At 41.9% G+C, this 287904-nt stretch overlaps 4 protein-coding genes across 19 annotated transcripts; 2 read left to right on the top strand and 2 right to left on the bottom strand.

The window, feature by feature from the left end:
* Positions 1-568: 568 nt before the first annotated feature.
* Positions 569-48187, top strand: SON (SON DNA and RNA binding protein). Of its 6 annotated transcripts, XM_061627765.1 has the most exons (12): positions 574-1116; positions 2364-2530; positions 7327-15090; positions 18016-18179; positions 19708-19851; positions 24624-24806; positions 27069-27179; positions 27979-28095; positions 38277-38424; positions 43597-43665; positions 44634-44749; positions 47281-48187. In XM_061627765.1, exons 1-12 carry the CDS (start codon positions 1037-1039, stop codon positions 47437-47439), a joined length of 9222 nt encoding a protein of 3073 aa, XP_061483749.1. In that variant the 5' UTR covers positions 574-1036; the 3' UTR covers positions 47440-48187. The 6 variants fall into 6 exon arrangements, with proteins under 6 accessions (XP_061483751.1, XP_061483750.1, XP_061483752.1 ...); XM_061627767.1 differs by lacking the exons at positions 38277-38424; positions 43597-43665; positions 44634-44749; positions 47281-48187 and adding exons at positions 34946-35024; positions 36780-36900; positions 37544-37627 and having other exon boundaries at positions 569-1116; XM_061627766.1 differs by lacking the exons at positions 38277-38424; positions 43597-43665; positions 44634-44749; positions 47281-48187 and adding exons at positions 34946-35024; positions 36780-37626 and having other exon boundaries at positions 569-1116.
* Positions 48188-50430: 2243 nt separating this feature from the next.
* On the bottom strand, positions 50431-61342 carry DONSON (DNA replication fork stabilization factor DONSON). Its single transcript, XM_061627744.1, has 10 exons — positions 60911-61342; positions 59282-59362; positions 57474-57677; positions 55985-56163; positions 54149-54327; positions 53947-54070; positions 53374-53475; positions 52287-52485; positions 51068-51280; positions 50431-50839 (listed from the first exon to the last, which is right to left on the bottom strand). The coding sequence occupies exons 1-10, from the start codon at positions 61220-61222 to the stop codon at positions 50702-50704; spliced, it is 1731 nt and encodes a 576-aa protein (XP_061483728.1). The 5' UTR covers positions 61223-61342; the 3' UTR covers positions 50431-50701.
* Positions 61343-69808: 8466 nt separating this feature from the next.
* Positions 69809-117199, bottom strand: CRYZL1 (crystallin zeta like 1). Of its 6 annotated transcripts, none has more exons than XM_061627747.1 (14): positions 116468-117196; positions 112467-112541; positions 111662-111733; positions 109253-109330; positions 107160-107232; positions 103867-103911; positions 102893-102961; positions 94258-94391; positions 92406-92517; positions 87615-87713; positions 85623-85741; positions 75968-76073; positions 71743-71788; positions 69809-70180 (listed from the first exon to the last, which is right to left on the bottom strand). In XM_061627747.1, exons 3-14 carry the CDS (start codon positions 111725-111727, stop codon positions 70081-70083), a joined length of 1047 nt encoding a protein of 348 aa, XP_061483731.1. In that variant the 5' UTR covers positions 111728-111733; positions 112467-112541; positions 116468-117196; the 3' UTR covers positions 69809-70080. The 6 variants fall into 6 exon arrangements, with proteins under 6 accessions (XP_061483731.1, XP_061483729.1, XP_061483730.1 ...); XM_061627745.1 differs by having other exon boundaries at positions 112467-112493; XM_061627746.1 differs by lacking the exon at positions 116468-117196 and adding an exon at positions 116152-116359 and having other exon boundaries at positions 112467-112493.
* Positions 117121-279831, top strand: ITSN1 (intersectin 1). 6 transcript variants are annotated; one of them, XM_061627743.1, is made up of 39 exons: positions 117121-117373; positions 149731-149790; positions 150765-150857; positions 154059-154122; positions 160067-160227; positions 162484-162663; positions 162967-163060; positions 166982-167082; positions 177805-177868; positions 178726-178863; positions 179320-179435; positions 180492-180754; positions 182067-182216; positions 188831-188971; positions 193912-193999; positions 194134-194273; positions 203849-203970; positions 207158-207381; positions 209129-209250; positions 210873-211120; positions 225440-225599; positions 226362-226567; positions 226895-226974; positions 241720-241886; positions 244496-244541; positions 246538-246659; positions 248188-248305; positions 252850-253041; positions 266750-266871; positions 267586-267692; positions 268829-269012; positions 273158-273256; positions 274256-274423; positions 275647-275859; positions 276718-276839; positions 277559-277641; positions 277728-277811; positions 278473-278646; positions 279216-279831. In XM_061627743.1, exons 2-39 carry the CDS (start codon positions 149763-149765, stop codon positions 279362-279364), a joined length of 5133 nt encoding a protein of 1710 aa, XP_061483727.1. In that variant the 5' UTR covers positions 117121-117373; positions 149731-149762; the 3' UTR covers positions 279365-279831. The 6 variants fall into 6 exon arrangements, with proteins under 6 accessions (XP_061483727.1, XP_061483720.1, XP_061483721.1 ...); XM_061627736.1 differs by lacking the exons at positions 266750-266871; positions 267586-267692; positions 268829-269012; ... (6 more) ...; positions 278473-278646; positions 279216-279831 and adding an exon at positions 253346-254750 and having other exon boundaries at positions 117123-117373; XM_061627737.1 differs by lacking the exons at positions 117121-117373; positions 266750-266871; positions 267586-267692; ... (7 more) ...; positions 278473-278646; positions 279216-279831 and adding exons at positions 117411-117454; positions 253346-254750.
* Positions 279832-287904: the final 8073 nt, after the last annotated feature.

Below are 287904 nucleotides of genomic sequence, written 5' to 3'. Positions count from 1 at the left end.
TATACATTCCATTAGGTACTAATGTTCACTTAAACTTGTCTTTATTTAGGAACGGGTTATTTATAGCATTTCAGTAGTAAATACACTTATATTGGTGTCTTTTCGGACGTCCTTAGGAACTCTGTGGATTTTTCTCACTTTGGACTAGTGCTTTTGAGTTATAAACTAACAATGGAGACCAGTTTAGGGCACGCTACGCCCCAAATCTGAAAATCTGCAACCTTGTGTAGATTTACTTGTGAAGAAACGTGCATGGAATCGGGTTCTAAGCCTCCTATTATGCCGGCCTTTCTATAACCCTGAAACCTTCCGCGTCTGGTCTACACTTTTTTAAACGAGAGGATAGGTTCCTTCGTTGCATCGATCTCAAAGACATGGTAATATACCCTCCTCCGTCCTCGACCTGCGTCCGTCCAACGCATCTCCTCGAATTGCGGCATCAACAACATGGCCGCTGTGCCCGGCTGGGGGCGGGGCAAGTCCACCTCCAGAGTCGGGCCTTTCCGCGCAACTCTGGCGAAAGTTGATGGATTTCGGGGAGTTAGGTGGCTGGGATGTGTTCGTTCGAATTGCTCTGTGTCAATTCACGTCTAAAAGTGGGATAGGCACAGTGAAGATCGAAACGCCCTCCTCTGTAAACAGATAACAAAGTGAGCCTCTTGATTTATGTAGCTACAGAACCAGCCCGTACAATTTTCACGGTGTTTCCACTTCTGACGTTACGTTGGCTCACGAGAGTATAGATCAACGGTATTCAGAAAATCAGCAAGGTGGGGGAGCGGTTTTGCCATTAAGTCACGTCTGCATCACGCTTCAAAGGCGTAGGTACTCTATGGCTAACTGCAACAGCAGAGCGTCCACTCGGAGGCCGGCTCAGTCTCCACCCCTTATCGAAGCGAGCAATCAGAAGAGGAGAGAGCTTTAAGGAAGTGGGGGGAGGGTAGCACAGTCGCGTCTTCTTCCGGTGTTGTATTGTAGAGCGCAGGCGGATCTGCGTCTCTGAGAGAGGGGGAAGGGGGGCTCACGCGAGGCTGTCATGGCGACTAATATCGAGCAAATTTTTCGGTCTTTTGTCGTGACCAAGTTCCGGGAGATCCAGGAGCAGCAATTCGGCAGGTAATGGTCGGGGGGAGGGGGCTGCTGTCGCGCGGCGGGAGGGCGAGCGGGATCTTGGCGGCGTGACGCGGAGTAACGGGTGAAGTGGGGGAGGGGCAGAGCGGAGGGACCGGAAGGGATGTAGAGGGAGGGAAAAGGGGGTGACAGCATTGTCGGGAACGGCGCTGAGGGATGGGGGGGGAAGCCTTGGGCCACGGGCCACGAGTTTATGCAGTAACGAAGGAAGCGGGGAGAACCTGAGGTGCCAGAGGAACCGAGGCATCAGGGAGAGACAATGAAGAACAGTGGCCGAGGGAGAGAGCGGCGTTGAGGGGGAATTGATGCAGAAGGGCGATGTAGATGTGGCTTGGCTATAAAGCTGACTTTGGACCAGCTCGAGGTTTTTAGGAATTAGTTAAGAAGTTATAGGTGTACCCAGAGGTTTAAGGGTTTGTAAACGGGCCCTGAGCTTGGAAGCATCTAAAGACCTTGTAGTTGGAGAAAGGATCTTACACAGAGGAAGTATTCAGGAAAGTTAGCTCTTTCTTAGGTGGTTCTGGCCAGTGGACGAAATGTAAAAGAATAATCCAATGGAAGTAGGATAATATGCTGGAAGATATTGGTTAAACTGCCAATCTAGAGTGTAAGCCCTGCTGAACTTACTTCAGTGGCAATATGCATAGGATTGCACTGTAAAAATGAGGAGTTATTTTCTTAAACAATATGTAATAACTTTATATTGGAATTCAGTTTAAAATAAATTTAACTCCGATTTAGTATTTAGGCTAAGTGGTGGCCTTCAAATGTTGGACCCCCAACTCAGCCCCATCCAGTTATGGCCAGTGGTAAGGGATGGTGGGAGTTGTAGTTCAACATTATCTGGAGAGCACCATGTTAGCTACCTCTAATTTAACCCATGGGGGAAAATAGTATGGATATGTATCCAAAAGACTTCCATAGTGACTAACACTGTACCAATATAAGTCTAGTTGTATCTATGCCCATGCCACTTACTCTACACAAAAACAAAACAAAGCAAACAGCGTTTATCCTTAGAACCATGATGTTAAGCAATATGCTGTATGTAAGGTTCAGTCAGCTTCCTAGTCCCAGTTGTGCTTGTATTCTGAAATTTTCTTCTGTTTGCAGAGAGGCACATCTGCATCTAATGTGATATGTTTATTTGACTTGTAATTGAATGTATTTACATCATATTATGGTCATTTGTTTTTAAAGACATTAACACTGAGATTTTGCTTTTTTATTAGTGGAAAGTTAGGAAGTCAACACAATGGTGAAATAAACTCATCTGAGCAAGTAAACCCTTCAGATGATACAATTACAACTATTGGGAATCTTCAGAATGATCCACTAGTGCAAAAGATAGAGCAAGTATTATCAGAAGTGTTGGGTGCAGAGCCACAGTACAAATCAGGTAAATGAAAAATATTTTAAGCCTTGTATATAATTTTCTTTAAATGTGCATCTTTTGGCTGAAATCCAGTGGAGTACATCCACCAGTGGAACAACTTTGAATCCTCCCCCTGTAGTCCCTCATGTGCACCCAAAATCTTCTCGAGAGGATTGAGGGACCTTCTGGAGCAGATGTGAGAGGGCATGGGGGGGCTTAAGGGGAAGGAGAGGAAGGGGAAGTCTGCTTGCATTATGTTGGACGTTGCCTTCAATTTTAAATTCATATTTTTTTATAGAAAGTACTTCAAGATGTTATTTGCCCCCTCTCTGCTTTTTCACCGTATTGGCAGTTTTGCAGTCATGTTTTTTCAAAGTGTTCTGCTTTGCAAAAACAGGTTAAATGGCTAAGCTTTAATACAGGATTATCCTAGTCTGCGTTGGAATTGATTTTTAATATGTTTTTAAAGCTTTTAAAAATATGTTTTTAAAGATTTTTGTTCTAATATGTTTTTAAAGATTTTTTAAAAAAAATATTTTAAAGTCTGTTTTTAAGATGTTTTAGAGTATTTTTAGTGTTTTGTTTTGCCACCCTGGCCTCCTACCCGGAGAAAAGGCAGGATATAATAATAATTGGGAACACTAGCTGTGCATTGATGTAATGGGTACAGTTAGCTGGAACAAGTATATATAAAGTATTTCCATGTAAAAATTAAACTAAGGCTGCAGTAACCATATTGAACTACTTGTTTTTAATATATACCTAACATTAACATTGTAAGCAAATAGATTTAGGATTGAGTTGTAATAGTCATTTACAAATTGTAAACTAACAAACATTTGGTCAGAATAACTTGTGCATTATCTTTTGCAGAATCATTTAGCAGCTCAGTTGCCAAAAAAACAGTGATCTGAGAAGTTGATAAGAACTAGAGTCCAACATATTCTACTGTGTTTAATTTATAAAAACACATGTATACACATGCTTTAACACTGTAGTATATTACAGTTATCTTATGGACTCTACACACATTAATTGCGTGAAAGCTTAACCTTTAGCTTTTTTTCCAACAGTAAGTACATCCACATTGGGTTGTATCCAACTAAGTCTCGGAGCCTTATATTTGACTAACTTACTTTGTTGATCTCAGTGGGTCTGCTCTGAATGTGACTTGGTTGGATACAACCCATTAAATTCCATTACAATAATCAGAAAAGTTAGCAGTGTTATTCTGACCAAATGTTAGTCAATAGAGTTGTATTTATTTATTTTTAAAAAAACATACATCGTTTATTTCTCATCTATAGAAAGTTAGCATACTGTCTGAATGATGAGATTCCAAATATTGTGTCAGAACCCAAGTTCTAGAATCCAGTTATGGTACAGTAGGGCCCCGCTTCTCGGCGTTCCGTTAATATGGCGCTAGCGGGGCGATCAGCTGGAGGGGGAGCTGTAGCTACAGCTGCTCTCCTCCTCTTCTGGCATGATCAGACTCCCGTGTTTAATCTGATCACACCGGAGGAGGGGAAGATCAGCTGTAGTGCGCTACAGCTGATCTTCTCGGGGCGATAAGACTCCCACACTCTAGCTGATCGCACCGGAGGAGGGGAAGATCAGCTGTAGCACAGCTTTTCGACAGGGGTCTGGAACCTAACCTGCCATATGAGTGGGGCCCTACTGTAAATGGTGGTTGTATTTATGGGCATACTAAATGAATCTTGTATAAGCCTGCTCCTTATATCACTCCTTCTAATGCAAACTCAGATGTGAGTGCTGACAGTATTGGAGCCATATTGGACCAGTGAGAAATAAGAGGGGTATTTTAGCATGCTCAGAGAGAACCTGAAATTTGCAGAAGTACGAAAATGGAAATGGGATGCCTTCAAGTCGATCCTGACTTATGGCGAACCTGTGAATAGGGCTTTCATGGTAAGCGGTATTCAGAGGCGGTTTACCATTGCCTCCCTCTGAGGCTAGTCCCCCCTAGCTGGCTAGGCCTGCTCAACTTGCCACAGCTGCGCAAGCCAACCCCTTCCTTGTCTGCAACTGCCAGCTCGGAGGCAACTGGGCTCCTTTGGACTATGCAGCTTGCCCACGGCTGCACAGGTGGCAGGGCATGTAACCCCTGAGCCACTCACTGTGGGAGTGACCTTTAGCTGGCCCTTGACACACAGCAGGAATTTGAACTCACAGACTCTGGACTCCCAGCCGGGCTCTCTTCCCCACTTTGCTAAAAACCCAATAAAACCTTAAGGGGGGGAACACTCCTCAAACAGCCCAATATGGACTGAGTATGCCCAGTAATCATGGAAGGTTAAGTGTCAGTGAGGAAAGTAAACTACTGAAGAAGGCAGGGAATGGAATGGAATATACTGGAGCAGGACATGGCTGGCTTTCTGGCTAGAACCCTTTTAGGAGGTGAGGGTACACCATAGAATCATAGAATAGTAGAGTTGGAAGGGGCCTATAAGGCCATCAAGTCCAACCCCCTGCTCAGTGCAGGAATCCAAATCAAAGCATTCCTGACAGATGGCTGTCCAGCTGCCTCTTGAATGCCTCCAGTGTCGGAGAGCCCACCACCTCTCTAGGTACTTGGTTCCATTGTCCATAATATTTTGCTGCAGGTCTTACTTGTCAACTTCTATTCCTCAACTAAAATTACCTCTATTACTCTACATACCGGGGTATTTTTTAAAAATGAATATCAGATTGGCTACTGAAAATAAAAATTGCAATGTTGGGTTCAGTTTTGCTTAATAAATTAGATGGACAGCTAGAAGCATGAGCATAATTCCTCTCTCCTACTTCATTTCTCATTAAGGGCTTTAGCTCATTGGTAGAGCATCTGGCCTTGCATGAAGAAGATCCCATGTTCAGGCTCCAGGTAGGGCTGTGGGAGACTCCCTGACTGAAACTCTGGAGAGCCGCTGCCAGTCAGTGTAGATAATACTGAGCTAGATGGACCAACTGTGTGACTCGGCATAAGGCAGCTTCCTATGCTCTTAGGAGAGCCTTCCAAACAGGGACAGCCCCCCTCCCCCGGTCACATCGCTTTTCTGCTCTTTGCTATAGCTGTACTTTTGGATTTGGATTGGCTGAGTGGTGTAGAGACCAGAAGATTGTCAGAAATGCTTTCCCAAGCCCCCAGAAGGTCATAGAAATATCAATGTCTGTGGGGCAGGAAAGAGTATGTGGCTTTGAGGGGGGGGGATTTTGTTTTTTCAAATTGCTTGACATTCTCCTTGGAGGGCTGTGCCCTAGTGGACAAGCCTCTATTGTTCCACATAATATTTTCCACGCTTGTAAGAAAACAGTGTTTAATTTCTTGTATTTACCTGATTTTTATTGTTAATCTTAATATTTCTTGTAAACCGCTTAGAGGTTTTATTACAATCAAGTGGTATATAAATGTTAAATAAATACTGAGGGAAATGGATAGATCTAGAATTCCCATAAATGGATCTCTGCTCATGAGTCCCTACTGCCAGAGAAGTGGGAAGGGGATTTTAGCTGATTCTTCCTTTCCCCTACTGTCCCTTGTATCTTTCAGAAAACGGTTTTGAAGGGTTGGTACACTTCCCTGAAAAGTGTGGGAAGTGGGAAAGAGAAATTTGCAAAAAAAAAAAAAAAAATCTTTTTCTCCAGCAGGAGCCTCTGCAGATCTCTGTCCCTTTTGCAAATGGGAGGAGTCTGGATTAAATGCAGTGGGTGGTATCCAACAAAGAAGTTTCTTTAGTGTAAGAATTTCCTTTTGTGCAATGCAGCTGCCCTTCCCTCTCCTCTCCCTGCACCCTTCCCAAATTTGCTCTGTAGGGTTGGGGCCACACCCAGAACAGACGTAGGGGGCGTGCGGGAAGAGGAGTGGGAGGAGAAATTCCACTGTGCAGCCAAACATCCTTACACTAATGAAATGACTTTGTTGGATACTGCCCACTGTTTGTAAAATAAATGAACATTCCAGTTTAGCAAGGGCAATGTGCACATGCATTCTGTGCTAGATCTGAAACTGTTTGTTTATTTATTTATGATTTGTTTTATATCCTGTCCTTCCTCCCAGCAGGAGGAAGTTTCTTGTGCTAGATTGCTCCCCATGTACAACATATGATTCCTTACACTGTGTGTACAGTCCTATTGAGGTGGTTAATGCTAAAAACTACAACAGTGCCAATTGCCTGTTCTACATGTAGTTGAATATGTATTTTTATATAGCTTGATCTCCCCCCCCCAAAAAAAAATACATGGGTTTGCCTCTTCTTTGCCTTGCATAGGTTTCCTGCTAAAAATTTCTTTGATGGATCCAAAAATGTGCAAGCGGAACTCTGTTTATGCTGACCCCCCTCTGCCGCCAGCAGCTCCACTTTGAACAATGGGGGACCCTCCAAATTGGTGTGGAAGGTGGTGTGGAAGGTGGCATTGGTATGAAGCCAGTGTGGTGCCCTCCATGTGTTGTTGAACTTGCACTCCCATCAGACCCAGCTAGCACGGCCAATGGTCAGGCATGATGTTAGTTTTAGTTAAACGAGATCTGAAGGGCACTGTGTTAACTATCCATGGTATGGAGGAATCAGTGGATATGGGGGCCAGAAACCTTGCTTGAGCACCTTTTGTTTCAAGCCATAATATTGTATTTGTTTCTGTTGAAAAATTTTCTAGATTGTACATGCAAGATTATAGTCACAGCAAAAAATTCAGAACAGTTTCTTGTTTAGTCCTCTGATATCTAGCTTTTGATTTTCAGGCAGCTTTGTCATAATGTGAAGGTATTCCTATTTTTTTAAAAAAAGGATATTTCTATTTTAACAAAAATGTCCTCTTTTTAGATGGCGGAGAGGATACAGTGAGAAATAAATCCCGGTCTACTAAAAGAGGCTTATCAGAAGAAGTGCAAGATGAAATTCCAAGGAAAAAGTCTAAGAAAGATAAGAAACACAAAGATAAGAAGAAGAAGAAAAGGAAGAAGGATAAAAAAGAAAAAAAATATAAAAAACAGCCCAAGGAATCAAAATTAAATGAGCAGCATGACGTATGTGGAGATACTCAGTCCATTTCTCATTCAAAACCAGAAAAGTCAAGCTCTGTACTGAGTGCAGAAGATGCAGATATACAGTCTGGACCTTCCTCAAAACAGGCTTCAGAATGGCTTATGGAAAAAACGGAAGATGAAAACCTAAATTTGGCCATGTCAAATTCACATAATGCAAATAATTCAGAGAATAGCAAACTGAATACATCCGAAAAAGATTCTGCTTTAACCAATATTCAGGAGCTAAGTGAACATGAACTTACAAATGAGAGAGAATTTGAAAATAACACCTATCAATCTACCAACCTAGTTTGGAATTTGTGCACAGATAATGAATCTTTAAATATTGCTGATGCTGAAAGTGGAGTAGGTAGTATAAAAGAAAATGAACAACAAGAAGCTAGTTTGACATTGGAGACAACAGAAGAAGTAAATGTTCCTGAAAGCAGTCCAAAGTCTGCAGCAGCACAGTTGGAATATTTGGAAACCAGTTTGGAATCTGACACAACAGAGGTAAAAGAGTTGGACTCCATTTCAGAATCTTTAAATCCAGAAAGCATGGAACAATCCATATCAACTTCATTTGAAGCTAGTGAAATTATATTTAATAATCTCACCTCAGAGACAGCTGCAGAAGCCAAAGATTCAGTGACAACTCTGGGATTTTTGGCTATGGTGGTAGGGAAAGATTTTGAAGCAACCTCAGAATTCTTGAATACAGCAAAAGTGAAAGCTTCTGAAACAAGCCCAAAGCATGCTGCCATTACTGATATGAAAGATTATTTAGTGCATGACTCTGAGAGAATTATCACAATGAAAGATTTGCCAATAATTCAACAGTTTGAGTCTACAGTAGAGTTGAAAGACTTGGAAGCAACTTCAGAATCTCTGCATGCAACTTCTGAAAAAGATTTTCAACCAGCTCCAGTAACTAAATCAAAGCATCAGCAGGAAGTTTCAAAAATTACAGAATTGGATGCACTAAAATGCATGGCAACACCTCTTGATGTTGAGACAATGGCAGGTATGAGAGAATTGGGAGCAATTCAGACTTCGGCATTTAAAGATGCAGAAAAATATCCAGGACCTCTGCAAACCATAGCAGATGCAAAGGATGCACCAGAAATGTTGGAGGACAGGAATAACACAGATCCAGGATTATCTTGTTCAGCTGTAGTAGTAAAAGTGAGCACTGTGGAAGCTGCTTCAGAATTTGTGGAGATTGGCATGAGACATTTAAAAGCAAATTCTGAATGTATAACAGAAATAGAAAATTGGAATATTGTTCCAGAGCCTCCTAGAATGAAGGGTGTGAGGAATCTAGATAGTTCTCCAGAATTTGAGGGAGATGGCCAAGTGAGTTATTTGGAAACCTCTTTAGAAAATGTAGTACAGAAGAGAGGAGATTCAGAAATTATTGAAGATTCTGAGGCAATGATTGATGTGCAAGTTCCTGAAAGCATTTCACAATCTGAAACCATTCTAAAGATTAATGATTTAGAAATTACTCCAGAAACTCAAGACTTTGTAAAAACACAGTATCTGGAAGCGTCAAAATATGTAAGTGAAAGAGAAAGTAAGGCTGTGGTGAATCTAAAGGATTTCAGAAAAATTCCAGAATCATTAACGACTGGGGAAAAATTAGAAAGTGTTTCAGAATCTGAAAACAAAAAAGAAATAAAAAATGTGGAAGACATTTTGCAGTTTGATGTGGTGACACAGGGAAAATGTTTAGAAACTAGTCTAGAGACTGAAGAAGAACAACAGGAGGGAGAGATGGATGCTACTTCAGAGTCGCTGCATATGATATTTACAAACTATTCAGAACACAGCCTAGAACTTTATACAGAACCTGAGACTATGATGGAGTTGAAAAGTTCGGGAACTGTTCCTGAGTCGCACATGGTGGATACTAACAGTTTTGAAGCACTGCATACTAGAGAAATCAAAGACTTTAAAACAGTGGAATCTAAAACAATGGTTGGGTTGAATGATTTACACAAAAAATTAGAGCCTCTGGACAGAGATGTGAACAATATGGAATTAACATCTAAGTCAATGCCAACTGTAAAATATTCTGAGACGCTTGTAACATCTGAAGCTGCGGCCAACAAAAACATTGAAACTGAGTCTCATGCTGTGCCTCGAATAGAGGAGAAGGCTTCTGGTGCTATTGCATACATGGAAAAGGATCAGAATGGTGCTGAGGCAACAGATTTGGAAACTTTGCCAAGATCTCAGAAAGTAACCAAAGAAGTCTCTGTAGGCATATCTGAAAATGAGCTGTGTGCTGAGAGTGGAGGCCCATTATTCATGTCAAAATCTTTGCAAGAAATTGATAAAATAAGTTCCAAAGGAATAGAACTGGAGGAAGTAGCAGTGATAAAAGGGTTAAAAGAAACAGCTCTAGTGGATATGGGCAGTAGTAAGGAATCCTTAGCATTGAAGAGTTCAGCATCAGTTGATTCAAAAAGTGATTCCAAATTCATGAATACTGTAAGACATTTTGAATCAATTCCTGAATCTCCTGCAGAACAAAATCTAGAACAATTCCAGTGTGTGAAGACAAAAGTCAGGGAAGTAAATTTGGATTCTCTCTATTATTTGGAAGTTAAATATGCAGGAACAAGTCCAGAATTTCTGTTTTCAGAAGAAGTAAGTAATCAGGTAGAGAAACAGAAATTGAAAGAAAGGACAGAAACAAGATTGATAGTTCCAGAATCTCCATGTGTATCAGAGACAGAGATGATTATAGTTCCAGAATCTGATGAGATTAGCAAGGTAATAGATTCAGAACACGGTCCAGAATCTCTGTATGTGGCAGAAACAAATGTAAAGACTGTCCTAAAACCTATGTCAGAATCTAAAATCGTAGATGTAAAAGACCTGGAAACTGATTTAGAATCTACTGTCCAAGCAGCTATAGAAATTGCAGATGATCCTCCAAAATGTGAATTGGTTGTAGGATCAGAGATTTTGGAAATTGCGTCAGAACCTACCTGCCAAAATAAAATGCTCTTAGAATCACAGTGTGTGCCATTATTGCAAGAGTCAGATGCAGAATTCAGAAGTGAATTAGTCACAGTTACGGATTTGGAAGCAGATTCAGAAACAATATGTGTGATTGAAATTGAAAATTTGGAAGTACCTCCACAATGTGAAGATTTGGAAGTAGTAAAAAAACCTGATGTGCCTCCAGCACCTCTGTTTGCACTAGACATGAAAGATATAAAAGCAACATCTACCTTTGTCCATGCACCGGAGGATAAAGTGTTAAAAACAATTGAAACTGTAGTGGATATAGAAACATTAAAAATGTCAAAGTCTGAGGATATATTGGAAGAAACTTTTGAACCTAGTTGCATAACTGATGTGAAAGATTTATTAACAAGTCAGAAGATGGAAAAACATCTAGAATTTTTGGACAAAAGCGAGATTAATAATGTACGCACACGATCTTCTTATGAAGTTGATGTGAATGGTTCAGAAACATTTCAGGGATGTAAACCAATTCTAGGTGCACAAATTTCAAAAAGCATGTTGTCAACTGCAGACAAAACAGAAGAGAAGGATTTTGGAAGAGAGCTAAAATCAGATGCAGAATTAGCAGTAAAATATTCTGAATCAATTTTTGAAACTGTTTCAGAAAGCAAGAATAATGACACAACTCTGCCAGTGTTTATGTTGGATGTCAAAGATTTAGAAGCAAGCTCCAGTGTTTTAGATGCAGGAGAAATGAAAAATTTAAAAATGGCTATGCAGTTCGAAACAACTTCTAAATTGTGTGTTTTAGAGTTGATGGATTCAGATAAAGCTCTAAAATCTATACCTGTTCCTGAAGTAGAAACAAAAGATTTAGGAAAAGCATTAAATTATGCAACAGTATTGGAAGTAAAAGATCCAGTAGCCTCTGCAGCACAGCTAAACACACCGGAATTAAAATCTTCAGAATCAGTCCCTGTGTTAGAAGTAACTGACTCTGCAGACATTCTAGAACTAGAAACTACTCCAACTTACCTAGGTGCAGCAGATCCAAAGTCTTCTGGTACAATTGCAGATATAGCAGCATTAGAAAAAGTTGTCTCTCGGACACAAAGAAAATCAGAAAGTACTTTGGAAGTGAAATATTTTGAATCTGCTTCAGCAACTGAGGATGTCCTAGAGCTGCATAACTACAAAGCTACTTCAGAATCTGAAAGTGTGATGGAGGAGAAAGTTTCAAAAGCAACTCCAGCGGTTGTAAGTCTGGTCAATATGGAAGATCTAGAAACTATCCCAGTATCTGCTCAGGAAATAAAATGTTTAGAATCTCCTCCACAATCTCTGTACACTGTGGAGACAAGTAATTTGGAAGGAAATCTCATATGTGAAGAAGTGCTGGATATTTCAGAAACTGTCCCACAGTTTTCAAGCATCATGGAAGTAAAAGATTCAGGAGCCACAGTATCATCTCTGACTGCAGAAATGGTAAACGATTCAGAAAAAGAACTGGAATTACAGTTACATGTTGATGAAACATGTTCAGAAACAGCTTTAGAACGTACAGGGGATGTCTATGCAGATTTGGAACCAGTCAGTTTAGTAGTGGAAAAGTACCCTAAACCTATTGCAGAAATGGCATATATTGAAGATGTCAAAAATTCAGAGGCAAATTCAGGATTTATGGATATATTAGAGTTGAAAGATACAGAATCCTTTTTAAAAACTCAAAATGCTCTAGAATCTGTGCACTCAAAAGAACCAGAAGATCTTGAAGCAAATACTAAAAGTGAGTCTGTAGGGGAAGTGAAAGAGCTGCAAGTTGCCCAGACAACACTGGAAAAAGAGAAGCAAATGGATTTTGAAGAAATTTCAAAATCAATGTTAGTTTTGGAGTGTCAGGATTTGGAAAGAAATTCAGCTTCTGTGGTGTTGTCAGAAGAAAAGACCTCTGAAGCATCTTTGGAATCTGCCCATGCTCTGAGTGCAAAAGACTCTGTGCAGGCTCCTACATATATGAATGCAAAGGACATAAACATTTCAGAACAAAATTCAAAATATATGTGTATGGCAGACATGAAAGATCTGGAATCAACTGTAGAACATATGGTGGTAGCACAGGCTAAGAATTCAGAAATGATTCCACAATTCACTGTAGAGATGAAAGATTCCGAAACAACTTTAGAGACTTTGTGCATGGCAAAGGAAAAAGATGTAGATGGAATTCCACAAGTCTCTTTGAAGGACCAAAATCTAAAGGGAACTCTAAAACCTGTTTGCATAGTAGCAGAAGAAGAAAACTTGAAATCAAGCCAACAGGTGTTGAAAGATTCAGAAGCAGCTCTTGAACCTATGCGTATGGCAGAGGAGGAGGACTTAGAAGTACCTTTGCAAGATTCTTCGAAGGATCAGGATTCAGAAGCACCTCCAAAGTCTTCAGATATAATGAAGAAAAAGGAAGAAAATGTTTTAAAAGACAAGAAAAGTGAAAAAACAAGCAGCAAAAGTAAAGAGAAAAGTAAGAGTGGGAAAAAAACAAAAAAGAGTAGGTCAAAATCTCCTTCCAAATCAAAAAAACGTAAAAAAAAGTCTAGATCACGTTCCACCTCTAGACAGATTACATCAAGAAGAGCACGTTCTAGAAGTAAGAATGATTCTGGTTCCAGAAAAAAGCACTCTACCTCACGTCTTAAATCCAGATCAAAGTCCACTGACAAAAAAGAGAGCAAAGAATCTTCAGTGAGGTCAAGACGGAGACGTTCTCAGACTTCTGAGCATCCTAAATCTAGATCAAAATCTGTTGACAAGAGAGAAACTTCAGTACGGTCAAGGCGAAGACGATCCAGATCTTCTGATCATCGTAAGTCTAGATCTAGATCAGTTGACAGAAGAGAATCTGTCAGAAGAAGGCGAAGATTGTCAAGGTCCTCTGATAATCACAAATCTAGATCTAGATCAGTTGACAAAAGAGATACTTTGATAAGATCAGGGCGAAGGCAGTCCAGATCTTCTGATCATCGCAAATCCAGATCACGATCAACTGACAAAAGAGAGACTTCAGTGAGGAGAAGGAGAAGGCGGTCTCGTTCCTCTGATCGTAAATCTAGATCCAGATCTCTTGACAGAAGAGAGTCTTCAGTAAGAACAAGAAGAAAGTCCATATCCTCTGATCATCATAAGTCTAGATCTAGATCAGCTGATGAAAAAAGAAAAACTTCAGTGAGAACAAGGCGGAGATGGTCTAGGTCCCCTGATACTCGCAAATCTAGATCAAGATCAGTTGACAGAAGGGAAATTTCAGTGAGGGCAAGGCGAAGGCGGTCTCGGTCCTCTGATCATAAATCTAGATCAAGATCAGTTGACAAATGGGAGAGTTCAGTGAGGGTAAGGCGAAGGCGGTCCCGATCCTTTGATAATCGCAAAACTAGGTCCAGATCTGTTGACAAAAGGGAGACTTCAAGGATGAGGCGAAGGCGGTCCAGATCTTCTGATCACAAATCTAGATCTAAATCTGTTGACAAAAGGGAGACTTCATTGAGGATGAGGCGAAGACGGTCTGTGTCCTCTGATCGCAAATCTAGATCCAAATCTGTTGATAAAAGAGAGGCTTCAGTCAGGGCAAAAAGGAGACGTTCTAGGTCTTCTGATAATCGCAAATCTAGATCTAAATCTGTTGATAAGAGAGAGACATCTGTTAGGGCAAAAAGAAGACGTTCCAGGTCTTCTGATAATCGCAAGTCTAGGTCCAAATCTGTTGAAAACATAGAAACATCATCAAGATCAAAAAGGAGACGTTCCAAGTCTTCTGAAAACAAATGTAGAACAACATCTGCTGAAAAAGACGAGCCCTCTCTTAAATCTAGACACAGGAGATCTAAATCATCAGATCGCCGGATGTCTAAATCAAAGTCCAGATCCAAATCATCTGAAAGAAGAAAAGATAAAGATTCTTCAGGTGGGTCAGGAAGGAAATGCTCCAAGTCTAGATCAAAGTCCAAATCTCTTGAAAAAATAGAGGGAACTAAATCTTTGGAAGCACCTAATCACACAAAATCTCCTGAATACCACAAATCTAAGTCTAGGTCTAAATCTGTGGAAAAAACGGGAGAAAGAGAGAGTTTGCGAAGATCAAGGAGTAAAGGCTCTAAGTCTTCTGAACCATCTCACAGGCATAGAACAGTATCACGATCTAGAAAAAATCGTTCTCGATCAGAAACACGGAAGAGGGCCTCAAGATCAAAATCTGTTCATCTAACTCGAACACACTCCCGAACTCGGTCACGATCATGTTCAAGACGATGGAGGAGAACTAGATCAAGATCATTGTCAAGACAAAGATCTTTATCAAGGGAGAGGCGTAGGAGATCTCGGAGAAACCGATCGAGGTCTACTGAAAGGAGGAGGAGAAGATCTGATTCAAGAGAGAGTTACAGAATACCCCTTAGATTACGGTCCCGAAGTCGGACACCTGTCCGTCTGAGATGCTCTAGGTCCACAGGGAGAAGGCGGAGCACCAGCATATCACCTGATCATCGAAGATCCAGAACTTCAAGCAGGTCACCTAAACGTTTAACTGACTTGGGTAATTAATACTCATTAACTTGTTATATAGATAATGTTTTGAACATAATTAAGAACTCACCGGGGTTCATTGATTCCTTTGTTTTAGACATTTCCTTTTAAGTATTGTTAACAGGTGACATTCCAACAGTGTCAGTCTGCTTGTACAGATGGGACTTCCCATCCCTTCCCATGTTCCCCCTGCAACTCCCTGCACACCTTCAAAGTTTGCTCTGGAAAGTTGTGGGACCCTTTGGAGTAGATTGAATTACAGGGGGCAGTGGGAGGAGGAGAGGAAGGGACTACCTGTTGCGTCTGCTGATGCAACATTGGCTGTCTCCCAGTGTCAGCATATTTCCTAACTCAAAGTCGATATACAGCTTATTGTAGATGATTTTAATGTCAACACTGAAGAAAGGAGAAATAAATTTTAAGACATAGATGGGGAACCTGTGGCCCTCCAGATGTTCCACTGAGTTATAGCTCATGAGGTGGTGCACTGCTATGGCACCACCCTCCTGGTTGTGTTGCTTCTACTGGGGCAGGGCAAGAGCTGTTTTGTTTTAATATATTTTAAAGCGTTTTTAAGATGTTTTTGAGTGTTTTTAGTGCTTTTGTTTGCCACCCTAGGCTCCTACTGGGAGGAAGGGGGGGAATATAAATCAAATCAGTCAATAAGAGCAGACAAAGTGCTGGGTTGCCGGGGGGGGGAGGTGGGGTGACAGGTGCTGATGCATACTCACCTGCTACCAATTCAGTGCTGTTGCTCCCATCCCAGGGCTGGCACAGATGGCTCAGGGGCAGTGTCCCACTTTATAAGCTCCAATACCAACTCCCATTAGCCCCGCCTGCATGGCTGGTGTTCAGGGATGATGCAAGTTGTAGGCAAACAACTTTTGGAGGATCACAGATTCTCCATCTGTATTCTGAGATACTGTTTTATAGAATAACATGCATACATTCAGTATTCTTAAATCTGAGGCTGTGTGGGGGGAAGATAGTCTGCATTATAATTTTGGAGCATCTTTTTGAGAGCGTTGCAAGGGTTTTGAACCTTGATGTGAATTTAATGTGGAAGCTGATTTACATGAAGTATAATACAGGTACTGCAGGCTGGATAAACATTATTTGTGATACCCCTGGGCTGTAGATATTCATCACTCAAAACTCTTGTAATAGAGGAATTATATGTTATCAAGATACTTAAGACTAATTCTGTAATACAATTGTTACAGTAGTCCTATGTGACGTAGGAACCTGAAGTGGACACTAAGTCAAAAATACCCTGATTATTAGAAAAATCCAAATATGTAACATTTGTAATATCTCGCTTGAGATGAGAAGCATGTCTCCCCCCCCCATGGTTATATTTTCACATCTCTAGAGAGCTGAAAGCTTGTTATAGGTTGCTTTATAATAATAACCAAGAATGACTCCTTTTAGCAGTGTCAGGTGGAGACGGGAGGGTCATCAGTGGAGAGGGAGGATGATCAGGATTAGCCAAGAAAGTTTTATACCTTAATATCCTTCAAACAATTCAGAGTAAATTTTATTAGTGAACTAGACAGTTGAATGCCGCTTTAACTGAGGTTATCATGGAATGAAAATATTGTAAGGAGTTAAACATTGTTGAAATAAACTTGGTTCAAACCATGATAATTCAATTTATTTATTGATTTACTGTATTGTGTTTGTCACATTTACTCCATAGTTGAAAAGTGCATGAATTCAAATATTCAAGTCAAGTCCAAAATGTAAGCTAATATTGCCCTGGGCTCCTTCTGGGGGGAAGGGCAGGATATAAATTTAGTAAATAAATAGAATTATCATGGTTTGAGCCACCATATCAACAACTTAGAGGCATAGCCACCATGCCCGAATGTGGCCTTATGTCCCAAGTGTTGCAGTGTTTGCATTTAGCTGCTTAAAATTGTATGGAAGAACTATGTGAATTACCTTATTTATAGAAAGTGTATATTCCATCTTTGCATTAAAGAAAATGGTTAAGGCAGCTTAGAATCTCATTAACATATTAAAACAAAAATAATATATAAGATGAACAACAATAAAGCAAATGGCTGATTTGAAAATAAACACAACTTGTCAGACAGAATGCTGGCTGGTAAAGAAATGTCTTAAAGCAGCAGCAGAAGGCAGAGAGGGAATAAGATGACGGGGAGATCCACAGAGAAAGCCCTTCGTATGTATGCATGATTTATTAAAATTATAATACAGATTTATTGCCCACCCTTCACCCAAAGGTCCCAGGATGGGTCACAACAGTTAAAAACAACCTAAAAATGAATATGTGGATGGGATGTGGAGAAAAGCCTCCATAGATCTGAAAGGGTGGGCATGTATGTATGGGAGAAGGTGGCCCTTTAAGTACCATGCTTCCAAATTGTTTAGGGCTTTAAAAGTCACAACCAGAATTTTGAATTGGGCCTGGCAACAGAACAGAAGCGAGTGAAGCTGTTGTAATAAAGGAGTCATCTTCTCAATAACCAACACCCAATTATTCTGAACCAGCTGAAGTTAGTTTCTTGTATCTATTAGCATGGACACCAATACATTTCTGTGCTCTTTGCACACTTATTTTTTCCTGCTTATTTCTATTGAATGCAGGCATATTTGTCGATATTATGTAGCGAATCAGGGATTAAAGAGTATTCTTATCATACATTTTTGCCTTGGCTGACTGAACATAGTAGTCCATGCTGTGAGTTTGTCTGAATTTGTTTCAGAGACAAGAGAGAAAAACTGAATCTTCTACTACTATATAAAATATTTTTAGTGTTCTTTACAACAGGGATATATGAATTCTATACAGCCAGGAATATTTTGAAGTTCTAAATTCAGCGCTAAAAGCAAACTAGAATTCTGTAGAAATTCACCCTGAGAATTGACATAATATGAAGTAATAAATAAATTATTGATATTTTTGTAGACAAGGCACAGCTACTTGAAATTGCCAAAGCAAATGCAGCTGCCATGTGTGCTAAGGCTGGAGTTCCTCTACCTCCAAGCCTGATGCCCGTTATTGTTCCAGAAAAGAAGGAAGAGAAGGTTACGCAAAAGTCAGCAAAAGAGACAATATTGGAACTCACTGAGGTAAGAGGAACAAATGGAAGTTGCAATTATTAATATTTCAGTAAAAATGCAGCATTTATCTTTCAAGAAAATTAAAATTGGAAGGATATCTAGATATTAGGGGTGGAATACAGATGTAACATTTCTGGACATTTTCAAGTCATGGGGGAAAAAATCCTCTCAACATTTTTTTTGGGTGGTGGTGGAAATTTTGGGAGTAGTTGATAAATATTCAGTACTTAATTTCTTATCACCCTAAACTACTTCTAGGCATTTTTGATTATTACGATTTTGCTGCCTGTTAATGGTATGTTTTTACTGCTGAAATTTTGCTGCTGCCTTTTGGATCTGTTTTATAGGTTATTATATGACTTTTATTGCAGTGTATTTTTTCTGATTTATGTTATTTTTATGCTCTTAAAATTGTAAGCTACTTGGAAATTCCTTATGTGGCAAATGATAAATGAATAAACTGCTTTACTATTAACAACATACAATGTATCACTTGTAACTTAGAATATAAAATTGTGCTATTTGGTGTGTATATGAAATTTAAAATTATAAATTTCTTTGTTTTGTACAAGCAAAATTGCAGATACACCCAAGTGTTCTTTTTCTGGTGGATTTTAGTTACAGCACGTTTCCCACTTGGGTTTTCAGATTTTTTCCTTCAAGGCCTTGGCACGCATGAAACGCCTCTTCCCATTTCTGCCCCACCATGTCCTGATCTTTCTATCCTCCAGCAAGGCAGGGCAATAAGCTGCTTGTTTCCTATTCTAACCAGGGTATCTCTGTCACAGGCATTTGAGGGGAGAGGTGGACCACAAGGGAAGGGCCAGGCCAAAAGGACAGCAGAAGCAGGCTACTTGTTTCTAGGATCTCCACACTAGACCAAACGCAAGCAGCAATTCACAAACAACAAGAGCCCTGTATGCTGCCTTATGAAGAGGGCAGCACCTTCTAATTGCAGAAATTCAATTAGATTTGAGCGGTCTATATGTCAGAATTATCATCTGCTAATAGATTGTCTTAAGTAATTTTTTTAAAAAAACACCACCACCTCACTCCTTAAGGAGAGAATGTTTCACTGGAGTTTTTTCCCCAGTGTTACCCAAAATTTCCATTAGAAAGGATGTGGGGGGAGTCCAGGAGAAAAATGGGGTTTGTTGGGGTGTGTGCGTGTTGCTTTCCCTTTGGAATGGATTGTGGCTTATGACACCATTTCAGTTTTCTGATGGGAGTAGTAGAACTGCTTTTGTCTTTACATGGTTTAAGATTTCAGTCCATTTTACTGGAAATAAACTGGATAAGTCTCATGCAAATGTTACTTGGATGTCACCTGGCTTTATACCTTTCACATGTGATGTTTTCATGGCAATCCATTGTCCATTTTATGAGGTCTGTGGCCTTGTAGTTTTAATGGATATCTGGTCCAGGTCTGGTCTTGTACATAGTGCTATTGCCTGCCAGTCACTGTCCTTTATTCATATAATTGTCAATATTTAGTAATTGCTTCTGCATAATTCCTGTTATCTTAATTTTAAAAAAGAAATGCAAGAAGATTGCACAAAGCCAGGAAGATGATATTATTGTGAATAAACCTCATGTATCTGACGAAGAGGAGGAAGAGCATCCTTTTATCAATCATCCCTTTAAACTCAGTGAGCCCAAACCTATTTTCTTCAACTTAACTGTAAGTACCACAAAATCACAGCATGAAAAATCTTTATTCTTTTTGATAATTTTACAGAAATAAAATAATTATGCTAAATGAGAAACTCATTAATATTGGTTTATTACAAAATTATTTTTGCACAGCAATGCTATAACAACTTTCAACCGTTCTTGAAAAATGTTTGACTTCAGTACGTAATCCTGCTTACATAAGAACATAAGAACATAAGAAGAGCCTGCTGGATCAGGCCAGTGGCCCATCTAGTCCAGCATCCTGTTCTCACAGTGGCCAACCAGGTGCCTGGGGGAAGCCCGCAAGCAGGACCCGAGTGCAAGAACACTCTCCCCTCCTGAGGCTTCCGGCAACTGGTTTTCAGAAGCATGCTGCCTCTGACTAGGGTGGCAGAGCACAGCCATCATGGCTAGTAGCCATTGATAGCCCTGTCCTCCATGAATTTGTCTAATCTTCTTTTAAAGTCATCTAAGCTGGTGGCCATTACTGCATCTTGTGGGAGCAAATTCCATAGTTTAACTATGCGCTGAGTAAAGAAGTACTTCCTTTTGTCTGTCCTGAATCTTCCAACATTCAGCTTCTTTGAATGTCCACGAGTTCTAGTATTATGAGAGAGGGAGAAGAACTTTTCTCTATCCACTTTCTCAATGCCATGCATAATTTTATACACTTCTATCATGTCTCCTCTGACCCGCCTTTTCTCTAAACTAAAAAGCCCCAAATGCTGCAACCTTTCCTCGTAAGGGAGTCGCTCCATCCCCTTGATCATTCTGGTTGCCCTCTTCTGAACCTTTTCCAACTCTATAATATCCTTTTTGAGATGAGGCGACCAGAACTGTACACAGTATTCCAAATGCGGCCGCACCATCGATTTATACAACGGCATTATGATATCGGCTGTTTTATTTTCAATACCTTTCCTAATTATTGCTAGCATGGAATTTGCCTTTTTCGTTTGAAAATCAAAATATATGTCTTCAATATTGAATGCATGTCCATTTTACGTTAGCCCTATTATCATGTTTACTTATGTGTAGGGTGCTCATGTAGTAACAGACAAAAGGTGATGTTTTAGCCCTGCCCTTGATGTTGCACCCTGTGAGGATTCCACCTCAGACCACCACCTGTCAGATCCCTCCAGTCAGGATCCTGGTTTTTATTCGTTCTCTCACCAGCTCTAGCACAGATCTCGCAAGATCCCACTGCTAGGCAGCACCACCAGCCACTCCCTATTTCACAATATTGCCTGGTGACTTTGCTTTAGTCTCCTTCTGGCTTATTGTTACTTTGTGTCTGGGTGCACTTGCAGGCCACAACCCCCTGTATCTTTGTCTATAAAGCATACAGCCCTGGGTTGCCCTGGATACTTGATGATACACTATCCACTGCTGCCACCATTGATACTGTTTCTGCACCTTGGTAATTACCCTGCCCACCCTTCTGGTCTGTGAAAGCCCCAGTCAAGGATCAGGCTTTTGGTAAACCAATAATATATTTATTTATAAACACCAGGAAATAACAAGATTACTTTAAGTATATTTAACAAGCGTATGGTTTCATATATGGTGTTACTCTTTGTTTCTTGTCAAATATAATCTGCCTCAATACCAGCCTAATACCATCTAGCCCACAACCAACTCCAATCAACCCAAACTCCACAACCAACTGACCACCTCTCAACTCTCATCCTCTCATTTATACCTTCAGCCACTCAAACGCTGAGCCAATCATCATACAGCATTCTCCAGCATTCTAGCCCATGTACTCCCCCCTCTCACTCAATCCACTTACCATATATACTTTAATAAACCTGCACTTACCATATTTACAGTTACCAAAATACAGGGGCATCACACACACCCATTGCCATACCACCCCTAACTTTGTATGTTAAGTGCACGGGTCTGAAAGGGGAACCCTTCAGGCAAGTTGCAGTTTGCATGTGGAGGCTTCACAAGAGCAGGGCAGCCACACAAATAGGTCTATTGTCTCTCTAGATTCTGTAATATTTACCCTATTTGAATAGTGCACAGTGATCTCTTTCAGATGTTTGTTACATTGCTGTTAAAATGGCTATGGATGTTCAGTTTTATATCAGCCAGCTTTATTTCAGTTTTATTGTTATATGCAGAACTTGGAAAAGTTACTTTTTTGAGCTACAACTCCCATCAGCACCAGCCAGCATGGCCACTGGATTGGGCTGATGGGAGTTGTAGTTCAAAAAAGTAACTTTTCCAAGCTCTGGTTATATGTACTAGAAAGTTGACTTGTTGCTGACGTAATCTTATAGAGATATAATGCAGAGAAAAGCTGCTTGATAGAAACGTAGGAATTGAGACTTTGGAATTACTGCATCTGCTATAAATTTTTGCAAATTTATCTCAGATAATAGATTTTACGTGTTACCTATAAATCCAGACCATGTGTAATTTGTCATGTTGATTTGTACGATTTTATGAAATCTTGAGATGGAGAAGTCAGTAAGAAATAGCTAAATATTCTCTCGGCTTCATTCCATATACGCCTTCTGAACAGAAGTTAAACCAATTTCTAGCTGTACCAGAGGCACATGTTACCAAATTCTTCCAAGCTACACAGGAAGTGGATTGGACTATGAAAGACCAACCCAAATTGTGTTTGCAGTTTTACAAATTTGAAGGACAGCACAGTATCACAGAGAGGAGGTTAGGTCTTTTGCTCCCCTGGAGCATTCACTATAGCTGCCCAATTTCCCTGCTTTTTGAAGTTAGATAGAAATATATGTTGGCTATGTGTAGGTTCTTAAACTGCAAGATTTTTTTTGCCTAGTGAATTTCTCTGCTTTTTAATTTATTCCCATGCAATCATACTTAGGATTGGTGAAATTGACCTGGGAGAAGGAGAAGGGAGGGAGTGCAGTGTGGGAGGAGGAGGGACGGGAGCAGGGGGTAGGGGGAGAACCGGTTTCATCATTTGCATGCTTATTCGGTTCAATGGGATTTACTCCTGTGGAACTGGCCTGGGGGAGGGGGGAGGCGGTGGGGTAGAAGGATAGGGGTAGGGAGAGAAGTGGAGGGGAGAGGGGGAGGAAGAAAAGAGTAAGGGGGGAGGGAGAGGAGGAAATTGGGTGAGTGGGCACTGGGCAGAGGGAAAGCCCCCATCCAAATTGAAACCAAAGCTGACCCTGATTAGCCAAGCCAGATAGCCGTTAGTCTGGCATTAAGAATACTCACAGTTGGTTCTTATTGAGCATGCCTACACTATCATAGACTCCAATGTTAATTTTCTTTAATTAAAAATCAGCCATGCATTTTTTAAAACTTTTAAACTGGAGAAGATGAAGGTCAAAGTATGGGCAAGATCAGTAATAGGATTACAGGTACTTTGTGGCTGATTTTTAATTAATTTCAACAAATTATGAGACCACGGACAGAAAAAAATCCAACAGGGGTCTGGATTTTTTACTCTTGTTTTAGACTTTAAGCTCTGGATTCTCTCTGAATGTTTTGTGTATGAAAACCTAGAGGGTTGTTAAATAAACATTTCTGAGTTCAGGACTATAAGTTTTGCAAGACTTTGCTTTGAAATGAGCTTATGGGAAGCAGCAGAATGGCATGGGGGTATTTTCAATTTAACATTGTGGAATGCGAAAAATCCATGCTGGCCACTCTTGTGGCTCTGTAACTATTATCATTTTTATTTTTATTTTCTTGATCATTATTTACCCACACTCCACACTGAGGTCCCAGGATGGCTTACAACAGTTTAAAATGCATCCTTTAAAGAATTTAAAACAATTTACCACCACAAACATAAGAATAAGGTGGCTCCTAAAAATCTAGATCTCATGTCAAAGGCTAGGCATTTGCCAGAAACTGTGTGGTGTTCTGGATGGAGTTGCACTCCCCTGGAAAAAGCAGGTCCTTAGCTTGGGAATGCTCCTGGACCCAAGCTGTCATTGGAATGCCTATTTCCAGCTCCAGATGCATAGAGATTGGCTGCTGTATTCCATGCTCTGGTAATTGTCAGATTGGACTGTTCAATGCACTCAGTGTGAGGCTGCTGTTGAAGACTATTTGGAAACCAGCTGGTCCAAAATGCAGCAGTCATATTACTGGCTGGGTTTCTATTTAGAGCTTATATAATTTCGATTTTAAAAACAGTTGCACTGGGTTTCTATTTAGAGCTTATATAATTTCGATTTTAAAAACAGTTGCACTGGTTGCCAGTTCATTTTGGGGCCTAATTCCAGATGTTCACATTAGTGTTTAAAGCCCTAAATGACTTAGGCCCAAATACCTGAAAGACAGTCTCCATCCCTACTGATCTTCTGCAGTGTTAAGATCTGCAGTGGGGCTCTATTAGTTTTGATACCCTCAGAAGTGTGGGTCTTGAGAGAGGACTTTCTCTGGGAGCCCCTAAATTATGGAACTTCCTCCCTGCAGAGGTGTGTACAAATTTTGCTGTATACTGAAGATACACCTCTTTACCCTGGTCTTTGATAGTTAAAGTGTTTTGTTTTGTGGGACCTACCCTTTTTGCTGAATTTATACTGTTCTGTCCCATTTGGAATGGTTTTATTTATTTATTTATTGTATTTATATACCTCCCCATAGCTGAAGCTCTCTGGGCGGTTTACAGTAACCTTGCTTTATAATTGTCATGGTTTTATCTATTTTTATAATTGTATATTCTGTTGTTGCAACCTACACTGGGAACATGTGGTGAAGGGTGGGTAAGAAATCTTATAAATAAATATTCATAATTGTAGTACTGTTGTTTTTTTTTTGCCCTTGAAGACTCCTACCATAAAACCTGCAGCTCCGAAAAATCAGGTTACTTTGACAAAGGAGTTTCCTGTCTCTTCTGGATCTCAACACAGGAAAAAGGAAGCAGATAGTGCATATGGAGAATGGGTTCCAGTTGAGAAGAACAAGGATGAGAACAAGGATGATGTTTTTCCCAACCCAGCCAATCTGGAGGTAAAAAGTTGAAAGGTCTTACCTTATTTATAAGCTGCAACTCATACAAACCCCCATGGCATTATATAATAAAATCATTAAAGCATTATAAAATCATAAAATGGAACAAATGACCAACACTGAATCAAATTCTTTAAAAATGCTTGGCAAAACAGAAACAGATATAAAGATGTTCTCCTGAAAGAAAGTAGGGATATTGGCAATCTTTGAAAAGTAATTTATAGAATTTCAGCTGCAATCCAGACAGCATGCATTGGCCTGCTTAAAGGATTGGTGTGCATAAGAAGAGCCTGCTGGATCAGGCCAGTGGCCCATCTAGTCCAGCATCCTGTTCTCACAGTGGCCAACCAGGTGCCTGGGGGAAGCCCGCAAGCAGAACCTGAGTGCAAGAACACTCTCCCCTCCTGAGGCTTCCGGCAACTGTTTTCAGAAGCATGCTGCCTCTGACTAGGGTGGCAGAGCACAGCCATCATGGCTAGTAGCCATTGATAGCCCTGTCCTCCATGAATTTGTCTAATCTTCTGTGCAAACAGAACATTCTGACTCAGCTGCAGCACTGTTCCTTGTACTGTGTTTCAAACTGCTTTTGAAGTCTCCTGTGTTCAAAATTGGCTTACCAAACAACGTTGGTAGGTGCTCTTAGGGATAAAAAAAATGGGAAGACCTTCTCGATGTGCAAAAGTCATTTGGGCATTCATCTGAATTGGAATCTTATTTTCAGTAATTCAGAAATAGTTTATGCATCTCAGATATTTGAACCAAATCAAGTTCAAAGTAAGTTGAGATGCTATCGCTCCAAAAGTATTTTGTATTGATATGCATGTTGCCAGAAATTTTGGTACTGAGGTGAACTGTCTGGTGTCCTCTTAAAAAGGCTTGTGTTTGTCCTGTGCTGGTTGAATAGCAGTGTTTAATAGTAGCAGTAAAACTAAGCTGATGATCAGAATATGATCATGCTACATAATTGCCCTAATTGTTGAGTGTATTTTAATGCTAGTTTTTTTAGTTTGTTTACCCGCAGAACTGTTTGTATTACACAAATACCTACTTTCTCATGCATACTTGAATGTTCTAAAAAGTGTGGGGTATGTGTGCAAGAGGCACTTGTATATTGTATGGAGCCTTGTGGTTGTTTTTCTTTCTTACTGTCTTCTCAACACACAGAAATGCACTCTGTGAGATCCCTCTTAAGGTTCCCAGGTGTGCAGTTTGTCCCTTTGTGCTCCATACACTTGAGACACAGCAAACCCCTGCAGGATCTCTATCAGTGTGGCTTGGCCACCCAGAATCAGGGCTGGAGGGCAATATTTGCTTTCATTTTACCCCAGCCCCAAAGATGTGAAGTGTAGCCATTCAGTTATATGAGAGAAAGTAAAGAAGTGCATGCTTAGTGACATCATTAAGCAGTGGACTCTGAGTGCTATCCAACAAAATAGTTCTGCTAGCACAAGGACCTCTGCCTGTGTAATTGAACTTTCCCTCCCTCTCCGCTCCCTGCACACCCCTAAATCCATTCTGGGGTTTCCTGCAACCCTCTGGAGCAGATTTCGGGAGCACTTGGGTTTGTGGGGAAAGAAGATGAAGGGGAAATTCTGTTGCGCAAACAGAAATCTTGCACTAACACCATTACTTCATTGGATGCTATCTTAAATCTGTTCCCTGCCCCAGCTACCCCAGTGAATCAAGCCTGTTATGCTGGGGAGCCAGAGCATGGAGTAGATTCACTCTGTCCATCAGTGATGTACCTTACTTTCTCACACATAAGTGGAATAGTGGCGCAGAGTGGTAAGCGGCGGTAACGCAGCCAAAAGCTCTGCTCATGGCCGGAGTTCGATTCCAATGGAAGGAGGAAGTCGGATCTCCGGTAAAAAGGGTCGAGGTCCACTCAGCCTTTCATCCATCCGTGGTTGGTAAAATGAGTAGGGGGGTAAAGAAAGGCCGGGGACGGAACTGGCAATCCCACCCCATATATACGGTCTGCCTAGTAAACGTCGCAAGACGTCACCCTAAGAGTCGGAAACGACTCGCACTACAAGTGCAGGGACACCTTTACCTTTTTACATGGGGAAAAAGTAACATGTTGGATGGTGCTGCCTTTGCTTTCTTATATTCCCTCCTGGTTTCTGTTACTTGGTCATGCTAGAGCGTATTAAAATTTTGGGAACTGGCCTCTAAATAGATAAATATTAAAATCCTCTATAGATAATACATTGTCTTAGCTATGGAGATTTCAAAACAGATTATATCTCTGTTACATTTTAGCCTGTGGACATCTCATCAGCACTGAATGAGCGGACAATAGCCCAAAAGAGGCTTACAGAAAATACATTTGATATGGAAGCAATGTGTTTGTTAAATCGTGCACAGGAACGGGTAGGTTACGGTTTCTTTCTTTTTGATCTTACAGGAAAGGGAAAGTTGAAGACATGCTGGGTTGGACTCAGACTTCCTGTGGGCAGAATTCAACCCATAAGTTGCTGTTCTGGAGGAAGGGGCAGTTTTCACCTGTTACCTCTGCAACCTTCTCTGCTCCCTGAAAAACTACTCTGATGGGTTGTGGGACTCTCTAGAATAGCATGGAAGGTGGCCCCAGGGGCTACAGAGGGAAAGGGAAATTGGCAAAAATCGCCTCCCCTTGTTGAAACAGCTGGAGCCTTTGCTGGATCTCAGAACCTTCTGTGACTAGAAGGAATCCTCCCACACGTAGAAGCACAAGTCTGGATCAAACTTGCTGTGATTTCTGAAATCATTATACTGTTACATATACTAGTGGCTGTATTAATTTTAAAAAATATTACAGTTTAATCTAACATCGTTTTGGGCAGAATGTGGACTTGAAACAACCCAGTTGGCTGTCATATTGAGACATCTAGATTGTGAAAGGTCGTCCATGTGAATGCTTCAATTCCTTTTTGTTGCAAATTACTTTCAGTAGTAACAAAATACTAATATGATATTGTGCTTTGAAATGAAAGGGTTTACAAAGAAGCTTGTGTCTGTGATTAAATAAGGACTTTATGTAAAACAGTCTTTGGAAAAATATATTTTTGAGGGGATTGTTTTTAAAGGAAGTATTTTGAGGGTGGTATAGTGTTTCTCTCTGTTAAAAACACACAACACAAAAATCACATAGTAGAAGTAATTACATTGTTATGCTCGCTTATGGTTGCAGATTGATGCCTGGGCTCAGCTGAATTCTATACCAGGCCATTTTACAGGAAGCACCGGAGCACAGGTCTTGTCATCTGAACAGTTATCCAACAGCGGTCCCCAAGCTTGGATTAAAAAGGTAGATGATGTTCAGACAGATGAGTCCAAATGTCACATGATAAATTCCTTTGAAATCACTGGAAGAAGTGACAGTGACACACTTAGGACACTAATGGCCTCCTAAAATACATGCAGAAAATAAACTGAGTTAACTTACTTGTGTGTTCTGTCAAGATGTGTTTGCACTCTTGTTTTGGAATCTGTATCTACTGTGCCTAATTAGCTCTGTGTTAACATTGGTTTGGTAGGTTAACTGTAGAAAATGGGAAAATTATCTATGCTCATATCTTTGAAAAGAGTTGTTTTAATTACCCCAATGGTTACTGTTATCTTGTGTTGAAATTGTCCTGAAATGTGGGTACAATTAAATGACGTAGTTCCACTACTTACTTGGTCAGAGTTCAATCTGGTCCTGATTTCAGTAAACTTTTGACAGTGAGTTCAATGAATGATTAACAGGGCTGTAAAAATCCACTTGCTTGCTTCTATTGGGTACATCTTTGCAAGTGGAGAGAGGAGAAGCTGGAAATGGTGGTAGAGGCTCTCTCTATAGTTCAATGTCATTACATCTTACTATGAGACAGGACTTAATTTGTCTCTCATTTAGAGAGAGACTCAACCTAATCCCTGCCTGATCTCGCAGAACCATCTGAAAGGACCGGACGTGCCTTGTCAGCTCTGAGGACAAAGCTTTCCTGAATTGCGGGGGTGGAATGGGGAAGAAGTGTGCTTCTCCTCCTAAGGGAGGAGAATTATTGGCAGGCTTGATGGGATTGATATAAGTGAACTGTCTACAGTCGATTGGAGTATCTTGCACAAAAAGAGCAGGGGGGGACAGAATTGAAGTCAGCTGGGGTAGGGGTTAGCAGAGTATATGTGTTGGTAGGGTTGAGGGCAGACGGCAAGCAGAACGTATGTGTCTGCTTTTAGGTTGACCCTGTGGTTAAGAAGGCAACACAAACAACAAAAATGAAGGATGTTTGGATGCTGTACATCCAACGGACGAGTCCTGACCTGCTCACAGAACTTATGGTGTATTTTGACTCTAAAAAATAAACCCCAAATAACCCTTGAGCTTCTGAATCAGAATTGGTTTAATGCAGTTAGGTTTGATAACTGACTCTACTGGAGAGTTCAGAAGACCAGTGTAGAGTGAGCTTGTATGTTTGGCAAGTATATTTTTACAGTCTTGATGAAAAATCCTCCCCCATGTACACTCGTCTGTCGGAATTAATTTTACCCACTTTTCTAGCTCTGATTGGGTTTTACGTAGCACTGTTTCTTGGAGCAGACGGTTGGAAAAGTGATTGTAGTTGAGTCAATATAAGCACTTAGATACAGTAACCAGAGAGTTTTATAACTGTATTCTCTGTTGATAAAATGTATTATACTCTTTTACACTTTTGTAATTAAACTATATGGGAAATATTGTAAATATATTATTATCTGTAAATATTAACTGCTGAAAAAGTTTTCTTTGTGGAAATAAAAGTGGGAAACGAGTGGTAATTATGGAATGGCAGCAGCCATTTTAACTAAGGTTTTGCTGAAGCTTCCATTGTATGTTTGTCTTTCATCACCCATGTACAGTTCACAAAAGAGGGCATACTTGCTATAATTTAATTGGCAGTGTATCCATTAGGTATATGCCAATTATTTTTAATAAAATCTGAGAAGATTAAACAAATTATTCTTGAATCATGACATCCTTAAACCAAGAGTTCAAAATGATTGTTTTTTGCTCTTTATAGCAAGAAGCATGAGTGATGTGTCTGGGGGGTTGTCCATCTTTAAGCAGCAATACTTTATGGTTCTGTAACTTGCCCTACTCAGTTGCTATAGATTGGCCTTGGACTGATCACCTTAATAAGCCCTATGTAAGATGTAGTCAGTGGAACCTTATTAAGATTCTCCGGACAGGATGAACTGCCCCTAGACTTTTATAGGCCAAGAGTTCTTATCAGGGCTTCTGTGCTGTAATGATCTTCTGCACTTTATAATATAAAGGTATCATAGAAATCGCAAGTTTATCAGGTAGACTGTAGGCATAATTGGTTTCTGCCCTTTTAAAAATTTCCTTAGTTATGCCTAAATCTCAGTCTCTTAAACATTGGTACTCTTCATGCAAGAAGCATGGATCTGCAGGAGTAGGAAGAATCCTTCTGGAGATTTTTTTAATAGTGAAGTTGCTGAATGTAAGCATAGATGGAGATAGCAAAGCACTGGCATTTCCATCCTGTGTTTCCCTCCCGCTTTGTATCATGCGCATGTAACACCCCAGATACCAGATAATTGTAGGGTAGAAAATTGAATTGAATTGAAACTTTATTTTTACCCCGCCCTTTTTCCAAACTGGAACTCAGGGCAGCTTACAGACAGAACTACATGTAGTTAAAAACATAGAAAAACATACAATTAAAATACAATTAAACTATGCACAACCTTAAAACCGTGAAAGGCACTTAAAAATCTAAAAACAATTTAAAATAATACAAATAATAATATAAAACAAGCCTTGTAAAGCCCAATCCTAAACACCTTCTATCCCAAAAGCCTATCTCTCCTGAAGTCTGTGAGGTTGGACTGCTATGTTCTTTGATGGTCTTTGGCATGTCACCACATGCTTCTCCAAGTTCAGAGTGTTTCTGAATTGGACTCATATTGGGTTAATGGAAGGCCAGTCACTGGACCCTCTCCTTGTAATGGTTATGGTCTTTCCAATTACAGGCATATCAGACGTATCTTGAAGACAGCTTCTTTTAGGTTTTTTAGGGTGTATATTATCCAAACAGTCATTTCACTGGAGAATTTAAAATGGTTTTAAAAGGCGATGCATGCTCCTTTCCTATTCAAAACATTCTAGCTGAGAGATGAAAGTAAGGAGGTTGTTAGATGGAAAGGAAAGTAGATCTCCCTTCTATACAGAGTTTAGCATTCCTGAGTGAAAAGGCCTTTCTATGGTGCCTTTCATTTCTTCTGTGGTACAAGGCAGTTTTCCTTGGGAATAGAGATGTGAAGGCCTGGAAAAATTCGGAGAAAACACTGTTTTTTCCAGGTTTTTTTGAAGCCTTTTTTTGTTTTTTTCCCCTGAAAAATGGAAAAAAATGAAGAAAAAATGGATTACAGAATGTTTTATTTTACCATGATGAATAAAATGTTTCATTGAATCTTGGTCCCCCCCTTTTTTTCAGTTGTTTTTATGGGAATGGATGCTTTGTCTGCTTGACACTGGAGGCCAAGTGGAGACATAAATAATTTTCTTTGTTTTGATGGTTTCTTCTGGTTTTTTAATTGTTTTTTGCCTGCTCCACATAAACTGGCAAAACGAAAGGTTCCTTACAGTTCAGGTGTTCCTTACAGTTCAGGATCTTGTAGATCCATTTGTTACAAAAAAAATTAAAAAATTTAAAAAAGTAAATTCAGTTTGTAATAATTGTTCGAATAAAATGTACTTTTAATATACCAAATGTGATACTTTTATGCCAAACCAACTTGTACATAATTACATTTGATGTTCCTGAAGTAACAAAGTGACTTTCAATATGTAAAAAGTGCTAATATTGCATTTTTCCAATTTTTCCAAAATATTTGGTTTTTTTCTGAAAAAAATGGAAAAAGAACTTTTTCCCCATGGCTTCAAAATTTCTGGAACTTTTACATCTCTTCTTGGGAATAAGTCCCATTGTGAAGTCAGTGGGACTCACTTCCAAGTAAACAATCATATACAATTGGGCTATTAATTTTTTTGCAAGTGAAGCCATAAGAAAATTGAAACTGTACATCATTATCTAGCATATAATATAAGCACACTGTTTATTTTCTATGAGCATAGAAATTGGGTCCCTTTTGGGTCTTATAGATATTGTACTACTTTGGTACTGTGTTGAATTAATTAGGGTACCTAAAGTAATATTGTTTATTTGTTTGAGAAGTGAAATACTACATCAGCTTTGCACAGTTTGTTTTTTTTTACTCTAGTTGAGGCAGAGCATGCTGAAAATCAATTGTCACTATAGAGTTAACAAGGAACATGCTTGTTAATATTCTTCATGGGGTAGAAAGAAGGCCACATTTAAAAAAACAGTGGCAATTTGTTTTGTTTTCTTTTAATATGTTTGACTTTTAGTAATGCAGTTTTAAAACGTTTGGGCATTAGGTTGTCGAACAATATTTGAAAAGGAACAACACCTTTAGTCAGAATTTTTTTGTTTTGCATTATCATCAATGATGTAATCAGTTCACAAATGCAAAAATATTAAACTCTTCACAGTACATGTGCAAGACATTTTTTCTTCCTTTTAGGCTTGTTTATTTGCTTATTGGTTCAAGTATATGGTGAAACGCCAGAGGCTGTTTGGATGGGAGTTTTGTAAAATACTTAGGCCTAGATTTAAATAATGCATAGTAAATTCCATGTGCCCATGGAAAGTCTGTTTCTCAAACAACAATCTTCCGTGCCGCATGAAAAGCCTCTTTTGAAACTGAAGAGAATAGCATAAGCCCTTTGTGTTATGGCCTGGCGTAAAAAATCCTTTAGGAATGCCCTATTTTCTCTTTGGAATCCAGCTACAATGAAATCCTGCTCATGTGTACTCAAAAGTAATTTCCATACTGCCATTGGGACTTGCTTGCTAATGAGTGTGTTTAGGGTTACAGCTGTAGCTGCAATAAGCAAGTCACATTTAGATTTGTGTGTATAATTGGATTGAATCTTTTACAGTAGCATATTTCTAGCTAAGATAATGTAGTGTATCACCACCTATGCAAAAAGATATTTGGGCATTCCTAGCTATATAAATGTTTTAATATTACGTTTTGCTTCATCCTGTTTGCCAAGTGAGATAAGTGAAAGGATTTTGTGATTTCATTTCTGTAGAAAAGGAGAACTGGCCATGTATCATACTTTTTCTGGAAGGTGGGGGGCAGCCCTTCAAGGTATCCAGCATGGTGCAGAATGTTGTGAATGAGTGAAGAGTGAACTGGAGAGAATGTTTGTGGTTGAGGTCTTTGGATGTTCTGAATGCTGTGTTCTTGAAGCTTCCCCTGTCCCAATAGTGTGCCTCACTTCAGGATCTGGAGGGCCCTGACTGTGCTGACCTTACGTGATTGCTGCAATGACCAGGATTCCTGCTGCTAAGAGTGCCCAGGTTAAAATTATTATAGGAGAAAAGGGTAGTGCTTCATTGGTGTTGGACTATAATAATGATCTTCCCTTACTTCAGAAATCAGTGACTGCCAATAATAATGTATCCTGAGAGCAATGCAAGATCCTCCAACAAAGTAAGCATTTTGTAATAAAAACAAACAAACGAAATTGAGGGAGGGGGTAGCCAAGGAGCTGGATTGGTGTATAGGTTCTAATTGTTTTACTAATTCAGGATTTTCTATGGAGGCTTAAGCAGATGGATTTCTGATCACTCTGCTGGATGAGGTCTATGTAATAGGAAAAAGCTTACTAGGAACTACAGCCACATCTGTACTATGTATTTAAAGCAGTATCATACCACTTTAAATGGTCATGGCTTCCCCTCACAAATGTTGGGACCTGTAGTTTGTTAAGGGGGCTGAGAGTTGTTAGGAGACCCCTATCGCTCTCACAGAGTTGCATTTCCCAGAAGAAGAAGAAGTGGAATTGACTATTAAAGCACTCTGAGAACTGTAGCTTTTTGAGGGGAATAGGGGTCTCCTAACAACTCGCAGTACCCTTAACAAACTACAGCTCCTAGGAATCTTTGGTGGTATGATAATGCTTTAAATGTATAGTGCAGATGGGGCCTACATCAGGCATGGGAAACCTGAGTTGTGTTGCTAGACTACATCTCCCATCATCCCTAACCCAGCTGTGCTGGCTGGGGCTATTGGGAGTTGGAGTCCAACATCTGGAGGGCCACAGGTACTTCACCCTGCACTGTATATTTGCTCTCCTTGCAAGTTGAATCTGATAAGGATACATTAAATTTGTATTTTCACCTGAAGGCAGAATGTGTTCCATCACAAATGTAATCTTTGGCTTTCTGTGAGTAACATGCTTTAGGGCAAATTATTTTATCTGCGTGTCTCTACACATGTGTGTGCACTTACATGCACTCATTTAGAAACATGATCTGGCATTTAGCATCCTGAAAATTTCAGCATATTTTTAAAAGTGTGTTTCTGCCATTGTGGTTGCAGAAAACAGCTTGGAAAAATACAGCATGTTTACTCTGAAGACAGATCTCAGAGTGGAGCTGGATTTTGGCTTCTAGCGACCAGGAAGCAGGGGCTGTTCCGAGGGAATCACTGTCAAGTTCATTGATTTGACTTAGTCAAATAACATCCTAGAACTTCAGTAACACGTGCAGCTCCCAATCCCTTCATTAAGGTTGTATTCTTTATTTTAATGTTAGTAGTCATGACACACCAATATCAGCATTCTGAATCTTGGAAGAAGATCATATTATGCAAATAAACATGCGAAACATATTTTGAGCACAGAATTTGGATTTGTGTGATAACAGATTTGACTTCACTGCCTCCATCTCTGCTCGTTCTCCAACGTGCTTGGCCTCATGGGGTTCTGTTACTTCATCAGAGCAAGTATAGGCATAGAGAGAACTCGGTCAAATCCACTTCCCCTGCCCCTAGTAATTCGCCCGCTATATTGCCATGCTTTTCTTCATTTAGAGAAAAACATAATGAAGACTGCTAAGCTTGTAGATGGGGAAATCCTGATGAATGCGATGAGAAACATTCATTTTGATGAGAAGAGATTCTCCATAAAACACAAGAGTTAGTAAAGTTTAACGAATAAAATAATTATAAACATTGCAAATACTATCAGTGGCAGACTTGGTCTGCTCACTGTAGTCCAATCTGTGTTTTTCTTATAGGTATTCACCCTTGCATCCAGGATTGGGTATTCTTGGAGTTTCCATTTGTGTGGGCTTTTCTTGGCATTGAATGAAACTGGTAAATTGTAATTTCTTACCTCGTTGGTTTCTAACTATTCTTTTGCCAGTCTAGATATCACATTGGACTTTATTTTTTGGTGTCAGTGTTGATTCCCCGCCCCCTTCCTAGACAGAGTTCTTACTATTAAATGCTGTGTATTAGCTTTCAATTACTTGTCCTGTAAATTGAACGTGGATCTATCATCCCTTCCCCACCCTATTAAGGAGGCAATGGGTTAGCACTGTCTAGTGACAAGAGACTTAAAAAGCCACTAGTCTTGTCTGGCATGGGGCGATTTGAAGATTCACAGATGAGAACATAGCGAATATTGGAATGAGATCTTATAAATGCCATTGGATAACTACTGAAATTAAATACAAGTTTTCCCATTTCTGTTTCTTGCTGTGTCTACAAAATATTTTTTAACATTAATCTTTTTAAACTTCTCAGATACTTTAGACGCTCCCACATGAGTGGGTCTTGCTTACAGTAACTTCCTTCAGTGGTAACGAATCCTACTTTATTATACCGCACGTTCATGCATTTATATGAATTCTTAGAACAGAACGAAACAGAAGGGTTTTCCCCATAGTCGTATTGTGAATTGTGTCCAAAGGGAAATGTGTTTTTGTCAGTTTGAACACTTGCTCAGTTTCCAGATATTTGCTAAGCTTTGTAAAACAGTCTATAAACATTATACTAGCATATAAACTTGACAACCTGTTTTACTTTTAAATGACTAATATGTTGGCAGTTGCCATATATAATTAACAATTCCCCAATCTAGATAGTCAACTTAGTTCTTAGTTCTGATGTGTCACTACCATTAGAAAATGTTCTGAAATAGTTTATGGGGCTTTAAAGGCTTACTTGGGTGCTAAATACCTAGTTAATAGAATCAGCTGTGTTGGCTCTGCTGCACTTGACAAGAGGTTGTGAAGTGCAATCTAGAGAAAGCAAGGCATGCTGAAGTCCTATTGAAATCAATAACACATCAACCCACAATTAAATATTTAACAGTGTGAACTTATACATCTGCTTAAAAGAAAGACCCATGAGGTTCTGTGGGGCTTACTCATAGAGGGGGGGGATAGAACTGCAGCCTATTTTTGAGGGAACTTCCCATGTGATGTCATTTCATTGTAAAAGTATGGATAATTCCTGCATATATCTGGTATGTCTCATCTTCAGGCTGACTAGGAAAGGGGTGTCATTCTTACAGAAGTTCTTTTCAGAGTTGAGCTGCATTCCAAAACCACTTTTAAAACTTGCCTATTTTACTTGGTTTAAGATTAATGGGTTGCATCCAGTTGCATCCCTTTGATCAGCAGAGGCTTCTGTGAATGGAAGTGGGGAGGTAATTCCCCCTGCACTCCCCTCCAATCTACTTCAGAGGGTTGGGAGACCCTTGGGAACAGCATAGGAGGTGGCATGAATAGCTACAGGAAAAAGGAGGGGCCTCGTCTGTTCATGGAAGCCTCTACTGGAGCAAAGAGCATTCCATGGATACATAATTGAATGCACCCTTAATTTTATTCAAATGTATATCTGACCTTTGTAAGCAAAATACCTATTAAAGATTGTGCTCGTTTGCTTTTAAACCTGAAAAGGCTATTTTTGTCTCATCCACACCCCAATAATTTTGGAATATGTAAGAGAAATTCCCACAACCTTCAAATGACCTTGTCAAAAAGTTGGACTGTTGTCTTTGTGAACTGGATACACATTGGTGATGAAACCGGCATTGTTGATGAACATTCTATCATTACAAAGCAGGTACAAAAGAGGAGTCGGAGCCCTGGGTGACATTGACTGGGGTTTGTATCATTCTCTGCATGGTTGCCCTTTTCTAATGAGAGGTTCCTGGAAAGGAGAGGGGAGGATGAAAATGGAAGTAAGTAAAAGCCATTCTAGGCGTATCAACTCAAAGCAGTTGGTAACTGGCAACAGCTAACTTGTCTCTGTGTACACAAACTGCATGGCTTGCACCAGTCCAAACATTTCAGTGAGAGGTAATGTCTGCCTCAGTTCACCCTTTCCTTATATTGGAACATCTTTTTCAAAGTAATATCCAATTGCATGATTACAGGCAGCTGTCAATTGCATTATAGGTAACTACTTATGGAACTGATATTACACATGTTCTGGAAGTTTCACAATTTGGTTTCTTAACACCAGGATATGGGGATTCATATTGCATTGGGTGTGTGTCATAATTGTTTGTGATGAAGAGCAAATCGTAAGAATGATTGTGCACTCTTCATTTGCTTTCACAATCTATTTTCAGTAAATGAAAATGAATAAAAAGTAGACTGAAAGCAAATAAATACTTGATGTGTAGGTTGATACCAAAAGACTAAGCTTTGTGCCTTTATAAAAGACAACATCAGAATAATATATTTTGTTAATGCTACCAATGTATATTTTTAATACTAGCCATTTGTTGCATTGGGTCATTGGGTGGGGCAGAAAAGAGAGATGATAGTTCACAGAATAACCTGTGAACTTTCACCCCTCTATATGGAAACTTGTTTCAGGGCCAAATCTGCCTTGTAGCTGCCTTCTTGCCACGGTCAATGCCAGCCCTACTATTCACAACACTGCGGCCATCGAGGCCTAGGTACGTAAAAATTTAAGGAGTTTTTAAAGTACTTTAAAGCAGAGATAATGCTTAAAAACTTTTGTTTGATCGTATACTAATATGACTCTTGTGGTTATTTGAAGCAGTTGTCACAGACTACTGTTGAATTGTGTGGCTAAGTTCTTTCTTTTAAAGAAATGCTTGTATCATGCACGGGGATTTTCAGGCGGAAAATAATCATACAGTTGTTTGTGTAATAAAGTGGAGAAAATCGTTTTTAATATTTCAAATATGCGTAAGTTTCTGAAATTTCCATTTGTAAAGTTTGCTTTTATTCAATAACTAGGTATATATGGCATAAATATTGCCAATTAAACATTTAATGTTGCCTCTTTGCACAAGATGAGAAGAGACTCTTTGGAGCTAAAGTGCTATATTTAAAAATGCTTGTAAAATACATGTATATATGTAAGCATCGGACTGTATTTCCATTGTTGGATTAAAACTTTTACTTTAAGAATGTGTCTAGACAAATTTCAAGTTGTCACTTCTTTTTTATTTATCTAAGTTAAAGTGTAAAGAAAATACATGTTTTGGTTTCAATAAAAATTAGAAGCTTTAGAAAGTTCTGTAATTTTTCTTGAGAGTGCTAAATGAAGGGTTCCTTTTTACTTTTTTTCTTTGGGTAGGATCAGTTCCTTAGAGCTGCCCCTGTAACTGGAGGAATGGGAGCCCAACTCATGAGAAAAATGGGATGGAGAGAAGGAGAAGGCTTGGGAAAAAATAAAGAAGGAAACAAGGAGCCTATTCTAGTTGATTTTAAGACTGATCGGAAAGGTGAGTCTTTTTTTTTTTTTTTTTAGGTTGACAGCTGTATACTGATTTATCCCTTCTGTGTGAGGATTCCCGATAGAAATCCTGTTAAGCTAGGAAGGCTCTGGAGGAGGGAATATCCTGAATTCAACATTTTCATCTCACCCTTTGCTGCACATGCCACACCAAACAGTTTATATTGTTAGTGCCTGTCATCTGTTGTAGGAGTTGGGGAGTGATTCAGACATGCATACAATGAGATACCAGGGATGATGTGTTCCTTATGATGGGATCGCTGTATCTTGGTCACTGCTTCTCTGGTGCAGAAGGAGACATTTTGAAGAGATGCAGGGGATCAGAATTGTTTTTCTTTCCATGGGCTATCAAAATGAGCTAACTCCCATTTCTTAAATAGGTTTGAGGACCCCTCTCCTCTTGAGTGAGTGACCCACTAATAAATTCTTATTATTCTTTAGCAGTTTCAATGATGACTCCATTTCACAGTAAAAAGGTTATACACTGCCTATTTTTTCCTAGAACAATTTCTCTTTCCTCTTAATTTCTAGTCTAGCTTGGACAGGCAAGGGCAAATTATAAATTAAGTTGTATGTTAATTTTGTTATTCCTGCTGAGGCCAAGCATGGAATGTAAAGCCTGACAAAGATCTAATGCAGGGTGGACTAGTATTCTAAAACATGTATTTTGTTTTATAATTCTTTTGTTTTAATGTTACTTTAACCAGCTTCCTGCTTAACATATAAAAAGAACATTATTTGTGGCTTTCTAATAATTGTATACCTTTCAACAGATATGTTGCATATCTTTGTTCAACTTCGCTCAATGTAGATAAAGCTTCAGTAAAAACTAAAAGAAATGAAAAATGACACTTCTTATGAGAGTGTTCTTCATATAGTGGTTGTTTTGGGCTTGAGAGTGTATATTTAATGAAGAACATTAGGTTGTATCTTGAGGTGTTCTTGTGTAAGTGGAAGGCACTTCTGCTTGAGCAAGGAGGTGGCAATTTTCACAAAAACTCCTTCCTTCTACAGTAATCTGTGTTGTGTGCCGTCCTGTCCTGAAGAGTTCCTCAACCCTTACAAGTGCATTTTCTAAGACCTAGGGGGATGCAGAGGAGAGGTGGGGAAACCCGTGTTCTGTTTATGGAGGGGAAGTTAGGATCTGAGTTGTTAGATGACTAATGGAAAGTTACTGATTTACAGTGTTTATGGTTTTCTATAACTTTACATTTGTAACCCAACTTTCTTCCTGTTAAATTGTACTTGATACCTTAATGGCAGGGATGGACTGCAGCACCCATCATTTCTGATCATTGGCCATGCTGCCTACTTCAAATATAGACTTCACTTCTAAAGGATATAGTAATGGCCACCAACTTGGATGGCTTTCAAAGGAGTTTAAACATTCAAGGAAGATAAGGCTATCAATTGCTACTAGCCATGATGGATGTATACTTACCTCTGTGCTGTTGGCAGGATTCCTTTGCAAACCAGGTGCTTAGATTCACAAGTGAGGAGAGTGATGTGTTCATCTCCTCCTTGCAGATTTCTCATAGGCATCAGCTTGATCTCTTAGAACAGAATGTTGGACTAGATGGGATCCAGCAGGGCTCATTTTTATGTTGTTATTAAAGTGATTGAGGCAACCTCTTGATAAATTTTCTGCTCTGGATATTGTCCCTGCTAATAAATTTGTTCACTCGCCCTTTTATTTTTTGATACTGTCATATGTTACTAAATAAGCTCAGTGCTGGTTTGACCTAGGAAATATTTTGTGATGTCTGCATTAAGCAAACCTGTGACAGGATTATAAATTGGCAGTGGAAAAAAACTGCTGTAGGCTTTGTCTGCTGATCACTTAATTCCTATGTTTAATTGGAAACATAACATCTGCTATGGTTGCGTTTCAATTGGTCTGTGAAGTCAAGAACCCCACTTTCTTTGGTACACTGTTTTACTGACTTTCAAGTCTTTAACGAAGTGAGTCAGGCCTTGCATTTACAAGTGGATGTACTAGAGATGACATCTGATGTCAGAGCAAGGGTGCTTGAACTTGCAGCTTTCAGAACTTCAGACAAAGGTCCTTAACTACATTGCCACAACATCTCATGGTATGAGCATTTACTAGGTATTTTGATACTATAAAAACTCTAGCCAAAATATGAGGTGCCTTTGCTCATGTATGGTTGCCAGCTATAGCCAATTGTGTTGGATTGATTACTGCTTGGGAGAACCCCACAGCCTTCAAGAGAAGCTTTGTTTATTTATATCCTGCCTTTCCTCCCAGTAGGAGCCCAGAGCGGCAAACAAAAGCACTAAAAACACTTTAAAACATCAAAAAAACAGACTTTAAATTAAAAAAATCTCTAAAAACATTTTTTAAAGCTTGAAAAACATATTTTAAAAAAGGTTTAAAAACATATTTAAAAAAAAAGGTTTAAAAACATATTGCGCTTTAGCTGTCGTCCAGTCTGTTTCATTGTCCGAAGTTCACTGGTGTACCAAGAGGCAAACCGGGCTCCACAATGCTGGAGAGGGCACTTGGGGGCAACCATGTCAAGAGCCCGATGTGCCTCGCTGTTCCACAGTGTGACAGGAGCTTCAGCAGGGTCACCTGCTCTATCTATTGGAAACTCCTCCAGGGCGTTCAGGAATCCAGTGGATTCCATTACTCTACAGGGGTGGACTATCTTAATCTGTCCACCACCCCTCGCAGGGGAGGATCAGAACCATAAGTCTAACTTTACCAGGAAGGGGTCTGACTGTGACAATGGGGTGACATCCACCTTTTCTGTATCCAGACCACCCCTTCCTCCATCTGGAGCAAAAACCAAGTTGAGGGTGTGCCCTGCCCTATGCATCGGGCTGGTGACAACTTAAGACAGCCCCGTGGTTGTCATGGAGGCCATGAAGTCCTGAGCTGGAACACTAGAGTCAGCCTCAGCATGGACACTGAAATCACCCAGGACTATCGTTCTGGACTCCTCCAATACCACAGCCAAGATGGCTGTGCCAACTCAGTCAGAGAAGCTGCCGGGCAGCAGGGTGGACGGTACATCAGCAGCAACCCTAGTTTCCTGTCTCCTTGTCCAGTACCAGGTGCAGGCCCTCACAGCCAGCTCCAAGACAGAATGGTTTCCTGGTGACAGAGATGGAAGTTCTATAGACCACAGCCACTCCTCTCCCCTCCCATCCCTGCAGCCTGTGCTGGTGTTGCACCGAGTATCCAGGTGGGCAAAGCTGGGTCAGATCAACTCCTCCCAGCTCACCCACCCAGGTCTCGGTAATGCACACCAAATCGGTACCTTCTTCCATGATCAAATCATAGATGAGTGTGGGCTTATTGTGTACTGATCTGGCGTTAAACAACAACACACACAGGCCAGTGGGCACAGCAGATGAGCAATGAGGAACTCGTCCATGAGAGGAGTGGGAGCGAGGAACAAGGCATAGATAGCCTTGCCCTTGTCTTCTGTAGTAGTTCACCACCTCCCCATGGCTGTACTTTCCTCTACCCGTGATCACTGAAATTGGGGTGGCATCACCCATGTTCCTTCTTACTAAGAAACCTCTTAAATACCTGATATGCACCCATCAAGAACCCACCGACAAAACCTACCTGAACAAGTTATCCTAGTAGGCCTGTGAGAGAATTGGGAACAATCAGACCCACTCAATATCTTTCACACGGGGCACATCTACTTTTCCCCATCTCACACCCAGGCAGGGCCAGCCTTCTGCCACTTGCAGACTCTCACTCTGAAGGCATCTGGCGACTTTCTCCTATCATTCAATTCACTGCACAGGTGCTCACCTTGCGCAGGAACTACACAGGCGCCATATGTCCTCCCCACTACCAATCTCCTGTAGATTGGTTTTTTTAAAAAAAGGAAACAGAAGAGGGTAGTGCCCATCCCCTTTGGTGGTGACCCCACCGTCGGCAGACCCGCTGCCCAAGGACAGCTGGGCTTTTATGCCTCCTGACCCAGCCAGGAGCTGATGCAAGAGGCTGCAAGATTAACTGCAGCCCCTCTCTCTCGAGCTAGGGCCAGGCAGGGGGTCCCAGTCCTTGCAGCACTTACCAGGGACTTCAGCTGTCTCAAGAGACAGCAACCCAAAGGAGTGAGCAGCAAGTACCCAGATGCTCAGATACTCACTCCCAGGGCAGGTCTTTAGTAGTCCCCCAGTGCTGCAGCTGTTCCTCTGGTGATGTGAATGCTGTTGTGGCGGGGATGAACAGCCTTGAAAAAACTACAATGCATGCACAACCCTTTGAATTTCAGCTTCTCTGATATTCGTATAAGTTATAAAGCAGATGCATATAGAAAGGCATGAGAACATTTAAGACATTCTTCCAGATAACTAAATGACATAAAAGACATTGACTTTGTAAAAAAAAAAAAAAAAATCTGGCAGGCGTAAATAAGGTTTTAATGTTGTTGTTATGTGCCTCCAAGTCGACTACGACTTATGGCGACCCTATGAATCAGCGACCTAGGAGGTGATATACTAAAGGCAGTATTCTGGGAAATGTATCAGATTATGTGTGTGTCTTGATACCATGTTTGAGGATTTCTTTTCTAGAAAAAAGATGAAATGATTCCCCCCTCAAAGGATTACATGGAGTAGTGTTTGTTAAATTTTCTGTTGTGGATCACTATTTCGGTTTAACTTTTAATAGTGGGCAGCCATTTGAAAGGTTTCCAAAGTGAAATGTTTTCTGTGTTCTGATATGCCATGCTATGTACTGCATCAAAGAAAGAATTTTGTATTTGGAAAGAAAGGAGTTAGGGAGCAATTTCCTTGGTGTGTATGTTCTCCATATCGCTTCTTCGTTCACTTCAGAATCTTAAATGGATCACATAAAAATGCACATTGGACCACAGTTTCAAGAATCGCTGACTTCATGAGAATCAAAGCATTTGAGAAAAGGAAAGGGGAGAGTATTGCATTGTGGCTACATGAGTAGCTAATTAGACAGGCTTTGTATGGGTGGAAATAGTACAGTGAATCTGAATGATGGCGTCAGATGAAACGTTTTGAAGTAAGTTGCTATGCTTTTGGCAAAGTGCTGGTAATGCTTGTTTGTTTACAGTTGTCTTAAAAGACTGGGTTCCAATACCTTATGAAGAAAGAAGTGAAGCACACAAGACACACTTTTCTTCTGTGCTTTTTTCAGGCTTGGTTGCAGTGGGAGAAAAGACACAGAAGAGACATGGACCTTTCAGTGCAGTAAAAGATCTTTCAGGTGAGACTTTAAAATTCAAGAAGAGGGACCATAGTTCATTGGTACAGCCAGTGCTTTTTTTGGTAAAAATAAAGTACTCATACCTTGATAAAAGTGTTGTGGGTGCCAACCCAAAATGGTTGCATTGGGCAGGAAAAAAAGTGCAAGTACTCCATAGCAGTGCATACTGTTACAAAAAAGCCCTGGGTAGAGTAGTATGTTAGCATATTGAAAGTCCCAGATTCAATTTCTGGCATTTTCAATTAAAAAGATTAGGTATCACGTCAGGTGAAACCCTGAGACCCTGGAGAACTGCTGTTTGTCAGAGTATACCACGGATGAGGAACCTCAGGTCCAGGGCCAAATGTGCACCACTAGTAGTGGTTAAGGTGTTGGACTATGACCTGGGAGACCAGGGTTCGAATCCCCACATAGCCATGAAGCTCACTGGGTGACCTTGGGCCAGTCACTGCCTCTAAGCCTCATGAAAACCCTATAGGGTCACCATAAGTCGGAATCGACTTGAAGGCAGTACATTACATTTAGCAATTTCTATCTAGCTGTTAGGACTCTTCCAGCCTGTTTCTGCTCTGCAGGCCACATCCCTCACTGGCCTTGCTCTGCCCCTCCCCAAGTGCTTTTGCCTGACTGTGATGGTGCCTCTTGCTTGTCTGAATTGAGAATAGAGAGGTGTGTGTGGGTATAGAAACTTATGACATTTGCATAGCTGGAATGTAGCCTACTGTTCAAAGGTAAGAGCTATATCCACTGCCGCTTTTCCCTCTGGCAAACACCCACCAATGGCATGTGGTCCTGGAACATTACATATTAAGCAATGTGGCCTTTGAGCTGAGAGACTTTCCCCCCTCTTCCGTAGACAGTACAGGGCCAGATGGACAGTCTGATCTGGTATGAGGCAGTTTCTTATCTATCTCAATTCTGCTGTGATATTTCTATATAATTTCTAAAACTAAATCGTTGTCGTTAAGGCAAGCATCCAGTTTCAGCATTGCTGGAGGTCTGTAATAAAAGAAGATGGTTACCTCCTGTATTTGCTTTGGTGAATGATAATCGACCTGAACATCATAAACATTTTGTCTTTAAGGTAAGTTGGAAGGCTGGTTGCATTAGAAATTAATTTTAGCACGTACAAGTGGAAGCTTACAATTGTATGCCAGAAGTGTTGATTCATTCTGCTCTCCCCACATCTCCAAACCCTGTCTCAGCAACAGCACCACAGTAGTATTGAGGTGGACCAGGAAAGGCATTCTGTGAATATACCATGAGGTCAGCAGAGAATGTCCACCTATCAATTCAGAAGACTCCATAGAGAATGTTTGTGTTTTTTCTTTTTGCTGGTAGTAGTAGTAATGCCATCACACAAATCATAGTGAACATTTATATGGAATGGTTTGGAACTTAACCTTTTGTTCTACAAAAGGACCTCTTTAGTGAGTCTTGCCCATGAACAGAATCTCCTTTCATTCATGAAGGAAAAAGCTGGAATCCAAGCCTCTTAGGACCTCCTGTTATGAGAGTATTGATTTCCCCTTTTCTATATAGTGAGATTCGAAGCCTGCTGTCCACCTCTCTGCTCTTCTCGTATGTAGTAAGTAACTGGGCTCCTGAGCTCATAGCATGGAGTTGTGAAAGAAGTTGGGTTGAACTGGTCCTGTTTGCTTTCAGCAGTTTTCTATACTGAGCATACTTTATTAAAGATGCAGTCAAGGTGGAAGCTCGTTGCAATGTGGTTTGCTGTACTGCAGGTTCGGATATACTCATGGGGATGATGATGTCAAGTACAATACTGTATATATACCACCTGTATATATTTTGTTACAACGCGGAACCCCTATATTGTGGGTGCAACCTTCATCCCTAGACCCCTGCATTATAACGAGCTTTCACTGTAGAGGAAATAGCTGAGTCATCTCAGCAGTCACAAGATCACGCTTTACTGTAGACTGCTTTTCACACTACTTTTTCGACTTCAAAATAATAGTATTTGAAAGGGAAATGTGACAACTATATGATGGCACCTGCGCTTAGGCATGTGTGCCTGAAAGCAAACAACAATGTGAGAAAGCCCTTGAGAGTATATTGAAGGAGTTGACAGGCTTTTCCCGGAAATAGAACATTCACTAGATCATTTTTACTGATACTCAATTCTTTGACATTTAACACAGAAGCCATTACCGCGTACTTAAATGTTATTGTTCCATAATGGAGCCTCAGTCTTGATTAGGGATTTGAATATGGTTCTAATGATACTACTACTGTTAATAGCAGGTGGAATTATGTGGCCAGAGGAAAGGATTTTTTTTGAAGACCTATTATAGGGATTATCTTCATATACAGTACCAGAGTTGGTATAAACCTCTTGTTTTCAGTCAACTACCATATTATCTTACATACAGCTACTGAATTGTAGGTGGTACTTTACAACTGTAGCTAACTTCAAGCTTTCCCAGCTGGATGAATAGGTCTTTGCCATAGGAGTCCATTTTGTATTGTTTTAAAATTCATGGGTTTTTTTGTGCAGTTTTATGTTTTTATTATATTTCTATATTGTCTTGGCACGTACATTGAAGGTGATATATTTATTTTTATTGTTGTGTAGAATCCACAGGAAAATACTTGCAGCTTTTTTAGAAGATGCATTTTGTCTCTTTCCCCATTTGCAGTTTAGCACCCAGGCTGAGATTATGGAAAGCTGTTGTCTGGACAGAAAACAATTCAGTAGAATATCCATGTAGCTTTTTTTAAAGATTATGTCAAATGTATTGTACCTGTTTGTAGGGCTGCAGTGTTTGATTGGCTAATCAATTTTTAAAACTCTACAAAAAAAGAGCTTCCAATCAAACAGGCAGCAGGTATTTAAAAAAATCGTAATACAATTTCTTAGAAAAATTGCACATGGGAAGCATCATCTTAGAGGCATTGCCCTTTTTCTTACATATTGATGGCAGTGCCTCTAAGAAGATGCCTTGTGTTACATAAAAACTAAGGGTTGGATCCAGAGGTTCCCTTCTGCTGATGGAAAATTAATATGAAGTGCATTATTTATTCATAAATATATTTGTAACTATTTTGTTAAATACATCAAAGCTGTTTACAGGTTCAAACAACCATATGATAAAAACATTAAAATACAATAAAAACAATGGTCAACTGTTGCAAAAAGGTTTCTTTTTAATTGCCTGCATAAGTCTGGCAGAACAGAAAGGTTTTCAGCAGGCATTTAAAAGTTAAAACAGAAGATGCCTGCTGAATCTCTTGGCAGAGCATTCCAGAGAACTGGGCTGATGACACTGAAGGCTCAACTTTGTGCTGATGTTAAATCTTGGGGAACGATCAGAGCCTTCCCTGCAGATGATCTCAGTGATCGAGCTGGGATAGAAGGGTTCAGGTGATCCCTAAGATACCCTGGACCTAAGTTGTTCAGGGCTTTGTAAACTAATAGAAGGACCTTGAACCTGGCTCATTAATCAAGATATAATGGGTAATTCCTTGAAAGGATCTGGGGTTGGAGGTATGCAAGAAACAAAGCTATAGCCTTTTTTTTTGTCTTCAGTAGGAAGGAGAAACATGGAACTTGATTTTACAAGCACTGTATTTTTTGTATGTGTTTTACAGGTGATGGTCAATGGAGTTGAATATAAGCCTAGCAGTGTCAGTCCTAATAAGAAGCATGCTAAAGCAATGGCAGCTACTGTGGCTCTCCAAGCATTAGGACTAGTACCAAAGGAGCTCTTGGCTAATGCCACTAGCTTCAGGAGTGCCTCACACAACTAAACAATTGTTTTTATATTGACATCCCAGAAATTTTTATTCTACACAAAGGATATTTCTCTTGTGTTTTGTAAATACATTAGCACCTCATTGTAAAAACTGTACAGACATTCTTCAGGCTTTTTTTGTACATGGAAAATGTATTTAAATCACATGGTTTTGGTATGTATATTGATGCTAGTGATGCTATTATTTCTTAAACTACTAACAGTTCAAACATATGACTATAGAGCTATCTGTACTTTGTTTTAAAAATGCAAGCAATCTTTACCTTCAGTATGAAATGTAAAAATTTACTGTTTTGTACCATGATGTAGTTTCCATAGTTTTGGTAATTTTTCTGTTATCAGTTAGAACTGTGTAGTCTTAAGTTTACAACTACTGGTAGCTAATGCTAGACAAGTGCCAGGCCCTCCTATTTTACCTGCAAAGAGAAAATAGATAGGGTTGCTGGATGATGCTTCTAATTACTATTCTCCTATTGAATGCCATTGAATCTAGCAGTTGTCCAGATAAAAGCTACGCTTAAATGAGAATGATGCACATCCAGCAGTTGAACTGATGAGAAATGCAACATAAAATATCTGCCTGCATGTTTGGTAGAAGAAACATGAAACTGTAATTTGACTCAAACATAATGCCTGATGTTGATTGTATACATTTGTGGTTGAATTTTCAGCTATAACTGGATGGGGATACAGAATGTTGTTGTAATCAGCTTGGTCAATAAAGCAGCACAAGTTCATTCTTATTTACTGTCTAGTGCATTTAAGTTCAGATTACCTGTAGTAAAAGGTACTTATTTATTTAGTACTTGATTTATATCCCGCCCTTCTTCCCCGCAGGAGCCCAGGGCGGCCAACAAAAGCACTAAAACTTTAAAAAATCATAAAAACAAACTTTAAAACACATTAAAATAAAGCATCTTTTAAAGTTTCTTTAAAAAAGCTTTCAAAACTTCATCTAAGATTAAAAACATTTTTTTCAAAAAGGTTTAAGAACATATTAAAAAGTTTACTTGTGGTACAAGTGTTCCATTGTAATCCAGGCCTCCCCCCCCCCTTTTTTTTTTACCTAAGTCAATGTTAAAATATTTAGAACAAGAGTAATCCTGATGCCAGTTGTGGTATAGTAGAATCTAAATATAATTTCCTGTGAGATCCTACATATTAGCAGTAGTTGATACTACATAAATACACTTTCAGGTCCTTATTTGTTAAAACATTTTATAGGGTGAAAAATTAGTTTATGCTGTAACATGTTCTTGCAGTCTAGTTTTCAATTTTAGCCCTCAAATTAATAAGACACAGCTGGCCTGATAAAATTACAGGGCTGAAGCAGTAATTAAGACAATGATGGGCAAATGTTATATATAATTTTATATAAACAAACAAAATGATTAAATAAATAAATAAACTTTAATTTTATTCCGCCTATCTAGCCAATGGCCACTCTAGGCGGCTTACAATAAAACATAATAAAATACAATAAACAATATAGCCAGTACAGTATAATACAAAAATTACAGTATTTAGTAGATTGTTTTTACAGTTCTAGGACTAGTTCACCTTTGAAGTCTCAAAGGTCATAAAGGCCTGATGGAATAGCCAAGTTTTCAGGCCCCGGCGAAATATATCTAGGGAAGGGGCATGTCGAAGATCCATTGGGAGGGAGTTCCAAAGCGTGGGGGCTGCCACAGAAAAAGCCCTCTCTCGAGTCCTCACCAACCTAGCCACTTTAGTCGGCGGAACCGAGAGGAGGCCCTGAGTGGCAGATCTTGTAGGGCGGCACACTTTATGACAGTGGAGGCGCTCCTTCAGGTATACTGGGCCGAAACCGTATAGGGATTTAAAGGTTAATACCAACACCTTGAATTGAGCCCGGAAAATAACTGGAAGCCAGTGGAGATTGTATAACACTGGGGTAATATGATCATAACGGCGGCTATTCGTAATTAAACAAGCCGCCATGTTTTGTACCAGTTGTAATTTCCAGACTGTTTTTTACTTGTATAGCTCCTCCTAGCCATTTGACATAGACCAAATAATTATTGCCTTAAGTATTTTTTCACTAGAGACATACAAACCTCAATTTCTATGCCAAAATAACCATGTTAATACTAGTAGAATTCCTAACTCGCAATCGCTGCCTACCAAACATGCCTTACTTATTTTAGGACCTTTATTCTGTTGCTGCACAGAGCAACTTTCCAATAAAATAACTCTTCACACAATTTCTTAATTTTGCTGCCCTTGTACACTGTTGGTTTTTTACTTTGCGGGCCTTTAAGAGAGAGTGGTTTTCTTATGCAGTTGTACCCTTGAGGTTAACGCGCTGTGATGATAAAGGCAGGGAGTAGTAAATAGTTTTGACTATTTCACCCTACTTCAAGTAGTATACTTGAAAAGTAAGAACTAAGACTGTTTAGTTAAAAATGCATCCTTGGATGTGTTAAATAGAAATTTAAAACATAATGGCAATTATTGACACTACATTGTAACCAATGCTGTGAGCGGTGTTCAGCTTGTCCAGTGTCCCACGTGCCCCCGCAAATCTGTTCCAGAGGCTCCATCAACCCTCTAGAGCTGATTTTGAGGATACACAGGGCACTACCACAGAAGACATTAACTATAGCCTTGCAGTGTACTCATGTGCATAGATGTCTATTAAATTATTGAAATAACCCCGTAAGTTTGAAAAACACCCCCCCCTTAAAGAGGCCACTTCTAGAACAATGCAAAAATGTATACAAAACTCAGCCCTGGTGCTGGAGCAAGCCAATGTTCCATTCACAGAAGTAGGTTGCAGCAGTGAAACAGACTGTTTCAGATTTAATAATGTCACCCACATACTACTTCAAAGAAATATAACCCACAATTTGTCTTGTTTATATTGAATCATTTTTAACTTCATGCTTAAATACTGCTTTTATCCTGTAGAATAGTCACTCATCTCAGACTCCCAACCCTTACCTTCAACAAAAATACCGAAGAGTCATGGTTCAAAGTTTAATTTAAAATGTGTAAAAATCAATGTTTCAATTTTGGAAGAAAAAAATAAGGAAGTGGTTGTGTTAGCTGTTCAATACACAATAGTCAGTGTCCCATTAGCTTAGCTTAGGAAGGCTAATCTCCCCAGTAGCATTAGTGTACAGGTTTTGCACATTTAAGAAGTGTAAGATGTCCTTGCTCTTATGCCCATCCAAAACGGCACTATGTATTTAAGGAACATGAATGGTAATTCTTCATTGACCGATAGTGCTTGCTTAGACTTTCCACGTGTAGACATAATTGTTCATTTCTAGGAGCCTTATAGATGACTTTCCTAACGTTGGACAAAGAGTAAGTTGATCCAAAGTGTCAGGATGCAATCCACACTTCCTAAGGTCCTTGCTAAGGGTTTCCTGTGAAAATTGAGATTCAGAGAAGGATGAGTGCAATTACTGAGCAATATACCAGTCCATTAGGACAACTATGATTCTCAATCTGTAAGTAACCAAGTTAACCTCATGCTCCTCTCCTCCCTCCCTTGATCATCTAGGAAACTAATTAAAACATTAGCATGCCTTCTCTTGTCCATTAATTGGTGTTTTTTTTTCAATTGGGGTGGACATAAAGTAAAATCTCCTTACCTTCTTTATGCTCTGTTCATTACTGATGTCTGTGTTAAACACTGCTGTTGGCTCATGTGTATGACACGTAGCAGAAAAAGATCCATTCTGAGCAGATTTGAGCAGCATGGACAAAGAATGCAGACAGTGAGGCATGATAGGGCCCACAATCTCCAAACTAAATATATCTTTGTAATGTGATTGGACTTGTGTTTGTACATTTATGCTTCGGGCCTGGAAACAAGATATTAAGCATTATAACATAAAAAAATCACAAATAACTAGTAGTTTTAAAGCTTTTCAAAGTTTTAACAGTGGGTCAAATTCCACCTTACAGGAAGAATGAGATGGTGAATGCAGGGGGATTGTACTGGTGGTGGACAGGAGGTCAACCAGATTGTGTGTGGTCATAAATGAGTGACTAAGTATAAGGCTACCATCTACAAGCCAGCAGGTAATGGATATGCTGCAGCTGCACATGCATACTGGTGCTTGTTATCCTTATGTGAATTCTTGTGGAAAATTGAGTATTTACAACTTCTAGCTTACCTACTCCAAATTCTAGTGGAATCACAAAATTAAAAAACACACAGCTACCACACAGATATTAAGAACTTTAAACGTTACATGATTTGTGTGTATGAGTATGTGATAGAACAACAAATGGTTGCTAACTGGGCAAAGTCTGCAGCAGGCATAGTAGCAAGTTTCCATCCTTAGGATCTAATAGAATTTCTTTAAAAGTCTGGGCATGCTGCATTATATAATACTAAGCATATAAGGCAAAGGTCTGGTAATATCTTGCAATTATTTCATGTCGTACTAATATATGAAAAACATTTTTATATAGAAACAGACATTCAGAATACTTAGAGGTATCAGTAAATTGAAACGGTAAATTATTAGACTAACAGCCATGCAAGTGATAAGGACAAGTACCAGATTCCAGGAGTCAATAGGCTGGATTGTAACTCAACTTCCCACAAAGAGAAGGGCTCCTTTCATCCATAGAAGGCTTTTGACTCAGTGGAGGATCGCCCTGGCACAACTGGGGGTGTGGGGGAGCTAATTTTTTATTTCCCCCTGCAAGCCCCCTCTCTCGAATCTACAGGAGGAAGGGGGAATTGAAGACATTTGCTTCCCCACCATGGGACCAATGTTCACAATCCATTCTCCCCCATAAAGACAAAAACTATTAGATGAGCTCCGTATATATAAAAATATTATGCTATATTTTTACCTTGAGTGTTTGCATTGATGCACCTCTGAAGGCAACTGGGGAAAGGAGTGTGGGAGGGATGCCACTCTGAGGGCCTGCAGCAGCCACTAAGCTCTTACAATTTATCAAGAAGTTTAACAAAGTGAATGTGTTTGTTCCTTTCACCAACACAAGAGATTCAGGTTTGTGATCCATTTGTACCTCATTTCTCTCCTTACAGCTACATAGACAAAATGTCAAGGAGAAGGGGCATAAACACACAGCAGGAAATGAATACAAAGCCAATACAAGTTTGCAGTCATATAGTTTAATTTTCATATACGATTAAAGGGTAAAGAAGTGCTTCATTTTTAATTGTGTTGAAGAGGCCAGGAATGCCATTTACGTGTACATTAAAACTGTATTGTTTCTACCTAAACTTGAATGTTTAGCTGTTAGAACTCTTAAGAGTTCTCTTAGCTATAAAAGAGCTTTAATCTTACTATCCTTGCAACGAAACAACCCTTCTCTATTACCCCCCAAAACTGCCATGATGCCCACTTTGATGTGCTTCACCCTGTCATATCAAGGGTTTTCCTTGATATGTCTCTCCTGGAGTTGTTAGCCAGGATGACTCTTGCACCCTTCAGGATGGAGGCAGGGGACACCTGGCCAGTGTCGTATGATGACTAGGCAGTTATTTCCCTCTGCTGCAAGAGGACTAAAGTAACAATAACAGGCAGTGGGAAGAGTGCAAGCATGAGTGCACATGCAAAGAGAAGGTGGGGGAGAAGGTAGACAAGCTGGGGGAGGGCAAGGGTGGAGGAACCAGAAAGCAGGAGAAAGGAAAGGCTCTCCCTAGCCATCCTTGTACCATCCCTCTTGTATTGACTTATATTCTACATCCTAATGAGTTTAATTGATAATGGAGCATATTGCAAGTGTATAGCTGTGCAGACCCCAAATACCAAGAATGACCACCAAATGTTTCTGCCTCTCAGTATTCATTTCAGTGTCACTTTCTCAATTGTATATGAATTTTGGCTAAACAATTGTATATGAATTTTAGCTAAACATATACACAGCTATAAACCACAACTTATGGAGTGCCTTGCTTCTGAAAGGATACAGTTTGATAGAAATTGTATCTGGCTTTTTAATTTTGTCTTGAACTCCCATCTCTTCCAACCACGAAAATCCTTCTTCTTCATCATCACTCATTCCTTGTTCCCTAAGCAAACAGGTACCACTTTAGTAAACAGCAATACACAAGTCCTCTTTCAGGGCAGAAATACCTTTAGTAGTGAAATAAGCACTACAGGAAGCAAATTAGAAGAAGAAAAAGGGGTCAATATGAGTTTAGTTATTCCTTGAAGTTGACCCAGAATACCCTGCATTTATGTTTCTGGAAACCGAGGATTGTACTCAACTAACTTTTACTCAGTGACTAACTTAGGTCCATTAATTTCAATGGGCCTTCTATAAGTAAAAGTTAGCTGAATGCAACCCTGATTTTTGTCTGGGATATTCATTTTAGTAAGTTTATTGAATGACTCCTGTAATGACAATAATTCTTTATATATACTTTTTTGTATAAGAAAAGTAGGTTTTAGTACTGAAAAATGCAACAAGATGGAGCCAGTTTTTCCACTGAAAAATGCACAAGACCCCCAAACAAGGACTAGAAAGTTTTACTACATACTCGTCATTCTCAGCATCCTTGCCTGTTGTTTCAGAATCTTTAGCAAGTCCTGTTTCTAAGTGGGATGCCAATGCATTCCATTTCCTTTTTCTAACTTCTTGAAAAGGTAAATAAAATTCAATACCTGAGGGGTGGAAAATGCAAATTAATGACATAGGCTATATACAAAAGGGCCTTTTGCAAGTCATTCACTGTATAATACCTTCATCTTTCATGGCTTCCCTAAAGCCTCTTGTTGTGGGAGAAATCAGTGCAGTGATCACATCACTTCCAGCTAATCCTGCTGCACGGAATAGCACAGTGAACTGGTAAGTGCAAACATAGAAATAGGGACAAAGTTTGGCTTTCAGCAGGTTATAAAGGGAAGTAAAACTGAGACACCTGCAAGATAAAGAAACAATCAGTCTGCAGTGTGGAAGCAGCAAAACTGAGGAAAACAGAACCTACTTTCACACAGAAAGTAGGTAAAAACAAAGTTGTTCTTCTGGTTAGTGGGGAATGGAACAGACCACCTCAGGTTATGGGCCAATCTGGTTCCTGCCTGCTCCATTCCCTGCTGACTGAGAACAGGATGGGCAACCTGTGGCTGTCCAGATGTTGCTGGACTCCAATTCCCATCTTCCCTGCCTATCAGCACGGGAGCTGGAGGCCAACAACATCTGGACAGCCACAGGTTCCTCATCCCAACATCTGGACAGCCACAGGTTCTCCAGTCTTCTGGATAGCTAGTTTCTGTATGGAGGGAATTTTTGTACTGAGGAGTATTCAAGCACGTGAGCTCACACCAGCATTCTAAAGCAGCACACTCACCACTTCAGTAAACTCGGCCTATGTTTCCAGCCATTATGGCAAAAAAGGCTTGAAAACGCATAGACAGTGTCTGGTGAATTTTGAATCCAGGGGTGAGGCAAAAACAGGATTTCCAACTATTAGTGTGGTACCCACACACACCTCTTTGCCACATCTCAGAATCAAGACCACACACACACAGCCCAATTTCTTAAGGAATCACTATTCTCATGATAGGAGGAATGCTAAAGGAAGCAACATTCTAGCTAACTAGGGGCAAGACTAGATTAAGCTGATGCAAATGCACATTTCTGCAGCAGCAAAGAAAAGCTGTGGACTATCACCCTGTGTGCAAGTTTCTGAGCCCCAGAAGTATTGATAGCCTCACCCACAATAGTGCTATCTTGAAGATGAACATGTGGATTGGACAAATAAAATAAATAATAAATGCATATTTATTCCACAGAACACTGTTTGCATGGGAAGGCCCTTAGCAGTACATATCATCTGGAGATACTGACAGATGTCGCTTTGCCACTTACAGCCCATGGCACCCGCAGCATCGAGTGTTTTCCACCAGCTATGGCTGATAAGCCAGCTGCAACTGCTCTCGATAGAAAGAGCCCGGTCAGTTATCCATGCTCTGGTAACCTCTAGATTAGACTAGTGTAATGCACTGTAAGTGAGGCTGCCTTTGAAGACTGGGTACTTCAGTTGCTTCAAGATGTAAATCCTACATAGCTGATTGGGATTGGATGGAGTAATACATCTCTCACCAGTTCTGAAACAACTCCATTGGTTACTGATGTGCTTTTGAGCATAACTGGAATGCTGGTAGGTTCTTATCTTGTTAGCCGAGGGTGGAGAACGTTTCTGGCTTGGTGGGCCAGATCATAGTCTGCCCCCACTGCTGCAGGCCAATTCTGACAGGTGGGTTGTCCCGCCCACATCACAAGGCTGTATGTTTGGCAACACTCTGAGTACAGGGCTGGCAAAATTATTTTTTGCAGGGACTGATTGCATTTCAAGTTCCCCATGATTGAACTCAGTGCCCATCAGGTGACTTTCTCCAGCTTTCTGCAGGGATCGGTTGCACAATCGAGTTAAATAACTTTGTGTTTAAACTTCATACTCTAAAGCCTCAACTCAAATTATATAATGGGTGGTTGTTATAAAAAATGACATTCAAGCACCAGTGAAATTTGCCACTTAGCTGCTCAGTTATGTATTTCTAGTCTCTTCAACTTACCATTCACTTATGAGAACATGTTGGACTGCTTCATCATAGCACCAAGGATTATTTTTCCCAGTCATTTTTCTGTCTGCTCCAATACGAGGGAACAGCTGTAGCCATGGCATAAAAGGATGAAGCCAATATACAAGGCTTTGCTGGAAAGCACATCGGAGCTCTGTGGAAAGCTTTGGTTCCTAAGATAGAGTGACATTTTGAAAGCCATTTATAAAATGACTGAAAAACGTTCAAAGCAATATTCACTATGTAGGTCAAAAGGCCACAAAAGCAGGAGTTTTTAAGGAGAGTAAAAGAATTGCTGTATTTATTGTGTTAAATTCTGAGGCATTGTCTAACTATATGCTCTAATTTAACACAAGTTTATGCAACAACTGCAATCAAAATGCAGATAAGTTAACACCCCGCTTGTCACATAAAAAACATTACTAAAGGCTGAACCACATTTCATGCAGCAAGTGAACTTGCTGCTAAGTGCCCCTGTGTTTATGTTGAATTCTGCAAACGCAAATAGGGGAGAGAAGCACATTTAAAAACAACCTATTACAATATATATAGTAAGAGGCCAGCAGGACTTAATCCCCCCCTTTCAGGGGGCAGCAAAGAGATTTATAGAGTTCTGCTTTAGATCTATAAATCTATTACAGTACATAAGATACCCACTCTATTACAACTTTGTGTGTTGTACTGCAATCGTTACTAATTTTCATTAAGCTTGATAATTTGCCGAGGCCATTTCTGTCACATCCTATAGCCTCTATACAACTCCATCTCAATTGGTATATTTTCTTTATATGTAGCGGGCATTTTTATAGTAGTCCTAAAGGACATATTTGCACTGATGACGCCAAGTACAGTAGTAGGGAGCTCTTTGGTCCCTGTGTAGCTTATGCACAGGTTCTCAAAAGTTCAAAGTGATTCTAGGGCTAGTCCGCCTTCAGAGCGCAGTAAGATGCCTTATTAGATATTTTGGGGTAGGCCCAATCCTGCTACAGTGTGAAACACCACCACCTTTTTTATAAATATAACCAATTTCAGTCATCCTCAGTTTTATTCATATCTACAAAAAAAAAGTCAGATGATTCAGAATGCTTTTTGTAGAGATTATTTCATGCTGAATAAAGTTAGCATGGTAAATTACCAACCTCACAGGTAACACTGGAGGACTCAGTCTTGCATCACCTGTCTCAGATTCACAATATTACTCAGAAAACAGGCTTACTTATCTGCTCTATATATGGCAGGATTCCATCAAAGGGCTGAGATCTTTTGATCAGTATTGTCTTGCTTAATACATATCATCAAATATCGAGAGGCAGGCAGTTTACACATGCTAGGGAACCATGATTGGCCATTCAAGTTTTAGAAGTATGTACAATGATAAACATGGTCTCGCTGCAAATGAACTTATTTGTGTGAAGTATGAATTAGCTCTTTTCTATCTCAGGGTCTCTATTCTCCCAATCAATGGTTAAACAGGTCAAGTTACCTGAATACTTTGAGGCAAGTTTATTAATGCTGCTCTGCAATGCTGTACATAGCCTTGGGATTCTTCTTGTGCTTTTAAATGATCTGCCCATGCAAATGACTGGGAAGATGTGAACAGAAGGCGAGTTTTAATACTCCAGTCTGCAGGAAATTCATAACTTGGGGAGGAAGAAACGATAGCATTGGAAGTGGCCAGATATCTGTCCTTGAAAAACAAAAACATTGAACAAGTTACAAGACTGCTGCTTTCAAAAAAAAGAGTAGTAATAGGAGATGTACTCCAGTGTCATAGAAGGGACCACACACTATCAGAAGAAAAAGGAAGTTCTTATAAAGCACTGCTGCAGCAAAGCAGGTAGTCTTTGTAGCAGGGCTATATGAACAGTCACCAATACAAATTTGTAGGTCAGTTAACCCACCCCTTTGTTATATGTATATCCTTTCCTCCATAAATATCCACAAATAGTGAGCCCAAAGTATCCACTTTCATTTACAACAACCCTTACCCGATCCCCTGCCACTTTCTCTGTCCATGTCCCAAAGAGCATAAACAACCCTAGTCATTTAACCAAGCTATCTTTTGTTCCCTCATATGGACTTGCACTTTTAATGCTTCTGCTTTACTACGATCTGGGAGACCAGGGTTCGAATCCCCACACAGCCATGAAGCTCACTGGGTGACCTTGGGCCAGTCACTGCCTCTCAGAGGAAGGCAATCGTAAACCCCCTCTGAATACCGCTTACTGTGAAAACTCTATTCATAGGGTCGTCATAAGTCGGAATCGACTTGAAGGCAGTCCATTTCTGTTTTTACTGTAAACACAGCAATGGGCCCAATTCATTTGTATGCTAACTCTTCTCATTAGGAGTATACATAGCTGTTCTGTGAGTGCAGCTTTCTGCCAATAAGCTGTCCCCATGGGAGGAAAGGGATTAGTGCAGGAAACTTCTGCACACAGAGCAACATGTTGACGTGCATTCAAAGGGCAAAGGCACTATGACATAGAATCGAATCACAGAATAGCAGAGTTGAAAGGGGCATATAAGGCCATCAAGTCCAACCCCCTGCTCAATGCCAGAATCAAAGCATACCCGACAGATGGCTGTCCAACTGCCTCTTGAATGTCTCCAGTGTTGGAGAGCAGGGCTGTGGAATCGGTACGCCAGACCTTCGACTCCAACTCCTCTATAAATGGCAAATGTATATTAACTAGTAATAACGTTTACTGTAGTAAAATGGTAGCACAAGGCATTTCATCAGCACCACATGAATCCAGAGCTTGGAAAAGTTACTTTTTTGAACTACAACTCCCACGAGCCCAATCCCTGGGGCTGATGGGAGTTGTAGTTTAAAAAAGTAACTTTTCCAAGCTCTGGATTCACGTGGTGGTGATGAAATGCCTTGTGCTACCATTTTACTACAGTAAATTTGTTATTACTAGTTAATATACATTTGCCATTTATGAAGGAGTCGGAATCGGAGTCGGTACATTTCTACCGACTCCGACTCCACCCAAAATTGCTCCCAGCTCCGACTCCACAGCCCTGTTGGAGAGCCCACCACCTCCCCAGATAATTGGTTCCACACCACCTCCCCAGATAATTGGTTCCACACCACTCTAGCAGTTAGGAAGTTTTTCCTGATGTTCAGTCAAAATCTGGCTTCCTGTAACTTGAGCCCACCATTCTGTGTTATACTCTAGGATGACCGAGAAGAGATCCTGCCCTCTGTGTGATAATCTTTCAAGTACTTGAAGAGTGCTATCTAACAGTCTCATATTTATATTTAGCAATTACAAACATTCTTACATTGATCAATGAGTCAACAGATGTTGCTTCAGAAAACTCCTCTTTGCAGATAGGTGCATTTTCTTGAAGACCATTTAAAAACTGAAAAAGGTTGCAAAGTTAAGAGAATGCCAAACGAAGAGTTAAGCTTTAATGAAGAACAAATAATATAATCCACTGCAATGTTTATCATAAGCTTTAGTGAAGAATTGTAAAAATTCTGTCACCACACAAACTTCAGACTTAGCAGTCCTTACATAGTCATCTGCTAAGTACTAATATACATGGTTTATTTATTTGCTGCTTTTCCACATACATATGTCCAAAGAGGCTCATAGGAACAGCAATGCAAAATGTATGTCAAGGAAGCATTTCCATAAATAATGTGATATTCAGTTCACTTCAAAATAAAACAATTTTAAAAAGTTAATTTTGATAGCATAATTACAAGTGAACATTTTAGAACCAAGAAAAATAGGTATAGTCATAGAATCATAGAATAGTAGAGTTGGAAGGGGCCTATAAGGTCACTGAGTCCAACCCACTGCTCATTGCAGGAATCCAAATTAAAGCATACCCGACAGGTGGCTGTCCAGCTGCCTCCTAAATGCCTCCAGTGATGGAGAGCCCACCACCTCCCTAGGCAATTGGTTCCATTGTTGTACCGCTCTTAACAGTTAGGAAGTTTTTCCTGATGTTCAGACAAAATCTGGCTTCCTGTAACTTAAGCCTATTAATCATTAACACTCATATCAATTGATAGTTTGTCAAGATCTAGTTTTAAGTCCCTGTAGTCCAATTGGTAGTTTCATGCACAGATCTGATAGCTTTTGAGTTCTGTGTTGTATATATGGTGTTGCACCAATCTCTGAGCGGTGAGAGACTTGAGGGGTTCCAGCACTTACCCAGGATTCAGTTTCTGTGGAATGAAGGTCACTGGAGACTGTACTGTCTTTAGGATATGGTTTTATTTACACCAATATACAACCTGAGCATAAGACCAAAGGGTTCACAGCACTAACACTCCAACAGATCCTGTTTCCCCATGAAGTTTGTAGGGGAGTCCCCAAGGCATAGTGTTGGATTCAGCACACAAGTCAAGTCTGTCTCTTTCCAGCATCACCAGCCAGCTGTTCCTGTGGCAACATGGCCAACTTCGGCAAGTACATAAGATACATGGTTGGGACCATTATCTTAACAAGGGAACTGGCTTGACCACTTCACTGCTACAAATTCCAGTCTTATAGCTACAGAATCACAGGCTTGCATTGCAACCAAAGACACCATCCAGACCAGCCCCCCATCCTATAACAATAGCATTTTATTATGCTGGTTGGCTCTGAAATTCGTTGTGATTTTATTGTAGTATCGATTTATTGTTATGGTTTTCTTCGTTTTTATATTGCATAGCTTTTCTAAGAAGTTATTTTATGATTCTCTAGGAAGTTATTTTGATACATTAATCGGCACATGAATGCCAACCATCCCCTTTCCCTTCCAGAGGGCAAAAGAAAAAGTACAAATTAGAAAACAGAAAAGGGCGGAGGAAAATAGAGGGAACTCCAGCCCAGAGCTTCCCAGCTTGAAAGTTCCAGACGTCGCCTCTGCAAAGCCTTTGACAAGACTACCTAGAGCGGGTGACGGATTTACCTGACCGCGGGAGTTGTATGCGCCGTTCCCAGTTACTAAATCCGTCCCTGCCGCCGTCGCGTCGGTGGAATAGAACGGGCTGGTCCCCGACGAAGGGCGCGGGCGATTTTCCAAGCTCAAGAAGGGGTTGCGCCTCCGGCTCCCCGGATAAGGCCGAGGGGAAAAAGCAGAGTCGCTGGTCGGACAAGGGATTGTCGCCTTAGGAGACTCCCCAGGGGCCGTTTTGCTTCTTCGAGCCCTTTTCCTCTTCAGCCGCAGCGTCTCAGGGGGCTTCTTGAAGCCAGGAGAGTAACCTGGGACCACGGAGAACATTGCGACAGCTTAAAACAGGAAGCGCAAGGAAAGGCGTCTGCGTCCGGGAGCGCCTTACGAATTTCGCGCCTAGCAAGAAGGCTCCGCCTTCCCGGCGAGAGTGGCCCTTCTGTTTGCCGCGCGGCAGTCAGCCAATCCGCACCGAGGACTTCTCCTTGCTTCTATCCCCTCCCCAACCAGAACGTCTTTGGGCGCATGCCCAAAGTGAACGCCTGAGAGTTGGCAAAGTTCCGTCGAGAATGTTTGCCTCCCAATATTTGAATGCAACACTTACTTCCCCTTTTGTTTTCCTTGGAAGTGTTTGCAGTTGATAAACCCCCATAGGCCTGCTCCCCGTCCCTTCTAAGATTATAATGACAAAAATGATTTTTTCACCAATGTAGACATTATGGCTTCAATACCAAGCCAGCTTTTTTCCCCTTCAACTTGTTTAACATCCAGCCTGATTTAAAAGCTTGCTTGCTATTTTGTTGCATTTCGATTGGTCATAATAAAACGATTTTGGAGTTTTTCAGAATAAAACTGACGATGTACCCATAGCCAAGCATGCTAATACAGTATAACCTTTATCTTCCTCTGCTTATTTAGTGGGCTTCTCTTTGAGAAAAGCTTTTTTTATTTAGCATGCAGAGGATTGACAAACAAGCTCCCCAGGAGACGACATCGTGTCTCTGCTTTGAAAAAAAGTGGCAGCACTTAATCCTTGCTCCAACTACACCACTGCACTAAGGATAACATTTCATGCATCTTTAACAGAGTTGAAGTCCGTGAAAATTTACACTACACTAAATCTATTAAGTACTGCCTAAATATATCCTTTGTCTTTAGGGTGCCACAAGACTTCCTTGTTTTTCCTGTAACAGAATAACACAACTACCCTTGAGTTTCAGATAGGTATAGTTTCTCTTTTCTGATTATGTTTAAAGATTAGAGTGGTATAATACATTTGTACTGTCTATTGGAACCCAGGTAAGTAATATTCATCAGCTATCACAATGCAATCTTTCCACAAAGAAAATGAGAGCTGTGTGAAAAGAAGGAAACTACCTGACATCATACCTAATTCTCCAAGCTTGTTTCTGGGTTATAGGAAACTGTTAATATTTCAAACTCTGGAAGAGCTGAAGGGCACAATTTAAAGCCTTTCCAGATAATTTAGTAGAAGAAATAAAAGCATGGCAAAGAAAGGCAAAGCATTTTCCTTCACACCGTTGTTAGAGAATCTGACTATTTCATCAATATCCCGTTTATTGTGAAAAGCCACATTTTCTCTAAGCAATTCACAGCAGTCTTTTGATGCTGGAAAGATGTTACCATCACAACCAGTTTCTATTGCAGTAACATTTTTCCATAGGGTTTATGGGGTAGCAAGTCCTACATGGTCCAACTGTTTGTGCAGAGGTTGATTTCAGTTATTTTAACAGGACTTACTTCCATACAGGTTCTCACAGTTGCCCACTATGCGACAATGAAACCACCTTTTATGAGCAGAGAAAGGAACAAATTAAGTGCAGTTAAAATTCAGTGGCCATTAAAGAGGAGAAATTACCCATTAAAGTTACAATATTTTGCTCATATTTGTATTTTATATGAATACTGCTAAACTGTAACTAGTAATGTCCAGAAGCAAATATGGAAATATTGAGTTGAAACATGGCTGCCGAGCAGAGCTTGGAAAAGTTACTTTTTTGAACTACAGCTCCCATCAGCCTAATCCAGTGGCCATGTTGCCTAGGGCTGATGGGAGTTGTAGTTCAAAAAAAGTAACTTTTCCAAGCTCTGCTGCCAAGCTGGTAGGAGTTTGTTTGTGTCGCTCTCCTACACTCTTTAAACTTTAATTTTTACTCCGAGCAGTGTCAAGGGTTTGAGTTTGTTAAATTGCCTCTGAGATTTCCTGTTTTTATTAGCACGCACCTGCCAGCTGAGAGGATATTGTGAAGGTTGGTCAACCTGCTTTCGGGCCTTTCTTCTTCCCATTCTCTCTCATTAGAGGCTCCGCGATTTACGGCCTGAGTCAAGATACCTTATGTGGGAGAGCCTTGTGTATAAATAATGGTACACACAAGGAAAATGTGCCTTGACGAAGGAATTCAGCTGGAGATTATAGGAGAGCCTTTAGGAGGAGTGAAACAACTTAAAATTACTCAATTCCTCCTCCCGAATAAAGCTGAGAAGAGAGCTGCTTGCCCCTCCATGCCGGTCGCTGATTCACAATTAAAGGAGCCTGACCATCCATCTAATTCTACCCTGTCTGCTTCTCCCACTGGAGCTGGACTGGACTGGTTTATAGACTTTAGAGACACGCCCAGGTTACAGGAGTTGTCATTACCAGCTAGTTTGAACCTCGCCTTGGAGCTGGCCCAGGCTGAGATCCCGATAAAGCCCCACTCCTGTACGCCCTGGGGAGTTCCAGTATCTGTTACAGGCATTTCTGAGGCCTCAAGTCTCCATTGCCCTTCGACGACTCCTCGCCATCTGTCAGCTGCAGCCGTCCTGGAAAATGAAGGTATCAGTCATACCCTCCTCTTTTCTGATCATCAGCGCTTGAATTCCCAACTGGCGATAGTCTTGAGTGAGATTGTATGTATTAAAAATTTCATCTCGGAGACCAATGGCTTATTAAGAACACTTACTGAGGAATTCGCAAAGCTAATCTCGTCTTTCAAGCATGACATCACTGCTATCAAACTGACCCCAGTTCGGGCTTGCAAACGCAGACTGACACATAAAGCCGTTTTAAATGTAAAAAAATCTAAAAATATTAAAAGGTATAAACATCCAAAAGGCAGGAAGATGCTCTTCAAAATATTGCTCTTCAAAATATTGGAGGCGCTACTGAATGTTGGGACTGCAGAGGGGAACTGCTCTTGATCAACTGCTCCCCATGGTGCCTCCTCTAAACCTCGAATTGAGCCGCCTTCTTCATCCCTGGTCTCCTTACCTTCTGTTGATGCGACTTCCTTAGACATCCTGAGTCCCGAAAGGCGGGACAGTCTGGGACACAACTGGAAGGCGTCCCCTTCATCTCATGAAGCGAAGCATTGGATTTTAAAATATAGCTGGAACAAGACAGCCCTATTAAACTTTCCTGGCCTTAGCCCTAGAGAACACTATGTTAAGAGGATATCCCATGTCTGTAAAGTTTTACAATGATTGAACCTGGCATTTATAAAATCAGAGGACATTGTAAAAGTAGATTTTTTACCCAACTCCTCCACAAATATGTCGGTCCTCCTCACCTTTAAGAACCCAGAGGTGGTAAGCTGAGTAATTGCAAACAGGCACATTTTACTTAGGCATGGAATTTATACTCAAAGACATTTCTTAAATCTAGCGAAACCTCAACCTCTGTATATACCTCAGCAGCATCCTGTTCTGTTATCATCTGTTTCCATTCCTGAGAGGGTGTTAAGACCTTCGGATGGGTGCAACGCTCCCGTGACTATTGATTCTTGCCCTATGAACCCCGACCGGGTTTCCTCCCTCCAATGGAACCCGTCACGCACTTCTCCACCAGCTACTGGGGCTACCGCACCGAGGGATGCTATAGAATCTACTCCTACTAAGCCCCCCAGCGAATATAGTCTCCTTGGTTCAGATTTCGCTAGTTACGACCTTATTGTTTTGGACGAGGCAAGCACTGCTACTATTATGCCGCCTGCTAATGCGACCCAGCAGTGGACCTCAGATCTGGCTTGCACTTGTGACCAAGTGGATGTATCCTTCGACTTTTCCTGTGAAGGTGAGGAAGATCTTGTAATAAACTTTTCCACCTTCCCTGAACATGCACAACGGGACATCATTAACAAATTGCAAAACCTACTCAAAAACCTCCAGGCTAGAAGGACTGACTCAAGATTTTTGGACGATTTCGAACTAGGCTTACCCTCCAGAGACCACACCTCTGCCTCGCCGTCTTCACTACTTCCTCTGCCACATCCTTACTCGAATGTCTGTAGACCTGCCCTGATTTGCGAGGCAATAATCCACCAGGAGGAATCCAGCTCTCCTTGACAATCCTCACCCATTGTGCGTCCAGCTCTGTCTTTTCTTGCAGCTGCCTCATGGAATGTGGCGGGTTGGCAAACTAAATTGGCAGACCGTGGTTTTATCGAGTTTTGTATGCGATTCCAGATTGTATGCATATAACAATCCTGGATTATTTCTTCGACTTTCCCCTCCCTTCCTGGCTATGTTGCTTGTGCCCTCCCTGCTATTAGATCTTATAAGGGGGGTAGACCCCGGGGGGGGGGGCTGGCTACTTTAATTTCAGTAGACTGGAATACAATTGTCTCAGAGATCGTTGTGACTCCGTCAAATAACATCCTGATTACTAAAATTTCTTGGCCTGCGGATTTTGAAATAATTGTGATCAATGTCTATGTGCCTCTGTCGAGAGCCAAGCACAGGTGCCCCGATTTGGTCAGATCTAGACCAGGTACTGACATTCTTGTATCAGCAGTTTCAGGATCCATTAATTTTGCTGACTGGCGACTTTAATGCCAGATTAGGCTTAAATAACTCGGTTATTGGCAGCAAATTGGGGCTGTCCTCGGACGACCTTTCTGTCCTCCCTTGTACGAACTCTAAGGATGCTGCTATAAACCCTGCAGGGCGATCTCTCTTTAAACTTGTTTACAAATACCATCTTTTTATATGCAATGGTTCTTATTTAAACTTTGATTCTGACGTGCATACTTATCTCGGCTCGAGAGGTAGGAGTGTAATTGATTATATGGTCCTCTCCCAACCCCTTATTTCTCACATAAAATGTTTCGGGGTAACATCTAGATCTGAGAGCGACCATATGCCCATACTCCCTCTTCTCTATTCCCCTGCATTCCATTCCCAGCGCTTTCACCCTGTCTGGGACCCTAATGTCCCAGGGGGGCAGCAGGATTCGTTGGAACGGGAAATTGCATGAGACCATAAACTCCTTTTTAAATCTTCCCTTGATGTCAGAACTGAAAGTCTGCCTTCTGTCCTCATTTGATCCATCTAGCTTGTATGACTCTATTGTTAAGAAGCTAAAGCCCCTGCTGTCTACCACTCAATCTGTCACACCGAAGAATAGCGGCTGGTTTGATAATTGCTGTGTAGTAGCGAAACGCAAGCTAGGCCAGGCCATCAGGTCCCTAAGGCAGGTGGACTCGCAAGCAAAGTTTTACGCCTATTTATCATACAGGCGGTCCTATAAAAAAAGCCAATTATATTCAGCAACAATGGAGGGAGTTGGGCCTCGCCTTCCTAGAGAAAAATGCGTCCAAATTCTGGGAACTTGTCTCGAAGGGTCTGAAGGGGGAGCGAGCAGCCATCGATAATCAAATAACCTCAGATCAATGGAGCTCATATTTCTCCACTCTTTATAAAAATAATTCGCCCTGCTCCCAGTCTCCCCCTACCACTTTATCCAGATCCTTACAATTTTGCCCGGAATGGGAACCAGTCTCTCCTGTGGAGGTTGTTTTATTGATCAATTCAGTGCCTGACAATAAGGCCCCTGGAGAGGACATGGTTCCAGCAGAGCTATTTAAGTCGAATCGCGATTAGTGGGCCCCCATTTTTGCCAAACTCTTCACCTTTATTAATTCTTATGCTGATGTTCCCAAGGGCTGGGGAATCAGTACAGTGATCCCACTTTACAAAAGTGGTGCTAAGTCCGACCCCAAAAATTTCAGGCCGATCAGTCTATTGGACATTGCGTCCAAACTTTACGCTAAGTATCTTCTAGCGAAATTGGACAGGTGGGCTAATGAGAATGCCATTATTGCACTGGAACAGGCAGGGTTCGTTAAAGGTAAATCTACGATTGATCACTGTTATGTTTTATTTCATCTCATTCAGAAATATGCATTCCATAACAGAAAAGAACTATTTGTTGCCTTCGTAGATTTCTCGTCTGCCTTTGATTTGGTAGACAGAGGACGCCTCTGGCAGAAACTTGGCACTACAAATATAGACAAACGGTTACTTCTACTCCTGCAAATTTTGCACTCTGACACATCCCTTAGGGTGAGACTAGGGGCCAATGGGCAACTTTCAGAGGCGATCCTTACCTATCATGGGGTTCGCCAGGGCTGTTTACTAGCCCCCTTTCTTTTTAACTTTTATATAAATAATATCGTACAGGAACTGTCAGGCTCAATTCTATCTGTTAAACTTTCTGTTTTACTTTATGCCGATGATCTGGCCCTCATCTCAACCACTCAAGTTGGAATGAGGAGGCTGTTACACAGCCTGGGCCTATTCTGTGCTAAGGAATGTCTCATTAATTACTCCAAGACGAAAGTGGTAGTGTTTGGAAAAAACGAACCAAACACGTTTGGAGACTTAATAACAAGATTATATAACAGCAACTGAGTTACCGTTACCTGGGCCTTAATTTCACTTCCAATTTGTCCTGGAATTCCTATCTTGACTCTGTCAGGCTGAAGGCTGCCCATTCTATACATCAGCTATGCCATTTTTTACCCGCAAGGGAGGTAGTTTGGTTCCCCCTGCCCTGAAAATATTTCGCAGGAAGATAATTCCACAGCTCTTATATGGGGCAGAGATCTGGGGTTATGGCAACATCTTTTCTCTTGAAAAAGTTCAGAACGCTTACCTCAGGTTTATTCTGGCTACCCCCCGTGGCACGCCAGCCTCTCTATTAAGGTTAGAGACCGGCTCGCACCCAACAGAATCGCTGGCTCATGCCGCTTTGGCTTCCTACTGGTTGCGGCTTGCCGCCATGGACGATTCCTGTCTACCTAAAAAGAGTTTTCTCGAACAACTCCAATAATCTTATCACTCTACTTGGTTAAATTGAACCAAATCTAAATTGGCCGCTTACGGGATCTCCATAACCCTTTTACCTTCGCACCTTTCTTTGAGGGCAAAAAAACTGCTGAAGGACAGGATTTTTTATATGCCCAAAGATGGACGCTTTATTCAGCTTCCCAATCGTCCTTTTCCTTATGGTACTTGGTACAAGACATTTAGCATGGAGTCATATTTTTCCTTCCTTTCTGTTCCATCGTTGAGGAGGTCTTTTACTGCCTTACGCCTCCAAACCATGCCCTCGGCTATCCTTGAAGGTCGTTATGCTAACATTCCCCCTCACTCTCGAGTTTGTATATGTCATTCGGATGAGGTGGAGGATGTGGCCCACTACCTTCTGAGATGCCCTCTTTACAAAGATCCCAGGTCTAAAATTTTATTTCCCATAATCCACCCTATCTCGGATAGGCCTGTGCCAGAACAAATATCCATTCTTCTGGCCGGTATGGATACTTATATAACATTTCGGATCGCCAACTTTGCTTTGGCAGCCAGAAAAATCAGGGCTAATTATGTAAAACAATTAGAGTCGGCCTGATATTGCTTTTGTTGATTTAAATTTACATGCATATGTCTACTATTGTAGGTTTTTATGTATGAATGTATATATTTATTTTTGGATGTTTTTGGTGTGTTCTGTAGTGTTTTGTGTATTTTATGCATTTTTGGTTTCTTGTGGTGGCTAATGGCTTTGAGCAATAAAGGTTATTCATTCATTCATTCATTCAATATGGAAATATTAAACATAGAGCATAGTCTACACCCAACCTTTGTGTGAAAAGGCGGGCTAAATGGTGTCCTGATGGAATTTCTTGATAGGCAATGGGCGGGAAGTGGCAAGGGAAAGAAAAGAAGGTGGACATAAGACATATTGGGGAGAAAAGCAGAGAAAGGAATGCTTAATAGACAAGCATGCTCCAGTGCAAGATAAAAATCTGTAATGCAAAGAGGCCTTGGATGAGGAGCCAAAGTGTGATCTCCAGCCTACATTAGGGCATATCCCACCATGGTGTGGAGGTGAAGGGAATAGCTCTGCTTGCCCTTGCCTCCCTCTTGTTGACTGGGTTATATGTTTGAACCACGAATTCACTCACTCAGTTACATATATATAAAAAAGGCTATTGCATACTCCTAACATAGGAAAGAAGCATGCAATATGAAAGTTTTAAACAATGGTGAATCAGAAGTTTATGTGACAGTGTGTAGGTTACCAAGTAATTACATCACAGAGTATACTCAGTAAGTACTTGTGACACTCACAAAACCACATTTCACCAAGTAATTATAATAGGAGAGTATGTGCTGTATGAATGAAAATATTGCATTTTCTCCAAGTGCAAATACTGCACGTTGGGTGCTTAGAAAATGTGGTGTCCTACCCACAGTAGTGCTATCTTGAAGACAAGACATGTGGATTGTACAAAACAAATGAGTAATAAATAGACATTTATTCCACACAACCCTGCCTGTAAAGAAAGGCCCCTTAGCATAAGTATCACCTGTAGGTGCCAATAGTTCCTGCTTTTTCTAGAGGCAAGAGCTAAGTATTAAAAGACAGAGCAAAGCCACCATTAAAATCAGGTTAGACTGAGAAAGCCCTTTTGGAATCCCTTGTCAATGTTAATAGTTTTCCAGTGACACTCTCACCCCATTTTTATAGGATTCCCTCCTCCCCACAATCTCCTTTATCTGATACAGCACACAGAAGTCCCAAGTGAAACAAAACACTGCCAAATACGTAAAATAAAACAGCAGACAAAAGGCAAGTATTGTCTCCTAGGCATAGGAGTTACTTCTAATGGGAAAAAAGGACCACAAATATGAAGGAATCAAATTACAGTTGCTAACAGAAATATTGTTTTAGACATGGTGATAAGAAAATAAAAGCTCTAATTTCTCTCCCCAAATGTCTAAAGAATCTCCAAACAGTAATTCAAATGTTAATTGAAATTCACTGAACAATAATTTATAAATATGCAATTTAAGCAAAGTTCACAAATTTATACTTCATGCTGCCTTAGAAGCTAGGCATCTGTACTTCAGAGCCGGACAACTTGTCTTTTTTTTGCTGGATTCTTCTGAACCATTTCCATAGAAACTTTAGCTTCATACAATGGGATTGGATCGTCCAAACAAGGCCTAAAATAGAATAATATCTTAGAAGTGACTTGAATGTATGCTCAACTGAAAAAGAACACAATTCAGGACAACTACCATAGACTTTACTTTTTAGTAAAGCAAACCTTACTGCTCAAACAAATTGAATGTGTTATAGGTTGGCTATGATCCCTGAAACAAAGTGCAGAGAAAATAGCAAATGGGAAGCAGATGTTTCATGTACTTCAAAACAGGTTTTAAAAGTAGTTTTAAAGATGTAGTTTTTTTAAAAGTAGTTTTAAAGATATTGCTTTTTAGACCAGTTCTTCCAACTCCTGCCCTTTTAAATCCTAAAACTCAACTGCAAATTATTGACAAAAGTAAAAATAGCTATATGGTAACCAGGGCCGGCTCCAGGCATGCGGGGGCCCTTGGGATTCAGCTTGCCCTGGCCCCCCAGTCAGTGGGCGGGTGTGTGCACGTGCACATATGTGCGCATGCGCGCCCTCCCACAGCCCCCCTACCTGTCTAGTCTTTACCATTGCCCTTAATGAAGATGGCAGCCGCAGTTTCCCTAAGGGGAATGAAGCCTCCGCCGCCATCTTTGTTGATGGCACACATGCGTGCTATGCGCGCACATCTCTGCCATCAACTAAGATGGCGGCAGCGGCTTCAGTACCTTAGGGAAGCTGTGGCCACCATCTTCATTAAGGGCAATGCTAAAAAGCTGGCTGACAGGTAAGTGGGGGGGGGTGCGGATCACGGAAGGGGAGCGGAGGGCCCCTCAGGGGTTCCTGTAGCTCCGGGGCCCTCGGGCCAGTGCCCAACCTGGCCGCCATTTAGAACCGGCCCTGATGGTAACCATTAGTAGAATATTAACTATTGGAAGAAATACCTTTAGTAGCTTATTCACACCAATACACAGATTCTACCTAATTTCATTCAGCTGTAATTTACAGGGTTATGAACATCCACATGGATTGTGGACAAGTGTCAGGCTTGGATAGGCTGTTTCCAACATAATGCATCTGCAGCATAAGTCTGATTCAAGGTGAGTTAATTTACCATATAAGGGAATAGGCAGATTCTCCCAGAGCAATTTGCATAGCAGAGAATGGAACTTTACAGACTGTACCTGTATTCTTGTTTATAAAAAATGTAAATGTACTGCCTTCTAGTTGATTCCAACTTATGGCGACCCTATGAAAAGCTCCACGTAATTAAAATTCTGCCTGAGAGATATTTTGTGGCTATACCTATTGACAAGAATCTCAGGAATCATGAAACCAGCTCCATGAGCCCAACAGGTTTCAGACTTGCTTTTCTTGAAAAGTAATTCCCGTCCCCTACTTGCCACATGACAAAATGGTTTTGTAATGGAAAGGAGTTTCAGAAGCTGTTCATTATATTGGCACAGGGATTTGCTGTTCATTAAAAAGAAATGAGCTATTGGAATGCCCCTTTCATGACTCTAAACAGCCTTTGAGATCCCACCCATTATCATCAAATACTGAGGCAAAAATCTTATTTCCCTTTTTAGTTAGTCATCTTAGGAAATGACTCTGTGGAAAAAGCCCCATTTCATAGTTGCACATCTGACTTACCTGAAAACACCATTTGATAGCTTCTCCATTATATCGTCTAGAATACGTGTAAGATAATTTGTTAAGAAAAACAGCGTGCAGATGGTGACTAACGTACATTCTTAAACACACTTATTAGTAAATTCCAGTAGTGAATGTGCTTGTGAAGAAAATGGATAGAATTGATTTGCAGGTCTTTAATTTGTGAGAGTGGTTACACTCTACATATCCTGCATTTCTGGGTAGAAATTCATGGTAGTGTTTTAGAGCATTATGATTTATAAAGCATTAATTTTTTAACACAGATTAAAAACAAGAGGAGAGTATATCCCCAGGCTTACAATCTCAAATATATTACTTTTAAACATAATTATACTTTTATTTATTCTTAAATAAAGGAACTCAGATGTTTCATGTTCTAAATAGCAATTAAATTTCCCATATAATAAAAATTCCAATACTGTGATAACCGTCAGTAAAGGGCCTCTAGTTGGACTGAGTTTTGGAGATATTCTATATAGCGCAATTTGTATATGTATTTTGAAGACAGATTCACTGGGAGAAAGAGGGGCTGTGTGCAAATGAAACAAAAGAGTCTAATCTGCAATTTTAGTCAAAGATTCCACAAAGTTTTGTTGTTGTTGTTGTGTGCCTTCAAGTTGATTACAACTTATGGCGACCCTATGAATCACTGACCTCCAAGAGCATCTGTCATGAACCACCCTGTTCAGAGCTTGTAAGTTCAGGTCTGTGGCTTCCTTTATATAATCAATCCATCAATTTTTGAGCAGAATACGCTCAGCATGCTGCTCATTCACATTCAACTATAGCTTGTTTCAAACTATAGTTTAATGTGATGTGTAACCTAGGCCATTGTCTACAATACACATAGAACATTGTTTAATGTTGTAGGGTAACAAAACTTTCTCATCCTCCATGTATTATTTCAAGCCATTCCAACAAGAAATGAATTGGGTGCCACAAGGTAGTGCTGTCAGACTTCCGATTCCATTGTAAAATTGCTAGATAATGAACCTGCTGTACCAAATCAACTGTACATTTGTTGTTATATGCCTTCAAGTCAATTACGACTTAAGGTGACCCTATGAATCGGCGACCTCCAGTAGCATTCTGTTATAAACCACCCTGTTCAGATCTTGTAAGTTCAGGTCTGTGACTTCCTTTATGGAATCAGTCCATCTCTTGTTTGGTCTTCCTCTTTTTCTACTCCCTTCTGTTTTCCCCAGCATTATGGTCTTTTCTAGTAACTCATGTCTTCTCATTATGTGTCCAAAATATGATAACCTCAGTTTCATCATTTTAGCTACTAGTGATAGTTCTGGTTTAATTTGTTCTAACACCCAATTATTTGTCTTTTTTGCAGTCCATGGTATGTGCAAAGCTTTCCTCCAACACCACATTTCAAATGAATTGATTCTTCTCTTATCCACTTTTTTCACTGTCCAACTTTCACATCCATACATAGAGATCGGGAATACCATGGTCTGAGTGATCCTGACTTTAGTGTTTAGTGATACATCTTTGCATTTGAGGACCTTTTCTAGTTCTCTCATAGCTGCCTTCCCCAGTCCTAGCCTTCTTCTGATTTCTTGACTATTGTCTCCATTCTAGTTAATGACTGTGCCGAGGTACTGATAATCCTTGACAAGTTCAATGTCCTTGTTGTTAACTGTAAAGTTACATAAATCTTCTGTTGTCATTACTTTCGTCTTTTTGATGTTCAGCTGTAGTCCTGCTTTTGTACTTTCCTATCTATCTATCTATCTATCTATCTATCTATCTATCTATCTATCTATCTATCTATCTATCTATCTATCTATCTATCTATCTATCTATCTATCTATCGCATTTGTATACTTTCATCAGCATTCGTTTCAGATCATTACTGGTTTCTGCTAGTAGTATGGTATGGTCTGCATATCTTAAATTATTGATATTTCTCCAATTTTCACATCTCCTTCATCTTGGCCCAATCCCGCTTTCCGTATGATATGTTCTGCATATAGATTAAATAAATACACCCGTCTCACACCCTTTCCGATTGGGAACCAATCAGTTTCTCCATATTCTGTCCTTACAGTAGCCTCTTGTCCAGAATATAGGTTGTGCATCAGGACAATCAGATGCTGTGGCATCCGCATTTCTTTTAAAGCATTCCATAGTTTTTCATGATCTGCACCGTCAAAGGCTTTGTTGTAATCTATAAAGCACAGGGTGATTTCTTTATGAAATGCCTTGGTCTGTTCCATTGTCCAACGTATGTTTGCAATATGATCTCTGGTACCTCTTTCCTTTCTAAATCCCACTTGGACATCTAGCACTTTCCTCTCCATATATGGTAAGAGCCATTGTTGTAGAATCTTGAGCATTCCTTTACTTGCATGGGATATTAAGTTCAATAATTACTGCATTCCCTGGGATCCCCTTTCTTTGGAATTGGGATGTATATTGAATGCTTCCAGTCTTTGGGCCATTGTTTTTTTGCCATATTTGTTGACAAATATTTGTCAAAATGTGGACAGATTCAGTCTCAGTAGCTTGTAGCAACTCTATTGATATGCCATCTATTTCTGGTGAAGTATTTTAAGAGCAGCTTTCACCTCACATTCTAAAATTTCTGGTTCTTCACCATATGGTTCCTCCATGAATAAATCTGTCACACTTGCATCTCTTTTATAGAGTTCGTCAGTGTATTCCCCTGTTGATTATTCAACATCCTTACTCTTGGTTTAAATTTCCCTTTCATTTCTCTAATTTTTTGAAATAGGGCTTTTGTTCTACCCTTTTTGTTGTCCTCTTCTATTTCTATACAATAACTATTGTAATAGTTCTTTGTCCCTACGTACTAGTTGCTATATTATTGCATTCAGGGTTCTAACCGTGTTTCCATCTCCTTTTGCTTTTGCTTTTGCTTTCCTTCTCTCTTTAACCATTTTAAGAGTTTCTTCAGTCATCCATTGAGGTCTTTCTCTCTTTTTAACTAGAGGCATTGTCTTTTTGCATTCTTCCCTGATAATGTCTCTGACTTCAATCCATAGTTGTTCTGGTTCTCAGTCAACTAAGTTTAAACTCTCAAATCTGTTCCTTGTTTGATCTTTATATTCTTCTAGGTGCAGTTATAAGAAATTACATACCACAGAAAATGGTTTTCCGTATGTTTTATGTACTAAAAAGAATGTAATACATATTAATGGGGGACATGTTAAAAACTACTGCTCTAATAAAAATACAGTCCCAGTAATGAGCTCTTAAATTATCCTCATTAAGAATGCAGTAGTAAAATACGCAGGCAGTAATACACTAAGCTTGGATAGATCAAAAGATAGCTGGTAATGACAAAAAACATGAAGGGGGAAAAATGAAGTATTTCCCCTTATGAACACTATTTCATTTCTAAAATGAAAAGCACTTCTGGAAATCATGTGCCTCAATCATTAAATGTGTGTGAACCAGTTGTCACTCATAGGTACTTGGAACGTGCTCAACAATCACACATTTAAATATTTTATACAAAATATTGATTTTCAGAGTACTACAGAATACCCTCAAAAACAGAGAAAATGTATCGAATGGAAATGAAAAATAAGATTGTGAGAAATATTCTAAGCAAACATTGAAATACAAACTAAGGTTGCAATCCAATACATCTCTACTCAGAAGTAAGCTCCACTGGGTTCAATGGGACTTACTCCTAGGTTTGTATTGGATTGCAACCTAAGCCGGTTCACAGATAACCATGGTAAACACATTGTGGAGTGTTAACAGTGCAATTCTAACCATGCCTATTCAGAAGTGAACCCTGCTGAATCCACTGGGACTTTCTTCCAGGTACATGTATAGAACTCCAGCTTGTGTATAGGATTGCAAAATTAAAATTTGACTGATATTAGCACTGATTTTAAAAATGGTTAAAACTAATCTTAGTTAAGATAGCATCCTGGTAAAGAGTAACCATGGTTAAAGTCAATAAGGGAAGGACTTAAAGAGGGATTTGCATGCAAAAGGAGAGTGCAAGTTTCCACACTCACTCCCATTTTCTTAATCATGGTAAAGAGATTGCAACAGCTGCATCAAACCTGCTTTTCCATTTGCCAGTCATGGGGAAAAAAAAGACATTTAAGCACATTTTGCAAATGTCATTGCAGTATGTGATGCATTTTGTTGCCACTTTCTTTAAAACAAATCAATTATTCATCAATTCACAGTATAAACATTGAAAGGATATATAGATATTTCCCTTGATGCATGTTTGACAAATTCCATACCTCATCATTCAGGAAAGAGACTGTAGCACCTTTAAGGAACAGGGACCGACTATCTGGAGGATCCAACTTTTAAAAAATGTGAAAAAAAGTTAAGCTATATTATCCAAAATAAAAATGGCATGACCAAAGCACATTAGTGAATAGTCTCTATAAGCTTTCCAGTAACAGGGAGAAAATTTTTTTTTCAACACATATGAAATTAGCTTGTTGTTTTATAGACATTTATGTTCTGGAAGATACTGAGCAAGTATTCTAAGACAAAGACAATTTATCATTTTGTGCTACAATGGTTGATATAGAAGAAATTTCATTTTATTTCAATTATGAAGTGCCTCAGATTATTACAGTATAGAATAATGTTGCACTTGCTAGTTGCCTGGCTGCTAATAACAATTGCCTCCAAAAGATCAAGACTGGTAGTTTGGACATCATGTAGTAGTGCCTTTTTTCTTTTTTTTTGCCTTAAAGGCTACTGATCTGGCTGCACTTGAAGTATTGACTAATCACCCACTCCCTATAAGACAACATGCGCTAACATCACCAAAAATGCTACATGCCATCGGGCAGCCTTTTGGCTCAAAAACAAGCAGTGACATCAGAGAATTACACCATGTGTTCAGTAGTGAGAAGGGACACAAAAAGACTAATGATTGCTAAGTCTTCGTCTTGGATCTGGAAAACAAGTAGTGGTGGCAGTTGGTGACAACTTCCTCTTTATGCATTTCTTAGCTCCAGATGCTTAAGGTACTTAACCTTTCTCCCTTTTGCTATCAAGACCTTCCTTTCACACACTTCCTTTCATGTTCTACAAGCATCTAATCTTGTCCTCTAAAAACTTCCACTTTTTTGCCTTGGTTGCTTCTCTCCCTATACCACTTTTCTCTCTCTCTCCCATCAGCACAACTGTTATAGTTTACTATGTTGAAGTTAATGACTTTTGATTTCTTATAATTATATTGATTGCTAGTTGCCCAGCAGATCCCATATGTGGATAAAAATGTTTTTAGTAAACAAAACATATCCCCCTTCTCCACACATCACGCTGCTTCTACCCTCCTCCAAGTTCTGTCAATCCACTTCTTTTAAGTAAAGCTTTTCTCAAACCCACTGGCTCACCTTGCCAGAATTTTCACGATTGCTTATCCCATTCTTCCCGCTCATTGTCAATGCATTATCTACCCCAGTTGCTTATCTTGTTCATGTAATGCAGAATGTATACACATCCCATAAATCATGTAACTGCTTGTTCTCTACAGTATCTAGCGCAATTACAACAATAGTATTAAACAGATGTGACACCACCATCCTATACAAGTTTACTTGGAACTAAATCCCTCTGTGTTCAACAGGACTTACTCCCAGGTAGCTGTACACAGAACTGCTGCTTTAGTAGTAACTTAGCTTTTACAAGTTTGTGATCATCATAGGAACATAAGAAGAACCTGCTGGACCAGGCCAATGGCCAATCTAGTCCAGTATCCTGTTCTCACAGTAGCCAACCAGATGCCTGTAGGAAGCCTGCAAGCAGGACCTGAGCGCAAAATGGACCATTGGTCTCACCTGAAGGGTGATTTTCATATGAGGACGGCCATCACTGCGGGTTGTAGCTCCACCTATCGTGCGAAGGCAAGAATGTTTTTGAAGTCAAGACTAGGGGCGTCAAGCCCCTCCCACTCTCCAGTTCATTCGCAGCAAGTCTATAGAGAAAAATCTAAAAATACAAGGACAGGGCCAACAGGCCTGCCAGCAGGAAAATAACATGCCTAATAACATGACTCTAACATAGCGATATAACAGAACTAGTAGTCTTGACTTCACTAGTAACTTTAAATACAATAGCGTAACAGTAATATATAACATCTTAGTAAAATATCTATACATCCTCCAACTGGGAGGGTCGAGATGGCCGTCCTCATATGAAAATCACCCTTCAGGTGAGACCAATGGTCCATTTTCCATATGAGGCTGGCCATCACTGCGGGATGTACCAAAGCAGCCCATAAGAGGGAGGGACCACCCACATGCTAATCATCATTAAGAACCTGTTGCAACACTCGTCTGCCAAAAGAGGCATCGGCAGAGGGATAACGATCTATTTTATAATGCCTGATAAACGAGTGAGGGGCAGACCAAACAACAGCCCTGCAGATATCAGCAACAGGAGCGTTGGTAGCAAAAGCAGCCGTAGTGGCCGCTGACCTAGTTGAATGAGCCTTTATACTAGCTGGAACTGGAAGTTTAAGGGACTCATATGCTAAGGTAATACATGCCCTTAGCCAGCGAGATAAGGTAGAATTGGCTACTTTATGCCCCATAGACCTTGGATGAAAGGATACAAACAGAGACTTCGTTTGTCGAATCTCTTGGGTCCTAGACAGGTAGGTCTTGAGAGCCCTCCGAACATCCAACAAATGCCAAGCCTTCTCTAGAGGATGAACAGGAGTCGGGCAAAATGAAGGGAGTACAATGTCCTGATTGCAATGGAAAACTGAATTGACCTTAGGATGGAAGGAAGGATCAGTTTTCAACACAACAGAGTCCTTGTGAAAGACACAGAGATGGCGAGCAGAAGACAATGCACCCAGTTCCGAAACTCATCTGGCAGAAGTGATGGCGACCAGGAACAAGACCTTGAAGGACAGTAGACGTAAAGGCACAGCCCTAATGGGTTCAAACGGAGGGCGTTGTAAAGCTTGTAGGACCTTGGACAGACTCCATGAAGGAAAATGATGGACTACAGCCGGTGAACGTAAAGCAGTGCCTCTGAGGAAGCGTTTAATGAACGGATGTGAGGAAATAGGGGCACCAGTGGAGGAGACTGAAAGAATGGACGAAAGAGTGGACGCATGTCGACGTAGAGTGTTGGGTCTGAGTCCCATCATAAAACCGCTATGGAGATATTGCAGCACCTGATGCACAGTGGCCTGGGATGGATCACAGTGTTGAGCCTGGCACCACTTAGAGAAAGCCACCCAAGTATGTTAATAAATACGGGTGGTAGATGGCCGTCTCGAGGATAAGATAATATCAATAACAGCGTCAGACAGTCCAGCCGACCTCAAATGTCCCCGTTCAAAAGCCACGCTGTTAGATTGAGCCAAGTGGGACCCTGATGCCATACTGGACCCTGGGATAGAAGATCTGGCCTGACTGGAAGTGTCCAGGGATCTGTCACCGACATTGCAAGAAGATCCGAGAACCGCGGTCGGCGTGGCCAATATGGTGCTATCAGAACCAACTGTGCCTTCTCGCTCCATGCCTTCCGCAGTGTTTTGGCTAACAGCAGTATGGGAGGGAAGGCGTACAAAAGACCGTCTGGCCACGGTATGGACAGAGCATCCACTGCTTCCGCTGCTGTGTCCAGGTATCTGGCAAAGTACCTGGGAAGCTGGTAATTGCGACTGGAAGCAAACAAGTTGATCGAGAAGACACCGAACCGACGCTGGAGACGCTGGAATATGGTCGGATGAAGTTTCCATTCTCCCGGAATGAGCTGTTGTCTGCTGAGCCAGTCTGCTGTCACATTCCAAATCCCTCTGAGATGCTCTGCTTTTAGGGATTGTAGATGTTGTTCTGCCCAGACGAAGATGAGGGAAGCTAGGTCCTGCAGAGGACGGGACCTGGTGCCCCCCTGTCTGTTCAAATGTGATTTTACACACGTGTTGTCCGTTCGAATGAGGACATGGTCCAAAGGGAACAGAGACTGAAAATGAAGTAGAGCTAAATGTACAGCCTTTAGCTCCAGCCAGTTGATGCTTTGAGTCTGCTCTGTGGTGGACCAAACCCCCTGAACGTACTGAGAGTTGCAGTGGGCTCCCCAGCTGATGAGACTGGCATCCGTGGTGACAACAGTCCTGTGAGGGTCTCTGAATGGAGTGCCTCTGGAAAGATGTTGGACCCTCGTCCACCAGCGGAATGAAAGGCGCAGTGTGGGGCTCAGAGGAACTGTGCGATGATTGGAGTTGGCAATGTCCTGTTGAAAAGGCAACAAAGCCCACTGAAGGTGGCGAGAGTGGGCTTGAGCCCATGGCACAATGTGGATGGTAGAGATGAACATTCCGAGCGCCCTGGCTAGAAGCATGACGTCTGCGGTTGTTTGTTGCATCAAAGACCTCGCGATGTTTGTGATGGCAGTTATGCGATCTGGAGACAGAAACACCATCGCCTGCAGGGTGTCCAACATTGGCCCTAGATGTAGTAGGCATTGGGTCGGTTGAAGATGGCTTTTGTCGAAGTTGACAAGCCAGCCGTTGTGAGCGTCTTTGGGATCAACCAGCACTGCCTTTAGAGCTTCCTCGCCGAAGAGCAAAGATCCAGCGTAAGGAGCTCTAGAAAGATTCACTCTGGCTGTAGAGTCAGCTTGCCAGTGGCGAAGCCAGAGGGTCTGTCGAGCGACTATTTGAGCCGTCATGGCTCGTGCCCCCAGTTGAGTGGCATCCAAAGTGGCATCAGCCACAAACGCTGCTGTCTTGCGCAACTTAATCAATGATTGTCTGAGAGAAACAGGATCAGGGGTAGGGTCCTCTAGCATATCATCCAGCCACATCATTGCTGCCCTGGAGAAGACGGAAGCTGATGCGGAGGCTCGCATGGAGAAGGCAGTGGCCTCATGATTTTTGCGGAGAGCGAAGTCTAATCTTCGCTCAGTAGCATCCTTTAGTTGGGATTCTCCTTCCCTAGGCAAAAGAGATTGCGAAACTAGGCTAGCGATCGGCTCGTCTATGCCGGGAACGGCCAGCTTGGAGGCAAATTCAGGAGCCAGGGAGTAAAGCTTGTCAGCCAGGTTTTTGAAGCGGCGAGTTTGGAATGGATGAGACCATTCTTCGGTGGCCAGTTTAGTGATGGGATCTGGCACCGGGATGTAATGCTCAGTAGGTGCAGGGGATGTGAGAACCCTGGCCCCTTTAATAGCTGGAGCGGCAGCTGTTGGGGGCGCAGCTTGGAGACCAAGGGTGTTAACTACCCTGCGAGCTAGAGGTTGATAGTCTTAGTTGCCTTAGATGGTTGCGGCTTGGCTGTCTGAGACATGTCTGGCTGTTCCGCCATCTTATATTCACTATGGGTGCAGTACACGGCCACAGCGGGGGCAGAATGTAGAGATCCGAACAGGCGCAGTACACGACCACAGAGGGGGTAGAATGCACTGGCAGATGGCTAAGTACACGGCCACAGAGGGGGCAGAATGTACGATGGTAACAGCGTCTATATAATGCAGACTAGAATTCAGGCTTGGTACACGGCCACAGAGGGGGCAGAATGTACGAGATAACAGCGTCAATATAATGCAGACTAGACTTCAGCCTTGGTACACAGCCACAGAGGGGGCAGAATGTACAGTATAGACCGCCCTGGAACACGGCCACGGGGGGGGGGCAGAATGTACAGTTCAAATAAGTTGTGTTTTGTACAGGGGCTGGGACACGGCCACGAGTGGGGCAGAATGTCCAGTTCAAACAGCTTGCGCAGTATCAGCCGCCTAGTACACGGCCACGAGTGGGGCAGAATGTACAGTTCAAATAGTTTGGTGCACAGCCACAGCCTTGATAGAGCAGTCACAGAAGTCCTTGGCTGTCTGAGACATGTCTGGCTGTTCTGCCATCTTATATTGACTATGGGTGCAGTACACGGCCACAGTGGGAGCAGAATGTAGAGACCCGAACAGGCGCAGTACGCAACCACAGAGAGGGTAGAATGTACGATGGTAACAGCGTCAATATAATGCAGACTAGACTTCAGGCTAAGTACACGGCCACAGAGGGGGCAGAATGTATGATGGTAACAGCGTCAATATAATGCAGACTAGACTTCAGGCTTGGTACACGGCCACAGAGGGGGCAGAATGTATGATGGTAACAGCGTCAATATAATGCAGACTAGACTTCAGGCTTGGTACACGGCCACAGAGGGGGCAGAATGTACGATGGTAACAGCGTCAATATAATGCAGACTAGACTTCAGGCTAAGTACACGGCCACAGAGGGGGCAGAATGTATGATGGTAACAGCGTCAATATAATGCAGACTAGACTTCAGGCTTGTTACACGGCCACAGAGGGGGCAGAATGTACGATGGTAACAGCGTCAATATAACGCAGACTAGACTTCAGGCTAAGTACACAGCCACAGAGGGGGCAGAATGTACGATGGTAACAGCGTCAATATAATGCAGACTAGACTGCAGGTTTGGTACACGGCCACAGAGGGGGCAGAATGTACAGTACAGAGCGCCCTGGTACACGGCGGAGGGGCAGAATGTACAGTTCAAAGAAGTTGTTGTTTGTACAGAAGCAACTGGTTGTGCAGAGCAAACAGCAGCGGAGGTACGTTCAGTAGCTGCAGAGGGCTAATGTTGCAAGAGGCAGCAGTATAAGGCAGTGAGAGAGGAACTCTTGTAGAGCTAAAGTCTGGGAAGCAGTTCAACGAATAAAAATCTCCAAGGTGAGAGCCGCAGCCGCAGGCTCCCGGATTGAATTTTAAAGGCACGTCCGCGAGGCAAACCACTGCGGCAGAGCTCAGGACAGCAGCGAAAAACAAACGACCTCCTAGGGGAAGTGAGGCAGGGAGTTGCAGCCGCAAGCTCCCGCTAAGGCTGGAGAGAACCGCAACCGCGGTCTCTCTAAGATGTAAGGCTAAATAAGCCAGGGAAAGAAAACGGCCCCGGCCAGGGAGAACCCCCCCCCGAAGGGAATTCCCCAGGAATTTCAAACAAACAGTGTTAAAGACAAGACAGAGGGAAGGGAAGCACTTGGATACACACAAACGACAATACCCTCACGCCCTGTCATACAAAGACAAACGAACACAAAAGACTTAGCTAAATGCTACGCTATAGAAATCTCAATCTTGTTTGTACGAAGGCAAGAATGAACTGGAGAGTGGGAGGGGCTTGACGCCCCTAGTCTTGACTTCAAAAACATTCTTGCCTTCGCACGATAGGTGGAGCTACAACCCGCAGTGATGGCCGGCCTCATATGGAAAAAGACTCTTCCCTCCTGCAGTTTCCAGCAACTGGTATTCAAAAGCATATTGCCTCCAATCATAGTGACAGAGCATAGTAATCATGGCTACTAGCCACTGATATCCTTATCCATCATGTATTTGTCTAATTCTCTTTTAAAGCCATCCACATTGGTGGCCATCAATGCCTCCTGCTGAAATGAATTCCATTGTTTAGCTATGCACTGTGTGAAGAAGTACTTTCTTTGGTCTGTCCTGAATCTTCCAGCGTTCAGCTTCATTGGATGTCCACAGGTTCTAGTATTAAGAGACAGGGGAAAAAACTTCTCTATCCACTTTATCCATGCCCTGCATAATTTTAAACACTTCTATCATGTCACCTCTTACTCATCTTTTCTCTAATCTAAAAAGCTCCAAAAATTGTTCCTTTCCCTTTTTGGGTTGCCCTTTTCTGAACCATTTCCAACTCTACAATATCTTTTTGAGGTAATGTGACCAGAATTGTACAAGGTATTCTAAATGAAGTTGCACCACATATTTGTTTACAGCATTATATCAGCAGTGTTATTTTTGATTCCTTTCCTAATGATCCCAAGCATGGAATTTGCCTTTTCATAGCTGCCACACACTGGGTCGATATCTTCATCGAGCTATTCACTATGATCCCAAGGTCTTGTTCCTGGTCAGTCACTGCCAGTTCAGACACCATGAGTGTATATGTAAAATTAAGATTTTTCCCCTCAACATGCATCACTTTACATTTGTTTGCACTGAGTTGCATTTGCCACTTTACTGCCCATTCACTGAGTTTGGAGAGGTCCTTTTGGAGCTCTTCACAATTCCTTTTTGTTTCAAACGACCCTGAACAATTTAATATCATCAGCAAACTTGGCCACCTTACTGCTCACCCCTAACTCTAGACAATTTATGAGCAAGTTAAAAAAGTACAGGTCCTAATACCAATCCTCAGGGGACTCCACTTTCTATATTGTTCCATTAGGAGAACTGTCAATTTATTCCTACTCTCTGTTTTCTATTTCCTAGCCAATTTTTGATCCACAAGAGGATCCCTCCTCTCATTTCATGATCGCTAAGCTTACTCAGGAGTCTTTGGTGAGGTGTTTGGAAGCCCAAGTACACTATGTCAACTAGATCACATTTATTTATTTATTTATTTATTTATTTATTTATTTGATTTATTAGACGCCCATCTGGCAGGTTGTCCCACCACTCTGGGTGACGTACAGTAAAAATATATAATACGCTCAATATAAAAACATATCCACGGAAATTAAAATCACAACTAATCACATCTATTTATATGCTTGTTGACACTCTCAAAGAACTCTAATAGTGAGACAGGACTTGCCCTTGCAGAAGCCATACCGGTTCCACTTCAGTAAGATTTGCTCTTCCATATGCTTGGTTATTGTTTATCTTTCCCCAGTTTCCCCAGAACAGACGTTAAGTTAACCAGCTTGATTTCCAGCCCCCCCCCATCCCTTTATAAACACTGATGTTACATTGGCCACTTTCCAGTCCTTGGATATGGAGGCAGATCTTAAAGGACAAATTACGTATTTTTGTTAGACGATCTGCAATTTCATATTTGAGTTCTTTGAGATCTCTCAGGTGGATGCCATCTGGACCCAGCCACTGTCAGTTTTTATTTTGTCTATTAGGCCTACCACAATCTCTCATAACATCTATCTGCCTGAGTTCCACAGACTCCCTTCTTGCAAAAGTTAGCTTAGGGACAGGAATCTGCCCTGTATCTTCCACTGTGAAGACATATGCAAAGAATTTATTCAGCTTCTCTGCAATTTCCTTATCTTCTTTTAGCACACCTTTGATTCCTTTGATTGTCCCTATCTGGACAGAGAAGATCTCACCTCAGTTGTTCATGCTCTGGTAACCTCTCGATTGGACTACTGCAATGCGCTCTACGTAGGGCTGCCTTTGAAGACGGTTCGGAAGCTACAGCTGGTGCAAAATGCGGCAGCCAGACTAACAATGAGGACCAGGCGGTCTGAACACATAACACCTGTTCTGGCCCGCTTGCACTGGCTACCTATATGCTTCCGGGCCAGATTCAAAGTGTTGGTTTTAACCTATAAAGCCTTATACGGCGCAGGACCACAATACCTTTCAGAACGCCTCTCCCGATATGAACCTGCCCGTACACTACGCTCAACATCGAAGGCCCTCCTCCGAGTTCCGACTCATAGAGAGGCTCGGAGGATGGTAACAAGAACTAGGGCCTTCTCAGTGGTGGCCCCCGAACTGTGGAATAGTCTTCCTGAAGAAGTGCGCTTGGCGCCGACATTGCTATCCTTTCGGCGCCAAGTCAAAACCTTCCTATTTTATCAGGCATTTCAGCTTTTCTTAAACATGTTTTAATTGGTTTTAGATTGTGGATTTGCATTTATATTTTTTGTATTGTTCTGTGTGATTCTATTGTATTTATTGTAATGGTTGTACACCGCCCAGAGAGCTATGCTAGTGGGGCGGTATAAAAATTCAATAAATAAATAAATAATAAAATTTCCTTGTAATCCAAGGGTCCAACCACTTCCCTTAGTCTCCTGCTACTAATATATTCATCAATGGCTGAATATTTACATACATATGCACAGTAATTTCAGGTATTTGTTCTCACCTGAAGATTTTCTTCCATGGTAACCCAATGGCCTCCAACACTGAGCAGTGTAATGATGTCATGTTTGTGTGGTAGTAGTGATTGTGAAGTTGCTTCATTTTCCTTAGTGTATAATCTCACTAAAAAGAAGCAAATAACCACTTCCTTAGAAAATAAGAGTCACATTTAACTGCCAAAGTCTTCAGCCTTTTCTCATCAGAACACTCAGGGCGATATCCATCCAAGTCAGTATAGTACGTTCTCATGTCTGGGGTGTGGGGGACCTGTAGATTCTTAATCCCCAGCCCTTCATATAACATCATTATAAATAAGAGTTGCAACCTTGAGTTTTGGTTTCAACGAACATCACCATAGGTGGGTAGAAGCATAGGTGACCTGTCAGGACCCATATTTACAGTATTACATTTACAGAGGCATCACATGACCCACCTGTAGTGATGCTCAAACTGAAACCAGAACTCAAGTTTGTAACTCATTTTGGTAACTCCTACTATACACAAAGGAATAAAATACAATTTTTCAACTGGTCCCTCATGCATTTTTCATCGGATTTCTCTGAACTGCTTTTATTTGTCACCAAGATACTCTATATAACAAATTTGATTTTTTTAAATCAACTGAGCATCCCTTGCACAGCTGCCAGCTCTTTCTTCCACTCTTCTGGCTTCACCTGCTGCAACTGAGCATGCAAAGCACAATTTCCCCTTTTCTCTCCCTTAACCAAAATCGGAAATTTTGAACTAACATTTAAAATTGCACATAATTTTTCACCTAATAACCAAAATCGACATTTCAGCTGCAGACATGAATAACACAATTCCAGGTAGAAATTCTTAAACTATATTTTGTCATTCAACAAAAAGAAAAGTGGGAAAATGACAGAATTATTCTTCAATTATTAAACTGCTATAACTTAGGCTGCATTCCTAAATGCACTTACTGGAAGTAAGCCACAGTGGACACAGTAAATATGCATAGGATTTCGGTATCAGTCATTTTAAATTTAATTTATTTGAATTTCCTCCCTTGCATGGCCACTTCCCTGGACTAGTTTGACTGGAAACTGAATCTCTTTCACTTGAATTATTTTCACCTCAACATGTCACATTGGCTGGAGTAAAAAATACCCCAAATACAAGGACTTAGAATATGGGGGGTATTTTTGTTCCAGACACCTGTAGAAAGAAACGTGTACAGAAAAAAACCCTAAATGGAAGTAGGAACTGAAATTTGAGGACATTATTTATTGCCATGTAGATGACACTGTACTAGAAGGACTGTGTTGTAGGTTTAGTGCTGTGTAAATTCTGCAATGAAAGGTGCACTAGGCGTGGTTTTAACCCCTTTTGTTAAGAATGAAATTATGCAATAACATATATATATGTTACATATACATATAATAAATATAAATAAATAAATATAATGTAAATTAAAAACTAAAGAAAAAATTAAATAAATATATGTACATCATATGTACACCATAAAGGATAAGTAATAAATGAATAGAAAATTGTAGCAGTGATACTAATTGTGTCTTAAGTTTTCTGTAGGCATAGTTCTATTCTAAGAAAGGCTATATGAATGTTAGTTCTGCAGAAATTTCTCATTTGCATTACAATAACTTTCCAGAGGTCTTTATAGGCAGAATGTCTTCAACAGCATCAACAGGTCTTCCATACCAAATTACGTACTGATAAAATTGTCATGATTTGAACAGACAATACCTCACATCTTCACTGTATCAGCCACTCCTGTGGCGCTATATTATGTAATGGCACTGTATAAAACAGGAGGTAATTTTAAACATACGTTTTTAAATAAAACTACCATGGAACTTGTTAGTAAATACTTATTAGTAGAGTTTTATTATTTATTTATTTATTTCATTTGTATACCGCCCCATAGCCGAAGCTCTCTGGGCGGTTTACAACAATTAAAAACATTAAAAACAAATATACAAATTTAAAAACACATTTTCTAACAATTACAGACCTCCTGCATCAAGGACAATATCCACTCCCAATCCGCCTGTTTCCTCCAAACAGCTTTCTGTCAGGTCATACCTTCCATTTGACTCATCTATAATACGAGCTGGATGGGATGGCAAGGTAAATTACAGTAATAATTTAGGCCAAAAAAAATATGTCAGTACACACTTTCTGTTCTTCAGACTTATCCAGAAACTAATAGGTAGAATAATGAGAGAACAAAACAGTTACTTTTCCTCAACAATATTTACAGAAAATGAGTAAGTGCATGGAAATAAATACAAAATAGTTATTGAAAACTAAAGTGTGCCTAGCATTGCAACCTAACTTGCAAAAGTAATTCTATTAACCTCAGTGGGTTTATTTCTGAGTAAACATGCATTGAAACATCCAGGTACTTGTTGCTAGGAAATAAAAGCAAAGAAAATACTTAAATTATATGAAGAACATGAATTTCTCCAGAGGTGGTAAACACACAACATGGCCGGAGACAGGAAACAGAGATTGGTCTTTGTTATATCATCATTTAGACTTGGTTCATACACAATGCTAACCCATGATTTGTTTAGCCTAACTATGGTTTGAGAGCCAGTGTGGTATAGTGATTAGTGTTGGACTATGACCTGGGAGACCAGGGTTCAAATCCCCCCACAGCCATGAAGCTCACTGGGTGACCTTGGGCCAGTCACTGCCTCTTAGCCTTGGAGGGAGGCAATGGTAAACCACCTCTGAATACTGCTTGCCATGAAAACCCTATTCATAGGGTCGCCATAAGTCGGAATCGACTTGAAGGCAGTCCATTTCATTTTTCAACTATGGTTTGTTTGACCACATGAATACAGCTCCACAGGCTAAACATTTCTGCAAACAAACCACAATGTGAAGCCATAGTTTGTTGCTGTCTTATGAACCATGGCTTGTTCATAAGCCAGCAACAAACAGTTTGGTGTTACGTCTTAACCTAACAGCCTCACTTAATGCTTTGTTTGGCCACCCCACCCCGGCACTCATCAAGCTACAAAGGCACGACGAGCAAGAGCAGCTGGAAAACAAGCCAAACTTTGGTGAAACAACCATGGCTTAGCATTATGTGCAAATGCAGCCTTTTGTCATCATTGCTGTATTAAACAAAGGGCACAATGTAGCCAAAGGTAAGCACTTTTCCACTGAAATCAACTGAAAAGATGTAAGCACATGCTTAATTTTCTTGCTAAAATATAGGCCCAACATTGGCTAGTCTGTGCCCAAAATGTTCTATCTGCCTGTATTTTTGTGAAATAGAAGGATTTATGCTCAGGATTATGAGTGGTATAAAAAATAATAAAAGCAACATATGCAAGATCAGATCTCAATTTATATTCACTTTTATACACAAGAAAGCCAGCGGAGGCCTTCTATGTAGTGGAACTGCCTCTGCCTCTCCTGTTCAGAAAAACAGTGACTGCAGGCAGGGGCTGTGGGAAGAGGTGATCTGCTACATGGGAGGTGTCTTCCTGCCTCTCATTGTAAATAATGGCTGTCATACTGAGAAAGGGAAGGAGGATAGAGGATTCCACTGAGTCCTATAACAATCTATTTCCATAACACCTGTGTACATATGCATATAATTCCCCTCATTATACAATTTTATATAAATTTTGTTTATATATAAAATAAATATGTGGTATATGAGGTATATAAATTTTGTTAAATAAAATAAATATAGGCAAGCCTTCCAGACACATAGATGTTCATCTGTTTTAATCTTTTTAGTTAGTAGCTTTTTCATAATGTGTTTTTAATTCCTTGTTTTTAACTGCTTATTGATAATTTTTATGTTTTTTGTAAACCACCTAGAGGTCTTTACATCCAAGCAGTATATAAATTTTGCTAAATAAAATAAATACACAATTGTATTACTCTTGGGCACAATCCAGTCAAATATAAGCATTTTTGAAAACTCCAATCATTCTACAGAAGAACTCTTCTATTGAAACCTATGAGATGTCCACATGCTTAACATTGAGAACATCATGTCTTTAGTACTTCTTCGATTTGTAAACCACCACATAACTCAATGTGGCTTACAATATGAACTGCACAGTATAATTAAAACAGTTTCTTTATTTTTAACTGTTTAATCCTTTATTTCTACTCACTAGAATGCAAGCCATTGATGGAGCAAAAATAAATTTTTGGAGAGCAAGCAAAGATTGTGGGACAGCCATAGGGAAGAGCTTAGGCCAGAGGGACCGGGAGCAACAGTGATAGTAGTTAAGATGCAGAAGGCACATTGGGATAGGATAAGGAGTACTTTCTAAAAGCTAACCATAGATTCTATTCACTGCTCCCCCACTCCAAACTGGTGGCAAGTTTTCAATATAAATGTTGACATCTCTAAGTATCTGCTCAGTGGGGAGTTGGGCCCTCTGCTTGCTTTGAGTTTGATGCTCTTCTATTTGCACTGCAAAAATTATATGGAATACATTAGAAAGTAAGCAATAACAACACACTTGTTTGGTTGTGCCAAAATGAAAGCTTTTTCTCAAACTGACTTCATATAAAACATTTCAAGCTGCATTCAGCAAGAACTTGGGAAGCTGTTATTTGGGTCAATGTGTTCCATGTTTAAACCTCCTTGTTCTCACAAAGAACTAGCAGATATGCTCTGCTTGAATATACAAGACTTGACTATGTAATCAATATTTTACAATATCCTGTTTCAACCTCAAGTCCAACACTTCAACTGACAGTTTTGTTTTATTGTACTGATGCTGCATAATGTGAACTATTTTGTTTCTCACACTTCCACAGAATTTTAAGTAGCAAGAGGAGCAACACTCAAATAACTAGATTCCACTAATCATACAGCAGTGTCTGGAATCTGCCCAAGCAGGTACTTGCCATTTACTGTACCACAATAGACTGAAATTACGTTAACTGCAGAACAATTCAAAATTAAAAGGACAAAGGAAGAACTGTGGAGTTATAAATGTAAGTGTACTGCCTTCAAGTCAATTCCGACTTATGGCGACCCTCTGAATAGGGTTTTCATGAGGCTGAGAGGCAGTGACTGGCCCAAGGTCACCCAGTGAGCTTCATGGTTATGTGGGGATTCAAACCGTGGTCTCCCAGGTCATAGTCCAACACCTTAACCACTACACCACACTGGGTATACGTTATTTAAAACAAAAATTGGAGGGAAGGGGAACACTCATTCATTACTTGGATGGGATTGTGATGCTTTAAAATTAAATATAAGCCTTTAAAATAAGAGATGTGTTTAAAAAAGGACATCTGGCATTCTAGTAGCAAATTTGACACTAACACAGGGAGGTCTTTGGGAGACACAGGATCTTTGCAGCTGCTTACTATTAAGAGAGATTTCTTAATCATGCCATGATCCATCTGCGCAAGAAATTCTTTTGTGCAATTTTTGCTTGCATTCCCTCTCTTTGCAGCACATTTGCAGGAAGACACTGTAGGCTCCTAAGCCCCTCCACTATGTAGTCCAAGGCCAATGCAGCCCAGCATTAAGCACTGCTACATGCTTCACCCATTATGGGTGCCACTCCAACTTAGCGCTTACATCACACATAATCATGTGGTCATGTCCCACCCCTGAGGAAGAGTTCTGATACACTTGACAGATACTTCAGAAAATAGTTTCTCTCTGAAAAACAAGGCATTCAGAGTACATCTATCTTTTCATTTCATCCCGAGCTCACAATACGTAAACAAGCAGAGATAATAAGGAAAATGTTACATGTACTCACAAATCAGCAATGACTATAGAGAGTGTCCTATTCAGCCTAACAGTTGCTGCCCTACTTTTTTGGGTGACCAAGAGGGAAAGTAAGTAAGATTAAAAATAAATAAAAGGCTGTAAAAAAAGTCATAGGCATTTAAAAATAATCCTTAATTTAACGTTTATTGTAATACTGCGACGGATATGAACAATGTTGGCCTCAAGTATTAAAGTGGGGGTTCTTTTTGGCCTTTTATTAGAGGTTGTAAATTTCATAAAGCTGAATGTTAGTAATTTGGAATCAAATCTTTATATAACGGGGTTACAGAAGATTATTGTCCAGGTCTGCATAACTGAAAGTAGCCCCTCAGCCACATATTGTGGCCTGCCATGTTTTGACATCTCTCTCCCCACACACACTTTTTTTTGCAGTTCCAGCTAGGGCCTTGCTGAGCCCCTGGTGGGCAGCCTTATATAGCTGGACACTGTATAAGCTTGCTATTGCCTAAAAGGAACATCAACAGTCAGCTGTGTTAAGTTTTACCAACAGAGACTCTGTCCTAGATCTAAAGGTTTATCATTTATTTTATTTAAAATTTCTTACACCATCCTTCATCAAAAGTGATTCCTGGGCAACTACATCAACAAACACAAAATTCCAAACAGCAGCACACTAAAACAAAAGACAAATAAAAACTGGAGATAAAGATAAAAAACAGAACTTAAATTTTTATCTGGCTGAATAAAAAGGTTGTTGCCTGATGCCTAAAAGATAACAATACTGCCATCAGGTGTGTCTCTTTGGAGATGGAATTCTATAACTGGGGCACAAGAGCCATGAAAGCCCTCTCCCTTGTTGACATCAGCCTCACCTCTGATATGGGAGGCATTTGGAGAAAAGCACTGACAGATGACAGAGTTTGGGCAGGTTGATAAGGCCATATGTGCTCCTTCAGGTACCTGGGCCCCAAGCTGTTTAGGGCTCATGAAACACATGAAATTTTCAAAATAAATGTATGTCTGAATTAGCTCTCTCTCAGGCAGTTAGCATTAAACATCATAACTCACCCACAGATGGTGTAAGCCTCTCAAGATACTGCTTGTCTTCAAGACTATATATAGTGGAAATTACTTTGGCTCCTCTGTGTTGTGCTAGCTGAATAGCTATCGTACCAAATGGCTGCAGGGGGAAAAATAGACTGAGTATGTACAAATGTTCAGACATATAATTTGTGTATTGGTGAAATAAAACATAGGGTATACCTTCAAGAACTTAATTATGAACTGCATTAACACCTGTTCAGATGATACTCCCGCCAGCCCAATTATTCCTGGTGAAATTGGAAACATATCTGAGGTTCTCGCACCTTATCCAATGTACCCCCCCCCGCATCCTGAATATTAGAAAATCTTGAAAATGCTAGTTTGGACACATTTCCTTCCAAATGAATTTTTCAAGAATGCTTGAAAAATTTCCACATCAGCCATAAAGCTCAAGTTTGGTATTACGTAGTCCAACATACAGGGATTACCGGAACAGTCTGAGCATTTTAATTATTTTCATGTATTGGCCAAAATTCAGGACAGGAAATCTGTGTTATCATGGCAGCACAGCACTCCAGCACAGAGCAGGATAATAAGCCGTATTGCATGGAGAAGTGTGAGTTTCTTTTTTGAACTGCACAAGGGCAGGCTTCCAGTGGCAAACAACATATTTATCTTGTTTTTTCCCACCTTTCAGCCAAAAAGTGGCTCCGAAAGCAGTTCACAGCAATTAAAATATAACACAAAATGCTTCTGGGGGAAAGCTTCTCAGCTAGACCTATATCCAGGTACAATTGGGAGTGGGTGCTTGGCTGCTGCCCTCCCTCCCTCCCTTCTCTGATGACCTCAGAAATAGCAGCTGTCAATGAGAATCACGAAGTTGGAATGGGTCTGGTAAGCCATCTAAGTCCAATTTTCACTCAATATAGGAAATCTACAGCATCCCCAACCGTTGAGCCTTTGCTTGAAGACTTGCGTTGAGGAAGAGCGCACAACTCCTCTAGATAATTGGTTCCATTGTTAAACTGCTCTTGCAGTCAAAATATTTTTCTAAATTTCAACTGAAATCTACCCACCTGCAACTTAAACCCTTTAGAAGTAGTTCTGCCCTCTGGGACAGCAAAGAACAAGTCTTTGCCGCTTTCTATATAACAGTTCTTCAAGTATTTGAAGTGTGCTATTAAGATACCTTCTTAGGCTTTTCTTCTCTAGCCTAAACATACCCAATTCCTTCAACCTTTCCTTGTTTTCCAAACCAATGACCATCTTCATTCCCCTCTTCTGAACCCATTTCAGTTTATCTACATTCTTCTTAGAGTGCACCACCCAGAACAAGACAAGAGTTTTCCAGATGAAGTTTGACTAGTGCAGAATAAAATGGAACCATTATTTCTTGTGATTTAGAAACTAAAATTGCAAGAACCTTTTTTACATCTGCATCACATTGTTGACTCTAATGTTCAGCTTGTGAAAGACTACAATTCCTAATTCCTTTTTTCATCTACCATGGCCAAGCCAGGTATCCCCATCCTACACCTGTGTTTGATTCTCTTCCCCAACCCCCAAATGCAGAACTTTGCATTTCTCTCTGGTGAATTTCATTTTGTTAGCTTCAGCCCAGTTTTCCATTCTATCAAGATAATTTTGAATTTGATTTTTTTGACAACTTGATACTATGCCTTCAATATGCAATATGTATTTGCAACAAACAATGTTGCAGTGAGTGCGTCCCATTTCATTCCTTCTTTTTGTGGATCGCGTAGAGGAAAAACACATAAGATGCTATGGGACTTTTCACTGACTGCAAGTTTAAGAAAAAATGGTTTCCCAAATAGTTTTCATGATATTCTATTATTACAACATTTCTTGTACCTACACTCGCTCCATCCATCACCAGCACAGTTTTTCCTGGAGAGATGTAAGAAAGATAATGTAGAGCTGTATATGCACGAACACCATCACGAATGGTTCCTGCTGCTTCAAGCCAGGAGACCTTTTCTGGTTTATGAGCTGTTTCATAAAGGGGGGGGGGAATGGAACAGAGATTTTACAAGGAAATTTGAAGCTTGCTTTGGTTATTACCTAGTTTGCAATGGAATAATCAATTTGTTATTGAAAGAGAACAGAATCTATTACAAAAAAAGTTGGGCGGTGGCCTCCTCCCAAAAAAGGAAAATTAAATAAACACAAATTGCAGATTCAATTGCTTTATGTACGTTTGAAATGTTATTAAGAAATCTATAAGCTCTATCTTTTAAACTTTTTGCCAATAAAGTATTAATATATTTTATAGCATGCAAGCCTGATAGTGGACAGATGTGAAGCGAGAAAAAAATCACACCTGCTCTAGTCCGAGACAGGAAACGGACTGAGGGAGGGGCGTGGCTAACTGACAAAGACCATTCTGCATTTCCTGTCTCCAGCCACGAGGGGGCAGTATAACCCACCATGTTGTGAGTTCACCACCTCTGGAGAAGTCAGGATATAAACACCTGGAGGAATCAAATAATTATTGCATGTTTCATAACATCATAATTATTTTGTGGTAAAATGGCTTTTTTAAAAAGTGCTATAGCAGGATTCAAAACATGTATGTTCTAGAATTATATCACTTTGAAAAACAGGACTTCTAAGACAAGCTTTAGAGTTTATACCAGGTTTGGCTGAAGTTGTTCCAAACCAATTGGAGGAATAAAATAATAAAAACAGAGAAAGAGAAGAATCTTAACTTGATGTTCATAAGTGAGATCTGCAAGTGAGGCTGCTTATCAGCTTGCTTTTGTTATTAAAAAAGGCATGGAGTAAAGGATGAAGTGGGGAACAGGGTCTTGGAATATTCAAAGAATCAATGAAAAATGCTAAAGGAGGTTCTTAACATTACAATGAACACATCTACACTTTATAGTTGAGTCAGTTAAGTAATTTGGGAGCTCTTAACTCCATAATTGGTTTTGTGTATGTGGGATCAGGATCCAATTTATATTGGTAAGGGTTACACAGCTTGGCTTTTCTAGAATCCTCTAAATAAAAACTGCTTTCTTCTTCCAAAATTCCATTCCTCTCCCTTCTCTCTACAAATCCAAATTACTTGAAAACCTGAATCTTGATAACACAATTATGTAAGTAACTAGAGGAAAATTAATTACCATACTATATATTAAGAACAGAACTTGTATTTGTGTGAGGGCATGTAATACAGACAAACCTGAATAAAGTTTATCCAGATATTGTTCTAGCTGTCTATGTAAAGACCACACCAGAAAGTTTCAAAATTATTATGCCATTCATGAGGGCAAAGTTAAAAAGGGGCTTGTTAACAGCAGTTTTAACTTCCTATTTTTGATATTTTAAAAAATTCACTTTTGAACCTTACAGAAGGGTGTGGAGAGATCTTCACCCTTCTATAAGGTTCAAAAGTGAATTCTTAAAAAAAAAATGTTGATGTAAAGGGGTGTAGGGGGATATATAGTAGGGCCCCGCTTCTCAGCATTCCATTAATAGCCAGCGGGGCGATCAGCTGGAGGGGGGGCTGGAGCTCCTTGCACTCCAGCTGATGGCGCCAGAGGAAGGGAAGATCAGTTGTAGAATGCTACAGCTGATCTTCTCCTCCTCTGGCACGATCAGACTCCCTCGCTTGAGCTGATTGCACCGGAGGAGGGGAAGATCAGCTGTAGCGTGCTACAGCTGATCTTCTCCTTGGGGGTGGTCAGACTCCCGCACTCCAGCTGATCGCGCCGGAGGAGGGGAAGATCAGCTGTAGCTTGCTACAGCCAATCTTCTCCTCTTCTGGTGCGATCAGACTTCCCCACTCGAGCTGATCGTGCTGGAGGAGGGGAGATCAGCTGTAGCTCGCTACAGCCGATCTTCTCCTCTTCTGGCACGACCAGACTCCCGCTCGAGCTGATCGCCCGAGGAGGGGAAGATTTGATCTTCTCCTCCTCTGGTGCGCTCAGCGGGTTAGGTACCAGACCCCCGCGCTACAGCTGATCTGCTTTTCGGCGGTTTTCGCTTTTCGGCGGGGGTCTGGAACCTAACCTGCTGTATGAGTGGGGCCCTACTGTAGGGGGTGTAGAGAGATCTTAGGGAGCCAGTGTGGTATAGTTGTTAGTGTTGGACTACAACCTGGGAAACCAGCGTTCGACTTCCCTCACAGCCATGAAGCTCACTGGGTGACTTTGGGCCAGTCACTGCCTCTCAGCCTCAGAGGAAGGCAATGGTAAACCACCTCTGAATACTGCTTACCATGAAAACCCTATTCATAGGGTCGCCATAAGTCGGAATTGACTTGAAGGCAGTCCATTTCCATTTTCAGAGAGATCTTAATCCAAGAGGCCTTCTTGTGTGCGATGACTGCAGAGTTGGATTTGGGGTCTTTTTTTAACTTTCTTTTTTGAATATTTTATTTCATATTTTGAAGTGTTTTATTTTTATTTTATTTATTTTATATTTTATAGTCTGTCTTTAAGATGTTTAGAGTGTTTTTAGTGTTTTTTTTTGCCACCCTGGGCACCTTCTGGGAGGAAGGACGGGATATAAATTTAATAAACAATAAAACAATATTTTCTGAAATTGAGAGGGGGCAAATCATCTTGCAACAAGGTATTGAGTGCAGATGTTGCCACCCACTTCTCTGGGTCAGGTCCATGTCTAATTAGTCTATAAGAGAGCTGATCCATGCAGGATGTCTATCACATGATCACTCAACAGTTGATAACTGTCAGTTAAATGAGAGAACAGTATCCAATTAAACGTTTTCTGTTTTGAGCTGACATTATAGTATCAAAGTTCTTCCTGGGTGATTCATTTGCACTTGTTCATTCACACATGCTGATTATCACTCGATTCTATTATCATCAAGTGGTAAACATGTGCATGTGAAGCAATACTTAAAGCGGTGTGAGGAACTGGAGCTGACCTTCAGGCTTGATCCTTACCTCCACCACCATCTACAGGCCAACTTTTACAGATGGGAGGGGCTCCCCACCCATCAATCACCTGGCATCATGATATGATGTCACAACTTCAAAAGAACTGACTCTCAGGCTTATCAGCTAATTAGAGCTCAGAAGAACTCCTTTGAAGGAGCACTCTCAGTGCCAATCAGCTGGTGGACACTGAAGGGGACTCGACAGATGGGCTTCTTCTCAGTGCCCATCAGCTGACTGGTGCTGACAGCAGACTCACTGGCTGCACTAGAGAGTTCCTAATGCGGAACTCCTTAGTGCAGCAGAATCCAGCCATGTTTTCAACTGCCCCATAACTGATGTCACATATGATTTCTGGTGTTGAGCAGGTGGGCATGGTTTGGGGGAAACAATATTGCCATTTATAAAGGGTGTTTTCAGTCTATGACTATTAGTTGATGGATGAAGGTAATTATAACTGAGAAAAACTTTGCATTCTAGCCATCTAGTTTTAATTACATCATTTGATTACATCAAATTTATGAAAAAATGAATTATACAAGTTACACAGATGCAACACTGCAATGTATAATGGATTTATTGATTAGATTGATTAAAATATTTAATTGACTAATATGTCCAATTGGTTGGGCACTTTAATAAACATTTTAATGCATGTACTTACAAAAACTAAATATAGCAAGCACCATCAAAAAAGAGGCATTCCCATTTTCTCTCACTCAGAAGAGAGTGCTACTTCCCATACGTAAATTTAATCAAGCAACTGGCTAAAGCGGATATGATTAATCAATTAAGATTTAACTGTGTGACAGCCCTATGAAGATGTAAATGCTTGCAATCCACATCTTGTTGAGCATTTGCTAGCAGGCTTTTATATTACAAAAGCTAAAAAGCTAAGCACCACAATCCAGGGAGACCCTTCGGTAACCAGAAGGACCTGCATGAGTCAAACATAATTTTCTTTGTTATTTTCCCCACAGTAGCCCCTTCCTCACTGTACTGCATACTGATTTTAATGTTTTCCTAACTTTGAAAAAACTACTTGTAATGCACTTCAGAGAGCCTACTGTTGGGAAAACAGAAGTCCTGCTGGGCATGTAGAGATAATAGTGCAAATTTCTGGGTTGTAGCCAAAGTACACATAGTTGCTTGTTTTAATGTCTATTTTTCTGCTGTCTTTTGCCTTGTATCAAGTACTACAAAAAGTATGCTCTTCTACTATTAAACTAAAATGTTAAATTATGGTGACATAAAATATTCAAATGTATTTTTGTTACATAATATAAAGATCCCTGAAAAGATCATCATCCCAATCCAGTGAGACAAGGATGCAGAAGCAGCCTTTGATGCCTGCAGAGGATGCAAACGCATAACTGGATGTGTAACTAATTTGCATCACGAAGTTCATCCATGACCCAATGATCTGGTGGGTGGAACTTTTTAACGTAGATGTGCATTCCCACCTGGCCATTAGCTGTGTGACCTACATTTGCTTGACTACAGCTGGCCTATGACTTCATTGTCATACTGGGTAATACAGAAGCAATAGAGTTATAACTTGTCTGATGCCAGAAAGCAATCTGATGACAAGGCTGGAGGGGAAAACTCCACAGGACTCATAACTGTATGCAGTTCTCCAGTGACTGAAAAATGTTTATTATAACTATAAACCTCAAGGAAGAGGTATTTCTGACTTAGTGAAAGAGTGAATACAAAAATTATTTTGTTACACAATCTTAAGAACTAAAAAAAATGTACTGCCTTCAAGTCGATTCTGACTTATGGCAACCCTATGAATAGGGTTTTCTTGAGGCTGAGAGGCAGTGACTGGCCCAAGGTCACCCAGCGAGCTTCATGGCTATGTGGGGATTCGAACCCTGGTCTCTCAGGTCGTGGTTACTAAGATCACCCAGAAGAATGCTGTTAGTTGTGCCCCATGTTTCAGAAGCCTAACGGGCTTCAACTAGAAATTGGGCATTTAGTGGTGCCAGTCTCATGCTATGGAAAATGTTCCCAGCAGAGATTCGGCAGACATCCTTGCTGCTAATTTTCAGAAGTCCTTCCAAGACCTTTTTATGCTGACAGGCCTATTCAGTTGTTTAAAATGTTTTCAAAATGAGTCATTTTTTATAATTTTGTATTTTTTTACATTTTATTTTTATTGTACTTCTATATTTTGTTATACACTGTCTCAATATTTTATAAGTGGGGTTGGTCTATACTTTTTATTTATTAAGAATATAAATGAATGAACTGCACAAGATCCCTCGCTATTTTTCTCTGGATTCCACATAAGAAGATTCTTGCTGGATCAGGCCAAAGATACATCCTAGTCCAGTAGCCTGTTCCCACAGTGGCCAACCAGATGTCTATGGGAAGACCAAAAGCAAGATCTGAGTACAACAGTGCTCTCCCCGCTTATGATTCTCAGCAACTGGTGGTACTCAGAGGCATACTTCCCCCAATATCTTTTAACTACTTACAGTTTAACCTCCTTACACATTTGCAAAGCAAGTACTAATTGCTAGGACACAAGCATTTCCTGATGGCAGAGCAAGCTTTGAAATTAGCAACTACATGTGCCCCAGCCATTAGGGTTTGCTTTCAAATGAGAAAGATTTCTAAAACAACATGTCCCCCTCCATGTCTTCATAACAGATTGTATTGTAGCCGAACCATGCTTATACCCTACAGCCTGGATCATACATTATTTTGTATTATACTATGACAAAACTCTAGATCAGCCTTCTCCAACCTGGTGCCCTCCAGAAATTTTGGACAACATCTCCCATTATTTATTTTATTTTTATTTATTTTATTACATTTCTAGACTGCCCTATAGCAATAAGCTCCCAGGGCGGTGAACAGCATAATAAAACAGATTAAAATACAAGCGGATGTAAATACAATACAGTACACAATAAAACATAATTAAAATTCCAAATTTAAATTCAATTTTAAAATTTTTAAAATTTTTAAAATGCCTGGGCAAAGAGGTAGGTCTTTACCTGGCGCCGAAAAGATAACAGAGAAGGCGCCAGGCGTATCTCGTCAGGGAGGGCGTTCCATAGTTCGGGGGCCACCACCGAGAAGGCCCTAGCTCTAGTTGTCGTTCTCCGTGCCTCCTTATGCGTTGGGACACAGAGAAGGGCCTTCCACGTTGAGCGCAGTGACCGGGTAGGTACATAGGGGGAGAGGCGTTCCGCCAGGTATTGCGGTCCGATGCCGTTAAGGGCTTTATAGGTAAGAACCAACACTTTGAATCTGGCCCGGAAACATATTGGTAGCCAGTGCAGCTGGGCCAGAACAGGTGTTATATGATCAAATTTTTTAGTCCCAGTAAGGACTCTGGCCGCAGCATTCTGCACCAGCTGAAGTTTCCGAACCGTCTTCAGAGGTAACCCTACGTAGAGTGCATTGCAGTAGTCCAATCTAGAGGTTACCAGAGCATGGATAACTGTGGCGAGGTTCTCCCTCTCCCGATAGGGTCGTAGTTGGGCTACCAGCCGAAGCTGGTAGAACGCATTCCGTGCCACCGAGGCTACTTGAGCCTCCAGTGACAGGAGCGGATCTAATAAGACCCCCAAACTACGGACCTGCTCCTTTAGGGGGAGTGTAACCCCATCTAGGGCAGGTCGGACATCATCCATCTGGGCAGAGAGCCCCCCCACCAACAGCATCTCAGTCTTGTCAGGATTGAGTCTCAGTTTGTTAGCTCTCATCCAGTCCATTATCGCGGCCAGGCAGCGGTTTAGTACATTAACAGCCTCACCTGAGGAAGATGAAAAGGAGAAGTAGAGCTGCGTATCATCAGCATATTGCTGGAAACGCACTCCAAATCTCCTAATGACCTCACCCAGCGGCTTCATATAGATATTAAAGAGCATGGGGGACAGAACTGAACCCTGTGGGACCCCATATTGGAGTATCCAGGGGTTCGAGTAATGCTCCCCAAGCATCAACTTCTGGAGACGATTCTCGAGGTAGGAGCACAGCCACTGCCAAGCAGTGCCTCCAACTCCTAAGTCCGCAAGACGTCCCAGAAGGATACCATGGTCGACGGTATCAAAAGCCGCTGAGAGATCAAGGAGAACCAACAGAGTTACACTCCCTCTGTCTTTCTCCCGACAGAGGTCATCATACAGGGCAACCAAGGCTGTTTCTGTACCAAACCCCGGCCGAAAGCCCGATTGACATGGATCCAGATAATCAGTTTCATCCAAGAGAGCCTGGAGCTGGCGAGCGACCACACGCTCTAAGACCTTGCCCAAGAACGGAACATTTGCTACCGGTCTATAGTTGTCAAAATTTTCAGGGTCCAAGGAGGGTTTCTTTAGGAGCGGTCTCACCACTGCCTGTTTCAGGCAGGGTGGTACCGCTCCCTCTCGTAGGGAGGCATTGATCACCTCCTTGGCCCATCCGGCTGTTCCGTTCCTGCTAGCTTTTATTAGCCACGAGGGGCAAGGATCCAGAGCAGAAGTGGTCGCCCGCACCTGTCCAAGCACCTTGTCCACATCCTTAAGCTGTACCAACTGAAACTCATCCAATAAAACAGGACAAGACTGTGCTCCGGACACCTCATTAGGCTCAACTGCTACAATATTGGAGTCAAGGTCCCGGCGGATGTTTGTGATCTTATCTTGGAAGTGTCTCGCAAACTCATTACAGCGGGCTATTGATGGTATTACTGCGTTCTGAGGCCCAGAGTGTAAAAGTCCCCGAACAACTTTATAAAGTTCCGCTGGGGGGTTAGAAGATGACTGAATGGAGGCAGCAAAGTACTGCTTCTTCGCTGCCCTCACCGCCTTCACATAGAGCTTGGTAGAGACCTTCACAAGTGCAAGACCACAGCCGTCGGGAGTTCGTCTCCATTTGCACTCAAGCCTTCTCCTTTCTTGCTTCATCACTCTTAGCTCCGGGGTGATAGCTCCATTATCATAGAGTATTGGTCAAGCAAGCTAGGGCTGAAGGATGCTGCAGTCCAAAACACTGGGAAGGCACCAGGCTGGGTAAGGCCGCTCTAGATACTTGGTTAAGCAAAGTCTTCCCCTAGTGCTTAGGCAACAGTCTGCAGAGCAGTGCTAGTTTTGGATCCAACCCAGTGCTCTTGTTTTTCTCCTGATCTTTTGGATTTGCCTGCTATTTTTATTTTTTTAGTTTGCACATGTACATTCTAAGTACTGCTCCAGAGGAAAACAAAGATGCCCTAGAATAAAAGATGAAGGTTGAAAGAAAAATGCAAAGCTCAAAGCAGGGTTGAACATTGCTTTCAGAAATGCTTGTTTTTATAATTTCAGCCAATATGAGTGAATCAACAAGAGAAGAAGCTTAAAAGAAATAAAAGGGATGGGTTAGCTCTTGTGGTTTCTGTTTGAACATTAATTCACTGAAAGGTATGTATTGCTGCTGTTGTTTAGGAAAAGATAAATTATGCAGCATGTCAGGCTTCAGTGTAAGATATTACACTTCTGATGACACTTGAGATTTTTCATTATGTACCAATAAAACAAATAGGAAATAATTTCTTTTTTTAAGCATTAATTGGGTCATATACACATGATATGTTGGTTAAAACAAGATACATACCTAAATAATGCTCATGAACTAGAACAACTTCGCACAAACCAGACTCTTCTGAATCCAGAGGCAAAATTCCTATAAAAAAACCCTCCAGATCAAATTGTTTATATATGACATGCTGAGCATTTCTTCCACCCTTTTATGAAAGAACATGATACGTATTAGATAAACATAAGTTAGATGAAGTATAAAATAGAACCTAATGAAAGTACATTGTGATACTAATAGTAATGGTTAAGGAACTCCACATTATTGGAATAAATATGTATTATCTGTACTAATGCCTCAGGGCATGTCCAGAACAGCAGTTTGTTGCACTATCTACTAATAATGTTTAAGTAAACAGGTGGATATAAGTCCAATACCTCAGACAATTACTCTATTATTATTATTATTATTATTATTATTATTTCAATTTATATCCCATTCTTCGCCCTAAAGGAGCCCAGGATGGCTATCATAAGGATCGCTTTAACATAGGTAAGTTATATCTGAACTGCTAAGAGATCCTATGTGCTCTTCAATGTAAATTTATCACAACAGTGGATCATGGGGATTTTAGAAAAATAAATTAAGTAGAAAGCAAAACAAAAGTTACTTTACATTTGCCCCAAATGATTGGAGTGGGACTATTTATAAAAACATACTTAAGTGATCAGGGCCCAAATAGTTTAAAATGACAAATCTCAGTAAACAAGACTTAGATTAAGCAGTAGAAGAAATATTAAATTTCTGATTATCCAAATTCACTATGTGTTCACATGTAGCCCAATGTTAACATATACCAGAATCTTTTGGATCTGGAAGTTCAGGTTCAAATCTGTGTTCAGACATAAGGCTCACTGGCCTTGGAGATGTTCCCCAATGGAAATTATAGTCCAAAACATCTGGAGGGCACCAGGTTGGAGAATGTGATTCTAGCCCAAATGCAATTCTTTCACTTTAAAAGTATGCACTGATTAGATAAAATGGTAACTTACCTACTACCTCATCATGAGGCTGAAAGAAGGACACTTTATTTCCAGCTTGGGGAAAAAAAAGAGAGTATAAGGGATAAAAAAACCCAAGAGAAATTACTATTCCTTGAAAACCGTATCTGCTAACAATAATTTAAGTACAATCTTCCTGCAATACCTGATCTCCAAAAACACACCAGCAATGAGGCAGTGAAGGTCAATGCTAAGGCAATTGTGGACGGCAGGTTGGGGTGATGGCGCTTACCTGACCTCCTGGCAATGAAGTTGCTGCTGCTTACTAGGAGGGAGAAGGAGGTTGATGTCGTGTAAATACATTGGCAAATCTAATACAGTGTTCCTGTTGGTGCGTTTGCACAGTACCAACTTTCCCGCCAACTTTAATCCCCCACTCTCCTTCCTAGCAGCAGTGAGGCCACTACCAGGAGGTCAGGTAGGTGCCACCAACCACCATCTGCTACTGTGTTAAGGTCCGTGGAAGAAAAAGGGGAAGAAAATTTTATTTCCAGGGTGTAGCTCAATGCCTGTTCTCCTTCACTCTGAGATAGAATGTAATGTGTGAGGAGCAAATCCAGAGAAAAACAGAAAGGTATACAGCACTATTAGGTGGGTGGGAAAACCAAGTTGAATTTCCTTCCCATCTCACATGGAAAAACCACTCTACCCAACAGATAAGGACAGATAAAAGAGCCCTGCTGGATCAGACCATAGGCCTAGTCCAGCATCCTATTCTCATAATGGCCAATTGGATATCTTTAGGAAACCTGGAAGCAGGCCATGAGTATAACAGCTCCCCGCAACTGGTGTTCAAAGGCATACTGTCTCTGATCCTAGAGGTAATATATAGGTATCATGACCAATTGCCTTATTCTCCATGAATTTGTCCAATCCCCTTTTGAAACAAGCGGCAGTGAATTCCACAGACTGATATATGCTGTATGAAGTACTTCCTTTTGTTTCCCCGCATCTCTCACCGTTCAGCTTCACTGGATGACCCCAGGTTCTAGTATTACAGTATTATAACTTGTATCTACTTTCTCCACACCAGTATTTTTCAATACTGTAATCTCCAACTTGGCAAAACACTTCATAGCTCAATACCAGAGCTTGATTTACGTCCCATGGTAAATACCACTAAATAAATAAATAAGAATACCTTACGTTAAAACCACTCAGTGAACCTTTCCTGATTTGTGGTATATATTGTAGCTGAGCTTCTAATACTGTGATTTTCAATAACTTTCAAGCTTTCTGGAGATATGTGACCCTCTTAGCTTTCCCTTTCAACTTCCTACATAATCAGTTTACGTAATTCACAAACAGAAACCAGCTGGCCTGCAGAAATGTACTTACAGGGCAAAAAGCTCAAGGCACTCTTAGAAACTAGCTGAATCTAAAGGTGCAGTGAAATGCAAAATACTTGAGGTCATTACCAGCAGGACCTGCGGGGAAATTCTTCTGACCCAAGGCAGCAAACCAACCCATCAATTAAATCAAAGGAAGTGTAATTGGGTGCATCTGCATCCCATGCAATATCTTCTTCCTGATTCCTAATTTCCTAGAAAAGGGCTTGTGAACTGAGAAAGCCAGCCACACAGATGATGGCCCACCAAGGGTTCGATAAAGCTTCCATTTATACTGTCAATCTGGGACTGCAAAAACAGGCAGGGCATGGTTGGTGGTCTGTGTTTGACAGTGGGTCAAAAGTTGAGCAGGCCTGACTTAGAAGTGGTGAGGGAAAAGGCACAGTCAAAATGGTAATCTGTGTGCTCATGTATATTCAAAGAGTGGCAATATCTAAGTGGCTGTGATGCATGCAAAGGGTGCAAATGTCACAAGTGTGAAGTCAGCTGATACAATTAATGGAAATATGAACATACAAGAGATCTGGCTGGGCATCTACAGCATACTGGGTTTTGTGTTGGAGTCTTCATACAGACACTGAATCTCAAAACCTGAACCACACATCTTCAGCATCACAGCAATATTAAGGCAACAATCCTAACGTCACTTACTGGGAGAAAACCCCTTTGAAGTCAATAAGATTTATTTCTGAATAGACATGGTTACAATTGCGCTGTAATTTATCTACATTTTCTGCAGGAAAGATACAACAGTCCCCTTATAAAATAATACCTGTCAAGAAAGACTGGTTTTTAAAATAAAAAGTATTTTATTTTAAAAATAATTACTGTATTTTACAATTAAATAAGCTGACTGCTTTGGCCCAGGGATGGAGCTGGTGGCCCTCCAGATGTTGTTGGACTCCCAACTTTAATCAGCTCCAGCCAGTATAACCAATGGCCAGGACTGAGTGGAGTTGTAGTCCAACAATATCTGGAAGAGATGCCTTCACATAGCATTAGAGCACAGAACAGAGTGTGGGTTTTCCTGGATGTTATGAAGTAAGGAACACTTCTTTAGAGTGTGGAGGCCATGGTCACTTAAGAGTAAAAAGGGCTTGAGACAGGTTTAGAAAAGCAGGCCTGTCCTGCCCTTGTTCTGTACAAAGCAATGGCCTTAATGACTGACAAGAAAAGAGGGGATGAATGAAAGAACTCTCATCTCTCTCCTTGCCATCCAACTCATCACTGAGCCTGCTGTCTTTGCAGAGGGCACATCAAAGATTGAAATTGGGCCACTTTCTTTGCTTATGGATTAGTAGGGTTGGAGTTCTGTCACACTCTAGCATGACCAAGAAACAGTAGATATGATGAGGCTGTTGCAGATTCTACATATTTCACTCTTTATATCTATGGGGTTTTTTTTATGGGGAGGAGCTACAGAAACACACTCTCCTCTTCCCTCACAGCTTGTATGTACCTAGTTATGCAATCTGCTCAGTCTTGCTTCACGTCCCTCCTTTGTCCCTGTTCAACAGAAAGCCATGTGATGAAGGTCCTTGTCTTCAATGCTAAGGTTGAATTTTCATACTCTCATAGTTATTGAACTTACAAGACTTGTTACTATTTTTCAAGGATTTAGAAACAAAATACTTATTTAGGAGAAAGTAAAGGGATGCACTTGGGGATACCAAGATCAGAGCTAAACCTGCACCTAGACTCTAATAAACCCAGCCATTAAGAATCAAGGCTGCTACATTCAGCATAGCCCCACTGTAAGTTTCTGTGCCACACTGTAGCATAACCAAATGCCAAGAGAAGGTCACAGAATATTAGGAACTGGTTTTCATGTAGAGAAGATTCATGGGGCTCAATGCTGTATAGTACAAAAAATGCTTACATTTCATTTTTCACTACCAAAGATAACAGTAACATTATGCTAATCAGTATACTCACTCTCCAACACAACACCAGCAATTTCCCTCCCAACAGGTAGAAATTCCTTCTCCAGCTTGATTTCTGATAAAACCTAAGTCAAATCATGGTTAGAATGTCTATTGTGAAGGTGAATACATTTGTGTACATATTACAATAGTAAAATGTTATTATGGCCTCTCAGCAAAACTTTAACTGTGAATAATGTAGTCCAGGAATACTGCAATCTTATGCACATTTTCCTGGGAGTAAGTCCCATGGAACCTCATAATAACATGCATGGGATTCTACTGTAAATGTAATACCCTTGAAAAATACTAACCTGGCTGTGACGTGGAAGCCCAGGTCTTCACAGTCGCTATGTTCTGTCTACTCTATGTAAAAAAATGATTCTGCTTTGGGAAAAAATAGGAACTGAATGGAAAATGGACTGCCTTCAAGTGGATCCCAACTTATGGTGCCTTATGAATAGGGTTTTCATGGTAAGTGGTATTCAGAGGGGGTTTACCATTGCCTCCCTCTGAGGCTAGTTCTCCCCAGCTGGCTAGGGCCTGCTCAGCTTGCCACAGCTGCACAAGCCAGCCCCTTCCTTGTCTGCAACTGCAAGCTGGGGGGCAACTGGGCTCCTTGAGACTATGCAGCTTGCCCACAGCTGCACAGGTGGCAGGGCACATAACCCCTGAGCCACTCCCTGTGGGGGTGATCTTTAGCTAGCCCTTGACTCCCAGGAGACACGAGCAGGGATTTGAACTCACAGACTTTGGACTCCCAGCCAGGCTCTCCTACCCATTCACAAATATTTCAGCGTTTGCCTGGCAGCTGCAATCTTGAATGTAATTGAACTGATAGAATATCCCAGTTTTCAGTTTAGGATTTTAGGTACTTCATCTATTTAATGAAAGGCTATGACAATATCACAGAAAGGCACATTTTGTTCCTTAATAATTTTAATAAATTTTGCCATGTTATTTACAACAGCTGGCATGAACCTTTTTCTTTCTTTCTCCATTTTTCTCCCTATTCTACTTATTTTGCAACACCTGTCATGGGCAGGCCAGATATCCATCTCAAAAAACGCACACTAACAAAACGAAAGAAAACGACACACAAAACAATTTTCAATTTTAATTTTTAAGTTGTGTATTAAAAAATATAGTAAGCTAAATAAGTTTAATAGGCAGGCAAATGTAATACATAGGCCTTTATGCTGCAAACATTTTTGGATACTTAGCATTACACACTGTAGATCTAATAGTAGAAACAATGAAATACATGTTGTCCAGCTAATTTCTACAGAACTATGGGACCATAGACCTAATCAATGCACCCAAGGGGGTGCTTAGCTTTAAATGTGGGTAGGCAGCATTCACTTAAGCCTCTATAAGAGCTGTTTTATGTTGAGCCATGGGAATGCCTTTAACCAGCATCTACATGGTAGCTGAGGAGTCATAACATATAGTGATCCCTCATATTGCGCGGAGAATCTCCACATCAACAACAGACATTTGTGGCAGTGGAACAGAACTCTGTAGAAAGTGGGGACAATTCATGTGGTAACCTGCTTTATCTGTTATGCCTATCATGTGGAAAGTTGTTTCAAGCAGCTTGTAAAGGCTGTTGTGACATGAAAACCAGCCATTTGGGTTTTAGGATTCCCCCCTTCATTCATTTTACATACTTGAGTAAGGTAGATCACAGTAAAAAGTTGATAAAAATGCTATATAAATAGTAGATACTTTAACTGTTGGGCCAACTTATCACTTAGAAGTAACTTCCACTGAACACAGTGGTTTACATTTGAATAAATGTGCCTGGAATTGTACTCTAAGTTACATGTATGCCTTTATTATCTTATGCCAGGAATGGGGAGCCTGTGGCCCTCCAGATGTTGTTGACTACAACTCCCATCATCCCTGACCATTGGCCATGCTGGCTGGAGTTTCTCATTTCCAGAAGCATGGTAACACAACAACTGGAGGCTCACCATCCGTCTTATGAAAACACAACTTCCACAAGACTGAATTAAAATTCTGATGTATCTGAATCCACTGAAAGCAGGCTTACGGGGAAAAAAAGTCTTCTCAACTTTCTACAAAATAAAGTAATATAAATACCTTTGTATCAATCCGGCTAAGAGCACATGCTTTAACTTGCACTTTCACATAGTTGTCGCTCACAACAGGAAGGTTATCCTAAGATTGAATTGACATGATTCATCCACTATAGAACATATAGCTATGCTGTAACAAAATATTTCAGTTTAATTGATTTTGCAGACAAGAGCTGTTCTTTTCTTCTAGATTACAATGGGGAAGGGTCATAGCTTATAGTAGACATAGTAGACAACACTGAGCTTGTTGGACCAATGGTCTGATTCAGGATAAGGCAGCTTCCTACGTTCCTATGTATAGTGTTGCAATTCCACCCTTCAAACATGTATAGCTATATAGAAGAGTACTGTATGTATGAATTATGAATAATAAATAACTTTAGTAACAATACACAGAATGCAATACAAATGATCTCATTTCTGCGGAAGTGTTACTTTGACTTCCTCTGATTCATGGTTACTCCATTTCCTCACTATTCCACTTCTAAGTCACTTTCCACTTTCCTTTCTGAGAAGCAACTGATAGTAATTTTAAAACAAAACCAGTTGTTGATCTGTGCTGTGTAGAAAATGGGTACTGTGCTATGTTGCAATGTTAAAGAAATCTTAATTTAAAATGATTACAATGGATGCTAGAATTATAATAAGTAAAAAACTTAAGGTTTTGATAGTGTATCTGATATTATTTTGTCTCTCTTAGGCTGCAGTCAAACTTGCATTTACACACAGCTGAAGGGAGTTGGGATGCAGCAGATCTCCAGCTATGCCAGCTAATTCCTTCAGCTGGAGCTCAGCCAGCTCAACCAAGACCAGTGTAAGTGAAGCCAGCATAAACCCCAAAAAAGGGGTATTTGGGGGGCATATCAGGGAAGTGTCAGGGAAGTGGCCAAGTTGTGGGGACTAAGGCCACATTCAACTCATTTTTGCAGAATTCTTGCAGGTCCCAGTTCAGGCAAAGATTACACTGGGGGGAAAGGTTGGTCTAAGTAAATAAATACAACAGAAGTCAATTAAGAGGGTTACTGCCCGGTAAGAATATTTGAGAGAGCAGGTTTTTACTTTCTGGTCCGTGAATGCAGCTCCCGGCTGAGCCAGTGTTCAACTAACACAGAGCCTCCTGAACAGCAACTGGAAGTAGCAGAAATTTATGCCAGCTTCTCCTGAGCCGGCACCACTTACTATGGTTTCCCCTGAGTTAGACTCCCCTGTTACCTGGGAATAAGCACCATGAAACTCAATGGGCCTTGCTTCTGAGTTCACATGTATAGGACTGTATAGGATTGTTCTGTTAGAGTCTAATTGGATTTTGTATTTTAATATCTGTAGCTCTGATGCTATTTTTTCCTGGTGTATTTTGCTAATTGCACATATTATATAAAAAGCATTTAGAAAAGCAGCTACTGTACTCAAATGCTTCTAATTTTAAAAAGACAATTTGCTTATTGTACAGTTTCCCACTCTGAAGATCTTTTAAGTCAAATCTATGGCTGTGTTCATGTTTAAGGACCAACCCATAGTTCAACCACCAGGACTATGCTTCAAGCTCACATGCTCCTTCCTCCTCTCATGCAATCCAATTGCCTACCTCACTTCATGATTTAGACAGACTATAGTTTGCAATTAGATCTGATATGCTGGAAACTATGGCGGATGCGAACAATAGTTCACTTCCATGCAAGACTTGGAAATCCACTTCAAAACATGGTTCCTAATTCTGCCTAACTACATACAGCTTTATCCTAACCATGAAGGAAGGGAATAAGTGTTTCAGAAGGAAAGTGAAGTGTGCAAATCCAAAGCACATCCCAAAGGCTAAGCCATGGGTTGGCCATTACAAGTCAATCAAGATGGTTTAGAATTACAAGATGTATTCAGATGTAACACTAAACCATGGTTTAGAATTACAAGAATGAGCTTCAGCGAGCCTCAGCAAACCTTGGGCTTGGATTTTCCTTCTCCTCTGACACTGCCACAAGGACACTGGAAATTTCTGCTAAGGTTCTAGAGCAGTGTTTCCCAACTAGTGGGCCACCAGATGTTGTTGGACCACAATTCCCATCTTTCCTTACCGTTGGCAATGCTGGCTGAGGCTGATGGGAGTTGTGGTCCAACATCTGGTGGCCCACTAGTTGGGAAAGGCTGTTCTAGAGTAACTTCAGCTTAGCATGTCATCCAAACCCTGAAGTGTGATTCATCTTAACAACGCTTAGCTGAAACAAGTCAACAACTAAAGTCTGACATTGATGGTTAGCATCTTTCAAGTAGCCATAGTTAAAGTTAGCCACTTTGTCTGAGATCAGACAACATGACACGCTGCAGTCATTCTAAAACTAATGACATGTTTTATGTCATTGATGTCATGATATGTTGGACTTTGTATTTTGTCTGTCTTTTCTTTTATCAAGTAACTTACTTTTTCCAGGAAAACAAAACTTGTTTCTTCTCCAGATGAGTTCGGCTGCCAATATAAGCCCTTCATCCTGACCTTTAAAATATAGAGGGGAAAATGAAATACCTAAATACAAATGGAGGGCGGTATCCAACTAAATTGTGCTAGTGCAAGCACTTTTGGCTGTGCAGCAGAATGTTCCCTCCCTCTCCTCTCCCCACACACTCCTAAATCTGCTCTAGCGGGTTGTGGGAACCCTCAGAACATATTTAGGGGGCATTGGAGAGTGCTTGAACAAGGAGAAGTGTTTAGTTGGATACCACCCAGAGTTTCTAAATAGACTTCAAAGAAAAGAGTTTAGAAATATATATTAACCTACAAAATGAGGAGAGAAGGCAAAAAATAAATTTTTGCTAAATTTATGAGACCACAGATAAAATCTTTATCATTGTCACAATTTGTGACACATGAAAGAGCAAATCAAAGGAAGTGAATTTTTAAAGCTTTCTGTTATACTGTTGTACTATTGCCCATTTGAAATATGTCTCATCAAAACAGTATCAGCTCTATAGAAAACAATGTGCCACCTTATTTAAGAATACCTTAAGAGAAAATGATGAGCAATACAATCAATGTTTTTCTTATTTGTAAAGCCTGATTTGGTAATACCACTAAAGCTTGATAAGCAATTATTAAGGAACCCCTGATAAGCTTCCAAGTAACTCAAGGGTTGTTCAGAACACAGTCTGAAAAACACTTATCTGTTGCTTTCCATTCTCTTGTTCAAAGGATATATAATCTTGATCTCTTAACTTGCAGAATTGCTTACCTTATGTTGAGCTTAGTTCTGGGAAACCTAATAAAAAAATGGAGTGACTTCTTTAGTGTTTCGTTTCACTCTTTTCTGAAAAAAATTATTTATTATAATTTGTTTATTTATTAAATTTATATTCCGCCCCTCCTCCCACAAGGAGCCCAGGATGGCAAACAAAAACACTAAAAGCACTTTAAAACATCTTAAAAAACAAAAATCTTTAAAAAACAATTTTAAAAACAACTTAAAAAGCAATTCCAGCACAGACGCAGACTGAGATAAGGCCTCTACTTAAAAGGCTTGTTGAAAGAGGAAGGTCTTCAATAGGTGCCAAAAAGATAACAGAGATGGCACCTGTCTAATATTTAAGGGAAGGAAAATCCAAAGTGTTGGTGCCACAGCGCTAAAGGCCCACTTCCTGTGTTGTGCAGAGCGGACCTCCTGATAAGATGGTATCTGCAGGAGGCTCTCACCTGCAGAGCACAGTGATTGACTGGGTATATAAGGAGTAAGATGATATTTCAGGTATCCTGGTACCAAGCTAGTTTTGTACTTGACCAACCTCAAGGGCAGGGCCACATAGTGCACATTACAGTAATGGAATCTAGCCTGGAGGTTACCAGTGCATGGACAACAGTAGTCAGGCTATCCTGGTCCAGAAATGGCCGCAGCTGTCTTACCAGCAGAAGCTGGAAAAAGACACTCCTAGACATTGAGGACACGTGGGCCTATAGCGACAAAGATGCATCCAGGAGCACCCCCAGACTACAAACCTGCTCTTTCAGAGGAAGTATGACCCATCCAAAGCAGGCAACTGACCAATTATCCAAACTCGGGAACCATCAACCCACAGCGCCTCCATCTTGATAGGATTCAGACTCAGATTACTGGCCCTCATCCAGCGCACCAACGAAATCAGGCACTGGTCTTGGGCTTGCACAGCCTCTCCCGATTCAGATGTTACAGAGAAACAGAGCTGGATATCATCAGCATACTTGCTGACACCTTGCCCCCAAATCTTCTGATGACCCTCCCAAGGACTTCATATAGATGTTAAACAGCATTGGGGACAAGATGGTACCCTGAGACACCCTACAGCAGAACTGTCAGGGGACCAAAAGACAATTACCCAATGCTATTCTCTGCTAACAACCCTTAAGATAGGATCATTGCCACTGTAAGTGCTGCTGATACCCATCTCACCAAGTCAGCTCAGAAGAATACTATGGTCAATGGTATCAAAAGCCACCAAGAGATCAAGTAAAAATAACAGGGTCACACTCCTCTTGTCCTCCTGATAAAGGTCATCCACCAAGGCGACCAAAGCTGATTCAATCCCATAACAAGGCCTGAACCCAGATTGGAATGGGTCAAGATTTATTTATTTATTTATTTATTTATTAAATTTATATACCGCCCGACTAGCAATAGCTCTCTGGGCGGTGAACATAGAAATACAAAGCATAAAAGATACAATAAATAACACAATATGATACAAAATAACACAATCTAAATCAATGCAGTGACATTTTAAATTTAAATCAATTTAGATTAAAATGCTTCGGAGAATAAGAAGGTTTTAACCTGGCGCCGAAAGGAAAGCAGCGTCGGCGCCAGGCGCACTTCCTCGGGGAGACTGTTCCATAGTTCGGGGGCCACCACTGAGAAGGCCCTAGATCTTGTCATCACCCACCGGGCATCCCTATGAGTTGGAACCGGAGGAGGGCCTTCGTAGTAGAACGTAGTGTACGGGCGGGTTCATATCGGAAGAGGCGTTCAGCAAGGTAACGTGGTCCCGCACCGTATAAGGCTTTATAGGTTAATACCAACACTTTGAATCTAGCCCGGAAACATATTGGCAGCCAGTGCAAGCGGACCAGAACAGCTGTTATATGCTCAGACCGCTTTGTTCTTGTTAGCAGTCTGGCTGCCGCGTTTTGCACTAGCTGTAGCCTCCGAACTGTCTTCAGAGGTAGCCCTACGTAAAGCACATTGCAGTAATCCAAATGCGAGGTTACCAGAGCATGTACCACTGATGTAAGGTCCTCTTTGATAATCTGTTTCATCCAAGAGTACTTGGATGAGAGTACCCTCTCAATCACCTTCCCTAAAAATGGAATATTTGCGACACAGCAGTAGTTGTTACAAACCAATGGGTCCAGGGTGGGCTTTTTCAGGGATGGTCAGATCACCACCTCTTTCAGGGCGGTTGGGACCACTCCCGCTCACAAAGATGTGTTGACCACATCCTGGATCCACTTGGTCATGACCCACTGGCAAGCTTTAATAAAGCCAAGAAGGGCAAGAGTCATGAGGACATGTTGCTGGCCGCATCGTTGCAAGCCCTTTGTCCATGTCATCAGGCTGCATCAACTGAAACCAATCCCAAGAAGTTGCGGCAGACATTGCACTGGACACCTGACTGGGAACTACAGCAGATGTAGGTAGGGACACACTTTTGAGTAAACATATGCAGGACAACAGTGTGAGAGAATGAAAAATAATTGCAAAACCTTTCTATACATTTTTACCACAAAGCTAATCCTTTTAACTAAAAAAAAACCCTCCCCAATTCCCACTGACTCCAAAGAACGAACAACATTTACTCTGAAGTTTTTCTTAAGAGCACCTTGGTTAGTTTACCATAACTTTTCTTAAAAACACACATGCTTAAGAGCATTGGGCATATTCTAAGGTGTACTCTGTTTGTACAATTCAATGGCAAAGTCTAGCCAACATTTGGTGTAAGTGTAAGAGTACATCCCAAGCAAAACCACAACACTATCTGCAAACAAACTGATGTGGAAAAGAGTAACTGACTGTATGGCGTTTGAGGACTACTAGTAAGAATAACTTGTGATGGGACTGCTGTGAAACTTTCTAAAATATGCACATGCTCACAAGGAAATGGAGGGAAGGTCGTGTACAGAATGTGTTCTAATGTAAAGAGGGTGTTCTGTAAGGATTATTTATTTATCTGAACCCTTTACTGTTTCTTGTGCATTTCATGCACCCATTCCCAATCCCTTTAACTTGTCATCTTTCACTTCACTCTTAAACACATTTCTCAATTATCCATAAGTAATTTACCTCATAAAGCACAGAATTCTGCATAGGCGAGATGGCAAATTACATTTGTTGTGTATGAAAGGATATTTCTTGGTCTGAGTTGGCCATTTTCACAGGTATCCTGTTTATTCCGAGCAGGGGCTCAAGAAGGGCCATCTTTTCCTTCATGGACCTGACTGGCCAATAAGGTCATCCTTGGAGCCACTGCTTTGGATTCCCCCACCCTCAGATGAGAAGTAGGTTGTGACCCAAATAGAGCCTTTTCAATTGTGGCACCTTGATTTTAACATGTGTGTCTGGCACTGGGTTTAATTCTTTTCAGCACCATGGGAGGCATTTTTATTCGTACAGACCTTTCAGATGTTTTACATCACACTCCTATGCACATTCACTCAAAGGTTCAGTCCAGTTCCATTCAGAGGGAATTGCTCTCAGCTCAGGTGTGCCTCTAAATGAGCCCATAGTTACATTGTGTTTTGCCTTAGCAATCACTAGCCTATTTTGAAAAATACTTTTTTTCAGTTTTATCATTTTACAGTATTTTAGTCTTATGATTAGCTCTATTCTGAAGTCAAGGGTATAATATTCTCAAAATAAATAAGTGCATAATTAAACAAACAAATGCCCCTACCATAGTGCTAGTAACTTTAACTGTGCTAGTTAATGCAAATTACAAGGTCCACTTCCCATCCCCTCTCTAGAATGATAAGAGACGAACAATAGCAGCAGGAAACCTCCCAAGTTGAGAACCTCGCCCTTCTTTAGGAGGAATGAAAACAAGTCTCGGGATGTTGAACAGCTACAGGACATCAAAGAACGATGACTGCCGGTCTTAAGAGGCCGGTAGCCACTGCAAAGAACTGCACTCCCTCCCTCTGCCTCACACGCCAAGCCCCTCGCCCCACTCCAGTTGAAGAGACCCTGGTTGCCATGACAAAATCCATTACCTCTTCTTAGGCCTCTCTGTCTGATTCTCGCGGGAGCGTAAATCCTAGTGAACCCTAGAATTGAACTGCGCAAAGAAGCAGCTACCAATTGGCCAAAATAGCTGTCACTCTATAGAGGAAGGAGATGAGGAGAGGAGTCCTCTGTCCTGACGCGCGCTCATCGTTTCGCAACGGGTATTCCAGTATTAAAGACTACAGTTCCCAGCATGCCGTGCAGCGCGGATTGCCTTATTGGTCCCAGCATGCAGCGCCTCTCCAACTAAATAGGGTGGCAATGAAAAGCTTTAGTAGGATTTGAAAAGCAGAATGGCTCAATTAGAAAGACGAGTTTACTTCGTTATGTTTTTCTTTCAATAAAGACGACTTGATCACCCATTTATGATTGCACTTTCAGGAAGCCAGACATGTAATTAGTCCTTATGCGTATATCTTGTTAAAACAAATTGAGCTGAGTTTCTCCTTGTCTTATTGACAGCAAGTGCCCATACATAGTTGGATTTCCTAAGCTTCTCCCACACAGCTCGGTTGATTAGCAATTATTTCCCAGAGCGCGCTTTCTGCAATGAACTCCGTGGCATTTACCCCTTTCCTAATGGTGGCTGGGCGCGTCCGTCATCAGGAGAGGGGGTGGGATCTTTGGGTGGGTGAAGGCTTGGTTGGGTTGCGCAGGAAGACAGCGGGTGTGTGAGAAAGAGGCGAGCGGATCCTTCTCTCTCTCTCTTTCTCCTCCCCGCGAGACTGGTGACTCTGAGGAGGCGGAGGCGATTATAGCAAGAGCAGACGCGGGCGGGGATGGTGCGTCTCGGGGAGGAGGTGGCTTTTGCCGCCTCCCCTGCGCCGGCTCCTGTATCTCCTCCGTCCTTGCCGTGGGTGTGAAGAGGACACCCGAGACCCGACAGAGATGAGGTAGTAGTGTGAGGCGGAGGGGAGCTGAGGTTGCGGGTAGGAGCTCAGCTGGCAGGAGAGTGTGGGGGTCACCCTGGCAAGGTGAGCGCAGGCGCGCTGGGAAGAGCGAGTCTTAGGGGGTCCTCACCCCCTTGCCCAGCACACCCACCCGGCCGTTTGGGCTTTCTTTCCCACGTCTCCTTGTTCGGGAGCCTCCCATTTGCCTTTATTCTCCGCCGTCTGTGTCCTGTTGTCCCTCCATTTCTGTTCTTCCCAGTGTTACTTCTGGGGGTGCGGCCCTTTTCTTTATATGATTTTTGTGTCCCCTTTTCTCTTCCCACTGCTAGGACAGTCGCCGCCCCCCGTAGCCTGGCCCTGTTTGCCACCATTGCCCCGGGCTCCTTTCCTCATTACCTCAGGCACCTTCTATGCAAGAGGACGGGGATTCATGGTCAATGACCCGAACTGCGTGCCTGGAGCTCTTTGCCGGCGGCAGTGATTCCTTTATATTTTTAAAGCTGGTGATCGGGCGCCGATGTCGGCTGGGGAGGGTGATGTCTGCCTTTGATTTCGTCTCCTCCAATCTTAGTGACTCCTTGCTCACGGAGGTGGGGAATAGAATAAGCAGAGTGGAATAGTGTGCGGTGTGAAGACTGGGCCGTGTGTCTGTGTCTGTATGGCTTATACCCGGCTTGGGGAAACGAGATTGTCTTGCTTGCAAACACACAGTCGACGTCTTTGTCGGGTCTGTCTTAACTAAATTGCTGATAGACTATCGGTGGAAGAGATGCAGCAAGAATCTGAAGTGGAGCACGCAGAAGTAACTTGCTTAGTGTCCGTGACTGAATTCCTCCTAATCCATGATCCCAGGCAGCCATGGTTTCCTAAGAGGAATCTCCCTGTGTTACGCTAACATTCCCAATCCCTTCAAAACAAAAATGGTGCCTGGGTTTTCACATCTAGCTTGACTTCTCACTTTCTAGTGTATGTCCCTTTTTATAGCCTTCACAGTCCTGTAGTGAAAGAGGAATGCCATCCACTTGAGAGATTGGCATTTAGCCTTGGAAGAAGCCAAGCCTTTATCATGTCACTTCCAATTGCCTTGACTTGGAAGACAACATATTGATTACATTTATATTCCATTGTTATTCCATTTTGGATGTGTTTGCATTCAAGAAAATTGGCTACTAAGGACAAACTGTGTACTGATAATACGAGTTTAAAGAATTTCTTCTTGTTTGCACTTCATTGCCATTCCCAACTGGAGCTAATATTCAGTAATGAAATACAGTAATACCTCAAAGTAGATGTGTTCCTTTTACAGAAACTTTGGTACCAAAGGTAAGAGTAATATGGAAAGAATAAGGATAGGTTCCCATACCCGCTCATAGATGATGGGGACAGCTTTAAAGGGTGCTTACCTGACACCCAATCGTCCTCTGAATAATATTGGATCCTTCCCAGCCCTCCGAGAAAGCAAGAGATCTCTTCAATGCAAAGCAAACGGACAGGTTTATCAGTGTCTCGATAGCAATCAATCAATCAATCAATCAATCAATCTTTATTGATACAGTCATAGACCAAAAGACATTTATAAATAAAACTACATACATTTATAATAAAAGGTTACAAAGTTGCAGTCATGTTAAAACAGTAAAACAATAAAACAACAAGGAAAACAGTTACAGTTGGGTGGCGGAAGCTTCTGAAGGGATAGATGCCTTCCGAATTGATTGAGCCGCGAAAATATATTTAGCAACTGACAAGATAGTATCCTTATTAGCTGCTGACAAAAGATGTAAAAGTAAACAGTTAAGCGGTTTGTAGGGGTATTTATTTATGATGAGGGTTATGAATTTGGAGCGAATATCGTCATATAGGGCGCACTCAAAGATGACATGAAAGAGAGTTTCTATGGCGCTGACACCACAAAGGCATAATCGGTTTGCATACGGGATACGTTTAAATCTCCCTTCAAGTAAGGCAGAGATAAGACAGTTAAATCTAGCCTTTGTAAAAGCTAGACGATATTTGGGGATCGTAAGAGTTTCCAGATAAGGGGCACTGAGCATAGGCACAAAGCTCAGACCAAAATGAATAGGAGAACAGGTCGAGGTGGCTGCAGTTATGGAGCGTTGGAAGTCCATATCGTTAATACGAGTCCGGATAGAATGTTTAACTGTCTCTGGAGCGAGGGACATCAGATGTTCAATTGAGAGGCCAATACTTGCAAGGTAATTTGTAAACGTACGGGCCCATTTTGAGGTAAAAGAGTCTTCCCAGAGTAAAGGGAGATAGCCAGTAGATTTTTCATAAGACATTTTAAACCAGAAATTTAGGGCGGCCAACCACGCTTGAGACTCAAGTGAGACTAGGCCAGATTCTAACCTAAGGACCGCCGCAGGAACGCACCTGGGAACGCCAAAAATTTGTCTGAGAAACAAGGAGAGAACTGCCTCCACAGAAGAGTTGAAGGCGCCAATCCATAAAGGTACCCCGTAGAGAAGTTGAGAAATAGTTTTGGATCTAAAAACCTTTAGGGCTGCCGGAATGTATTGTCCTCCTTTAATGAAGAAGAACCTTCGAATACCACTGGCTGAGTTGCGAGCAGTAGAAATAGCCCCACGGATATGGGGAGTCCAGGACAGAGAGGAATGAAAAAGTATACCAAGGTATTTGAAATGAGAAACCTGTTCTATTTTATGGGTATTAATTGTCCATGCGTGAGCAGGAGAGTGCTTGGCAAAAGCTAAGATCTTAGTTTTGGAAAAGTTTATAGATAGTTTGTTATCATGACAGAAACTCATAAAAGCTTCAGTTAGGCGTTTGAGTCCTACTTTAGAAACAGAAAGGAGAACAGCGTCATCTGCATACAATAACAAGGGACAATGCAGGTTTGCTAACTTAGGGGGGTGGAAGTCCGGGGATTGACAATAAAGGGACAGATCATTCATGAAAAAATTAAATAAAAGTGGGGCTAGTATGCAGCCTTGTCTAACTCCTTTTGTTGTAGTAATGGGGTTTGTGAGATGACCTTCACGACTACATCTAACACGAAAGGATGTGTGGTGGTGCAGACGGCTAATTAAGAAGAGGAGTCTCTTGTCGATCATAGATTTTGCGAGTTTCGCCCATAGTATCTCCCTAGGGATGGAATCAAAAGCCGATTTCAAGTCAACAAAGGCAACAAACAGGCCGTTACCCCAGCGGTTCTTGTATTTTTCAGCTAAGTGATTTAAAATCACACAGTGTTCTATCCCAGACCTACCTTTCCGGAAAGCTGCCTGCTCCCTCCCAAGGATATTATCCTCCTCCAACCAAGATGAGAGTCTCTCTTTTAAGTAGCAGGCATATAGTTTGCCAATAATGGAAAGGAGGCTAATTGGGCGGTAATTTGCTGGGTCTTCTTTGTTCCCTTTTTTAAATATAGGGATAACTATGGATTCGAGCCAAGACTCAGGGAAGCATCCAGAATTATTGATCAGAGTAAAGAAATTTGCTAGAAGAGGGGCCCACCAAGCTTGGTGCGCCTTCAACATTTCAGAAAGTATATCAGGTCCAGGAGCTTTGCCGGATTTCAAGCTAGCAATCAAATCAATAATTTCTTTTTGGGTTACAGGTGGCCAAGTGGGAAGATTTGTTAAATTATCAATAAAGGAAACAGCATTTACAGTCTCGTTGTTTGCAGAAAAATATTTCTCCCAGAGGTATGGGGAAATGTGGCAAGGGGCCGGATTTAGTGGGCTCATAGAACCAGAAACCAGCTCCCAAAAACACTTCGAATTATTTGATCTGGAAGCTTGAATTAAGGCTTCCCAATCTTCATGCATCACCTGCCTTTTTTTGATGACTATCATATGCTTGTAGTATATTTTGATAATAAAATACTCAGGGGGGAGGGTGGTTAAATTTTGGTGTCGATATCTCGATAGCAAAGCAAAAGCACAGGCTTGAAAGGTTATCCTTAGGGAATGGAAGACACAGGCAGGTCAGTTTCTCCTTAAAGCAAAGGCACATGCCAAAGCAAAGGCACATGCCATAGCAAAGCTTCACCTTAGCAAAACAAAGCCGGTCAGTTTCACCTTTAAAAAGGAGTTTTGTTTCTGGAGGATTCATTAACTGAGGTATTGCTGTATCCAACATAATGACTTATTGCTCACGGCCATCATTCACAAACAGTAAATGTTTTTGGTTATATATTAGAGTATTATCTCATTCAGTTTATTGTACTTGAGGGTGAGATCAGAGAAATAGTTAAATTCTTAAATCTTTTATGAAACTGATCATATATTTCCCCTGGTAGGATCTGGGTTTAAAGATTTAAGATGTCAGTATAATGCTGAAGTCCAAAGAGATTATTAGTTGGATATTAATACTCTAATGAAAGATCTGGGATTTACAGTGCATCCCAAAATGAATACCTATTAACGATAGCATGTTGCAAAATGTCAAAAGCTATATTAATGTGAATAACAGAATTGCAGCATGATGTAAAATAGGGGTGTAGAGTATCTCTTGAACCTGGGCCCTCAAGAAGTGCTCCCCAATTGCTCCCCAATTGATATCCTAGAGATAGTAAAACTGTTATATGTACAGAGCTTGCTGGCAGTTTGCTTTATGTGATAGTAAGCTAACATAATAATAATAATAATAATAATAAATTTAATTTCTGTGTTGCCTATCTGGCCAATGGCCACTCTAGGCGACGTACAAAATCGTTAAAACACAATATGATAAAATACAGTAATACAATATAAAAACAGTATAAAAGCAATACAGCTGGAACAACAATATTAAAACAGGGCAGGAGGCATTTCAGTCATAGCAATTAACCCTCCCCGGAGATCCCGAAGGCCTGTTGAAAGAGCCAGGTCTTTAAGGCTTTCCGAAATACATTTAGGGAAGAGGCGTGCCGGAGATCTTGTGGGAGGGAGTTCCAGAGGGTGGGGGCCGCCACTGAGAATGCCCTCTCTCTAGTACCCGCCAATCTAGCTGTTTTTGTTGGCGGGATTGAGAGAAGGCCCTGTGTGGCCGATCTTGTCGGGCGGCATAATTGGTGGCGTTGAAGGCGCTCCGTAAGATAAACTGGGCCGAAACCGTTTAGGGATTTAAAGGTTAATACCAACACCTTGAATTGGGCTCGGAAAACAACTGGAAGCCAGTGTAGATCGAACAACACTGGTGTGATGTGATCCCGGCGGCGACTGTTCGTAAGTAGTCGAGCCGCCGCATTTTGTATAAGCTGTAATTTCCGGACCGTTTTCAAGGGTAACCCCACGTAGAGCGCATTACAGTAATCCAAACGAGAGGTGACCAGGGCGTGTACTACCAGTGGGAGCTGATGAACAGGAAGGTAGGGTTGCAGCCTTCGTATGAGGTGTAGTTGATACCAACTACATCCCTCTCTCACTTCTCAAAGTGTCTCTTCAGGAAAACTATTGATTAGTTATGAGTATTATTAGTTAAATTTAGATATCATATTCAATATTTGAATATCATATTAAATTTGAATATCATAGATTCTGAAAAACAAATCAAGTAGGCTAGGCTTGAGAAATGGCTGTGGTAGCTTTTAATAATGTGAAAAGGTTTAAGAGAAAATGCCATCAAAATTGAACTGCCAATTAAAATTGAAATGCCATCAAAATTGAAATGATTATTTCCACATATTTAGTTCAACAGTACTGTTTCAGGCCATCAGCACCAAAGACAGAAAGTGGACAGTTTTAAGTCTTTCTCTAGCTATCCTACAGCTGAAGCTTTGAGTGGCTTACAGTTATTTTAATGCTGGTTTATCTGTGTAACATACAGGATCAGCAATAACATTCCAGCATAAAAAAATATATAAAAGAACTAAAAGGCCTGAGCAAATAAACAAAATTCTAACCTGGTATAGAAAGAATGCAGGAATGGTCCCAGGCAAAGTTCTTTGGAGAAGGAATTACAGAGGCAGAATACCTGTATTAGGAGGGCCCTATATCTGGTCACCACCTGCCTTGCTTCTAATGACTGGGGACTTGGAGAAAGGCTTCCAGTGAGAATCTTAATGCCCAGCCAATTAATTACAGCAGGAGGAGATTCCTTAGGTACTCTGGTCCCAAGTTGTTTTAGGATTTGAAGGTTAACATCAGCACTTTAGATTGTCCATGAAACAGACCGGGAGCCAGTCTAGTTGTCTGAGAACTGATGACAGTCTCATGTACCTAATCTAGTTAGTAAACCTGTTCATGTATTTCACATAAATTAAAGTTTCCAAATAGTTTTCAAAGACAGCCCCTTGAACAATGCATACATAATGCAATGGTATAGATAAGCTGCTACCAGAGCATGGATAACTGCATTTTTTCATTGAAACATTTTCTATAAAACAAGATAAGATTATCTTGGTATAGAAAGATAGAGCAACTGTGTGATCCATGCATGATTACTCAAAAGTAAGTTCCATTGAATCTATTGGAACTTGCAACACAATCATGTGTCCTTTTCTGTGGATGTATCTGGGTTCTGGGACTCCCTTTTAGATCCAAGCCTGTCTCATGTGAAGCTTAACTTTTTAGGAAGTTATTTGAACTTAAGTGGCTTTGACTAAATGTGATTTTTGTCTCTTGATTCTTTACAGTGTATTAGTCTGTTTTGCAGTTTTGGTAAAAGTTGTATCATCTCTGAGTGAGGAATTCTAATTATATATAAACTTTTATAGCTGCTGGGTTAGATCTAGGCTAAGGCTGCAATCCAGTACATGTCTACTCAGAAATAAGTTCCATTGGATTCAGTGAGACTTACTCCCAGGTAAGTGTGTATTGGATTGCAGCCTCAGTTAGCTGCAGTCAGGCCTTACTGAAATCGATGAAAAAAGTTATTCATGCCTAATGGGTTCTGTTGATTTCAAGGACAGCTTGGGTTCAACTGCCTATTTTTATTTATTTATTTTAAATCTGCTTCTTGTTCATTGACTTGTTTCTGATTTCTTTCATTCTATCATTTTACTGTTGACAAGCATTTTGGAAATTGGAGATATAAATATTTTAATTTATATTTCTGTGCACGTTTACTTGAAACTAAGTATTCAATAGAGGCTAGGATTGTCTTCAGTAAGTGAGGCAGGATTGTGGTCCTACATCTAGCTTGGGAAGCTGGTGGAAGGGGTGCTGGCAGGGGAGGAGCCGGCGAGAAGGTTTGCGGTATCCCTTTGCCTTTCAGGAGTCGCTTGACAAGCACAACATTGGGTCAGCTGGGAGCTGCGCACATGAGCTGAAAAGAAAAAGCTGGCTCTCATGAATATCCGTACCGGCAAGAAAGTGCTCCCCATTGACTTCCATTATCATTATTTTCTTAGACTAACCTTTTTTCAGTATATCTTTGGTCCAGATCAGGACCTGCTGGAGCACTGTGAACAGGAGTTGGATGTTACATAAAGTCCCTCTCCGACACACCCCGGAATGCCCCTTTTTTGGGCCTTATGCCAGCTTTTGCTGGTTCCCTTTCCACTGGGCTTGGCTTCCCCAGTGGACCCCTGGCTGAGCTGGTAGGGTCCTGGCTCCACCGCAGCTGAACTGGGGCAAGGGGCTTCTGCTGATGGAGCTCAGCAGAGCCAGGACCCTGCCAGCTCAGTTGGGGGTCTGCCACATCCAACTCTCCTCAGCCAGGCATAAATATGAGTTGGATTGCACCCCAAGTCTCTAGGATTTATGTTTAGAGTTGTAGGCTAAATTACATTTAGAATTGTAGACTAAATTACTGCTGGAGGTAGTTAGTCTTGTGAGTGTGCATAGTGCCAGTGTAGCAAAGTTGTTAGAGTGCAGGACTATGACCTGGGGGACCAGGATTTGATTCCCCACTCAGTCATGAAGCTCATTGGCTGACCTTGGGCCAGTCACCATCTCTCAATCTAATCTACCTCACAGGATTGTTGTGAGGATAAAATGAGGAGGGGAGAATCATGCACCACCTTGAGCTCCTTGGAGGAAAAGGTGGTATATAAATGTAAAAAGTAAATAGAATAATAGTGACATACACTTAAAGATATGTAGTTGGTATACCTTTTCCTTATCAGTTCCTGAAACTTAAGAAACACAAACTAGAATGTTGTTTGTTGTTTTCTCAGTTTATTGCTAAGTTGCATTTCCAGCATTATTATTTAAAGAAATCCCACCTGCCAAATCTTGAACTTCAAAAAAGGTGGGACTTAAAGAATGGAAGAAAGAGTACCTTAGCACTTCTATGTATCTGGAAGTGGGACTGTAGTTTTTTTCTAGATATTAAGGAAAACTGCCAATACATATAGAGGAAATGCATATTTCTAGCAAGGACGGCAAAAAGAGGAAAATGGTCTAACTTGAAGGCCTCTTTAATTCAAACCATTGGCATTTAAGCTGAAGCAGCTCACAGACCATTCAAGCTTGTATGATTAGTACTTGTATGCTCTCACTTTGGCAACTTTACAGCAGTCATGTTTTCACGCAGATGAGCTGTTTCAGAACAATTTCACCAGTGTATTAAGCCCAGAATCTTTTCTTCAGAGTTAACAGAGAAAGTGTTGCTTAAAGCTGCAGTGAAAGGAATTGATTGTTTTAGTTTCTCTCTTTAGTTGTGCTACAGTTGGACATTAGCTTTTTCCAGGTTTCATTCTTCTTGATAATTACTTCATATGTCTGTTTTCATTGAGTTTTTTAGGGAGTATCTGCATATTCGGGGGTATGCTCCACAAGAAACATTAGGGGATACTTCTAAGTAAACAGATCAAGGCTAGAATTGAGGTTCCAGTAAATAGAAACCAGGGCTGTGGAATCGGTACACCAAACCTTTGACTCCGACTCCTCTATTTTTCTACTCTCCGACTCCACCCAAAATTGCTTCCGACTCCACAGCCCTGGAAAGCGCTGCAAATGTCTTTTTAAATTGGAAGCTCTCGTAGGAGCATTTTTATCGCTGCCTGAATATGCACTGATCTTGGCATCACAGCATTTGTCTTCATCTGGATCCTGTGTCATACACTGACACACAAAATGTTTTCCATCTTGAGTTATGGTGAAATGCTCAACTACAGCTGACTTCATGGGAAGCTTCTTTGACATTTTGAATTTATATTTTAAAAAATTTGTCAATCAAAATTTATTTTGAAGCCGGAGTACATTTCTACCGATTCCGACTCCACCCCAAATTGCTCCTGACTCCACGACTCCGACTCCACAGCCCCGATAGAAACAGCTGATAATTGAGACTATGACTAATTGAGACTATGAATCTAGAAGTGATGAAGGAAGCTACAGCAAACAAACCACAGTGCTAAGCCAAGTTTTGTTCTTGGCTTACCAATCATGGGTTTTTTTGAATGAAACAAACCGTTTCTGGACATAATACTAAGTCCAAGAGCATGGTGTGATTTGCTCACTAGGTAGAAGAGAGTGGGAGCAGTCTTCACATTCATGGTAAACCATTAATTATGGTTTAGTGTAATGTGCAAACGTTGCCATTGTGTTTTACAGATTTTTATCATAAAGTGATAAAAATTCACAAGATGATGGTGTTCTAAACCAAATAATACTTAAACAATAGTAGACATGCAACATGTCAAGTGTTTCTAATCTTGCTCATTAGCATTTAGTTATACATTTTTGTTTTTCCAGTTTGCCTTCGAATAAAATTTTCCAAGCAACTCTTGATTGTTCGCATATATGTGAGGCTAGTTAAGAAAGATTTTAATTTAAGAAGGCAAACATAATAGCTAGGTCAAGTCCATATTGTTGAAAATAGCATACATAATTGCCTTAGAATAGATGTCCTAAGTGTACACTATGAAAAAATTATCAGGCCACTTGCTTAAAATAAACTAAAGTTTAATTGTAGTGCTCAGCTTCCTATATTTCAGCAGGCACTGGCTTTCTCTGTAGTAAATATTGCATGTAGTTCATATCCTATGTAGATAGCCATTGCATTTACATTTATTTATAAGCATGCTTATTTTAAAAATGCATTGTCTGTCAACATGGAATATTAACAACACAGTCTACCTGGAATATTTACTATACAGAAAGCCAGTAATATTAATTGTTTTGAATGATATTTCACAAATATGTTAAAAATCACTACAGAAGTTGATTATAATTTGTAAAGAATTTAATCCTTTTTGCATGTTAATTTATTTTACCCATGAAACATAAAGTTAATAGTATTTAAAAAGAGTTGTGCAAGAAACTAATTTGGACCATATTAAGTGTATATTTCAATAATAGTTCTCTGTGGTTGCATTATTGCTCTGTTATACATTGCAGGGCTGTGGAGTCGGTACGCCAGACCTTCGACTCCGACTCTTCTATTTTTCTACTGTCCGACTCTGACTCTTTCATAAATGGCAAATGTATATGAACTAGTAATAACACATTTACTGTAGTAAAATGGTAACACAAGGCATTTCATCACCACCACGTGAATCCAGAGCTTGGAAAAGTTACTTTTTTAAACTACAACTCCCATCAGCCCCAGGGATTGGGCTTGTGGGAGTTGTAGTTCAAAAAAGTAACTTTTCCAAGCTCTGGATTCACGTGGTGGTAATGAAATGCCTTGTGCTATCATTTTACTACAGTAAATGTGTTATTACTAGTTAATATACATTTGCCATTTATGAAGGAGTTGGTCGGAGTTGGTACATTTCTTCCGACTCCAACTCCACCCAAAATTGCTTCTGACTCCACGACTCCACAGCCCTGATACATTGAGTTGTATTCAGTGAAGTTTTGTTCAGAGTAGACACACTGAAATTGAGGAACCTAAGTTAGTCATGTCTATGAATTTCGGTGGGTCTACTCTGAGTAGTACTAGCATTGAAACCCACTGTTTTTTAAAGCTTCATTTATATGGCATTTTTTGTTAAGTTCAAGGAAGAATTAGACCATATGAATGATGCTGGGGTGTTGCCAAAAAACAGCCCTGTCTTTCATTCTCTCCTTCAGTGTCTAGGATTAAAATGTGATCATGTTGTATATGGCTTCCCTGTTCTATTTCATTAATTGGAGGGATGGAGAAATTCATCACATGATGCTGCATCACACAATGGTTGTGAACATGCTGGCTCCTAAAGAGCAGTTCGTACCTGCTTCTCCCTGAGCTTTTTAGTTCACTATGGTGCAGCAGCTAAGCCAAAGTTTTATTTATTTATTTATTGTATTTATATACTGCCCCATAGCAGAAGCTCTCTGGGCGGTTTACAGTAACTAAAAACATTAAAAGCAAATATACAAATTTAAAACACATCTTTTAAAAACAATTTAAAACACAATTTAAAAATTTAAAACAATTTAAAAACACATGCTAAAATGCCTGGGAGAAGAGGAAAGTCTTGACCTGGCACCAAAAAGATAACAGTGATGGCCACAGGCGCACCTCGTCAGAGAGATCATTCCATGATTTGGGGGCCACCACTGAGAAGGCCCTCTCCCTTGTTGACAGCCTCCCAGCTTCCCTCAGAGTAGGCATCCGGAGGAGGGCCTTAGATGTTGAGCGTAGTGTACGGGTGGGTTCGTATCGGGAGAAGGTTTCCATCAGGTATTGTGGTCCCAAGCTGTGTAAGGCTTTATAGGTTAAAACCAGCACCTTGAATCGAGCTCGGAAACGTACAGGCAGCCAATGCAAGCAGGCCAGAATTGGTTTTATATATTCGGACCATCTGGTCCCTGTTACCAATCTGGCTGCTGCATTTTGCACAAGCTGCAGTTTTCAAACCGTCTTCAAAGGCAGCCCCACGTAGAGTGCATTGCAGTAATCTAACTTGGAGGTTACCAGAGCATGGACAACTGAAGCCAGGTTATCCCTGTCCAGATAGGGGCGCAGCTGGGCCACCAACCGAAGTTGGTGAAGGCACTGCATGCCACCGAGACTACCTGAGCCTCAAGTGACAGAGATGGTTGTAGGAGAACCCCCAAGCTACGAACCTGCTCCTTCAGGGGGAGTGCAACCCCATAGAGGACAGGTTAGGCATCCACCATCTGGTCAGAAGAACCACCCACTAGCAGCATCTCAGTCTTGTCTGGATTGAGCCTCAGTTTATTAGCCCTCATCCATTCCATTGTCGCAGCCAGGCACTGGTTCAGCACATTGACAGCCTCACCTGAAGAAGATGAAAAGGAGAAATAGAGCTGCGTGTCATCAGTGTACTGATGGCAACGCACTCCAAAGCTCTGGATGACCGAACCCAACAGTTTCATGTAGATGTTGAACAGCATGGGGAACAGAACTGACCCCTGCAGAACCCCATACTGGAGAGTCTAGGGTGTCAAGCAATGTTCCCCAAGCACCACCTTCTGGAGCTGACCCGCCAAGTAGGAGCAGAACCATTGCCATGCAGTCCCTCCCACTCCCAACTCAGCCAGTCTTCCCAGAAGGATACCGTGGTCGATGGTATCGAAAGCCACTGAGAGATCAAGAAAAATCAACAGAGTCACACTCCCCCTGTCTCTCTTCCGACAGATGTCATCATACAGGGCGACCAAGGCTGTTTCTGTGCCAAAACCAGGCCTGAAACCCGACTGAAATGGATCCAGATAATCGGTTTCATCCAAGAGTGTCTGGAGCTGGCCTGCAACCACTTGTTCAAGGACCTTGCCTAGGAATGGAACATTTGCTACTGGCCTATAGTTATTAAGATTTTCTGGATCCAGGGAGCATCTCTTCAGGAGTGGTCTCACTACTGCCTCTTTCGCAGAGAGGCATTAATCACCTCCCTGGCCCAGCCGGCTGTTCCATCCCTGCTAGCTTTTATTAGCCAAGAAGGGCAAGGATCCAGCACAGAAGTGGTTGCATGAACCTGTCCAAGCACTTTGTCAACGTCCTCAAGCTGTACCAACTCAAACTCATCCAAGAAATCGGGACAAGGCTGTGCTCTGGATACCTCACTTCATTCACCTGGTATAACACTGGAGTCTAAATCCTGGTGGATGTTAAAGATTTTATCCTGGAAGTGCCTAGCAAATTCATTACAGCAGGCCTAAGATGGTTCTACCTTGTCCTTGGGGCCAGCGTGTACTAGCCCCTGGACAATTCTGAAGAGCTCCGCTGGGCGGTAGATTGATGATTTGATAGTGGCAGCAAAATATTATTTTTTTGCTGCCCTCACTGTCCCTAAATACAGCTTACCATAGGCACTTACCAGTGTATAATTGCATCCACTAGGAGCTTGTCTCTATCTGCACTCAAGCCATCTCCTATATTGTTTCATCGCTCTCAGCTCTGGGGTATACTATGGAGCCATACGAGCTCTACCCAGGAGAGGGTGCTCAGGAGCAATCATGTCAACCACCCGGGTCATTTCTGTATTCCACAGTTCAACCAGGGTTTCGACAGGAGCGCCAGCCCTATCAGCCGGAAAACTCCCCAGAGCCCTTTGGAAACCATCCGGATCCATTAGTCTCTGGGGGCGGACCAACTTTAAACTTTAGTCCCCCACCCTTGCAGAGGGGGAAAGCCGCTGTTAGTCTAAACTTCAGCAAGCAGTGATCTGTCCATGACAGAAGGACTGATGCAAGGCACCCCACATTCAGATCACTGACTCCATGTCCAGTTGCAAAAACCAAATCTAGAGTATGCCCTGCTACATGTGTTGGGCCAATGGCATATTGGGACAGTCCCATGGTTGTCATGGAGACCATGAAATTCTAAGCCACCCCGGATAAGGTGGCCTCCGCATAGATGTTGACATCCCCAAGAACCAACAGTCTGGGGGATCTCAACAATACACCCGAGACCACCTCCGTCAGCTCAGCTAGGGAGTCTGTTGCTCAGCGGGGTGAGCAGTAAACCAACAGAATCCCCAGTCTGTCCTGCTGATCCAACATAAGGTGCAAACACTCCAGACCAGTAGTCACATGGACAGGGTGCTTGCAGAGGGAGATGGAGCTCCTATAGACCACAGCAACCCCCCTCCCTGACCCTCAGGTCTATCCTGGTGCTGAACCAGGTACCCTGGCGGGCATAGCTGGGAGAGACTGACTCCCTCTTGTTCACCCACCCAGCTCTCGGTTATACATGCCGGATCGGCTGCCTCATCCACTATTAAATCGTGAATGAAGGAGATCTTATTATGCACCGATCTGGCATTTAGGATCAGCATCCGGATGTCTGAGAGCTGGCTGATAGGGCAACCAACAAACCTGCAGGTGTGGGGAGGACTGGGACAAGGCACAGTCGTTAAGTGCCTGGGCCGTGTTCCCCTTACCTGGCAAGTCCTCCTCACAATGCCATATCTCCCTCGACCCGTCACTACACTAATTGGGGCCCCTTCAGGTCTCCCCACTTGGCTCTGAGTCCTCTCTTCCAGGCGCATGACTCAAGACCCACAAAAAGGCAGACAAAGCAAGAGGCACCTCAGCCAGCCAGCTTATGTATCCCCTCCAGAGAAGGGACAGGTGGAAGAAATCAGCAACAGATGGCTGAGTACCTGGGGCCTGGTCCTGCAAGGTGTGATACCTGCTGAGTAGAAGTCCAACAGGGAGAGGGTGGTGGTGGTGGTGGTGGTGGTAGCCGAGCAGCAGCAGGCAGGCAGGCTGGCAGACAGCAGCAGCAGCAGCAGCGGCTCTCCTTCCATGGACAGTGATGGTCCCCTTCCTCCTGCAGGCACTGGTTTTAGCATTCGGCCAAACCCAGAATCATGGTTAAGGTCTCTCCTCCTTAACCACCATCTGTAACTAAGGTTTTTTTGGCTTTTTAAAGCACTACTTAAAGTATGAGTCCATGTGCCCTCAACTTGATTTTGTTCTTTGACTCTGCTTTGTGCACACTTAGAGTGGTGAGCTTTGGTTTGCATGAACACAGGGAGGGAGGTGGTTAATCTCTGGGCAGGAGCTACTTTTGCTGAAAGTCTTGTGCTCCCCACTCTCTTCCCACATGGCCAGGAGAAGGAGATTATACTTTTGAGGTGTATCTGATGTCAGTAAGGGTTTATTGACATGCTTTGTGGTGTTTGGATAACAGCTTCTAAAGTTATGTCAGTCTCTAGTTTTCTTACCCTGGATTATTAGGAGTGCGTAGATAAGTATTATTATTTCTCCTACTTCAAAATGATGAAATCACAAAAATCATTACTGCTGATTGTGGGTTTTTATGTAAGTAAAGTGTAGAAGCTTGAGTAGCTCTCTGCTTTTGTCATTATAATTGGGATTCCCTACCCATGCAGATGAAAGAGACCAGATAAGAAAATACTTTCTCCCTGCTGAAGGAAGAAAGTCCAGAAAAGAGCAGGGCTGTGGAGTCGTGGAGTTGGAGTCGGAAGCAATTTTGGGTGGAGTTGGGAGTCGGTAGAAATGTTCCGACTCCAGCTTCAAAATAAAATTAATAATTCAATTTTTTTGTTTTAATGTATTTTAAGGTCTTTTTATGATGTCTTAAAGTGTTTTTAGTGTTTTTGTTTGCCACCCTGGGCTCCTGTTGGGAGGAAGAGTGGGATATAAAAAAATAATAATAAAATATATATAAATCAAATAATAAATAAATAAATAATATACATTTGCCATTTATGAAGGAGTCGGACAGTAGAAAAATAGAGGAGTCGGAGTTGAAGGTTTGATGTACTGACTCCACAGCCCTGGAAAAGAGTGTCCATGTCCCTGCTTCATAAAATACCCATAGAAAAAAATGGTTTTGGCAGCTTAGCAATTGGAAGGTCCCAGTATCTCTCCAGGGAGTGTTTTCTGTGGTGCTAGGCGCTCTGCCCGTTAGTGTTTGAACATACATGCATCAGTGATCAAACCTAATCACTTTGAACAATTAGAGCATTTGAAAAAGATGTCTAATGAGCACCAAATGTTGATCAAAGTTTATTCTTGCTCCCAAACAATAATATAGATGTCCAAACATCACTTAATAGTTTTGAATGGGCAAAGTAAACATTTGATAGTGCATCAGAACCTCCTCGTAACTGCCTGCAGTATGAATCCAGATACCTTTATTACTATGTGCTAGCTTTGCTTGCTCTTGCTTCATCATGGTATGAGGCAGAAAAGCAAAGTACATTGCTTACAGTAGCTAATGCTGATGTCACTGCACTATTCTGCCATATGGATCCTGTGCATTGGTTTATAACTGACCTACAGTTCAGATGACCTATAGTTTTAAGCTTCTGAAGACACATCCATAGTTGTTAGCAGAATATGAGATGGCTGCATGCCTGAAACAGCTTTGACGCTATTGGCTTGCTAAAGAATTGTTTCATTAAGCAGATTTCTTTTTGGATTTATACAAGGGTAATTAAACTAATTTCTTACTTGAATATGGTGCTAATTTGCAAAGCAAGGGTACAGTTGAAAAATGACTATAAAATCTGAAAACAAATTATTGTGCTGAAATTAATTAAATGTTACTACATGCTTTATACTCAACAGCAAGAATGACACAGTTGCGTTCACAGCTTCCTTAACATTACACATTTTGACTTCATGAATGGATTAGAGGCTTGCTGTACATGTGAGAGACCAGTACAGTAATATTATTTATTTATTATTATTATTTATTTATTATCATTATTTTTACCCCGCCCTTTTTCCAAAACTGAAACTCACGGCGGCTTCCAGATAAAAGCACATATAATTAAAAACATACAAAAGTCTAGATTAAAATCAAATTAAACTATTTACAGTATTAAAACCATTCATACATACAGTTAAAATAATTCAAACTCAGTTTAAAATAATACAATTAGACAATAGCAATGCAGCACCCTTCAAGTCCTGTCCTTAACAGCTTTCACTTCCAAAGGCTTGTTGAAATAAAAAAGTCTTTGCTTGCCAACGGAAGGACTGCAAGGAGGGGGCCATTCTTGCTTCCCTAGGAAGGGAGTTCCAAAGCCTCGGGGCAGCCACCGAAAAGGCCCTATCTGGCGTCCCCACTAGTCGCGCTTATGAGGACGTAGGTATTGAGAGAAGGGCCTCTCCTGAGGATCTCAGGGCCCGGGCAGGCTCATATAGGGAGATACGGTCTGACAGATAGCCTGGACCTAAGCCGTATAGGGCTTTATAGGTCATCACCAGCACTTTGAATTGTGTCTGGAAACAGAGTGGCAACCAGTGGAGCTTTTGTAACATGGGAGTCATATGGTCCCTGTAACCAGCCCCAGTTAACATTCTGGCTGCAGCACATTGCACCAACTAAAGTTTCTGAACAGTCTTCAGAGGCAGCCCCACATAGAGCGCGTTACAGTAATCTGAACAGGATGTAACTAAGGCATGTGTCACCGTGGCCAGATCAGACGGCTCAAGGAACGGGTGCAGTTGGTTCACTAATCTTAATTGTGCAAAAGCACTCCTGGCCACTGCAGAAACCTGGGCCTCCAAGTTTAAAGCTGAGTCCAGGAGCACACCCAAACTGCGAACCTGCGTCTTCAGGGGGAGTGTAACCCCATCCAGCACAGGCTGAATCCCTATTCCCTGATTTACCTTTCGACTGACCAGGAGCACCTCTGTCTTGTCTGGATTAAGCTTCAATTTGTTTGCCCTCATCCAGTCCACCACTGATGACAGGCACCGGTTTAAAACCAAGACAGCTTCCTTGGAGTTAGGTGGAAAGGAGAAGTAGAGCTGGGTGTCATCAGCATACTGATGGCACCGAACCCCAAACCCCCGGACAACCTCTCCCAGTGGTTTCATGTAGCTGTTAAATATCGTGGGGAACAAAACTGAACCCTGAGGGACCCCACAGGCCAACGGCCAAGGAGTCGAACAGGAATCCCCCAGCACCGCTTTCTGGATTCGTCCCTCCAGGAAGGAACGGAGCCACTGTAAAACAGTGCCCCCAAGTCCCATCCCAGCAAGGCGGCCCAGAAGGATACCATGGTCGATGGTACTGAAAGCCGCTGAGAGGTCCAGCAGAACCAACAGGGACACACTCCTCCTGTCCAGTTCTCTGCGTAGCTCGTCCACCAAGGTGACCAAAGCCGTCTCTGTCCCATAACCAGGCCTGAAACCAGACTGAAATGGATCTAGATACTCCATTTCATCCAGGAATCCCTGGAGCTGGGAGGCCACCACACGCTCTATTACCTTGCCCAAAAATGGGATATTGGACACTGGCCGATAATTATCCATTATGGAGGGATCCAGGGAGGGCTTTTTCAACAAAGGCCTTACAACTGCCTCCTTTAGGCACATTGGAACTCTGCCTTGTTGTAAGGAGGCATTGATCACTCGCTTCACCCACTCAGCCAGTCCCTCTCTGGCACTTTTAATGAGCCAGGAAGGGCAGGGGTCTAGAAGACATGTGGTGGCTCTCACCTCTCCAAGGATGCTGTCCACATCCTCGGGCTGTACAAATTGAAAAGAATCCATTATTATTGGACAGGCAAGAGCCAAAGTTACATGCACTGAAACTGTATCAACTATAGCATCCAAGTCGGAACGAATCTGAGTGATTTTATCTGCAAAGTGCCGTGCAAATTCTTGGCAGCAGTCTGTTGAATGGTCTATATTATCCCTACGGGGGCCAAGATGTAAAAGACCTCTGACCACTCGAAACAGCTCTGCTGGATGGCTCCCCGCAGACACAATAGTGGCAGAAAAGAATGCTTTCTTTGCTACCCGTATTACCACGGAGTAGGCCTTCAAATAGGCTCTAGCCCATGTTCGATCAGACTCGCTCCGAGTCTTCCGCCAACGTCGCTCTAGTCTCCTTCTCATTCGTTTCATCACCGCCAGCTCCTTGGTAAACCAGGGGGCTGGGCTGGCTCCACTTTGTGAGAGGGGATGCTCAGGAGCGATCGTGTCCACCGCCCTGGCCATTTCTCCATTCCAGAGGTCAACCAGAGCTTCGACAGAATCGCCTGCCGAGGTGACAGGAAAATCCCCAAGAGCTATCAGGAAACCATCCGGATCCATCAGCCTCCTGGGGCGGACCATCCTAATTGGTCCCCCACCCCTGCAGAGGTTCTGAGTCCCAGTGAGTCTAAACCCAACCAGGTAGTGGTCTGTCCATGACAATGGAACTACAGAAAGTTCCTCCACACCAAGATCACCATAATCCCCCTCCACGCAGAAAACAAGGTCCAGGGTGTGGCCAGCGACATGCGTGGGGCCAGATATTACTTGGGACAGACCCATGGCTGTCATGGAGGCCATAAAGTCCTGAGCCACTCCAGACAGGGCGGCCTCGGCATGGATGTTGAAGTCCCCCAGCACCACAAGCCGAGGGGACTGCAACATCAACCCCGAGACCACCCCGGCTAGCTCAGGAAGGGAGACTGTTGAGCAGCGGGGTGGGCAGTACACCAACAGAATCCCTATTCTGTCCCGACCACTCAACTTCAGATACACACACTCGAACCCTGGATACTGTGGGATAGGGCACCTGGTCAGGGAAATGGTATCACAACAGACCACTGGAACTCCACCTCCCCACCCCCCAGGTCTCGCCTGCTGCTGCACAGAGAAACCTGGCGGGCAAACCTGAGAGAGATTCACCCCCCCCAGCTTCATCCAACCAGGTGTGTAATACAAGCCAGGTCGGCATGCTCATCCAGGATCAAGTCTTGAATGGCCGTTGCTTTACTATTCACCGACCTGGCATTGTAGCTTAGTGCTATCAAGTGGCTTTACTTTTTGGTATTCCTAATAAAATGTCAAGATTTCATCTTGAACATTATCTCTTGGTAACTTGTGTTTATAAGATTCTTTTCTTTAACAGATTTATTGATTATTTAAGATATATGCCACTTAATCATTAACAGTTTAAGCACTGTAAATAGAATTACAAAAAATAAAACTGAACCATACAAAGAATAAGAACAATAACAATTTACCATAGAAACAAACACTACCTTAAAATGCTTGCTGGAATAAAAAAAGTCTTTGTCACATGCCTGAAGTTCAACAAGAAGTGGGCCTGTCTAAGCTCAGTCAGAAGGGAGTTCCACAGGTTTAGGACCACAACACTGAATGCACAGCTTCTAGTAGTTATAAGCCATTTATCTGAACCATGGGGGACCACCAGCAGAAACTCCCCCAAAGATCTCAGTGATCGGGCAGGAATAGAAGGGTTCAGCTGGTCCTTAAGATGTCTAGACCCAAGTTATTAAAGGCCTTCTAAATTAATACCCGAACTTTGAATGTGGCCTGGAAACAAATGGGCAGCCAGTACAAGCTTTTAAGCATCAGTGTTTTGTGCTGGTGGTAGTCTGTCCCATCAACAGTCGAGTCGCAGCATTTTGCACCAGCTGGAACTTCTGGACCAGTGCCGAGTGAAACGTATGTCTGTATTATGCCTAATAGTATTAATTGACCAGAAATTTAATTTCTGTTCAGACCCTGATTCTTGAATTATATCTACTCTAGGAAGTCTGTATAATAGCTGATTGTGTGGTGAATGCTCTCCTAATGTTTGCTCATGCCTAGACCTTGAATAATTTGCACAAGTGCAATACTTTCTTTTTGTCCCACAAGTGTGTTCACTATTTCAGGTGTATTGCTTTTTGACAATCTCAGCTTTATGGTGTAGCAACTGACAATCCCTCTCCCTATCTGCTATCCTTATTCAATATGGTGTCAGAATCATCTTTCAGAGCTGCAAAAAATATATCACTGATTATTATCTAGCTTGGAATTTTAGTGTGAACATCTGGTCTTTTAATTTGATTGTGTATGGCTCCAGGTATTTCAGTAACATTTACTTTTTGTGAACTCTGGCTTTTATAAGCCATTGAATACATATGACCTCTCTTTGATAAAAACTTCCTGTTGCATACTTTGAGAGTATTACTGGATTAAATGCTCTGTGAAGGTCGCCTCATTCTGTGTAGCTGCTATAGCTCGCAGGAGAAATCTTACGGGTTCTTCGTAATAAATTTGAAGATGTATATTACTTGAGCTTTGCCTAATGTCTTGAAACTTGTGATGTAGACCAATTTTTTTTTAATTATTATTATTATTATTGTTATTATTTTTAACTTTTGTATTCATTGTTTTTTACCATTCTTGTAGTAATTTACCCTATACCTTGCTGCACTGTTGTACTCTGACTGGTCATGGACCGAAATAAATTTTCATTCATTCATGCATGCATTAAATACTGACACATCAAATACAAAGCAACTTATTTAAAATGGGAAAATGTGTGGAGAGGTATTATTTTGGAAATATATTAGGTGACCTAAAATGCTATGGTGTTTTTTAAAGCAGTTAGGTTTAATATCAGTGTGGTTCATTATTTGTTGGCAGATATTATGGAGAACTTAATGAACGTGTGATCTGATCAGTTCCTATCATCTTAAAAGTGACTAAATCCCAATTCACTAATCTAAAATCTTCAAGTGAAGCCCATAACACCACTAGAGACATGAAATAAATTGCTGTGTAGCTTCAGTCAAGTTTTTTTATTTACATTTGTAAATGTGTCATTGAAAACCCAAGTATAATTAAAACCCAAGGAAATTAAACTGCAGTTGGAAGGTTGCAATGAAAATGGCAAAGAATGAAGGAAACTTCTAATCTGTAGTACAAATAAAAGCTGAATGAAACCAGAGGAAGTAAATGCAACACAAGCAAACAATGCTATCAGAAATACTATCATTTTTGTTTTGTGCAGCTCAGTAGCAACTGTGCCAAGGATTAACTGCTGTACTGCATGTGTGGAATTTGAAAATGGCCATAAAGTTGGTTTCTTCTTAGTTCTTTTTGTGCTGCTAGATTGTTCAAGCCCTGCCAAAGAATGTAGATATCTATGAACATATAGTGCTGGGCTACAACAATATTTTGATTTCTAGGATTAGTATAAAATTGTTTTGTGTAAACACATGCCTAGAAATGATCAGAATATTAATGATGTAGACAGTAATAGCTTAGTTGGTTTATCAGAAAAGTGACAAAAGTGATCTCTTCCTGCACCATGTTTCCTTGACATAGTCTCTAGGACTCGGGTCAGATGCAAGTCCATTTTACACAGAACTTGATATCAGGTGTTATCTTCTTTCCCCGTTATGCTGGGAAGCATTCATGTCAACTTTGGAGAGGGAGAATATGGAAAAGACTGGAATTATATAATCTTTGAGAGGCAAAGTAGTGAGATATTTGAACCTTGACTTCATATGCATATTTTTTGTATTCTTGCTAAGATTGTATTTTTCCACAGTGTGTGTATAGGCAGAATAAAGAAGATGTGCTAAAGCCTCAGTATTTTTTTTTTAAATGAGGCTATTTCATGATTCAAGGGCCTTTTGTCTGAAACATGTATATAGCTATGTGATGGAGCTTCATAGAGTAAAGCTCTTGCTGAACTTCCTGCCTTGATAGAATTTGATTAGTAGTTGGTGCATACTTGCATATACAAGCTTGCGTACACAAGCTGCTTTACCTGTGGTATTTTCTGTACTGTAGGAAAAACAGCATGTAGGTGGTACACCATTATGTGAAAATTGCTTAAGTCTCAATTTTGCCCCCATCACACTTGTCTGGAAACCACTGTATAGCTCCTGTCAGTTTATCACTGAACTCAAGTGGCTTCAGTCTTGTGACTGCTTAGGTTGGAGGAGACCCTGCTTCTTGTTCTTCTTCTTCTGTGAGCAATAGGCTAACTAAGCTGTGACTATGGTGTACACAGTCCTGATATCATGAGCCAAGCATTTCCATCTACTCCGCTGGTAGGTCTAGTTCAGGAGGGTGAATGCCTCCTTAGAGAGGTTTTTCTTTGCCTCACGGTTGAGGGCAGGACAGCCAGAAATACTATTGACATCAGTAAGGGACAAGTGCATCTTGAAGTCCTTTCAATGACTTCCTTTAATTCCCATCAAACTGGTTGGTTCAGAACATTCTAGAGAAAGGCAATGAAACAGTTCTCTAGCCCTTGGTGCACTTTCTCGAAGGGATGTAATCTCTATCTTTCCAATCAGTTCCTTGTCTGACATAACTTTCTTTGAATTTTCTCTGTGGGCAGGTAGATCACTTTTTCTCTTTTGACTCTTTTCCCCTCAATTTTTGTATTTTTTCCACATTGGTAATCTTAAAATCTCTGCATTGTGAAGTTTCCATGCCATCTGGGTGCTGCCTTACAACCAGATGAGTACTTATGGTGCAGTGGACATTGAAAAGGTGCTCAAGCTGTAGCAGCAAAAGGGTAGAATCTCCCTCCATTGTCAGAAATTTGAGTCACATGCTCCAGGTTCTTCCTTTTTTGGGCAACCTTGTGAGAGCAGGCCGTGTTGGCAGCAGATGCCAAGGTGCCACATGCTCAAGCACCATAAATGCCAGCTACATGGTTCTGCTCAAGCTCAGCTCCATTCGTGTCGGGAGGATGAGCTGGGCTCCTGGGGGGTTGTCAGAAGAGGATTCAAATGGCTGGCAGAGGGAGGAGGGAGGAACTTACCCTCTGTGGAGTGAAGCCGAAACAGAGGACATGCCAGAGATAGGGTCGCCTAGCAACGGGGAGCCTGAGAGCCTTGAAGTTTTAGAATCCCCCCCAGACATTCCCAGGCCCTCCCTTCTCCGCAGCTCAGAGCAAGAGGGAGGGCTGATCACAGCAGAAAGGCGGAGAGATGATTTACCCTCAGCCCCTTCTTTATCACCCACAGGGGAATCGGACACTTCAGAAGAGGAGGAGGTGATGCCTCCCCCCTCACCACGCACACGCAGACGGTTGAAAAGACAGGAGAGAAGGGGGGGAAGGCGGGCAGTACCTGAGGGGGAGTTAAGGAGGAGCGAAAGGTTGCGCGCCCGTTTAGCCCCTTCTTAAAGAACAGGCGGGAAGCAGCCCCTTGCTCTGTCAACTTTCTCCCAATGTCGCAGGACCTGTATCCCTGTATTGCTTCATGAGAAAGCGCAGTCTTTGTTGGACATTACTCTAATAAAACACGAATTAACTACAACCTCTGGTCTGGTTCCTGAGTCGCATCCTGGGCCTGACAGCTTGACAGAGCCACCTAAATCACCCTCAACGCTCTCTTCACTTGACTGGGACAAGATGTCAAAGGGAGCAGCGGGGGGGACGAACCCCACTTCTGAGACGGAAGAAGTGAAACTCTTGAGGACTAAGGTAGCTGAATTGCAGATGGATGTCCAAGCCCTGCTAGCAGCAGTCAAGGCGCTGAAGACGGATAATCAAACCTTGAAGGCCACGATAGACCAGATGCAAACAGCCCCTCCAGCTGCCGCAGTAAAGGTTCCCATTGGATTGCCCCCAAAATACGCGGGACAAAGTGATCAGTTGGCAACTTTCGTGGCTCAATGTGAGTTATATCTGGATGTCAGGCACATGGAGTTTCCAGACGATGGGGCTAAAGTGGCCTTCGTGATTAGCCTCCTGGAGGGAGAAGCTGCAAAATGGGTGACTCCGTATCTCGTGAGAAAAGATACTGTCTTAAGAAGGTACAGAGGATTTATACAGGAGATGACCGAGATGTTCCAAGACCCGCAAAGAGCTGAAACAGTAGCGCGGCAACTAGGCGCTCTGAAGCAAGCTAAAGGGACTGTTTCCGAGTACACTAACGCTTTTAAAATTCTGTCCCAGGAAACTGGTTACAATGACGCCGCCCTGATGTTTATGTACCGGAGTGGATTAAATGCTGAAATCCTGGATGAGTTGGCCAGGACCTCCCCCCCCGCTGACCTACCAGGGCTCATCCGGCTATGCCTACAGATAGATCACCGGATGGAAGGAAGGCGCCTGGAAAGGAAGCAGGAGGTCCTGAGATACTCAGCCTCGGCATCTCGCAGCAAGACCCTTCCCTCTGCAGGAATGGCAGGTAATGCAGCTGAGGGACAGGGAGGGGCTAGGCCAAGGCTGTCGGAAGAAGAAAAGGAAAGACGCCGCCGAGAACGTTTATGCTTTTATTGTTCAAAGCCGGGCCACGTGGCCAGAGACTGTGGACTAAAAGGGAGGAAAGCTGAGCCGTCGGGAAACTAGAACACCCAGTCCACGTGCAGGCCGGTGGACTGGGGGCAGCGTTGTATAAAGGCCTCCCAACGATCCAACCTCCCTCAAAGGGGGTGTTGGTCTTGCCTATTCGGATTACAACTTCCAGAGGAGTGGTGTTTAATTCCACTGCCTTAATTGACAGTGGAGCCTCCACAAATTTTATTGATGTAAAGTTAGTCAAGCGTCATGGAATTTCCCGGTGGAAACTGAACGCTCCCCTAGCTGTGGAGACTATCGATGGGAGACCCCTGAAGTCAGGAGGGGTGACACAAGCCACGGAGGAAGTGAAACTTCAAATCCCCGGGCACGAAGAGTTCATTTCGCTATACGTGTCAGATCTCTCGAACTTTGAGGTGATTCTGGGAATGCCCCGGCTAGCAAAGCATGAACCCACAATAAGTTGGAAGGAGGCGGTGGTGTGGTTCACCTCACAGTATTGCCAGGAGAACTGTCAACCTGAAGGAATCAAGAACACCTTAGCGGGGGCAGTGCAAGAGATCGAGCAAGTGACCCTGCCGCCAAAGTATGAAGAATTCAAAGATGTGTTTGATGAAAAGGAGGCAGAGACTTTACCCCCCACCGCCCTTACGACTGTGCGATTGATCTAGTGCCAGGAGCCAGCATTCCATCAGGGAGAATCTACTCTCTCACAGAGATTGAGAGGGAGGCCCTGAAGGAATTCCTGGATAAAAACCTGAGATGAGGATTCATACGCCCCTCACAATCCCCTGCTGGAGCGCCACTATTGTTTGTGAAAAAGAAGGAGGGGGACTCAGACCCTGTAACGACTATCGCGCATTGAACCAGATCACAATCCCCAACAGCTACCCGCTGCCCCTGATCTCAGAGTTGTTGGACCGACTGCGCTCTGCAAAAATCTTCACGAAGTTGGATTTGAGAGGAGCGTACAATCTGATCAGGATGAAGCAGGGAGATGAATGGAAAACAGGGTTCTTGACCGCTTACGGACAGTATGAATACCTGGTCATGCCGTTCGGGCTTTGTGGAAGGCCAGGAATTTTTCAAAAATTCATGAATGACGTGTTTAGAGACTTGTTGGACACATATGTAATCTGTTACTTAGATGATATCCTGGTGTTCTCAAAGAACCAGGAAGACCACGACCAGCATGTGAAGACGGTGTTGCAGAGACGGAGAGAAAATCACCTGAATGCTAAATTAGAGAAATGTGGATTTGACCTCAAGTTTCTAGACTTCCTTGGATATCGAATCTCAGCGGAAGGCGTGGAGATGGACCCAGGGAAAGTAAGCTGTATATTGGACTGGGGCCAACCTGTCACCAAAAAGGATGTACAACGGATTTTGGGGTTTGCCAATTATTACAGAAAGTTCATTCCAGGGTTTTCCAAATTGACAGCTCCTCTGACTGACTGTTTAAGGGGAAAGAAGAAGTTTCAATGGACAGAGAATGCCACCCAGGCCTTTGAGGAGCTGAAGAGAAGGTTCGCTTCCGAGCCCATTCTGCACTTTGCTGACCCGACCCGCCCTTTCATCGTGGAAGCAGATGCTTCAGATTTTGCTATCGGGGGGGTCCTTCTGCAATTAGACCAAGAAGGAAAGGAGCTGCACCCCTGTGCGTACTTCTCTCGGAAGTTAAAGCCTGCAGAGAATAATTACACAGTTTGGGAGAAAGAGCGGCTGGCCATCAAGGACTCTTTTGAAAACTGGAGACAATACCTAGAGGGGGCCCCTCATCAGATCGAAGTGCGCTCCGACCACAAGAACCTGGAAAACCTCCAAACTGCCAGAAAGCTGAACCAGAGACAAATAAGATGGTCCTAGTTCTTCACCAGGTTTAACTTCAAGATCACTTACCAAGCCCAAGCCAAAAACCAGAGAGCTGATGCCTTATCCAGACAGCCACAGTACAAAGAAAGTGAATCCGAGGACCAGCCTCAGTACGTGATCCCGCCAGAGAAATTAATGTTGGGATCATGCCAGTCTTCGTGGGAAGAGGAACTCAAAAAGGCACAACAAGAAGATGCAGACGTACTAAAATATGGGCAGGAGACGGGACAAAGTCAAGACTCAGAAGTAACCTTTCACTGGAGGAATGGACTATTATGGTTCAAAACAGCCAGATATGTGCCAGAAGGAGAATTAAGGCTCAGAATCCTACGCCAGTGCCATGATTCCATCACAGCGGGACACTTTGGGATTTACAAGACCATTCAGAACGTGGCCAAGGACTTCTGGTGGCCTAAAATGCGTAGGGATATTGAAAGCTATGTAAAGTCCTGTTGTGTCTGTCTGCGGACAAAAACACAAACAGGAAAACCAGCAGGACTGTTACAACCGCTACCTGTCCCACATGAACCCTGGAAGGATCTCTCCATGGATTTTATAACTGATCTACCCAAATCCCAAGGAATGACAGCCGTTTTAGTCGTGGTAGATCTACTCACCAAAATGGCGCATTTCCTCCCTTGTGCAGGGGCCTTAGAGGCTAAGGAAACGGCCAAGTTATTCATCAAAGAAGTCTACCGACTGCATGGGTTGCCAAACAGTGTAGTCTCAGACCGAGGAACTCAGTTCACAGCCAAATTTTGGAGAGCAATGTGGAAACAGTTGCAGACGGAATTAAAACTCTCCTCCGCCCATCACCCCCAGACAGATGGGCAAACGGAACGCTTGAACGCCGTTTTGGAAAGATATTTAAGAAGTTATGTGTCCTATCAACAGACTGACTGGGTATCATATTTGCATTTTGCAGAGTTCGCCTACAACAATTCTCTACACTCCAGCACTCAACAAACCCCATTCTTCGCGAATTATGGATTCCATCCTAAAGTCTTTCCAAGCAGCTCAGAAGGAATGCTGGTACCGGCAGCTGAGGACTTCCTAAAAGAATTGCAAGCGGCGCAACAAACACTGAAACAGCAGTTAAACGAAGCCAAAACAGAGTACAAGCGAGTTGCTGACCTGCACAGGAAGGAGCCCCCCCCCTTCAACCAGGAGACCAGGTATGGCTGTCCACCCGTTTCCTCCAGATGCCGGGCAAATGTAGAAAATTACAAGACAAAAGGGTGGGTCCTTTTGAAATAGAAACTCAAATTAATCCCGTGGCGTACCGGCTGAAGCTACCTGACACGTTTAAAATACATCCTGTGTTTCATCGATCCCTCTTGACGAAAGCTGCCCCTCCCAGTGAGCTGCGGCCGGAGGAGCCTCCTGGGTCCCCACTCCTGATAAATGAGCAGCTTGAGTTTGAAGTTGAGGAAATCTTGGATTCCAGGATCAGATGCCACAAGCTGCAGTATTTGATTCACTGGAAGGGCTATGGAGTGGCTGACAGATCATGGGAAAATGCAGATGATGTGCATGCTCCAGAGTTAGTAAAACATTTCCATCAACGCTTTCCTCACCGCCCCAAGCCAGACAGGGGGAGGGGGGCACAGCTTGAGAAGGGGGATGGTGTCGGGAGGATGAGCTGGGCTCCTGGGGGGTTGTCAGAAGAGGATTCAAATGGCTGGCAGAGGGAGGAGGGAGGAACTTACCCTCTGTGGAGCGAAGCCGAAACAGAGGACATGCCAGAGATAGGGTCGCCTAGCAACGGGGAGCCTGAGAGCCTTGAAGTTTTAGAATCCCCCCCAGACATTCCCAGGCCCTCCCTTCTCCGCAGCTCAGAGCAAGAGGGAGGGCTGATCACAGCAGAAAGGCGGAGAGATGGTTTACCCTCAGCTCCTCCTTTATCACCCATAGGGGAATCGGACACTTCAGAAGAGGAGGAGGTGATGCCTCCCCCCTCACCACGCACACACAGACGGTTGAAAAGACAGGAGAGAAGGGGGGGAAGGCGGGCAGTACCTGAGGGGGAGTTAAGGAGGAGCGAAAGGTTGCGCGCCCGTTTAGCCCCTTCTTAAAGAACAGGCGGGAAGCAGCCCCTTGCTCTGTCAACTTTCTCCCAATGTCGCAGGACCTGTATCCCTGTATTGCTTCATGAGAAAGCGCAGTCTTTGTTGGACATTACTCTAATAAAACACGAATTAACTACAACCTCTGGTCTGGTTCCTGAGTCGCATCCTGGGCCTGACAATTCGTCTCATTGCTGTCAACAAAGTCAATTATGATTGACTCCTCTGTTAGTCACAAGTAATATGGCAGTCTCCTCTAGCCATGCTAAGTCACCAGCTGCCATGGAGGCCAGCCGATGTGTCATCAGATGTGGTCTTATCTGTGCTGATATTGATACTAACTTTTGTACCAGAGATTGCCACAGGGGCAGCTCCTTCCACTTTCATGCAGCACCGTGACCCTACTTGGCATGCATGCAAGACAAAACTGCTCTGTGCATGTTGAAGAATGAACCTAAAAAGATAAAGGAAAATAGACAAGAGTCCTCCAGTTCTACAGGTGGAGACGGCCACTATGTAGCCTACTGCTGCCATCTTGATTGTGGTCACCCCACAGCAGTACTGGAGAAGCTACAGCAACTTGTTCCAGTTTCAGCACTTGGGCCAGGATTGTCATCACTAGAGGATCCAGGGGAGCTTCTACCAATCAGATCCTCATCTGAAGACAAGATTAAGTTTATCTTGCTGTTGTCTCTGTCTTTGATGATCATACTGGTTTTATGCACCCATTCGGTAAGAAGTTCATGAAGGGTCTATTGAACTTTAACCCTTCTGCCCACACACTGAACATGTTAGCTGAAAGACCTAAGGAAATGTCCTTGGCTAGATCAGTCCAAACCTGGACATCTTGTCAAGTACTGGTTGCCACTGCATACTGTCTTGTTCTCTTCTGCTAGGCTGGTTTATTCCTGTTGTTTAGCTCCATCTTGTTTGATCATTTGAGTAAACTTCATGGGATACTGATCCCATGCAAACTCTCCCAGGTGAAACTCACTGCCAGTCTTGGGATCTCATCCAGGTGGGCTGCTGACCAGGACTCATGACTCTGGGCATAAAATTGCAGCAGAGTTTTTCAGGATGGAGATCTTTTGTGCTTTGTGAAGCATCATGCTGCACAAATGAATAATAACGACATTCTAATTAAGCACACACAGCCCAATTTTTTTGTCATTGACATTTGTTTTCCTATTATCATTTTGCTTAAAATATTTTAAAATACAAAACAAACTTATCACTATGACAATGTTGATAACAAGACTAATGCTGTAAGCAAGAGTATGTGTCTGTCTGACAGAGGGCCCCTTGGTGTGTTGCTTTTCTTTCTTAAATATATGCATGAAACTACCTTAATCAGCTAAATCAAAATGGATTATACAAATGTAAGCTTGGAAATTATAATCTCACAGAATTTAGTTTCTTCTAAAACATTATATTGAACTACTAAAAGTAAAATCAAAATGTTATTTCAATTTAAGCAAAAGAGTGTGAGTTTAAGCTTCTGTTTGGCATACCTGTATGGTAGTAATTTACTAATCCATGTTTAATATAATATGCATTCTAATTTAATTGTTGGAATTGAATCCACCTTGGCCCATCTTCTGCCCTAAGGGTAAGATGATCCAGTGATTCATGGGGGCATCTTAAGGTGGCTGGCATTTTTTAAAACATTGAGCTATGCAGAATTTCTGAAAGATCAGGAGAGGACTGTGTTTTCCTTTAAGTAGGATTTGCTTTTTGTTTTTAAAGAAGCATTACTTTCATGGAATACCTAAGTGTCTTCTGTTAGCAGTAGTATAGTGGCAAATTCAGAAGTACAGGGTCCCTTCATGATAGTCACAGCCATGTCGATCCCCCCTTTTTGCTGTTGGCTGGATTGAGAATGAGACCCTTGTTAATGTCTTCTCCCATAACAACGGAAGTCACTAGGAGCCAATACATGTGAAAGGGGAGAGTGTTAGCTACTGAAAAGTATCTTCTCAGCAACTGACTCACCTCCTTTCACTCTGATTGGTTCCAATCAGCAGGAAAGTACAAGGAGTCATGTTAGAAGACTCTTCTCAGTGGCTAACACATTTCCCTTTCATGCTGATTGGCCCACAGGATGCTGGAGACATATGGACCCTGTTCACAAAAAAGTAAGGGGTCTAAGAGCCCCCCAAGACCCCGGACAGCTACACTCCTGTCTGTTTGTAAGAGTTTGAAGAGCTTCCATTATTGGAGTCAACAGGCTCTACTGACAAGGAAGCCTGAGCTGCCTCTGTTCCATGTTCTACTGTTGTGCAAGGTCCAGTCTGAAAGTTTAAGAAAGGTGTAATGCTTTCGGTCCATAGTTCAAAACTTTTATGAGCAGAGACATGAAACCTGTGGTCCTTCAGATGATGTTGGACTACAGTTCCCATCATCCCTGTCTATTGGTTATGCTGACTAGGGCTGATGGAGTCCAACAGTATCAGGAGGGCTGCAGGTTCCCCATCCCTTTGGCTGCTGTAGAGCAGTGAGTCTTGAGCATTAATAAAATAATTGGATATTCTGTGTACATTTCTGAGCCATGTGTTTTCTAAAACTTACTGTTGTGTTGTTTGTGTTAGGTTTTCTAGCTCTTTTCCTTAAATGACTCACCAACATTCCCTCAAGTCATTTGAGACTGAAATGAAATACATAGGGTTGTATCCAACTAAGTTATACTCAGAGTAGACACACTGAAATTAATGAACCTAAGTTAGTCATGTCCTTTGTTTTCAGTGGGTCTTGTCTGAGTAGGACTGGCACTGGATACAACCCATATTCTTTATTTTACTCAGAAGTGATGACTTTCTCAAGCTGGTTACCTCTGGATGGATAATAGATGTATATACATTCATGCTGTTCTTTGGGTTGATGAGAAAGTTTAAGGGAAAACAAAAAGCTAACAGCATTCTTCATAATCTAATTGCTAAACATCACATATAATCCCAGCAGACTTTACTGACAAACAGTGAAATCAGGCTCTCTAGTATTTTGGAAGGTGACTGCAGAATGATTATAGTCATAGCAGACATGCAGATATTGCAGTGCATAATTGTGCAGTATCATAGTAAGAACCACATCTATCTTGTTTTTTTATCCTGGCTATGGATAAGATCTTTGAAATCACCAATTGTGCTATATTTCCTAGAATTTCTTGATCCCAGCTCAAACTGTACTGTGGGGGAGGGAGTCTATATTGCTTCCACTTCACATAGAAAGGGAACTTCTCTAGAGCTATAGGCAGTGGTAGTGAGTGAGGTGCTGAACTGGTAACAGATGGAGTGGAGGATAGGCTGGGTTTTTGATGGCCAGGAACCACTCAATTCTGAGATAAGGAGCAATGCTTCAGTTGGGAGCAGGAAGAAAGATGGACATTGTATTGTTTTAACGTTTTGACATTTGCTGGCCTGGACAACTTTGGGAGGAAGGGCATGACAGAAAATTATCATTTGGAAAATAGTCTGGTCTTGGTTATAGTTACATGACTTCTGCATTTATTTAAAAAGTACTCTTTTTCTATATATCAATACATTCTCTGATAGCAATAAAGTGCCTCTCAAGTAAGAAGTTGTTTTTGCATATTGGTTTGTCTTAATGCAGCACTCTTCTCTCCCCCCACCCCAGGCATCGATTAGCAAGTTAAATGTGATTGAACCATGGCTCAGTTTCCAACACCTTTTGCGGGTAAGTATTAGGGATTTTTTTCTGATGCTTCTTTTTAAGAATAAACAATTTCAGCTTCACAAGCAAAAAGTAGATGGGATTGAAGATCAGTAATTGTGCTAATAATCTTAATGTGTGCAGTTACAGTTGTTGGGGGTGCAGAAGCATTCTACTGCTTACATGTGCTGAGTGTTTATGGGTGGTTGTTGAAAGTGGGAGTGGCTGATGGTGGGATGGCTAGATGTAAAGGCCGCAAGAGCTGGTTGTTCCACATATATTTCTGTGTCCAGGAGTCTGACAAGATTGTCTCATACAGTTCGGGTGAGGGATTATACCTAATATGAATGGGGGCACACCTACCAGTGTAGCACTTCCTTTTTTGAGATGCGCACATTTTGACTGGTCTTGGTAGCTAGTCATATTTTCTAATAGCTGGTGGTCAACTTTTTTACTTGTTCTACAGAGACTACAGTGTCTCATTCTTTTCTACGTGCAACTGGTTGAGAGGATTTTAGGGGGGGCAGTGTGTGTTGTAACAATCTCTTCCCACCAACCTATGACAGTGATGCTTCATCTCATTATAGGATATAGTCTGATGCCATTTTGAAAGAATAAGTCTCTGTCGTCTTGTAGTACAGAAGAACCTTTTACTGTTTTGATCACCAGAACTATACTTACAGTTGCCATTGGGTTCTGGCAACTGTATTTATGGATTCCAGATCATCAACAGCAAGCTGTATCCATCTTGCTTGCAGCCTGTGTTATCAGCTTGCTATATGTGTCTATACGTTTTGGTTTTGTCTAACAATTGCTGAGCTTTCCTTCCTTCAACCACCTGGGTGCCCTAGAAGTTGTTTAAGCCACTTTGTGAATGGTTTTTTACAAGTCCAGCAGCCTTTACAGTCTACAAAGTACATTGAGAAAATTGGTGTTTCAATTATCATTTGTAAAGTCTTTTTTTTTAACACTATCTCAATCTCTGGCTTGTGAATTAGGCAACCTGGACATCTGGGCCGTGACTGTGGAAGAAAGAGCTAAACATGATCAGCAGTTCCACAGTTTGAAACCAATATCAGGATTTATCACTGGTAATGCCATAGTTGTCATATCTGTGATTGTGATTATTTACACCACCATGTAATTTAAGGCTTCCCTTGTGTTGCCACAGCTGCCCCAGGTCAAGTATCCAAGATGCCATTTAGTAATGCTTCTTGTTCTCTAATACTACAAAAGGAGAAGTCAAGGAAGCACATGCTTCCAATTTAGCATTATCCTTTTTAAAATATGGTTGCAGAGAGATGTTTGCAAATGCATTGCCATTATGCTAAGGAAATTGGACAAAAAATATAAAATTCCTAGCTAAGCAACTTTCGTTAATTCATGGACTGACTTGCATTTTTCATACTGGACTCTTAAGTTTTAGACAAAGAATATTGTTAAATAGAAGAGAAGCAGACTCTTGCATGGGGAAAAATGTGATCCTTGCCTGTCAAGCTTGTACAGTAGGGCCCCGCTTACCAGTGTTCTGTTTTCCGGTGTTCTGCTGATGCGGCGGCTTTCAATGAGGGGAAATTCCCCGTTTTAAGGCCGTTTTTGTGACATTTTGCGACATTTTCATGCGACGCGCCCCATTATTTTCAGTGGGTTTTGCTTTACGGCAATTTCTGCTTTACGGCTGCAGTCCGGAACGGAACCTGCCATATAAGTGGGGCCCGCCTGTATCCTGGACGTTCCCCCATAAAAGGAGGAAGGGAGGAGCAGACATCATATGAAAGCGAGGCAATTTGCCAGTATAAAAAGGGTGGTTGCTGCCTTCAAACAGTTGGGTACTACAAGACCCACCACAGTTTCTCTTGCCCCTATCAACCCAACGTTCCTCATACACGCTGTATCCAAACTTTTTCAATACAAGCCTCTCTTACCAGCTACAGTAGTTAAATGTTCAGAAGTAGTATACCTCTTAATTCTACATATGGGGATAAACCAAACAGGAATATTGTTGCATTCATGCCTGTCTGTAAGCTTCCTAGAAGGATTTGTCTGGCCACTTTTGGAAACAGTGCTGGACTAGATGGATACAAAGTAACATGTTCAAGACCACAAACTGAGCTGAGAGTGCACCCCCCCAATCATTTCCTCTTTAAAAATTACTACTCTATTGAGTCAATGTTTTTTCTGCTTTGCAATGGTATGCCATGCTCCTGCCTACCTCCTGACTTCTTATATTTGTAAATACAAAAGGAAAAATACTTCAGACAGTTCACAAAACAATGCGCATTACTACTTCACACAATGCATAATTAATTTATGGAATTCACTATTACAAGTGTGATAATAGCCAGTAAAGTAGATGGATTTTTTTAAATGTTCAGAGATAGTATGAACATAGTGGGAAGCATGCAGAGAACCAACTTGTGAACCTCATTCGTGCATAGATGCACCTGTACACTAGTGCTGGCTTGAGCCCCAGTATCAATAAACTCCTGTGACTTCTCATTGACATCTTAAGGGCAAAAAGCTTTAGTAAAAATAATTGCGAACGGACTAGTACTGTATGTTGCCATTAAGATGACAGTTCAGTACACTGTGTGCGCTGAATAAAAAGCAACCATTACTATATGCCCAGAATGCCAAGCAAATGTATTTTCTTACCAGTGATGTGTGTCTTCCAAATGAGCACTTGGAAGCATAGAAACCTGGCTGCAGCTGAAATAGCAGAATCAGAAATGAGGACTCTTTCTGTCTCAGCCTATGCACTGTTTAGCTTCCAGGGAGAAATATAACCTGGAAGTTCCTGCACATTCCTCTTTCACTATGTTATCAAAATGATTTCTATTTTATTTATTTGGACAGGGTATCTCGCTGAACACTTAATTGTTGCTAGAAAGAGTAGAGACTTTGATCAGACTGTCAGGGAGATTGCAGGGAATAGGATGTGTATGCCCTATACTCATACCTGGTTAAGATTTCTTCCCAAAATATAACAAGAGAGCTGTGCTGCTGCGTCTACTAACCATGCATTTTTGATTGAAAATGTTGAATCTGTATCTAGATAACAAAGTTTTATGGTAAATCATAATTCATATGTTGAGTAAGAATGCTTTCTGAAGAGAAAGTGTTCACTTCTTCACTTTCACAAGACAAAACATTTCCAGTAAAGGAAAAGCTGTTGCAATGGAGAGATAGCAGGAACCATATGTTTCCCTTTCTTCTGTTTAAGCTGATATTAATACAGTGTGAATTTCCTATTGACTAAAGTGTAGATGTTTCAGTTTGTAGCAATGAGCCTTTCAGAATTCTTTCATGTCCCACTTAACAATATTTCAATATAGTATCTCAGTAATAGTACAGATCACTAATAATATGTAGGATTTTATTATGGCAGTATTATAGTATATTTTTTTAGCCAGTGTAACATTGTGGCTAAAAGGCCTACCTGTGAACTTGGAAGTTCACAGTTCAGATCTCACCCTCTCATTTGTTTATCATTTTCAGAAAAATTGTCTCCCATAGCAGTCCACATCAATACAAATGAGATGAAGGCCTTGACCTCAGGCTTACAAACTAATAGGACAAGGCACACAAGGGAAGGGAAGTGGAGGGAGGAGGTTCAGTTTGACAAAGCCAGAAATAATGACCTTTAATCATCCACCAACATCCATGTCGGCCAGGCTGTTCTTCCCTTGCTGTTGGTTTTGCTTGGATAAGAGGCGCTGCCAATAACCCAGCAGACCTTGTTCCTCTGGCTGGGTAAGAAGCCAGAGAGTTCTTCCCTTCAGCTCTGCAATTCCAGGTTAACTGGCAGTTGGAGCCAAGTGTTCTTTCTGGCTAGTAGAAAGGAAGCAAGCATCATACTCTTTCACTCCTAATAGAGGGGCCAGACTGATCTTCATCTTGCCATAGTATTTCTGGAGGCAGAGGCTCCATGAATGCAAAAGGTGGAGGGGAGTGGCTTGTCTAATGCCATCACCTTCCCTACCTCTATTTTCAATACAGGGATAATACTGATAATACTTTACATGGTTGATATAAGGCAGGGATGGGGAACCTGTAGCTCCCCAGATGTCGTTGGACTACAACTTCCATCATCTCCAACCAGCAGAGCCAAGAGACAAGGATGATGGGAATTATAGCAACACGCAGAGGGCTATAGGATCCTCATCCCTGGTGTAAGGATTACTGGCAACATACTGAACACTCTAAAAGTACAACATAGAAGAATTATTATTTATTGGTTGTTTTATGAGTCTTACGACATTCAATTTGAAGTAGTTCCTCCTTCTTAATAGGTGATCAAGCCAGAAACTTTTTTTTCCAGTCTGGGTTACCTCAACCAGTTTTAGCACAGATATGGTAAGTGTACATTTTGGGAGTTCATTTTGGGCAAAACAATTACCAAACAATATGGTAATATACTGACATTTTACTATTAACTTCCATCTATTTTATTCAGAGCGCATTTCAAATCTTTAAGACAAGGGCTTTTGCTAAAATGACTATCTTATTAATAAAGAGGCCTTTGTGAAACCATTTTTCCAGTCCTAAGAACTAATGGAAATGAAACAAAAAATTAAATTGTAAACATGAATAGAACAGACGAGAAATAACATTCTGATGTCTTTGTGTAGCTAGCTGCCTTAAATTAGCCACCTGAAATACTTCCCAAATAAGCAGGAGTAGCATTCTAAAACTAGAAGGCAGAATAAATTCTATACATAAGAGATTTCCTTGTCTAGGGAAGAGCAATCACTCAAATGATAGCCTCTGACAAACGCCTCTAGATACTGAATTTAAGGTAATACCTTTTTTAAAGAAACTGTTGAAGCCTTAATGGTTTGTCTTGGCACATAACATACTATGTCACAAAAGCTTGCTTGTTTAAATTGCATATACTGCAAACAAATTTGGTAGCAGTACTGATGCAAAAGATGGTTGTGGTTTAAGATATATTATTTTTATTTACATTTGTACAGATTTTTAGAATGTTTGTTGGCATTATGAAATTCCTGAAAAGTGTGTATAACTAAGACCACATTCACACCATTCATTTATTCCATTTCACTCTATTATTTCACTTTAAACAGCCATGGCTTCAAAGACTCCTGGAAAGCGTAGTTTGTGAAGTATGCTGAGAGTTGTTGGGAGAGACCCCTTATTCCCCTCCTAGAACTACAATTCCCAGAGTTCTCTGGGAAAAGAGGCTGACTGTTAAACCACTTTGAAAATTGCAGCTCTGAGAGGGGAACAGAGGTCTCCTAACAATTCTCAGCACCCTTATCAAATTACCCTTTCCAGGATTCTTTGGGAGAAGCTATGACTATTTAAGTGGAATAATAGTGGAATAAATGTATGGTGTGAATGTGACCTAACAGTGGAGTGTGTCTTGATTGCATAATTCTGTTACTGGCCTCTTTACAGGATTTGTGTGTAGCAAGCCAATAATCCAGTAAATGTTTTATGTATGCTTTCAAATCAAACAGTAATGCTTCTGAAGACAGTAACTAAATTTAAGAAGGCATAATCTGGATTACTTAGAATTTTGCTGTTCTAGGATATTCACACTCCCTGAAAACCACTTCTCGGGTGTATACTCCCCTGTGGTGTTCATGTTTAACAAAAGTCTCACTTCCTTCCAATGGTGCTGGGCTGGATTAAGTAGGTTGTATTTTCCTGAGTAGATAATGAATTGACAACAAACTTAAAATGAAAGTGAACATTTTATTTAGTTATGGTTAAAAAATTGTAATTCTTTGCATTTACAGTATAAAATTTGACATATTGCTCAACATGCTACATTTCAAATGATGAAAATATTTTAAATGGTTGGTAGAAACAAGAAATCACCAGGGCAGAGTTCATGAAGTTGTATGTTACTGATTTTTGTTCAAGTATACTGCTGTACTTTTTCATGACTCGTCTTTAGACTATAATAATATTGCTGTGAACTATCCTGTGAAAAAGAAGCTGAAAGTAACATGGAATAGCACAGCCAGAAATGAGCCCATTCACTTGTTAATTTCCAGAGATGTAGTTCAACCCAGTATGCGTGTTGACCTGCCCATCCTCTTCACTGTCAGATAAAAATAATGTACATTTACTGGTCTGTACCATGTTTATTTTAACTTGATATCTCCTTGAGAACACTATCTGTCCTTCAAAACAATGGGGACCTTGGGCATTCAAGTCACTAAGTGAGTTTCCAGGTAATTTCCTGAGCATTTGTTGCATAATAGGTCATATTATTTGTAATTATAACTCAGTGTTGACAGAAATATTATTTAAATATGATACTGAATATTGAAAAGTTAGGCTCTGATAGTGAGATCAGGGGAAATCTATGAGACATAACTATGTGAAATAGAACACTCCAGTAAAGCTGATGGCACTCAGTGGAAGTTACTTCTGAGTAAATCTGCACATAAAGCTTAGCCAAATCAGTGGCCCATTTTGTAAGTATTATTTTCTCTGTCTGGCAGTGGCCCTTCAGGCAGAAGTCTTTCAGTCCTAGTACAGGAGATCTTTTTTTAACTGAGGAAGGCTGTGCTTGAACCTGGGATCTTTTGCATTCAAAACATGTGTTCTGCCATTGTGCTATGGCTCCTCCCCCAATAGTAAGCATGTTTTTTTTTTTGAAAAGCAAGAAAAATTGAGTGTGTTTTCTTAAACACAAACAGGATGTGTATCCTAATGACATTCTAGCATGAGGGCCATAGACTTTGAAATGTTTGTCTTTCATCTGGAAACACATGAAACCTAGATGAAGAGGGAAGACAGGAACAAATTGCAAATAAGCAATACAGTATTACATACAAAAGGTATTTTGTAAACATGATCTTACAATTTCTGTGAAATCTGATATCAATTTGTGGAAAAACTATAAATATTTTTAACATTGTCAAATCATTTCCTGAACTTTGGATTTCTATACTTCCTTTCACAGCCACAATACTCTAGTGTGACTGACATCCAGTTCAACTTTGACTGAGAAAGTTCTGACTCTAGAAGGTGATAAAACAGGCTTCCGTGAGGTTGCCTGTTATGGTTAACCATTTAATTACACAAGCTTTAAAAAAGAAGTAGCTTTATGTTTTTAGATTTGAGGAACTTATTTGACTATTGCTAGTTAAAGAATAAGGTATTTAAGAAACTGGTAGTAACAACAGATAAATTTTTATTGTACTTTCTTATTTCAATGATTTTATATGGAGAAACCAATTGGTTCCCAATCAGAAAGGGTGTGAGATAGGGGTGTATTTTATCACCCTATTTGTTTAATCTATAGGCGAAACATATCATACGGAAAGCGGGATTGGACCAAGATGAAGGAGGTGTGAAAGTTGGAGGGAGAAATATCAATTATTTAAGATATGCAGACGATACCATACTACTTGCAGAAACCAGTAATGATTTGAAACGAATGCTGATGAAAGTTAAAGAGGAAAGAACAAAAGCAGGACTGCAACTGAACATCAAGAAGACTAAAGTAATGACAAAAGAAGAGTTATGTAACTTTAAAATTGATGAGGACATTGAACTTATCAAGGATTGCACAGTCATTCACCAAAATGGAGACAATTGTAAAGAAATCAGAAGAAGGCTAGGACTAGGGAGGGCAGTTATGAGAGAACTAGAAAAGGTCCTCAAATGCAAAGATGTATCATTGAACACTGAAGTCAGGATCACTCAGACCATGGTATTCCCGATCGCTATGTATGGATGTGAAAGTTGGACAGTGAAAAAAGTGGATAAGAGAAAAATCAACTCATTTGAAATGTGGTGTTGGAGGAGAGCTTTGCGCATACCATGGACTGTGAAAAAGACAAATAATTGAGTGTTAGAACAAATTAAACCAGTACTATCACTAGAAGCTAAAATGATGAAACTGAGGTTATCATATTTTGGACACATAATGAGAAGACATGAGTTACTAGAAAAGACCATAATGCTGGGAAAAACAGAAGGGAGTAGAAAAAGAGGAAGATCAAACAAGAGATGGATTGATTCCATAAAGGAAGTCACAGACCTGAACTTACAAGATCTGAACAGGGTGGTTTATAACAGAATGCTACTGGAGGTTGCTGATTCATAGGGTCACCTTAAGTCGTAATTGACTTGAAGGCATATAGCAACAAATGTACAGTTGATTTGGTACAGCAGGTTCATTATCTAGCAATTTTACAATGGAATTGGGAGTCTGACAGCACTACCTTGTGGCACCCAATTCATTTCTTGTTGAAATGGTTTGAAATATTACATGGAGGATGAGAAAATTTTGTTATCCTAAAACATTAAATAATGTTCTATGTGTATTGTAGACAATGGCCTAGTTTCACTATAGTTTGAAACAAGGTATAGTTTAATGTGAATGAGCAGCATGCTGAGCGTATTCTGCTCAAAAATTCTCTACTTCTCTCCAATTCTGCTGTCTCCAGGAAACAAGCCAGTATCTGGCTTGTTGTGACGTCTGAATCTGGGCTTCTTGTTTCTCTCCAAACCAAGAGCAGTAAACCAAGAACAAACCTTTGTAATGGCTTATGGTGTTTTTTTTGGAAGAGATGCCATAAGCTTTGGTTTGGACGTCATGACAAGCTATGCTCTGGCTTGTTTCCTGGAGCCACAGAGGCAGCAGGAGATGGGGAAGAGTAGAGTGAGATTTTTTTATCAGAGTAGACCAGCATGCTGTTCATTGACAATGTGATGTGTGAATTGGGCCAACATGATATTAATCCAAGAATTTTAAGAAGTTTTGAAACACTTTTTCAGGTTACTGTGTTCAATAAGCATGAAGTAATGGGTTTAGGGAATCATGGGAAGGCTGCATATTAGCTGTTTATAGCTACTATTTTCTTTATAGTAGAACAGAGAATGAGCACTGAAATGTTTATTGGGCTAATAGTATTGCTTGCTAATACATTTGAAAGTGCTCCAACTTTTAGAAAGCCTATTAAATTTGCAAATGAATGTTGCCAATAGTCTGTTCTCTGATCATCTATGATGTACAGTAAAAGTTTAAAATAAGTTTAAAAGTTACTATACATGGGAATAAACTATTGCATTATTATAAGTCTCACTCATAAAACCAGCTTTTGTGACTTGGAGATGCCAAAGTTTACAAAAGAACAAAGCTGTCAATCTGATACAAGTACTATAAAGAATTTGACTCCTTGGGGTTTCAATATTAGGGAAGAAAGTAGAGAAGAGTTGATAGTAAGTAAAGGGGTGTGGCAGAAGTTTTAAGTTTTAAGGTTTTTGTTTTCCATTGCTAAAAATAGTGTTCTTTTCACCAATACACATAAGTTTCTTAAAATGGCTTACTTTTTTCCATTTAATTTGGTGTACAGTTAAGTTGGACTTGATTAGTTGGGTTGACTATTTTATACTTATATTTTCTGTTGGGCAACAGTATTACTTATATACTTGCAAATGTTTTCTGTACAGGCCATTGATTTGTGGAGTTGGTAGGAAATGCAGTAAAAGTGAAAATGTTACACTTAAATCATCTGAGGGAGAAAAACTTTATGGAGAAATTGAAGCTGGCATCAAAAGAAAGTATTCTGATACTGAACTCTCCCTCTGTGCTGTTTGGACATGCATACCTATGTGACAGAATCATTGTGTTGCATGGTTTTGCCTACCCCTGCTCAATATAACTGCCTGCTGGTGGGCACAAGCAAGCATACAAAAAGTTAATGTCACCATAAGGGCAAATGTGAAGGGGAGAACTCTACATAAGGATGCCATCTTTAATGGCAGCCGCAGGTCATCCAGCACGTGTGTTTCATCCTTAGTCTCTGTGTAGCACTTTGTAGTAACATGGTCTATGAAATTTTGCACAATTGCATTTTTTATAGTTAACATAATTTTATTGAGTGTAATGATTTGCAGAATTAGGTTTTAAAATTCTGTATTTATGATAGTTGAAGAGAAATGTTTGGGGGGCATAGCTCAGGGGGTAGAGCACATATCTAGAAGACCACAGCCTTTCTAGTTAAAAAGATCTCAGATAGCAGTATTAGAGGTGTTTGGGGCGAGGGAGAGCTTTGCTTGGGACCTTGTAGAGCTGCTGCCAGTTATAATAGATATTCCTGCGATAATGGCACAAGCCTCATCATGTCTACTCAGAAGTAATTCATATTGAATTCACAGCTAAGCAGGGTTAAGATTTCAGCCTAAGTGGGCCAATGGTCTGATGGTGCAAGGTATCTTCATATCATTATAAGTTCAATTTTGAATTCTTATTTTTTATGTTCTGCTTTTTGGAAGAGTGCTAGTCATGATTGATTTTTTATGTGTGTAGGGCTCTGGCAGATATGAACAATGATGGGAGAATGGACCAGCTGGAATTTTCTATCGCTATGAAACTTATCAAACTAAAACTTCAAGGTTATCAGCTACCTTCTGCATTGCCTCCTATTATGAAACAATCTCCCATTGCAATTTCTAGTGCACCAGGATTTGGTAAGGGCAGACTTCATTTATCTTTGTGTGGCATTCCAGTACTTCTGACCAACTCCCTAGTTTTCATGCCTTGATCATAGTGTTGTCCTTAGAGCCCACTTCAAGGAGACTGTGGGTTGTATCCAGCATAGTGCTAAGTAAGCATCACATCAGTGCAACGATTTCTGCTTATGCAATGGAACTTCCCCTGTCTTCTCCCCCTATATGCACACCATGCCCTCCCCAAATATCTTCTGGAGAGTTGGGGAAAACCCCTAGAACAAATGAAGGGGGTGCGCAGGGACAGGAGGGAGGAAAGTCTTGTTGCAGAAGCAGAAATACTTGCACTGATGGGATGCTCACTTAGTGCTATGTTGGATGAAACCCAATAATAATAGTTATTCCTGCCTGGAGTGTCTTACTTCCAAGCCACTTGCCCCCATTTCTTTATGCACTAGTCACCTCTCAAAAGTCATGGCAACTATGCAGGCATAGCATAGCAATGTCAAGTGTAACATTAATGACTGCTCTGACTTTTTATGTACAGTTTCCTCTTCAAGTATCAAGCTGGAATATGGGAGAAAGGAGTCAGATATTGAGGTTTTTGAAAATCCATTTAAAATCTCTGTAGAAACATGTTCATTGATTTTTTAAATGTTATGGCCTGTGTGCCACAGTTCAAGCCTTAAGTAGAAAACATGCTGCTGCACTTAAAGTATCCCAATACCTATGCACATTGTTGCAGTTCATTTTAATAATGTTAACTGCCTTGATAAAAGGTGGGATACAGATATTTTAATCAATATGCAGCATGAAAAAGACAGGCAAGAGTGCAAACCTGACTCTGTGCCATAGCCAGACCCATGGGATCTCCCGTTCCTCTACAGGAGCTCCAGAAATCCTTGCTGCCTGTGCCACTTTATAGCACCCAAGCTGCAGGTTGGCCACCAGTGCTATAGAATGGCAAGGAGACAGTTCAGGTTAAGCAGAATTAGGGTTGCAAAATCCCGATTGTATATACTCCATGGTTATCAAGAATTTACATTCATTTTACTTTTTGATGAAGCATAAAAATAACTCCAGAGAACACTTGGTGTATGTTTTGAATGCTTCAGCAGTACAAGTAATTTCTTTTTTCTTTCCTGCTTTTTTCCCAATGGTATACTATATTTAACAGAATAAAGCATTTTGGCCTAATTCAGTATAGGTTGTTTCATACCTGACCAACACCCTGCAAATAGTTGTCAAAACATGCTAGTTTATTCTCAAGATCTTCATGTGTTACCATTTCAAGAGTATATCTTCTCAGATTAGCATATAGTAAACAGATTTTTTTGATAGCATTGCATTTGATTTAATGGAAAGGTTTCATTGGGAGACACATGCCCTTTCCCTGATAATTGTTTGGCATTCTAAGGTGGTGGTGATGTTAGTTGGTTTTCCATCAGGCCTGGCACCAGTGGGCAGCCGGACTGGGCCCTGGCTGAGGGCCCCTCCTAAGGGTGGGAGGGTGAAGCTCCCCTTCGGTGATCCACTGCAGCATCTCAGCAACTCAACACTGCCACAGATTCCAAAGTGGGAGCTCACAGGAGCCCCCAGGCACCCAGTGCACACACCCCAGGCACCCAGTGCACACGCCCCGTGCACTGGGTGTACATGTCTGCCATCACCCAAGATGGCGGCAGAGGCATCCCTAAGGGGTTGATGCCCCTACTGCCATGTTGGGTGATGGCAGGTGTGTGTGAAGCATACACACTGGCTTATTTAATTCCCCCTGTATCAGGTTGTGGTGTTTGGCCTTATGGCACTGTGAGCCCAGGGCAGGCTAGTGGCCAAGGGCCCAGTCATGCCTGCCGCCAGCCCTGTTTCCATTTCAGCCCACACACCAGTGTTCACTATTACTTGGTGTTGCATGCATGAATCCTGGGTCTTGCATTCCCTTCTGTTCCCCGATGCGGCTGTGAGGAAGAGAGTGGTAGCCTTCACTCCATTTTCAATTAAGAGCAGTTTTATTGTTGAATACAATCCCAGACAAACAGTGATTAGCTTGTTTCAATAAATTATAGTTAATACCTAACATCAAATGATTGTTTTGAAGTTTGCTTGTTTCAATAACTCATAGTTAAGTTAGATAAAAAATGGAAGTGAAAGCTTCTAGCCTTCTCTTAATAGCGATGCTGACAGAGGAGAGAGGACGGGACTGATGAGCCCAAGGCCATTGTCATATAAGTCTTCAACTTGTAAATGATAGTAATTTTGAAAATATTTCTCTTGTAGGTATAGGTGGTCTACCCAGCATGCCCCCTCTTGCAGCTGTTGCTCCAGTGCCAATGGCGTCCATTCCAGTAGTGGGGATGTCTCCACCCTTAGTATCTTCTGTTCCCACAGCAGCTGTGCCCCCCCTTGCTAATGGAACACCAGCTGTTATACAATCTCTGCCTGCTTTTGGTCATACTGGTATGATGAATTATTGACAGTAGCCTTTTAATGTTCTTTTTTCTCTGCTTATTATTACTTTATCCCCTAGTTTCCTGCTTTTTATTTTTGCTATTTCTTGCTTAGGATTTTTATTGGGGTTTTTTAAAAAGTGTTTTTGTTGTAAACTGCATTAAAGGCTATTTTAAAACAAAAGGCAGTATTCTAACCTAATTTTTTTTCCTTGAAGTAACAGCTTTACTTTAGTAAAAAATTATTCATTATATATCCTTAACTAATTAGCTGTACTTAACATTTAATTGCACTGACATGGTTATATTTCAGCCACATTGCCAAAGAGTTCTTCCTTCAGTAGATCTGGTGCAGGGTCCCAGTTAAACGCAAAACTGCAAAAGGCACAATCATTTGATGTAGCTGGGTAAGTATGGCTGTGGTTTTTTTAATGCACTATGCAGCATTGTTAAAGAGGACAGTCCTGCAGCTACTCTGACACAAATGTTCCCATTCAGTTCAAGGAGGCTTCTTGTAAATAAGTGGTTTCAGAGATGTGACCTTGGACATAATACTGCAATTCAAAAGCATGAAATCTGAAGTTAAAGAATGTGTCTATTGAAAAACATGTTAGTCTGTAAGCATAATTATGTATAGTCTGGAATGCACTTCATAGTGCACATCTCCATCCTCACTGTTGTGGAAATATACGCCTAAATGTAGGGAAAGTTTTCAATATAAAAATAATATAATGTAGATACTGTCTAGAAAACTTGTTATGTGTTAAGTTTTATAACAAAGACTGCTTGGGCAGGATATAGTTTATACTATCTAGTTCTAGTACTGGCATTTGCTATCTCACCAGTATCTGATTTCTTTGTCAAGCTCCACCCGACAGTAGGACTTAATAAGGTCTCTTCCTGTTCCTGTGCTTCTGTCCTTAGGGGTGGAAACCCATCACCCCATTCTGTCGCACATTCTGTCCCAGAAATTCAGGGCTGTCACCTTATCTGTGGTGTTACCAGGTGTCTTATGTGTAGAAACATGTTACCTTTATTCAAAAAGATTCACAGCTGCTTTGAGAGTGCAAAGCAATGGCAGATATATCTCAGCCTATGTGCATAGTTTACTGTTTTAAAATTAAACTTTGGGGAAAATGTATATATTGCCTAAAGATAAATTGAGAACTTTACAAAGCATAAAGCAAACTGCTTCTTAGAATGTAAAGGGGTGGGAATATGCATGCTGTCACTGTCTCCAGTGTCACAGATTGCACTGGTTTTCACACACTTCAATACTGATCTTTGCACACTAAGCAGGTAGGTCTGAAGGGGGCATATAAGTACGTTACACTGAATGCATTTAGACTCCTCCATTTTGTCAAGATCCCTGCCTTTTAATGATTTTGAATCATGCAGAGGCTTCTAACCAACTTCAGTTCAATGTGCTTAGAAGCCCCCTTCAGACTTTCCCGCTCAGTGTGGGAAGCATGGGGGTGGAGCCTGAAGGGGCCATTGAACTCAGGGACTTGGGAAGTGGAGGGAGCAGCATGCAAGTAAAACCCTGAATAAAGTTTTAGAAATCTAGAACTGGAAGAAACAGGAAAAGGGAGGAATATAGATTTGCAATGTAAGTTGCAAATTTTTTGTTTTTGTAAATTCAAGCAATTTAATTTAAAAGAAATGAATGCCAAATTCTGGGCAAGTTGATAGAGCACATTATGGATTATCCAGACCTTTTAAACTCTGGATTGGTGCCAAGATTACAGTAATAACTATGGTGGGCAATCTTAGTCTGCATATGAGCAGGGACAATTGGTTCTATGAGACTTCTCAGCATGTTTGATACTATTGCTGCCCTGGGCTCCTGCCGGGAGGGAGGGTGGGAAATAAATAAATAAATATTGATCACCATTCTTTGAGGGACTTCTTGGTGCAGAATGTAATAGCTTGCCTGTTGTGAAGAGTGAATGACCTGAAATTGTCCAACTTTGTCTCTGCTTTTCTGATTGGCAGTATGCCCTTTGAGTAAAATTCAAGGTGCTTGTTATGGCCCGTATCCTGCATTATTTAGGGAGTGCCTTCTTTCCTGTGAACCTCCTCAGTCTCCAGAATAGAATAGGGTCGTCTTAATGGTGGCATTGACTGGCTCAATTTTGACAGTCAAGGAAGCTTGACTATAGGTTGGCATGATGTCAGTTTCGACAAATGATGGTTTGCAATCAGCCTGCAAACCACAAATGTACTTTGAAGTGTGTTTGTAGATTGTAGTTTATGCACCATAGAAATGGTAATGCTGAGTAAATGGAAAACAAAAGCAGACAAGTCATTCTAAACAATGGTTAGCTATACAGTAGGGCCCCGCTTTACGGAGCTTCGCTTTACAGCGCTTCACTAATGTGGCAGTCTCAGTTAGATGCAATTAGACTAAAGCCACACTCATACGGCGCTTGTTCCGCTTTTACGGTGGTTTTCGGGCATCACACGCCATTCTATTCAATAAGTTCTGCTTTTCAGCGGAGGTCCGGAACATAACCTGCCATATGAGTGGGGCCCTACTGTACTTTTGGAAGCCCAAACAATGGGTTAATGTGATCTCTGAGTTAAACCTCACTACAAATTCTACTGTAGCTCTGCTAGTTGACATTTTACATACTTTTAGACATCAAGTCACACTGTTTCACAAAGCTTTTAATCTGACTCTTATTAGCTGACAAATGCTGTTTTAGTAGCAATTGTCTGTTAAAGTTTATGTTATTAAATGTGTTAAGTGTTTTTAGGCCCTTTCATAGTCTGCCTTTCAGAGTAAGAATCCTCCCAAGACAACTTACCGGGGGGGGGGAGAAACAATCATAAAAATACAGATTAAAATTATCATATACTAATTAAAGAGAAACAATAAATTGACTGCAGATAATACCTATAACTGTAGCTCACCCAAAAGATTTAAAACAATTTCAAAACCAGCAGGATCATAAAACCAATCAAGAAAAAGCATGCTGGAAAAAACATGTATCAAAGGGCAGTCACACCTAAATAGGGAAAGAATTCTATAGATCTTGGGGTCACCAACCCAGCTGATCTTACTGGCAAGTACACAAGGAATGTCTCTGAGGCTGTCTCCACCTTGCCCCCTCTATAATGAGTTTCCGCCGGGCCGTGAAGACCTGGATTTTCAGGCAGGCCTTTGGGGAGGATTAGATTTTATTATTATTATTGGTGTAGATTTTAATGTTTACTGGATTGCTATGTTATTAGATGTGTAGATTTTATTATTATTATTGGCTCAGATTCTAATGTTTATTGCACTGATATGCTAATTTGTATGTCGCCCAGAGTGGCTGGAGAACCAGCCAGATGGGCGACTAAGAAATTTAATAAATAAATAAATAATTTAGAACAAAAAGTCTTTTAAATGTTAAAAGGGATAAGATGAAGGTAGAGAACTTTAGACAGTACAACTATTCATTCATTCATAAAAGTAGTTATATACCACCCTCTCACAAAATATCAGGGTGATGTACAACAACATAAACATTTAAAAGCAATACAAAACAAATCAATAAAATGACAGGCTACTCATGAGACAGCTGCATAGGTCTGTTGGTACAAAAAAGTCTTCAAGATACACCTGAAAGTCAAAAGCAAGGATGCCTGCCAAATCTCTGCTGGAAGAGTGTTCCACAGCATGAGACTGGTAGCTCTAAATGCTCAACTTCTGGTTGAAGCCAGTCAGGCCTCTGTAACATGAGGGACAAGTAACAGCTTTATTCCAGATGATCTCAGTGACTGGGCTGATATATAAGGGCTCAGGCAGTCCTTAAGGCAGCCTGAACCCAAGTTGTTCAGGTTTTTGTATATCAACAAAAGAGTGTTGAAGAGCCAGTAGGATATGGGCAGCCAGTGCAGCAGCTGTCTGCTCCCATCAGCAGTCTAGTCACTGCATTCTCCACCAGCTGGAACTTCTGGACCAGGCCCAAGGGCAACCCACAAAGGGTGCATTGCAGTAATCTAGTCTCAAGGTACATGGACTATAGTGGCCAAGTCATCTTGATCCAGACACAGAAGTTGCTGGCATACCAGATGAAGTTAGTAAAAGGCACTCCTATAAATGAGAGGCAATATTCTTTTCTTAATTTGACAGAGAAGCATGCAGATTCTGACAAGTACTTTTACTGACACATTGGATGGTGTTAAACATTAAAGAACAAATGAAAAGCTGCTTGAAAAAAAACTAACCATGAATTATGAATTAGAACTTGGAATGCTGAGAGCTGCTGTTCTTTATTTTGCTCTGTCATGTTTGATTGAACGATAATGGGATAACTTTCTCTGTTTTATAACTCCAGTACATCTCCAGCAGCAGAATGGGCTGTTCCTCAATCATCAAGACTGAAATATAGGCAGCTATTCAATAGCCATGATAAAACAATGAGTGGGCACTTAACAGGTATTAGAGCATGCTTTTGTTTTCATTTTAAAGTTAGTGAACTCTGTTAAATGTGTCAGAGCTTGCATAGTGCAGGGGTTAAGAGGCAGATCCATCAATGGGTTTTAGCTGTGATAGCTAAATGGAATTTCCAGATTCGGACTAGGGAGAGGGCATTTTCAGTGGCGGCCCCCACTCTCTGGAACTCCCTCCCGTATGATCTTCGGCATGCCCCTTCCCTGAATGTATTCCGCAAAGCCTTGAAGACCTGGCTGTTCAGACAGGCCTTTGGGACTTCCGGGGAGGGTTAATTTTTTAGGACTAATCGCCTATTACTCTGAACTGCTATTGTTCTTTATTTATAGTTTTACTGTTATATGTATTTTATGTGTATTTTATTATGATGCATTTATTGCAACTAAATTGTACGTCGCCTAGAGTGGCCATCGGCCAGATAGGCGGCTTATAAATTAAATTATTATTATTGTTATTGTTATTATTATTATTATTATTATTATTATGCCACTATCAGTTGCTAGAGAAATAAACAGAATCAAGAGGCTTCTGTGCTGTTACGAGCCAACATCTGACTGACCACTGTGAAATATAGTGTGCTCCACCAGATGGACCCTTGGTTCGATTCAGTAGGGCAGTTATATTCTCCAGTTTCATCTCAGTTGTGTCACCATCTAGGGATAGAATTTTCCATAGGAGTTATGCCATCAAGCGGTAATAGCTCCACCTATCGTCCGAAGGCAAGAATGTTTCTGAAGTCAAGACTAGGGGCGTCAGGCCCCTCCCACTCTCCAGTTCATTCTTGCCTTCATCCGCACAAGATCTATAGCTAGTGACTAGATACGTTTTGTGTGACAGAGTGTGGAGTTTTGTGTGTTTATTTCACGTTGTTCCCTTTCCTCTGTCTTGTCTTTTACTACTGTTTGTGTGTCATTCCTGGGGATTTCCTTGGGGAGGTTCCCCCTTGCCCGGGTGTTTTTCTTCCCAAGACAAAGCTTACAACGCTGTAGAGAGATCGCGGCTGTGGTCTCTCTCCCTCAGTGGCGGACGCAGCCTTAACCAGGAGCTGCGCCTGCGTTTTACTTAGCCTGCTCAGCCGCTCTTTTCGTGCCCTAACGATCGGGAGCCTGCTGCTGCGGCTTCCTTTTGTCTTCGGCTTTTTGCAGGGGCGGCGCTTTCAATCTCCCCCGCCAGGAGCCTGCTATTACTGCTCTCTGCCTTCCCCTTTTAGCGGCTTCTGCTGGTTGGGCTGCCTTGCCTTCCCCGACTCGTCCGCGGCATTTAATACCTTGCCGGGACGGTCTCTGCAGTCCGCGGCTGCGGCTTGCCCGTTTGCCGATCTTTCTCCCTGCTCGGGGAGTTCGCTGGCCGCTCTGCCTCCTTGACGGAGGCTTCCCTGCATACCTTATATAGCCGCGATTGCATTCTATTGCAGCCTATTTTCGCGGCGTTTTTCCCTCAGAGCCTGCGACTGCGGCTCTCCATACTATCAATGTCCCTTTCTGGTTGGACTGCCTCGCCTCCCCCGGATCGTTTTGCGGCAATTTAAATCTCGCTGCGACGGTTGCTAGCAGGCTGCGTCTGTGGCTTGCTCCCAGTGTCCCTGGCTCTGCCCAATTACTAGGGGATTTTTTGCTCCATCTTGCCTCCGTGGCAAACTTTCTTCCTGGCTTTTATAGCTGCGATCGCGCTTCTCAGCCCCGCGGCTCCAGAGCGCCTTTTTTATTTTTGGAAGCCGTTTGTTCGGCTCGCTAGTGTTTCCCGGGGACCGCCATTGCTTCTTCATCTCCACAAACCTTTCTGATTGCCCAATTTTTCCCGCTCTTTTTGCGGGCGCTATTTTGTTTGTCTCTATTCAGTACTGCAAAGGGGGGGGTCTCTTTTTCAAGGGCTGTGGATAGCTGAGCCCAGGCTCTCTGTCAGCTCCCATAGTGTGATCTACCTTTGTGTGTGTGTGTTGCAGATAGGATCCTATAGTTCTTCACAGGCTCCTTTATTAAATCTGCTGCTGCTGCTGGCTCTGGCAACTTCTAACCAGTACAATCTCATCGGTGACTGTTTCATCAAGACTGTGGCTGTACACCAAGCTGTTTGACCTGTACACTCTGTCCCATTCGTGGCCGTGTACTAAGACTGTGATACTGTACAAAACCTGTTGGAATGGTACATTCTGCCCCATCCGTCGCCTTATACCAAGGCTGTTGATACTATACAAATGCTGTTTGAACTGTACATTCTGCCCCATCCGTGGCCGTGTACCAAGGCTGTCAATGTTATACAAACGCTGTTTGAACTGCACGTTCTGCCCCATCCGTGGCCATGTACCAAGGCTGTTGATATTATACAAAAGCTGTTGGAACTGTACATTCTGCCCCATCCGTGGCTGTGTACCAAGGCTGTTGATACTTTACAAAAGCTATTTGAACTGTACATTCTGCCCCATCCGTGGCTGTGTACCAAGGCTGTTGATACTTTACAAAAGCTATTTGAACTGTACATTCTGCCCCATCCGTGGCTGTGTACCAAGGCTGTTGATACTATACAAAAGCTATTTGAACTGTACATTCTGCCCCATCCGTGGCTGTGTACCAAGGCTGTTGATACTATACAAAAGCTGTTTGAACTGTACATTCTGCCCCATCCGTGGCTGTGTACCAAGGCTGTTGATACTATACAAAAGCTGTTTGAACTGTACATTCTGCCCCATCCGTGGCTGTGTACCAAGGCTGTTGATACTATACAAAAGCTATTTGAACTGTACATTCTGCCCCATCCGTGGCTGTGTACCAAGGCTGTTGATACTTTACAAAGCTGTTTGAACTGTACATTCTGCCCCATCCGTGGCTGTGTAACAAGGCTGTTGATACTATATAAAAGCTATTTGAACTGTACATTCTGCCCCATCCGTGGCCGTGTAACAAGGCTGTTGATACTATACAAAAGCTGTTTGAACTGTACATTCTGCCCCATCCGTGGCCGTGTAACAAGGCTGTTGATGCTATACAAATGCTGCTTAAATTGTACATTCTGCCCATCCATGGCCATGTACCTCGACTGTTGATACTATACAAAGGCCGTTTGAACTGTACATTCTGCCCCATCTGTGGCCGTGTACCAAGGCTGTTGATACTATTCAGTTTGAGTGTACCAAGACTGTTACTACTGTACTGGCTGTGTATCAACGCTACTAACATTGTACATTCTGCCCCATTGTGGCAGTGTACTTAGCCATCTGCCAGTGCATTCTGCCCCATTCGTGTGCCGTGTACTGAGCCTGTACGGGTCTGTACATTCTGCCCCATCGTGGCAGTGTACTGATACCCATAGAAAATATAAGATGGCGGAACAGCCAGCGACGACTCAGACAGCCAAGCCGTAGCAATCTAAAGCGGCCAAGCATAAGCACACCAAAGCTGTTGCCAAAACTAAACATCTTTCCAGCCACAAAACAACTAAGCGCCCACGTTATGTCTCCGTTCCGGCTTCCGATGGCACAGCCCAGGAACAGTTAACGAATCTAACTCACTCTCCATTGCTTCCTCTGAGGAGGAGGACTTTGCTGGATCTCCTGAACAGCCAACTACCAACCTGCCCCCTCACATATTACCGCCCAGGGCTTATCCATCGTCACAGCCCACTGGGCCGCCTCTACAAATGCAACCATCTGTTTCACCGGGGCTACAGCTGTCTCATGAGTCTTCTATCCCAACTACATGGCATGCTGTCGTTTTTCACTTAATCACAGTCACCGCCACAAGTCTCCGCCATACCTCAACACAGTATGCACCACTATGTATGTCATGAGGCTATTTCATCTTACTCCCCACGTCCCTTTGACATTGCCAGAGGCAGATGCATTGATGGCGTTTCATATGGGGAGGAGGCACCCTTTGCTGTAGAAACTGATGGAGACGCATGGAGTGATCATTCGGAACACGAGGAGAATTCTTTTTATCCCCTGTTCGATGCCTCAGATTATCTTCCTCTTGCTCGCAGAGTATTGAACACACTTGGTCTCCAAGCTACACAACCAGCAGCTACCGCTTCCGCTATTAAAGGGGCCAGGGTCTTGAAATCCCCCGCGCCAGCAGAGCACTACCTTCCTCTCGCTAACAGTCTTTATTCTCTGGCTCCTGACTTCCTGGCATAGTCGAGCTGATATCCAATCTAGTATATAGATTCCTTTTTGGCGAGGGAAGGAGATTCCCATCTACAAGGCGCCTCTGAGCACAGGCTGGGCTTTGTTTTACGCAAGAATCATGAGGCCACCGCCTTCTCCATGCGAGCCGCTGCATCAACTTCTATCCTTTCTAAGACATTGCTGATGTGGTTGGATGACCCTTAGAGGATCCTAATCCTGATCCTGTATCTTTGAGGAGGTCACTGATAAAATTGCGCAAGACAGCGGCTTTTGTAGCTGATGCCATTTTGGGCGCAATTCAACTGGGAGCACGAGGTATGGCAGCACAGGTAGTCGCTCAGCGGACCCTCTGGCTTCGTCACTGGCAAGCTGACTCCACAGCCAGAGTTATTCTATCAAGGGCACCTTATTCCGGAGCAGTACTCTTTGGTGAGGAGGTCCTAAAGGCAGTGCTTGTTGACCCCAAGGATGCTCGAAGGCCCGTCTTGGCCACTGTCCGGAACACAGATCGCAGGCTTTTCAGACGTTTCTCCTCATATCGCACGACCCAGCCCTTTCGAGGAACGCGACCCGGGTGACGAGACCGCAATTTCCGAAACTATGATTTCCGGCCCTCCAGGGGATCCTGGAACAGAAGTTTCCCTGGCAGAGACAGCCTTCAAGAAGGAGACTTCCTGGTTTCTATCAACCTGAAGGAAGCGTATCTCCATGTGACTGTTTGCAGAGCCCACAGAAAATTCCTTCGGTTTTCTTTCGGCCCCCAGCCTTTTCAATACCGAGCGATGCCGTTCGGCCTCTCATCTGCCCGAGAGTTTTTACCAAGGCCCATGACCGGCCACTCAATTTCGACAAGCCATCTCCAACCAACCCAACGCATACAACATCTAGGACCGATATTGCACACCCGACAGGTGACGGTGTTCCTGACTCCAGACCGTATAAATGCTATCACAGACGTCGCACAGTCTCTGATGTCCCACGTAACCGCAGACGTTATGCTTCTGTCCAGGGCTCTTGGGAGGTTAGTGTCCACCATACATGTTGTGCCATGGGCTCGAGCTCATACGCACCTGCTCCAGTGGGCTTTGCTACCGTTTCAACAGGATATTGCTATGTCAAATCATCGAGCAATTCCCTTGAGCCACGCACTGCATCTTTCATTCCGCTGATGGACGGGGGTCCGACATCTCACCCAGGGCACTCCGTTCAGAGAACCCCGCAGAACTGTTATCACTACAGATGCAGTCCCCTTGGCCGGGGAGCCCACTGCAACTCTCAGTTCGTTCAGGGGGTTCAGAACACAGCAGGGCAGACTCAGAGTAGTATTGGCTAGAGCTGAAGGCTGTCCACTTAACTCTGCCCCGTTTTCAGTCTCTGTTCCACTTGGACCATGCTCTCATTCGAACGGACAACACGTGTGCCAAATCTCATTTAAACAGACAAAAGGGGACCAGGTTCCGTCCTCTACACATCTGCGATCCCTACAGGCAGAACATCTCAGAGGAATTTGGAATGTGACAGCAGACTGGCTCAACAGACAACTAGTTTGTCCGGGAGAATGGAAACTCCATCCGACCATTTTCCATCTTCTCCAATGTCGGTTCGGCGTCTTCTCAGTCGATCTATTTGCCTCCAGCTGCAAGTGCCAGTAACCCAGGTACTTCGCTCGATACCTGGACATGATAGCAAAAGCGGTGGATGCCCTGTTGTACGTCTTCCTTCCAATACCACTCTTAGCCAGAACCTTGAGAAAGGCGCGACGTGAGAGGGCCAAACTGGTTCTGATAGTCCCATACTGGCCCTGTTGACCGTGGTTCCCGGATCTCCTTGCCATGTCAGTGACGGATACTTGGACGCTCCGGGTCAGGCCAGATCTCTTATTCCAGGGTCCAATATTGCATCAGGATCCCACTTGGCTCAAGCTAACAGCGTGGCTTTTGAACGGGACATTTAAGATCTTCTGGTCTGTCTGATGCTGTTCTTGACATTATCTTGGCCTCGAGACGACCATCCACCCCCCGTATAGATCAACATACTTGAGTGGCAGTCTCCAAGGGTGTCAGTCTCAGCATTTCGATCCTTTCCAGGCCACAACACTACAGATACTGCAGTTCCTTCATAGGGGCCTCCTGATGGGACTTACACTTAACACTTTACGTAGACATGCGTCCACTCCGTCTTCCATTCTCTCAGTGTCCTACACTGGTGCTCCTATTGCCTTGCACCCGTTCATCACACGTTTTATGAGGGAAACCGCGTTACGCTCACCGGCTGTATTCCACTGTTTTCCCTCGTGGACTTTGTCGAAGGTCCTACAAGCTTTACAACGCCCTCCGTTTGAGCCCCTCAGGACTGTGCCTTTATGTCTGTTGTTGTTCAAGGTCTTGTTCCTAATCACGATCAACTCGGCGAGACGAGTTTCGGAACTGGGCGTATTGTCTTTTGCACGCCATCTCTGCGTTTCCACAAGGACTCTGTTGTACTGAAGACTGATCCTTCCTTCCTCCCAAGGTTGATTCAGTTTTCCATTGCAACCAGGACATTGTTTTGCCTTCCTTTTGCCCAAATCCTACCCATCCTCTTGAGAAGGCTTGGCATTCGTTAGATGTCCGGAGGGCTCTCAAGACCTACCTGTCTAGGACCCAAGAGATTCGACGAACGGAGTCTCTGTTTGTATCCTTTCATCCAAGGTCTATGGGGCATAAAGTAGCCAATTCCACCTTATCCCGCTGTTGTGGGCATGCATTACCTTAGCCTATGAGTCCAATTCTACCTAGTGTTACCGCTCATTCCATCAGGTCAGCGGCCACTACGGCTGCTTTTGCTACCAATGCTCCTGTTGCCGATATTTGCTGACCTGCTGTTTGGTCTACCCCACATTCGTTTATAAGGCATTATAAAATAGACCGTTATGCCTCTGCCAATGCCTCCTTTGGCAGACGAGTGTTGCAACAGGTTCTTAATGAGGATTAGGTTGTGGGTGGTCCCTCCCTGTTATGGGCTGCTTTGGTACATCCCGCTTGATGGCATACCTCCTATGGAAAACGGACCATTGGTCTCACCTGAAGGGTGATTTTCATAGGAGGTATGCCATCACGACCCTCCCAGTTGGAGGATACCTAGATATTTTTTAGGAATTTTATATATACCTGTTACGTTATTTTATTACATTTATTAGTGAAGTCAAGACTGCTATTACTGTTATCTCGCTATGTTAGTCATGTTATTATGAATGTTGTTATTATGTTATGTTCTTGCTGGTATGCCCGTTGGCCTTTTCTCCTGCATTTTTAGATATCTCTCTTTGGACTCGCTGCGAATGAACTGGAGAGTGGGAGGGGCCTGACGCCCCTAGACTTCAGAAACATTCTTGCCTTCGGACGATAGGTGGAGCTATTACCCGCTTGATGGCATACCTCCTATGAAAATCACCCTTCAGGTGAGACCAATGGTCCATTTTCTGAAAATCTCAATTTAATCTTATCTGCACAGATTTTTTTCTAGTTCCTGTTGTGTTAATCTTGATGACAAGGAAGCTTCCCCCCCCCAGTTCCACTAAAAATATGAAGAATTTTCACATATTATACACCTTAATTATCTGCACAAACTAGATACATACACCAATGCACATAACTATATAAAAATGTATGTTAATAATAAAATTCTGCTGCAGAAATATAATACAGCATGGGCCTTGACTCATGGGTATAATATAAGTAACTTGTCCATATAATTAGTCAGGCTTTCTTTCTAAGCAGCTCAGACATAAGCAGGCACTCAACACAAGAGGCGGTCTGATGCAAGCAAATTGGGTTGGAACTGCCAAATTCCATGTATAAATCCATTTCAAACAGATTCTTCCCTACTGTCAACTACCTAGGTTGAATTAGACAAACCACTCATCTCTCAGCCCCCCTCTCCACTTTCTGCTATCTGCAATATGGGAATAATGATACTAGAATGATTGTGAAGTACTTTATATAGATGCCAAGTATTAATTTGTTAAAAGAGGAGATGATGATGATTTACCCTGCCCCCCCATTTTTAAAAATGCAGTTTGTAACATATTTAAGAACAGCAACATCTCAACTAAAAATAAAAAAATTGCAGATTAAAAGACAGGAGCCAGAGAATATCTCTCTCGGCTCCCATTCTCTCATTGTGACACTTTGTTAAAAGGAGGGTTAGGACCTGCAATAGACAGTGTACAGACATCAGCAGTGTTCAGATTAGCCGAGTACAGGGGAAATGTGTTCCAAATCACCATAGCCTCTTGGTTTTTGAGATTGGTTCCCCCTAACAATTGGCCATATCTTTCAGGCTTACAGATTCACCATATTGGTTCCTGTAATAAATAGAAAGTTTTGAATTGTTTTATGTAATTTTATTGTTATATGCTGCCCTAGGCTCTCTTTGGGAAGGAAGGGCAAGTTATAAATGTGAATTAATAAAATAAATAAAAATAAGAATACTGATGCAGTAAACCAGCCTATTCAAGTGCAAGTCATAGCAGTATACAAAGACCATAATTTATCTGCTCCCTGTGTGATGCAGTGTGACCGTCAACTTTCCAGTGCTTTCACTTTTGCATTTCACGTTAGTACTACGGAAGCCCAATACTTTGTAAGGCTTTGTTTCAGTGAAACTGTAAATGAAACACTTTCCGTACACAAGATGTATCAATATGGAAAACAGAACCTTTTGCCAGATAAGTCTTGGCAAAATTCCAGATACCGATTGGTTGTCCAGAGGTGATATGCTGACTTCTAGAGATTAGATAGCTCTTGTTTGCCTTGCCTTCAAAGCAGGGCAAACGGGGTTTTTTAACCACCTTGGGCAGAGAGTCTGTTGGAAAATAACAATTGAAAGTACACTTTGATGTGCTAACAATTACTCAATCCAAGGGCCACCTTTGGAGACAGTTACAACTTCAGCTATTTGCAAATGTGGCAGCACTGGCTTGTTAACAGGTGTCAACCAATATTCACATGCATCACCTGTTTGAAACATTTCTCAGCCTACTTCACAGGTGCTAGTTCTCACTATTTTAAAGCTGTGATGCTCCCAGGATCCTGGCTTTCCCAGGAGGTCATTAGGTCAGTCATTTATCTACTTCACTGAGTCCAGACATCTCTTAAAATACTTTCTGCCACAGCATATGTGGGTTGAGATATATTGCCACTAGAATCTACCTGGACTGGAACACAGTGAAAACATAAATATATATTTATTTAGGGAACAAGTAGTCATTCAGAACAAGAAGTAGTTTTATACAAAATATTCAGAGTTATATGTGATACTAACATAACTAACTCTTTTCCTTAGTAACTCTGCTAACTTTTTCACATATGCTTTCATTATCTCTCTATCTCATTCCCTCTGTCTCTTCAGCCACTCTTTTCAACTCTCATTTTTCAACTGACACTGTACCTGTCGCTCATTTGAACACCACCCAGCATTCTGTCCCTCTGCTCTGCTGTCAGTCATTCTTCCACTCTTCTGTCACAAAAGCCCTATGCAGTTCAGGTCTTGATTATTCAGCACAGGGTTTCCCCAGCAGCAGTCTGTGGACCACCAATGGTCCACAGTGCTTCTGCACTAAATATTCATATTGATTATTAATACAATGTTGCATTACATGCACAATAAAAGAAACAATAAAAATCCAATTTAAAATCCTATAGCATTTAGCACAGTGCATTACAATTGCTACAACTGGCAGAAAAAGTGGTTTGCCAAGACCCTCAAAATTTTTCAAGTAGTAGTTTGAGAACCACTATCTAGGGAATGGCTTCTCTTGTGTCCATGCCAGCACTTGAGAACTTCTGATGAGGCCCTGCTCTGAATTCCATCCTGTGAGGAGGCCAAGTTAGCCACCCTCCATTAGAAGCAAGGCTTCTTCTACAGCAGTCCCAGTGTTGTGGAACTTTTTACCAAGAGAGATCTGCACAGCCTCTTCCCTGCTAACTTTAAAAAGCAGACAAAAAAGGGGCCAGGTTTGGCCTTTGAAAATAACTGCTTTCTTTCCTGGCCTTTGTATTGTTTTTGCAGTGCTGTTTTTTTATTGTTGTCTTGGTTTATTTAGATTGTATTTTATGGGTGTTTTATTATTTTAGGTTATAGACAGTTTTTGAAATTAATATGAAAATATGTAACTGTAAATAAATATGAGGAAGCAGTTGGCTTGATGTTGTAACTGGCTGTAGCAAAGGACTGCTTCACATACTTCGTGGTGGCAAATTTGTGTGTGGCCACCACGTGTACAGATTCCCCAGAATACGCTTAGTAGGAACATGCAATCACTTTAAAAAGGAAGAAATAAACCATACTCGGCACAAAATGCTATATAAATCTACATTCATTCATTCGGAGCATCTCCCTTTACCATAAAAACAGATTGATCTCTTTCAGAAAGTTGGATATTGGGAGAGTTTATTTCTGTTCAAATATAAAAGATTGGCCAAGTATTATTGTTTATGCTGAAGATAGGTATTATACGTTTGTCACATAAGTGACTGTTTTGAAAAGCTTATATTAAAATTTGAGCATGTTCTCAATGACATGTTCTAATGTTTCCAACGCTTTAGGTCCACAAGCAAGAACAATCCTTATGCAATCAAGCTTACCACAAGCTCAGCTGGCTACAATATGGTAAATATTTTTTCATAAAATTGTGCTTAAGCATCAGAGCTACATGTATTTTCCATATCCTTCAAGTGTGCTTTACTTCGCTATTAACTGCTTCTGTCTTTCTTTAGTTACTAAAAATGAAGTCATGCTGACAATTACAGTACTAGAGGTTAATAAAATGTGATGTGTTGGAATGAATATCCTCTTAATTGTAGAAAAGTATTTTTTAATTATCTTTCCAAAGAGGTCCCTTTTATTGCTGGGATTTAATTTTACTGTTTTAAAATAATGAATTTAAATACCCTGTGAATTGCTTGTAGATCAGATTCTCAATCAATTCCATAAAATCAACATATTTTACTTGGTAAGATTATTGGGCAATAAAGAGAAAAAACATGCTTATTTCCAGAAATAGGTTACCCTGTCTTGTGTGTCCCCAACACACTCCTTTATTTCTCTCTTCTCCCCACTCCTCAGTATTAATGAATGGCTCAGGAACTCTTTGCATGCTCCCATTAAAAAGGGCTCATAATACAAATACCTGATTGGTCACAGGAGGAAAACAAAATAGGACAACCACAAAATAAATGTTAAAATACTAATGGAAATAAAAAATAACACTTGGAGAATGATTAATTCCTCTGAAAGGGTGGTTCCCAGGTGATTCAGGATCAGGTTTGTAAGTGGCATCTTTACGTGCCTTTCTGTCAGGGAAGGCGTTCTTTTGCTCTCCCTCTCAAAGTATTGGGTATTAGATAACCACTGTAGTGAGGGTTAGTCCAGCTGATCTTAGGAGCTGGTGTGTAGATGGTGTCCTCTCCTGGTTTTGATAGCAGGCAACAAGACAAAAAAAATGTTATTCGATCTTTTTTCAATAGGAATCTTTCAGACATTGACCAGGATGGAAAGCTGACAGCAGAAGAGTTTATTTTGGCTATGCACTTAATTGACATGGCTATGTCAGGGCAGCCATTGCCACCTGTCTTGTCTCCAGAATATGTACCTCCTTCATTTAGGTAAAACTATTACTACTTTGATTTTGATTCTGAATTCTTTGATGAACTGGAAGACTGCATATTCTTGGTTTTAACAGATTTCTGAAAAAACATTAAGAAATGTTATAATCACTTGTGTGTTATACAAAAGCCAGCCATATTACTTTATTTTGTGGTTGGTTGTTCTGGTCTGGAACCTAACCTGCCATATGAGTTGGGCCCTACTGTATACACTTGGATATGAATTAAATGATGAGGAATCAAGTGATGTACACGTATATGTAAATTGGCCAATAGATGGCCTTCAAGACAGACCTTGATGCAACTTTACATCTGATTCAGGTTCTTGAATCTTAATATTATGAGTAAATTAGTAGCCTGCACAGTACTGTAAGTAACTAAACAATAACGTTAGAATTAATAACAATAGCATTGTTCACACATACGTTTTAACCTATTACCTCTTCTTACTGACAGAAGAGTTCGCTCTGGCAGTGGCGTATCTGTTGCAAGCTCAGTGTCTGTAGACCAAAGGTTACCAGAAGAACCAGTGTTAGAAGAAGAACAGCAGCAACTGGAAAAGAAATTGCCAGGTGAGTAGAGCTGTGAGTGAGTGAGTGAACTGACTACCTGCTTTGGAATGTACTAAAACATTTTGAAAAGACAAGTATTCCCTGGAGTCAGCAGCCCAAGTGCTGTACTTCAGGGAGAATATGTGTATGTGTGAGTTGTAATTTTGGTGAATTGTGTCTGAACCACTAGTATGTGTGGATGAACATGAAAATTGAAAATGTGACAGTCACATTTATATTTTTCATGTTAGCCTTTCTTTCAGTCCCTTCTGGTGTTACCTTCATGGTTGCAGTATGGTTACTTATGTTCATAGTGCCAGAATGTCAGAAACCTTGAGTCATAGGGGAGAAGCTTGAAACAACTTCTTCTGATATTAATGCCACTCCTCTTGGAAACTTGCATGAGAAGGAGATGTGTAATTAGCTCCTCCCACATCACCTGAGCCTTCTGACATTACCTTTGCAGTGTGGGAAGGAGTTGCACAATAATAGCTTCAGTACCATGAAGGGGCCTTTATTTTTTTACCGCTTGGATCCCTTTTGATGAGAATATACTTTATTTATTCAATCAGGAGTGTGTTTATTTAGTACTTCATTTATTCTTCTGTGAAATCATAATTAAGGAGAGTCTCATATATTTGCTATAGACTACTTCCCATTTGACTCCTGTGAGCGTTATAATGACCACTGTAAAGTATGAAGGGGAAATTCATGTCTGAAAAATACATATCTGAAAACTTGTGCCCAAGAGCTATGTGACTAGCAAAATGCTTTCTTTGCCACACATTATAGTGGTCACCAGAGAGGTGCATTGTGAACAAGTGGAAATTTTTCCCATCATACATCAAGTGACTCTTAAGTGCATTTAACTCCAAAATGTTTTAGAGTACCGTTTCTCTTGTGTAGGCATCATCTATATGAATACTAAAATAAATGAAAACAAGATGTTTGGTAGACAAGATAAATGAAGACAAGATAATGTTTTAAATTATGTTCCAGTTGGATTATGTAGCTTTATATGTAAAAAAATCCATGTGCAAGCAAAACAAAACTGAATTCTTACTCTTTTTCTTAAAGTTACATTTGAAGATAAAAAACGTGAGAACTTTGAGCGTGGCAATCTGGAGCTCGAAAAGAGGAGGCAAGCCCTTTTGGAACAGCAAAGAAAAGAGCAAGAGCGCCTTGCACAGTTAGAAAGGGCAGAGCAGGAGAGAAAAGAACGTGAACGACAAGAGCAGGAACGGAAAAGGCAGCTGGAGTTAGAAAAACAGTTAGAAAAACAGAGAGAATTGGAACGCCAGAGGGAAGAGGAAAGAAGGAAAGAAATAGAAAGGCGTGAGGTAAATGGACAATTTCAGAAGAAATACCTGCTTGTCTAAAAACAAATTTGAAAAAGTATATTGGGGGATATTATGCTTTTTTCAAAATCTGTATAAGAGGAAATCAGTTCTTTCTAGAAAATACAGCATTTCTTCCTATCACAAACTTCAATGCAACATTTTGTCAGGAAGATAATTACCCATTTCTTCATTTGGATCTAATACATGGTTCTCTGAGTTTTGACTCCATGTTGAATTAAATCTTCATGGATTCATGTCTGCAGCCTTGATAGCTACACTGTACAGTGCTGGCTTCCAGTTAGTTTTCAGGCACAATTGAAACTCCTGGTATAAATCCTTTTAAAGCTCTACACAGCTTGGGACCAGGGTATATCTTCTGTATATACTCCTGCATGTTTTAAGAGTTTCCAAGGAGACTCTGCTTTGCTTTGCATTAATCCCCCATACCAAGTTAAGACAGGTAATTTTATCTTCACTATAGAACTTGTTTCCATGAGAGGCTTGCCAGACTTGCTCTTCATTGAGCTTCTGGTAGTGACTGGCACGTTTACATAAATGTATATTTATTGTGGTGGTTTAGTTGTAAACCTCTTTAAAAGCCTGTTGGTACTATTTATTTTATTATAATATTTATTTATTTATTATTTGATTTATATCCTGCCTTTCCTCCCAGCAGGAGCCCATACAATTTGATTAAAATAGAATAAAGGAGAGTCAACATTACTAGCTGACTAATGTTTTCATTGGTCCAAGATCTCTTTCAATTATGGAAATTAATATAATAAAACTTCCTAGTAATGCACAACAGCCTTCTGTAAAATGAAATTGCCTGAAAATGGCATAATATCTCAATAGCTGCTTAATTCCCTCACTGCTTTATAACCTCTTTTTCCCACTTACATCTTTTACTCCAGAGCTGTAGTAACATCTGAACCAGGTATTATCATTTGAATGTGGAAACTCTCTTAACCTGTCTGTTGCACCAACATTCTCTATTGGTGCAATTTCCAGAGTAATGAAGTGCGCATTCATGTAATCACAGAATCTCCTGGTTTAATGCTACTTTGTGCATGGTGGGAAAGGGAGGACTGGAAGAAAGTACAAAAGCCCAGAGTCTGTTCACAATCTCGTTGCATGTAGAGAGATGACAGGAAAAGGTACATCTGCACAGGCTTTAATAATGTGCTGTTTTCATAAATCACAGCTCATCAACCTACTATAACTATAGTGTGAATTTTGCATTTGAATGATTTACAAGATGGCTCAGAATACAAAACTCAACTGATTACTTGTTAATACTAATCTTTTGTAGGCTGCAAAAAGGGAACTTGAGAGACAAAGACAACTTGAGTGGGAACGCAATCGTCGGCAAGAGCTCCTGAATCAAAGGAACAAAGAGCAAGAGGATATAGTTGTTCTGAAAGCCAAGAAAAAAACATTGGAGTTTGAACTGGAAGCTCTAGTAAGTGGGAAATGTTGGCCAGAAATTCTTTTAAAAGAGTGTATTTTACCTTGCAGATATTTTCCCTATGAGTCCGGCCATCACAGCGGGTATTAGCTCCACCTATCGTGCGAAGGCAAGAATGTCTTTGAAGCCAAGACTAGGGGCGTCAGGCCCCTCCCACTCTCCAGTTCATTCTTGCCTTCGTACGAACAAGATTGAGATACTATAGCGTAGCATTTAGCTAAGTTTTTTCGTATTTGTCTGTTTATTTGTTCTGACTGGGTGCGAACCTAGTGTTACTTGTGTGTCTCCCCAGTCCATCCTTTCCCTGTTTTTCTGTTTAACTTCATTTAAGTTTATTTCTACTTCTTTTGAGGGTTCTCTCAGAGACCGCGGCTGCGGTTCTCCATGTTTTTGTGTTTAGCCTTCCATTTACTTTTATTTCCCTTGCTTGTCTGAGGGTCCCCACAGAGACCGCGGCTGCGGTTCTCTACCTTTTTTGGCCGTTTTTGAGCCTTTCCCTCCCTGGCTTTGCCATCCATCGGGAGCTCGCGGCTTTGTCTCTCCCGTAGCGCTTTTCCTGCTCAAGCCGCGCTCTGTGGAGCTTTTGAAGGGACCGCGGCTGCGGTTCTCTTCCAGGCGGGAGCTTGCGGCTGCGGCTCCCTGCCCTTTTCCCCAGACACCTAATTTCAGCCTGCCGCCTTAATTCAGCCTGCCGGGGTTCTGCCTCTCCGGAGTCTGTTGATACAGCTCCTTTTCTCTCTCTATCTCCGTGACTTTAATTTTCGCCGCGGAGAGCGCTGCAGCCGGCGGCGGCAGCGGCTTGCCTTCCTGCTGCCTCATCCGTCACAGGCTTCTCTCAGCAGTCTCCTTCTTGGGGTTTTTTAGAGCCGCAAGCGCGGCTATCGGCCCCGCGGCTCCCCCTGCGAGACTGTGCTGGGCTACCCTTCCCTCAGTTCGTTACCAGACGGCCGCCATTGCTCCGTCTATCTCCGCCATTTTTAGATCATTTTTTCCCGCCTTTTTTTTTTCCGGCCGCCATTTTTGTTGGATTCAAATTTCCCGCCTTTTTTGTTACCCCTTTATTAACCAACAGATACCTTCCCTGCAAGCTATCTGTATGTGTGTTGTCTGTGTGTTGTAGACAGACTTACACAGGGCTTCCTCACCCACAAATTTACTATGACTGTATCATCAAGGCTGGAGTTTTAATACAGTGGCTGCCTTGTACTAAAGTTGAATTATATTCAGTACCATCAAGGCTGGAGCTTTAATATCAGTGGTTGACTTGTACTAAATCTGAATTATATTCAGTATTACCAAGGCTGGAGCTTTAATATCAGTGGCTGACTTGTACTAAATTTGAATTATGTTCAGTATCATCAAGGCTGGAGCTTTAATATCAGTGGCTGACTTGTACTAAATCTGAATTATATTCAGTATTATCAAGGCTGGAGCTTTAATATCAGTGGCTGACTTGTACTAAATCTGAATTATATTCAGTATTATCAAGGCTGGAGCTTTAATATCAGTGGCTGACTTGTACTAAATCTGAATTATATTCAGTATTATCAAGGCTGGAGCTGACTTGTACTAAATCTGAATTATATTCAGTATTATCAAGGCTGGAGCTTTAATATCAGTGGCTGACTTGTACTAAATCTGAATTATATTCAGTATTATCAAGGCTGGAGCTTTAATATCAGTGGCTGACTTGTACTAAATCTGAATTATATTCAGTATTATCAAGGCTGGAGCTTTAATATCAGTGGCTGACTTGTACTAAATTTGAATTATATTCAGTATCATCAAGGCTGGAGCTTTTAATATCAGTGGCTGACTTGTACTAAATCTGAATTATATTCAGTACATCCTGCCCCCTCTGTGGCCGTGTACCACGCCTGAAATCCAGCCTACAGCACTAATCTGAACTATATGTTGTACATCCTGCCCCCTCTGTGGCCGTGTACCAAGCCTAAAATACAGCCTATATTATACAGCCTATATTATTCTAACGCTGATACCACAGTGCATCCTGCCCCCTCTGTGGCCGTGCACTTAGCCATCTGCCAGTGTATCCTACCCCCTCTGTGGTCATACACTGTGCCAGTTCGGGTCTTTACAACCTGCCCCCTCTGTGGCCGTGTACTGCACCCAAGTTAATATAAGATGGCAGAACAGCCAGGCATGTCGCAATCAGCCAATATGATGCCAGATCAGCCAGGCATGTCACAAACAGCCCAGCCGCAACACTCTAAGGCGACTAAGCCTAAGCATGTTAAAGCAATGGCTAAGACAAAACATCTTTCAAGCCATAGCAAACCAAAGCGGCCACACTATGCCTCTGTGCCAACCCCCACCACTACCACAGCAACTCAGGCACACATAAGCGATATACTTCATTCCCCTGCTGCTTCCTCTAACGAGGAAGATTTTGCTGGCTTCCACACTCAGCCTTCGCCTAACCAGCCTCCCTCCGTTTTACCGTCCCAAACATCTGTTCCAATAGCCACTCAGGCACAAACATCTACCACAACTGGGCTGCTGCCGTCCCCTGATTTCCTCTTCCAACTTCAAGCCATGCTGGCATTTTTCACCCAAATGCAGTCACCACCACAAGTTCCTGCCATACCCCAACTCAACATGGACCAACGTGCGTGTCATGAAGCTCATCCTTCCTGTTCACCTAACCCCTTTGATGTAGCCAGAGGCAGATGTATTGACGAAGCCTCGTATGCGGAGGAGTCAACCTTCACTGACCACGTTGAAGGAGATGACTGGAGCGATTATTCAGATCATGAGGAGGATACATCGTATCGCTTGTTTAATGCTTCAGACTATCAGTCCCTGGCACACAGGGTAGTTAATACCCTTGGTCTCCAGACTGCGCCTTCAACTTCCTCCACCCCAGCCATCAAAGGGGCCAAGGTTCTCAAATCCCCTGCACCTACTGAACATTACATCCCGGTGCCGGACCCGATTGCTGAATTGGCCTCTGAAGAATGGGCTCACCCATTCCATTCTCGCCGCTTCAAAAACCTGGCTGACAGGTTTTACGCCCTAGCTCCGGACTTTGCCACCAAGTTAGACGTCCCTGGCATAGATGAACCAATCGCTCGCCTCGTTTCACGTTCTCTCTTGCCCAGGGAAGGGGAATCCCAACTAAAGGACACTACTGAGCGACAAATAGACTTCGCCCTCCGCAAAAATCACGAGGCCACTGCCCTCTCCATGCGTGCCTCCGCTTCGGCCTCCATTTTCTCCAGAGCAGCTATGATGTGGCTGGATGATCTTCTAGAGGACACTAACCCTGATCCTGTCGCCCTCAGAAGGTCACTGGTAAAGTTGCGTAAGACAGCAGCTTTTGTGGCCGATGCCACCTTGGACGCCACTCAATTGGGGGCACGAGCCATGACGGCTCAGATAGTCGCTCAACGGACCCTCTGGCTTCGCCACTGGCAAGCTGATTCAGCGGCCAGAATGAATCTGTCCAGGGCTCCTTACTCCGGATCGTTACTCTTCGGCGAGGAAGCTCTAAAGGCAGTGCTGGTTGATCCCAAAGACGCCCACAAACCGGTTCTGGCCACTGTCCAGAACATCGACCACAGGCCTTTCAGGCAATCTCCTTCCTTCCGTACTAACCAGCCTTTTCAAGGAACGCGGCCAGGAGGACAAGGCCGCAACTTCAGATCCTATGACCCCAATTCATTCAGGGGCTCCTGGAACCGACGCTTCCAGGGCAGAGACCTACGGCTGGCTTGTCAACTTCGACAAAAGCCATCTCCAACCAACCCAACGTCTACTACATCTACATCTAGGGGCAATGTTGGACACCCTGCAGGCAATGGTATTCCTGGCTCCAGATCGCATCACTGCCATCACAAGCATCGCAAGGTCCCTGATGCAACAAACATCAGCAGACGTCATGCTTCTAGCCAGGGCGCTCGGAATGTTCATTTCTACAATCCATATTGTGCCATGAGCTCGAGCCCACACTCGGCATCTTCAATGGACTCTACTGCCCTTTCAACAGGACATTGCCAGCTCCAACCATCGCAAAGTTCGCTTGACCCCCGCACTGCGCCTATCATTCCGCTGGTGGACGAGGTCCCAACACCTCTCCAAGGGCACGCCGTTCAGAGAACCACACAGAACTGTTGTAACCACAGATGCCAGCCTCATCGGCTGGGGAGCCCACTGCAACTCCCAGTACGTTCAGGGGGTTTGGTCCACCACAGAGCAGACTCAAAGCATCAACTGGCTGGAGCTAAAGGCTGTACATTTAGCTCCATTTTCAGTCTCTGTTCCCTTTGGACCATGTCCTCATTCGAACGGACAACACGTGTGTAAAATCACATTTGAGCAGACAGGGGGGCACCAGGTCTCGTCCTCTGCAGGACCTAGCCTCCCTCATCTTTGTCTGGGCAGAACATCATCTACAATCCCTGAAAGCAGAACATCTCAGAGGGATTTGGAATGTGACAGCAAACTGGCTCAGCAGACAACAGGTTTTTCCAGGGGAATGGAATCTTCACCCAGCCATTTTCCATCATCTTCAGAGTTGGTTCAGCGAATTCTCAATCGACCTGTTTGCCTCCAGTCGCAATTGCCAGCTTCCCAGGTACTTTGCCCGATACCTGGATTCAACAACGGAAGCAATGGATGCTCTGACAATACCGTGGCCAGACGGTCTCTTGTACGCCTTTCCTCCCATACCATTGTTAGCCAAAACCTTGAGGAAGGCGCGAACCGAGAGGGCACAGCTGGTTCGGATAGCACCATTTTGGCCACGCCGACCGTGGTTCTCAGATCTTCTGGCAATGTCAATGATGGATCCTTGGACACTTCCAGTCAGGCCAGACCTTCTATCCCAGGGTCCAGTATGGCACCAGGACCCTACTTGGCTCAATCTAACAGCGTGGCATTTGAACGGGGACATTTGAGGTCAGCTGGCCTGTCTGACGCTGTGATTGATATTATTTTGGCCTCGAGAAGACCATCTACCACTCGTATTTATCAACATACTTGGGTGGCTTTCTCCAAGTGGTGCCAGTTCCACCACCACGATCCATCCCAGGCCACCATGCAACAGGTGCTGCAATATCTCCATAGCGGCTTCATGATGGGACTTAGACCCAACACTCTACGTCGACATGCGTCCACTCTGTCGTCCATTCTCTCAGTGTCCTCTCCTGGAGCTCCTATTTCCTCACATCCGTTCATCAAACGTTTTTTGAGGGGAGTCGCCCTACGCTCTCCGGCTGTTGTCCATCGGTTTCCCTCATGGAGTTTGCCAAAAGTTCTGCAGGCTTTGCAACGCCCTCCGTTTGAACCCATCAGGACTGTGCCCCTATGTATGCTGTCCTTCAAGGTCTTGTTCCTGATCGCAATCACATCTGCCAGACGCGTTTCGGAGTTGGGCGCATTGTCTTCTGCTCGACACCTCTGCGTCTTCCATAAGGACTCTGTTGTGCTGAAGACTGATCCTTCCTTCCGTCCCAAGGTTGATTCGGTTTTTCATTGCAACCAGGACATTGTTTTGCCTTCCTTTTGCCCGAATCCTACCCATCCTCTTGAGAAGGCTTGGCATTCGTTAGATGTCCGGAGGGCTCTCAAGACCTACCTGTCTAGGACCCAAGAGATTCGACGAACGGAGTCTCTGTTTGTATCCTTTCATCCAAGGTCTATGGGACATAAAGTATCCAATTCTACCTTATCCCGTTGGTTAAGGGCATGTATTACTTTAGCATATGAGTCTCTGAAGCTGTCAGTTCCAGCTAGTATAACGGCTCATTCTACCAGGTCAGCTGCCACTTCGGCTGCTTTTGCCACTAATGCTCCTGTTGCCGATATTTGTAGGGCTGCAGTCTGGTCTACCCCACACTCGTTTATAAGGCATTATAAAATTGATTGCTATGCCTCTGCTGACGCTTCTTTTGGCAGACGAGTGTTGCAACAGGTTCTTAATGACGATTAACAAGTGGGTGGTCCCTCCCTGTATGGGCTGCTCTGGTACATCCCGCTGTGATGGCCGGACTCATAGGGAAAATGGACCATTGGTCTCACCTGAAGGGTGATTTTCCTATGAGTACGGCCATCACGACCCTCCCAGTTGGAGGATGACTATATATTTTCTAATGTGTTATATATTACTGTTACACTATTATATTTAAATTTAAGAGTGAAGTCAAGACTTCTAGTTCTGTTATACCGCTATGTTGGAGTCATGTTACTATGCATGGTACTATTGTGTTATTTTCCTGCTGTCAGGCCTGTTGGCCTTGTTCTTGTATTTTTAGATATTTCTCCTTAGACTCGCTGCGAATGAACTGGAGAGTGGGAGGGGCCTGACGCCCCTAGTCTTGACTTCAAAGACATTCTTGCCTTCGCACGATAGGTGGAGCTAATACCCGCTGTGATGTCCGTACTCATAGGAAAATCACCCTTCAGGTGAGACCAATGGTCCATTTTACCTTGCAGATATCCTAATGATTTGAAACAACTACATATTTGAGTCTTTTCCATTATTATTGTTTTAGTCTGGCCTGTAAGTTGAAGAAAAAGTATTTGCAGCCAATATTGCATTCTAGTTTAAAATTTGAGTAAACCAATATTTTCTTTTCTTGTTGAAGAATGATAAAAAACATCAGTTGGAGGGCAAACTTCATGATATCCGATGCAGATTGTCTATTCAAAGACAGGAAATTGAGAGCACAAACAAATCTAGAGAGCTAAGAATTGCAGAAATAACACATTTGCAACAACAGTTACAAGTGAGTATGGGGTCTCTGAAAATATTTAGCTACTGAATTCTATCTATTCTGGTGCTGATGAAACAAAGAAGAGCATAGTGGATGAAAGTTCATAATGGTAGTGGTCACATTTAGTATAACTGAAAAGAGTGTGTTTAATTATTACTACATAGTTCTTGGTAGAAGTGCTGTGAAGCCCTCCTTTTATCATATTTGTGCATCACTAAACCATGGTCTGTTATGACATGCATAAGCAGAAATGGGTGTAGTGAGCCTTGGCCTCACATGCCTCTCCTCTCCTGCGTAGCCAAGAGGAGCAGTTTGTACACTTCTGCTTCTGCTTTTGGTTAATTGCTTTTTATTCTCTGGAGCAAGACACTGTGGTTAACTTTAACTATGGTTAGTTTCAAACAAGCTGAATTCATACTATGGTTTCTGAAAGTGGCTTATTTTGAACTAACCACAGTTCTGGGTAAAGTTGTGTTTTACTAAATGTGGAATTGAAGCTTATGAACAACTTCTTGACTGCGTGGGAGAAGGAAGGGGGGAGTGCAGTAGTCCATGGGTCGCTGCAACTTGTTCCTGCTCATGTACATAATGTTAAACTTTGATTTGTCATGACATGCAAATGGATATATGGATTTATACACTGCTTAATGATCCACAACCTTTAATTTACATAGAATATAAAATGTACATTAAAATTGATAAAATCGAACCTTAAAAACAGGTTAACTGAAAAATTTATCAAAATATAAGGAAAACCAGTTGTTAATATGCAATTTTAACATTACATGTCTGAGTAGACTTGTCTAAATAAAAAAGTCTCTAGCAGGTATGGAAAACAATACAGCTAATATTTGTGGGCAGGGAGTTCCACAGTATAGGTGGAGCCACATTGAAGGATTAACTCCTTGCAAATGGTTAATGAACATTATGAGACATTTGTAAAAGTGCTAGTTGCACAAATTGAAGCAGCTGTACAGGCATATATGAGGTCCACAAGCTAAAGGCTTTGTATACTAATAGTAACACCTTTAATTTGACCTGGTAACAAACTGGCAGCCAGTGAAGATCTCAGAGCAGAGTTCTTGCTCCTGTAAGTAATTGTGCTGCAGCATTCTGTGCTAACTGCAGTTTCCAGACCAAGCACAAAGTAAGTCCCACACAGAGTGCATTGCAGTAATCAAATTGTGAAGTTACCAATGCCCGGACCAGTTGCTCAGTTTATTCTTCTAGACCTGTGATAATGAATGAAAATACTTACTTTTGAAGACTGGCACTCTCTCCTCCTCCTCCTCCTCCTCCCCCCCCTCCTCCTCCTCCTCCCAGTTTAGCTATAGTTGAAAATGAATAGTATGTCTTAAGCACCAATTACCTTTTAATCTTGGAGATTATGATAGTTAGGAATCAAGTGGTGGTTACATGAAGAAGTCTTCAGGTTGAACGCTCCTGCCTGTAAGGAAGAGATCAGAAACTTTAATTTGTTTTCAGTTAACCAGAGTTTAGTGTTTTGTCTAGACCCTAACCTTTCAACTGAGGTTTATTGAAACAAGCTAGCTTGATAAATCATGGCTTCCGCAGGGGTCATGGCTTCCGCAGGGGTCAAGGACCTATTAAAATGGTCCGCCCCAGACGCCTGATGGATCCGGATGGATTCCTGACTGCGCTTGGGGAATTGGAACCTGCTGAAGGTCGCCCGGTCGAAACCCTGGTGAAGGAGTGGAACGTGGGGATCACCAGAGCATTAGACCGGGTGGCTCCGAAACGTCCTCTCCCCCTGAATAGAACTCAGCTAGCACCATGGTATACACCGCGGTTGCGTAGTCTGAGACAGGAGGTGAGACGACTAGAGCGCCGGTGGCGGAAATCCCGCTCCGAAGATGTCCGGACACAGGTTAGAGCAGCAGTAGCTGCCTACCAAGTGGCAATAAAGGTAGGAAAGAAGGCTTTCTTTGCTGCCTCTATTGCGTCTGTGGAGTGCTGTCCCAGGAGGCTGTTCCAGGTGGTCCGAAGCCTGGTCGGTCCAGTTGCTCAGGAACCCTTGGAACAGTCAAAGGCCTCCTGTGACTTATTAGCAAAACACTTCGCCGATAAAATCGAACACTTACGGAGCTCGATCCCGTGCGCCGTGGACACAGTGGATGAACCAGAGTTGGCCAGTTGCATGCCGGTAAAGTGGGATCGGTTTTGGCTTCTCCCTTCTGAGGAAGTGGACAAGGTGCTTTCATCTGTGAAGCCAACCACTTGTCTTACTGATCCTTGCCCTTCATGGCTCCTTATGAGCTGCGGAGAGAAATTGGGCGAGGGGATCAAAGCGGTGGTAAACGCATCCTTGAAAGAGGGTGTGATGCCATCAGCCTTCAAGGAGGCAATTGTAAAGCCCATCTTAAAGAAGCCCTCCTTGGATCCCCAAGTATTCGATAACTTCCGCCCAATTTCGAATCTACCATTTCTGGGCAAGGTCATTGAGCGAGTGGTGGCCAACCAGTTGTCAGCACACTTGGATGAAACGGATTATTTGGATCCATACCAATCGGGTTTCAGGACTGGTCACGGAACTGAAACAGCCTTGGTTGCTCTGGTAGATGATTTGAGGAGGGCATTAGATAGGGGAGAATCCACCTTTCTTGTCCTCCTCGATCTCTCAGCGGCTTTTGATACTGTCGACCACAGTATCCTTCTGCTTCGCCTGGAGGGATTGGGAATTGGAGGCACTGTATTACAGTGGTTCCATTCCTTTCTCTCCGACAGGTACCAACAGGTAGCGTTGGGGGAGGAGGTATCAGACCCTTGGCCTCTCAATTGTGGTGTGCCACAGGGCTCTATCCTCTCTCCCATGCTATTTAACATCTATATGAAGCCGCTGGGGGCAATCATCAGGAGATTTGGGCTGCAGTGTCATCAATATGCGGATGACACTCAGCTCTATCTCTCGTTTAAATCTTCACCAGAGTTGGCTGTGGAGACCTTGTCCAAGTGCCTGGAATCCATGAGTGGTTGGATGGGAAGGAACAAGCTGAAGTTGAACCCTGATAAGACCGAGGTACTACTTGTGGGGGACAAGAGAAGGTTGGGCGACATTGACCTGAGATTCAACGGGGTGAGTCTACCCCTAAAGGACCAGGTCCGCAGCCTTGGGGTTGTGCTTGATTCCAGGCTGTCCATGGAGGCTCAGATTTCGGCAGTGAGCCAGGCAGCCTGGTACCAACTACACCTCATACGAAGGCTGCAACCCTACCTTCCTGTACACCAGCTCCCACTGGTCACTGGTCACACGCCCTGGTCACCTCTCGTTTGGACTACTGTAATGCGCTCTACGTGGGGTTACCCTTGAAAACGGTCCGGAAATTACAACTGATACAAAATGCGGCGGCTCGACTACTTACGAATAGTCGCCGCCGAGATCACATCACACCAGTATTGTTCGACCTACACTGACTACCAGTTGTTTTCCGAGCCCAATTCAAGGTGTTGGTATTGACCTTTAAATCCCTACACGGTTCTGGCCCAGTTTATCTCACGGAGCGCCTTCAACGCCACCAATTATGCCGCCCGACAAGATCGGCCACACAGGGCCTTCTCTCAATCCCGCCAACAAAAACAGCCAGATTGGCGGGTACAAGAGAGAGGGCATTTTCAGTGGCGGCCTCCACTCTTTGGAACTCCCTCCCACAAGATCTCCAGCACGCCTCTTCCCTAAATGTGTTTCGGAAAGCCTTAAAGACCTGGCTCTTTCAGCAGGCCTTCGGGGTATCCGGGGAGGGTTAATTGTTATAACTGTAATGCCTCCTGCCCAGTTTTAATTTTGTTACTGCAGATGTATTGTTTTTATATTGTATTACTGTATTTTATTAATTGTATTTTAACAATGTTGTAAGTCGCCTAGAGTGGCCATTGGCCAGATAGGCGACGAAGAAATTAAATTTATTATTATGATTATTATTACAGTTGGCTTGTTTTAGTAAACCATAGTTAAGACCAACCACAAAACTGCAGTTAGTTAAAAATGAGAGTAAAAGCTTCTGATGTCTTCCTTGCAGCAGTGCTGGAGGAAGAGAGGGGAGCTGATGTGGCCATTGCTCATTCATGCAACAAGAAACCATAGTTTATCATTACATCTGAATGCAGCTATTGTCAGAACCACTATGCAATTCAGCAGTAAATGGTGTTTGTATAGTTGATATAGATACCATAATCAATGTTTCATAATCCTTATTTGTTTAGTTCTTCAACACAGTAGTCAACTGTTCTAAAATATTTCTGCTTTTAATAATTCATAATTCATTTAAGTGATTTGGCTTCAAGAGATATATGGAATATAGACTTCTTTAATCTATATCATAGATTGAAGAAACAGCAACATATAACAAAAATACTAAAATATTAATTCTGTTATGAGTATTCCAAAATGAAGTTATTTTATTATGTTATCAAGGCTTAAGTTAGAAAGCTGGGAGTGACATGTTTATGCAAAGTGTTAAATTGAAACTCTTTATCTAGGAATATGAATGGTTAATACTCAAAAGTGTCCCAGAAGAAAGTAGAAGCGTGTAGCAAGGTACACACTGTAAGCATTTTGATTACCCTGGAGAGTTAGATACACATCCTTGGAAGTTTTGTTACCCTGAGCCACCAAGAAGCAGATCAGCAGTCAGCTGGAAAAGTAGGATGATGAGAGTAAAAGCCATATTGAACATAGAAAAATTTCACCAGGCTGCTGTGTATCTCTGATAACATGACCTATGTGTTATCTAGAAGGTTTACAAGTTTATGCTTTGGACCTTACATATAGCTCATCTAGATCTGGTGTACTGATAGTGGTTGGTGCTGAGTTCTGCTTTAGTACTGTTCAGTTGAAGATAAATATTTGAGTGAATGATTGAAATGTACATTGAAATGGGTCTGGAACCTGCAGTTCTAGCTGAAGTTGATAATCTTTCCTATTTTGTTTCTTGTAGGAGTCTCAACAGATGCTTGGAAGATTGATTCCAGAAAAGCAGCTACTCAATGATCAGCTAAAGCAGGTTCAACAAAATAGCTTGCACAGTAAGTATAGTTAAAACACATTTCTGTGCGAAGCATGCATTTATATTTTGCCTTGAGAATCACAAATGCTATGTTCTGTGTAATCTAAATATCTGTAAGGAAGTCTCTTCATTTTTCAATATCTTTAAAAACAGGAGATTCACTTCTCACTGTCAAAAGAGCCTTAGAAGCAAAAGAGTTAGCACACCAGCAGCTTCGTGATCAGCTGGATGAAGTAGAAAAAGAAACAAGATCAAAACTTCAAGAGATAGATATTTTCAATAATCAGCTAAAGGTAATCATGTCTAACCTATTATATATTCTTAGTAAATATAGAAAGACTACAGCTACATGATAGAAGAAGCATATCCTTGACCACTCAAGGGGCATTGTGAGGGCTTGGCCTAAAAGGCAGTCAAATATTAAATTGACCATAGATTTTTATTTACTTCAAATCAAAAATCCAAATTCCATAGTCAAGCAAGTAAAATTCTGCAAGTTCAACATTTACAAAATTGGATGTTGCCAAAGAATTGTCCCCCTTGGGTCTCTTGTCCTTAGTTCCCCAAGGGGGGGGTTCTTTGCTTCCGAGAACAGTTCCAACTCCTCTGAGTCTCTGCTTCTCAGGCAAAAACTCTCCCTCCTTCAGGAGTAATTACTCACGGTAGTACTGCCACCACCCTTCTTCCTGGTTCCTTTCTCTGAGAGAAGGGATCTCAGAGGCCTTTGTGAATACTGATGGGATTAACCCTCATTAATAAAGGTAATAAGTAGTGTTAGCAATCAAGGACTAGATTTAGAATCTTTCGTTCCAAGCCAATACGCACTATTTATAAAAAGATAGTTTACTTAAAAGTAACTACGATGGTATATACAAAAGAGAGAGCAGCGGTTTGTTTCCTTAAAGCTAATCACCCTCAGACGGGTTACACAAGGTACATTGGCATTAACAAAGGGGAGAGGTTCAATACAGACAAAGGAATACAACAAAAGTCTATCTGAGCTAAGATCCTATACTTACTGCAGAGTTGCCTGGTTCCCAAAAGGCTTCTCTCTGTCAACTTCAGTGAGTCCAGGTAGATGGAAAAAGGGAACTAAGTCTGAAGGAGCATCCTTCATTTTTATGGGGTTTATCTGTCAACACGGAGGGGGGAAAGCAATTGGCCATATTCCGCCCAAAAGGGATCTACTCCTTTGAAGTCTTTGAAGATAAGGGAGCTAGACAGCATCACCCAGGGGTCCTGATCTACAACACCCCCTCTTCCTGACTTCTAATCCCAGGAAGCCGATAAGGGATAACAGCTAAGAATCAGTTGCATCTCCTTGCAAGGTTGCAAATTGACTGTCTGACACAGAGCTTTGGATCTCCCCCACTAGGGAGTCCTAGGGAACCACAGCCTCCCAGAATTCTTTCTCATTGATCCATTTCAGCTTGACCAAAGTTAGCTATTCTTGACGGATGTGATAATATTTTATTTGAGCTTGTAAATCTAGTTTTGATATCAAGAGATATATAGCAGATTCTTCCTTAACAGGTTAGATGCTTTTTTCAGTATTAAAATGAAATAATTGCAAGGGGAAAGAAGAAATGAGTTGATTGTACTATTGACAGATGGAAAGCAATGGAACAAGATCAAGTTTCTCCCTATCCTCGGACAATCGGACCTTCCCAAAACCACACATCTGATGCTTCAGCAGACATTATATTCACACTTGACAGTGTGTTAATGCAACTCAAAAACTAGAAATTCCTCACCCTCCACATCTCCCTTTTTTAAAATGAAAATTGTGCTGAATCAAAGAGATACACTGGATGCCATGTACAAATCCATGATTTGTAGCATAATTGTAGCCAGGAATAATCTGATAATGTTGGACATTAAAGAGAGCTTTTTTTCTGCCATAGTCCTTTATAAATAGCTGAAATTTGAATTATTTTAAAGCTAATCAGACCTTTTCATTTTCTTTTTTGTAAGATGTTTTCAGGTCATTGCTTAGTCTTTCCCTCACTTCTTGGTCATTGCAGGCAAGATTAGAACTTTACTTTTGACGTGAGTTTTTTGATTTACCACAGAGAACTCATTTGGTTTATGATTTTTAGTGTTATCTTCAACCTAAATTGCTAATCAGTTGGCTAATTAGTTCTTAATATCCAGCAACATTACGGTCACCCTAAGTGATGGCTGTTGTTAAGACATTCGGTTAAGACAGAGTAGATATGTTGAATAATTCAGCAAAGGTGATTACATATCTCTATTTTATAAGACATAACCTAAGTTTGTCTTGAGGTTCCAGGGATTCCTTCTTTACTTACGGTTTGCTATTATGACTATCACAAGCTGATGTAACATTTAAATGATCATTGAAAACTTCTTTTCCCCCACCTTGCTATGGAGCTGGTTGATTAGTGCTACTACTACATTTTAATTTCATGGAGTCTTCTCACCATTGTCTTTGCAATCTGGCAATCTACTTTCGGAAGGGAATTCCACAACATTGACATGGTAGCAGAACGTTCCTTAGACCACATCGAACCAACTGTTTTCAGGCCTTTGTTCAGGAAATCTACCTGGATTAGAAGAGGAAATATTGATGGCACCTCACCCTCAAACCCTAACAACCTATTTTTTACCACTGGGTAATATCAATTTATTAATACACCTTTGTTTATAATTATAGATAGTAAAAACAGGGGCCACCTTTAGCTTTTTGAGAACACTTGATCTGGCATAAATCATTAGTGAAGTTGTTGGACTATGTGGCCTGTTCCCTGAGGTCACTAAAACATGCTATGGAAAGGGTGCTTAATTCTATCTCAAATTTAATAGAATTGGTGCTTGAAATTATACAGACATGAGAGTGGGTGTATACTATAGTCAGCGTGGAATTTTCGCATTCCACAATGTTAAATTGAAAATACCCCCATGCCATTCTGATGCTTCCCATAAGCTAATTACCCTACAAAAGTTATAGTCCTGAACTCGGAAGCGCTTGCTTAACAACTCTTTAAATTTTCATGGCGATACACAAAGTGAGAGAAAACTGAGAGTTCAAAGTGTAAAAAGAGAGAGAAATAACCAGACCCCTTTTGGTCTTTTTTCTGTCAGAGTTCTCATAATTTGTTGAAATTAATTAAAAATCAGCCATGTTCACAGAGTACCTGTAATCCTATTACTGACCTTGCCCCATACTCTGACCTTCATCGTCTACAGTTTAAAAGTTTAAAAAAATGCCTGGCTGATTTTTAATTAATTTAAGAAATTTAGCATTGAACTCAATGATAAGTCCGGGCATGCTCAGTAAGAACCAACTGTCAGTGTTCTAAAAGCCAGACTCGCAGCACCTGGGCTTGCCTAATCAGGGGGCCACAACCACACCTGACCTTTATTTCACTTTAGACAGACATGGATTCACCCAAAGAATCCTGGGAAGTGTATTTGTGAAGGGTGCTGAGAGGAGACACTTATTCCCCTGACAGAACTCCAATGGCCAGAGTGGTTTAACAGTCAGCCACTCTGATTGAAGCTCTGTGAGGGAGCAGGGCATCTCCTAGCAACTCTCACTTTGCTTCCAGTCTTTTATGCTCGGTGTGCAAGGCCAGGTGCTTACAATCAGCCTTGCAAGCTCCCCTGCTCCTTAATCGAGCTGATTGCCTTCGTTGCTGCAACAGCTGTTGGCGTTTTCTCTCTGCTGGGGAAGGGACAGCCTCCTGGTCGCTTCCCGACTCTGACAGGCGGGCTCCCTCAGGGGCTTGCCCCTGGTCTGGTGAAGAATCCTGAGCTGTCTCCCTGGTTATCCCCTCTCCTGGGTCTGCGGTCTCCCATTCCTCTTCCTCCTCGGATGAGTCCTCTTAGGGGGGCATGACAACTACACAGGAAGTGGATTGGACTTTGTAAGACGGATCCAAATGGTGTTCGCATTTTTACAAATTTGTAGGGCAGTACAATATCTCAGAGCGGAGGTCAGGTCTCCTGCTCCCCTAGTGCATTCACTACAGCTGCCCTAAGAATTCCAGATCATTATTGTTGAGGCTGGCAAGAGTTTGTGAAAAGGATGGCCATTTTTGTCTTGCCACTGTTCCTAGCAGGGTTGGAAACATATCGCATCCAAGCCTTATGAACCTGTTTGCTTTTTAAAGTTTGATAGAAATCTCTGTTGGCTATAGGTACATTCTTAAACTGCAAGGTTTTTTGCCTATTAGTGAATTATCTTCTATTTAACTGATCTGTGAATAACCAGAAGTTTTCTTTCTATGTGAACCAATGTCGCTTAAAGCTAAATTAGAAGGGTATTGGTAGGAAACAATTGACTTCAAGGGCTGGTGCAAGACCTTGCACTGCCCAAGACCAGACCTTGTGGCCACCACCTCTTGGCCACTGCCACCTGTCCCATCTTCTTCCTCCTGCCACTGCTGCCACTCCTGCCCTCTTGCTGCTAAAAAAAAAGCAGTAATGCAGGCATTCCATGCCTCATTCCGAGTCTGTCTTCAGAGGAAAGCATTGTGGGAGAGGTGATCTGGGAGTTCCTTCACCACCACTGCTTTCCCACAATGATAGCAAATTGTTAAAGTTACACTGAGGTAATTTTAAATAGTAATTTTCTGCCATCATGGCAAAGCCGCAGCAGAGCATGCATTCTCCAGGTGACCTCTTCCATAGTGCCTCATTGAGAGAGGCCACCCTTCCCTCCAAGCAAAGCATGGAGGGCCCACTCACTACCACTTTGTGAGAGAGCTGGGAAGTGGGAAAAACTGGAGCGGCACTAGGAGATAGAGCAACTGCAGCTGGCAGCAGCATTGTTATAATAGTATCTGGCCAGTTGCATCGTGTAGTAGGCCCTGCAGGCAGCAAATGGAGGTGGCAGGGGCTCACAATTTGCCACCCCTTCTGATCCACTGCCTGAGCCATGTGGCTCAATGTGACTCATGGTGGGGCTGACTCCATTCATTAATTACCATATATTGTGTGTTACATGGAAGTAAGTAGAGGTTTTAAGGCACTGAGAATCTTTCAAAACCGAGCAACTTATTATTTGAATGCATCCCCTAATCTGACTCTGAGAGGGAAATGTGTTCAATGTTTTTATCACCAGCTATATCCGTGTCTGGAATACAAAAAGATCCTCTTTCAGTTTACATATTAAAATTACATATATGAGTTTACATAGGCACCACATTGAAGAGCAGTGATTTCTTGAACAAGAAATGTACACATCCTGTGTTGACCAAATGAACGTTACATTGAGAGTTCAAAACTTGAGAGGCATCTTCCTAGTAGACCTAATTAATTAATCCTTTCAATAATAGCTTCCAGGTTCAGTAGTCTTCCAGGAATGTCCCACTTTCTCACCAAGTAACTCCCTTCCCTGAAGCCAGGGCAGTAGTATTTCTGGAAGCTATGGGATATCTTCCTTGAACAGCAGATCATAAATCTTGTGTACTGATTATAGACCTTGAGTACTCCTACACACTCATGTTTTTTAGAAGCCTCTCTAACAAGGTGAATTAGAAGCTTCAGGCTTTAGATCAGATTTGGGACAGCAGAGTCAAGAGGCTATGTGCCTTTTGATATTAAAGGGACATAAATGTGGATCCATATTCCACAACTCAGTGGTACTTTGGAGTAAATGGCCTGGCTTGCACATCACATTAAACCATCGTTAAAATAACTATGATTTAATGTGAACTAGCAGCATGCTGGTGTGCGCTGCTGAAATTGCAGGCACTTTGCTCCTCTCCTCCTGCTGGTGCTGCTAGTGCTATGCAAGGAACTAAGCCATGGTCTGGCTTGTCATGTCATCTAAACTCAGACTTGTGGTTTGTTTCTCTCCAAACGACAGTGATAGAGACAAACCATGAGCTCAAGTCTGGATAGCACAACAAGCCAGATCATGACTTGTTTCCTGGCAGTACAGCAGGAATGGGGAAGGAGTGAAGCAACCACACTTTAAACAGTGTGCATGCTTATTTATTTATTGGATTGATTGATTGATTTATCTCCTACCCTTCCTACCCATAGGAGCCCTGCAGCCAGCAAATGGAGATGGCAGGGGCTCCTCCCTGTTCACATCAAATCATGCTTATTCACATAAAATCATGTATTATTTTAACTATGGTTTAATAAGACGTGTGAACTAGGCCAGTGCATATAGGATCAGATTGTTGGTATCTTCCTTGCATAATATGTAACATGTTATAAGTAAAACATAGCAATGGGTGATCTTGTAACAATGAAAAACATGTCATAACTGGAAGTTGACTGCCAACTTCACGGACTAGATCTGAATGTCAAGGTGGCAACTTTGGCTGGTTTACTCATATAGTAGAATGAGGTGGGAATAAGCTTGCAAAATTCTGAGATTGTAGAGTGCTGATTAAAGATGCATTTGCAATGCCTCCCTATGTAAAATAGTCCCTGCTTATAGGATGCAAACACAACAGCGAAATAATAGACCAGAGCCTTTCTCCTCAATGTGTTAACTTTTATTTTTGTTTTAGCTTTTCCCCATGGAGGAGCATTCAAAAATGTCACATCTCACCTGCTGTTTGAAATGTCCTACCACCTCATTCTTCTATTTTCTGTAGAAGAGTGTTGGCTGCTAACATGGCAGAGTTCAGTAGACTGGAATGCAGTTGACTTTAGAGCATAAGGTGCAATCATCTTCAGATATTTCTGTAAAACCCCACTGTTACAGACTTATTACCTTGATGACACAACTGACTGTATTTTATAAAATGTCTTTTAACATAAGGTGTTGATATAATCAGAAGTTTTTTTAGTAGAAGCTGACCAGACAATACTTCAGTAAATCAGGTTATAGGTCACAGAAGTATAAGCAAACACATTTTGAGGATAAAGTCACTCAACTTTGGAGTGACCTTGACTCTGCTGTTGTAGTTTCAGATGAAATATCCAATGCTGGATTCATTGATGTGTTATGGGATCAGTTCTAGCTTATGCAGTCAGCTGATGTGGACAAGGTGGCAGCGGCTACATGTCCAACCACGTCCCTTCTTGACCCCTGTCCCTCCTGGCTTATTAAATCTACCAGAGGGGGTTTGGCTGGTTGGATCCAGAGTGAGGGGGTGGTCCCTGAATAAGGCAGTGGCCACTCCTGAACAAACTGGCACTGGACCCCTTGCAGTGGAATAACTGTCAACCAGTCACAAATACCACCTTTTGAGGGAAGGTGGTGGAAGTAGGCTAGCTGCGAGCATTCTTGGATGACACAGATATTTAGATTCATTCCAGTCTGGGTTCAGGTCTGGCTATGGGATTAAGTCAGCCTTGATTGCCCTGATGGATGACCTTTACTGAGAGCAGGGCAGGGGGAGTGTGACCTTGCTCCTGCTTGTTGATCTCTTGATGGCTCTTTATACGATTGACCATGGTATCCTCCTGGACTGGCTCCAATTTATATTGTTTTTGGGTGGTATTCAACTAACATTTTTCACTAGCACAAGGGGGTTTCTCCCCCTTTCCTCTCTCCTGCATTCCCTGTGCTGTCCCCAAGTCTGCTACAGAGTGTAGAGGGAACCCCCAGAAGAGATGTATGGGGTGTACAGGGGGATGAGAGGGGGAGATAATTCTGTTGAGCAAGGAGAAATCCTTGTGCTGACAGAACCTTAGCCTTAGTACTATGTTGAATATAACCAATTCTTATTACCACCACCACCACCCACCCTTCCCTCTAAGGTCCTTGAGCAGGTTACAACAGCACAAGTAATACAATTTTAAACCAAATACAATTATGACAACGTTCATACATTAAAAGTTTTCAGGTAGATCACAAAAATATTTTTCAGCTGTCAAAGGCCAAGGAAGAGGTATGTCTTCAGCATACAATGAAAGCTGAATAATGATGACACAAGATGCACCTCTATAGTGCAGGAATTCCAGTTTTAGGGCTGCCACAGAGAAAGTCCTCTTTTGGGCCACCACCCCTCGAACCTCTGAGAGTGGTGGACCTACCAAGAAGGCCTTCAGAAGTATCCTCAAGCTATGCACTGTTCCTTCCAAAGGAGTGAAACTATCCAGAGCAGGGAATTTTCTCACCTCTCTGACCCAAACATTTGGGACACATAATACTTCTGTCTTAGCTGGATTTTGGTTTAATTTATTGGTCCAAATTCAGCCCGTGCTTCCAAGTACAGTCCAGTGTCTAAATTGTCTCTCCTGATTCAGATGATACAGAATGAGTGAGCTGCATGTAATCCGCATATTGGTGACACTTCATTTTACCTCTCCTAATGTGAGCTCCCAGGTGTTAAATAGTATGGGGGACAACTTAGAACATGATGACTCCCATGATGCCAAATAATAGCTTTCCATGACTACTTTCTGGAGATGACCCTGAAGATAGGAATGGAACTACTGTAATACAGTACACTCAAGCCACAGAGCCTGTCCAGGAGGATATTCTACAGAGAGGTCAAGGATGACAAGAAGAGTCACACTCCTTCATCTCTCTCCTGACAAATATCATCAATGAAAGCCATTTCAGTGCTGTGTCTGGGCCTGAAGCTGGACTGAAAATGGGTCCAGATAATCAGCTTCCCTCAAACATGCCTGAAGTTGCCAAAAGTGGATATTCACCACTGGATGGTAGTTGTTAAACACTTAAGGAGGGCACTTTACCACCACTTTCAGGGAAGGTGGCATTAATCACTCCAGGGACCCACCCAGTCATCCCCCTTCAGCTAGCTCTAATACACCAAGATGACCAAGGGAAGAGGTAGTCAGCTGCATCCTTCAGTTAATTTGACAGCCTCCTCAGGATGCAATAATTGAAACTGATCCAGTACAGCTGGACCAGACAGTGTTCTGGATGCCTCTGTAGGACTGTGGCATCTAATTCTGTCCAAATCTGAGTGATTTTATCCCTAAAGTGCCTAACAAAATTATCACAGCATACTTCCCAGGGTGTCTCAACAGCAGTCTCCCAACCAGATGACAAAAGCCCATTCATCATTTGGAAAAGCTCTGTGGAATGTCTACTTGCAAACAGAATGGTGGCTGCAAAGTAAAGTTTTTTTGGTGCCACCACCACCACATGGTAGGTGCTGCAATATGCTCTCACAGGTGCTCAGTCAGTTTCAGATCAGAATTTACACCACTTGCACTCTAGCTGTTGACATCCCTGCTTCATCACATGCAGGTTGCTAGAGTACCAAGATAACCTGTGCACTCTATAGCATCTGCACAGGCACTCAGGAACAATCATGTCAATGGCTATAGGTGTCTCACAGTTCCATAGTGAGAGTCTCAACAAGTAAGCTGGCCACATTGGATGGATAATCCTTCAGAGCATTCAGGGGCCCATCAAGTACCAAAGTCTCAATGAGCGGACCATCTCAACAGTTTCCCCACCCTTACAGAGTGGGATGATTGTGACACACACACCCCAACTTGGATTGATGTTGCACTGAGTACCCGGGCAGACACATCTTATCCACCCAGGTATCTGTTATGCACACCAGATCAGCTGTTTGTGTGTTAGAATTTGTTAAGGGGCTGGATATTGTTAATAAGTATGTGTATATATTGGTTTTTTAAAGGGATTTATAATGTTTCTATTGCTGTTCATTAACAGTCTTGAGTCTCTTTGGAGAATAGGCGGAATTCTAAAAATAAAATTTTTTTTAACTAGCAACCCATGTATTAGCTACAGTGAGCCTAATATCAGATACGAGCCTACATGATACACAGTGAATCTAAAGTGACTTGTGATAGTTATAGAAGCTTGATGTAACTAGTCTTCAGGACCAAAGGCAGTAAAGTTTAACAAGCTAGCATTATGAAGACTGTTTGGCACTCCAAAACTTGAACTTTTGTCATTTATGCTGAAAAACATGCCACCACTTTATTGCAGGAGCTGAGGGAGATACATAACAAGCAGCAATTGCAGAAGCAAAAGAACATAGAAGCTGACAGGCTAAGACAGAAGGACCAAGAGAAAAAGTCAGAGCTGGAAAATCAAAAAGATAGTCAGAGGTAAGTTATGCTTACGGAAGGTGTATTTTTCAGTTGCTATGAAAAGGATCCAGTCAAAACTTTGTGTATCAGGATCTTTGGAATTAGAAGAACCCACTGTCTCCATATAGAGGACAGTCTTGGGAGGGAGAACCTCTGGCCCACAGGACAATCTTGGCCCACCAGCAGTTCCAATTTGGCACATGACATTTTTCATAAACCATGCTCACCTGTCAGGTGTCATCACCCCAATGGGCAGGTGACATCATCTAGAGGATTGGGATTCAATCCTGCTTAGTTTTGTTGCACACACTAGCTCCATGCAGCGGAGGAGCACGCACAGCTGATCACTGCAGAAAGGATTGAACCCCCCCGCACCAGCTGGGTGGAGGGTTCAATCCTACTTGTTATTTCATGTGCTAGTTCCCTCTGCAGAGAACTAGCGCATGTAGCCGTTCCCTGCAGAAAGTAGGACTGAATTCTCTGCATATCATCTGATAGGGGGCAAACCTGGGTGGTTGTTGTCTTCCTCGTTCCCATGGACCAACATTGACAGGTATTTCTGCCCACCTGTCAACATTGGCCCATGGAGTCAATAAAGATCTGCCTTGCCAGGCCAAAAAAGTTCCCCACTCCTGGGCATGAGCAACACTGGAACATAATTCTCTTATATTTTTAAATTACTGACTCTTGTGTCTTAACACCAGCAAGGCCATTGTTAGAGGAAGGTATTGGTGCAAACTCTTTATTGTCAAAAGAACTAATTAATTGCTGAGTTGTAGGCACTGGGATACAAGTCATTTTGTAGTGTTACTTGTTAAACATTGCTAGATAATGTGTGTTACTGTTCACTTAATAGTTGCTTATCAGTGTAGGTCACATTCTCTATTCCTTGATTCCTGTGCACATTGCCCAGTGAATAATGACATTCCTCAGCTATTTTTCCTCATTGCAAAGATTCATGTTCATAGGAGACCATTGAGGGTACTAGCACAGACTGGGAAATAACAGTTACTGTCTCTAGTACTTTCTTTCCAATGTAGTTTTTGTACAAGTTGCCAGCTTTCTTCATGCTGGGCTATGAAGAATGTGTGATTCTCCTTATTTCTGGAAGCTTGCCAGACTTTGTTGAAAGATGGCACTTTTTTTTATTCTTACTGTTTATATGTTACTTTATAAAATGCTGCAGCAGAGCTGGCATTCTTGGAATAGGGCAAGATAAAAACCCAGTATGAAAAGCTTCAAATGAGTAGATGATGTGAATATATGACAATAACCTGAATGAAAAAATGGTTTTTTTGGGGGGGGTCACTTTAATTAAGCTTCCCCCAAACATTGATACATAATGTGATAACAATATTTGTCTGTTCTTAACACCAAGCAGTTTTCTACTCCTGACTATGTCCTTTATGTCAGATTAATTTTGAAAATCATCTGAATATGCTGATAGCAAATGTGTATCAAACTGACTTCAAAAGTTAAGGATGGTTGGAGTTCTGTTAGTGCTTCCTCAGGCGTGAAGTAACACAAACTGACTTGGTATTTCTAGGTAACAGGAGTGAAGCTTTGCAGTCTTGGGAAAAAAATATACCTGATGGTTATTGTACACTTACATCAACTAGGATTCATCTTTTTGCCAGCTCTGCAAATATTGTAATGCCAGACATTGTTTTTTGTTCTTGTCCACCTCACATCATTATACCTCACAACATTAAACTCAACTTAAATGTAAAAGATTTTTCTGACTGAAGGCTCATATGGATTTGTGTATTTTATCTGTATTCTATGCGAGTCTTAGTGAGATGGTTGAAAGGCTTCTGCCACACTTTAAAACATATATTTTCACTGAAGGGCCTGTTACATTGCTGGTTTGGATTCCCCTCATGGTTGCTCACTTTCTTTTTTTAGTACAACAAGAACAAAATGATTTATCCTGTGGTACCACAACTAATTATTGCAGTAGAGTTTTCTTTAAGGGGTAAGAGACGAGGCAAGAACAGATTAAATCCTCTTCCAGCCAGAACACAAGATCCAAAGTCAACACTTCTTCATGAGAAAGGAATTGACAGGTTCTCTCCCCCACCTGTTAAATTTGTTTGCAGCAACTCTTCATGTTTTTTCCTTGGGCAGAGGAGAGGCTTTTTAAAGTGCATCTGGGACGAGGCATGTTTCACTGCTCATGTGCTTCCCACCAATGTTTTCTTCTTTTCTCACTCTCCCCTGATCTTGGTGGAAACAATCCCGACAGCTGAATCCAGGCTAAACTCCCCAAAGCTCACTCCTGCAACTTCTAGCCCAGAGAAGAATATTGTGACAACTCTACCATGGGAGCCAGGTTGAAGTAGAAACATGTTGTTGGGAGTGCAGAGACAAAGTTTGATACCAACCAAACTCTTGTTTTGCACCAGAACAGCATCCAATAGCATTACAAAAGGTGAGGGAGTTAAACCATCCATGTGTTCCCATCCAGAGAGGCATCAGATTTACAAACGGAAGCTAGAGGTCCCTTGTTAACCTAGGTAACACACCATAGAAAATAACCTTACACATGGATTGTGTAAAACCACCTGTAGCTACTGAATTTTACATTTCCTTATTAATAATCATGTGGGCGATGTACATTGTAATTTTATTTTGAATGACTGATAACTCTGACTAAATGTCATGGTGTCTCTACAGTTGTGGTTGTCTGGCATTGTCTAAACTGTAAATAGTTTTTCTGAGATTCTTGTTAACAGTCTTCTGCAGATTGTTACAGAAATCTCTCAATATCAAACAGTTTAGCCTTAAGGGATTTTTTACGGAGTCTTGCAAATGTATGCAACTTTATTTTCTGTTAGGATGATATAAATTATTTTGAAATATGCCTTGGTAATGATACAAATACATATTTGGTGACAACCAGTAATGCATACCCACGTTTGCAACAGAAATCTGCTTACACAACAGGAGTTCCAGTTTTCCCCCTTCCCCCTCTAGCTCCCCATATGCCCCTAAAATCTGCTCTGAAGGTTTTCCCAGCCCTCCAGAATAGATTTGGAATGTACTCAAGGGGCTGCTGGGAGGAATGAAAAAAGAACCCTCTTTGCATGAACAGACACCCAGTCACACTTTGTTAGATCTCTCCCGTTGAAAAGAATATTCAGGCAGTATGTGTTAGGAAAAATAGTGCAACGTTATGTCTATTTTTTTTTTTTACACCAATTAGAAGAACCCGAGAGAGACAGTGGCTTGACAGAATACAACAGGAACAAGAACTCCCACGGCCAAGAAAAAATCAAGAAGAGGAAAAGCAAAAATGGGAAGAATTAAGCAAAAAGAAGGAGAATGATGATAAAAACAAACAAGAAGTGCAAGAAAAATTGGATAAACTTTTTCATCCGTATAAAGATAAAACAAAACCAGCTCTCCAAGCTCCCTGGCCAACTGCAGGTACAAAATAACGGGGGAATCATATTATGTGCATATGAAGTCTTATTTGTTTCACATTATTATGTACAAATGCACATAATCTTAAAAGAAAATATTCAGGTTTGGTCAGGGAGGAAAACTGAATCCTATCTAAAACTAGTCTGAATATTTATCCCAGTTCCAATTTCTTGAATGAAAGTCTTTGAATCCATAGAACAGAATTTAAAACAAATTTCAGTTATTAGATTCAGGGTTTGCCTGGTGGTGTGATATTCTATTCCTTCCATCCATCCAAAATCATCTGACACACTCCTACATATCCACCCATAAATGAAGAAGTACTGGCAGCTCATGTTTGGGTTAGCTTGCATTGGCTCTGCCAGAACTATAGGAAGGAATTAATTCTGAAAACAGACTCAAAACATAGCCCAAATATTCCAAATGTGGGTGCACCAAAGATTTGTGTAAAGGCATTAAGATATTGGCAGTTTTATTTTCAATCCTTTTCCTAATTATCCTGAACATGAAATTAGCCTTTCTCACTGCTGTCGCACACTGGATTGACATTGTCATTCAGTCACCATAACTTCAATATCCCTTTCCTGGTCAATCAGCACCAGTCCACACCCCATAAATGTGTTTTACTGAAGTTAGGATTTCTTGACCCAATATCCATCACTCTACACTTGCTTGTGTTAAATTGCATTTTAATGTTTATTCACCGAGTTTGGAGATATTCTTTTGGAGGTCCTTACAATGCCTTTTTGTTTTTACTACAGTGAATGATGTAGTGTCATCAGCAAATTTGGCCATCTCACTGCTCACCCCTAACTCCAAGTCACTTATGAACAAGTTTAAAAACACTGGTCTGAATACTGATCCCTGTCGGAACCCACTTCTTATATAGCTTGATTGTGAGAACTATCTATTCCTGCTCTCTTCTTCCTGTTCATTTACCAGTTCCTGGTCTATAAGAGGACCTGCTTCTTATCCCATGACTGTTAAGCTTACCCAGGAATCTTTGGTTAGGAATTTGATCATGTTTTTTGAAAGTGCAAGTGTAGACAAACAGTTGCATCCATCAAAGTCCCATTAACAGAAACAATTCCACCTGCACAACACTTACTCTCCCTGTGCGCTTCCAAATCTGCTGTGGAGGGTTGGGAACCTTGAAAACAGATTTGGGGGGTGCATGGGGAGCGGAGAGGAGGTCCAGATAAGTATGCGCAGGCAGAAGTCCTTGCCTTAATAGAACAACTTTGTTGGATGCAACCCACAATGTCTACTGGATCACCACTATGCACTTACTTACTGACACCCTCAAAGTATTCTGAGAGGTTACATGGACAGGACTTTACTTTGCAGTAAATATAGTGCATATGGATTTTAATGATAATAGATTTTATGTATGTTGTCAATGTACAACTTTTTATTTGTGGTGTGCGTGGTGTGTGAGGTTTGGCAAAGCCTTTAGTATATGAAATAATGATTACTACAACTATATGTGTTAGGGCAAAGTAAAAATCACAAATAGATTAATTTCTGACTTCACTTTATTTCAAAATGTCTTAAATTGTATTTAAATTTATAACGTCTGGTTAAGGTGGTGATTGACTTTTCTTTGTTTCTCCTGTAAAATGAAGATACTGATTCTGTTCACCAGAAGTATAGTGAAAATTAGCATAACATATTTGGCAAGCAAAAATGACTTTGTTTCTCAGATATAATAAAGCGTTTTTTTAAAATGCTTTTGTTTTTGTGCATATAGAAAAGGCTCCATTAACAATTTCTGCTCAGGAAGATGTAAAAATAGTATATTATCGAGCACTATATCCTTTTGAATCCCGAAGCCATGATGAAATCACAATCCAGCCAGGAGACATCATCATGGTAAGAGAATACAATGTTACACAAAAGCACGTTTTACATGTCTTAATGATAGATGACATGCTGTGAAACTGTAATATCCTAAAGGCTGAAAGGTCAAACTGAAATGGTTTGGTGTCTGAAAGAAGTGCACTTTGCCTTCTTGGATTTTAGCTTCTAGGGTGTCTAAGGAAAGGTGGTAACGAATAGATGAGAGCAGACCCAAGAACAATGAGTGGGTTAACAGATAAGTATCTTAAGGACCACTGCCTTGTGCATATACCACCCCACACACTTTGTTCTACATTGAGGCCTTGCTCCAAGTGCTGCTGCCAAATGAGGCCTTTTCAGTAGTTGCACCAAGTGTGTGGAATGCCCTCTGCTAAGATATGCATTGAGCCCCCAAACTGTATTTGTATTCCTTTTATCATCAGGCCAAGAATTGGCTTTTTAAAGAATACCTTTGGCTAGACTTGCAGCCTTTCCCAACCAGTGTGCCTCCAGATGTTGTTGGACCACAACTCCCATCAGCCTCAGCCAGCATTGCCAATGGTCAGGAAGATGGGAGTTGTGGTCCAACAACATCTGGAGGCACACTGGTTGGGAAAGGCTGGGCTAGAGATATCTATCAATTTCTGAGTTGTGGCTTCTACTTGGGTTTCCACTGTCCACATTTATTCTAATCCTGTTGCTGTGTAGATTTTTGTGTTGGAAAGGGAAGGAGGGGCAATGATTGTTCAGCACTGTTTTTGTACTGTGTGATTAATCTTTTGTATTGTATTTGCAATTAGTAAATGGCTTGAGGATTTAATCTGGTTTTATCTTTGTAACTGTTTTGGGTTCATTTCAAGGGAGAAAAGTGGGATTCAAGTCATTAAAAGGAAATACAAATAAGTAGCAAATCAGAATAATTTCTTATTTCAAAATCATTTCTAGGCCTTAAGTTTGGATCAAGAAGCCTAGAAATCAACAACTAGAAAGGAGTTTTTTGGCAGCCCATTTTTTATGGCAACTACCATTTAGCAGGAAGATGATTTACAAAAATTAAGACCAGGAAATAGGACTCTGCTACAGCCCTGGCCCAACTGAAGTTGGTGCTCTGTTGATAGGGCTGGAAAGGAGGCGTGTTGGTGAGGAACAGAAAAAGGGTTGGATCTCCAGTTCCTTCTCAATTGCCCCTAAACTAGGGAGAGACTTGTGCCAGGTCAGGTTTCTCCCCCACTTTAGGATTACAATCTAAAATGCAAATTTTAAAATTATAATGACATTTCAAATCTAAAGTCATACTGCTACAGTGCATTATGTCTCATACTCTTGGGGAAATCTAGGATTATTTAGATTACTTTGCTGCAAAATTTCAGCTTTGAAATTGCAGCCTGTAATGGATTTCTTGGAACTGATCATTTTGCAACAATAGTAGCTTTCTCCACATCTCTTCTTTAGTTAATATTGGGATTTTATAAAAGCAATTTGCCATAATCACTGCACATTTACTTAGTTTTGTTAAAATAGCTGTAATGTCACAGAATAGCTAGTACATGCATCAGGAATACTGCTCCGGTGCTATGCTTTTTGGAGAAAGTGTATTAACTGTGGACAGCATCTTATTTTAATATTCCATGTTAACCTATGACTTATTTGAACAGGTGGATGAAAGCCAAACTGGAGAACCTGGATGGCTTGGAGGTGAACTGAAAGGGAAAACAGGATGGTTTCCTGCAAACTATGCAGAGAGAATTTCTGAAAATGAAATTACCAATTCAATAAAGCCAGTAACTGATGCTGCAGCTGTACCTAAAGTTTCGTTGCGTGAAACCCCCACAACACCATTGGCATTGCCTGTTCCAACAGATTCAAGTACCACTGCCAATAACTGGGCAGACTTCAGTTCAACGTACGGTTTCATTGGGGTTCAATTTTCCTTTCTTTCTTCCTTATAATTGTAAAGGTGAATAATCCACATAGTTTAAAGTAGCTTTGCAGTTAAGCCCATGAAACGTTTGATGCATCTGTCCTTAGTCATTTATGGTATTGGCAGCATGATGAAGTTAATTCAACCAAGCAAATAAACTTACAAAAGTTGATATCAACAAATGTGTTAATAGTTTACCACATTTAAATTTTAAATTCCTTGATTGAATTCCTTTATCTCATCCTTTTATTGAAAATCTTTTCTAATATCAGACCCTGGAAAATAGGTTTAAAACCCTGCTTTGCCAGGCTGGAGCGGAGGGGACACTGTTGATAGGCATGATCCTCCCTCTGGGAGTGACAGGCAGGGTGCTTTCCAATCTTCTGCCTCCTCTTCAGGGGGAGGAGCCATCCCCTCACCAGACTGACCCTGTCTTTGAGTCTGTCAGGATGTGGATTGGCTTGCTCTGCAGCCCTTTCCTGACTTTATAATGATTGTTTGCCTTAAGTGAGTCATCCTGTCCTGCTGTGTTTGTGGTGTGTGAGTTTTTTGCCTCTTTCCCCTTCCTTTGTCTGTGTTGCCTGGGATTTTTTGTTTTTGTCCTCTTCGGTTTTCTCTGCTGTTCTGGGGTCGGGAAGAGGGGGAGTGGACATTGTGTGTGTTTTTCTTACTGCTACTTAGAACCAGCTAATTTTATGAGAGTGGGCAGTGCTGTTTGGCTAAGTGGCTTAGCTCTCCCCCTCCTCTTTTCTGCCCATTTTAGGCGTGATTGTGGTTTTGGCAGGAGCACCATTTTGTACTGCAGTTGCTGCTGGGAGCTCTTTTTTGGTGGGAGCACCATTTTGTTGTTGCCCGGCTGAGATGTGTTGATGCCCTTTTTTGGCACAAGCACCATTTTGGGTTGGCACTCACCATATACTTTTGGTTCTGCGGCCCCCTTTCTTCCTATTGTGATTTTGGGGTTTTTAATGGGCTTTAGCACCACTTTGCATGGGGTTTTCCCCAGACCACTTTGTATGGGGTTTGCCCCAGACTCCTTGGGGGGGGGGACGGATTCAAGGCAGCAGTCATCCAGGGGTGTCCGTTCAAGGGGGTTTCTCCTCCCGATTCCTCCCCCCAGGTGCACAGTGTTGTTGGCAGCAATAGGCAGTGCTCATCAATAAGCTAATAGGCGGGTTCGCCAATGGGTGCCAGGGAAGAGACTTGCTTGAGGTTGCTTTCTGTCAAGAGGCTAATAGCCAAGAATACCTCTAATGCTGTGTCATGCAGTGATGGCCCCTTGCGGTTTGCTTCTCATTCCTTGCTTCTCATTCCTGGTGCCAGTACTTTTCTGTGTGGCTGCCTGCTTCCATTTGCCCCTGTTGTCCTGTAGGGGTCATTTGGGGGCATTTAACCCATCCTTATTCCACTCCTTGGGTCCTCCCGTTGTTGGGGATAGAGGGCAATGGAGTCCTCAGGCCTTGTGGCTCATGGGGTAGAGATGTCTGAGTAATGAGTCTATGGCCTCAGGGTTGAAGCATAGTGCCTCAGCAGCTTCTAGGTCATTGCTACTGGGCCAAGGCCTGGCAGAGGCTGTAGGAGTTCCACCTGCTGGGGATTTCCCCAGCGTTTTTTCATGGTTACATACCTGTTACCTCTCAGGAGCTCAGGGAGTCCATTATTGAGAGGGATTTTCTTTCTGCCGTAAAGAAACATGGGAAGCACTAGTCCAAGGCCCACAAAAAGCAAGAGTTTTTTTATGGTTCTAGCCAGGCTTCAAGGAGGTTTCCTTCTTTCTCCTCCTCTTTATCTCATTCCAGATCCCATTGTCCTTTGGGGGAGGCTAGCACTTTTGCTGTTCAGGCCAGACTGAGGCAGGTGCCTCTTGCTCCTTCTGGGAAGGCAGATTTGGACTGTGTGCCGGGGAAAGATGCTCCCTCGGGGTCAGAGGCTTCTCATAGGGATGGGGAGGAGGGACTCTTTCTGATGAGGATCTGAAGGTGGTCACACTGCTGCAGCATTTATTCCCTTCTGACATGTTTTTGCCTCCTTTGGCAGACACACATGGTGCTGCAGCTTCCAGAAGAGTCATCCTCGGCTGAAGCCAACAAGAATACTCCTGCATCAGGGGCGTTCAAGGCTTTTCCTTCTGCTGCCATAAAGCCAGCCTGAAATTCTTTCCTTCAGTCTTTTGAGGATGTGTAGGATTCAGAATGGGCGTGGCCCAGTGAGTTTAAGAATGTTCCTAAACTAACCAGATTACATTGTACTCTTCCTGAAAAGGTTTTGCAATGCCTCAGGTTCCCTTCAGTGGACCAGCCTGTGGCTGCTTTGGCATCTAATGCTGCCATTTTCTCTGAAGGGGAGGGGGGACAAAGGATCCTTGCAACAAGCATGTTGAGGGGGCCTTTTGGCACAGCTTTGAGGCAGACACTATGGGTTTCAGTGCAGCAGCTACTTCTTCCATTCTTGCTAGGACCGTTTTGATGTGGGCTGAGAAGCTGGGGGACTTTTTGAAAAATATTTGTCATGCTTTGGCCTTTCCAGCAGATGCCTTTCTGGATGCACTCCAGTTTTCCATCAGGTCAATGGCAGCCACCACTGTTGCCAGGGGGAACATTTGGCTTAGGTAATAGGAGATAGATCAGGCCTCTCAGCAGAAGGTGGTTGGCCTTCCACTTTGGGGTTCTCTGCTTTTCGGGGAATCACTTCAAGAGCATTTGGTTGAGATGAAGAACAAGAAAAAGGCACTTCCTTCTGTCAAAAAGGATGCTGGAAGGGGCACCAAAATAGTTCCTTTCAGGGTCCCAAAGGCTCTGAGAAGCCCAGAAGATACTTTCATTTTAAGGCCTGATTGGGGAGGCCTGATGGGGGCGGGGGACAGCTTGTCTCTAAACAGGCAGGTGGTCTCTCCTCTTCCAGGTTCTCCAAAGGTGCCAAGAAACCCACCTCCTCTTGCGTGATCAGAAGTCTAGATCAGCTTCTAAAGAGGGGTTGGCATCTACATTTTGTGGATGAGTGGTACAGCATCAGCCCAGATGGGTGATAGACACTGTCACAAGCAGCTATGAGCTGGAATTCTTCCAGATTTTGTACAACAGGTTTCTTCCATGTCCAAGATTCTGGACACTTGACAAATACCAGAAATACAGGAAAGCCATTGACCATTTGATTGCCATTCGTGTGATAAAACCGGTACCTCCCTCATAGGAGAAAAGTGGGGTTTATTCAATCTTTTTCTTAGTGCCCAAGAAACATGGCAACATCAGGGCTATCTTGAACCTCAAATAGTTCAACAGAAGCATGGCCAAAAAAGCTCAAAATGGAAACACTTTGTTCAATTGCCACTGCACTGAGAAACAGGGATTGGATGACCTCCATTGACCTCTCCAAGGCATACCTGCACATTCCAATCAGGACAAGTCACTGCAAATTTCTTCAGTTCTTGTACGATAAAACCCACTTCCAGTATCAGGCTGTCCTATTAGGCCAGTACTCTGCTCTGAGGGTGTTCACCAAGGTGCTGGTGGCAGTGGTTGCGCACCTGTGCACCAGGGTGATCTTTCTTCATCCCTATCTGAACAACATTCTGGTCTAGGCTCTGTCTCAGGAGAAGTGTCTCCAGGATACACAGGTGACTCTAGTGTCTACAGGACCTGAGTTTTGTGGTCAGTCTGGAAAAGAGTTCACTGTCTCCCACACAATCTTTCATTCATTTGAAGATGATTCTGGACATGGATTGTTTTCAGAGGTATCTGACTCCAGAGCACGTTCAGAAGGTGCTGCAGCTGGTGGAGCTGACTGTTGCATTGCAGTCACTGGATCTCATGCCACTGGTTCAGCTGCAGGGCATGATGGTTCCTGTCATAGTCAGGTCCCGTGGGCTCAGTACCACTCTTGCTTCCTTCAACAGCTTCTCTAGCTCTTCCAGGACAAAATCATGGAATGGGCAAAACTGGAGATGGTTCTTCTGGATGGGCTGAGGAGGGAGACACAGTGGTGGCTGGCCCCACAGCAACTGCTCAAGGGGTGTGAGTCTGGATGTTCCTTAGCCATTGGAACTCACCACCAGCACCAACCTGTATGGTTGTCAGCTCTACACTGCATCAGCAGTGCCGGGGGGGGGGCTGGAAATTCCTGGGTCTTTGGCAGGGAAGGAAAGTCCTTAGCCAGCAGTCGGGTTGTAAATCTGCCAGGCCTATCTGAAGCGTACTTGCCGAGTCAGAAGTCCAGAAGCGAGGTCAGTGGAGGTCCGGGATCAATTGCCAAGGGGTCAGTCAAAGAGATGCTGCAGGGAAACTAGGTCTACACAAAGCCACGCCTGACGTTGCAGTCAGCACCAAGCTGCAGCCAAGGTGTGCCTTATAAAGAGCAGGATGGACAGCAGGTGTGAGCCCTCCGCGTTTGGGCCTTAAGGAGACAGGCCTGCCTCTCTTCTGCCTGACCTTCTGCTGTCTACGTTCTGCAGGTGAGGGGGGAGTATCCTGTTCACTGTCTGTGTCTGGCTGCAGGGCCTCTGCTGTATCTGGGGTGCTCTGCAGCTGAGGGGCAGAAGGAGCTGGATTCTCAGGAGGCTCCTCCGTGTCTCCTGCTGCTCCTGGGTCTGCTGCTGTTACTCCCGAGTCATCCTCATCTGAGGAGTCCTCTGACGGGGCCATGACACTATCCCCCGCCCCACGACCAACCCTCCACCTCCCGCCGGGGCCCGGCTTATCCGGGTAGTGCTGGTGGAAGCGCCGGACCAGACGAGGGGCATGCACCTGCGCCGCATCTTCCCATGAGCGTTCCTCAGGGCAGTACCCCTGCCAGTCTATGAGGTACTGGAGGCGGCCCCGATGCCTCCAGGAGTCCAGGATCTGCGCCACTTCGAATTCCTCTTCGCCGTTGACTTGTATCGGTGGGGGGGGGCGTGATTGACTACCCAAGGGGTGAGACGGGAGAGCGGGAGTCAGCAGTGATCTATGGAAGACAGGGTGAATGCGGAAGGAGGCAGGGAGTTGGAGCCGGAACGCCACCGGGTTAATTTGCTGGGTGATCCGGAAGGGACCTGCGTTCCGAGCCTCCAGCTTGTGAGACGGCCGTTGCGAACGCAGGAATTTGGTTGAGAGCCATACCCGGTCGCCTACCTTCAGCGGCGGGCCTGGTTGGCGGTGGCGGTCAGCAAAGCGCTTATACGTGTCCTTGGCCTGCTTCAGCTGCTCCTTCAGGACTGCCTGCTGGGCTTGCAACTCCTGCAGCATGACATCCGCAGCGGGGACCGGCGACGGGGGTCGCACTGAGGGGAAGAATCGGGGGTGGTAGCCGTAAGAGGCAAAGAACGGGGTCTGGCGCGTGGAGGCATGCACGGAGTGATTATACGCGAACTCCGCCAGCGGTAACAGATCCACCCAATTGTCCTGTTGGAAGCAGGTGTAACACCGCAGGTATTGTTCGACGGTGGCGTTGGTACGTTCTGTTTGTCCATCTGATTGAGGGTGGTGGGTGGAGGACAAGTGGATCTGGACGTTCAGGGCCCGAAACAGGGCCTGCCAGAACCGGGCGGTGAACTGGGCTCCTCAGTCAGAGATCAGGTGGTCGGGGAGGCCGTGTAACCGGAAAACCTGGGTCAAGAACAGTTGCGCAGTTTCTGGGGCAGAGGGTAGGCTGGCACAGGGGAGGAAATGGGCCATCTTGGTGAACAGGTCTACGTCTACGAGGATGGTGGTCATTCCCCGGGAGGCCGGTAAGTCCGTGATAAAATCCAGGGAGACCGAGCGCCAGGGCCCGGGGGGGGTAGGCAGTGGGAGCAGGAGACCTGGGGGCTTGCCGGGGTGGCTCTTGGCTCGCTGGCAGGTATCACAGGCCGCTACATAGTCCTTGACGTCCGCTTGGACCCGGGGCCACCAGAAATCCCGTAGGACCAGGTGAAGGGTTTTATACGTTCCAAAATGCCCTGCCGGCTGGCTGTCATGGCAGAGGTGGAGCACCTCTCCCCGCAGAGCTCCCGGGGGAACGTACAACCGGTTCCAGTGATACAAGAGGCCCTGCTGCAAGGAAAAGGGGCTGTCCCGGGCAGGCATCCCTGACTGGAGCTCTCGCTGCTGGGCCAGGGCGTAGGGGTCCTTTTGCTGCTGTTCCTGCACCCGGTCCAGGAGGGGTTGTGGCTGGTGGGTAGCGGCGAAGTTCTCTGGGCGAAGAATTGGGCGAAGGGGGCGATCGACCTGCTCGGCTCGGTATTCTGGCTTGCGAGAGAGTGCGTCTGCTAGGGTGTTTTGGCGGCCAGGGAGGTAGGTGACCGTGAACTGGAACCGGGAGAAAAACAGGGACCACCGGATCTGGCGTTGGTTCAGCCGTCGGGCGCTTTGCAGGTGCTCCAGGTTTCGGTGGTCTGTTCGTACCTGGACCGGATGGCATGCCCCTTCCAGGAGATGACGCCAGGTCTCGAAGGCTACTTTGATGGCCAGTAACTCCTTCTCCCAAATGGTGTAGTTCTGTTCCAAAGCGTTGAGTTTCCGGGAGTGGAACGCACAGGGGAGAAGGGACTGCTTGCTCCCCACCGGCTGAAGTAGGACCGCTGCCACTGCCTTATCCGATGCATCGGCCTCCACTATGTAAGGTCGGGTAGGGTCGGGTTGCTGGAGGATGGGTTCAGATGTAAAGGCGTGTTGGAGGCGCCGGAAGGCCTGTTGAGCGGCCTCGGTCCAAACAAACTTCTCTTTGCCTCGAAGCAGGTCTGATATGGGCGTGGTGAGTTCGGAGAAGTGGGAGATGAACCGGCAGTAATAGTTGGCAAAGCCCAAGAAGCGCTGCACATCTTTGGGGCTTCGCGGAGTGGCCCAGTGGAGTATGGTCTCAATTTTGGCGGGGTCCATCTGGATACCCGAGGGCGAGATCCGATGGCCTAGGAAATCCACGGTCGTGAGGTCAAAGGCGCATTTTTCAAGCTTGGCGAAGAGGCGGTGCTCCTGCAGGTGCTGCAGCACCGCTCGAACGTGCTCCTTACGTTCCGAGGGGTTCCACGAATAGATCAGGATGTCATCCAAGTAGATCACCAGGAAGCGGTCTAGGAGGTCCCGGAAGATGTCGTTCATGAAGTGCTGGAAGATGGCAGGAGCGTTGCACAAGCCAAATGGCATCACGGTGTACTCAAAGTGCCCATAACAGGTGGGCACTCATCACCCTCCCGCATACGCACCAGGTTGTAGGCCCCTCTCAGGTCTAGTTTGGTGAAAATGCGAGCGCCCCGCAGCCGCTCTAACAGTTCTGGGATCAGGGGCAGAGGGTAGCAATTCCGAACTGTAATCTGGTTGAGGGCGCGGTAGTCATTGCACAGCCGGAGTTCCCCACATTTCTTTTTGACAAAGAGGACAGGGGCGGCTGCAGGGGACGTGGAAGGGCGAATAAACCCTCGGCGCAGGTTCTTGTCGAGGAACTCTCTGAGGGCTGCCAGTTTGGGTTCTGACAGGGAATAAAGCCGGCCCACGGGAATCTTGGCTCCGGGGAGCAGATCAACGGGACAGTTGTAAGGACGATGGGGCGGCAACTGGTCTGCCTCTTGCTTCCCAAACACATCCGCGAACTCCCGGTACTGCTCCGGTAAGGCCTCGGGCACGGAGCTTGCCTCCTGGGTCATCAGGATGCGCTCCTTCAGCCTCCAGCAGTTGGCTTGGCAATAGGGGGATCCGAGGGTCAGTCGGCCCGTGGACCACTGGATGATGGGGTCATGCTGCTGGAGCCATGCCAGGCCCAGCACAACCGGGAAGTGGGGTGCAGCAGCCAGGTAGAACTGGAGGCTTTCCTCGTGCTCCCCCAGGGCCATGTCGAGCGGCACTGTCTCCTGTACTACAGGGCCCGAGGCGAGAAGCCGGCCATCAATAGTCTCCACCAGGAGGGGGCGGTGAATGGGTTGACTAGGAACCCGGTGGAGCTTGGCAAAGGACACGTCCATAAAATTGCTGGTGGATCCTGAGTCCAGCATGGTGGGTACTTGTAGGGTCCCCCTTCCAGGGACTGTCAGTGTGATCAACACGGTCAGATGCTTGGGCGGTGAGGAACTGAGGTGGCAGGCCCCTTGACCCATGAGGTTGCCCCGCTCAGGGGCCTGTGAAGGCCGGGGCATGGGCGTTTCCCAAGGCAGGGGCTGTGGGTCGTTTCGCGGAACACTGGGCTGCAAAATGTCCCAGGGCCCCGCAATACAGGCAGAGGCCCTGTTGCCGGCGTCGCAGCTTTTCGGCTGCAGAGAGACGTGGCCGAGCCCCTCCCAGCTGCATCGGTTCTGCCGGGGGTGTAGGGTCCTTGCCGACAGGCTCCAAGGGCCCAGCCACTGGGGCTGATGCTCTGTAGACTGGCCGGGGTCGGTTGGCAGCACGCCTGCTTTCCAGCCTCCCGTCAGTCTGGAGACACAGGCGTATGAGGGCTTGCAGGGTTCCAGGGCGCTCCACCCTAGCTAGCTCATCCAGGAGCTCATCCGACAGCCCCTCCTGAAACTGGTCCATGAGAGCAGCTTCGTTCCAGCCCAGGGTTTGTTGCAATAGACGAAAGTCTGTTGCATATTCCCCCAAGGGGCGTCGGCCTTGCCGCAGCCTGCGTATCCGGTGGTTGGCTGTGGCAGATTGGACTGGGTCCTCGAACATAGCCTTCAGTTCTCTGGTGAAGGCGGCTAGGTCGTTGAGCACGGGGCTCCGCTCGAGGAGCAGGGGCGTGGCCCATCTAGCTGCCGCCCCGGTGCAGAGGTTAATCAAGAATCCCACCTGGGTCTTATCATCTGGGAAGGCCTCTGGGCGTAACTCTATGAAGAGCTGGGCCTGGGCCAAGAAGGCTGAGAGCTGGTCGGAAGCCCCAGTAAATTTCTCTGGGAGAGTCACAGGGCACTTGGCTCTCCCTGTAGGGAGAGGGGGTGGGGCTGCTGCTAGCTGGGTTTGCAAGCCTTGGACGGCCAACAGCAGCTGGTCTACTTGTGAGCACAGGAGCAAGTTTTCCTGCTGGAGTTGCTCCATGGTCAGCACTTCCCCCACTCCTTTGTTGCCTGCTTTGTTTGGGCTGACTGCAAACTGTCAGCTCTACACTGCATCAGCAGTGCCGGGGGGGGGGGCTGGAAATTCCTGGGTCTTTGGCAGGGAAGGAAAGTCCTTAGCCAGCAGTCAGGTTGTAAATCTGCCAGGCCTATCCGAAGCGTACTTGCCGAGTCAGAAGTCCAGAAGCGAGGTCAGTGGAGGTCCGGGATCAATTGCCAAGGGGTCAGTCAAAGAGATTCTGCAGGGAAACTAGGTCTACACAAAGCCACACCTGACGTTGCAGTCAGCACCAAGCTGCAGCCAAGGTGTGCCTTATAAAGAGCAGGATGGACAGCAGGTGTGAGCCCTCCGCGTTTGGGCCTTAAGGAGACAGGCCTGCCTCTCTTCTGCCTGACCTTCTGCTGTCTACGTTCTGCAGGTGAGGGGGGAGTATCCTGTTCACTGTCTGTGTCTGGCTGCAGGGCCTCTGCTGTCCCTGGGGTGCTCTGCAGTTGAGGGGCAGAAGGAGCTGGATTCTCAGGAGGCTCCTCCGTGTCTCCTGCTGCTTCTGGGTCTGCTGCTGTTACTCCCGAGTCGTCCTCATCTGAGGAGTCCTCTGACGGGGCCATGACAATGGTTGGGGTGCACACCTGGGAAATAAGTTGGCCCAGGGTGTACGGAGCACACAATAGGTGCAGTTGAGTTTCAACTGCTGTTAAGGGCCATTTTCCTGGGACTGAAGTCTTTTCAGGTGTATGTCAAGGGGAACCATCTGTTGGTTCACACTAGTAATACTTCAGACAAAGCTTATGTGAATGATTGGAGGAGGGAACTCATTCGAGGTCTCTCAAATTGGAGGCCACTGGGCAGAGTGTCACCGGCTGTTTCTCAAGCCAGGTTAGGGTGGACAGTCTGATGGTGGACTGGGTCAGCAGGACATCCTTCAGGGAGTCAGTGTGGCAGTGTTTGCCCAGGTGGTAGACTGGCTGGTCACTCTGGTGATTGATCTGTCCACCACGACAGAGAACATTCAGGTGGTGACATTCATCTCCCAGTTCCCATGCAACAGTGCATGGATGGGTAGATGCGCTGGAGGTGTCCTGGCCCAAAGGGCTTCTCTATGCATTTCCTCCCTTCTCCTGATCCAACAGATGTGGCAGAGGGTGCACCAACTCAAGGTGCAGGTGATATTATTATTATTATTATCATTTATTAGTTGCTTTTTTCCAAAAATAGGACTCAAAGCAACGTACAAAAAGGAAAACAAAAACACATTGCATTTGAAATAGCTTACAGCAAGTCAAACAATGGCAAAAACGATTTCAAGCAAAATAATACAACAATAATAGAGAAAAAACAAATGGCAAATATAACAACAAGACAAAAAACACCCCAACACTATAAATAAAACATAACACATTGTAACAATCCTATTACACAGCTAGTCAATATTGCAAAAGTAGTAACACAATTTCAACTTAGCTGTTAGAACCACCCCCACCCATGATGTTATTCACAGACTCAATCTTCTAGTAACAAAAGTCCTTTTAAACTCCACCAGTCTCCGCCAACCGCCCGCCGTACCTCTTCCCTGGTGGCCCGATCTCAAGCAGCGGTGTCAAGTGACCAACAGCACCGACGCACCTCAGGGAGAGTCCTGCCCATGAGTCCGCCGAGCAAGGAAGGCTCCTTGGTTGCACCGGGGTAGCAGGCAACAAAGACAAACGTGGGGAGCAGGCCGAGAGCCACTGCCACCACCACTATCTCCCCCCACACTTTGGGGATGACATACCTGCAGACCGGTCTCCCTCACATGCCCCCGTCCGCTGTTGAGCCCAGGGGTGTTGAGCCCAGCCTCTCTCCTGTGGATCAAGGAGGGGGAAGGCATGAGTTGCAGGCGCCTCAGCCCTCAGCGGGCATGGACGATCCAGCTGTTCTTGAGTCTAGCCCAGACCTTGAGGAAGAGAGTGAGCTAGCCACCCCACCAGTTCCCACGGCTGACCCTGCCCCTCAATGGGACAGTGCTCAGCCATCAAGCACCCCCACGGAGCCATTAGGGGAGGATTCCGAAAGAGCAGTAACTCCTCCTGTGCCAAGCAGTATCCTAGAGACGCCCAACGCTTCCTAGCCCTCTGCTTCCCCACCTGCAGATGAGGACCCTGTTCTGTCAGAAGAGCCCGTGGAGACTCTCCCCCCTTCACCGCGCTTACGACGTAGGGAGAAGTGGACAGGGCAGAGGGCGTGCATGCGAAGGAGTGAGAGGTTACGCTCCAAGACCTCTCCTATTTAAGACTGCCGTGCTGTGAATGGGGCGTTGAGTCAACTTTCATCACACATTGCAGACCATGTCTAGAGGGCAGTTAGGGACTTGTAGTGAGTTAGCGTAGGGTCTTTTCTATGAGGCGCTCAGCCTTTGATGTATCCATTACGTTAATAAAGCAAGAGTTCCTTGCACCCTCGTCTCTGACTCGTGATTCCCGCTCTGAACCGGACATCCGCAAGGAAAAAGCTCCCCCAAGAGCGGAGTCATGGCAGCAGCAGCCAAGGATAAGTCAGCCCTCAGGCAGCCCTCCACCAGCTTCCCTCGTTGGGCGAGACCCCCTCGGTGGCCTCAGCAACAAACAAGAGGCAACTGCTCCACCGAGATGGAGAACCACTCAGCCGGGGTAAGGGACCCAACTCCGTTGTCCTCCAGTCTCTCCCAACCCATTCTTGTGCCGCCGCATCTGTAGTGCCTTCTGTGGGGAACAGAGCAGGTGGAGGCAGCCGCTGTTACCACCGCCATTTTCCTTCCGCTTAGGAATGCTAAGCCTGCCTTGATTTCTCCACCGCGCACATGGATTGCAACCAGAGACATGTTGCCGAGAGGTTGCTCTTTCATTTTCCCCTGGAGTGTGTGCTGCTTAGAAATCCCCAGGGATGGCAACGTGGGAGGAGTCTGCCCAGCACCCAGGCAGGAAAACCTGATATTTGTGGGCCTCATGGTCCATTGTGGCTAAGGGAAGTAGCGGCAGGTGTTTCTGTGGCTGTTTCTTTTCTTCTCTAAACTGGAATTAGATGAGATGTAGTAGTATGGACATCTGCTTTGGCTTTTCTAAATCGAAACAGTTCCTCTGAGCTTCTAAGGAGGTGAAAGGTGTTTCTCGTGCTCTCTCACGCTCTCTCTTTCTCGCTCTCGCTCTTGCACTCTCTCTCGCTTGTCCCTTGCTTAGGTGTAGCCGGGATTCATAATGCAGCGTGCACACTTTTGAGTTACACAGGCTGTTTTCCTGGATGTGCCTTCCGGCACTGCTGAACCCAACCGACTCGGAGAGATCAAAAGGCAAGCTTGCATTCATTAAAATGTAGCACAGCCTAGGCAAGCTTTAATGGAAGGCACCTTATTGGTCCTGCCATCCATAGTTTCCAGACCTGCTCAGCCTGTCTATGCAGGAACCTTGGAGGATTCCAGTGAGGGCAGGCCTGCTTTGGCAGGGCCCAGTGGCCCACCCTCACCCAGACATCTTCCAGCTGTGGGTGGTCTTGAAACCCTGCTCTCCTTTTCCTGGGCATCCAAAATAGGATTTATTTATTGGCATTGCATGTTCTTCTATCTTGTTGTGTCATGTCAGGGGTGGACTCCACCTCTCAGGATGTGCAGGACCTGCTTGGGTTTTTCAGGCTGAGTGGAGAAGGTCTTGAGCTGTAGCGCTGTCAAATGCCAAGCTGCAACACTTAGCAGTGTTCTGGCCAGTCTTGGGAGTCTGGTACTTTTTTCACATCCCTTGTGCAAGTGCTTCATTAAGGCAGTAAATCTTAAGTTGCTTCAGATGGCCCATAGGTTCCCCAACTGGAACCTCAGTTGGGTCCTTATTGTTCTTATGGGTCTGCCTTTTGAATCCATGGCATCTTGCTCACTTAAGCTGCTGACTCCCAAGACAGTGTTTCTGGTGGCTTTTACCTTAGCTGGGTGCTCTCTCCTCTAATGCTCAACTATGTGTTTTTCATTCCGACAAGGGGGTGCAGTGGCCTGATCCCTCCTTCATTCTGAAGGTGAACACACTTTTCCACTGTTCCCAGGAGGAGGTGGTGCCCTCATTTGTCCCATGCCTTCCTATGCTCAAGAAAAGAAGTGACACGCCCTGGACATCCATTGGTCCCTGTGGTCCTGTTTTGTTTCTTTTGCAGAGCCATCAAGTGGCAATAAAGTTTCTACCTCTTCCATTGCTAGGTGGCTGAGAAGGTGATTGGGACTGCCTATGAGGCCTTGGATAAGCAGCCTCCAGTGGAGGTGTTGGCCCACTCACTGAGGAGAGTGGCTGCCTTGGTGGCATTATGAGGTGGGTTCCCAATTGGCGGCTATCTGGGCCTCTGTGCACACCTTCATGAAGCACTGTCAGGTGGATCCATTTTCTTCTGATGCTGCATTTGGGTGTTGCAAGGGACTATTCCCACTTAGGCATGTTGCAGAGGAAGCCTGTCCTTGGATGGACTGCTCTGTTACATCCCTATTAATAGAGTGTTCTCCACTCCAGTCTGGCAAAAGCGGAAATTTTACTTATCATGAATCACTATTTGCAGACTGGAGTGGAGGACACTTGGCCTACTGCTCACTTCCTTTGTTTCTTGCTATGCCTTCTGGTTTGTCACTGAGTTGCAGTAGATTGTGGCTGGACTGCTCCTTATAGTTAGGTTTGTCTATTTATACTTTTTTGTTTTTTGTTTATCTTCCCCGTGTGCTTGGGGTGGTGTGTGTGTATTTTGCTTGGGGTTGAGGAGTTGTCTTGCTCTGCCACTTGGTCTGGTGAGGGAGATGACTCCTTCCCTTGGAGAAGAGACAGAAGATTGGAAAGGACCCTGCTTGTTACCCCCAAAGGGAGAATCATCCCTATTCGAGTGTTGTCCACTCCAGTCTGCAAATAGGAATTCAGGAAAGTAAAAATTCTGCTTTTTCTGATATTATAACTTGAACAAAACCAAAGAGGAAAATGTTGATTAGAAAAATATATCTTTCTGTAACTTCTCCGTTATGTTGCTGGCTCCTCTTCACTGAATATAAATGGCTAAAGAAAAAAAAATACCCTCACCCCCCAAAAACCACAACTACTACTTTTACCTGCTTAAAACAAAAATATGCAGGTAAAGATCAATACCTTTTTCTGAGTTCTCAGATTTGGGCAAACCTTGCCATAGCAATGGTAATTATTTTGTAGAAGAGGGAGATGTAGGGTAGCCGTGTTGTAATACACACCATGAACCAATATAATTTTGAAGACTATGCAGCAGTCAAGAAATAAGACAAAAATAATGATGTGTTTTTTCACTTCATAACTGTCATGTCAATTACAATATTGCCACTTTTCCTTTTCAGATGGCCAGCAAGTACTAGTGATAAACAAGAGACTGATAATTGGGATGCTTGGACAGCACAACCTTCCCTTACTGTTCCAAGCACAGGGCAGCTGAGACAAAGATCTGCCTTCACCCCAGCCACTGTTACTGGATCATCTCCTTCTCCTGTCTTGGGTCAGGTGAGTTGCCATTTTACAGCAGGCATGGAATAGTACTACATGGTTATAAACCTGAATTTATGCTTTATGTTGTGCAATATATATGTCAATGGATCTGTTCTTTTCTAAGATTGTCAAACAAAGAATTAAATAATTAAAGATGGGAAAAACACTATAATAGCATTAGTTTATATATACGGACATGAAAGGTGGCATTAACGTTCTAGGAATTCCGGATTCCCCAATCATTAGGACTGAAAAAACACAGTAATGCTCCCCGATACCATATCACCATAGTGGCACAATGACAAACTCACAGTAATTATGAACATTTAGTTTTTAATTTCATTAAATACTGCTAGTATATGTTAAATATAAATAAGATTTTTAGTAAGGCAAAACTTTTCAAGAGTAGTTCAGTGGTAGAGCACATGCTTTGCATGGAGAATGAACCTACAATCCATAGCGTTTCCAACTAGGGCTAGGAATAACTCCTGCCTGAAACCCAGGAGGGCCACTGCCAGACAGTGTAGGCAGTACTGAGCTAGATAAACCAATAGTTTGGCTTGATACAACAGAGCTTCTTATGTTCCTACTTGTTTGGCACTTACCTGCAAAATAAAGTACAGTTGCAGATACCATGGTGTGCAATTCATGCAAGTGAGAGAAACAATTTAATAATATTTCAGAATTATATCTACATGGTAGATGTGAAAGGCTTAGAAACCACTGTCTCCTGAAACACACTGCAGAAATTACAGTTCTCTTCATGTGTCTAACTAGGGTGAAAAAGTGGAGGGACTTCAAGCACAGGCCCTGTATCCTTGGAGAGCCAAGAAGGACAACCATCTTAATTTTAACAAGAATGATATTATCACAGTGTTAGAACAGCAAGACATGTGGTGGTTTGGAGAAGTTCAAGGACAAAAAGGCTGGTTTCCTAAATCATACGTGAAGCTTATTTCAGGTCCTATAAGGAAATCAACAAGGTATTTTGCTTATTTGATTTTGTTCGATATTACAGGACCTCTATGTAATAACATTTGGAAAGAATCCTACTAAACTTCTATTTAGACATTGGCCATTTTTGTGCAGATATAAGACAGTTGTCAGAGTCCCTTTTCAAAAACAGGTAGATAAAGTATTGATTACTTTTGCACAATGTAGATATATTATTAAGGTTGGTAATAAAAACAAAGTTTATAAAACAAACGTTTTAACTTTTATTATTGTATTTCTATACTCTTTTCATATTGGACTGTTCTATAGTGATGTTAACTTAGATGCAATGAAACGTTTACACTTATTTCTTTAAGCATGGATTCTGGGTCTTCAGAGAGTCCTGCTAATCTGAAGAGAACATCACCAATTACCAAATCTGCAGTTTCAGGAGAAGGTAAGAGCGTTTTCACTGGAGAGTCTTGAAAATACAATGATTTGTTTAATATTAAGAAATTGCCTAATACTGGCTATTTCAAACCGAAATAATTTTAAATAAACAGTGTTGTCAGACTTGCTGTATTATATTTTCTACCACACAACAGTTTTAGTTTGACAAGCAAACTGCTCAGTTTAGATGTAATGACAAACCATGGCTTGTCATTATGAGCACTCATGAGCCTCTGGTTTGCATATTCCCTGCCCTTTTCCTCCTGTAAGAGGTGACAATTGAAAACTTTTGCTTTTGAACTGTCCACAGTTCCCCATTAGATCTGAACTTGAGGAACTGTGGTTTCTTCTGACTATAATTAAACAAAATATGGTGTGGCGTGTATTATGGAAAATATATGCGACTGTTTTAGGGATACTTCATTTTCTCCCGTGCATGTAAGATGATCTCAGGTGGGACTTGAGCTCCACCTTGTGGTCAAAGGCAAAATAACCAGAACTTGATTTGCAGACTGCTGTAGCCCTCCCATAGAGAAGACAGTTCTTATTTTGCCTCTCACCAATATGGTTATATCTGCACTCTCTGATCGCTAGGGTTAAGGTCTGTATTAGTCTGTGTGTTTGTGTCTTCCATGTCTTCTGTGAGTTCCTGGCCTTTTATTACTTGTTTTTCTACCTGTTTCTTATTTTTTTTAAAAAACCACGCTGCTGCTTCTCCCACTTCTCAGCGCGTCCCAATACAGCCTAGCTTGTTTCTTTGTCTTCAGTCCTCAGCTTTTCCAGTCCACCCGTTCACCTCAGTTTTCAGTCCAGACCTCCGAGTCCTGCCAGATTTTCTGACTGTACAGCCTTTCCAACCCAGATGCCGATTCTCCAACTCTCCCACTTTTCCACCTTCGCACTTACATTAAAATAAGGAGGAAAAGAAAGTGTGCTTTTGCCCAGAAGCTCCCAGAAGCTCCGCCAGTTATTGTGAGCCTGCCAGGCCCATTCTAAGCCCACCTCCACCTAGGACAATGGGGAAGGCTAAGGACAAAATGGCATTTCCCGCCAAAAACCAAAAGCGCTTATCCTCTGCGGTGTCAGTTTCAGAGGTTTCTTCAAGAGATCATCCAAGTCAGCATAGACAGGAGGTAATCAACCCCCCCCTTCCCTGTGGCAGGGGATGCATTGACAGTTTCTGACACGGTGGGCAAGGGAGGTCATGTCCACGTTAGGGTCCTTTGATCCTCAGGGCTTGCATACTTGAAGGGAACCCAGCCATGGAGCTATGAGGTTCATGCTGCCTGATTAAAGCAGACGGGGGGAGGAGGTTCAGAATATGAGGCATATATTGACTTCAGAAGTGGCAATTGATGCACATGAAAGACACTCTTGTTCAGACCTTAGAACCATTTTTTTTACTCAGTCCTCACCTGAGGGCTTTAGAGGTTTTCAGGAAGTTTCCAGGGCACAACCCCCCTGTTCTTATCATGCCCACTCTGCCCCCAATATTCAAAGAACTAGGCATGGTTCACTCTCTGTGGCTTATACTGTTGTTACACAGGCTCAATTTTATTCAGCCCCACTTCCAATAGTGCAACTGCAGTTATATGATCTCATGCTACAGCAGTTAAAGAACACTATTTTGTCAGCCCTCTCAAGGTCCTAACCAACCAGCCTCAGCCTATGTCATAGAATGCGATGCAATATGGGCGTCATTGAGGGCTGCAGCCTACTCATCCATTTTTGCACAGGCAGCCTTCTGTGGCTGGAGGATCTATTGTATTATTCCATCCAGGACCCCACTCATTTCCACTAGTCTGTCTTTAAAATATCTAGGGTGGTGGCTGTCATGGCAGATAGAGGTATGGATGCAGCACAGTTCTTGGCAAGAGCCTTGACAGCAGGAGTCTTTACCAGAAGGTCTCTGTGGCTATGCTCATAGGAAGCCGATACCACTGCATGCAACAATCTGGCCTCAGAGACCTAGGTGGGGGGCAAGCTCTTTGGAGATGTAGCGTTGGACAAAGTTTTAGTAGAGTCTAAGGACAAAGAAAGTGTTACCTTCTTCTAAGAGGAAGGAAGATAAACAGCCATTTTGGAGATTTTTCATCCCTACTCATCTAATCAGTCCTTTCAGGGCTTCAGACCCTCAGGGCCAGGAGTTTTGGGTCTCTAGCCTCTTTTGGAATAGACCACGTGCCTTTGGCAGAGGACAGCAACATTTCACCAACAAGTTCAGCTCAGGCACCCAGGCAAGGGTCAACAAACACCAATTTTGACTCTGTCCCACCTACAGTTGGGGGTTGACTGCAGGACTTCGTGAACACTTGGACTCGCATCACCTCAGATCGCTGGGTACTGCAGGCACTGAAGTTAGGCCTCCACTTGTTATTTCTGTCAGCTCCTCCATAGAAGTAAATTCCTTCCCCTCTTTCTGCCAACACAGCCAAGGGGGCCAGGGTGCAGGATACCATCCAACACCTCCTCCACGTCTCAGCAATAGAGCCGGTTCCATTAGAGTAGAGGACTTGGGAGTGTACTCAATTATCTTTACAGTCCCCAAGAAAGATGGATCGCTCCGGGCTGTACTGGATTTGAAACATTTGAACCGCTTCATCCGGTATCACCGATTCAGGATGGAGACACTCCTATCCATCAAAGAAGTCCTGGGAAGAGGGGACTTATTTCTTCCATTGACCTCAAGGAGGATTACCTGCATGTCCCTGTCATGGACCACCACCCCCACAAGGCACGGGGACCATGCTTCAGACCCAATTCCCACCCTTAGGGCAATTGTTCTGGAACCCAAACACCAAATTCCCCTTGCCAAGGCTGTGCAAACTAACACCAACCCTGCAAGGTAGAAAGTAGGCTGCCACCACCCCTTCACTGGTTCAACTCAGAGCTAGGGGAACTCTGAGCCCAGAAAATAGGTAAACCAAGGTTCTATAAGACAAGAGCCAAACTTACATTCCTTGTCAAGAAACTTCTGGTAAAACCCCACAAATTAGAATTAGGCTTAACTCCTTTTTTCCTTTGGTAGTTATGTAGCTGAAAGGTCAAGGTGCTGAATTCAGAACCACCCTTACCCTCAATGAACACACCAGGTTAAATAGAAGTAGCTTTATTCAAAATATAAGTGCACATTAAAATATAGCAGCAAAACAATTCTTCAAAACCACACACGAGAATTCATACACACAACAAGAAAATAATAACCTAACTAGCCTATCACTTATGAGGTAGTTGGTTGTAATCTCATCTCTCCTCAGAGAGAATAGCATCAGATACAAAGCAATGGAACCCTACTTAGGTAGCCACCAGCAAGATGGATACCCATAGGCATCATCCAGGGAAACCTTCCAGAGGGAACAAAGGCTATGGGTCTCAAGCCCTATACTTAAGGAAAAGAAACCCAACGGTCCAGGATTAATTAACCAATCAGGAGCTTACTGATGTAATCCCTTCTCGATGCTTCTTCACTTTTTCGCACCTTGCAGGCCCCCCTCCCAACGGTGTTCTCAACCTTCACAGGCCTTCATGGCCTTGAGTACCAGGCTGTTACTGAGTAGCACAGATAACCAGGTGCTTCTATTCAGGCCTCCCTAACTGCCTTCAGCTGGAAAACGAAACTTAACATTTTTGCCTTTCCAGAGGCCTGTTTTCTAACAAGATGTAACTCCCAGAGTTCTTTGCACTGAGCCATGATATTACATATGATTTTAACATTTCATAAAAATATACAAATTCATGACAGTCCCCATATTTTCCCCTCACAGGCATTACCTGTGATTTATAGTGGATGATCATCATTAACAGTACAGGGCCATGCCCTTTGGCCTGTCTTCAGCCCCCAGGGTGTTCATGAAAATTGTGATCACCTTGGTGGTTCACCTCAGGTTGCAGGGAATCCATATTTGCCCCTATATAGACGACCTGCTACTCTGTTCACCTTCACTCACAAAGGCGTGGGAGGATCTGTATGTCACACTGGCCTGCCTGAAGGATATTGGCGTCCTCATCAATCAGGAAAACAGCATATGCATCCTTCTCGGAGTCTCCAGCACCTAGGAGCTGTCTTGGACATGGTCTAGGGATACATTGCACTATCTCCAGAACGGATAGTCAAGATTCAGAAGGCAATTTGCTTTATCCTGTCTTCTCACAGAGTGGACCTCATGTTTCTGGCAAAAGCCCTACGTCTAATGGCCTCTATCTTTCAGATAACCCCATGGGCAAAGCATTCTCATGCCTTACAGTGGGCATTACTCTCTTTTTAGCACTACATTGCAGCAAGACATCACCAAGTAGCTATCTCCAGTTGCGTCCATCATTCCCTATGTTAGTGGTTGCAGGAGGGAAACATGCACAAGGGGGTGGCATTTCAGGAGCCACCTCTAGTGACCTTCACCACAGATGCCAGTCTCTCAGGCTGGGGAGTAGTCTGTCACTAACCGTTGGCATAGGAGAGGTGGTCCCCAGAAGAAACACTAATTCCCATCAGTCTACTGGAAGTTCAGGCAATACACTTAGCAGTACAACACTTTCTCCCCATTATTCATCGTCATGCAGTCCGGGTCAGAACAGACAACGTGACTGCGAAAGCTCATGTGAACCATCAAGGGGGCACATGCTCGGCAGCCCTTCAGGAGGAGTCCTCCATACTTATGGAATGGACAGAACCTCATCTGGAATCCTTGGGAGTGGAATATCTGAAGGGGGAGGACAGCGGCCAGGTGGACTGGCTCTGCCGCCAACACCACCAGCAAGGAGAATGGAAATTGCACACAGAAGTGTTCTAAGCCATCATGTCTCGATTCGGAAAGGTCCGGGTGGACCTATTCACATCCCACCAGAACCATCAGGTGAAGAGGTTTTTCTAAAGGTACGCACATGTGGCAGCTTCTACTCGCTTCTAGTTCTGCTTCTGCCTAGGCTTCTTTGCAAGATCCGGGACAAGAAGGCGAAGGTACTGTTAATGGCACCCCACTATGGAGACTGTGGTTTCAGAAATCCTCAACCTTGCAGCAGATCCAGCATGAAAGTTGCCTCACAGGGCAGATCTACTCACTTGGGGTGGCTGCTTCATCAAGATCTAGTGTGGTTGGATCTTCACATCTGGCTATTGATAGGAAAAGGTTGCTAAGTGCAGGTCTCAGTCCTTTGGTTGTTTCTACTATGCTGGCTTCATGGCGACCTTTGACACATTGCATATATGAATGCATTTGGAGAGTATTTTCAGTGTGGTGTGCTCGCCAGCATATCATTCAATTGAAGCAGGCTTTAAGGATGTCTTGGCTTTCTCCAAAAAGGCATCAACTTGGGTCTTCGACCAAATACACTAAAGCATCAAGCTTCAGCCTTGTAATCGATTCTGTCCAAGACCATGAAAATACCTTTGGGTTCACATCCATTCATGAAACATTTTCTCAAAGGTGCCACGTTATCTGCCCTACCAACTCAACACAGGTTGTACACAAGGTGGGATTTACACAAGGTGCTAACGACATTGCAACAACCTCCATTTGAGCCACTTTGATCAGTCTCCCTCAGAATCCTGTCATTCAAGGTCCTATTCCTGATCACAGTCACTTCAGCCCAGAGGGTATAAGAGCTCAGTGCCCTCTCAGTGGGCAAATCATTCTGTACCTTCCATAAAGGCAAAGGGGTACTTTGTACAATTCCCTCTTTTCAACCTAAAGTTACCTCTACTTTCCATTGTCAGCAGGAACTCGTTCTTCCGTTCCTTCTGTCCTTCTCCTGCCTATCCATCAGAAAAGGCCTGACATTCTTTGGATATGCAAAGGGCATTAAAGGTCTATATTACCAGAATTAAGTCCTTTCACCATTCTGATGCCATGTTTGTGTCATTCCATCCATCACCCTTAGGGAAGAAGGTTTCCCCATCCACCTTATTGAAGTGGATCAAGGCCTGCATAGCATTGGCTTACAATTTCTTACAGATCTCACCTCCGTCCAAAATTTTGGCTCACTCCACCAGGTCATTGGCTACCACTGTGGCTTTTTCTCTCAATGACTCCTTGGAGGAGGTATGTAAAGTGGGTACCTGGACCAGCTCAAACACCTTCATTAAACATTACAGGATCAATACTTGCACATCAGCTGATGCCACATTTGGAAGGTGAGTGCTAGACCACATTCTTCCATTACAGTAGCGGTTCAAGTTATAGTATTTATTCCCGCCGTATATGAGTCAGCTCTGGTATGTCCCACCTGAGATCATCTTATATACACGGGAGATGAGACATTTGGTGTTACCATGGAATGGTCTTTTATTATGTGCATGTAAAGATGATCTCAAGGCCACTCCCTATCTGAACTGAGTCAATATCCTTCAGGATGTGAGTGATAGCAGACAGTGCTGTTTGTTGTGCTTGTGTTTTTTTAAGTCTTTTTATTAGTCTTTTGTTATTATTATTCAAAAATTTAACATAGACAATATAACAGTATAAAGGTATAAAAGTACCCCTAAATTCCCCCCCCCTCCCTAGAGCCAGTGCTTATGGGATTAAAATTGCAAATATGTTGAGGTGTAATGATATATAGGTGATTGTTGGTATACATGTGAATTTTTGGAGGTTTTTACATATATTGTGATATAATCATATTTTTGAGATGTTAAACCATAAGGACACAGTTATTTATTCATGAAAACCATATGTCTTTTGCTGCTGAGGAAAGTTGCTTGTGTAGATCTTGTTGTGAAGTATGATCTATGAATCTCCACCAAGTTGACATGAATGTTTCTGGTTTTGCAGCGCCTCTTAAAAATCGAAGATGTAAAGTAATTTTGTCCAGGATTGCTGTTGTCCAAATTTTGTTATACCAGTTCTTTATGTTCAGTTCATCTAAGTGCTTCCAAGATTGTAATATCGTTATTCTTGCTGCCAATAATAACTTTGAGATCAAGTGTTTTGATTTTAAAGTTTTGTTTTCACCTGTAAATAAAGATAATAAGAATAGCTCTGGTTTTAATTTACTGTTTCTTTTGTGATTGTATTGAGTTCATTTTGGATTGAGGTCCAAAATTTGTTGATTTTTGAACAAGTCCACCAAAGATGAAAATATGTTCCTTTTTGAGTACATCCTCTCCAGCATAAAGGGGATGATGAATAGGAAATATGTGGAAGCTAAACTGGAGTGGAGTACCATCTATGTAACTTTTTAGAGTAGTCTCTTTATGTTTAGCTGAAACAGTTTTATTGTATTTAGACATAAATATTGAGGAACATTCAGATGTCTCCAATTTAAGTCCCAAGTCTTTTTCCCATTGTTCTTGCAGTCCTACCAGGTTTCCCATGTCATGGTCCAGTAATGTTTTATATACTTTGGATACCAATCCTTTTCCATTATGCCCATTTTCTAGTAAGATTTTTTCAAATTGTGTGATATTTTGAGTAGCATGCCTTTTAATCTGAGGGTCTTTTAGTATAGATTGTAATTGGAATGTGTGTAGCCAGTCTAGGTTCCATGAGGGAAAATCAATTTTCAGTTGTTGGATAGTGATTGGATTTTCTTGTGGAAAGAGATCTTTGAGTCTGAAGTATTCTCTCTCCCCCCCCCCCCCCGGTTTTCATGTAGTTTTTCAACAAATCACCTCCTGCATTCGGATAAGACTGCAGGGGAGTCGAAGGGGAGAGAATTGAGGATAGTTTCATTTGCCAATGTTTCCAAATAGTGAACGTGGTTTTAGTATACGGATTATTAATATTTTTAAGCCATGTATTACAAATTGGTAAGAATGGTAAATTCCCCAGTTTACCAGTGGATAACATAGATTCTTACAATCGAACCCATGTTTTATCTGATCGCATTATCATGAAACTTAGCTGTTGTAGTTGAAATGCTGTATAGTATAGGTATAGATTTGGAAGTCCCCATTCCCTGGAAGTTGTCTGAGTATAAAAAGAGGCTAATGCTAGTCTCAGTCTTTTATTTTGAAATATGAAATTATCATGTTCTGCCATTTACTAATTGTGTTATGAGTAATAAAAAGGGGAAGTACCTGAAATAAATATAGGAATCTGGGTATTTTCATTCGTATGGCAGCTATCCGACCTAATGTGGTGAAATTAATTTTTTTCCATTTGTTTATATCCATATTCATTTTCTTTATTAGAGGGCGATAGTTAATATAAAATAGTTTTGAGAAATTTTTAGGAATTAAAATCCCTAGATATCGAAAGGCAGAATTACATATATTAATTTCCAATGTTTTACGAATCAGTTGATCTTGTGGACCAACATGAAAAAACATTATAGAGGATTTATTAAAATTAACCTTAAGTCCAGATATTTTTGTAAATATTTCTAGCACCATTTTTAGTAACGGAGCAGATTGTGATGGGTTTCCCAGCATTAATGTCTTATCATCTGCATATAGATTTAATAAGTGTTCTTCATTTAACCTAATTTGGTAACCTTTGATTTGAGCATGTGAGCGTAGTTTCTGGGCTAGTGGTTCCATAGCGAGGGCAAATAGTAATGGAGATAATGGGCATCCTAGTTTTGTGCCCCTTTGAATTGATATAGGGTCTGAGTCTAAATTATTTGTGCATATCATTGCAGTAGTCGTGTCATATAGACAATTTATCATGTTTAATGTTCTTTCTCCCAGATGATATTTATTTAATACTTTTTAAAAATAGTTCCAGTTCAAGCAATCAAAGGCTTTATATATGTCTAATGATAAAACACCTAATGATTTTTTATAATGTTTGGCATGAAATATGATATTGAGTAGTCTTCTAATGGGGTCTGAGATGTGTCTACCTGTAATGAATCCTGTTTAATCTGTGTGTACTAAGTCAGATATCATTGAGTTAAGTCTAGTGGTCAATATGGCTGTGAACAATTTTTGGTCCTGATTGAGAAGGTTTATTGGTCGATAGGATTCTACTTTCAATTTATTTTTATTTGGTTTAGGAATAACAATTATATGGGAAGTCCTCCATGTGTCTGGAATATTTCCTCCTGACCAGATATAATTAAAAAGTTGTGTTAAACGCGGGATTAATATCTCTTGAAAAGTTTTGTAAAATGTGCTATTAAAACCATCTGGTCCAGGTGCTTTACTGTGTTTGAGCCTTGTTATGGCAGCCGATACCTCCTCAGTTGTTATGTCCTTATTTAGTATTTGTTCCTGAGCCTTTGAAAGGGTGGGAGGAGAAAAATCAGTAAGATATTCATGAATCTGTTCTGTGTTGGTAGGTATATTACTATATAATTCCTTGTAAAAAATCATAAAATATTTATTGATTTCTTTGGTGTCGTATGTTGTTTTTTCCTGATGTGTTATTGCCCATACTACTTATTGTAGTAGTATGTCGTGTCTTAAGAGCATGAGCTAGTAATTTAGAGTTTTTATTTCCCCATTCATAGTATTTTTGTTTCGTGTACCAAATGGATTTAGCTATCTTAGCAGAGTCTATTGCTTCTGTTTCTTTTCTTTTTCTTGTAATTGTCTTAGAGTGATTTCAGAGTTGTTTTGTTTATGCTGAGTTTCTAATTTTCCTACCTCTAATAACAATTGATTTTTAATAGTTGCAATATTACGTTTCTTTTTAGCCGATTCATTTATACAGTGACCTCTCATTGTTGCTTTCATAGCGTCCCATATAATAGTAGTATTAATTTCAGGTGTATTATTTATATCAAAATATTCTTTCAGATTATTCTGAAGTGTTTTGGTAGCCAATTGTTCTGTGAGAAGTAGTGAGTCAAATCTCCAAATTGGGGTAAATGGAATATAGGAAAGAGTATTTATACATGCTCCAACCACAGCATGATCTGATACTAATCTGGGATAGGTCTCTGCTTTGGTAATATTTGTGAGTAAATTTAGAGATATTAGAATGTAGTCTAATCTGGATAAATTTTTGAATCTGGGTGAATGATATGTGTAATCTCTAACTCCAATGTTTAGGTGGCGCCATGCATCTATTAATCCGTGTTTCTGTAATAAGGAGTTCATGAGGGATTTGTTACCTGTAGCTGATGTTGGTGTACCTGTACTTTTATCTAGTGTTGGGTCACAAGTCATATTTAAGTCTCCGCCAATGAGGATTTCTCCCGATGCAAATTTCTGAAGTTTTCTCAATGTTCTAGATAGAAAATTAAATTGATTAGTGTTAGGAGAATATATGGATGGTAATGTAAATTTGCGATTTTGTAGTAAACCTGAAATGAAGATATATCTGCCCTCTGAATCTGTTTGTTGTTTCTGAACCTAGAAAGCTAAAGATTTAGTAAAAATAATCCCCCCTCCTCTTGAGTGCCATCTGGAGCCAAAAATTGCTTGCCAAAATAATTATGTGGAAGTAAAAGATAGTTGGGTTTTGGTTTGTATATTTCCTGTAGAAATATGATAGAGGGTTTCTGACCACTAATATAATCAGAAACCCTCCATCTTTTGATGACATCTCCCATGCCTCTCACATTCAGTGTCAGTATTTTGATTTCAGCCATATGTTATTTTAAGTTGATTCAATATGATCACCTGTATATTCTTTTGGTCTCTATTTTTGCACCTATCCCAGCAGAAAGTAAATATATAGAACCATATATGCTGGTTGAGAATTGAAGTGTGGCTCAGAAATCCCCAGAAACCATTGAACTCCCTCCCCAACATGTAAGCCCCGTACCTAACTAATTAAAGACAGAGGACGTTACCCTGCTTACAGGTGTTGTCAGAGACAGCCCTGTGTTAGTTGGTCGAACTTCTGAGGCTTGTTGCCTCTTATGACTATATTGTAAACCCGAACAATATCAGTTAGAAAAAACTATAAACTCAATAAATCTATATGCTACCACTAACCCCCAATGTATTATAGATGACACAGTCATAGCCTTTTTGCTTATTGCTATTCAGTATCCTTGAAGCCTTTTCTGACTCTGACTTATCTTATAATCAGTCTTCTGAGAGTTATTTCTTTCTTGTGGAAGTGGATCTCATTGACCTCTGAGATTGGATGTAGTGGTGGATGTTTCAGTACGTGGGCGTCTTCTGCGTTTTGTAGCATGTGGAAAGGACCTCCGATCTTCTCCCTCGAGCACCATGTTGAGTACGTCATCAGATTCCAATTCTTCTTCTTCCCAAGGAGATTTCAGATTAAATAGTGCCAATAAATTCACCAGGTCCAGTCTGTTTGATGCTCTGTGTTGAACGCCATCTGCTTCCACTATCAGTGCAAATGGAAAGCCCCAGCGATATTTGATGCCTGCTGTTCTTAATAATTCTGTGGCAGGATGAAATAGTTTTGCGTTTACGTAGTGTTTCAGCACTCAGATCCTGTAAGAATAGTATAGGGTTGCCTTCAAATTCAATTTGGTCTTTTTCACGCATAATTTTAAGCATCGCTTCTTTTTTTAGCAAAGTTGTAAAATGCAACAATAATGTCTCTTGGGGGGGCATTATTGTTTGGTCTGGGACCCAGGCTTCTGTGTGCACGTTCTATGTCAGTTGCAATGATGCCTGCTTCAGGTACTATTGATGACCACCAATTTATTAAAACTTGAATAATATCTTTATTGTCGGACCATTCTTTAATCCCACGCACTCTCAGATTTCGGCGACGGCCCCGATTCTCCTGGTCATCCAGGCAGTTTAAGATGTCTCTTTGGTTGAGTGCAATGTGTTTGATTATTTCTGTATGTTGAGTGCCCATTTCTAGTGCTTCATTTGCAGTTTTAGCAGTATCCTCCATGTTGTTTGCCAAAGAGGAGATTTTTTCATCTAAAATCTTAAAGCTGTCATCCCAGTTTTGAAGCAAGGAGTTTTGAAGAGATGCAATTTGTGAGGATAATTGTGATGTGATTGAATCTTGTTCTGATTCGAGGGTTGGGGTTTGCATTGACTCACATTTAGACGTTTTAGAAGTTTTCGCCGCCATTTTGAATACTCTGTTTCTCATTTGCTTCTCGGTATGCGATGTTGTCAGGAGGAGTGTTTGTGGTAAAAATTAAGCGATTTTTAGCGTGTTATCGCTAATAGTAGCGTTCCAGAGTCTCTTAGGTATTATTTTTTGTAGCTTTCCTTTCGTTTTCGCACCAAGGCGTTTTAAATCGGCATCGGGAGTAGCGGAGCTTGTGGCTTACCCTGTTGCTACGACGATCGCGCAGATGCGCCTTGTTGTGCTTGTTTTTGTTGGTCTATTGCTGTTATGTCTTATATATGTCTTTGGCTTGGCAAGAAAAAACTGACCTGTCTACAGAAGGAAGGGCTAGAGCAGTTTGCAAATCAAGTTCTGATTATTCTACCTTTGACCACAAGGTGGAGCTCAAGTCCCACCTGAGATCATCATTACGTGCATGTAGAAGACTGTTTCACAGTAAGACCAAATGTCTCTTCTATCCTATAGTTACATTTCACAGTTGCTATTATCTAGGCTTTTGCATGCTTATCTGACCTACTAAATTTTACTTAAGGGTTAAAAGCACTTAATATCTCGTGTAAGTTCTTCTTGAAAATTGTGTGTTCTTCTATATCAGGAACCTTTTTTCTGTCAATCATATTCTGCCAGGGGCCACATGTTGGTGGTAGGCAGGGGTAATATGCGAAGCAGTGGATGGGGCCAGCACACTCTTTTTTTCTTTCTCTCTTTGACACTTCCTGTCTTTCCCCCCTCCTGCATGAAATTAGGCCAAGGCATGTGGACCATGGGCCCCAGGTTGCCGGGCTCCAGGTTGCCAGGCCCAGCTGCAGCAGTGGCTGAGGGCCCAGGAGTGCAGAGGATCCCCTCACTGGCCCCAGTGGTATGGGATCTGCTGCTTGTTGCCAACCCTATCCTATTCCAATGGACAGGAAGTGGTTTCCCTCCCACTTAGCTTCTCTTTTTATCTGATTCACAAGCTTGGAGGGAAAACTGATGGGTTAATACCATAGAGATGAAAAGATGAGCCTGGAGAGTCTCCTCAACTTGGCCACGATCTCACTGCAGGTATTGAGAAGATTGTCTAGGCTAGTTGACTCCTCATCTCTGTGGTATTAACCCCTTAAATGCCCTCCAGCAGAAGGGCAAAAGGAAAGAGCAGCAACAGGAGCCCTGAGCCAGGCTGGGATCATGGAGGAGCAAAGGAGGAAGAATAGGCTTCCTTGCATGGCATGCTCTGCTTCAGGGCAAGCAGCAAGGACTCAGTGGCAGCAGCGGGGACTCCAGAGCCATGACAGGAATGCCCCCAATGCACTTACAGGCAGATGCTTGGCATTCCTTCTCTCTACCCCCTCTCTCCCTCTGTGATGCCCCTGTATTTTGATAACTGTAAATATGGTAAGTGCAGGTTTATTAAAGTATACATGGTAAGTGGATTGAGTGAGAGGGGGGAGTACATGGGCTAGAATGCTAGAGAATGCAGTATGATGATTGGCTGAGTGTTTGAGTGACTGAAGGTATAAATGAGAGGATGACAGTTGAGAGAGGGTCGGTTGGTTGTAGAGTTTTGGGAGTTGGAGTTGGTTGTGGGTTGGATTATATTTGGCTGGTATTAAGGCAGATTATATATGACTGGAAACATAAAGAGTGACACTATATGAAACCATACACTTGTTAAATATACCTAAAGTAATCTTGTTATTTCCTGGTGTTTATAAATAAATATTATTCTTGGTTTACCAAAAGCATGATCCTTGGCTGGGGCTTTCACAGACCAGAAGGGTGGGCAGGGTAATTACCAAGGTGCAGAAACAGTATCAATGGTGGCAGCGGTGAAGAGATAGTGTATCATCAAGTATCCAGGGCAACCCAGGGCTGTATGCTTTATTGGCACAAAGATACAGGGGGGTTGTGGCCTGCAAGGGACCCAGACACTAAGTAACAATAAGCCAGAAGGAGACTAAGGCAAATTCCCTAGGCAATATTGTGAAATAGGGAGTGGCTGGTGGTGTTGCCTAGCAGTGGGATCTTGCAAGATCTGTGCTAGAGCCGGTAAGAGAACAAATAAAAACCAGGATCCTGACTGGAGGGACCTGACAGGTGGTGGTCTGAGGTGGGATCCTCACAACACACACCCCTGGTCTGATTCCTCTGTCACCCCAGTCTTTCTGTTCAGGTATTGTTTTACTTTAAAAGAGTGAAGCCAAGAGGGAGGAGGAGTGTGGTTTGACGAGGAAAGCAAGAGAGCCTTTGCCCATAGGTCCCAGAAACCTGGAGCTGGCCCTGCAGGTTGCCCACCCTTCTTTAAATATTCTTCTGAGTTTCAAGATGGAGATGTGCACTGTGCATGCTGAGAGAGTCAAGAAAGCATGTATATTTAGATCTCTATGGGTTGTAATGAGGACATTGAACTCCTAAAGATGCACATGTTTCTATTCCCTTTGATGGAGATGGAAGCTCCATGTGCATGCATCCCTTTGTGGAACTGATTGCTCATGGAAATGAATAAAAAAGTCTAACATGCTGGTGTGCCCACAAGGAATGTCCTGACTGGGGAAAATGTATATTGAAATTGAGCAAAACAAACCAAGAAGTATGTCCCAACAAACTGGAATATAGAAAAACAAGAAAATCTGTACTCACATTAGAACCTTACTAGAAATTAATTCCAATTTCACAAAATGTGCTCCCCTAAAGCAGGTCTTGTTTTCCATCCTTGGAATGGCTTTAAATCAGTTTAGTAGAAACAGAAAATGCTGGTTATTCAGAATTCAGAGCAGAAATTATGCAATATTATTATATTACCACTTTTCCATGAAATAAACTTGCATGATTGACAAGTACATTCTCATTCTGAATCTTTCTACTCTCTCTAGAATATATTGCCATGTACACATATGAGAGCTCTGAACAAGGAGATTTAACATTTCAACAAGGGGATTTAATTCTTGTGACCAAGAAGGATGGAGACTGGTGGACAGGAACATTGGCCGATAAATCAGGAGTATTTCCATCTAACTATGTTAGACTCAAAGACTCTGAGGTAAAATGCACACATATGCATGCATTTTATTAAAAATACTATATTTGTTCATTACATTTATATATAAAGCCTTTCTGCCATGGCACCCAAGGTTGTAGTATTTTCAGATCAACTTCTGAAGCTGATGGTATGTCTTTCCTAAGGACGTTCTGTCTTATGTAGTCCCAGGGAAAGTTGGGGAGGGGCTGCCCAAACCTTCTTTCAGGCTGTTGATGGTTGTGTCAGGAGAGGAACCATGTGCTTTCTGGCCTTAATGCTTCTGTCTTTGCTCAGACCATGTAGGTTTGTCTTGAGCAGCCTCAGGGAAGGTGTGTGAGGGGCTGCCCCTCTGGATGGGGATAGCCTGACTTCGGTGGTCTGCACTCTGGTAACCTGTAACTTAGATTACAGGATTGCATTGTATGTTGGGCTGTCGTTTGAAGACTGAAACTGAAGCTAGTATAGAATATGTTGGTCAAACTATTGACCGGGACTAGGCAGCTTGAATACATAACTTCAGTTCTAGCCTACCTGCACTGGCTGCCAATCAATTTCCAAGCCCAATTCACAGTGCTGGTTGTGACCTATAAAGATTGGTGTGGTTCAGAATCTCAAAACCTCAGGATTCACCTTGCCCAGTGTGAACCTACCCAGACTCTGAGATTGATATCTGAGACTCTGTATGATCCCTTGAAGAGATACTTCGATGACAACAAAAGAATGGGTCTTTTCTGGGTAGCTCCCCCTTCCCAGAGTATGGAATGCTCTCCGCATGAAATTTCACCTGGCACTCATAGAATCCTAGAATAGTAGAGTTGGAAGGGGCCTATAAGGCTATCGAGTCCAACCCCTACTCAATGCAGGAATCCCACTTAAAGCACTTACTTTATCATCTTTCTGGTGCCAGAAAGATTTTTTTCCTGCACATTTGGACAGCACCAATGGTTTGCCTTTTTGTGATTGTGTGTGTGTTTAGGAGTCGATATTTTCTGGTTTAAAGAGATTATTTGGATGAACACTTTTAGTATATTCTTTTAATGAAAGAGCCTGTTATATGTAACTTAAATCACTTTTGTACTCCTGGTTATGTGCAGTGATAAATTTAATAATTTTATTGTCATTATCATCTAGTGTGCCCCCCTTCTTTCCACCCCTCAACTCCCTGCCTCAGTTTCCCTCCCCCAGAGTTTCCTTCTCAAGGACAACATATCTCCCCTCTCCCTGCCTAAGTTTACCCTCAGGACCACAACTTCTCCCTGTCAACATTTCTCTGCACCAGAGTTTCCTTCTCCACAACCACTACAATTCCACTCTCCATGCCTCAGTTTTCCTCCTCAAGACCACACTGTGTTCTTTCTTCCTCAGCTTCCAAACAAACAAAAGGGTCACAATATCTGCCTTCCAGACCACCTTCTCACTCACCCACAATTTGCCACTAAAAGTACAATGATACATCTACCCATAACACATCCAGGACCACCCTGTCTCCCACCCACAGATTCCTACTAAAAGTAAGAGTATCTCTCCTCTTTCCTACCCACCCACCCACCCTTCCTTCCTTCCTTTTGCTATGTCTCACCTGCCAGAAAAAGCCTCCCTCGCTGCCAGGGAGAAATAGGGAGGGAGGATAGCCCCCCCAGCAGTTCATGGCAGTACCTCCCCCTCCCATTCTTCTCCCAAGGTGACCCATTTGGACTCTGAGGTGATTTTTTCACGGGCCAGCTTCCAAGTATCAACTCAGCACATGTGTCTTGTCTCCCTAACGGCATTAAAAATGCACATTTAAATGTGAAGCTGTGTGCTGTTGCAAATGTGAAATGCCCCTGTAGAGCTGAACCTCTGCCATTCTATGATACTTAAAATATACACTACACTCACGAGTACAAATAGATATTTCCGTTGCCTCAAATAATATGTTCAGTCTAATTTTAGAGAGCAGAGTTAAAAGTAGAATGGATTCAGATTTCAGTAATACTGCAAGGTGGTATTGTATTTTTGACTTTCAGAATTATTTTATTCTGCTTGACACATGTACAAATTTCCTTCATGGAAGGAACAGTGGGAAAGGATTAGCATGTAACATTCACGTAGACAGTAATATGTGACAATCCTCTATGATCAAAATTGCATTGTGTAGCAAATGCATGTAAGTAACATTAGTTCCTGCAGATATGCCACATACGTGTGTGATTGCTTTTGTTGAAAGTCAAAATGAAAAGAACCCAGACTAAATTATGTAAAAATAAATTATGCAGATTTCCCTTCATGTATACAGAGTTTCTTGGTACCCAGTTCAGATTGCCTGAACAAACAAGTGTGTTTTTTAGCAGAGTACATACAGCCCTAACTATGATCATGAAGTTGTAATTTAAGATAAGAACAATTGAAAGGCCTCCCAAGCATAATATAACTGTAAATTTTCCTTGCAATATATCTATGCTAGAATTAAGGAGCTGTAGTTTGCCGAAAGGCTTGTGTAAGTTTTGTGAGATTTTTGCCACTTTCTTTGTACAGCAGATCATCTTACCTTACAATATTGCATGTTGCTTTTAAAAACTTCCCTCTGTTTCCAAGGCAGCTTGCCATGTGCTTTATGGAAACGTGAGTTATGTTTGTTTTATTATTTAAAGGTGCCTGGAACTGCTGGAAAAACAGGAAGCTTAGGCAAGAAACCTGGTAAGCTGTACTCAGAAAAACTAATGTAACTTTTGCAAGTTTTGTTTCTTGCTTTTTCCAATCTTGTATCATTGTACAGATATAATTGTTTTAAAGTACAAGTGCTTCTGGACTACATGCTATAGCTTCTATATGTCATACTAGTGACATGACTTATAGACACTACTGCATGTAATATAAATTTGAATATCTGTATCTTTCCAACTCCTCCTCCTCTAATTGATAATGTGCGCACCCAGCTTTGAGCTGTAAGACATTCTTTCAAGAGGATGTAGTGTCAAGGGCTGGCATTGCATTTAGCTCAGCACTGCATTCTCAGTTTTCCTATTACAGCTGACTTACAGGTGACCTGCTAACAGGAAGTATAAATTCAAGAAGTGTAGTAGGATGTTCTGACTGCTTTAAATTGCAAGGAGCAGTGAGCAGTTGTGTAGTGGCAAATTCAGAACTGCAAGGTTCCTTCTTGTTAATCACAGCCATGTCCCCTTTCCCTTTTTTGCTGTTGGGTTGAGAAAGAGATCCTTGTCAATGCCTTCTCCCACAACAGACATCCCTCGGAGTCTTCTCAGTGTCTGACTCACCTCCTTTCCCTCTGATTGGCTCCAATCAGCAGGAAGGACAAGGAAGCATGTTAGATTCTTCTCAGTAGCTAACACACTTCCCTTTCATGCTGATTGGCTCACAGGGTGCTGGAGACATTGGGACCCTGCCCCCCAAAAAGTAAAGGGTCTAAGACCTCCTGAGACCCTGGACAACTACACCCCTGGCAGTGAGAAGATGAAGTTATTATTGACCCAAAAAGCTCTTGGGTGAGGATGCTAGACAACCATCTTCAGAATTCTCAGAAGGCATGCAGCCCACAATGTGAATGTGCCTAACTTTGATCAGAGAATGAGTCTATATACTAGTGAAGTGACTACTTGATTCCTTCCTTTATATAGGAACATAGGGAACTGCCTTGTCCATCAGGCCAGTATTGTCTACTCTGACTGACAGGAGCTCACCATGGTTTCAGACAGTGGTCTTTCTTACAATCTGCTACCTGATTTTTCCAACTGAAGATGCAAGGGATTAAATTTGAGATTTTGTATACACTAAGCAGCGTCCACCCCTCAAGTTCTTGAAGTTCTTCTCTTGAGAATTCTTTATTTAAAAATGCATTCATTTTTTAATATAGCCATTTTCTTCTATATGTCATCTTACAGTGTTTCTAATTACCTATGTTGATACTACTAGGAAGAGTGGGGCTTCGGCTCACCTTTATATGTAGCAGAGACAAATATGCTAATGAACAAAATACATTTTATATACCTGCAAGAAAAGGGAATATAGCTCTGTAATCCCTACCATAGTTCTTTGTAAAATAAAGGATAGTGATAACTGGAGAACTTATAATACTTAAAAATATTGGGGTATGTCTTTCGAGACTTCAATATTCTAGTTACTACAACACTTTCTTTGGGCAGTTCCCTCATTGGATCTCTACTACTGAAACTGAATTTGCTTGTGTTGGGTTTTAGCCCTGCTTTCTCTCATCCCAGTAGACACTGTATTCTGTTTATAACTACTCTTAGCTTGTTATGCATGGATGCTCAGGACCATACCAGCATCTAACATGTTTGGCAGGCTCTTGTTTCAGGGTTTGTGCTTCATTTGTTCCCTTAATAATTCTTCTCCAGACCATTCAACTCACTCACCCATCCCCGCAAAAGGGTAATAATGTAACATCATGTAGCAAACTTGTCATTCACCGCTCTTCCCTCAGATGACTGCTAGGCATGTATCATATTGTCCAGTTGTTCACTGGTGTGGTGATCTAATTTTGCTCTTAAAAGCAAAACAAAAAGCACCTGATATTGAAAACTATCTGTTTGCAATCTGTAGATGAAATGAACACAACCTAGAGTAATAACTGGAGGATCAATATATGTGTGTTAAATTTAAGTGATATTAGTATTTTCAGATTAATGAAAACAATTTATTTTTGTATTCACAGAAATTGCTCAGGTTATTGCCTCATACATAGCAACAGGTCCTGAACAGCTTACACTTGCTCCTGGTCAGCTAATACTTATCAGAAAGAAGAATCCTGGAGGATGGTGGGAAGGAGAGCTTCAGGTTAGTGACTATTTTTGCTTCTTGCCTTTTACTTCTGTACAAAGAGAATGAAAGCTACATATAAACTGTAGAAATAGAATGTAATATGCAATGTTTATGTAGTTTCATTAAGCTGGTTTAAAGAATTAAAAAAGGTAAAGGTGTCCCCGCACTTGTAGCGCGAGTTGTTTCCGACCCTTAGGGTGACGTCTTGCGACGTTTACTAGGCAGACCGTATATATGGGGTGGGATTGCCAGTTCCTTCCCCGGCCTTTCTTTACCCCCCAGCATATGCCGGGTACTCATTTTACTAACCACAGATGGATGGAAGGCTGAGTGGACCTTGACCCCTTTTACTGGAGATTCGACTTCCTCCTTCCGTTGGAATCGAACTCCGGCCGTGAGCAGAGCTTCGGCTGCGTTACCGCTGCTTAACACTCTGCGCCATGGAGGATAAAGAATTACTCATCACATTTTTTGGTTCAGCTCCCAATGTGTTTTTTTTTAGTTTGGTCTAACATTTCCAACACTTGTATGAGGAACAATAGTATTTAATTTTAACTTGTGTTTTTGGTTAATGATCTAAACAGGGCAGCATAGCAATTAGCCTCATATGAATTATACTGTCTAGCACAACCTTGCACAGGCAATCAGGGTGCAACTCTTAGATTTGAATAAATTATTGTGCTGTGGCCATGGCAATCATGTGTGCATATTGCTGTGTGTTTATACCTATATTTAATCAGTTTTGCATATGCACATTTAATGGTACTAAAACTTAGATAATGGAAGTACTCGTACAAAAAACATGGCTCGAACTCCAACTTAAAAGAACCTATACCTGCAAAGATGCTGAATTTGAGAATTACATCTGTGAAAGGAGATAAATGAAAGTTGAAACAGGACAAAATGAAAAGTTGTTGCCACAATAATTGAGACTTGCTTTTCAAATTAGTGATCCATACTAGAGACTAGAGGTTTTCAGTACACTATTCTTGATAATGTCAGGACTGTCAGATCTGTCGTTCACTTTGTGCAATGCAGTAAAAGAGGTAAGTGAATTGATTGAGCAGAGATATCTATTTAATCATTCACTATGCAGCAACAGGTGTTATTACATTTACAGCTGTAAATAACGGAAAATAAGGTCAACATTATTTGGCTAACCATTCTTTGGGATACAGTATTGACAGTCTGATATACTCTTATAAAAGACATCCAAGCACCCTCGAGTGGAGTTCCATTTGTGCAATGGAGTTTTCCTGACTCACCCTTGCTACTGTACCTCTTGTGAAACCAAAACCTTGGTTCTGTGTGGAAGGAGACACTCCAGAATATTATGTGATGTCTGAGGGTTGCAGGGAAGAATTGAAGATTCTCTTCACTCTGGATCCAAGCCCTCACCTCTGAACAATGTCAGATCACTTCACTTTGTCTGTTAAATAACTTGGTCTATTTTTTGTATTGCAAATATGGAATCTAGACACAGGTGCTGATAGTTGCCAAAATTATGTTCATTGACAGAATTCTACAATTATTTTCTTTCTAGGCTCGTGGGAAAAAACGGCAGATAGGGTGGTTTCCTGCTAACTATGTGAAACTCTTAAGCCCTGGTACTAGTAAAACTACACCAACCGAGCCACCTAAATCAATAGCATTACCTTCAGGTAAGTATTTATTATTTAATTTATTTAAGGCATGTTTGTAGCACTTAATAATTTGCATTTCTAAGCAGTGTTCATAAAATAATCCAGCCTTTCCCAACCTTTGGGTCCCCAGATGTTGCTGTACTACAGTTCCTATAATTCCCATGACCATTGGCCATGCTGGCTGGGGCTGATGGGAGTTGTAGATCAACAACATCTGGGAGCCCAAAAGCTGGGAAAGGCTGACATAAACCTTACAGAATAAAAAAATAAGATCATTACAAAATCATTGCACAACCTTAAAATGCCTGCCAGAATAAGAAAGTATTTGTCTTGCACTTGAACCTCAGCAAGGAGGGTGCTTATCTAATCTCAGTTGGGAGTGAGTTCTGCAGGCTTGGGCCCACAACACTGAATGCATGGGTTCTCGCAGTTATGAGCTATGTATCTGAACCTTGGAGACCACCAACAGACTCCCCCAAAGATTTCAGTGATCAGGCTAAGGTATAAGGGATCAGGTGGTCCTTAAGATATCCTGTACCCAAGTAAATTGGCCTTGTAAATTAATATTAGAACCTTGAACCTGTCCTAGTAACAAATGGGCAGCCAATGAAAAGCACCAGTGCTTCTAAGCACCAGAGTGAAGTGCTGGCAGTAGTCTGTCCCTATGAACAGTCTAGTCACAGCATTTTGCATCAGCTTGAGCTTCCACATCAGGTACAAGGGTATCCCCACATAGACCACATTGGAGTAATCAAGTCTTGAGGTCAACAATACCTGAATCATGGCAGTCAAGCTATCCCTGTCCCAGAATGGCCATAGTTGATGCACCAGCTGTAACTGGTAAAAGACGCTCCTAGTCACTGAGGCTACCTGAACCCCAGGTGACAAAGATGGATGCAGGAGCACCCCAAACTGTGCACCCATTTTTTTAGAGGGAGAGTAACCCCATCCAGGACAAGCAAATGGATAATCTCCCTGATGCAGGAACGCTCACTCACAGTGTCTCTATCTTCCCAGGGTTCAAGCTCAGTTTATTAGTCCTCATCCATTCCACAACTACATCCAGACAACGTTCCAAAGCATACTTAACCTCTCCTGGCTTAGATATTATGGAAAAGTAGAGCTGCATATCATCAGCATACTGATGACACTTTCCCCCAAACTCCTAATGACTGCCCCCAGTGGCTTCATATAGATGTTAAACATTATTGGCAACAAGATAGTGCGCTATGGCACACCATAGACAAAGATCATGGGACTGATACACAATCTCCCAATTATATTCTCTGTACATGGTCCTGCAGGTAGAAACGGAACCACTGTAATTCAGTGTCCCCAGTACCCATCCTGCAGAGCTGGTCCAGGAGGATACCATGGTCAGTTGTATCAAAAGCTATAAACAGATTGAGAAACAAGAGCAGAGACACATTCCCCCGTCTCACTCTCAATACAGCTCATTCATCAGGCTGAATGACATGAGAGTGTGTGCACTCAGTGCTCCCCTGCAGCCATACATTGCAAAGTGAAATAGTTAGTGGTAACCAAGTTGTCTTTCAGATAAGCTTGTCCACCATTCTTGATTATTCTTATTGAAGAACCCTTGAGCTCCTGAGAAACGTTTGCGGTCCCTTCAACACAGATTGAAAACCATTTAAATCAATGATGGTGATGAAATAGTGTCATGCATCTCCTCCCTATAGGGCTTGCCTGGTGGTCACTTATATTTTAAGTGTCATGTTAAAAGTCTGTACTTTTTTAAAAAAGTATTGTGAAGGTGCTATATTTTATACCACTGGGGTTCAAGTTTTCACCTCACTGTTTTAATAGCTGTTTTAATTTGTGTGTTGTCTAATTATGTATGTTACTTTTTAATTTATTAATTGTGTGTTTTATTATTTTGGTTTTTAAATTACATCCTCCGTGGCGCAGAGTGGTAAGCGGCGGTAACGCAGCCGAAGCTCTGCTCACAGCCGGAGTTCGATTCCAACAGAAGGAGGAAGTCGAAACTCCGGTAAAAGGGGTCGAGGTCCACTCAGCCTTCCATCCATCCGTGGTTGGTAAAATGATTACCCGGCATATGCTGGGGGGTAAAGAAAGGCCGGGGAAGGAACTGGCAATCCCACCCCATATATACGGTCTGCCTAGTAAACGTCGCAAGACGTCACCCTAAGAGTCGGAAACGACTCGCACTATAAGTGCGGGGACACCTTTACCTTTAAACTGCCTTGGGATAATTATTATGAAGGGTGAAATAAATATACTGTTCATGGGGAGTGGGGGTGGAATTTCACATGGACTATTGTGTACCATTGTGTGTTGCTTTTAGCGAAGCCTAGCAGAAGGATGAGAAACATACATCTCTAAAGGGAGATTGTTTTTGTAATATTTTTCCACAAGCAATTGGATTACATATCCATTTGAATTTCTTCATAAGGTATAATAACTGCAGCAGTGGGAGGAAGATGGTTCTTCAGTATGATAATTTGTGATTCAATGTAAACATATGTATTGTGGGAATTTTGGTGCAGATGGAGAATGTGTAAGTTATCCACTGATGTAACGCCAGCCTTTGCATGCTGTTGAAGAATCATTGGGTTTATTATCACCTCTGCACACTCAAAACAGGAGTATAGGTCAGGATCTCTATTGAATCAAGAGACTAGCTATGAAAATGAATCAATCATTTTTAAATGTACATGGGTATATGGGTTATGCTTAATAGCATTCTAGAGACTGTAAATAGCACTTAATGGAAACCATCAACTTGAATTTTAACCCCTGTTAGTAACAAGGTATTGGTCAAATTTTATATTGGTTTCTACTGGAATTTCAACATGTTGGGCAGTTTCTACTTTCTGTTGAATTCTTTAATTGTTGATGTCCACCTGTTCAGTTTTGTTGTTTAAAGATGTTGTGTGACTTGCATTGTAATGCATCAAACAGCTTTATGGTGATCTTATTTTTTTGTCCTGAACATCTCAAAAACCCAGGTTCATGTTGTCCCTATTTCTGGCACCCCGGAAGTTGCAGTGAGGAGAGAGGCATAGTTTAGAATTGAGAGATGCCAGAGTGAGGCCAGTGGGTACACTGCCCCCTCCCATGAGTTGGGGGATTGGATTGACTTTTTAATTTGTGACATGATAGCCTCTACTGTTCTTTTAAAGCACTCTGCTATGTTCACAATCATGGTGGCTAAAGGGGTAGATTTTTTTAGAAGCACCAGCATGGTAAAGGGTGAAAATACATGCACTTTTTTTCCAAAGTTGAACTCCTTTTGCCCTGTTGTAGGCTTTGCTCAATTTCACAGGTGAAAGCCAAAAACAGTGTGTGAATCTCAGGTTGGGGTGAGGGAAAACTTATAGTATTTTTTCATGGGAGAGGATGCTTTTCTTTCTTTTTAACAGCTAATAAAACATCACGTGCTATGGCACTGATGGTTCATTTCCTTCTTTGCCTTTTAAGTGTGATAAAAATGCCACTTGTCCAATTGACTGGGCCAGGACAGAACTCCTGCAGATGCCATCCCACCCACCCCCACACATTATTTATTTGATTTATGTCCTATCCTTCAAAAAGTTCCCAGGGTAGCTTACAAAAAGTTAAAACTGCAGTGAAACAAAAGCTAGTATCATTCACCAGGCATTATGGGGAGGAAAACAGGGTGGTAGCTGGTGCCTCTGCCACCAGGGCAACTGGTGCATTTATCACACTTAAAGACAAGGAGGGTAGGAACAACTGTCCCCACCATGGCAGATGCCTTTTAAAACCTTTTTTCATTATAAACAGTGAACATGCCCATGCAATACTTGATTCTACTTTAGGTAACCTTGAAACAAATTAAAACAGCCGTCCCAGTTCGGCACCTCTGAATCTGCTGGTGAATGAGGGTAAGGATTTCAGCTCAGCATTAATACATATACAGAAAGCCAGATACATAAGAATATAAGAAAAGCCCTGCTAGGTTAGGCCAAAGTCCCATCTGGTTCAGTGTCTAGTCTCATAGTAGCCAACTACATGCTTATGGGAAGCCTGCATGATAGACCTGAGTGTAACAGCACTCTTCCCACTTGTGATACCCAGCAACTGATATTCAGAGGCATACTGCCTCCAACAGTGAACAATCTTCCCCCCAAACAAAAAAACTTGTTGTAGACAGATGCAGCAGCAGCTCCTCATCTTTCTTTCCAGGGCTGCAAAATGGTACTGCTCCATTTTCACTCTTTAGCTAAGAGTGGGAATTCAAGGAAACAAATAGAAACACCTCCTACTCTGAATTAGTAGGGCACTACACTGCTTCCAGGCCTTTTTGAGGGCTTCAAGGAGTGCCCCAAAGTTGTATCACTTGTCCTATTGTTCCTCATTTTTCCCAATCCTCTTGAGTTGATTTTGGGAGTGTGGGGGCTACAGCAGGGAGGAGAGCAACGGAAAGTCCATGGGGCAGGGAGGGAGCATAGTTTCAAAAATATGTGGACTCAGATACTGAAAGCATTTTCTCATATTGTCAGATTTGTTTCTGGTCCATGGAAATTTTTAGTTTCAAATGCTATTTGTTTTCTTAACAGTGTGCCAAGTAATTGGTATGTATGACTACATTGCACAGAATGATGATGAATTAGCATTCAGCAAAGGCCAGATCATTAACGTCCTTAATAAGGAAGACCCAGATTGGTGGAAAGGAGAAGTGAATGGGCAAGTGGGTCTTTTCCCATCCAACTATGTGAAACTGACAACAGATATGGATCCGAGCCAGCAATGTAAGTGACTATTTTCTCTCAGTAGTTGCTTACATAGTACTTTTTTAAAAAAAACATGCAGCATTGCTGTGATTCTGCTGTGTTTTGCAGAAGCTTGGCCACTGCTATATATTTGCCTAACTCTCTTTGAAGACCTTCTATATTGCAAGCCTAAACTTGTGTTGGTTTTTAGTTCCATTCCCCTTGTAGCATGTTACTTTTATCATTTTTGCACCATGCAGTTTACATGCCTGGCTCATTTTCCTAGCTTGAATTTTGCTCATTGTTTTGTTTTGCTTATGTGTTGTTTTCCTCCTTTTTCTAGGAATCATATGTTGTCCATCCCCCACTCAGGCTTGAAAGTCCTCAAAGAGACCCACTATCCCATATCACTGTCCAGAGGGATGATGGGAGATGCAGCCTTGATCATGTGACTTCCAGCATGATCATCTACTGCCTTCTGAGTAGAAGAACACACTGCAGAGCAGTTTACCTCATTTTACATTAGTTGCATGTAATCACAATGTTTTTATTTAATATCTACAGATATAGAAGCAAAATTACAAAAAGGACAAAAAACACAGGATAGTGGGTCCTTTTGTGGCTTTCATAGTTACCCACCTATTTCTCCACCTTGGCAGAGGTGCTTTCAGTAGTATACTATTTTTAAATGCCTATTTTAGCCTTTTAAAGGAAAACAAGCATTTTATCATTGCAATTTTGTTATTGCAAAAAGACCCACTATCAAGGAATGCTGCATGTGCTATTAAAATTGTTCCAAATGTCCATAAATCTGAGACTTGTATTTTTCCTTTTTTACTTGTCCAATGTTGTTGCTGTCCGTCTTTTTCTTTTTGTGTACTACTAAAACAGGATTTAGTCTGGTTTAAAGGAAATTAAAATGTGCTCAATTACGAGTTCAGCTAAGGTATTTTGTTTCTTGTACTGTTGCATGTTGGTGTTCTTGTAGTGAATTTTTGTGTGTGTGATTCATCATGGACAAGAAATTAATTTCCTTCCATGTGCAAGAAGAATATACATGTGTAATACAGTTATTCTCATTATGTTATATTTTGCACACTTATTTGTAACTACATATAGTAAGCACCTTTTTGTTCTGTGTCTCAGATTTGGGGTGGGTTTTTTTGCATTTTCATATAAAGTCAAAAGAATGCATTTATCTGTTCCATCAGAATTAATGACTTTTTCAAGTTAAGTTTTATCATCACTGTTACTTTAATGACTATTGAACAGTATCCCTTGAGCAAGTAATTATCTTATCTTGACAAAAAGAATGTATAAAAATATCTTCCTGCAATTAATTTCCAATGTTTACATTTTTTAAACGAGACTGTGGAATTTATACAAGTAACATTAAATGGAGCTTATAGTCAAATTTTATGTAGATGTGCTGTATTCTAAGCTATGTTTGTCTTTTAAATATTAGTTATAAGCTCTTAATTGCCTGGTGCGGCCAGCACATAGGAAGAAAAGCCCTATGCCTCAAGCACAATATAGCAACTCTACTAATAATTTTAACACTTTTTTGTTTATGTATTCCTAAATTTCATGCTGGCAATGTAGAATTCTTTTTTCTCCATTCTAATGGTGCAAAGAACAAGTGAAGCTCCTTATTCAATTGCACTTCAGTATTTTAATTGATATGAATGTAAAATATATAAATATATGAAACCTGCAGCTTTAACAACTGTAATACAGCCTTTACAATTAGCTACATGTATAGATAATTAAATTCTTCATATAAAAGCTAGACTAAATGTCTCTGTTTTCTTCTTACTGTGTATATTTAGCAAGTGACATTAACTGCTAGGGAATAGTCCAAACCTCAGGTTTCACTATTGATCATTATCAGCAATGGCTCCTTTTTAAATACAGTAGGGCCCCACTCATACGGCAGGTTAGGTTCCAGACCCCTGCCGAAAAGCGAAAACCACCAAGAAGCGGATCAGCTGTAGCATGGGGGTCTGGAACCTAACCCACTGATCATGCCAGAGGAGGAGAAGATCAGCTGTAGGGCGCTACAGCTGATCTTCCCCTCCTCCGGTGCCATCAGCTCGAGCGCTGGAGTCTGATCACGCCGGAGGAGGAGAAGATCAGCTGTAGGGTGCTACAACTGATCTTCCCTTCCTCCGGCGCGATCAGCTCCAGTGCGGGAGTCTGATCGCGCCAGAAGAGGAGAAGATACAGCACGATACAGCTGATCTTCCCCTCCTCCAGCACGATCAGCTCCAGTGTGGGAGTCTGATTGCCTTGGAGGAGGAGATCAGCTGTAGCACGATACAGCTGATCTTCCCCTCCTCCAGCATGATCAGCTCCTGTGCGGGAGTCTGATCGTGCCGGAGGAAGGGAAGATCAGTTGTAGCACCCTACAGCTGATCTTCTCCTCCGGCGTGATCAGCTGGAGCGCAGGGAGCTCCAGCCCCCCCCCTCCAGCTGATTGCCCCACTGGTGCCAAAAAACGGGGTGCTGAGAAGCGGGGCCCTACTGTACTCAAGGACAGCTGATTATTTTTCAACATGCATCCCAAATGTCAGTGTTTCCTTGATGCCATTTTTAAATGGTTGATGTGGGGTTTCCATCTCTTATTACTGTGAAGGTGCTGGGTTTTATCCACTTAATTATGTACAAGGTCAATCTATTTTTTTCTTTGCTCTTTCTCAAATGTGATGTCCTTCTCTGGCAACATGTTTTTGATTGTATAATACAACGTTCCCATATCATGCACAAATTCTGGTCAGTAGGGCCGCATTCTATCTAGCATTGTGTTTAAAATGCTATTCTGCACCTTTTATATCTAGAGTGCTTGTCATGGCAATGAATTATGATTTTTTTTAAAAAAAACTTAATTATAAACATCAGTTCTGGTATGTATAGGATGATAAAAAGATTTGAAAAGGCACGTGAACCTGGCAATGTTTTCACAAAGAAAGACACTGATAACTGAAATGCATTTTGTGAATCAACAGTAGAGCCAACCATTGAAGACAGTTAGGTCCAATTAGTACTAGGATGTAATCTTGTCCAAATGAGCAGCAACATGAAAAGTGGTAATAGGGAGGCACTAAAGCCTGAACTGCAACATCTTGAAATAAACTAACTCACCCTGCCACTCAAACTAGGGCTGCCAAAAGATTGAAATGGAATTAACATGCTCATTCAAAATGTATTTTGTGAAACAAGTCTCATTGATTTCAGTTACAGTCATCCATGTTCAGTATGGAATATTAATGCACTGAGGTTCCTCAACTCAGTCAACCAGTTGAACGTTCTAGACTGCAGAATCTCAGTGGAGAGTCGAAGCTTCTTCAAAGTGTCATGTGACCCTCCAGATCAAGAAAAGTCTTGTCAAAACCTTGAAGGAGTGCAGAAACCGCATGTTAAGATTCCTCTGTGCACTCCAGCAAGCTTTTTACTCTGCAGTTTTATGCACTAATAAGTCTTTTTGCTCTTCCTGCAAAAGTACCTCACTAGACAAGAAAATCACTTTATCTGGTTGTTAATGTAATAGTTACTATAAAGCATTTACACAGTTAATCCTATAGAAATGCTAATGTTCATAACAAACTAGACTGAAGATATCTTTTTTAATTCTGTTCTGGTCATAAGAACATAAGAACATAAGAAGAGCCTGCTGGATCAGGCCAGTGGCCCATCTAGTCCAGCATCCTGTTCTCACAGTGGCCAACCAGGTGCCTGGGGGAAGCCCGCAAGCAGGACCCCAGTGCAAGAACACTCTCCCCTCCTGAGGCTTCCAGCAACTGGTTTTCAGAAGCATGCTGCCTCTGACTAGAGTGGCACAGCACAGCCATCACGGCTAGTAGCCATTGATAGCCCTGTCCTCCATGAATTTGTCTAATCTTCTTTTAAAGCCGTCCAAGCTGGTGGCCATTACTGTATCTTGTGGGAGCAAATTCCATAGTTTAACTATGCGCTGAGTAAAGAAGTACTTCCTTTTGTCTGTCCTGAATCTTCCAACATTCAGCTTCTTTGAATGTCCACGAGTTCTAGTATTATGAGAGAGGGAGAAGAACTTTTCTCTATCCACTTTCTCAATGCCATGCATAATTTTATACACTTCTATCATGTCTCCTCTGACCCGCCTTTTCTCTAAACTAAAAAGCCCCAAATGCTGCAACCTTTCCTTGTAAGGGAGTCGCTCCATCCCCTTGATCATTCTGGTTGCCCTCTTCTGAACCTTTTCCAACTCTATAATATCCTTTTTGAGATGAGGCGACCAGAACTGTACACAGTATTCCAAATGCGGCCGCACCATAGATTTATACAATGGCATTATGATATCGGCTGTTTTATTTTCAATACCTTTCCTAATTATCGCTAGCATGGAATTTGCCTTTTTCACAGCTGCCGCACACTGGGTCGACATTTTCATCGTGCTGTCCACTACAACCCCGAGGTCTCTCTCCTGGTCGGTCACCGCCAGTTCAGACCCCATGAGCGTATATGTGAAATTCAGATTTTTTGCTCCAATATGCATAATTTTACACTTGTTTATATTGAATTGCATTTGCCATTTTTCCGCCCATTCACTCAGTTTGGAGAGATCTTTTTGGAGCTCTTCACAATCCCTTTTTGTTTTAACAACCCTGAACAATTTCCTTGAAGAATAGTTCTGTAGGCATGCACATTGTGAAGCCCCTTTTTATAAATTAAACCATGTTATTGAATGGTAAGGTATCTAAGGATCAATATTGAGATTTTACACTTATTTCAGTCTTGGGAGCCAGCGTTGTGGATTATATTTTCATCTCAGGCAATGAAAAAATTATCATAACATTGAGGTGCTATTTCAACCAAAGAAGACAAGCTTTTCCAGCACTCTCCAGAAAGGAATAATCTAGAACTTGGGGACACAAGACACCTTAAATGGGACATGACCTTTGCTGATGGTTTTAAGGACAAATTCAACATATTTATATTATATGTTGTGTTTAGAAAACTCAAAAAATCTTGAGAATTTTTCTCCCAGCATTTTAGTTGTTAAGGGTTAAAAGCTGCAAAATGAATTAGGATGGATAAAATTGGAAATTTAAAAAGTAAAGCCTTTTACGTGGCTCCGCATCTGTGGAATGACCTCTCCACTGAGGTGCATCTCACCCCAACTATATATTATTTTGAGATGCCAGGTAAAAACTCACATTTATGTCAGGCTTTAAGAGTAATTTTTATTATACTGTTAATGATGTTACTTATGTCATTTATGAGAATGGTTTTTAATTGTTTTATTACATAGTTTGTTTAATTTTTCCTTATTTTTATTTTTTTTGTAAACGTCCCTGTGGCCATTTTAGTCAATGGCAGTATAGAACTCTTAAAGAAAAAAAAAAGCATGACAGTTAAAGAGCTGCTAGATCTGAAGAGACAATGTAAAATAATCTCTATTTGGACTTTGTGTACTTTAAAGGTGCTGCAGTTACTAGCTCTCTTCCAACATTTCAAAGTTTGAATTGGGATTATCATTTTTCTTTTGTGTTTAATAAGATCTCATTGAGCTATGATGCTAACTCATTTGTTCTAACCTATCATCTCTCTTTGCTGGAACCCTGACTGAGAAGGCAGTTAGGCAGATGAAGTAGAGGAGTCAAGTGCACAGTCTTCTTCCAACAAGACTCTTGGTGAAGTTGGTAAACCTAGTGAAGTACTTAAATCTGTTATGGATTAGTGGAAACTCATCCTACAGAAACTATTATATCAGCCTTATGCCTCTACTCTGTAGCTTCAGTATTGTTCTGAAACAAACAAGGGAACAAATATATCCTCAAACTATAGGCCTATTAGTCTCATCAAAATTCTGGCAAAACTTTATACCCAAGTATTTGCTGTTGAAATGTATGATGTGGGCTGAATTTGAGGGAGTTTTCTCTGAAGGAAAGGCAAGAGGTGGGTACTCCTATACCTCTTATGTGCTACATGTATATAAACATAGAAGCCAGTCTGTGCTCCTTCTGTGGGCTTAAAGGCAGCCTTTGATGAAGCTGATTGAGAAAACATGGGTGAAACTTTCTAAAATTGTTGACTGCAGATTATTGGCAGCAAATAAGCTCCTATGTTGAGATACCCCTTTGAATATCAGGACTGTCTCCCATAAGATTGCTGATAAAGTGTTCCAGTTCCCTGGGGAGTGAAACAAGATTGTATCCTTGCCCATTTCCGTTAAAATTTTATATGACTGATACAATTTTTGAATTAAATGAGGGTTGTTAACTTGTTGATACTTGTTCACTTGTTAACAAAATAAACTTTTCTGTTTTTATTTTGATGATTTAGTTCTTCTCTCCCACTCCCAGGGTTATACCACCTACCCAATGCCCTGGACCACTAGTCTTCAGAATGTAAATTATAATAAGACTAAAATGGCCATGTTTGGCCTTAAATCCCCAAAGTGCATATGGTATATTGACAACCATAGAATTGAAATATTATTTCATATGGCTTTCATTCTCCAGCACAGAAAGTTGGAAAAGCGATCTAGATCACACTTAACTAAATATGGTGTACTGGAAGTTACTGGGGAGCAGGCAAGTAGGGACAACCTTGAAAATATTTAAAACTAAATTTTACAGATTGTATATGGTACTGAAGTTTGGCACTTTATGGAACAATGAAGTTTGATTTCCTTCCCCGAAAACAAAATTCATTTTGGGGCTCCCTAGAATATAGATTCTAGAAACATTTTCTGTCATGTTGAAAACAAAGTCTCATCCATTGTTTTCGGCTTGTTCAATGACCTAGGAATTATTTCAGTGGAAGGCTTCTGCGTCTGCTTCTGAGCTTTTAAACCAACTAAAATTAAAGAATGTTTGCTTGCTAATAGGAAAAAGATGTCTTGAAGAGTGACTAATTTTGCCCTGATAGCTGCAATAGCAACAACCTGCAAAAATCAATTACAATCAACAATATGTGAATTATTATGCTTGCTACTGCGTGTCACTTGACATTGGACAGTTGTTACTTCAGTGAGGTTCTTTTGTCTGTGCTCTTTTCTTTACTGCCTGATTGGTTTATTTTGTTGTTGTTCTGTTTTATACTTTGTTAATGCCAAATGTTCAAAACAAACCGGATTGAACTGATAAACTATTTACCCACTAACTGCAAGGAGATAGTGAGCAGAGGAAAGACATAGCAGAGTGAGATTTGGGATAGGGACATTGGTTGATTTCTACTCTTTGAGTGTTACTAACATTGCATATTACCCACAGGTTTTAACCTTACAGTTGTTAGCCAGGTTCCAGTGGTGCCAGGATGAGATTCCAGGTGACCTCTGGTTGAGCTTCATCATGGTCTGTGATAAGGTTCTTTAGCTTACATGGTTTGTAGCCCTACCCATTTTGTAATTATGACCACTTTCCTTTGCATTCTATGAAATAATGTTGTAAATCTGCAAAAATTGAAATCTATTTCAGGAGTAGCATAATGTGATTTGAGATCTCAGATCTTACCTAGAGCTTCATAGTTTGTAGAGTCATCCTGGCTGCAATCCACTGAATCCACTGTTCATGCATTATACTTCTCACATAAATAGACATTGGAATGAATAAATGGTTAGAAAATAGTGTGTAGTCCAGTTCAAAGATCTGCACCTCAGAATGCATTCAGATATCCAAATGTTTTTTTGTTTTAATTCCAACAAGCAATGACTTACAATTGCTGAGTTGTGGAAATTGGATGAAGATGTGCATGAGAAATAGCTGTCTGAGAGGTTCCAGTGGTGTATAGACTCCATAGCCAGAATTTATTGGGAAACTGATGTTTGCAACTTATTTGAAGAGGGTTTCCTACTGAACTACCACACCTTTGATTATTTTAATCCGGGGGGTGGGGAATCTGAGGCCCCTCAGCTGCTGTTGGACTACAAATCCCATCATACCTGACCATTGGCCATTTTGGCTAGAGCTGATGGGAGCTGGAGTCCGCAGGTTGTCCACTGGTGTTTTTGACAACCAATTCTATTTCATTTCCAGTACTTGGCACAATCAATTTTCATCAAAAGGAAGACATTTTATTTTGTGTCAGTGTGTGAACCCTGAAATGCAAAAGCCAATAACTGGAACCCCATTGGGAGAAAAAAACAGTTAAAAAGCATTTGCGGGGGAACATGGGCAGGACTAGTCCCCCCTCTCCGGTACATTAAATCCTTTATCTAACCCAAGTCTTGCTATCCCATTATGTTTGGCCCATATATTCCTTATTTTCAATAGGAAATGACTGGTTATCTCAGATTATGACTTTAAGCCTGCTTTGTAGAGTGTGAATTTAAAGAAGCAAGAGACTTGATTTGTATTAAAAGAGACCTTGCTTGGACCTGGCGTTTTTATTATCAGTTAACCATCTCTGAAGCAGTGAAAATAAAAACATAAGAATTTGCTGTCTCGGCTAAGTTCTGAACATTCCAGCATTCTGTGCCAATAGCAGCCAGCCAAATGCTTCCACCAAGAGGGAGGCCAGGGAGTTGACAGTAATTCTCTGTCATGTCCCCACTGATAAAGACAATAAATGGAGGACTGGTTTGTCAAAAATTATGAGTAATGATAGTCCTTTGGAACATATTTGTCCAGAGGTAATGTACCTTTGAGTACCAACTAGAAGTATGCTGCCATTGGACACACACAATGATGAAGAGAGAATATTGCTGTGAACAGTGAGGCTACAAGACCATAAAATGAAAGGGGCAGCAGTTGTTCTGTGGTTTTTTCATGCAGAATCCAAACATATACACAAGAACAAGTCATTCACCACAGCAGTCATACTGCTAATCCTATTTTTCTAGCTGTCTAGCACTAATTGGGTAGCTTGGTAATTTGCTAGCAACCTCAAGAAGTTAGGTAGAGAAGAGGCAAGTGTGGGATGCTAGGAAGGGGAGAGAGTCAAGAAATGTAGCTTGTGAGTCTTAGAATGTTTGTGGAGCACTAGAGTAAAGCTGGACAGCTGGTATAGCACAACAGGGAGGAGATCCTGGCTGGGAGTCCAGAGTCTGTAAGTTCAAATCCCCACTCTTGTCTCCTGGGTGTCAAGGGCCAGCTAAAGATCACCCCCACAGTGAGTGGCTCAGGGGTTACGTGCCGTGCAGCCGTGTGCAAGCTGCATAGTCCCAAGGAGCCCAGTTGCCCCCCCAGCTGGCAGTTGCAGACAAGGAAGGGGCTGGCTTGTGCAGCTGTGGCAAGCTGAGCAGGCCCTAGCCAACTGGGGAGGACTAGCTTCAGAGGGAGGCAATGGTAACCCCCCTCTGAATACCGCTTACCATGAAATCCCTATTCATAGGGTAGCCATAAGTCAGGATCTACTTGAAGGCAGTCCATTTCTATTTTTCAGAGTGAAGCTAGAATTACATAGTTATTACAAAGCAACAATTGTGGGGTGAAACTAATGGACCCATGAGCTGTATGCTACATCACAGATGGATGATACACAAGTCTTTACTGTTGCTACTATATCTCAGGACCTTGAAAACAGGAAATGCACGGGACTTCTCTGCATTTCTGGTCAACTTGATAAAACAGTTAAGCAACAAATGGATTTCTTCCTGAAAGTTAGAATCTTTCACATCCAGTCTCAATCTCAGAATATGGTTTTATATTGTAAATGGAAATTACACTGGTCAAGTGTGCTGAGGTCCAAGGTGCCACAGTAAAAAGCAAGCCAAAGATTGTAATTCTGTTTATTTGAAATACTATTAAAACAACTGACATACGGAACCTGTCATACCTTAGAAATCCTCATACAGAAATTCTGGCATAATCATATTCATCAGTGGTGGCTAACCTGTGACTCTAAGGCTGTATACAGCCTACCAAGAGGTCTTGGGTGGCCCACAGGCTTTTTTGTTTTTTATTTATTGGTTTTTGTTTGATTCTCTGTCCCCTCCTTCCAAACACACACACAAACCTTTTCCTGTGGTTAATTACCTCCATCAAGCTTCTTCAATTGCCCTTGGGTTAGTTTTTCTACTTCTAAGTCAATTGGGGCTTCTTAAAAAAAAACCCAAACAGTGATTACTGTTACTGCTTGTGAGTGTGCTATTAATAGTGCTATTCATTAGCAGCTTGTTCACTAAAAAAAGTAAAATAAAATACAAATAGAATGACTGGCGGAGATTAAGGGAGGGAACAGACTGACTTTGGATGATGTCGATGAAGAAGATGATAATGATAATAAATCTTTAAAAGTAAAATACAAATAGAATGAGTTTGAGGGAATTACGAAAGGGAACAGACTGACCTTGAATGGAAAGAAAAAAAGTATTTACTTCCCACTTCGGACACACCTTCTTTTCTGCCTCAACCACACCATTTTGCCATGCAGCCCTTGGAGGGCTGGCCATGAGTCAATGTGCCCCTTGGCTAAAAAAAACAGTTATCCCTGATACACATGATTAACATCACCTGAAGATGGTTCTTGTTCTGGTAAGATATGTATTCTTCAACAGAGGAAAAGGAGATGGCATCAGAGTGATATTTCACTTTCTATCACGGTGTTTCAGTTACAAGTGAAATTTAAGTCCATAGCTTGCTGGAAATTGACATTTAACTTGCCATATATCCTATTTCATTCTGAAAATGTATTTATTTTCACATCAAAATATAGAGTGAGTCTTAACTGCTTCTATAATTGAGCTCTTGCTTAAATTCTTTGCCTCACATCCTCAAGATCCTTACTGTAAGAACTGTGCATGCTTGTGTCCTAACAATATCATGGAAGCAGACTGCTCATTTTAAATGTTGGAGTGTGAAATGGATAACACCAGCTTAATAAGAAATGAGTCTTTATCTTCAGTTTGATTTAGAGGTGGATGTAACCTAATGGGCCACTTCCTATTGGACCAGCGTCCCACTAACATGATTTGAATCAATAAAGTATCTTAACTATATTTGATACATAACTTCCATGTTGCTTACGGGTAATTAAAAGCAAAACAAATATATGCCTGTCTCCTGCTCATGTTGGTCTTGTAGTGAGGTGCACCTTCTGCTGTAGATGGCATGCATATTCCAGAAGCTACGCATGAAACTTGAAATGGACTCTTGAGGGTAGCAGGGAGAAATGTCTAAATGGAGCAGAACAGTGTGAAACCCAGTGTGAATTGTAATAATACTTATTTCAAATTGAACTAATATTTCGCTACATACAATGACTTTTGCCCACATTCTTCCCTGTTTTTTCTCTACTATTTTAGACTGCAAGTTCCTGGGGAACAAGGACATTACCTACATCACTCTTTAAGGAATGCCCACTGATGGTGCAGAGGATAAATAATAATTTCCTGTCACTAGCTGTTGCCAAGGCAGTACAAGAGATGGCTGGGGGATCCTTAAGATCAAAGCCCAGCCCAGGCATTCATGGTGCAGTGGCAATTGGTTCCTTGTGTGACAACAGGTGGGGGCAGCTAATGTCTCATCAGGCCACTGCTGTCATGGGAACTCAGTGGGGCCTAATTCCTCAGTGTGAGAAACAGATTTGGCTTTGTCCCCACCTCACACTGTAATGATGACAGCCTAGCAGTTCTCACCAACTTTCAGCAATGGCCAACTGGCGGTTCAGCACACCAGCTAGAGACAGAAGTACAGCTGGTGCAGTTTGCTATCCATTTGCTTATCACTGTACTAAGTATCAGCTTTCTAGGGTGTTCAGCAAAAGTATATCTGGACCTGTCTTAAAAGCCCCCACCCCTGACACCTTGATTCTCATTATGCTGAAGTACTATCAGTGGTCAATATTTTTACAGAAAACACTGTTTAAAAAACTATGAAAACTTTGACCAGAAAAAGGTGATACTAAGAATTAGCCATATGTATAGCAGATGACTTGGTCCATTCCATGAAAGAGACATGCTTGTTAACTGATGGGTTGACATTTTTCATGGTTTTGGTTTAGTTAGCAGGACCCCTCAGTCATTTGACATTGTCAGGTAGCCACTGTTGCTTCCTTACTATCAGATAAAAAAGGTGGAGTATCAGAAAGTGGAAGGCATGTGAAGAGATGCAAACCTCTAAATGTCCCTGGATAGAGTGAATTTATTGTTGAAGAATTAAAATAGTAAAAAACTGATGCATTTCAACTAACATTTTCCTCCAAGATGACAGAATCTGGAATAGTTTTTCGTCAAAGAGAATTCTTTTGGGGAACTTCATCTGGAAAGATCCCTTATACCAGATGTTGTTAAACTCCATCTCCCATCGGCCCAATCCAGCAGAGCCAATGGTCAGGGATGATGGGAGACATAGTCCAACAACACGTGGAGGGCCACATACTCCTTATCCTGGCCTTGTAGAGTTGATTGTACCATTAAACTGGCAACCAACTTGAGCAAAAAAAAAATACACACACACACACATTCAGCAGTGTCATATTGGGTCTTCAAACTGATATGAGACTGTGGCTTCCATTCTGTTGAAGAAAAGGAAAAAAAACACGCATGGAGCAATTAAAAAAAATATTATTTTTTAAATATTTTGAATCACAATAGGTGTTACGATTTTCATTCTCGAAAAAGAAACCTTATCCAGCAATCAACATAAGCTTGAGGCTTGCCTCTCTTCGCGTGATCAGTATCTAATTGCTAGGAGTATCTCTCTCCATCTTACATGTGGGTCTCCCAAGTTGAACAATTGCCTCCAAATTTCCCATAGCTACAGGGTCCAGAAATATCCCTGTTAGTGGATTTGTGAAACTTAAAATTTAAACCTTCGAAACATAGAATCATAGAACAGTAGTTGGAAGGGTAGGATGTTGCCTTATGGTTGGTCTTTCTGTCTCATTTTTAGCAGCATTGGCTATCCAGGGTTTCAAACAGAGGTCCTTTCCCACTCCCAACTGGAGATGATGGGATTGAACCGGGACCTTCTGCATGTAAACATGTGCTCTGCCACTGAGTTACTGCCCCTCTCAAATGACATTGGCCATTTGTCCAGTTATTAAAGTCTATAAACCAGAGTTTGGCATTCAAAATTGTGACACACCATCATGGAGACCTTGCTGTAAATTAGCTGACTGTCACGTAATCCATCAAGAAGAAAATACTGAGCATGATATCCAGTGGTGGATATCACCTTAATGCAAGCTTTACTTATTTTAATATAACAGCGTTCTGCGATGACCTTTGGTTAAGCATTGTTGGCAGCATGAAATAAGGATGATGAAACAGCAGCATAAAATATAAAATTGCATCTAGATAAACAAGGCCGCACACCAGTGTAAAACTTTAGCAGAGCAGATAAAAGCATTGTACATTTAGTTAATATTGTTGGTTAAAATATGCTTTTCAAAGCATTAGCAACTGAATCCTGCAGTGTATGATTGCTTGAGAGAATATTCCTCCCTGGGTCTGCATATTTAATGTGTTCTGTAATACTGTACTGTTTCTAAAACCTTTATTCGTTAGTTTCTTATTTAAACAGGTAGCCTGATAAGCCTAGATCTGGCTGACACTGTAAGCCTGTGTCACTTCAGACACATGTTAAGACCTAACCTGCAGTCTGAAGTGGCTGAATTCAGACACAGGTTTACCACCTCAAATACAAGTAAGCCTTGGAGGCAGTTTTAATCATGTTTTTGAAGATTCCACTCAATGAATTTTTGTACTATTTGCAGCTCAGATAACAAGAATTGTCAATTAAGCCAACATCATACATGTTCTCTGAGGAAGTGTGTTAGTGTTCAAAACAATGAAATTTGTCCCTTATCTTGTGTTTTCCAGGGTGTGCTGATTTGCACCTCCTAGACATGTTGACACCTACTGAAAGGAAACGGCAGGGGTACATCCATGAACTCCTAGTAACAGAAGAAAACTATGTGAATGACTTACAGTTAGTGACAGAGGTGAGCCTAATTGTATACATTTGAAAAACAACTTCTGATGTTTTTTCTCTCATTGGCCTCATCAGAAGTAGGGGTATAGATGAGATTTTCAAAACCCTAAGCTCTGGAAACCTCTGCTGGATTGCATGGGAATTGTGAGACTTTTGAACTTTCAAAATCAAACCTGCATGTCCCAGTTACACAAGAGGCACTGAAGTCAGGTGAGAAGACAAATGCTTCCCTAAAGGAGACTGAAAGTTGATAGGAAAATAAGAGCCATTTTTGTTCACTGTTTTTCTTTTGGTAGTGATTCTGAAAGGGACTGGAAAAATACAGGCTCAGATCAGCTAGTTTGTCAGTCATAGCTGACAATTCATTGCAGTGACCTATAGGATTCTACATAAATGCCTTCTGTGAAGCCAGCAGGAACATTATTCCAAGGCATATGTCATCCCCCCCCCCAATCTATTCTGATAGATGTGGGTATGATCCAGCTGAACTTAAGGCTATTATGGTCTCATTGATTTGAATGGGAGAGTTAAGCAAATACTTAAATCTCCAACTGAAACCAGTGGGATTTAAAAGTGCTTATTTTGAGTTATATGTCACTCCATCAAGTGATCAGAATGAGGCAGGAAGTGAGATCTGCAGGTCTTTAATTTGAAGCAGAGGCTGCAGATGGATCACAGTGAATAGCCTTATTATGTGTTCTAAATTGTTCCCTTGAATCTGCAGATCTTCCAGAAACCGTTGATGGACTCTGAGCTGTTGACAGAAAAAGAGGTTGCTATGATTTTTGTAAATTGGAAGGAATTGATTATGTGCAATATCAAACTACTGAAGTAAGTTGTCTTTTAAAATATTTATTAGCAATGGTATGTTCGGGTACTTTCTCCTTCCTTGCTGTCATTTTTCAGCAAAACGGGAAGAAAAATATTGTGGGGAATAAAAATGATGACTTTTTTTGTGGTGAAGGCCAAATATGATTTGTGCAAAAGAACGTGGGGCACAAGAAATAAATACAGAGGGTGAAAAGTATTCTTCGTTGCAAAATATTATGCTATGGAAATGGTGTGTATTTTTACCAAAATTTCCACCAGATTTAAATTTGAAGTCCATCAAGTTTTTAATGGCCATGTGTACAGTGAAGCACTATATGCAACAGCTGTTTATGAATCCTGCCATGCAATTGATTTTATTTGAAGGAATCTCTCTTTTTGTACAGATCTGGGGGGCTTACCTGGTAGGGATTTTTATTTATTTATTTATTTATTATTTAATTTGTATCCTGCCCTTCCTCCCAGTAGGAGCCCAGGGCAGCAAACAAAGCACTAAAAACACTTTAAAACATCATAAAAACAGATGTTAAAATACATTAAAACAAAACAGCGTTAAAAACATTTAAATAAATAAAAAAACTTTTTAAAAGGGTTAAAAACATTATTAAAAACATATTAAACATTTTAACATTTTAGCAAGTCATTTCCAAACAAGCAATGGAAGATCATTTCCAAACAAGCAATGGAAGTGCTATTCAGCACTTGGGAAGCAAGGGACTCTGACAGGTGGTTGGGACAACCCATCTGTCAATCATCTGATGTCAGGTGATTGACAGGTAGGTTATCCCAACCACCTGTCAGAGCTGGTCTGCAGAGGTGGGGTCAGATACTGTAATGATCTGCCCTCCTGTGCCAAAACATTCCCCGTCCTTGCTGTGTATTAACACACAGATTAAATGAAGACTTTTTGTTGTAGTTTGTTTAACTTGATTTGATTTACTAGACTTCTGTATGGCTTTATACTAAAAAAAAGTGTCAAAGCAATTTACAACATATATAGTATATTAAAATATGAGAAAAACACTTTCATTTCATTTACAATAATAAATCTCTACTGCTTTTATTTGGAAACATAGTACAGATATCTTAAGCTGAATGCATATCTGAACATCTCTGCCCTTGTTTTGTTTTGTGTTCAGAGCACTGCGTGTTCGTAAGAAAATGTCAGGAGAGAGGATGCCAGTGAAAATGATTGGCGATATCTTGACCGCCCAGCTTCCACACATGCAGCCTTACATTCGGTTCTGTAGCTGTCAGCTTAATGGGGCAGCTCTCATCCAGCAGAAAACTGATGAAGTTCCCGATTTCAAAGACTTTGTTAAAGTAAGTAAATATCCATATTGGTAATTTGTTCTTTCTGAAGAGGTCGCTCACCTAACTTTCTGTTTTTTAAAAAAAGCAGTGCCATATAAGAAATGTATATAATACCATATAATAACATCTTTGCATCTGAATTCATTTATCTTCGTTCATCTTTTACTAGTGACAACTGGCTGAAGATTAACATGACAGTTGTGGTAGTCAGTATAGTGCCCCCTTTGGGTTCCGATCAGGATCCTGCTGTGCTCCCATATTTCTCGGTTATGGTCTAATGATCTGGCAGCTAGCCCCGTGCACCAAAAGGAAACTTTTGACTTTTTTTTCTAATCAAAGTCTTCTATGCAGTATGGCAGATTGCTTTTCAAAAACAATTTGTGATTCTGCATGGGAGACTGCTATTCAAAGAAAATAGATGTTTTAAATATCTCTTGTGTGCGCAAAAGGAGAAAGAAGGCCAAGAGTCCTTCTGGTCCAGATTCCTGTTTCCAACAGCAGCTAACCAGATCCTTCAGGAAGGAGGATCCTAAAAGAGCTGTCTGGATTTCCAGCATGGTCAGAAATTATGTATTTGTGCTCCAAGTAGACCATGAGCTCCGTTGATGAGAGAACATACCAACAGTACAAGAAAAATAAATATTACAGGCATGATACTTTTCCACATAGTGCAGTGCCTCTGTGACGAGGAATCTCCGCAGGGCATAACAGAGCCCTGATTCTTCCGCCACCCCCATTGTGCATGCCAGGCTGTCAGAAGTAGTGGGAGAATTGAACGACTCCTAGCTGTCCCCTCCCGACTTAGTCAGAGAATGTTAGCTTTCCATTTCCCACAATGGCCTGCTGCAGTACTGATAAAATGCCTATACACGTGCCCCTGGGGCAGGGCTCTCTTATGAGAACCCTTCTGGGTGGGGATATTGTGCCCATGCAGGAAAGGGCTGTAACCAAGAATTGGAAACTGAAACCCTGTCTTTTTTATTCTTGTTTATTTGAAGTGGCTGTAACTGGAGTCCCCTTGTCTCCTTTCTGGGAAGAAGCATGGGGCGCGGTCATGGCTTGTCCATAGCACATGTGAAATAGTGACATTATTTCAAGAGTTCTGTTTTTAAAAGACTATCATTGGGATGTGTATGTTAAACGAGCAACCCTAGCTCGCTCCCCCCTCCCATTTTGGCATTACTGAAATGTGTGTGGAGAGATAATTAGATACAGGAATTTAGAGAGGGATTAAACCTTGGGTTCTCACTGCTATATACACTCTAAGCAGTGTGAACCAAAAACCTGCACAGAACACAGATGGAATATTGTTTAGTGTACAGACAGAGGCCTGAAAACACTTGAGCAATTGTTCCATTGAGGCATACACTTAACTGTTTTGCAGACTCTGGAATACAGCAGACAGCAAGTTTATTTATTTAACTTGTTTATTTATTTATTTATTTATTTATTTAATTACATTTCTAGACCGCCCTATAGCAGAAAGCTCTCAGGGCGGTGTACAACAAATAAAATCACAATTAAAATATGAGCAAGTGTGGAAAAAAATATATATATAGTACAATTATAAAACATTAATAAAATTGCCATTGAGATTTAAATTAAGATCATATTAAGTTTAAAATGCTAAATTAAAATATTTAAAAATTTACAAAATTTAAAAAGCCTGGGCGAAAAGGTAAGTTTTTACCTGGCGCCGAAAAGATAACAGAGAAGGCGCCAGGCGTATCTCGTCTGGGAGGGCATTCCATAGTTTGGGGGCCACCACCGAGAAGGCCCTAGATCTAGTTGTTGATCTCCGGACCTCTTTATGGGTTGGAACCCGGAGAAGGGCCTTCAACGTCGAGCGTAGTGAACGGGTAGGTACATAGCGAGAGAGGCGCTCCATCAGGTATTGCGGTCCGATGCCGTTTAGGGCTTTATAGGTAAGAACCAACACTTTGAATCTGGCCCGGAAACATATCGGTAGCCAGTGCAGCTGCGCCAGGACAGGTGTTATATGGTCAAATTTCTTTGTCCCAGTGAGAACTCTGGCCGCAGCATTTTGCACTAGCTGAAGTTTCTGAACCGTCTTCATAGGTAGCCCCACGTAGAGTGCATTACAGTAGTCCAATCTAGAGGTTACCATAGCATGGATAACTGAGGCAAGATGCTCCTTGCTCAAATAGGGTCGTAGTTGGGCTACCAGCCGGAGCTGGTAGAATGCATTCCGTGCCACCGAGGCTACCTGAGCCTCAAGTGACAGGAGCGGATCTAATAAGACCCCCAAACTACGTACCTGTTCCTTTAGGGGGAGTGTAACCCCATCTAGGACAGGTCGAACATCAACCATCTGGGCAGAGGGTCCTCCCACCAACACATCTCAGTCTTGTTAGGATTGAGTTTCAGTTTATTAGCTCTCATCCAGCCCATTATCGCGGCCAGGCAGCGGTCTAGTACATCAACAGCCTCACCTGAGGAAGATGAAAAGGAGTAGTAGAGCTGCGTATCATCAGCATATTGCTGGAAACGCACTCCAAAACTCCTGATGACCTCACCCAGCGGCTTCATATAGATATTAAAAAGCATGGGGGACAGAACTGAACCCTGCGGGACCCCATATTGGAGTACCCAGGGACTCGAGTAATGTTCCCCCAGCATCACCTTCTGGAGACGATTCCCGAGATAGGAGCAGAGCCACCGCCAAGCAGTGCCTCCCACTCCTAAATCCGTAAGTCGCTCCAGAAGGATACCATGGTCGATGGTATCAAACGCCGCTGAGAGATCAAGGAGAACCAACAGAGTTACACTCCCTCTGTCTTTCTCCCGACAGAGGTCATCATACAGGGCGACCAAGGCCGAAAGCCCGATTGAAATGGGTCTAGATACTCAGTTTCATCCAAGAGAGCCTGGAGTTGGCGAGCGACCACACGCTCTAGAACCTTGCCCAGGAATGGGACATTTGCTACTGGCCTATAGTTGTCCAAATTATCAGGGTCCAAGGAGGATTTTTTTAGGAGCGGTCTCACCACCGCCTGTTTCAGGCAGGGTGGGACCACTCCCTCTCGTAAAGAGGCATTAATCACCTCCTTGGCCCATCCGGCTGTTCCATTCCTGCTAGCTTTTATTAGCCATGAGGGGCAAGGATCCAGAGCAGAAGTGGTCGCCCGCACCTGTCCAAGCACCTTGTCCACATCCTCGAGCTGTACCAACTGAAATATAAGGTTTACCACCTTATATTTTAAAAAAATCTCAAAGTGGTTTACATTTCAACAAAAATCAATATAAATTCTACATTCAATACTGTTACTAATAAGAACAATAATCCACATTTTAAGTAACATCTCTAAACAATGTACATAAAATGAAAACTGAGTGAATCATATACAAAAAAACAAAAAATAACAGTTATAAAATATATCTAAAAATTCACTTGAATATTACAAAAAAGCATTCTCACATCTAATAATGTAGATCAGGAATTTAAAAAAATATCCTGTTAGTTGTCTTGTATTTTTAACATGGCTATAAACCACTTGCAGGGAGGGATCCATTCTGGTGGAGGGGTTGTCCAGTGGAGATGCAGAGACAGCTAGGAGAAGGAACAACATCAAGAGCTGGCAATGGGTCCTCAGCTGGGATATGGATCTTAGCATGCACTCCACATTGCCTATCCCTTAGGTCTTCCAGAACCTTTCTTTAGAAACTTGAAGCTAACTAGAGTGATTGGTTGCTTCACAAAAGATATTGCTTCCTTGATGTTGTCTTGCCAAAGATGGGCTTTCTGAAAGCTACTGAGATCCAGCACCCGTTTTTAAGCTATCCTGTCTCTACCACCTAAGGGAACAATGTTTGAGAGCAAATAATACAAAGTCTGCATCAAATGAGAATGTTGAATTAAATGTGCTGTTAAAAGAAACTCATGCTTATTTCCAACCATGAAAGGCTTATGGCCTCTAGAATATATCTGTCAAAGTTCTGAAGGAAGGAGACACAAAAGCTGGTGAGCAGCCTCTGAAAATGCTTCCTAGTATCTCCTCACCCTTCCAAGGAAGTCACATTTTGCTGAATGTGGAGAGCAAATGGAGTCTACAGTGTGCTTTTGGCCTTTTTAAAATACTTATGTTTGACTTTCATAAACAAACTGCCAACATTTTTTGCTCTCAATATTTCAGAGGTTGGCTATGGAGCCTCGCTGTAAAGGAATGCCATTGTCAAGTTTTCTGCTAAAGCCTATGCAACGAGTAACGCGATATCCTCTGATAATTAAAAATGTAAGTCCTTTTGCTAACATGTGGAAATATGGTGCCAGAACTGCTGCAATTGAGAAGCCAATGTCAGAGTTTGAATATGTTTTTCTTAACCAGGATCCATATTTCTTTCATCTATGTACTCTTAAGGTTGTGCAGTACAAGCTTGAGTCGCATCTGCGGAAAAGGATCCCTAGCATCTCTGACCTGAATTCAAGCCAGGAATGCAAAGAAAGAATTGGGGGCACATCAAAAATCCAGCACTCTTTAATTTGGTGCCTTGCACAACATTTGGTGCCTTGAATAGGGCAACAGAAAAAGGTACGAAAGTGCCAACCTTTTGATGCAATGAAAGAATTGGGAGCACACTTAGAATGAGCTCCCAATTCTTTTTTAGCCACATCTTAAACTTCCCTATGCACAACATCAGGTTCAGGAAAGTGGGTATGGCTTGCCCAGAATGATTTGGCAAGCCAACCTCCAAGGAGCTCCCCAGGCTGGAGATTCCCCACCACTGCTCTAGATACATTCACACACTTGGCTGTTGTGCAAGGCACTCAGAAAAAGAACATAGAGTAAAAGAGATATCCTTCCCCTTCTTCTTAGTGCAAGTTGTTCCCTTTATTTATTTGAATTGTTTACAAGCTGGGGTAAGATTACTCTTCTCTTCCCCCACCAGCATGCAGTTTAATTGGAAGGATAGACCCTGACGTTCTGTACAGGGCAAGAACTCAAGTGGAGACTGAATAGATCTAATGTTCGTTTTTTAAAAAATGATTGTGTAAGGTCTGGAAATCATAAAGCGAATGAAATGTTCAGTTTATATTAGATTATCGCAGGGAAGAAAAATGAGATTGCTTTGAAGATAAGTCATCTTTATAGTATTTTGGCAATCAAGAGGTAAGGATGATGTTTTTCTTTTTATTGGTTTAGGGCAGGGTTCATTTAATAACGTTTATTCTGGCTGCTTAATTTATTTATATATATTTAAATAAGAACATGAACCTGTTTATTTTCCTACAGATATTAGAAAATACTCCTGAAAATCACCCAGATCATAGCCACTTGAAGCATGCTTTGGAGAAAGCAGAAGAACTTTGTTCTCAGGTGAATGAAGGGGTGCGTGAGAAGGAGAATTCAGACAGACTTGAATGGATCCAGGCTCATGTTCAGTGTGAAGGACTATCAGAGGTAAAGCTGAAATACATAGAATGAGGCTATATTTACTAATCTTCCAAAAAGTTGACTTATAAAACAATGCTGATAAATTTATCTAGGTAAAGAGACCCTGGTAAGTCTTTACAATTTCATCCTGCTGTTCTTTGGACAGCTTTTCTATTACAGCCAATTTTCTAATTCTTCTTCCTCTTTGACCTTGTTCCATCAGTCCTGTGTTGCTTACTCTTTCTGTAATGAAATTAAGTCCACAGCTTTTGCTTAGTTTATAATGTCCCTTCCTGGCAGCGGGAGAATTGTAACACCCTCCCTTTTTTGATATAAACTACATATATTGAAACAAACTCTTTGTCCAAAAATCAGAAAAGTAAGTCCTGTTTGTGAACTATACATAGAGGAATCACTTTCTATATCACTCAAGGGTAATTGAGAAATTTCTGGAATGTATAAAGTAGGCATCCCAGAAAAATAACCTAATACAGTTGCACATTTATTGTTTGTTTACTTACTTACTTACTTATTGAGACCCATCAGTGTGCTTTGTAGTTTTCACATTTTACGTTGTAACAACAAAAAGGCAAGTCCCTGCCCCAAAGCTCACAGATTAATTCAACACAATGGAGGGAAATGAGTCAGCAAAGCTAGCTCAAAAGACTCTGTAACAATTCACCTACCATGTTTGCACATCAAGCTAAACGACAGTGCACAAACCGGAATGAGCTGCAGCCCTTTCACGCACACCCTTGCCTTATTCACCTGTGTGTGTGTGTGTGAGGAGCAGAAATGGGGGGGGGAATACAAGTCCCAAGATCACTGCAGCTCGTTCATACTTGTGGCACATCACACCAAACTTTGGTTTGACTTGATTTGCTAATGTGGTAATTGGTTCTGCGCAGTCCTCCTACTTCCTACACAAATGTGCAGCATCAGTAATAAATAAATAAATAAATCAGGCATCAATCAAAACCTTCCTCTTCTCATCGTAAGCAAACCTACCCTTGTTGAAGGGGAAAAGGCCAAAGGGATAACTCTAACTAAAACAGAAATGTTCCTGCCACACCACCAAGTGCTGACATTTCACCACTGAGAGCAAAGTACTAGCCTGTATTATCCCTGCAAAATGAACTGAAGCTATTGTCAGAATTTAAGCAGCTGCATCCAACAGTATCAGGACCAGTATATTTTTATACATCTCACTGCTGTGGTTTCCTTTCCCTCCCTCCTTCTGTTCCCATCAGCAACTTGTATTTAATTCTGTTACAAACTGCTTGGGGCCACGCAAATTTCTGCACAGCGGGAAACTCTACAAGGCCAAGAGCAACAAGGAACTGTATGGCTTTCTGTTCAATGACTTTCTCCTGCTGACACAGATCATAAAACCGCTTGGCTCGTCTGGCACAGATAAAGTCTTCAGCCCCAAGTCTAATCTGCAGTATAAAATGTACAAAACAGTAAGTATCATGTTTAAAGGAAAATTTAGATACGTTGATAAAAGTCCAAATATTTTTTGTCACATTTTTAAAAAAGTATATAGGCAGCACAAGGCAATTCTTAATATATTTTCTGTGCAGGAAAACTACATGGACACCATAATTTGTAATACACTCAAATGTGTCTGTTTTGCAACATGAGCATGAAGTGTGACCCTTCCATTCATCATATATACTATCTCACAAACTTGTCTGATGAATGCCAACAGGACTGTAGCCAAACAGGGCCACTGAGAAACAAGAGGAAGGTATCGGCATGCTCAAGGAAACTGCACTATTTGCAGACATACAAAACCATTAGGGGGGGAAAACGAAGGAGGAATCCCCCAAAACAACCCTGTGAGGACGGAGCATGTTCTGTAGGCACACAATGATGAGCATCAGGGAGGGGTGGGTAGGAGAATGGAATGGAATGGAAGATCCTGGAAGAACGTATGGCTGCCTGCCTGACCAGCTGGCTAGAACACTGTTCGGGAGCACTCCATGTTGCAACATTTTGATGAATCTTGAATTGAGCCTTTTTTTAAAAACTGGACATTTTGACAATGTAAAGTAAAAATGCAACAAATAGGTGTCTGAAAACATGTATATCATGTAATTGGCTGCATGTAATAACTGTGGTGTAGGCCATACTCTCATACTGGGGGTTATATGTAGTTTTATTTAATTCTAATATACAGCAATTCTTTTGTGTGAAAATAGCAAAATACGCTTATCCAGAAGCATGGCATACCAGTCAATTGTGTGCTGAGCTTCACTTCTCTTACAGAGCATTCATTCTGAGTTGACTTAACTTAATATTGCCTGCTATTTTTGCAGCCCATATTTTTAAATGAGGTCTTGGTAAAACTACCCACAGATCCTTCTGGAGATGAGCCTATCTTCCATATTTCTCACATTGATCGAGTCTACACGCTGCGTGCAGAAAGCATAAACGAAAGGTAAAAATATTGCTGTATTAGCACTGAACATAACTGGAACATGTAAAAGCTCTTGTGTGCACTGTGTCATATTGAGATGCTTCCAGTTTCTGATGTTACCATCAATTTTTCGTGCACTTTTCCCTGTTTTTTTTATCTTCCAGCAACCATGGGCTATCTGCTTTGGGTCAGAGGGCAATTTTAATTGGAATAGCAGTGGAAGGACTGGATTGGGGCCCCTGTGGCTATTATTAAGTTTAAAAACAAAAGAAGGGAAGATCCTGATTGTAGATCTCTCACCAGGGGTGTAGTCTTCCAGGGTCTCAGGGGAGAGGGTCTTAGACCCCTTACTTTTTTATGAGCCAGATCCCAGCAGGGTCCCCACACTTCAGTGTCCTATAAGCCAATCGGCTTGAAAGCGGAGTGTGTTGGCCACTGAGAAAAGTCTTCTAAAGCAGTATTCAAGCCTACCCGGATTATTCTATAACCTTAGAAGGTTGTATAATTTTAGAAAGGGGCACGACTGTGATTATTATGAAGGGACCCTGAACTTCTGAATTTGCCATTACACTGCTGTCTCTCACATCACATCCTGTTTGCCCCTGAGAACTAAACCTAATGCAGAGAAGCGAGTGCCTTTATCCAAATCTTCTTGCTAGCTGCATGCAATCAACTTAGCTCACCTGCATTACTTTATAATGATGCATAATTTCCTTTCCACCCTCTCTTTCTCTCTCAAGGACGGCCTGGGTTCAGAAAATCAAAGCTGCTTCTGAACTTTATATAGAAACAGAGAAGAAGAAGAGGGAAAAAGCCTATTTAGGTACCGCAGTGGGGGTACAGTATTTAGAAGTTTTCCCCAAAATATCAAGAGAGTATTTTAATGAATCTTGCCTGTTCTTGCCACAGTCCGATCCCAAAGGGCAACAGGTATTGGAAGGTTAATGGTGAACATTGTTGAAGGTATTGAACTGAAGCCCTGCAGATCCCATGGTAAGAATTTTGTTTCTTTTTTTATATAATGTGTCAAAAAGAAGGGGAACTTCTCGGCTGCTTTAGTCTGTTTAATGTAAAACAAATTGCCAGGGAGAAATGTAAGTTTTTGTAAAATAGCATTTTGAATAGTTTTAGATAGACTGATCTAGACAGTGTATTTTAAAATATTGTTAGTGGTTTTCACATAGTGAAAGTCTCCCCTCTGCACCAGATGACCAGTACCTCCAGCCATGTATCGTAGCTTGGCAATCCCATCCCCTTTTGCATTCCCAGTCAACCAAACAGGAGATTACTGACCCCCATACACACAAAATCAGAAATGATCCCCCAGATTTGCCGCGATGCAGTGGAATTCAGGGGCCGTATGGATTCAGCCCTAATGGCTGGCCAACAGTTAAGGCTTGTGGGTCACAAATTTTTAATAAAAAATAATTAACCTTGTACGTAATGCCAGATTTAGTTTTAGAGCATTCACACGCACAACACAGGGTGCCAGATGCATTGTGTTTTGTGTTTTGTGTTTTTTGTTTTTACATCAGATGGTGGAGGTACAGTAACCTCTTCGGAGTCTCTTGTGAAAGCCACAGAGACAAGTTAGTAAATCCGTGTGTGCAAATATTTGATCATGGCTGTGCATCTACTTGCATTCTCCTTTCAGGAAAAAGTAATCCATATTGTGAAGTGACAATGGGCTCTCAGTGTCATATTACCAAGACGATACAGGACACTCTGAACCCCAAGTGGAATTCTAACTGCCAGTTCTTTATCAAAGATTTAGAACAGGATGTGCTCTGCATAACAGTGTTTGAGAGGGATCAGTTCTCTCCAGATGGTAAGTGGCACTCGCTTGGTCTTTTCTTGTGTGCATGTCTATCTGAATGTACAACAGCTTAGGGTAGCTATTTCTGATCAGAGTAACTATTCCGAACCTAGTCAGTGGGGCTGTGTACGCATGATGGTTGCTATGTTTAGATATGTAAGCCAGTGTCCAAAGGTTTCCCCATTGCCACCACAGTCCTTGGCATCCTCTAAAAACGCTAATGAATGCCAGGGATCTTCTGAGGCAGCATTTGATGTGGAAGGGAAAATAGGCAGCTTTGGGGGTTTTTGGATCCTGGTGCCCTCTTTCCTCAGAAAGCTAGATTTCTATCACAACACTGGGAATACAGAACTACTGTACTAGAAAATACCATCTCTAGTGAAATGAAATAGAAAATAAGGTAAGCTCTGCTGGCAGGCCATAAAACTGCTGCAATGCATAACAAGATTTTCTTCTGCTATTTTCAGTTTGATCTGAATGCTCATGCTGTTTCTAAATTAACATCTTGCCTGAAATGGTTCTTTGGGGTTTGGAGGTGGAAGTATGCAGTTTGTAATTATGGTATATGTTTTGTGTTTCAGACTTCTTAGGCCGAACAGAAATCCGTGTAGCAGATATTAAGAAAGACCAGGGCTCAAAGGGACCAGTTACAAAGTGTCTTCTCTTACATGAAGTCCCAACAGGAGAGATAGTTGTCCGACTGGATCTGCAGCTGTTTGATGAACCTTGAACAGGAGATGCTTTTTCCAAGCTGAAAACACCGCAATAGGTGTCTACAAAATCTGTCTAGGAATCCCCAAACCTTTTATATGAAACAAATACTTATCCTCCACGTGTAAAGAGGATTATCAACGCCACACAACTCTTTGTATCTAAGTAATCTTTGCAGAAAACCAAATTCCAAGTTTGTGAGGAAAATGTAACTTTTTTTTAATCCTTTTACTTTCTGTGGAACTTCTGCTGTAGTTTTCAGGATTTCTAGGATAACAGAGTTGTAGCCCATGGTAAAACAGTGCAGTTTTTCTGGGTACTGCAGCATGCAGTGTCAACAACAGAGGGTGTCACTGGTATGTCTTTGCAGACTTTCTGTAAATTTTCCCTAGAAATGTTGTGCCTATTGCTCCACAGAGTCATGTATAAACATAATGTGAATATATTTATATAGAAAATACCTATAACATGAATGAACTCTTGCCTTGTAAGATACTTGGATTTCTTTTAGAAAGTTTGTGATGATCTTTGAATCTGATTTGGGGGGGGGATGGCGGGGGAGGGGAAGAAGAGGAAAAGAATATTCCAATTTGAAGTTTAAATGACAGTTGCCCATAGCCTGGAATGCTTTGAATATTGCTTTTTCAGAGTATTTATTTGAAGAGCAAATTTTTGGTGGGTTACTGGTCCAGGGCCCAGTAGTTCAAAGTGCCCCCCTTATTGGGAAGACTGTACATGGGATCTGATGCCTGTTGCTTCCCATACATTGGGCTGTCTTTCACCCAAATGGAATACTATGTATCCACACATCAGTGCTTTTTGCAGTTAAACTTCAATGGAGTTGTAAATGACTGTAGACCAAGGTGTGACAGAGTCCTGCTGCGTGTTGTACTGTACCACTTAAACATGATTAAACTGCAGCTGAATTGTACAAAGCTAGGGGATGAACCAGCAGTAACAAGCAAACAGCTGCTCTAGCTCAGGAAAGCTAACTGAGGCAAGGCAGAAGCAGCAGTCTGAAGAGACTAATTTATTAAATTGTACTGTGCCTAGATAAAACACAAATTTGACATCATTTTGAAATCAAGATGGTAGCATACTGTAGCTCAACAAGGTGTTAACAGTGAACGTTCATTGCAAATTTGTCAGTTTCAACGTTGGGTGTGGCAAGTCTTTGCAAAGGGATTTATTGATATGTTGCAGAAGTTAAAGATTCACTCATACAGTGGCCCACATAGGACAACCTTGATTCAGCAAAGCACTTTGAAGTCATTTGATTTGAACAAGAGAAATATGTTCCTAAGAGCTTTGCTGAACTAGGCACAATGTTAGTGGTAGAATTTTTCAAGTGGATTCATTTCATTACCAACTACGTTCATTATCTTTGTTTCCAGTTCTTCAGTTTGTTACCCAAGGATCATGCAGAAATGGGTATTTTTGTAAAGACTTTCAGAATGGGAGGTGTTGACTGTTCTGTTAGCATGTCAATGTTCTCGTGAAAAGTGTTGGCTTTAGTGTTCTTTGCATGTTGTTTTGGCATTAGTTTCCATGTTTCCTGTGGAGATGGTGTTCTCTAGCACAGCAAATCTTTATGATTTCCATTAGGAAATTAGGATAGCTTTATACTTGATAGGTAGATAAGGTCTGGTAATAAGTGTAAACTGTGCTTGAAAGTGTCTGTGTACTATTATTTCCAAGGAGACCACTGTATTATTTTCAGCAATTATTTTTTAAAATATTCTGTATGATGGAGGGATGAAAAAGTTTACATTTCATACTTTTAAGAATCGTTTTATTATTTATTTATTGAAGATAGTGTAGAATTTTGTATCAGAAACGACATACATGTATTTTTTTGAACGGAGAAACACACTTTAGTTAGAAACTTTCAAATGACCAAGTTTTAGAGGAAGTTTAACTTAACAGGCATGCAATTGTTTACCACTGACTGAAAACACAATTTAAAAAAAGCAACTTTTAAGTTTCTATTTTTCAATGTTTCAGAAATGTTTGAATTAAAAGTATGTAAATAGAACTAAACCCATGCTTTCCTTTTTCCATATCAAAACATTTTATGAAATATAATGTATATGAAAATAACACATTGTTGTGATAGAGGAAAAAGGTACCAATCCTTTAGTGGCAGAAAAATATTAAATGTCATTGTCCTAACCTTCTTTGTTGTTGTTGTTATATGCCTTCAAGTCGATTATGACTTATGGTGACCCTATGAATCAGCGACCTCCGATAGCATCTTTCATGAACCACCCTGTTCAGATTTTGTAAGTTCAGGTGTCTGGCTTCCTTTATGGATCAATCCATCTCTTGTTTGGTCTTCCTCTTTTTCTACTCCCTTGTAACAAAGATGAGTGTTACTGTTTTTATAGATACAAAAATAATCATAATCTTGAGAGAATCCTATAATAATAATAATAAAATAATAAAATTTTATTTCTAGGCCGCCTATCTGGCCGAATTAACGGCCACTCTAGGCGGCGTACATAGACTAAAATATAACATAGAGTAAAATATAACATATAATACAAAACAACAATAAGTATACTCAATGCAAACCTACCCCCATCATACAAAAATTTAAACTAAATTAGACAGAGGTCTCGAATGCCTGCCTAAAAAACCATGTTTTCAGTTCTCGGCGGAAGCCTGTCAGGGAGGGGGCATGGCGGAGATCATAAGGCAGAGAGTTCTGTCTGTAGCAAAACAAGGTATTTTACCTGCCAAGGTTCCTGCTTATCTGATGGATGTAGTAGAAAAGCACAAGAATGCTCTCAGGAAAATATTGTGCCCACCCTTCTGAGGAAGAAGACTTTTTCACTGGATCAATTGACATGCCCATTAGACTGTGAAAAAAAGACAGGACACCATATACCCTGAGGTGAAAAGAAATTATCTCTGTATCCTTGGAAAAGCCAGGAGGCCTTGATGAGGGAGAAAGGGATTGGCTGTTCTCTCCTTTAATAACAAGCCTGATACTATAATCGGGGGGGGGGGTTTGGCCTTCCAGATATTATTGGACTACAACTCCCATCAATCCCAGCTAATGGTCAGATATTCTTGGAAGTAGAAGGACACATGCTGTAGCAAACTTGTTAAGTTTTGGGAAAATGAGTAACAAATGCAAGGACACAAGAGCTGTAACATCGTCATGGTTTAGCCGTTCAGAACATGCTACGAGTTCTCCCCCTTGTGGTTCATGGTAACTAAGTTTGCCTAATTGAGAGACATCAAGGCTACCAGCCACCAAGAAGTACAAGAGGCAATTAGCAGACAGAGGGTGACAGGCAGCATGATTTACCTACAGTATCTGTTTGAAATAAATTTTAGAAGGAGCTATGTTCCAATGGACAACCTTTATTTGTAATGTAGAGCACTTCTGGAGAAAATTGTAACATTTTGATGGGTGCTCAAAGGTAATGGAATCAACAGAATGCTTGTTTGCAAGCCTAATTGCTGCACAAGGGGAATTTAGTGGTAGTAGTGGGTTAACCTTCTTCTCTCCCAGGCTATGATCCCACAGTGTAATTAGGCTTGGAAACAGCCTTCAACGGAAGGCTGTTTTCAAGCCTAATTGCTGCATGTGGAGCATCTTCATGGATGATTGTAGCTGTTGAAAGAAAGGTTACCCCCAACCTCCCCCCCTGTAGTCTCCAGGAGGATCACAACCACTGCCACCCAAGGCAATTAGGCTTGGAAAAAAGCTAAAATGCTTTTTTCAAGCCCAATTGCTGGGGGGGGGAGGGGAGGAGTGTGAGAGTCTTATGTTGTATGCATGCATAGTTTAAGTGTTGGATGTATGCTGTCTGTGTACATGCAGACCTGCACCATCACTGGTCTGGCCTGCTTTGATCACATCCACTTTTGTTTTGGCCTCATCCACTGCTGACATGCAACCCCCCACCCCAAAGTTTGACCATGGTGGGATTGCAGCCTTTGGGCTAAAAAGGATTCCCCATCCCTGTGTTAGTAGCTGAAAAATATGCATATAACAATCTCACTGTACTTAATAATGTTTACCATCCTTCAGCAATGCCGATTATTGCTAAATATTGCAAGCCTATAAAGGGAAAATTAATAATAATTGCAGGGGAAGGGAATTTCAGATTAGTTGAAAATTAGTCACACAGACTGCAGCCAATTAATTTTTAATCTGCATTAAATTCAGCCCCCAACCATTGACTGTTCCTTTTAATATTAACAATACGGAATCTCTTCTTTCTAGGCCAAGGATGGGGAATCCCTGGATATCATGGCGACTCACCAATGATTGAGATGCAGTAAAAAAGCAGGCAACCAGTCTTTAGCCTATCATATGACTGGGACATCAATAGAATTTATGAGTTTACATTGGTATGTGTAAGCTCAAATGTAGCTGGCAACTCTTTTGAAATAGTTTTATTTTGTTAAATGCCTTAATAAAATTCCCTATACTGAGATGTTGAAACATGGAAATGGTTCAAACTAGCAAAGCGACAAGACTCGATGCTTACCATACAATATCAGCTGAGAATGTCCACCAAAGAAGAAATTATTTCAGCTGTACTACCTTGACTCTTTGATCACTTAATTTAGTTTTAAAAGCATCCATTTTACAATATATTAGAATATGGTGACAGTTCAAAAGGTATTTGCTATACCAATTAGAAGAGGTATCTGCCTGTTTTCTACCAAGACAGAGTATGAAAATATTATCTCTTTGCTTCTGCTTCAAGCTGAGGGCGATGAAACAGTGTAGGAGACGACTTGAGTGCAGATGGAGACGAACTCCTGGTGGATGCAATTACACACTGGTAAGTGCCTATGGTAAGCTGTATTTAGGGACAGTGAGGGCAGCAAAAAAACAATATTTTGCTGCCACTATCAACTCATCAATCTGCCACCCAGCAGAGCTCTTCAGAATTGTCCAGGGGCGGACTTCCGGGAAGGGTGACTTCGCTTGTGCCTGCTTTTGAGACGGGCTCCCGCCTCAGAAGAAGCTTATTCAGATATAAATCAGTCAGAACATTTTTTTTTTGACTGATGAAATTTCTCCCGGGCAGGGAGAAACGTAGAGATCAACCTCAAAAGCCTGTTTTTGTTGGGAGGACTGGATTTCATTAATTTATGAGAAAAGGTCCAGCCAGCAATGCCGGACGGACTTCCGAACAAGCTCTATCTGATTAATGCGATACGTTTATCTTTTCTTCAAAGAGAAAACGGACTAACAGGCAAGCACCCTTCTTTCTATTTTTTTTTTTACTTGGTTTAAATTGTTGCAGCAAAAAGAGATTTGTCAAATGAATCAGCTTTAAAGAACTTCTGGGTGAGCTATAACTCTTCTCTGTTATTCACGAAATTAACAGCTTATCTCTGTTTCTATTGCAAAAAGCTGTCTTGGAAGTGCATTCTAAAGATATAAACAGAAGAGGGATTTCTATTCCGAGGAGAAAAAAATAAAAAATATGAACTTTGGAACATTATATTGTCTGGGACTATTCTCTTTTTGGTCTATTTTATTTTGACGAATCTGCTTCTTTACGGCGCCACTAACTGTTTTGATGCTGGGAACTAAATTTGTTTTGTATTCTTGAACATAGAGAGATAAGGCAGGCTGCTCTGTTTATACTGTGATGTCATCAAGCCTGGAATATTAACCCAATTGTTGCTGAAATAAGAAGTGGTTCTTCTTTATTTTTGTTTTGTTTTGTTTTCGTGGTTTTAAAAATGGCAATCAAGAAAGTGGCTGAGAATCTGGAAGTAATTATGTTTCAGAAAATAATGGATGAGATTGAGATAACGAAACAAACCCTGCGACAGGGCAGTAAGGAGCTGAAAATTGAACTGAGCAAAATGACGCAGGAGCTTAAAGAAATAGGGGATCCTGTGAGAGAGGAGAATGAGATCAGAGATGAGAAAAGAAAAAATAAAGGGAAGATACAAGCCCTGGAGATTGGAACAAATGTGGAATTGGAAAAAGATCTGGAGTTTATGGATATTAGAAATAAAATCTACTGTTTGGAATTTAACGTTATCTCTGAAGATATTAATGAAGATATTAGAGATAAAGTTATCAATGGCTTGGATAATTTTCTGGACTGGAATGACGTGATGGAGCTTGATATAGAGAAAATCTATGGAATTAACTGCAGCCATGTGACAATGGAAAAACGAGATGAGCCAGTGCATCTTGTAAAAAAGAACAGAGATATGACTTTACAACAATATTTCAGCAACTTATTCAGAATCGATGGCAAGAAAATATTTGGGATAGAGGAAATTCCCATCAGACTCTTATTATATGACTATGGCTATGACAGCAAGATTATTATGGAATACTGATAATGGAAGATTGGACACTGAAATTACTGGACTTAACAGGACTATTGAAGATGGAAGATGGAATTAATAGGGATAATGGAATAATGGCTATTGAAATTATTGGACTTAACAGATTTGATGAGATGGATTAATCGATATGTTTATTTGGACTATGGTTATGACAATAAGATTATTATTATTATTAACAAGATGGATTAATCGACATGTTTATTTGGAGAAAAATTGATAGATATATTTCTTAAAGAATTGAAACCTCTCTTTGACTTTTTGTGGAAAGAATAAAGTAATGTCTATGAGATTTGATGATTAATTAAGATAACTACTGGAGGAAAGTGATTTTATAATATAATTTAAGAGACAGGATTGTTATATATTGTAGACCTATAACTGATCTGCGACAAATGGGAAGTCAACATTTTATTTTTTTGTTTAATCATTTTTGTTTTGTTTTGTTTTTTGTCTTTGAATGTTTTATGATTTTGTTTGTTTTATGAAAATTTGAATAAAAATTATTGTTAAAAAAAAAGAATTGTCCAGGGGCTAGTACACGCTGGCCCCAAGAACATGTTAGAACCATCTGAGACCCACTGTAATGAATTTGCTAGGCACTTCCAGGATAAAATCTTTAGCATCCGCCACGACTTAGACTCCAGTGTTATACCAGGTGAACCAAGCGGGGTATCCAGAGCACAGCCTTGTCCCGATTTCTTGGATGAGTTCCAGTTGGTACAGCTTGAGGACGTTGACAAGGTGCTTGGACAGGTTCATGCAACCACTTCTGTGCTGGATCCTTGCCCCTCTTGGCTAATAAAAGCTAGCAGGGATGGAACAGCTGGCTGGGCCAGGGAAATGATAAATGCCTCTCTGCAAGAGGGGGTGGTCCTTGGCTGCCTGAAAGAGGCAGTAGTGAGACCACTCCTGAAGAGACCCTCCTTCAACCCAGAAAATCTTAACTATAGGCCAGTAGCAAATATTCTATTCCTAGGCAAGATCCTTGAACGAGTGGTTGCGGGCCAGCTCCAGACACTCTTGGATGAGACCGACTATCTGGATGCATTTCAGTCGGGTTTCAGGCCTGGTTTTGGCACGGAAACAGCCTCTGTTGGGAGACAGGGGGAGTGTGACTCTGTTGATTCTCCTTGATCTCTCAGTGGCTTTCGATACAATCGACCATGGTATCCTTCTGGGAAGACTGGCTGAGTTGGGAGTGGGAGGGACTGCATAGCAATGGTTCCACTCCTACTTGGCGGGTCAGCTCCAGAAGATGGTGCTTGAGGAACATTGCTCAGCACCCTGGACTCTCCAGTATGGGATTCCGCAGGGGTCAGTTGTGTCCCCCATGCTGTTCAACATCTACATGAAACCGTAGGGTGCGGTCATCCAGAGCTTTGGACTGTGTTTCCATTAGTATGCTGACGACACGCAGCTCTATTTCTCCTTTCCATCTTCTTCAGGTGAGGCTGACAGTGCCTGGCTGCGACAATGGACTGGATGAGGGCTAATAAACTGAGGCTCAATCCAGACAAGACTGAGATGCTGCTAGTGGGTGGTTCTTCTGACCAGATGGTGGATGTCCAACCTGTCCTGGATGGGGTTGCACTCCCCCTGAAGGAGCAGGTTCGTAGCTTCAGGGTTCTCCTAGAACCATCTCTGTCAGTAGCCTCGGTGGCACGGAGTGCCTTCTACCAACTTCAGTTGGTGGCCCAGCTACACCCCTAACTGGACAGGGATAGCCTGGCTTCAGTTGTCCATGCTTTGGTAACCTCCAATTACTGCAATGCGCTCTATGTGGGGCTGCCTTTGAAGACGGTTTGGAAGCTACAGCTTGTGCAAAATGTAGCAGCCAGATTGGTAACAGGGACACGGTTTGAACATATAAAACCAATTCTGGCCCACTTGCATTGGCTGCCTGTATGTTTCCAAGCTTGATTCAAGGTGCTGGTTTTAACCTATAAAGCCTTACACGGCTTAGGACCACAATACCTGATGGAACACCTCTCCCGACACGAACCCACCCATACAGTACGCTCAACATCCAAGGCCCTCCTCCGAGTGCCTACTCCAAGGGAAGCTGGGAGGCTGTCACCAAGGGAGAGGGCCTTCTCAGTGGTGGCCCCCAAATTATGGAATGATCTTATTGATGAGGTGTGCCTGGCACCGTTATCTTTTCGGTGCCAGGTCAAGACTTTCCTCTTCTCCCAGGCATTTTAGCATGTTTTTAAA

This window comes from Rhineura floridana, chromosome 5 (genome assembly GCF_030035675.1).
Source record: "Rhineura floridana isolate rRhiFlo1 chromosome 5, rRhiFlo1.hap2, whole genome shotgun sequence".
Classification (NCBI taxonomy): Eukaryota; Metazoa; Chordata; class Lepidosauria; order Squamata; family Rhineuridae; genus Rhineura; species Rhineura floridana.
Note: the sequence above shows the minus strand (reverse complement) of the source record. Positions and strands in the feature narration are given on the sequence as shown.

Excerpts from the sequence above, each read along its gene's own strand:
- DONSON (XM_061627744.1), bottom strand. The coding sequence starts at position 61,222 with ATGTTCTCCGTGGTCCCAGGTTACTCTCCTGGCTTCAAGAAGCCCCCT. Across the intron at positions 52,486-53,373 it reads GATACAATTTCTATCAAACT|CTGTAAGGAGAGAAATGAGG; the intron begins GTATCCTTTCAG and ends TTGTCTATGTAG. Across the intron at positions 50,840-51,067 it reads ATGAACAGAGCATAAAGAAG|GAAACCCTTAGCAAGGACCT; the intron begins GTAAGGAGATTT and ends CAATTTTCACAG.
- CRYZL1 (XM_061627747.1), bottom strand. The coding sequence starts at position 111,727 with ATGAAGGGCTTATATTGGCAGCCGAACTCATCTGGAGAAGAAACAAGT. Across the intron at positions 92,518-94,257 it reads TGGTGATGGATGGAGCGAGT|CCATTTGGTACGATAGCTAT; the intron begins GTAGGTACAAGA and ends TTCCCCCTGCAG. Across the intron at positions 85,742-87,614 it reads TATTGTCCTTGATGCAGGAG|TGAGATTATACACTAAGGAA; the intron begins GTCTGTAATTGT and ends GCTTCTTTTTAG.
- SON (XM_061627765.1), top strand. The coding sequence starts at position 1,037 with ATGGCGACTAATATCGAGCAAATTTTTCGGTCTTTTGTCGTGACCAAG. Across the intron at positions 24,807-27,068 it reads CCAACCCAGCCAATCTGGAG|CCTGTGGACATCTCATCAGC; the intron begins GTAAAAAGTTGA and ends GTTACATTTTAG. Across the intron at positions 28,096-38,276 it reads CCCAAGCTTGGATTAAAAAG|GATCAGTTCCTTAGAGCTGC; the intron begins GTAGATGATGTT and ends TTCTTTGGGTAG.
- ITSN1 (XM_061627743.1), top strand. The coding sequence starts at position 149,763 with ATGGCTCAGTTTCCAACACCTTTTGCGG. Across the intron at positions 149,791-150,764 it reads GTTTCCAACACCTTTTGCGG|GCAACCTGGACATCTGGGCC; the intron begins GTAAGTATTAGG and ends CTTGTGAATTAG. Across the intron at positions 225,600-226,361 it reads CTTCTCCTGTCTTGGGTCAG|GGTGAAAAAGTGGAGGGACT; the intron begins GTGAGTTGCCAT and ends GTGTCTAACTAG.